The sequence below is a fragment of the Staurois parvus genome, unplaced genomic scaffold, assembly GCF_062004578.1.
Source record: "Staurois parvus isolate SC_StPar_1 unplaced genomic scaffold, SC_StPar_1.0 ptg000530l, whole genome shotgun sequence".
Lineage (NCBI taxonomy): Eukaryota > Metazoa > Chordata > Amphibia > Anura > Ranidae > Staurois > Staurois parvus.
In genome coordinates this window covers 10,016,638-10,304,995 of record NW_028318326.1, presented here as the reverse complement: position 1 = coordinate 10,304,995, position 288,358 = coordinate 10,016,638, and the positions used below count along the sequence as shown (strand labels likewise).

General features: G+C 42.1%; 1 protein-coding gene across 3 annotated transcripts; it reads left to right on the top strand.

The window, feature by feature from the left end:
* Positions 1–168,370: 168,370 nt before the first annotated feature.
* On the top strand, positions 168,371–283,437 carry ITGA6 (integrin subunit alpha 6). Of its 3 annotated transcripts, none has more exons than XM_089690506.1 (26): positions 168,371–168,619; positions 223,731–223,855; positions 225,895–225,974; positions 227,032–227,287; positions 228,638–228,769; positions 230,255–230,371; positions 231,919–232,132; positions 237,446–237,642; positions 238,958–239,049; positions 240,269–240,396; positions 240,484–240,585; positions 244,400–244,461; positions 248,361–248,503; positions 248,840–248,986; positions 249,671–249,783; positions 252,059–252,248; positions 253,178–253,261; positions 255,287–255,366; positions 260,216–260,293; positions 260,471–260,573; positions 263,276–263,449; positions 264,711–264,812; positions 265,374–265,484; positions 265,569–265,667; positions 266,866–266,991; positions 275,734–283,437. In XM_089690506.1, the coding sequence occupies exons 1-26, from the start codon at positions 168,450–168,452 to the stop codon at positions 275,893–275,895; spliced, it is 3,387 nt and encodes a 1,128-aa protein (XP_089546632.1). In that variant the 5' UTR covers positions 168,371–168,449; the 3' UTR covers positions 275,896–283,437. The 3 variants fall into 3 exon arrangements, with proteins under 3 accessions (XP_089546632.1, XP_089546631.1, XP_089546630.1); XM_089690505.1 differs by lacking the exon at positions 230,255–230,371 and adding an exon at positions 270,506–270,637 and having other exon boundaries at positions 168,380–168,619; positions 275,734–275,933; XM_089690504.1 differs by lacking the exon at positions 230,255–230,371 and having other exon boundaries at positions 168,380–168,619.
* Positions 283,438–288,358: the final 4,921 nt, after the last annotated feature.

The window sequence follows — 288,358 nt, the reverse complement described above, 5'->3', positions numbered from 1 at the left end:
CACACCCTTACCGACCTTTTGAAGAATATGGAGGGTGAAACCAGTGAGCTGAGCAAAAACCCTCCGAAAAAAGGACCTCAAAGTTTTTGGGAGCCCATCAGCAGCCAGTGGGCCCAGCAGTGTGAGCAAGCTTTCATTAAGCTGAAGCAATGCTTAACGCAGGCACCTGTGTTGGCTTACTCCGACCCCTCCAAGCCATATTAACTCCATGTGGATGCCAGCCATGAGGGACTGGGGGCAGTCCTCTGCCAAGAGCATGATGAGTTACTGCGACCTGTGGTGTTTGTGAGCTGGAGCCTATCCCCTGCTTAAAGGAGTTACCTGACACACAAGTTGGAGAGTTGGAGTTTCTTGCTCTGAAGTGGGCCGTGGTAGACAACCTAAAGGATTATTTATATGGAGCTGAATTCCTTGTGAAGACTGATAACAATCCCCTAACCTATGTACTAACCACAGCTAAACTAGATGTCACTGGATATCAATGGCTGGATTCTATTTCAGCCTAAAGTACCAACTTGGAGCAGGAAATATCGATGTGGATGCTCTATCTAGACGACCCCATGGCTGTCATACCTCTGGATCAAACTGGCTGTAGATATCCCCAGAGGAAGTACAGGCCATGAGTCTGTGAGCTGAGTACATAGTGGTGTATGCTAAAGTGGGAGCCCGGAGTGCCTTCATCCCATCATAATATTGCAACGTATCTCACTTGGAAGGTGAAGAACTACCACAGTTCACCACCAAGGATATGCAGGAGGCTCAGGATCAAGATCCCCTCTGTCAATTCACAAAGCTCTTATGAGGAAGCAACCTGGTCTATTGTGTATTGAAGATCTCCCTGTTGCTAAGGTTATCCATCAAGAGTGTAATAGATTGGAACTGAAGGACGGGGTGGTCTATCAACGGGGCCCCTCAGACCGAAGTGAAGATCTATGACAGCTCTTCTTGCCCATGAAATTCTGAAAAATGCTGTTGAAGTCACTGCACGATGACCACAGGCCAGGTATGAATCCTGAAGTAGAGGAGTACTGCTGCACCTGCACCAAACAAGTGCTCCGTTGGGTCATCTCCAGAGTGAGGGTCCAAAGGAGTTGGTGAATGTTGATTTCTTGTGTCTGGAACCCAATTTTAGTGGACGGGAGAATGTCTTAGTAGTGACAGATCCTTTCACTAGATATGCTCAGGCATTCCCCACAAAGAACCAGTAAGCATCCACTGTGGCAAAAGAGCTGGTAGAAAAGTTCTTTGTGCACTATGGACTTCCACAGAGAATCCATTCAGATCAGGGTAGAGACTTTGAAAGCAGACTGATTAAGGAACTACTGAACTTGTTGGGAATCAAGAAGTCCAGAACCACATCTTATCATCCTCAAGGTGATTCTCAACCAGAACGATTTAATAGAATGCTTTTGAAGATGTTGGGCACCCTGCCCCTGGAAAATCAACACATTGTCACAGTAGTGCATGCCTACAATAGCACTGAGAATGATGCCACAGGTTTTCCCTATATTGTCTGATGTTTGTATGGGAGGCTAAGCTGTCCATGGATTCGGCGTTTGGCACAGCTCCTGATCACTTGACTCCCTCCTCACATCAGGGGTATGTAGAAAGACTGAAATATCGATTAGAGACTGCTTACGAGGAATCCAGGTGGTCTTCCCAGCTTGCAAAACAGAGAAATAAACAACATTATGATTCCAAAGTGAAGTTACAGGACTTACAACCAGGAGATCGGGTGCCTTTGAGAAACCTTTGGATTCCAGGGAAACACAAAATTGCAGCACTCTGGAAATCTCAACCATTCGTTGTCTGTCAGAAGTTATCAGACTTCCTGTGTTTTAGATCTGTGCATAAGGGGAGAAAGGCCCAGTTAAATCTTGGTATCACAATCATCTCTTGCCTTTATCTGATGCTGTGCAGGTCCCAATACTGACAAATTACCCTCCTGCTGTAGGTATGCAGGTGTCCCCCATCCCCTTCTCAGCCTATCCTAACTCCAGAAGTGGAGGGGATTGAAGAAGAAGAGGAGTTGAGGTAGCAATAGACTGGTGATGAATCCTAACTACTATAAAACACAGTCTTCTGGCACCCACTCCTGCCTCAAGTTCAACTGCCCCTTCAACAAGTTTCCAGTCAGAGATTCCCTTCTCTGCAGAAATAATCCCCGCAGGACCTGTTATGTCTACCTTTTCACCAGGCTTCAATATTGAAGATGTCCTTCTTCCTACACCTGAAATTGATTCTCCCAGGGGTTCTTTAACGGGGTCTGGAAATGAAGAGGTTGCTGTACTTCTAAACTCGAAGGATGATTTGGTAGAAGAATCAGAGGAGGAGTATAGGGAGAGAAGAGAGATAAGAGCACCCAAAAGACTGACTTGTGATATTTTGGGAGAAAGCTCTGAAGAAGCCTTCCATGGCAGTCAAATAATCTTAGAAGCCCCCATTTACAGTCTATTAAAGCAAATTCAAGAATCTGTTCCTTTGCTAACACCAATTCTGGAGAGGTTTTTGAAACTATTACTTTATTGGAGTATATCCAAGAACCTGACATCCCCTCTGCTGACACCATCCCTGAGGAGGTTTTTACAACTATTGCTTTACTTCTTAGAGAATCAGAGGCTCCTAACCCTGAGTGGGAGTTGTTATTACAACAGTTGAGTGGCAATGCATACTTGCCAATTATTGTTCCTCCTGACTATTGAGGCTCCTTTCTTTATCTAATGTAAATATGTTGTGTCAAACGTTGTTAGTTGTCTTAATTTTTTTTTGTTCTTTGGGAACCAATGATTTTAAGTGGGGGGATCGTGTAACCCTTTGAAATGATGTTGGATAATAAAACCTATTGACAGTGAAATGATGTTGGATGCAGTACTTTAAAATGAACAGTAGATGGCGGTGGCCTGCCATTCTGGGTCATTCACATTAGCAGAACAGCCCCATGGAACTTGTATGCTGAACAGCAGGACTTGAATGGTGAGCAGGGAGCTCAGGGACTGCATTTCCCAGGAGAGGTAGCATGTGGGCAGGGGGATATAAATATCACAGCCCGGGAGGCTGTGGGACAGAAGAGTAGATCAGAGGAAAGAGGAGGAAGTGTGATGGCTGAAGTGCTGAACTAGACTGCGGAGCCAGAGTTGGAGAGGAAGAAGGAGCGGAAAGAGCTTGCTGATCGCCGACCCTGCCAGGTTGTCTAGCAAGCCCATCTGTTAGCAGGAGGCGAGTCAGGAATTGGAACTGGAGAGTCTGTGTGGGGCCCTCATCTACCGGAGAACCGCTACAAGCTTCCGAACCATATTGACCGCATGAGAGAGTTCCAGGTATCCACTAATCAAGTCAACACTGACAGTTTCATCACCCCAGCTAACCATTTGCATATAGTTGTGAACATTACATATAGTTCCCAACAAGCTCCCTTTTCCAGCAGAGAGCAGGATCCCTATTACTGTTGCCCTCAGTCTTTGACATCCAGAGAGAGTTATCCTTGCTCAAAGACATTTATGTCAATTACTACCGTTCACCGCTTCAAGTATGCCTTTTATCTAGTGCCCTAAAGGAGACCCTACACTAATTCTTTACCAGCACAAGGAAAAGTGTTAAATCCTTCTTATCTTCCTCATTATTTCTGTGTTACCATTTTGAGGAACTAATATCTACACCCTAATTCAACTTCATTCCAACTAGTCCCTAACAAGTGCGCAGAAGACTATTTATAGTAATCTTAAAGGGGCACTGGTCAATTATAAATGAGAGCTCTCTTCACTTCACATTTAATCCTTGTTGTCTAGTTCTGAGGACCCACAGTGAGTTTACCTGTTTGAAAGTTGTTTCTTTTGCTTTTTCGGGACTCAATAGTCTCCTCAGACTGGAGGCATTGGAGTATTTCTGAAAGCAGGCCTGCTGCAGTTATGGGTGTTTCATTGTGAATGCTGTTACTTTTTTCTTAAAATTGACAAGAGTGATTATCTTTTTAAGAGAGCTAAATTTCCAAGGCTGAGAGCTGCTCTCCAAGACTTAGACTGGGAGGGAATATTGGCATCAATGAACACAACACAGAAATGTGAGTTCGTCAAAAAGACTGTATGTGAACACACTGCAAAATATATTCCCATGGGCAAAAAGTTTAAAACGCTAAAAATCAAACCTTTGTGGCTTATGGCCAAAGTTTAAAAAGCTATAGATCATAAGAAAAGAGCTTATATTAAATATAAAAATGAAGGAACACTATCATTGTTTAAACATTACAAAGAATATAACAGAATATGCAAAAAGGAAATAAAGGCTGCAAAAATTGAAAGCGAACGACAAATTGCAGAAGATAGCAGGACCAACCCCAAAAAATTCTTCAAATATATTAATAGTAAAAAGGTCCGGTCTGAGCATGGGAGAGCTCTTGCCCATTATGGACAAGAGCTCCCCCATGCTCCTTTGTATACACAGAGCTAAAGAAGATATTTAATATATTTGCCTTCTCTTTGTCCCCAGTCACCCACTGTAGATTATTTTGTAAAGGTGCTGTTGAACTGCATTTCCCAGAAAGATATCACCAAGAGGAGAGGAAAGAGCTGCATTTGTTCAGGTTGCAGAGGACACAGCTCCTCTCACCGTGAGGGAGGCTGGGGAGTGCAGAAAACTGTCCAGTGTGCACCTCCTACATTGTAAGCTCCAAGGAGAAGGGCCCTCAACTCCCTCTTGTATTGAACTGTATTGTTACTGTATTGTCTCCCACTACAATGTAAAGTGCTGAGCAAACCGTTGGCGCTATATAAATCCTGTATGATAATAATAATAACAATAACCTCTACTGCTGCATAACTGCTGCTCGACCAGTACCCGGAATGCAAACTCCAGGTGTGCTGATGGCTAAAGTTACCTGGGTGCAGAGTAAAGAGTGGAATGATCGCTGTATGTGACCAGATGGTGAGCTGCAATATTGCTGGGACTGGTTAGCTGCTGCTGTGGGTATATACAATCTGCTGCTAGAGAGACTAAGCCCTTTAGGAACTGACCATAAAGGTATCTAATAGCTTTGTTGATGCCTGCAGGCTCAACTGGAACTATTCTAATGTGCACCAACGGTACCATTGAGCTCCATCCGTAGCCGGCTGAAGAGTTAGGACTAAAGACTGTCCTTTTACAGCTGCTACACAGAAACCTTTACATATGCTAAAAGGTACCTCTCAGGGGACATTGCACCATATCCTAGATATCCTCCTAGAGTGCACTGTAGATTACTTATTGTATTAGTATTATTAGTCACATTGCAGGTAATGCTTGTATGTTTATATGCACTAGGTATTGCTGATTTTGCTGATTTATGTGTTGACTCCAGTCTAGTGGTACTGGTTCTGTATTCACATCATTGTTTTGAGTAGGAAGCCATCTATTGGGCATTCGCTGCAATTGCACCCTTTTGTACTTTTGTCAATAAAAAACAGGGGGGGTCTCATTCTTGTTAAAAATAAAGATTGCCCATCTACCACTATACTTCCACTTTAGCTTCTAGAAGGACACACCAGTGAAGGCTTCCTTTCTCCCTTTGATATATATATGTCTGTAAGTTCACTGTGTCTGTCAAAGTCATATACTCTTTATATATAGATTGCATTTCAATATATTTAATGTGATTTGTAGGTGGTTATTTGTAAGAAACATGGTCATTGTATGCATTTACAAGAGACATTTATAGGTAAAGTTGATTCAGGGAATATCCGATTGCCTCTCGGGGGGATCAGCAAATAATTTTTTTCCCCTGCAGGAGTAAATTGGATCATGCTTTGCTGGTTTGTTTTGCCTTCCTCTGGATCAACTGTGGGTACTGGATTATACCTTTTTTTTTTTTGGTTGAACTGGATGGACTTTTGTCTTTTTTCAGCCAGACTAACTATGCAACATGTGTACAAGCATATTGTAACTTAAGTTTATGTGATTGTATTGCAGTTTTACAGAACTATTCACAGAAGTAAATACATTCTTGGAATGAAACACAACGCTGCTTCTGTCAGTTTTGTTCACTTGTTGGCTAATTCTAGTGGATTGTGTCTAAACCGACCGTCTATGTTTTCATTTATGCTTAAACAACGATTTATTATAACCCTTAACAATACATTGGGGGAAATTTACTAAAGCTTGTTTGCTCAGAATCTGGTGCACCTGTGCATGGTAGCCAATCAGCTTCTAATTTGGCAATAAAACCTGGAAGCTGATTGGTTTCTAGGCAGAAGTGCACGCTCCAGCTTTAGTAAATAAACCCCATTGAGTTTTTTTTTTCCACTAAGGTATCTACATTTTTGTTCCTGTAAGTGCTTACAGTAGCTTTCATTCAACAAAGTGTGTCAGAGGGGCTGAGGTTTTTTTTTAAGTCAAGGTGCAGAACAGAGAACCCAAATTGCAAAGAGGCACCTTCGGGGATAGTGCTACATAAATAATGATCAAAAACATTGGGTATATATCACATGCTTGAAAATCTATATTTAAATTGCCAAATCTTCATAAAGGTAACAAGGCATGGTAAATGAAATTCAAATAAGGAGTGCAGCTTGACAATACCGTGAACACCCCCAGTTGCAGGATATTCTACACAAAAATAAAGTTGTTCACAGTTCTGAAAACTGGCACCTAGCCGATTGAGTGTTCCCGCCAAGATTCTTTTAATCAGCTATGTGCCAACTTTATTGTTGAGAACAACACCCTGCGAATGGGGGTGATCAAGGTACTGTAGTGCTTCATTCCCTTAACAGATTTCATCTACCACTTCTTTTTTTTTTTTTTTTAATTTAAATATTTATTAGTTTTTTTTCAATTTAAATACATATCAACTTCTCATTATATATATAAAAATACAATGTAATATCCAACATTCTAATTTATTTTCTCTTTCTAAAATTATTTCTCAATCCCTCCCGCCACCTCCCCCCACCCCATTCCCATCCCCTTCCCTACCTTTTCTATGCCTCTTCTTATAGTAGCAAGTAAAGTATAATCTTCTTTATTCATTCCTATACTTCATGTATAATCTGGCTTTTTCCCAATTTTCCCATTTCCCATAATAGGCCTCCATCTTATCTATTTGAATATGGAAGAGTTTTTCCATCTTTCTTATCTGCTCCACTCTTTCTATCCAATCCTCCTCTCTCGGCACCTCCTCCTTCCGCCAGAATTTGGGTATAAGGCTCTTTGCAGCGTTTAGATAGTACCATATCCCTGATTTTTTATATTTATTCACTGTTATATCTATACTATGCAAGATACATACTTCTGGGTCCTGTCCTATATCTATTTCAGTTATCTTTCCTATCAATTGGGTAATTGATTTCCAAAAAACCTGGATTTTTGGGCATCTCCACCATATATGGTATACCGTACCTATTTCTCCACATCCCCTCCAACGCAACGGTGAATTCTCTCTACACATCCTATTTTCTACATTTGGTGTAATGTGCCATCTTGTCAAACACTTATAGTTCATTTCTACTTCTCTCATTGAAACATTTTCGTGAATTAGTCTATATATTCTACTCTGTTTTTCCTCATCTATCTCCACTCCCATATCAGTTTCCCATTTTACTATATATGTTGGCTTTGTGTTTGTGTCCAATTCAGTGAGTATCCTATACACTTTAGCAATCCCGTGTTTCCCCTCACCTTGTGTCCCCAATATCTTTTCAAACAAGTTCCAATTATTTCTTGTCCTTAAAGGTTTTGGGAGACTTTCTACAAAACATCTCAATTGAAAATACTGCCACTCATCTAATTTAGTGAAAATCTCACCCTTTTTTTTCCTAATTCCTTAAATGAACCTAATTTACCCTCCACCAAAATATCTTTTAATTGAACCTCATCTTTTTTAAACCACCTACCCCCTATTTCTTCTCTACCTGGGGGAAAAAACTCTGTGTTACTCAATGGCATCAGTGTTGAGTTAAAAGCCCAATTCATACTTTTGTGTAAGTTATCCCAAATCCTTAAAACATTTAAAGTGTATATATTTACATTATCATTTAAACCCCTATACTGTGTTGGCACCCATATCACCCTACCCAAATTTGTTCCACTAAGTTTATTTTCAATTCTCACCCAACTTTTCTTATAATTATGCACCCAATCTATAGTTCTTGCCAGTATTACTGCTTTATAATATCTTTTAAGGTCTGGGAGCCCTAATCCTCCTCTCTCTTTCTTCCTACTCAACAACTCATATGATACTCTTGGCTTTTTATTCCTCCATATGTATCTTAATATCAATTTCTTAATTATTTTGAAAAAGGTTTCTGGGAGTTTAATTGGTATCATTTAATATCTATATAGAACCTTTGGGACTATTACCATTTTTACCAGATTTATACGCCCTATCCATGTCGGGCCTCCTCCTTCCAATGTTTTTAATTCTTCTCTAATCTCGTTTATCAAAGAGATATAGTTTAATTTATATAAATATTTATATGAAGCTGCAAGTTTTACTCCTAGGTATGTTATATCTCTGTCTTTCCATTTAAAGGGAAATTCCTTTTGTATCTTCTCTTTTTCATTTCTTAAAATATTTATATTTAGAATCTCCGTTTTTGTTGGGTTAATCTTTAAATTTGACAATTCTCCATATTCCTTTAGTAATTTTATTAAATTTGGAAGTGTTATCCTGGGATTTCCCACATAGAACAACAAGTCGTCCGCAAAAGCAGAAACTTTATGCTCCATGTCATCTATCTGGATTCCCTTTACATCTCTATTTAGTCTTATCGTTGAGAGCAATGGCTCCAATGATATAACATACAGCAATGGGGACAGTGGGCATCCCTGTCTTGTTCCATTTGACATCTCAATGGGTATCGACCTCTCTCCATTTACCACAATGACCGCAGAGGGGTATCTATACAGCTTTCCTATCCACTCTCTCATTCTAGGCCCAATTCCCAGGGCTTCTAAGGTATCCATCATGAATCTCCAGTCAACTCTGTCAAATGCTTTCTCTGCATCGATCGAGAGTAGCACTACCGGTCATTTTCCCTTTTTACTTTTCTGGACAAGCATCAGGGATCTCAACCCATTATCTTTGCCCTCCCTCCCTGGGACAAAGCCCACCTGGTCTTCATGTATCCACTCAGGCATCAACTCCTTCAATCTATTTGCTAGGACCTTTGCGTATAATTTTGTGTCAACATTCAATAATGAAATAGGTCTATAGCTCGAACACTGAGAGGCATCTTTTCCTTCTTTTTGAATGAGCACCACATGAGCTTGTAGCGATTCTCTTCTTATTTCCATCTCTCCACCTAGAGCATTCATATAGTTTTTAAGTTTTGGTACTAATATTTCACTATATTTTTTATAATATCTCACCGTATACCCGTCTGGTCCTGGGCTTTTCCCTGATGCTGTATTTTTTAAAGCTATTTTTATTTCTTCTTGTGTGATTTCTTCATCTAGGGAGTTCAATTGTTCTTCCTTTAGTTTTAGTAACCCAGCCATCTCCAAGTATTTCTTTCTTTTTTGATCTTTCTCACTTTCTATATTTTTTAATCCTTCTGGGGGGCTAATATTATATAGTTTCCTATAGTATTCCCTGAATACTTTGATGATTTCTCTAATTGAGTGAACTAGGTCACCCTTAGCATTTTTTATTTTTTCTATATAATTCTTATTTTTCTTTTTCCTCAAGGCTCTCATCAGATATTTTCCAGGTCTTTCCCCCCATCTATATCTCTCACTTAGGACTCTATTATATACTCTTCTCCTCTCCTCTTCTATTATCTCTTCTAACTCTTCTTTCTTTTTTTTTATCTTCAACTCTATTTCTTTTGTTATTCTGTTCTTATGTATTTGCTCTAATTTACTTATTTCTTCTAACAGCCCACTCATTTTTTCTCTTCTTTCTTTTTTCTTTTTTGCCCCAATCGCTATCAATACTCCTCTTATATATGCTTTATGAGATTCCCACTCCGTGACCCTTGATACCTCCCCTGTCTCGTTCTCCTTGAAGAAACGTTCGATCTCCTCACCTATTTTCTGAGCAATATCCTTTTCTAATAAGAGTGTCTCGTTCAATTTCCATCCCAGCCCTCCTATTGTTCTCCTACCCCATTCCATTTTCATAATAACTGGGGCATGGTCTGATAGGGACATCGTCTCTACCTTTACTTGAGTCAGATATTCAATTAATTGGTGTTCTATAAATATATGATCCAATCTTGAGTACCTTTTATGCATGTTTGAAAATAAGGTGTAATCGCTATCTTGCATATGTGTGATTTTCCAGGCATCTATCAGTTGACATGTGTGTAATTCTTTTTTCAATAGTTTCAGGGCCCTACATCCCTCCCTCTGTGTATGGGAAGTAGCATCTTTTTGTGGGTCCATGCAAAAATTAAAATCTCCTGCAAGAATCAGGCGCCCTTTTTTAAAATCCATCAGCTTTCTCAGTACTTTTTTCAAATACTCCTCCGGTCTTTTGTTGGGACAATAGATATTAGCCAGTGTACATTCAATCTCCTGTAACTTGCCCTTTAAAAATAAAAATCTTCCCTCTGGGTCTGTTTTCCTATCTTCTAACTCAAATCTGATATTCTTTGCCAGCCCAATTGCTACACCTTTTGCTCTTTTAACCGGTGAGTCTGCATAGTACCATATTGGATGGTATCTAGATTTTAACTTAACATTTGATTCTATCTCAAAATGTGTCTCCTGCAGAAATATCACTGAGGCTGCCCTATGATGTAGTTCTTTAAATAACCTAAATCTTTTCCCAGGGCAGTTCAGCCCATTTACATTATATGTTATGAACTGTATCGCTTCCATCTTCCTTGGGTCTCCCCTTTTTTCCTCCATCTATATATTTTCTTTCTTCCTCTCACTCTCTTGCTTTTATATCTTCTTTTATCCTGCAGAGAATTATCCTCCCATCCCCCATTTCCCCTCCCTCCTATTTTCCCAACCCTCCCCCCTCCCTCCCCCCCTCCCCCCCTCTTTTTAGGCCTACTATTTGCCTATCAATCATTTGTGGAAATATAATCCACTTTTGATTTAATCTTTAGGGCTAAAACTCCAACCATGGACAGCTTTTCCCCCTTCCCCAACCTACCCTTTAAACCCCAAGTCCTACCAAAATATCTCAATATCAATGGTTTTGGGACGGTAGGGAGATGGCAGAGAGAGACAGGCGAAAGAGAGAAAAAAAAATTGAAAAAATTAAAAAAATTTCCTATTTCTCTCTCTCTCTCCCCCTCCCTCCCCCCCTCCCCCCGTGTCAGGAATCTAGGAATGACCAGAAAGGTGTGTAATGACACAGGGAAAACGCAGGTCTCAGGTACAATATAATACAGTTTATTATTAGCCACCCAGATATATATATATATATATATATATATATATATAAAAACGCACAGTGAACAAACTAACCTTCCACTAATCTTAGGAGGTGCAGGAACACAGGCGTAGTCAGGGCTGGAGAGGTGGAATGGTCAGGCCGGCCGTAGGGTTCTGTAACGACTGCCTGGTGGTACCTCTAGCGGTCCTCAGGGCAGGATTCCCCAGGGCGCGCAGTCTAAGCCCCAGTCTGCCTTTTCACCAGAGCCCCTGATGGTGGGGATGGACTTGGCGCAGGACTGAGACCAGGTCGCGGCCCCTGAGTACACCTGCTAGTGGTAGAGGGATCCGCCAGAGGTATGTGCAGGTACGGCTGGATCCGTGCAGGATGGATGGATGGCAGAGTAGTTAGCGTGGTCAGACAAGCCGGGTCGGTAACGGTGGAGGCAGATCAGTACAGAGCAGCAGGCAAAGAGTAAACGGGTCACAAGCCAAGGTACAGCAACAGGAGGTCAAACAGCATAGGAGTAGGCAGAAGAATAGTCAGGGATGAGCCAGTAGTCAGAACAGGAGACGGTCAACAGAGATCAGGATCAAGCTGGGTCAGCAACGAAGCAGGAACACAGGATACAGGTACAGAGGCTCATGGGAAAACATACACCAAGGCCCAGAGCACAGGCCTGGTCATGCCTTATATACACCCTTCTGTAATCAGCCCCAGGTTTGGCTGATTGTGAGCTTCTGGCTGCTAAGAGCACCCGCTGGTCAGCTCTGGTACTGCAGCCCACACGGCAGGTGAGTCCCACCACCAGTGCTGAGTCCATTGCTGAGAGCACCCGCTGGTCGGCTCTGGTACTGCAGCCCACACGGCAGGCGAGTCCCACCACCAGTGCTGAGTCCATTCCTGACACCCCGCCTCTTCCCCCCAACAGTTTGCCAGTCCTCTTTTCTTTTTGTTCTAATTCCCCAATGTTCTTCTTCCCAACCAGGAATCTCCATTCTTTGTAGTTTAAGTCTATCACAAAAATTTTTCAAATCTTCTGGGAACCTGAGATATGCTGTGACTCCACTTTTCCAACCTATTAGGCACTCAGGGATCCCCCATCTATATTGCACGTTCTGTTCTTTCAATCTTTCCAATAGAGGTCTAAGGGTTCTCCTTCTCCACAGAGTCTCTGGTGACAAATCCGCATATATCTGTATGTCCTTTCCTTCGTACATAATTGCTGATTTTCCCTTAATCCTCTTCCAAATTTTTTCTTTATCTAAAAAATCACAGAATTTAACAAGAATATCTCTTGGCCTTTCCTTTCCCGAATTTCCTTGGAGTTTTCCTTGCCTAAAAATTCCTTCTATTTTAGTCTTTTCCATGTCAGTGCTGTCCATTATATAAGTGAATATTTTACAGACCACCTCTTGCAGATTTTCTCCTTTTGAGTTCTCTGGGACCCCTCGTATCCTAATATTTCTCCTCCTGTTTCTATTTTCTTGTATCTCAGCCTTATAAAGCAATTTTTCTTGGGCTTTCCCTGTATTGATTATTTCTTTTTCCAATTCAAAAATAGTTTGGGACTGATTTTTAACTTTTTCCTCCGTTTCTTCCACTCTCATCAATAAGTGTCCCAGATCATTTCAAATATTTACAATTTCTTGTTTTATTGTTTTCTCCAGATCTTTGAACATTTCTGCCATTTCTTTTTTATTTGGTATTTGTAGTTCTTTCTCCATCTCTATAATAGCTGATATTTGTTGGCTACTAGTGTCAAGGCCTAGTGATAGTCTCGGGCTACTTTCCAGGCTTAGGTCTACTTCACCTTTTTCACTTTTACCCTGAGACCTTTCTGGGGTTATATTTCCCTGGGAGGTATATTTTTTGATAGTACCAGTCTGCATCCCTTTAAGCCCACTTTCTTTTGCATTTTTATTTTTCATTCTTTTATGTCTTTTATTCTTCTTTATAGGCTCGGGATTTAAGGAGAGATAGCTATTAATATATCCGTCACACCTTATCCACTTGCTTGGTTTTCAAACTTTTCTTTCCTTTTTCCTCTTTTCTTTACCACTCCTTTACATTCTCCTATCAATCAAGGGGATCCCCTCTTTTCTCTCATACATAGCTTCTCCTAGCAGCTCACAGCAGAGTACAGTATTTATCACGTTTTGGCAAGAGTCACTCACCCTCCTTGTATCTCTCTTCCTCTCGTGAGCCGGGCTAGCCAACTTGACAGTATGTTCATTTAGGGGACTCCCTGGGGTATCCTCCACCTTTCTCTCTCCAATCCTCAATGCCTCTCCCCTTCACAGGCAGGGCTTTGAGCAGTGGACCGACAAGCGGGGCTGCAAGCAGTGGATCAGTAGGTAGGGCTCCAGATAATTTGAGCAGCAATCAGGGCTTCGGCTAATAAGCCGGTAAACAGAGCTCCGGGTACTAACCGGCAAGCAGGGCTCCAAGACAAGCAGGGTTCCAAACAGTGAACCGGCAAACGAGGCCCCAAGCAGTGGACCAGTAGGTAGGGCTCCAGGTGATTAACCTTCAATCAGGACTTCGGCTAATAAGCCGGCAAAACAGAGCTCCGGGTAGGAACCGGCAAACAGGACTCCAAGCAGTGGGTTAGTGTGCAGAGCTTCGAGCATTGAGCAATCCAGCAGGGCACCAGACAGTGATCCGGCAGACAGGGCTCTGAGTATTGGACCGGCACCCAGGGCTCCGATTAGTGAGTTTGTAAGCAAGGCGGCTCCTCTCTCTCAGCACCAGACGCCGGCCGGCTTCCTGGTTTCCCAGCAATGCTTAGCGGCTGACCACGTGGCCACGCCGCTCCTCCTCGTCTCCCAGCAGCCAGCTATGCCGTCCCCGTCAAGCACCGCATCCAAGCCCCGTCTCTCGGGTCGGCTCTCCCACCGAACTCCTCCGTCTATCCAAAGGGAACCGCCACGATGTAGTGAGTTTTCGTACTTGCATATGCACTACATGTAGGGGTTTGGGTAGGTCGGGTGGAGGAGCTTGTCCGAGAGCTCCTACATCGGGCTCTCCTCAGCCGCCATGATTAGGCTCTGCCCTGTAAAGCTTGTGTCATCTACCACTTCTTACTACATTTCTGAAGACTTGCAGCTTTATATGTAGACTTTAACCTTCAGCATGGGATATATACACTATTCTTATGTTTATTTTCTATTCATGTGCATTATTATGTTTATAAATAATGTATCCAATAATAATAGTTAATTATATTAGTAGATTGGGACATATGTTAATGTTTTTTACTTCATTTTTAGCACTTTTGGCTCCAAATATTGAGACCATATCGCCAGACCAATAATTTTAAAGAAAATGTTGTCATAAGAATCTTGGCGGGAATCACACACCTGCTGAGCGACATATCAGACTGGATGTCGCTCCACTTCCTTAAACTGAACCTCTCCAAAACCGAGTTTCTTGTCTTCCCGCCAGCCCGGACACCACCCCCCATTGACTTCTCTATCACATCGAACAACGCTACCATCAAACCCGCCCCGCAGGCCAGACTACTTGGTGTCATTCTGGACTCCAACCTATCCTTCCAGCCCCAAGTCCAATCTTTAACAAACTCGTGCAGACTCCACCTCCGCAACATCGCCAAAATCTGCACGTTCCTAACTCCAGAAACCACTAAACAGCTCATCCACTCCCTCATCATATCACGACTCGATTACTGCAACTCCCTCCTCAAAGGCCTGCCTCGCCGCTGGCTATCCCCGCTTCAGTCCATCCTGAATACGGCTGCCAGACTCATTCACCTTTCCAACCGCTCCGTCTCCGCCACCCCCCTCTGCCAATCCCTCCACTGGATTCCGATTGCGCAACGGATTAAATTCAAAATCCTAATGCTGACGTACAAAGCTGTCCACCATACTCCCCCGAACTACATCACTGACCTAATATCCAAATACCGCCCAGCACGCACACTCCGCTCCTCACAAGACCTCCTTCTCTCTAGTTCCCTGGTCTCCTCCTCCCATGCCCGCCTCCAGGACTTCTCTAGGGTGTCACCCATCCTCTGGAACTCCCTGCCCCAACCCATCAGATTATCACCTACTCTCCTCTCCTTTAGGGGCATCCTGAAAACCCATCTCTTCAGGGAAGCCTACCCCACCCCCTGCTAACTTGTCGACCTCCTCCACTCTTCCTACCACTCCATCCCCCACAGCTATCTCCTCCTGTGCCACCATCCCCCCCTCCTAGATTGTAAGCTCGAAAGAGCAGGGCCCTCGATCCCCTCATGTTTTGCATTGTATTGGTATTGTTCTGTCACATGTTCTGTCCCCCTTTGTAATGTACAGCGCTGAGCGAACTATTGGCGCTTTATAAATACTGTATAATAATAATAATAAGAAGAAGAATATATGTGCATTTAAAGCTAATTTCCTGCTTTACTGTCACTTTACCTAGTTCGTTTAAGCCAAGCTGGCCTAAACAAACTATTTTCCGCACTAACGTGTGCCCGATGGGTGCACTGTATAAACTGTATGTGACCTCAGCTACATACAACAATATAGAGTTGGGCTGAGCAGCAGTCAGCCATTCGTAGGCAGCTTTGTATTTGACGAATGAATGCAAAGCTTCCTTTAACCACTTCGCGTCCGGCCCATGTATATAAACGGCCGGAAGGGAGCAGTGCAGGGACGCTCCCTGGGATCGCGCAGCACCGCGATCCGGTGCCCACTGTGTCCTCTGTGGGAGGTCCCAATCATGTGATCACTGACTGGCCAATCAGTGATCACATGAATAGTAGTAAGCAAGATGTCACTTCTGACATTATTGCTTACTATGTGTGAAATCTGTGATTAATCGCAGAGATCACATGGCACAAGGCTATTCACAACAGCCTTGTACCATGTGACCAATCACAGCTCACGCAATATTTCTCAATGGCTGCAAGAATGCAGCCAGAGAGAAGGAGAAATGATTGCTTTTACAGCCTTTATGGGTGTAAAAGCAATCAGTGTACAAAAAAAAAAAAAAAAAAAACTTCATCACCCCCCACAAGTAGTACAGTGTCACTATGGTGACATTGTACTGCTAGGGTGACAGTATGTTTAAAAAAAAACCCCATAAATAATAATATAGAAAAATAAAAAAAAATGTAAAAAACATTTTTTTAAATTATAATTTTTGGTTATAAACTAATTTGGGTTATTTTTTTACTAAAAAGATAACTGAATACATTTTGGCCAATATTTATGAAGAAAGATTATTTATTTGCAAAAGTTTATAATAAAAACAAGTTTTTTCAAAATTTCTGGACTTTTTCATTTATATAGCAAAAAAATTAAAATCCCAGTGTTGAATAAATACCAGCAAAATAAAGTTTTATCTGTCTCAAACAAGTGCTAAAAAATCCATATGGGTACAGTGTTGCATGACTGCGCAATTGTCATTCAAAGTGTGAAAGCACTGAAAGCTGAAAATTGGCCTGGACAGGAAGTGGGTAAAAGTGTCTGGACTTGAAGTGGTTAATTGAGTCGACGATTGTGACCTACCTGTCTCATGCCAGATATAAAATAGGATCGAGTTGAGCTGGGTTTCCATGAATGAACACAAAGCTTCCTCTGATTGGCTGAGTTGGAGAGGCTGGTCACAATCTCTGACTCAGACAATTAGAGGAAGCTTTGTAATAATTCATTGAATACAAAGCTGCCTATGAATGGCTAAATGCTGCTCAGCCGGACTCTATTTTGTTCCTGGTGTGAGACAGGAAGGTCTTGTCTCACACCCAGAACAGATAGCTGTATACTGTTTGTAGCTGAGGCTACGTATAGTTTATACATTGCATCCAGCAAGCACACCTGTTAGTGTAGGAAAATAGTTCCTTTGGGCCAGCTTGACACAAATGAATTAGTTAAAGCGGAGCTCCACCAAAAATGGAAGTTCCGCTTTAAGGACTGCTCCCCTGCTCCCCATTAAGAATTGGAACCTTTGGGGGGCAGGGGGGGGGGCGGGTACCCGAATTTGACAGGTACCCATTCCCACTTCTGGTCCTCCCTCCCTGTAGTCTTTTGGGACATGTGACAGGTCCCAGAAGACTACAGGACCATTCATGAAGCTCAGCGCTACTCGCGCATGCGTAGTTGGTTCCCGGCTGTGAAGCCGCAAGCTATCACAGCCCGGTGCCCACACTGAAGATGCCGGCATCCAGGAATCCAGGACGGCAGGTGAAACGGGCTGCAGGGGACACGTTGCGGGACCGAAGGACGGGTAAGTGGCTGTTTTTTAAAAGTCTGCAGCTACAGTTTTTGTAGTTGCTGACTTTTATTTTTTGACAGGGTGAGTGGAACTCCACTTTAAATTGAAATCAAAGATGGAAATCAGCTATAAATTATTTTTTGCATGCTATTTACCTGTAAAAGCCTTCCTTGTGTAGACATCTAAAAGCCGTGAGACTGCTACTGTGTGCTGCCATCTTGCTATCAAGTGTCACTAGAATATTCCCTATTGTTTCCCCCCACCTGCAGCCTCCTAAAAATGCAGGTAGGGAGGGGAAGGTATGGGCAAAGAAGCTGGGCCAGCACAAACAATAATTAGACACTCCCAGAAGAGGAGAGGGATATGATGTGCAAGAAGGGACGAGGTGGTGCTAGGGAATTTATTATTACAGGAGAAGTCAAAGGTTCTAGCAAGTTCAATAACACTTTGAAAGTATATAAAAATAATTTATGGGAAGGAAAAACACTTCAAGTTAACATTAAATTACTTGGCTTTTCTGTGCTCTTACCTGCAGTTTTTGTAAGTTGGTGGAAAGGTCTTTTTAATGCAGATTTTCCTGGGTGTGATTAGTTTGATTAGGTATCAGTATTGTCCATTCAGTTTTATGCTATAGAGCAGGCATCACTAAATGGCGAACCGCGGTCCGCAAACGGACCGGATGACAATCCTATACGGACCATGGCTCTGACACTTAGCAGTCTGGATGTCCTCTGCAGCTGATAGCCTCCCCCCACCCCCGTTACCACTGCCGCCACAGTATTCATCTTTATAGAAGGCAGAAGGCACGGAATGTCCAGCCAGCGGGCAGGAGCTATCCAACTTTTCAAGTTAACAAGCCTGTGATTGGTTGCTAGGCGTTCCTAGCAAGCATTCACCTGCCTTTTAACATTAAAAGCATGTCCCACATGTCCCGCCCTCTGTCCAGGCATGCCATGCCTTCTGCCTTCTACCTGTTTTGTAAGGTAGGATTGAAAAGGATGGTTGTGAATGGCGGGGGGGGGGGGGGGGATAAGGGAAGGGGCATACATATGAAGGGGACTTGACTGAAAGGAAGGAAGGTAGGCGCTGTGAAGGGGGAACAGTATACAAAAAAGGAGGGTTTTAAAGGGGACTGGGGGTGCAAGAGGGGACTGGGATGCAAGTAAGGGAGGTCTGTAAAGGGTACTGGGTGAAAGGAAAGGGGGCTGTGAAGTGGCACTGGGTGTAAGGAAGGGGGGTTGTAAAGGGAGCTGGGGTGTAAGGAAGGGAGGAAATGTGAAGGAGACTGAGATGTAAGTAAGGAGGGGCTGTAAAGGGGCCTGGGGTGCAAAAAAAGGGGGGCTGTGAAGAGGACTTTGGTGCAAGGAAGGGGGATTGTGAGGACTGGGTTGCAAGGAAGGGGGATTGTGAAGGGGGCTGAGATGTAAGGGGGGTTGTAAAGGGGACTGGGGTGCAAGAAAGGGGGGCTGTGAAAGGGACTTGGGTGCATGTAAGGGGGGGGGGGGCTGTGAAGGGGACTGAGATGCAATTAAGATTGTAAAGAGGACTGTGGTACAAGGAAGGCGGGCTGTGAAGTGGACTGGAGTACAAGGAAGGGAGGCTGAGAAGTGGACTGGGGTGCAAGGAAGGGGGGTTGTAAAGGGGACGGAGTGCAAGGAAGGGGGGTTGTAAAGGGGACGGAGTGCAAGGAAGGGAGGAACTGTGAAGGGGACTGAGCTGTAAGTAAGGAGGGGCTGTAAAGGGGGACTGGGGTGCAGAAAAGGGGGGCTGTGAAGAGGACTTCGGTGCAAGGAAGGGGGGCTGTTAAGGGGACTGGGGTGCAAGGAAGTGGAGCTGCGAAGTGGACTGGGGAGCAAAGAGAGGGGTTGTGAGGACTGGGGTGCAAGGTGGGGGGGGGGCTGTGAAGGGGGCTGAGATGTAAGTAAGGGGGGGTCTGTAAAAGGGACTAGGATGCAAGAAAGGGGGCTGTGAAAGGGACTTGGGTGCAAGTAAGGTTGTAAAGTCCCCGGCTGTGAAGGGGACTGAGATGCAAGTAAGGTTGTAAAGAGGACTGGGGTGCAAGGAAAGGGGGCTGCAAAGGGGACCGAGATGTAAGTAAGGGGGGGGGCTGTAAAGGGGACTAGGGTGCAAAAAAGGGAGGCTGTGAAGGGGCCTGGGATACAAGGAAGGGGGGCTGTAAAGGGGACTGGGGTTTAGGTAAGGGGGCTGTAATGTAAAGGGGTGACAGAAGACACTGATGTGAAGGGGAGGGGGACTGTGATGTGAGGTGTGGGCTGAGGACACTAATGTAAAGGTGTGGGGGTTGTGATGTGAAGGGAAGACAAGCTAAACACTCTAAAAGGCGATCTCACAACACTCTTATAACTAACATTATTTACCAATCAGCTTCCAGGTTTTATTGCTAAAGCCTAAATGCACAAGCTGAAGTTAGAAGCTAATTGGCTACCATGCACGTTCAAAGATTCTGAGTGAACCAGTTTTAGTAAATAAACCTCCTTATGTTTTGATAGATGATTATATCTCTCTTTGGTGCTTTATTGAATATGTGGACTATTCTTCTCACTGCTTTCCAGTGCTGACCCCCTTTGCTTCATCATTTTCTTAAATTTAGACCTTTTCCTAATAGATCTTTACCTAATGGAAGAAAACGGTTCAAACTGTTAAATCCAGCATTTAACCTTCAGATCTAAACCAAAATTCAGCACAAAAAAAAATCTCAACTAGAATGTGCATGCAAATGTATACATACATGTAAACAACAACACACACATATATTGACATATCATCTATATATATATTATAAATCTACATAAATGTAAGTGCCTGCATAATTTGTTGCTTTTTCCTAATCTGCTCCCTACCTACACATACGAATATCTACAGATCTCTCTTTTATTTAGTTTTGTCACTATCATATATTTTCAATATGTCCATGCTCCTGCACATCCTCCATTGGTGGCATAGTAGCAGTACACAATGGGCATCCAAACAGACTTCAGAAGCATGTTTTAAATGTAATATACCCCTAAAAATAGAGAGAAACATTGCAAATGAATCCCAGTTTTCAGAAACAAAAAATCAACAAAGCTTTTCATACATTCGATACAAAGGAAAGAAAATATAATTTTAAGCCATTGTGTTAAGAGTTTTAAAAACTTTGTAAAAAAAAAAAACAGTTTGAGCAGCTGAATCATTTCCTTGCCAATCATTATGACACATCTTTGACAACAGATAGATTTGTGTACATCCTGCATGCAGGCACTTTATTTTCTCATAGGAGGAAGTCTGCATTTTTAATTTACTGCTGTCCCCTTGAGATGCCATAGAATAATCAGAATGTCCTTTGTGTACAGTACATTCCCACTGACAATGGAAAGGAAAAAAAAAATCTAATGTCTTGCAGACTACTGGTAGATAGCACTTTAGATTGTAATGGAAAAAAGAACCAGTAATCCCATAATGCATACTGCAAGCAGATTGTTTGTTCAACAGTTAGATGTGAGTACCCAGGAAACGAATTCCCACGCTAAAACATTTTTTTTCCAACGTTTGTGTCCTTAGCTTGTCCCCAGTTCCAGCATTCTCTGTAAGCAGGAGAACTAATTACCATTTGTTAAAGTATTCCACTTCACATAAATTGTTATGTAAATTGGATGAGCTGGATAACTGCCTGTTTGCCCCTAGTCAAAGATTTTGCAGAAGCAAAAAAAAAAAAAAATAATATACTGTATTTCTGCAATGAAATAAAAAAAAAACCTGTAATATTTAAAGCTTTTTGTTATATTAGACAGACTGTGGAATGGTTAGTACCATTCTGTCTGATCTGTCTACCAGATCTGTCTGATAAAATATGGTAGGGTTAGAATCTCTGTTTGATTTTTCTTTGCTCCAGAACAACATACTCGAGGTGCTGGGAACAGTGTAGTGACTAGTCAGATGAAGATAAAATTCAAATAACCTCAATAACTCTGGTGAGGCGGCTTCCACACAGCATGGCTTCCCTCATTGGATGCCTACTAGTAGCTCAAACTGAAATACAGATAGCTAAACCGGATTCAGATAAAAGAATCCAAGATAATTTTAATTGTTGATAAAAACTGCCAATGTGTTTTGGGGGCGACACCAATTTCTCGTCATCAGGGCTCAACACAGTTGCTGCTCAGCAACTGCTGTTAGTTGGTTGTTCCTTGAGGAGAGTTCAGCACTGGTTCTAATATAGATCTGTGAAGTGACTGTTTTCTCTGAATCCATCCAAGGTTTATGAACCTTCAACCCTGATGAAGGGGGAGTGGAATTGCTCCCAAATTACAATGACCATTTTTCTATGACTTTTTTTATCAGCAATTAAAATTTTATCTGATTTTTGGTCTGGCACTCCTTTCTATATTTATGGTTTGATTGTTTTTTGCTGTCTGTGTCACCCTCTTCTTTGGACCTGGAGACCACTGTCTCTGGTAACGAAAGTGATGGGGAATCCAAAAAGTTTGAGTTGGCACAGGAGGTGAGAAGAGACTTTTTCCCTATCTTGTCTGATAGGGGATATCTCTGTAGTTTAAAGATATATCCTCTTTTGTTGGCCTCTGGGATAGGAAGTGCAAGGAAATCTTCCTGACAAGGTGTTTGTCCTGCACTTCTTTTTTCAGCAAAGCAGCAAACATAGAGTCAATGCAGGAGGACCTTGTACAGTAGGTCTATAGCATAAATCAAGCAAATTATCTGTTTATCTAAACTATTAACTACACTCAGGTCAGCACCTGACTAACAGGGCACCTCCTAATAGGTTCCCCAAAGCAAAGGAACACCATTGTATCTTTTTGGAGTTCTCTCAGCAGTCAGTCTTTTCATCAAGCAGCAAGCTCCCACAGCAGAGAAAGACCCTTGAGCCATAGTCAGCTTAGAGCAGTGTTTCTCAACCTCTTTCCAGTAAAGGCACCCTTTAAAATTCTACACATTTTTGAGGCAATCCATTCTAAAATGTAGAAAACTAAACTAATAGTTTTATAGAATGCAGCAACAGCCTTACATACCCAAAGTTCTTCAAAACCAAATACACCTTTGCACAGTGGTACTGACTAGTATTCCAATGTTTCTCTCCCTTACTCAGCTAATGTGACCCCAGTGCTGATGGCGAGGGGCAGGAGAGGGGCAATCAAGGATGCTAAGCAGGCACCCAACATCCCCCTTAGCAACCCAAGACGTCATTGGTTGTTAGGATGCAAGCGGCTGGAAGGTTGTAATGGTGCACAATGCAAACCTGTGACTTTGTGTAACTAAAAGGCAGGCTTCATGCACCCACTGGCTTGTAAACACTTTTTGGACAATTTTTAGGCATTTTGCCAAGGCAACCCTGAAGCAAACTGGAAGTCACCCCAGGGTGCCTAAGCACCCTGCTTGAAAAAGGCTGGCTTACAGATGTAAAGACCTGTGAGGGCAATAGTGAGGTCTGGTTGATTATCAGGTAAGATGTGGACCTTTGCTTCAGGACTTATTAAAGTTACCTTTAAACTTACCTTTCCTTCAACTGTCTCAGTCTTTGGCGGGTGCCTGCATCTTCTGCTGAGTACTGGTCATTGGCCATTCTCATTGAGTAGCGCATGATGATGTCATCCCAGCACACAGTGATGTAAGCTGAGTGGTGCATGTGCAGCTCAGTTTACATGCCGCAGAAGACAGTGAGCAGGACGGTAGGTGTATTTTATTGCAGGAGAGGGAAAAAAGGAAAACAGAAAAGTGTTATTTCTCAGCCCTCAGACTTATCAGCCCAAATCACATGACCACAAACTACTTTTTGTTATAAATTGCAATCTATTGTTTCAATCAATCAGACAGGTGCTATCCCCTACCTGTAATGATAAGAAGGTCATTATGGCACAAAGGAAGCAGAGCCCCTGGCATACTGAGCTAATATGGCTACTCCCCCCCCCCCCCCCCCCCCACCGAGTACACAGATAATTACAAAATATACATAGAAACAAAATGGTTAATACATTTATATGGCTGTTTACATAAAACTGTTCTCATTCACATGTAGTGTATATCTAAAATCATTTTAAAGATTACATTTGGGACATAGATGTGACTTTACAGGGTGATCATTTTCCTTTGATGCCATCCCAATCACTGGCGGCTGACAGCTGACATTGGCATGTTATAGTGCAATTACCCAGCTGTCAGACATTGACAGTTGTTTGCTATGAAGCAGTACAAATCACATTGTTCTTTACCTCTTGAGTATAAGAATCTTCTGCCAGAATTCCATTAAGATAACATTAAAATAAAAGTATGAAGGTCAATCGAGCCAATGAACTTGATTGCAAGACAGTCACAGCAACAGATGATGCTGAGCTCCTCTGTGTGCAAGGACATTTTTTTAAAATGATCAAATATACCAAAATGCAAATAAAAGATGCAAACAAGAGATGTTCACTATTAAGCTTTACATACACTTTAAAGCAGAACTCCACTTTTTTTTAATTGTTGGGTTCTGCCTTCTTATATTAGAAAACAAATGTTCTACCTACCTCTTTACACTCCAGTGCTGTCCTCAGCTTCCTTCTCGGTCCAGCGCTGCCAGTATTCTTCAGGACGAATTACAGCATCATTCTACCCATTTCCTGTGAGCCAAGATGTTCATTGACACACCCCTTGATATTCCAGGACTGAGCTGTGCTTACATGTCATTATGTGAGCGCTGCTTAGTCCAAGTGGAATGAGAGAATAGGAAAGACCCTTGACATCAATGGACCAGCAAGAAGTCTGCTGTAAAAATAGTTTGTTTTTTTTAAGGAGGGTGAGGGGGGCAGTTAAAGAGCAAAAACTCTTTGAGTTTTGCTTTAAGAAAACCAATGACTGCAACAATTATTTTAACAGGATATAGAATATGTTAGACACAGATGGCACAAATTACAATTTAATGACCATATCAATGAGGCCATAGGATTTTTTCTATTAATGATTGGCAATTCATGAATAATCTTCTAAAACTGTAGATATTTTCTGGAAGGTTAAATTTTTTTTAATCTCAATTCCAGTGTTTATTGTTCAAGGTCATCTCCATAATGATTACACCATTGGCAACATGTATGACTACCCTTGGAGATGGGGAAACAAGGCTTAGAGGGGGACTGTTGCAAAAACCATACAGGATGTACTAGATACCATTAGTGGCCTCTTTATAGGTTCTCTTCTAGCCACTTGAGGAATTCTTGCTGAATAATTATGATTGTTATACTAGAACTTATCTTAAGCCTACATCCGAGAGATCAAAACAACTCAGAATTTCATTAACTTCATATTTCAGCCTGTAATTGATCTGGAACCTCAATTCTTAGTCTGCCATTGACAGAAACCTTGGAAATAATATGGTTCCCAATGAGTCTCACATTGATTCTGGGATGAAGGAAACTCATTTGGGACCCCAACACACACGTTATACACCCATGGTCTTTTGAGTTTCTTATATGTGAAAATTTTTACAGTGATGTCAGGCTTTGCCTCAGCTTCCTGTGAATAATTAATTAAATGATGTCATGCTATGTCAAGAGAATTCAGTGCAAGTGGCACATATTGATTTATGTTTCTTGTTGCTGAAGCAGAAACTATTGGCTTTTTGTCAGTTAAACTAATTGCTTACTTGTAGATTTCATTAATTATACCAGGTAATTAATGGATGGTTTTGGCAGATGCAGTTTACTGTGAGTTACAGAAGCTCTCTGCATGCATGTAACAGCTCTGAATAGAATAGAGGCCAAAGTGGAGGCTATTACTGCAGCTTGGTTTCTGAGTAAAACTTCTCCCATTGAATAATTAACCAAAAATCTTGGGACCTGGACCAGAGACCAAGGTGAGTATTATTTACTTCACCAAGTACGAACCAAAAAACCTTGCAGTTTAAGTTAGAGGGTAGGAGGGGAATCCCATTTGCCTGGAGTGGGGAGAAGTTTGGGATTACAAAAAAAACAAACATTCATACTTACCTTTATGGCTGCAGCATCAGTCTGATTCTGCAGCTATCCTTCGTCAGCTATAAGAACGAGAACCAAATGATCACATGACTGTTGATTGCTCAGTTCTTGGTCTTCAGTAAGCATAAAGCGGTGACTGTCAGTCACCAGCTCTCTGCTCTGCCTCTTCAGTGCTTACTGGAGAGTTGGGCTGTGGAGAGCTGGCTAAGGCTGTTAGCGGCGTGCTGAAACAGTGAACCACCTTCCCTCTAGATATCTGGGTGTATTCTGACATTAACGTTGGGATCCCTGCAGAGCTTGGACCTGTTCTGTAATGTCTGCTGACAGCAAGCTTTAGTCGTACTTGCACAAATGCTCTGATACCTGAAACTAATACCTTTGCAGTGAGGTTTGACCCTATAAAAAATGAATGGGCACTGCAAAGGATTGCATTTGATTATGTATGGCTCAAATTGCACTGCAAGTCGCACCACACGCAGTGTTCAACTGTTTAGAACGAGCAAGGCAAAAGAAAACCAGTGCATTTCAGGGGCCACACAAACCCCCTTCATCAGGCCTAGGTGAAATATTAGAATGTTAAATGGACTCAGATAAGTACCAGCTATAGTGCAAGTTCTACATATTCGCAGGCCCAGATCTACAGGTGATTGCCTTGCTGTGCATAGATGTGCACAGATGCACACGCACCTGTCTCGGCCGTCTTTAAGGAGGGGCAAAAGGGGTAACTGCCCTGGGCCCAGTCTTTGCTGTGGGGCCCAAAGCAGCTGCTCCATACTTTCTAAATAACACATGCAGCTTAGCGCTGCATGTGTTATTTATTTAGTGTGAAGGTTTGGGGTTTGTGCCTTTCATGCTAGCTGCTTTTCATCTATTTCCAAGCGCTCGTTAATTATTTTCACTGTTTTGGCTCCATACTTTCTAACTATCCCAGTTTATATTCTGTTGTCCCTTGAAGTCTTCATCCTACCCTGTGTCCCAATATCTCAGGGTAAATTTCTGTCACTTATGCTGCCAAATTCTGCCCTATTGACATGTACAGATGACTCACCTGAACAGACCATGTCAGCATTCCCATGGAAATAACCGGCATTCATATGTAAATAGCGGCACCATGTGACATTCATATGTATATTATGCCCCTCTGAGGTTCCAGTCCTCATCACCCCTGCTGAATGCTGCCCACTGAGGAGGTAAACAGGGGCATGCTTGAAAGTCCTGCCTGCAACTGTGGTCACTGAGCCTACCATCAGGGTGCAAAGATGAGCAGAGGAGGCATGGGTTGGAGTGGAGAGGATAGAGGAGGTTTGGGCTGCAGAGGTTAGCAGGGAAATTTAGGATGCAAAGGTGTAAGTGTCATGTGTAGAGCAGCACATTTTTTTCAATGGGTTGCTCTATGCGCTAGAAATATGGAAAAAAGGTCCCTGACCTTTTTTCACAATCACACAATCACACAGAGCCACACAGTGCCACAGCACCATGAATTTTGGTGCATGTGAAAACACGCACATCAGCAGATGTGTGAGGGTGTCTTTAATAATTAATGGTACTGCTGTGTATCTGCTAAAGGGCATCATGTTTCTGTGGTGTCAGGAAAGTAATTTTCCATGCCTTCCCAACACACATAAATGTGAACATGTTTCATTTACATTGGTTGTCAGTGTATATCTTCTCATTACATTGGGGCACGGTGTAGAATCCTTTGTCAGTGTGAATGTCTCCCTTACATTAGTGGTCTTTGTAAATCCCTCCCTACATTGGTGGTCACTGTGTATGCTCTTATTACATTAGTGGTCAGTGTAAATTCCCTTTACATTGGTGGCCAGTGTAGAAACTCTACTTTATATTGGTAGTCGGTAGAAAATCCCAACTTGCATTTGTGGTCAGTGTCAAATCCACCCTTACAATGGTGTTCCATGTAGATGCCTCCCTTAAATTGGTGGTCAGTATAAATTCCCCCTTACATTGGTGGCCAGAGTAGAATGTACTGGTTGTTGGTCTAAAATCATGCATTATATTGGTTGTCAGTGTAAATTCTTCATTACATTGGTCATTTATTTATTTATTTATTTTATTTATTTATCCAGTTTATATAGCGCCAAAGGGTTTGCTCAGCGCTGTACAATAGAGGGGGGGACAATACATGAAACAGAACAGTAATATCAAACAGCACACAAGGGGTAAGAGGGCCCTACTCTTTCGAGCTTACAATCTAGGAGGGAGGGGGTAGAGGCACAGGAGGAAACGGCTGTGGGGGATGGAGTGGTAGGAGGAGGGAAAGGCAGTGGCTGTTAGGTGAGGGTGGGGTAGGCTTCCCTGAAGAGGTGGGTTTTCAGGGAGCGCCTGAAGGTGAGGAGAGAAGGTGACAGTCTGATGGATTGGGGTAGTGAGTTCCAGAGGATGGGGGAGGACCTGGAGAAGTCTTGCAGTCGTGCGTGGGAGGAGGAGACCAGGGAGCAAGATAGAAGGAGGTCCTGTGACGAGCGAAGGGTACAGGTAGGGTGGTACCTGGGAATAAGGTCGATGAGGTAGTTAGGGGCAGTGTTGTGAATGGCCTTATAGGTCAGGGTGAGCAATTTGAATTTAATGCGTTGGGCAATGGGGAGCCAGTGGAGGGAGAGGCAGAGGGGGGTGGCAGAGGTGGAGCGGCTGGTGAGGTGGATGAGTCTGGCAGCTGAGTTCAGGATGGTCTGAAGCGGGGAGAGTTTGCACTGGGGTAGGCCGGTGAGGAGGGAGTTGCAGTAGTCAAGGCGTGAGATTATCAGGGAGTGTACGAGTAGTTTAGTGGTGTCTGGGGTAAGGAAGGAGCATATCTTGGCGATGTTCCGGAGGTGGAGCCTGCATGTGTTTGTAAGTGATTTGATATGAGGTTGAAAGGAGAGGTTTGAGTCCAGAATGACGCCAAGGACCTTGGCTTGCTGGGCGGGATTGATGGTGGTGTTGTTGGTAGTGATGGAAAGGATGGGGGGGGGGCGCGGGAAGGGGGAAAGACAAGAAGCTCGGTTTTGGAGAGGTTGAGCTTGAGGAAATGGAGTGACATCCAGTCAGAGATGTCGTTTAGGAGGTGAGTGATGCGGGCGGAGAATGTGGGGGTGAGGTTAGGGGTGGATAGGTAGATTTGAGTATCATTAGCGTAGAGGTGGTAATTGAAGCCGTGGGAGTGTATGAGTTTGCCAAGGGAGGAGGTGTAGATGGAGAAGAGAAGGGGTCCAAGGACAGAGCCCTGGGGGACCCCAACAGAGAGGGGGAGGGAAGAGGCGGTGGCATCGTTGTAGGAAACGCTGAAGGAGCGTTGGGATAGATAGGACGAGAACCAAGAGAGAGCGGTGTCTCTGATGCCAAGGGAGAGTAGTTTATTAAGGAGGAGGGGGTGGTCGACTGTGTCAAAGGCCGCGGAGAGGTCTAGGAGGAGGAGGACAGAGTAGTCGCCTTTGGCTTTGGCGGTTAGTAGATCGTTGGTGATTTTGAGGAGGGCAGTTTCGGTGGAGTGTAGGGGACGGAAGCCGGACTGTAGTGGGTCAAGGAGGTTGCTGTCAGTTAGGTGGGCGCTTAGGCGATCGAAGACCAAGCGCTCAAGGAGCTTGGAAGTGAGTGGCAGCAGGGAAATTGGTCTGAGGTTGTTGAGGTCAGTGGGGTCCAGGGAGGGCTTTTCGAGTATGGGGGTGATGTGCGCATGTTTTAGGGGGCAGGGGAAGACGCCAGTAGAGAGGGAGAGATTGAAGATGTGGGTAAGGGAGCGGATGAGGGAAGAGGGGGGTGACCGGAGGAGTTGAGAGGGGATAGAGTCCACGGGGCAGGTAGTGAGGCGGGCTTCTGAGAAGACTCTGGTTACTTCCTCAGTGGTAGTAGGTCTGAAGGAGTGCAGTGATGGGGGGGTTACGGTAGGCCTTGGGTGTGGTGGGGGGCAGTGCCGTTGCGAGGTCAGAGGAAGGGAGAGATGAGGGGGTGATGGAAGGGGGGAGGCTAGATGGGGAGGTAGATTGCAAGTTGACTATGTCCTTGCGGATTGCGTCAATCTTGTTGTGGAGATGAGTGGCAATCTCGTGGGCGTTAAGTGAGGTACTGAGTGGAGGAGGGGGGGGAGAGCAGGGAGTTGAAGGTGGAGAAGAGTCGGCGAGGGCAGGTGGAGAGGGTGTTGATCAGTTTGACGAAGTAGGCCTGCTTGGTGGCGTGGAGGGAGGAGGTGTAGGTGAGGAAGGCAGATTTGTAGAGGGAGAATGCATGAGGGGACCTGGTTTTGCGCCATAGTCTCTCCAGCGCACGACTGCGACGTTTGAGGCATTTAGTATGGTCGTTCTGCCATGGTTGGAGCAGTCTGGGTTTGATGTTGCGTGTGGTTAGGGGTGCCAGAGAGTCTAGGGTAGCTGATAGTGAGTCATTGTACGCAGTGGTGGCTAGGTCAGGACATGACAGTGGAAGGATGCTGTCGTGTAAGCGGTCGGCAGCCGAGTGGAGGGGGGCCGGGTGCAGGTTGCAGAGGTTGCGGCTGGTGATGATTTGGCGCACTGGGGGGGGGGGGAGTTAGGGGAAGGGGAGATGGAGAACATGAGGAGGTGGTGGTCGGAGAGAGGGAAGGGGGTGTTAGTGAAGTGGTTAAGGGTACAGAGGTGGGAGAAGACGAGGTCCAGGGTGTTCCCATTGATGTGGGTGGAGGATTGAGTGTATTGTGTGAGCGCGAAGGAGGAGGTTAGGTGGAGGAGTTGGGAGGTAGCTGGGGTGTTGTCGTTGATGGGGATGTTGAAGTCCCTGAGGATGATGGTCGGTAGCTCAGAGGAGAGGAAGAAGGGAAGCCAGGCGGCGAAGTCATCCAGGAAGCGGGCTATGGATACGGGGGGCCTGTAGATCACTGTGATCCTTAGGGGGGTGGGTGAGAAGAGCCGGATGCAGTGAGCCTCGAAGGAGGAGAAGGTTAGGGAGGGGGGGTTAGGGAGGACCTGGAAGGTGCTCAGCGGTGATAGGAGCAGGCCGACACCACCACCTTTGTGACCGCTCAGTCTTGGTGAATGGGACCAGACGAGACCTCCATGGGAGAGTGCCACAGGGGAGGTAGTGTCAGTGGCCTGTACCCAGGTTTCGGTGATGGCTAGGAGGTTGAGGGAGCGGGAGATAAAGAGGTCATGGATGGCAGTTAGTTTGTTGCAAACCGAACGGGCGTTCAGAAGTGCAACCGAGAGAGGGGGGATGGATGCGGGGAGGAGGTGCACAGGTATGAGGTTGAGGGGGTTGCGGCGGCTGGCGGGGGCAGGGGGGTCCCTGGAGGGGGGGTTCCTGGAGGGGGGGAGAGGTGGTTCGGGTTCGGGGAGATGTCCCCAGCGGATAGGAGAAGGAGAAGGGTGAGGAGGGTGGCATGGGAATGGGAGGTGTAGGTGCGTGTGGGTCTGGTAGTGGTGGCACGTGGGTCGACCACGTGGTCATCAGTGTAAATTCCCCTTTGCATTGGTGCGAAGTGTAGAACTGCCCTTACACTGGTGGTCAGTGTAAATCCCCTCTAACATTGATGGCTGGTGTAGAGATGTCACCTCCCATCACCCTCCAGCACTGCCACTGATCCCATCCACCCCAAGCACTGCCACTGATCCCATTCCCCCAACAGCACTGTCACTCATTTCATTCCCCTCCCCCCCCCCCAAGCACTGCCACTGATCACACCAGCCCCCCCTCCAGCAAAGCCACTGATCCCAGGAGTCCTAGGATCCCTAGAAGCTTTCTGTCTCTTGGTTCACCTTCTCAGTCTATGGTGTGCAGCCACTGAGGAGATAATGTCCTGTAACCTTTAGCAACCAATCAGTGAGACGTAATTAAGTGCTGTACCTCTAGCAACCAATCAGTGAGCTGTAATGATGTGCTGTAAGCTCTAGCAATCAATACGTAAGTGGTAATGATGCACAGTAACTTCTAGCAACCAATAAGTGAGTGGTAATGATGTACAGTAACCTCTAGCAACCAATTAGTGAACAGTAGTGATCTGCTGTAATCTCTAGCATCCAGTCAGTGAGGAATAATGATGTGTAGTAACCAGTTAGCAGTAATGATGTAACCTATAGAAACCAGTCAGTGAGCTATAATGATATGCTGTAACCACTGGCAACCAATCGCAATTGCTGCTTTTGAGTCTAGCTGCTATTTTTGCATGTCTCAGAGCAGGTGGAAAGCGAAATTGCATGGGGGGGGGGGTGCAAGAAAATGTTTGCCCATGGTCCAATCAATATTAAAGACGGCCCTGTACCTGCCACTAACATTGGTGCCAATGGCACTATTTAAACTACAGAAGTTGTATTAGCCAGTGCTGTATGATCTTCAGCTATTACTTGTGTTCCTACATTTGATCCTTCTGTGATCCACCCGGCTTGTCCTGACTACTCTTGAATGCTACCTGCCCTAACCTTGATTGGTTTGTGGTCTCTGCTCTGCCACCTGCTGATCTGCTTGCTCAAGTGTTGCTGACCTCCGCCTGTATCATGACCACTCTGTCGGCCGTTTATGCCTGTATCTGACCTCTGTTGGTGACATGGTTCACCTGACCCCCAATCCTTGTTTGTCTATCCTACTCTGCATACTATCTGGTTCCTGCTGGTCCTTAATCTGCTGTTTGCTGCCAGCCCTCCTGCATCTGCAACCAGCCAGCTGTCTGCCAAGCAACTGCCACGCAAGCTTTCCGCCCAGTTATGGGTCCGCTGTTCTTGCTGTCAGCTGCTTCCAGCTACCTGACCCATCTCTGGCGATACACCTACTACCCATTGGCAGAACATCTTACAGGCACTCATACCTATCCAAGCTGTAGCAACCACTGTTGCAAATTCAGTGGTCCTTTAGCCAAAGTTGTAAGAGAGGCCTCCCTCTGCACGTCAGACTCTGCAACAAACTATGTGAGAGTTGTGTTGCACACTGTGTCTTTGTGTGGAGGCACCATCTTGGTAGAGGAGCAGGACTTTGCTTCCTCATGTTAGAGCTGTCAACCAGATGACTCGTTATCTGATAATCAGTGTATTAATATGTAAGCAGCAGCAGGAGAGTTCGAGGAAGCACAGAACCAAATCACACATTTTGTGAGACTAGCAGAGGCAGCAGTGCCTTAGATGACTTCAAACTTCAGATATACAGCTATGAGGTTGAAGACACAGAAATACCTAGCACAGGTATGCTATTTGTGAGGAGAAATTCAAGCAAAAGGTACATTTTCAGGGTACTGTTTTGACACAAAGTAAAATACAATCTCCCCAGCAGGGTCATAGATAGTAATCAAATTCTGACAGATCTCAGAAAACGTTTTTAGTGTTGCTCCAAGCCCAAGGTATAGTGTGCTGTCCACTAGAACTCAAGAATCCAAGTACTGTCATCAAGATCCATTGATCCAGAAGTGCCAGTAAATGCAAATAAAATGTACCAGCCTAGTGCATATGAGTGTAAGTGATGGCCTCAGCCATACCCTCTGATGCATTTCACCCCACCCACAGGGGCAAACCACATCATAGGCATGGCCAATGGCTGAGGCCATCACTTACACTCATATGCATTTACCAAAAATGTTGAGCGATGTTTTACTCCTTCTACACTCTATTCAAGACAAATTGGCTAGCTTTTTTGTATGAAGAGGTAAAGGGTTAAATACCCTGTCAGGTGCACTCTCTGTCCTAGTAATATAAAGACTCCCCTGCATTGCTCAAGAAAATGATATTTTATCATCACCTGGGTCTCTGTTGGTGATATTCTGCTCACTTCCTGTCCCAGTGACCACACAGGAAATAAGGGAAAATCTCACCAGTGGGGTCAAGTACAGCAATAAATTCTCCAGAGTTTCTAATCCTTCCTAATCTATCCAAAGCTAAAAAAATGTTTTGGTTGGACTTGGACTTTTTATGTCCATGCCATCATGTTTCAAAACTCCCAGTGCTGGCTTGAGATATATATTGTAATCATGCTTGAAATGGTCAGTTCGCAATCACACCTCATTTTAGAATGTTGATGGCAGTGTGTTTGATATAACATGCTGAAATAAATCCTGTCTCATTGGAGTCCCTGAAGGGAACTAAGGAAACTCCTTGGTTTCCTCAAATCATAAAAATTATATTATTAGGAAGCAAGCTTTTGTACTGAAGCTGAAAGAATTGAAGGGTGAGGCCCATCACAAGAGCCTCTGACGTGTACCAGCATTAGGCGTGATATTATCTTCAGTTTCTTTGCTTATTTCTGCATGATATTCAAATAGCATTCATTTATATTACCAACTGGGCTCAAACAGTTAAACAGTGCAAAGAACACTGAAATGTAAATGCAGTAACCCATAGGGGTTGAGTTACTAAAGGCAAATAGATTGCGCACTTTGCAAGTGCAGTTGGCCCAAAGCTTAGTAAATGATGTGAAGCTTCCCTTTTCAAAGAATACCCAATCATATGTAAGGAAAAAATGAACTTTTGCTTGCTCATGATTGGATGACAGAATCAGCAGAGCTTCCCCTCATTTACTAAGCTCTGGAGCAACTGCACTGGAGCAACAGGCAAAGTGCACAATTTATTTGCCTTTAATAAATGAACACCATAATATCCAAACACAATTTACTGTGGTCAGATGGCTGAAAGATGAATTGGCTAATTAATGATTACTTGTTGTGGGTTTCTGTATGTTGCTGTTTGCACCTTACTTTATTAAATATTGTAAACCCGCATGAGTTGTTTATGTATATATCATTGTTACTGATAAGAAATAAATAGTACCTATCTTAACCCACCTCCAGCCGCTTAAGGGGTTTGTGACGCCGGGGTTTAGGGTCATGGGACCGGTGTGATTGGCTGTCACGGCGGTCACATGATTGGAAAGCTCCCGACCAGGATTCCCAAAACTCAGGGTCAGAAATTACCGAATAAAGATAGTGACCCAATTATAAATAATGCTGACTCACATAGATATATCTATGTGGTGTCCTCGGGACCCTAATCATAAATGGGAAAATAAAGAAGACAGACCAGAGGGTAAAGGACCCAGAGGCCAAAAAGGGGGTCCAAATGAGGACAAACTGCAGCCTTGAAAACCAAATAGTAGACAAAAATAATTTAATTTGCAGTAAAAAAATGTACAAATATCACAAAGACATATATGGCATGGTAAGCCAAAATATACAAAAAATTACACAGGAAATTACCTCACCACCACCCAGGGGGAAAGGCAGTCAAAAGCAGAATGGCAAGATCAACCTGGACAGCACTAGACATGCAAAAATCCCATAAAGATGTGATGAATAGTAGACCTGTGATGAATAATATAGTCTCAAAATTTGAACAAGATAGTGAAGATCACAAGCAGGTGATGATATAGATAGCTCAAGATAGCTCAAGAAGGTATGGTGATTACCAAGGACAGGATTCATGTATAAATCACATAACCATACAGGTACTTGATACCTGAGGAATGACTTTCAGCTCTTTACCCTGGTACTAGGGATTATACCAATTATTTTTGATGGTTGCATCAAGGATCATGTTTATTTAGATTGATTATTATGCACTTCTTGTGTATGTTTATATGGTTATGTGATTTATGCATGAATCCTGTCCTTGGTAATCACCATACCTTCTTGAGCTATCTATATCATCACCTGCTTGTCATCTTCACTATCTTCAAATTTTGAGACTATACTATTCATCACAGGTCTACTATTCATCATATCTTTATGGGACTTTTTGTATGTCTAGTGCTGTCCAGGTTGATCTTACCATTCTGCTTTTGACTTCCTTTCCCCCTGGGTTTTGGTGAGGTAATTTCCTGTGTAATTTTTTGTATATTTTGGCTTACCATGCCATATATGTCTTTGTGATATTTGTACCTTTTTTACTGCAAATTAAATTATTTTTGTTTACTATTTGGTTTTCAAGGCTGCAGTTTGTCCTCATTTGGACCCCCTTTTTGGCCTCTGGGTACTTTACCCTCTGGTCTGTCTTCTTTATTTTCCCAAACATACTTCCTGCCTTTGTGTGACAACACTGCTTCATCAAACACACATCTTATATAGAGTTCAATGATACTTCACTTAAAACATAATGCCTCTAAAACACATCATAAAGATGTGAACCAGCTGTTAAAGAAAAGAAAACGAATGCAGCCATCATATCTGAGGATGGGTATGCTGCAATATATTACACTTATGTTTTATGGTTTAGATACATTTACAGCTTAGTCCACCCAAAACTGTTAGTAGATACTAAATAGCAGATACTAAATTTACTACATTTGAAACTTTTCAACATTTTTAAAAATCTTTACTGAAGTCTCCAGCTCCTGGAGCAGCACGGTGGAAGGGCCAGTGAAGGGGGAATAACTGAAGACCCATGTCAGTTCAGTCTTTGTTTTGCCTTCCTGTAAAGAAGAAATCAGTTCCAAACAATCTCCCTTGTTTTATTATTGAAAACTGATAATTTTATGTTTTGTGCACATTATAATTCTGTATGTCTTGAATTACATGTAAATTGGTTTGTCCGGTTTCAGTGACTTGAGCTCTTTGAATGAAGCGTATGTTCTAATTGATATATCAAATTACTAATGTATTTTACAATGAGGTAAGGATATTGGTTGTAAACAGATTCATGTGAAAACCTTATTAATTTTAATGCTGGTTAAAAGCACATTAGTGAGTCAATACTAAGGTTATTACACAGCCTGGTACTTTTTTTTATAAATAAAAAATGTTAAATATTATGTAAAGCAAATTGCAGGCACAAAATAAAACATGGACACATAGTCGCCATTGTAAGTGCCTGAGTTTTCCGTTCTATTATCTTGTTATGCCCCACACAACAGCACAGGGAGAGAAAGAATCAGCATTAGGAGCCATTCAGACTATGACCACATTCACACAGGTGATTGGGGGGGCATATAGAAGATAAGCCGATTTCTGTGCCTGTGGCTGTGAAGTCTTTACAAAGCAATGAAGCCATGGTGGTTTGCATGTGTCTGTCCATCCAATAGTTACCTGCAGTTAGGAATGGATGAGCAATCCTGGACACAGAAAGGTTGCATCCAGGGTCAGACATCTGTCCCTGACCACAGGTGACTGCTGGATGTGAGGATATATGCAAACAGATGTGGCTCCTGCCAGCCTGTCATTGCTTTGTACAGGCTTCCCACCTGCAGCTGTTCACATACACCTGTAATCCCAACCCCACAAATCTGCTGTATGCCCCTAATCATACATATTTAGCACCATCATAGTTAGGTGCTAGGATAGGAACATTTATTTAGGCCCATTGTAGTCAATTTGTTCTGTTGGGTAAATTTAGTTCCGGCTCACTGTAATCAACGTAGCTGCATTTTATTGTTTTGGTCTGGTCTGTGTTCCAGAAGCTTTGTGATTGTTTGCTTCCCCCCGTTCACCTAGCTCTGAGAAATGGAGACAGGAAGAATTTAATCAGCAGCTTAATATTTATATAGCTCCAGCAAATCTCTGGGAGGCCTGGCTAAGAGGATTCTGCGAGAAGGCATAAAAGAAGCGGTGAGCAGCCTTGTCTTCTTTCATTGAGAAATATCACAGCCTAGAGGGGGCTATCTGTTCTCCCTGGCCACTGCCATCATGTGCTTGCCAAGTGGAGGCCCCAGCTGGGTGGCTGGAGGGCCTGGAGCCACTGAAGTTTGCTGAAGGCTGAATGAGGGGTGGTCGTTTGAGGATCTTGTCTGATACTACTGGGAAAAACTGCCTTCAGGACACTGGTAGGAGGCAACCATTTGTCCGGGGGCATCAGTGAATACAGACAAGGGTGAAAGATCCTAGAGAGAGTTAGAAGGTCAGTTGCGTGTTTGCAAAGAAATTTGTCTGGAAGAGCATAGTCTATCCATTCTGTGTGAAGGAGCTGTTGCTTGGACTGTTCACAGAGGAAGGCTCAACTTCCTGAATACTGTTACTGCAGAGCCTGTCCACCATCTGCTCAGTGTTTCAAGAAGCAAGTTTAGTGTCCTCAAAATTGTTCCGGAGAGTTTTGGAGTTCCTACTACTTCCCCTCCCCATCCAAGTTCAATCCTTTATTAAACCATCAAAAACACAAACCCCCAGACTGAATGTGTACAGTATATGTGCCTGGCAGCAATGCAGCTGCGGGAAAAGACTCAAGGACCTATGGAACTGCTGGCTCCTATGCGCTCACACTAAACATCAATGTAGCCTTTAGTGCATGTGCTGAGGGAACATGTATCCTGGTGTTCCTTTATTGGCCAATTGGCAAGCCACTGGGTGTTTTTGTCAGGGTTCTTGCCCAAGCTTTGCTACTGCTACAGTGGAGGTCAAATACATGGCTAGGCTATGTATCAGTGGCACCAGGTTTACAAAACTTGCTGTTACAAATCCTTAGGCAAGTAGTTTCCATAAATGTTTTTCATCTGTGAATTTAGCTGCTTGATAGAAGTTCAGCCTTAAAGTTGTCTTTTCATGCAAAAAATAATGTGTAACATACAGTTGTTCAACACTACAGTCCAAAAGAAAGATGCACAAGTTCATTTACTTATGAAAATGTGGAGCTGGTACTGGGTAATTCGACATCAGACACACAACTCCAAGGGTAGACAACTCATTATCTAATACAGAGAAAGGCTTCCTCTCATGAAAAGTTCTCAGTCCATGGCTGTAATTTTTTTTTGCAGCTTTGACCCTTTGAGCTTGCCATTAGAAGATCATGAATGGGAAATTGTCATTGGATGGGGTTTCTGCTGCTTTCATCTTAATTCAAGCAGGAAAAATATTTCTTTTCACTTGGGTGGTTGTGCAACATTATGGCTGCACAGTGTAAGGTTTGCTTGTTGATACAAATGTGATCAACATAATCTGAATTATTTTACTAGGGCCCTGAAGGTACATTATGATATAGCAGAAAAATAAAATAACAAAAAAGTGTTTTAAATATAATTGTAATAAAATAAATAAAAGTAATAAAATAAATACAAATAATAATTAAAACTATTAAAAGCACCCCTGTCACCCCCATACACACCCCAATGCAATTGTACAGCATAGGAAAGGTATGTGTATGTAAACTGTATTTAAATTGCACTACACATTTGAGGTAGCATAGCAAATACAGTAGTTCTAGGACTATAATTCATGGTTGATACTAAACCGACAACTTGTAAATGCTTTTAAAGCATTGTCTATGGAGCATTCTGGGTACCATAATTTTTTGCGATTTTGTGGGCACACGTGATTTTAATATATATTATGTTTGGTATCTATTTACTCAACACAACCCCATGTTTTATATTTTATCAAAAATTAGATATAATGTGTTTGCACAAGAAAACATTTATTTTAGTGTGTTTACTCCTGAAAATAAGCATTTGATAAATAACTGCGCAAATATTAGATATTTAGATACATTAATATTAGATATAAAGATAAAAAGAAATGCAACTGCCATGGTTTTATTTTTCAGGGCCTATGCTTTCAGAAAATATGGAAATGTTTGGGTGTTTAAATTAAATTTTAACGATTAATTCAGATTTTAACATGTGTGCAAAAAAAAATTAAAACATTCCCCTGGTAGAAAAATGGTGAGTCTGTGTTAAAGCTTTGTGAATAGAGTTTATTGCTAGGTATTATTGCTGTATTTATTTTAATTTCTGACAATAGAGGGAGGCAGATTAGCCATTAGTATATCTCTACCATTGTGGAAAGAAGCAATAAAACTCAACTATTTGGAAAAAATTGGAAAAGGTACTAGGTGGAAAACTGTTGACTAAAGAGTGACTGCATTCTATCAGATGAACTGTCTGGCTATTCAAGTAGCTGTAGGCATCATGGCTGTTTAACCACTTACCCTCCAGAGGATTTACCTCTTCCTGACCAGGCCATTTTTTGCGATATGTCACTGCATTACTTTAACTGACAATTGCGCGGTCATGCAAGGCTGTACGTAAATGAAATTTATGTCATTTTTTTCCCCACAAATAGAGCTTTCTTTTGGTGGTATTTTATCACCTCTGCATTTTATTTTTTTCACTAAAAAACAAAAAAACTGACAATTTTGAAAAAAAAAACAATATTTTTGACTTTTTGCTATAAAACATATCCAGTAAAAAAAAAAAAAAAAATCAAATTTCTTCATAAATTTAGGCCAAAATGTATTCTACTACATGTCTTTGCTAAAAAATATCCCAATACGTGTATAATAATTGGTTTACATGAAAGCTATAGCGCCTTCAAATGGCAGTATATATACTGGAATTTTGTTTTTCTTAATATTAGTAATAGCAACTTATAGCGGGACTGCGGCAGGCAGTCTGACACTGGGTGGGAACTGACTAACTGCCACTGACATCCTCAGTGACACCAATATAGTGATCAGTGCTAATAAAAAGCATTGACACTGTACTAATGACACTGGGCAGGAAGGGGTTAACATCTGAGGCGATCAAAGGGTTAACTGTGTGTGGTGTGTGTTTTACATTACGTGCTGTGCTGTGTTTTACTACAGAGACATGCTTTTTGTATTTCTCTGCACAGCAAAGCAGCACAAAGCAGCATGTCCTTGCTGAAATGAGAGAGACCTATGTTGTTTAAACAAAGGTCTCTCCACAGTCAACTCTGCTGAGGATCACCGAGTTCTAGCCGACCGGGACCTGGTGATTGACATGTCCAGCAGCCAATAGTGGCACAGACAGGGACCTGGAAAAGTAAATTACGTATATATACACGTGACTTTGCGCAGCCCTGCCGCCCTGTAGCAGTACTTCTGTTATAGGTCAGTGGGAAAGTGGTTAAACACAATAGCTGGCATTGGATATTCTTCCATCCTTCTGTTTAGCGTGAATGGAGAAATTTATTAGCGTTCTCTTGTTCAGCCTGTAGGCTGAATGAAAATATATTTTGCAAAGAATATCAAAATATGTGCAAGGAAGAATTAAAAAAAAAACAAGATTTTTTACTCACACATGATTTAATGAATGAAGTCGGCACATTTTCATTTCATTTGTTTTGTAAAATCAATATGCTCTAGCAGGAAGCAGAGTCTCCATAAATAATGACAAATATGACTGCCTTCTGCTTCATATAAAATTACATAAAAATAGGTTTTGAAACAATAATGCTTTGTTCACAAATGGTAATTACATGCGTGCCCCATGGGGAACCGTGTTTTGCTGGCACAGGGATGCACAGGTGTTGCATGCATCCCCATGCCAGCTGTCCCATTGTTGTCTATTGTGACAGAGCCGCTGAGTTTCAATTTGACATCCGTGGGGGTGTGGATCCCCATACTCACTCTGTGTGCATTCAAGGACCCACACGGATGTCACTCAGCAGCTATGTCCCAATAGACAATGATGGTAGTGCTGGCATGCAACACCTGTGCATCCCCTGTGCCATTAAAATACGGCCTTTTATGGGGAACATGTGTAATCACCCCGTGTCAACAAGGCCTAACACACATTGATAAGATGTGCTAACATTAAAGCGGAACTTCACTCTCTCAATCAACACTGGCTCTTTTTAATCCCTATGCTTCTAGCATTAGTAAATAGATAGGAAAGTATATCATATTTACTTGTTTTACCCTTTTTGTTTTACATTTCTTCAGGTTCTTCCTGGTTTCCTGCCTAGGCAAATGATTTCATTCATCCCAGCAGTCTTCAGGAGGGGAGGGAGGGTTCTCAGCTCAGCCAATGCCTGAGCTAAGGGAAGATGGATTCCAGGAAGCAAATGCTTTTACTCAAGATGGCCACTGCCAGAAATGCCAGGGGGTGTTTTTCAAAATTATTTCTCAGCATAATAAAGCATGGAGACATGGATGGATGAGTTTGCTTTGAATATTACCAATAAATTAAATAGCATTTTGGTTTGTGGTGCTCAGATGCAGTGCAGTTCTACTTTAAGCTGATCCCTGGTTGCACCTACAGTAAATAAAATACAGAAAAAAGCATATACTTTCCCTTTAACTACTTAAACTGCACTATAGCCGAATGATGGCTACAGCGTGGTTAACCAGTTCTGGGAGGGTGTAAGAACGCTCCTTCCTGCGCACCCCCACGGGCGCGTACCCGGCGATCTCCATGAATGCTGGGTCCTACAGACACAGCTGATCATGTGATGAGGTAAAAGGTCAATCACAGCAGCCTTTTACCACGAGATCAGCTGTGTCCAATGACACAGCAGATCACGGAGTAAATACAGTTGCTGGTTGTCGGTAGCACTTTCCTCACGGTGTCGCAGCATGAGGAAAGTACTCCCAATAACCGGCAGCTGTCACAGAGGAGATTGGCACTGATCATCAGGGCACTAATGATCAGTGACCTGATGATCAGTGCCCTGCAGTGCCACCCAGCAGTGCCACCAGTGCCTCCCATCAGCAGTGCCACCCATCAGTGTCACCCAGCAGTGCCCATCAGTGCCTCCAGTCAGTGCTTCCAATCAGGGTTGTCAGTCAGTGCTGCCTGTCAGTGTCGCCCATCAGTGCAGCATCATCAATGTCACCTCATCAGTGCCACTTCATCATGCAACCTATCAGTGCCCATCAGTGCTGCCTATCCGTGCCACCTCATCAGTACTGCTTCATCAACGCACATCAGTGAAGGAGAAAAATTACCTGTTTGCAAAATTTTATAATAGAAACAATGAAAAAAATTTTTTTCAAATATTTTTCTCTTTTTTTTGCTTATAGCACAAAAAAATAAAACACCCAGTGAGGATTATATACCACCAAAAGAAAGCTCAATTTGTGTGAAAAAAATTATAAAAAATGTCATATGGGTACAATGTTGTATGACCGTGCAATTGTCATTCAAAGTGTGACAGCGCTGAAAGCTGAAAATCGGCCTGGGCATGAAGGGGGTATAAGTGGCAAGTGGTTAAAGGGTCAAAATCATCCCGAGCACTGTGTATTTTGTTGTCATTTGTATCAGAATGCACCTTACCAGGTATTGTTTTTGATATTGTAAAGCGCTGCATGAACTGTTGGCATGATATAAATCCAGTATTATAATATTAATAATAATAATACATTTTGTTGTTATTTTAGTGTATAAAGATAACTGTAATCATTTGCAGCAACAATATACTGCCAAGATCATATTAATTGTGGATCAGAAAGCAATAAACAAATAAAATACATAACTTAGCATTCCACCTAGCATAGTTACTCAGGAGGGAATGGACACATGCCTCTGCCTTCAGTTCATGCCTATCATCCTGTTCTGTTCTGTCTGACGAATCACTAAAGAATGAAAAGGTTCACAATAAAGAAGTGTGCTGGCACGCTGCCAGCGTTTTCTCATAACAATCCCATACTCCACCCTACAGCAGGATGCCCTGCCCGGCCACTCAGCCAGGAAGCTAGAGACCCACTTTGTTTTTCAATACGGACCTTCTTTGGCTATAGAGGAAACATATTTCAAAGTCATTGTTTTCCTAAGGTAAAGTCCATCATACCTACTCTAAACACGGCTTTCATACTTCGTTTGATAACCGTTCATGTAGCATAATCACAATTCAGTCCAAAACATTTTTCACCAAAAACGTATTTCCTTTATAAATCATCGTAGAGAAAGCTACAATGGCATTAACATTCCTCCACGTGCAGAATATACTTTTTGTATTATGTTAAAGTGCATGTATAGCCAAAACTTTTTTTGTTGGCTTTAGATGTGGGGGAAGGGTTGGAACGTCTTTATGTTTTTCTAAATATCTGTGTCCCCACAAGGTAGATTCATTCTTTCTATTTGTCCTGGTGACCATTGTCTCTGAAATAGAATGATTCTGGAATCCAAAATTTGACAGTTATCAGCAGAACAAGAGGTAAAGGGAAATCTTCCAAAGGGGACACCTGCTTCAGTAGCAACTATCTAACAGGGTCATTTGCTTTTTTTTAAAGAGATCTCTTCTGACTACCTATTACACCTCCTAGACAGGATGTGAAAGGGAAATACCGCCAAGAGGACATAGACAGTAAGCAATTAAAGTGTTACTAAACCCAGGACCCTGCATTCACTATATCTGGTCTCCCACAGTACACACAACATGTAGATATAAACTGCTAAATTTTTTCTCATCAGCAGTTAGAGCAGTCTTGTGACTTCTGTCAGTGTCCAGCTGAGCTGTAGTTAATTTTGTAGGAAGAGTTTTCATTCTCCTCTGACTGTCCTATGAGGCTGCATGACCTCTGACATTCTGTCTGGATAGTGCCAATTGGCCCTGTTCTGGTCACATGCAAAGAAAAAAAAACTGTCTAGCAATACACACCAAACTGAGCATGTGCAGAGTGTCTCCTAGGGCTCTCTACTATCAGCACATGGACTGTGGACAGTAGAAGTAGGGGAGGATCAGAGAAGACAGGATCAAACAGCTTTTTTACACAATGCAGAAAATTAACCCCTTAGGTTCCACAGTGAGTACAACAAGCATGCTTTACTACATATAACGACTGATTTTACTGTTGTGGGTTTAGTAACACTTTAAATAAACACCTTAAGGCTCCATGCACACTGGACTTGAAAACAAAAATCTTACAGCATTTTTGTACACAGTTTAGGCAAGTTTAGGAGAGTTTACCATTTTTTCTGCCAGAAAGCTCTAATCAAAAACGCAAAATAGAAGGTTTTTTTTTTTCTTGTCTCTACAGGTTGATCCTAAAATATGCCTCTGATTGTCCTAATGTGCATGGACCCATAGGATAACACTGAGCTGCTTCTACAGGCAAAACACAAAACTCTTATAGAAGCAGCGATTTTTAAGCCCAGTGTGCATGGAGCCTTAACCATTAGCCGCCCGGCCAATGGCCGTTTGGCGGCTTCAAAAGTGTCTCTGCACTCCGGGTGCATGCCATTTGGCGTGCTCCCGCACATGCGCAGTTTGCGCTAATGCAGAGCGGCGCAGCAGTGCGATCTGTCACCGGCCGTGCACCTCGGACACGGTCGATGACAGATCCGAGTACCGGCTCCCATTGCTGGTACCATGTGACCTGCTGTGACCAATCACAGCAGGTCACATGACAGTTGTATACAATGGATGGCTTCATTCATGATGCCATCCATTGTATACTAGTGCCTAGCTGTGAATGGTCACAGCTAATCACATGCACATGTCATGTGATTAGCTGTGACCAAATCACAGCTAAGCACAAACAAAAAAAAAAGAAAAGCTGAATGAATCGATTTCATTCAGGTAAATGCTTGCTTATAGCAAAGTAATTCTTTGCTATAAGCAAATTGTGTAAAAAAAAAAAAAAAAAAATACTGATCACTTCCCCAAAGTAGTACAATGTTACTATGGTAACATTGTACTACTTTGGTCATAGTAAAATATGAAAAAAAAATCTTAATTTTTTTTAAAAAATGTAATAAAAAATTAAATATAATAATAAAAAAAAATATATATATATTTTTTTTTTTCATACTGTCACCAGTCAGTGTCCCTGTTCACCGCCATGCCAGTTATATGATGATGCTGTACTGCACTGGTGACAATATGTAAAAAAAAAAATAGTGAAACTAATTTTTTTAATTTTCTAATTTTCCGAAAAATTATGACAAAAAAATACAACTTCAAAAAACTCGCCATGCCTCTTATGAAGTACGTCGGACTGTCTACTCTGCAAAAAGGGGTCATTTGGGGATATCTGTACTATTCTGACATTCTTGGACCTCAAGAAATTAGATTAGCTGTCAGTACTTCAGGATTGATCAATATTCAGATCTATACCATAGTTTGTGAACTCTATAACTTTCCTACAAACTAAATAATACATCCTAATTTGGGTTATTTTCACCAAAGACATGTAGCAGAATGCATCTCAGCCTAAATTTATGAAGAACAATTATTTATTTGTAAACTTTTATAACAGAAACAAAGAAAAATGTGTTTTTTTTCCAAAATTTTTGGTCTTTTTTTGTTAATTTAGCAAAAAATAAAAACCCCAGCGGTGATTAAATACCACCAAAAGAAAGCTCTAGTTGTGTGAAGAAAATGATAAAATTTTAGTTTGGGTACAGTGTCGTATGACCGCGCAATTGTCATTCAAAATGTGAGAGCGCTGAAACCTGAAAAATGGCCTGGGCAGGAAGGTGTAAAATTGCACGGTATTGAAACGGTTAAGAAAGAAAACTAACCATACTGTGCTCTAATACCTAGTATGGTCAGTTTTTAATAGGAATGCAGAGGAACTCGCAGGAGCACCAGAGATTTCAAACAAAGGGAGCAATACAAAGAGAACACAATAACTTTTCATACAAGTACATGGTACAGCAGACACGTATCAGGAATAGGAAATGTTGGTTTCACATATTCTTGAAGGTCTGCTGCGCGAAGGCCACTACATCCACACAGAGGAGCTATTCTACTCTGCTGCAATATAATGGAGGACAGGCTACTTTAATATGGCTGTGGCCACCTTACCAGCTAATTGAATGAGAAGATTGTGGTCACTTACCATTTTGCTGCACAAGGAACCTATTTACAGTGTTTACAGGGAAGGTCAATGGGGCTTTGAGTCAAGAATGAGAACCAATCTAGTTTCCAGCTTGTGCAGCTTGTGCGGATGCAGGGTACAGAATTGGAATGCCTGGTGGTTATCTAATTTTGCATTGTGGTGCACATGTTCATCAACAACACACAAAATTGAACCCCTGTGTGAATAAGCTGGACCTCCAGTGGCTCATAATGGCAGCCAGGTTTTTCAAAGAAAGACAATGATGTTTCTGCATTCAAAATCCAATGTGACAGAGATAAAAATTCAAAATATACCGTATGTATAATTATAATGAATATTTTCACTTAGTATCATACATAGCCGTAAACTCCCTATTTGGTAAAGCATGGGTCACCTGTATGGCCTCCAATACAAATCCTGGCAAAGTCAATAAATAATTAGTTACAAAGTCAAAATGTTGCAATACATAGCGTAAAGCTTGGCATAAATAAAGTTCTTAAGTGGTTTTCATACAAGTTCAAAAAACAAACTCTATGTAGGCACAAGACCTACCCTAATCTGAAAACAACACCGTATAACAGCATCATTTCAAAAGAACTGCTACGTTATATAATGTAACATAAAAGAGAAGTTTGAACAACAAAAGGTTTAGTACTGCAGTACTTGAAATTGACATTATGCTCATTATAATTGTAGACATTATTAAAGCAAATATGTGGGTGTTTCAAAGCTATATAGATTATTTCATGTTATAGACAGACAGGTTTTTGATGCTTTGTGGATAACCATTACATCTTTTTTATGCACTCTGTTGCTGTTTATTTATTTTAGGTACTTATATAGCACCATTAATTTATGCAGCACTTTACATATATATTGTACATTCACATCAGTACCTAACCCTCAAGGGGTGTACAATCTAAGGTCCATAACTCATACTTGCATATACAAGGGCCAATTTAGACAGGATCTGATTAACCTACCAGCATGTCTTTGGTGTGTGGGAGGAAACTGGAGTACCCAGAGGAAACCCACACAGGCACAGGGAGAACATGCAAACTACAGGCAGGTGGTGCCATGGCTGGGATTTGAACCAACAACCCTAGTACTGCCAGGTGGAAGTGCTAACCATTTAGCCACGGTGCTGTTGCTGTTGTCATTGCTTGCAAGCACTTGATCCCAGACTACCCTGCTCCTCTCTTTCCTTTGCCTGCTCACAATATAATCATTGCCCATTCTTCTCCATGTGCCTCCATTATCACCATGCCCTTTGTTTTTTCTATGTACACCACAGCCCTTCTCCATGTCTTCTTTTTATAGTTTTACGTTGATATTACTTTCCTCCTTCACAGTCTTAATCATTCCCAGTCAGTCCTGACTAGGCCCTGAAACCCCATGCTTAAAGCAGAACTCCAGTCACAATATGAAAAAATAAAGGTCAGCAGCCACAAAAGCTGCAGCTGCTGACTTTTAAAAAACAGCCACTCACCTGTCCCATGATCCTGCAGTGTCCTCACCGCAGCTGGTTTCACCAGCCGTCCTCTCACCCCAGCACTTGCAGCTTCACAGCTGGGTGTCCATCGCACATGCGCAAGTAGCAATGCACCTTGTGAATTATCCCATTGTCTTCTGGGACCTGTCACGTGTCCCAGAAGACTACGGGAAGGGAAGGGGGGAGGACAACTTCCGGTTCTGATCACCTAGGCAATCACAGCAGAAGTGGGAACCTCTCCCCAAAGGTGCTAATTCCTAACGGGGAGCGGGGGGGACAAAGTATTAAAGTGGAAATTCCCCTTTTGGGTGGAGCTCCGCTTTAAGTAATAGTGTTGGCTACCACAGAAAAGTGCTGCCAAGCTCACTTCTTCTACCCAAAGACATAGAAACTCATACGAATGTCTGGCCTGTACTCTTAGAAGCCTACCAGTTATCATTATTACTATTATTATTAATATAATACAGGATTTATACAGTACCAACAGTTTGCTCAGCGCTTTACAATATAAAGGGAGACAATACAGCAACAATACAATTCAATACAAGAGGGTTAGGAGGGCCCTGCTCCTGGGAGCTTACAATCTAGTAGAGAGGGGCTGGTGGAATAAAAGGTAATAACTGTGGGAGTGAACTGATGGGAGAATTAGAAGATTAGGTTACTAGCTGAAGGCAAGATAGGCTTACCTGAAGAGATAGGTTTTCAGGGATTGCCTAAAAGTGGACAGAGTAGGAGATAGTCCGACAGTTTGGGGTAAAGAATTCCAGAGGATGGGAGAGGCTCTGGAGAAGTCCTGGAAATGAGCATGTGAGGAAGAGACAAGGGAGCTAGAGAGCAGGAGGTCTTGGGAGGAATGGAGAAGACGGTCAGTATGAGTGATGACCCCTGCTCCCACAGGCTCATGCCGCTCTTATTCAGGCAGGTTGTTGCTACTGCTATACAGGTATGACCCATTAAAATCTATGGAAATTAGACAGGCAGGTGTGGGCAGGCCGTTACTAGATTTTTTACTGGCTGGGTTGCAGACAGTGTGGAAGCCTGCAGCCATTGGAGGAGATATGAACGAACCTGACAGTGGTCGGGGGGAGCACAGCTAGTGGAGTGTACTGTAGGAAGGAGGACTGGGGGGATGTTATTGGTGTGCATGCATTTTTAAAAGGAGCTAGTTTAACCACATACTGTATAACCTGGTATCATGCTCTTCGAATGAACTATACAGTAGAGCTCAGACTGGGAAAGGGAGGGGAAGCACTAGCGGCCAGTCAGGTGTGCAGAATTGTTTATATGCTGATTTCAGGACTGGACAGAAATAAATATAAATATTTTGGTAGGTAAAACCACCCATATATATGCATTTCAACCATATATTTAGCTGTTTGCCTAAAGCTCTCCTGACCTCAACCCGATTGAAATGCTGTGGCATGACCTTAAGAGAGCGATTCACACCAGACATCCCAAGAATATTGCTACACTGAAACAGTTTTGTGAAGAGGAGTGGTCCAAAATTACTCCAGATCGTTGTGCAGGTCTGATCTGCAACTACAGGAAACGTTTGGTTGAGGTTATTGCTGCCAAAGGAGGGTCAACCAGTTATTAAGTCCAAAGGTTCACATATTTTTTCCTCCCTGCACTGTGAATGTTTACATGTTATGTGCAATTAAACCATGGCAACATCTAATGCTTGTGTAGTATTATGTTCAGCAGACTGTGTTCTTCTATTGTTGTGACTTAGATGACGTTCAGAGCACATTTTATGCCCAATTCATGCAAAACTCCACGTAATCCCAAGGGGTTCACATACTTTTTCTTGCATCTGTAGTTACATAGTCTGGCTGAAAAATTACAAAAGTCCATCCAATTCAACCATTAAAAAAAATAAAAAAAAAAATAAAAGAGGTTACAATCCTATACCCACAGTTGATCCAGAGGATGACACATTTTATAGTTAAAGATTTTCCAGCCTGCATTAAAAAATCATGAAAGGAGGAGGTGAGCATTACAATATGACTGTAGTGGGGATGAGAGGTAACTTGATAACAGCCTAAAAAAATATTTTGGCCGCTGCTCCTGTAATTTCACATGCACAAACTTTCTCATAAATGTGGTATGTAAAAGTATATTAGAAAATTCAGTTTTGTGTAAGTGTCTGGAATCTGTCCCTGTTTCAGTGCTTCATATTTCCCTTTTTTGAAGGTTAATAAGATAGGCTTGTTGCCAATGCAATGATTTAACTGTAGATTTATGAACCTTTAACACATTTAACAGACCACAGTCACAGAACACTTCCTAATCTCTGACATTGATTAAGGTGGCCGCCTTCTTGCTCAAGTGGATTAAAAAAACCCTGATTAATATGACTGTCTATCATGATTTACACATTAGACCAACCTCTCTAAACCAGAGTTCTGTGGATCCTTGAGGTTCCTTCAGCGGTTGCCAGAGGTTCCTTGAGAAGAGAGTAGGAACAAACTAATCTCCCACCTACACTGACCACCAGCGTAAGGGGTCACTCTACAGTAACCACCAATGGCATTTATTATTATTTGTTACATTTCTTGATTATCAAAGTAAAACTTATTCTTTATTTTTTTATTTAAAACTCTCTACAACCTACTCATCTCTTAGATTGTAAGCTCCAAGGAGCAGGGCCCTCCTAACCCTCTTGTATTGAACTGTATTGTTGCTGTATTGTCTCCTGTTATATTGTAAAGCGCTGAGCAAACTGTTGGCGCTATATAAATCCTGTATAATAATAATAATACTACATACTGCAGTCACAGAACAATTCCTAATCTCTGGCATTGATTAACCACTAGCCTGGACACTGACAGGTGGCACTGCTGGGGCTACACAGATCATCAGGGCACACTGATCATCAGTGCTCTGATGATCTGTGTAGATGTCCCCTCCGAGGAATGCCGAATGCCGGCTCTCCTCTCCTCTCGAGCTGTCAGCGTGACAGCTCGTGAGGAGAGAAATGCCGTTAACCAGCATTTCCCTGTTTACATGTGATCAGCTGTGATTGGACACAGCTGATCACATGACCGATTTTTCGTTTATCGCCCAACAATTCGGCCGAATAAACGTCCCATCTATGGCCTGCATAAGGCTAGGTTCACACCTATGCAGTTTGCATTTGACCCATTTCTGCATTTCGTTTTGCACCTGCATTTTTTACATGTTTTTGATGCGTTTTGCATTTTATTTTTCACTTTAATTTTTCTTGTTGCTAGGCAGATTTAAAATGCAAAACGCATCAAAAGCACAAAAAATGCAGCAAAAACGCAAGACATGCTTTTCTGCAGCATTTCCATTGAAGTCTATAGAACCAAAAATGCTACATGGTGTTAAAAAAAAGTCCCTGACCATTTCCAAAAAAATGCACCGGGTGAAAACGCAGAGATGTGAACATGTCCCATAGGAAATTATGTTAAATGGACTGTACTGCGTTTCTGCAAAATGCTGCAGAAAACACTTTGGTGTGAACCTAGGGTTAGTATAGTGGTGTGATCTGATTTGCTAATAGATGAAAACAAGCTTTTCACTTTGCTTCTGTCTCCCGTGGATCTGCATTTGAAAGGGGCGATGACCTGCCTGTTTAATGTGCTGGCCTCTTAAAGGTCAGTAAAGAATCTCATGTCAGCACATTTTCTTATTTATTGCTCATAAAACTTTAGTCATTCAGCAAGTTAGCCTATGTCCCTCTGGATGAGAAATACCAACTTTTGTGTTTTCGTGCCGAGAATAATAAGATTGTTCTTGGGGTTTAGGCATAGGGTGGGGTTTTTTATCTTATTATAGAAGACTTGACACCTACAGTACAGTAGCTACTTAAAAAACATAATTTGATGAAATTTAGGTGCAATTAAAAGCAACTGTCCTTTGGCTTTGGATGCAGCTTTTGGAAGTAACATTTTTTTTGTGAAATTCTGATCCTGTAACAGAAAATAAAGCCAACCCGTAACATTGTACGGCTTCTGTGTGTGTTATAGACAAAGTATAAACACACATTGAACACACGACCACATTTTTCAAAAATAATTTTTATTTTTTTACTCAGAAAGCCACTTCTCAGATTCATTTATTTACTGAAATTGTTTCTACAGCATAGCAGTTTATGCATTACTTTACATACTGTGCTATTACTCTCCCAGAATGTCTTTGGAGTGTGGGAAGAAACAAGAGCACACCCACACAAGCACAGGGAAAACAGGATTCAAACCGAGGACCCCACTGCTGCAAGACAGAAGTGCCAACCACCAGACTACTGTTCTTCCCAGAGTCAAGCTTTTGCTCTTCTGTGGCCATTTTTCAGGAAGGTTTGAGCTTCACTGGTACCTGTAGGGCAACATACACAGTTCTCATTTGAGAAATATTAAAGGCCAACTGTGGGCTCACCAGCTCCATCCTCTTCCCTCCACTCTATTGGAGCACTTTTGCAGTCTTTAAAAAAAACCAAAAAACTTTATACGGATTTAGCCAAGTGCTGGTTATATCATTTTGCCATTCGGGACATTTACCGATGAGACTATGGTTAATCCTTTTTCCCCTTAGTGCCCAGTACTGGAACTGCTACATCACTTCCTGCTAGCAGAGTTGATCCAGTTCTTCTGACAGCAGAGAATGCTGGGACCTGTAGTCCTATAGCCAATACGCACTGATTTCCTGAGTGTTGCTTGAAATACAACTACCAGAGAGCTGGGGAACCAGAAGGTGGCTGGGAGAGCAGATATAATAGGCAGCAAGAAACTGGCTCGGTCTCTTGCTGCAGGATTCAGAACTGAACATAGGAGGACTGCTGTTCTCCTTCAGAGACAGATTGCTGGCTGCTACTGCGGGAATCTGAATACCAGTTCAGCACAGCGTTGATGCTGATCTCCATGCCGGGATCACATCAGCTTCTCTGCATCTTCAGCTAGTCATCTATGCTTGTCGCACTGACAGGCTGTCAGGCAGTAACTCTGGACTTCTCTGTGAACAGCCAAGATCTTGTGCAAGGACCCTGCTCCTAGGAGGCCGTGCTATCCATGGGATTGAAGAGCAGGCAGATGCCCAACCTCTTTCTGACAACACTCTAGAGACACTGCATGCAGACATCTTTACACCTCAGTACAAAGAGATCTTTGCTTTGAGCATTTACCACAGCCTGTTATCTTCTTTGAATTACCATTACTCATTACTGTATATGGGCCCCACCATTGCTAGCAGGATACAACAGCTACTATCACATCAGGAACTTTAATTAACTCAGGACTCAAGTTGCTATTTTTAGTTAAAGGGACCTCTTCACATCTAAGCTATTTTTATTGAAATTATTGTGATGCAGGTGGCCCAGAGGGAGCTGATAAGTCAACAAGCCTTTTCTTTCTCTCCTGCTGCTGGTGTTGCAGTTACATAGCTACAACGTACTGTACTATTTGTGACCGTATAATCTGTTGCTATTCGGTTATTTCCATTTTAATAGTGTTTTGATTTTATGCGTTAACTGGGGATGTATCTCCTAAACCTTCATTCTGTGGTCTACTCTTTTGAAAAAGTCTAAGATGGAGGTGTTACTAAAGAATCATGTCTCTTGCATTAATTTTTCATACTGTTGAAATATGTCTGCACCCAAAGTGTCAGAGGTGTTGGGAGGCTTGCAAGGTTAGGGCAACCACTGGGGACAAGCATTATCAAGCGGCCCCTGCAGGGGTAGTGCTACACACACGTCTTTTTCCAGGTCTCAGTCTGGTCGTGGCTCTAAGGAAGAGGCAAATCCTCGAAATGCGTCAGTGTATTGGATGTCTACACTCCCCATTGCGGACTGTTACTCAGCGTGGTGTTGACCCAGCTGTTCTTTTATGATGTGCCTTGACTTTATTCTCGTTTGTGAGTACAACACCTACTTTATTTATTATTAAACATTTTTTATGGTAATGCACTAGGCCTGTGCGCCCTCTGTTTGTTCTTTCCTCATTCAGTATATTTGGATTCCCCCGGTCCATTTGAGGGCAGCAAGGTGTGCATGTTCCAGGACATTCTTAATGTGGTTGTAGCCTGCATCGAGTCCATCCCCAAGCGCAGGAGCATTTGTGTTTTCTGGTCGTGTGATGTTGCAGTTCCTCTACACCCTTGTCTTCATACTGCAGTGGGCAGATCCGAAAAGTTGCAGAAAATGATGCAATATAATGATGTAGCCCTGCTTTCTATAGCATTCTTTTGTGAAAGGAGGAGATGGATTGGTGGCAGAGACTTGACCTTCTGGGCCCACATACAATAGGTTGAATGATGCTGGGCTTAAACCTGGAAGAGAACTGGTGCTGGGTCCTTGAGTAGGGAGCAGTGCTGGAGAGCAGATGAGAATAGTAGCTGAAGAGCTTCTTTATTTTTATGGGCTCCAGGCTTTTCCTTATGCTAAGTCAAGCTGAGCATAAGATAACAAAATTCATAAACAGCCATTTTTAAACATTATCAATCGGTCTAGAGACACAAGCGGCTGAAGTTATTATTATTATACAGGATTTATATAGCGCTGACAGTTTGCTCAGCGCTTTACATTATGGTTGGAGACAGTACAGTACCAATACAGTTCAATACAAGAGGGATTCGAGGGCCCTGCTCCTTGGAGCTTACAATCTAGGAGGGAGGGGATAGTGGTACAGAAGGTAATAACTGTGGGGGATGGAGTGGTTGGAAGAGTAGAGGATTCCAATATTAGCTGGGGTCGGTGTAGGCTTCCCTGAAAAGATAGGTTTTCAGAGTGCGCCTAAAAGTGAGCAGAGTAGGCGATAGTCTGATAGATTGGGGTAGGGAGTTCCAGAGGATGGAGAAGCCCTGGAGAAGTCCTGGAGACAAGCATGGGAGGAGGAGACAAGGGAGCTAGAGAGTAGGAGGTCTTGTGAGGAGTGGAGAGTACAGTTTGGGTGATATTTGGAGACAAGATCAGTGATGTAAATTGGGGCAGTGTTATGAACGGCTTTATACGTCAGTGTTAGTGTTTTGAATTTTATCCGTTGGGCAATTGGAAGCCATTGGAGGGATTGGCAGAGAGGGATGGCAGATACAGAACGGTTAGTAAGGTGGATGAGTCTGGCAACAGCATTCATGATAGACTGAAGTGGAGATAGCCTGCGATGAGGTAGGCCAATGAGGAGAGAGTTACAGTAGTCAAGGCGTGATATAATAAGGGAACTTATATATATAACTTTTCCCATAAACATTTAGCTTTGTACTGCCCCTCTACCTCCTGGGTGTTCTCTATTAGTCCTTTAATATGATAGGCAGACATACTAACTAGTTTGCAATGTTGGGAAGTGAATCCAAACTCAAGTTTTATAGTAAGATGTGCATACAAGTTCAGCTGCCTTTGTCTCTGGATCTTTTTATATGTGGCTTTCACTTACAGTAGCCTCTGCCTATTTATTTTTTCACTTTAAAGTGTTACTAAACCCACAACAGTAAAATCAGTCTGTATATGCAGTAAAGCATGCTTGTTATACTCACTGTGGAACCTAAGGAACCTAACCTAACCTAATCCTATGCATTGTGTAAAAAGGCTGTTTGATCCTGTCTTCTCTGATCCTCCCCTTCTTCTACAGTCCCCAGTCCATCTTCTGATAGAACAGAGCCTTGGGGGAAAGCTGCACATGCTCAGTTTGGTGTGTATTGCTAGAGAGTTTTTAATCTTTTTCTTCGGAGAGTGAATGTGATCAGCACAGGGCCAATCAGCACTGTCCAGACATAGGGTCAGGGGTCCTGCAGCCTCCTAGGACAATAGGGGGAAAATGAAAGCCCCTCCTACAAGATTAACCAGTGCTTTGCCGGACATTGATAGAAGACTGCTCTAACTGCTGATGAGAAAAGGTATTTTGCAGTTTATATTTACTAAAATAATTGCATTTTCATGTTCTTTGTACTATGTGAGACCAGATATTATTATAGTTATACAGAATTTATACAGCGCCAACAGTTTACACAGCATTTTACAATAAAAGGTGGAAAGTACAATTACAATACAGTTCGATACAGAAGGAGGACCCTGCTCATGGAGCTTACAATCTAAAGGGAGGAGGAGGTGGTACAAAAGGTAAGAGGTGCAGGGGATGATCTGATGGAGGTGACTCAAGTACAGTTCTTAGGTGGAGGTGGAAGAGGTAACAAGGGAACTGGAGAGCAGGAGGTCTTGGGAGGAGTGGAGAGGATGGTTTGAGTGATATCTGCAGATGAGGTTGGTGATGCAGCTGGGGGTGATGCTGTAAATGGCCTTGTATGTTGTGGTTAGTATTTTGAATTTTATACATTGGGCTAGTGGAAGCCAGTGAAAAGATTGGCAGAGAGAGGCAACAGTCATGGATTGGTTAGTAAGGTGTATTAGTCTAGCAGCAGCATTCATAATAGACTGATGGGTGGATAGCCTGTGTAGGGGTAGGCCAGTGAGGAGGAAGTTGCAGTAGTCAAGGTGGGAAATAACCAAGGAGTGAATAAGCTGTTTTGTGGTGTTGTTAGTTAGTAAGGGTCAAATTCTGTAAATTTTGCGGGGGTTGAGGCAGCAAGATTTAGCCAGTGACTGGATGTGGGAGCTAAGGGAGAGGTCAGAGTCTAGGATTACACCTATCACCCTGACATGTGGGGAGGGACCAATGAATGTACCATTGATCTCAATGGTAAATTCATGGGGAGGGAATCGGGGAGGAGGAAATATTACAAGCTCCTTTTTGGAAAGATTGAGTTTGAGGAAGTGGTGTGACATCCATATGGAGATGTTGCTCAGTAAATTTGTGATACATAAGGAGATTGAGGAGGTGAGTTTAGGAGTTGAGAGATAGATCTGGGTGTCATCAGCATAGATATGGTATTGGAAGCCATAGGAGGTTATCAGCTGGCTCAGGGAAGAGGTATAGAGAGAGAAGAGGAGGGGCCCAAGACAGAGCCTTGGGGTACCCCAACAGAAAGAGTAAGAGGAGTGGAGGAGATTGTATTATATGTGACACTAAAAGTGCACTAAGATAGATAGGAGAGGAACCAGGAAAGAGTAGAGTCATGGAGGCCAAGGGAGTGGAGTTTACTGAGGAGGAGTGGGTGGTCTACTGTGTCAAAGGCAGCAGAAAGGTCTAAGAGTGTGAGTATGGAGTACTGGCTGTTGGTTTTAGCAGTGAGTAGGTCATTGGTGAGTTTTAATAGGGCAGTTTCAGTAGAATGTTTTTGGCGGAAGCCGGACTGTAGGGAATCAAGAAGGTTGTTGTCAAGGTAGCAACTCATACGGTTGTGGACAAGGCATTCAAAAAGCTTGGAGACAAACGAGAGTAGGGAGATGTTATTAAAGTTATTCAAACAGGTGGGGTCCAGTGAGGTTTTTTAAGTATGGGGGTGACCAGTGCATGTTTGAGGGAGGGAAAGGTGCTGGAAGATAAGGAGAAGTTGAAAATGTGGGTTAGAGAGTTTAGGATGGAGCAGGAAGGTGATTGCAGTAATTGTGAGGGGACAGGGTCCAGGGGACAGGTGGCGAGGTGTGCAGCGTAAAGGAGTTTGGTAACTTCCTTGGTGGTAACAGGGTTAAAGGAAGAAAGTGTTGAGTGTGGTGTTGGACTTGGTGTGTTGGTTGGTGGGGAAAGCTGGACACTGGCTATCTCATCATGAATTGTGTTGATTTTGTTTTTTAAATGATTGGCAATCTTCTGGACGGTAAGTAGGTTGGTGGCTGGAGGCAGTGGGGGGCGAAGTAGGGAATTAAGGGTAGAAAAGAATTGATGAGGTCTGGATGAGAAGGTTTCGATGAGAGTGGTGTAGTAGGTTTATTTAGCAGTGTGGAGGCATGAGTTGTATTTGAGAAGAGCAGATTTGTAGAGGGTGAAGTTTTGCAGGGGTTTAGTTTTATGTCAAGCGACATTCTGGTGTTGTCTGTTTGCCAGGGTTGCAGCAGTTCTGGTTCTGCATGTAGAGAGAGGACCGAGTGTGTCCAGGGTGGATGACAGTGTGTTGTAGGCAGAAGTGGACAGGTCTGGGCAGAACAGGGGTGTGATGTTAACATAACTTATTCGTGAATAAAACCATGAAGAGGGAAGATGAGTTGGAAAGTCTTTTTCAGATGTGATTCTACTGAAATAAAACCAGATGACCAGGGCAATAATTTGGTTATTATGGACTGTATATTTCTCCAGTTGATGGTTAACATTATATTTAGTGAAGTAATAATGCTGCCATCGAATAATCTAGAGTAATACTTGCTGTCAATGATGTCAATTTTCTATATACAGTACTACAACACTGTAGCTGATATTTGTTTCTACTACAATATAATGTTCTAAAAAAAAAAAAGAAATCCGGTATACAGGAGGTCCAGGCTCAACTATGCAAAATATTTTAATCTCATTCTGTGGTGCAATTTGACCTCTGTATGTCAATCACCTAATTACAGCACATTAAATTGTGTAGCAAATCAGCTGATTGCCAACAAGAGGTTAATTTGCACATTAGCATGAAACTATTATTTTCAATATTGCAATAAATGAATCAGATGCAGATGACCAGGCAATCAATACTGTTGCATTTTCTCTAGCACAACAAAGGAAAGGTATACAAAGTGAAGCCATTTATCAGTATCAGGAGGCTATCATATTTCCTTCAGTTAGTAAAGGAATGTTCTTAGTGATGGGAATATACAGCCCTAGGCAAAGGGTTATGGTTTTCAATGACTATATGTTCACTAATCCATCTGATCTCAACACAATGAAGGTAGTAGTGTAGCACATCGATGAATATTCTCAAAGAGCACTCAGTACAGACCGACACCCCCTGTACCTACATCTGCTTGTCTGTGCTAAGAAAAAACAAACAAAACTTGTTTGAGAAATTGGACTTTACAAGTACATAGAGAGACAGTGTATAATATTATAGTATAAAACAAGTCAGAATAAAAGTGTGAAAACACGTAACAAAAAACCCCAAATGGGCAGTGGTGGAATGTTTGGCAATCACTGAGGGAGTGTAGTTACTAGACTAGATATATTGGGGTACCCTCTTTTAACCCATCTAAATCCCATTCCAGCCTGCACAGGAGCGAGGGGTAGGAGTAGAACAATACTGTCACGATCAGGAGTCAGGCTCAAAGACCAGTTGCTATAGCAGTGGAAAGGCTTACCTGAAACCAGCAGGATAGGTACACAGACAGGTCACCGTGGCGGAGGAGTGGGATTACCCAAGGTGCGGAGTCTAAGTACCAACTGGTGTTCACCAGAGCTCTTAATGGTGGAGATGGATTTTGCTGCGTGTTAGCACCAGGTCGCGGTCCTCAGGATCACCCCACCAGGAGGTGAGCAAGCAGAAGTCCAGTAGCGTATAAACAGGTAAGGATCAAACGGAAGCATGGTCAATAAACAAGCCAAGGTCGGTAAGGAGCAGTCGCAGGTTGGGATCAGGCAGAAGCGTAGTTGAGAACAAGCCAAGGGTCAATAATGAGTGATAGCAAAATATGGATAACAGCAGAGATGATAAGGAGCACGATACTGGCTGGAGAGCACAATAATCTGGCAAACAGGAAGTGCAGAGACATGGCTTATATCAGGAAGTTCATGGGAGGAGCAAGGAGTTCAAGGTTCATGATAAACAAGGTCAAGGTAGGATCATCCAAATAATTGTGAAGGGAGCTGTCCAGCATTCCATGTGGTTCAGCAAGAAGAAACATTGCCACTCACTGCAGAAGGCCCAGGTATGGACCCAGTCTCTGACAAATACAGTCTTTCCTCACAACACATTCAGCTTGAATGTAAACTCCAAGGAGCAGGGCCCTCCTATCACTCTTGTATTGAACTGTATTGTTGCTGTATTGTCTCCTGTTATATTGTAAAGCGCTGAGCAAACTGTTGGCGCTATATAAATCCTGTATAATAATTAGTAGAGATGAGCGAATTATTCAAAAATTTGATTCGGCTGATTCGCCGAATTCGCGGAATTAATTCGATTCGAGGCGAATATATTCGCTGCAAATTTAACTTATAAAAAGGGTGTTTCTAGGCTTCAGAGAGCCTTTATATTAGTGCAGAACACTGTACCTTTAATTTAAATGCCCTTGGAGTCTGCTGGGGAAGAGAACTAATACTGTCAGTCAGTATGACATGCAGATGAGTGCCGTCGATCTTAGAATCACCGCACACTTCACTCATTTGGGCAGTCACGGGGCCAAAACCAGAGTGTGGAGCCACAGTGTGGCGGTGGAGGCAGCAGCAATGGGAGGCCATACAGCACCCTATGACAAAATGGAACCCACCAGCAGTGTGAGGAGACCTGAAAGTGGCACATGGCAGAGTGTGGCGATGGAGACAGCAGCAATGGGAGGCCGTACAGGGACCCATGACACACTCTGGACCTGGCAGTAGCATGAGGAGGCGGTACAGGGGCCCATGACAGATTACGGGCCTGGCAGCAGCAGTGGGCGGGCGGTGGATGCAGCAGTATTCGGAAGCCAAACACAGGCCTCGGTTAAAAAGCGGAAGCCGTCAGCAGCGTGAGCAGACGACAGAGGCACATGGCGCAGGGTGGCGGTGGAGGCAGCAGTATTCGGAAGCCATACACAGGCCTAGGTTAAAAAGCGGAAGCCGTCAGCAGCGTGAGCAGATGACAGAGACACATGGCGCAGGGTGGCGGTGGATGCAGCAGTATTCGGAAGCCAAACACAGGCCTCGGTTAAAAAGCGGAAGCCGTCAGCAGCGTGAGCAGACGACAGAGGCACATGGCGCAGGGTGGCGGTGGAGGCAGCAGCAATGGAAGGCCATACAGCACCCTATCACAAAATGGAACCCACCAACAGTGTAAGGAGACCTGAAAGTGGCACATGGCGCAGGGTGGCGGTGTAGGCAGCATTATTCTGAAGCCATACACAGGCCTAGGTTAAAAAGCGGAAGCCGTCAGCAGCGTGAGCAGACGACAGAGACACATGGCGCAGGGTGGCGGTGGATGCAGCAGTATTCGGAAGCCAAACACAGGCCTCGGTTAAAAAGCGGAAGCCGTCAGCAGCATGAGCAGACGACAGAGGCACATGGCGCAGGGTGGCGGTGGAGGCAGCAGCAATGGAAGGCCATACAGCACCCTATCACAAAATGGAACCCACCAACAGTGTAAGCAGTATTCCGAATACTGCTGCCTCCACCGCCACCCTGCGCCATGTGCCACTTTCAGGTCTCCTTACACTGTTGGTGGGTTCCATTTTGTGATAGGGTGCTGTATGGCCTTCCATTGCTGCTGCCTCCACCGCCACCCTGCGCCATGTGCCTCTGTCGTCTGCCCACGCTGCTGACGGCTTCCGCTTTTTAACCGAGGCCTGTGTTTGAATACTGCTGCATCCACCGCCACCCTGCGCCATGTGTCTCTGTCGTCTGCTCACGCTGCTGACGGCTTCCGCTTTTTAACCTAGGCCTGTGTATGGCTTCCGAATACTGCTGCCTCCACCGCCACCCTGCGCCATGTGCCTCTGTCGTCTGCTCACGCTGCTGACGGCTTCCGCTTTTTAACCGAGGCCTGTGTTTGGCTTCCGAATACTGCTGCATCCACCGCCACCCTGCGCCATGTGTCTCTGTCGTCTGCTCACGCTGCTGACGGCTTCCGCTTTTTAACCTAGGCCTGTGTATGGCTTCCGAATACTGCTGCCTCCACCGCCACCCTGCGCCATGTGTCTCTGTCGTCTGCTCACGCTGCTGACGGCTTCCGCTTTTTAACCGAGGCCTGTGTTTGGCTTCCGAATACTGCTGCATCCACCGCCCGCCCACTGCTGCTGCCAGGCCCGTAATCTGTCATGGGCCCCTGTACCGCCTCCTCATGCTGCTGCCAGGTCCAGAGTGTGTCATGGGTCCCTGTACGGCCTCCCATTGCTGCTGTCTCCATCGCCACACTCTGCCATGTGCCACTTTCAGGTCTCCTCACACTGCTGGTGGGTTCCATTTTGTCATAGGGTGCTGTATGGCCTCCCATTGCTGCTGCCTCCACCGCCACCCTGCGCCATGTGCCTGTCGTCTGCTCACGCTGCTGACGGCTTCCGCTTTTTAACCGAGGCCTGTGTTTGGCTTCCGAATACTGCTGCATCCACCGCCACCCTGCGCCATGTGCCTCTGTCGTCTGCTCACGCTGCTGACGGCTTCCGCTTTTTAACCTAGTCCTGTGTATGTCTTCCGAATACTGCTGCCTCCACCGCCACCCTGCGCCATGTGCCACTTTCAGGTCTCCTTACACTGTTGGTGGGTTCCATTTTGTGATAGGGTGCTGTATGGCCTTCCATTGCTGCTGCCTCCACCGCCACCCTGCGCCATGTGCCTCTGTCGTCTGCTCACGCTGCTGACGGCTTCCGCTTTTTAACCGAGGCCTGTGTTTGGCTTCCGAATACTGCTGCATCCACCGCCACCCTGCGCCATGTGTCTCTGTCGTCTGCTCACGCTGCTGACGGCTTCCGCTTTTTAACCTAGGCCTGTGTATGGCTTCCGAATACTGCTGCCTCCACCGCCACCCTGCGCCATGTGTCTCTGTCGTCTGCTCACGCTGCTGACGGCTTCCGCTTTTTAAACTAGTCCTGTGTATGTCTTCCGAATACTGCTGCCTCCACCGCCACCCTGCGCAATGTGCCACTTTCAGGTCTCCTTACACTGTTGGTGGGTTCCATTTTGTGATAGGGTGCTGTATGGCCTTACATTGCTGCTGCCTCCACCGCCACCCTGCGCCATGTGCCTCTGGACTGACTGAGCCTCTCATGGGGCCCTGTAGTGACCCTGGGCCCTCGGGCAGTGCCTGAGTGCCAGAATGGTCAGTCCACCCCTGGTGGAGCGGGTCTAGTGTATGTCACCCCGTGCAAAAGGTGTCACCCGGTGTGGTGCGCACCCCCCGCACCTGCCTAGGGACACTCCTGATACTACTAGCTCCCTGCCCCCACGCTTGCATACAAAAATGGCAATTGTGCCACAGAGATTAGGTATGGCTGGGCATGCTGCAATGAGAGCAATATTTTTAGGGACATCATTTGCTGCTAACTTTAAACTCAAGAGCTTTAAGGGCTTTTAAAGCATTGCCAATGAAGAATTGGCTACTGTAGTTTTTTGCTGTTTCAGGGGAGTGAGCAAGGCATGTTTGGTATCTATCTACTCGACATAACATTATTGTTTATATTATACCACAAAATCAGGTATTATACTGTGTTTGTGAGCATTAAAATGAATTTGAGTGTATTTTTAAAAATGTTTGAAAATATGAGTTTGATAAACAGTTGCATATACAGTCAGGTCCATAAATATTTGGACATCGGCACAATTCTAACATTTTTGGCTCTCTACACCACCACAATGGATTTGAAATGAAACAAACAAGATGTGCTTTAACTGCAGACTGTCAGCTTTAATTTGAGGGTATTTACATCCAAATCAGGTGAACAGTGTAGGAATTACAACAGTTTACATATGTGCCTCCCACTTGTTAAGGGACCAAAAGTAATGGGACAGAATAATAATCATAAATCAAACTTTCACTTTGTAATACTTGGTTGCAAATCCTTTGCGGTCAATTACAGCCTGAAGTCTGGAATGCATAGACATCACCAGACGCTGGGTTTCATCCCTGGTGATGCTCTGCCAGGCCTCTACTGCAACTATCTTTAGTTCCTGCTTGTTCTTGGGGCATTTTCCCTTCAGTGTTGTCTTCAGCAAGTGAAATGTATGCTCAATTGGATTCAGGTCAGGTGATTGACTTGGCCATTGCATAACAATCCACTTCTTTTCCTTAAAAAACTCTTTGGTTGCTTTTGCAGTATGCTTTGGGTCATTGTTTATCTGCACTGTGAAGCGGCGTCCAATGAGTTCTGAAGCATTTGAAGTTCTGAAGCAGATAATATTGCCCGAAACACTTCAGAATTCATCCTGCTGCTTTTGTCAGCAGTCACATCATCAATAAATACAAGAGAACCAGTTCCATTGGCAGCCATACATGCCCACGCCATGACACTACCACCACCATGCTTCACTGATGAGGTGGTATGCTTAGGATCATGAGCAGTTCCTTTCCTTCTCCATACTCTTCTCTTCCCATCACTCTGGTACAAGTTGATCTTGGTCTCATCTGTCCATAGGATGTTGTTCTAGAACTGTAAAGGCTTTTTTAGATGTCGTTTGGCAAACTCTAATCTCGCCTTCCTGTTTTTGAGGCTCACCAATGGTTTACATCTTGTGGTGAACCCTCTGTATTCACTCTGGTGAAGTCTTCTCTTGATTGTTGACTTTGACACACATACACCTACCTCCTGGAGAGTGTTCTTGATCTGGCCAACAGTTGTGAAGGGTGTTTTCTTCACCAGGGAAAGAATTATTCGGTCATCCACCACAGTTGTTTTCCGTGGTCTTCCGGGTCTTTTGGTGTTGCTGAGCTCACCGGTACGTTCCTTGTTTTTAAGAATGTTCCAAACAGTTGTTTTTGCCACGCCTAATGTTTTTGCTATCTCTCTGATGGGTTTGTTTTGTTTTTTCAGCCTAATGATGGCTTGCTTCACTGATAGTGACAGCCCTTTGGATCTCATCTTAAGAGTTGACAGCAACAGATTCCAAATGCAAACAGCACACTTGAAATGAACTCTGGACCTTTTATCTGCTCATTGTAATTGGGATAATGAGGGAATAACACACACCTGGCCATGGAACAGCTGAAAAGCCAATTGTCCCATTACTTTTGGTCCCTTAACAAGTGAGAGGCACATATGCAAACTGTTGTAATTCCTACACCGTTCACCTCCTGATTTGGATGTAAATACCCTCAAATTAAAGCTGACAGTCTGCAGTTAAAGCACATCTTGTTCGTTTCATTTCAAATGCATTGTGGTGGTGTATAGAGCCAAAAATGTTAGAATTGTGTCGATGTCCCAATATTTATAGACCTGACTGTAATCTTCAAATAAAGTAAAATGTGTTATATATCCTTCAGGCCTAATTTGTTCACTTTAAAATGTGTGAAAAAAAAATTGGCTCTGCCAACAAAAAGATTAGATCTAATAGGGAACATTCCTATTTGATGTTTTGAATAGCACTAAGCCCACATTGTGCAAAGCTACAATATATTTACCATTATGTATTCCTGCAGCACCTGTACAAAGTAATGAGTGTCCGTTAATGGCTTCGACTCACCAGGGGAAAGTACGGCACCTCTAGGTCAGGCAGTAGCAAAATCAAGAACTAGAAATAGAAAACAGCAGAACCCCAGGATCTCTGTTTACACTGATCTGTCCTAACAGCTTATATGTTTGGAGACTTCCTTAGGTTAAACAGAACAAAGATAAACGCTTGAAAGGTTGTCCAAATACAACGCATCTGCTGGAGCTATTACAGGAGAACAAACATTACTACTTAAACCTCAGATTCAATTCCAAAACAATCCTTTTCTTTTGGGATGAGCCGTACAAAAACAGGAAACACTGCATTGCCACAATGTATCTGTGAAGTAGGAAGAATTCCATTGATGTGGTGAAAAATTAATGTCTGTAAGTGCCTAGGCATTACAGTATTTCGACAATGGAAAATGCCAACAACTGTATTTTTGTAGTGATTTATAATTTACGCATATTGTGCACATTATTGATTCAAGATTTGACACCATTTTTGAGGGACGTGGTGCATTAATTATCCTTCACCACACTCACCTAGCTGCATATATAACATCTACCAGATGTCAGAGAAAAGAAACCTTTCTACAGTGGGGCAAAAAAGTATTTAGTCAGCCACCAATTGTGCAAGTTCTCCCACTTAAAAAGATGAGAGAGGCCTGTAATTGGCATCATAGGTAGACCTCAACTATGAGAGACAAAATGAGAAAAAAAATCCAGACAATCACATTGGCTGATTTGGAAAGAATTTATTTGCAAATTATGGTGGAAAATAAGTATTTGGTCAATATCAAAAGTTCATCTCAATACTTTGTTATATATCCTTTGTTGGCAATGACAGAGGTCAAACGTTTCCTGTAAGTCTTCACAAGGTTGGCACACACACTTGCTGGTATGTTGGCCCATTCCTCCATGCAGATATCCTCTAGAGCAGTGATGTTTTGGGGCTGTCGCTGGGCAACATGGACTTTCAACTCCCTCCAAAGGTTTTCTATGGGGTTGAGATCTGGAGACTGGCTAGGCCACTCCAGCACCTTGAAATGCTTCTTACGAAGCCAATCCTTCGTTGCCCGGGCGGTATGTTTGGGATCATTGTCATGTTGGAAGACCCAGCCATGTTTCATCTTCAATGCCCTTGCTGATGGAAGGAGGTTTGCACTCAAAATCTCACGATACATGGCCCCATTCATTCTGTCCTGTACATGGATCAGTCGTCCTGGTCCCTTTGCGGAGAAACAGCCCCAAAGCATGATGTTGCACCCCCATGCTTCACAGTAGGTATGGTGTTCTTTGGATGCAACTCAGCATTCTCTCTCCTCCAAACACGACGAGTTGTGTTTCTACCAAACAGTTCTATTTTTGTTTCATCTGACCATATGACATTCTCCCAATCCTCTTCTGGATCATCCAAATCCTCTCTAGCAAATTTCAGACGGGCCCGGACATGTACTGGCTTAAGCAGGGGGACACGTCTGGCACTACTGGATCTGAGTCCCTGGCGGCGTAGAGTGTTACTGATGGTAGCCTTTGTTACGTTGGTGCCAGCTCTCTGCAGGTCATTCACTAGGTCCCCCCGTGTGGTCCTGGGATTTTTGCTCACCGTTCTTGTGATCATTTTGACCCCACGGGGTGAGCTTTTGCGTGGAGCCCCAGATCGAGGAGATTATCAGTGGTCTTGTATGTCTTCCATTTTCTAATTATTGCTCCCACAGTTGATTTGTTCACACCAAGCTGCTTGCCTATTGCAGATTCAGTCTTCCCAGCCTGGTGCAGGTCTACAATTGTGTTTCTGGTGTCCTTCGACAGCTCTTTGGTCTTCACCATAGTGGAGTTTGGAGTGTGACTGTTTGAGGTTGTGGACAGGTGTCTTTTATATTGATAACAAGTTCAAACAGGTGCCATTGATACAGGTAATGAGTGCAGGACAGAGGAGCCTCTTAAAGAAGAAGGTACAGGTCTGTGAGAGCCAGAAATCTTGCTTGTTTGTAGGTGACCAAATACTTATTTTCCACCATAATTTGCAAATAAATTCTTTCCAAATCAGCCAATGTGATTGTCTGGATTTTTTTTCTCATTTTGTCTCTCATAGTTGAGGTCTACCTATGATGCCAATTACAGGCCTCTCTCATCTTTTTAAGTGGGAGAACTTGCACAATTGGTGGCTGACTAATTACTTTTTTGCCCCACTGTATAACATTCATATGTACTGTTTTAATCCACTTTTTCACAGCTTCTGTAGTGTACGTTGTGGACATAAAAACAGGTTGTTATATTCTGTATAATTCTGACATTGTTCTCAATACATGTACTAGTTTCTGTATGAGCTTTTTAGCAAAAAAAAGCCAAACAAAAACCATAAAGATTAAGCCCATAAAAGTGGTAATCTATTTTTTTGAGTAGTTTTACTTCATGAAGGGTAGTCTTCCCAGTTGTATGGACCCTTTTAAAATAATTTACATTCATTTTATATTTTGTTTCCATTTTTATCTAAACAAGTATATATTTCTTTGTTGCTGTTGCAGAGTTACCCTTACTTACTGTCTGGTAAACAGGACAGGACATGTAGGCAAATCTCTCTAACGGCCTGAATAGCAGTGAAACACTTAGAACCTTCCTAACTCTATCCAGAAAAAAGAAAAACGTTTTGTCTGGACATATACTTTAAGATCCAGTATACCCAAAAATGGTATTTTAAAGCCTTGGCCTTTTGTATGTCCTGAAACCTCTAATAGCAAGATCCTCCTGCCAACTTTGTTCATATCCATCTGGGTATTTTGAATGTTATGGCCCTCCTTTGCCTAATCCAGCTTCTCCTATGGCATTTCCAAATTATATAATATAATATAATATAATATAATAAAACTGTATATCATTCATATACAGTATAATATGAACAAAACTTCCAACCAGCATAGTGGGAGTCCCTCATAATTATCACAGCATTATGCAGAGTTAGGAACTCATGCACAGATCTCTCACCCATAGTCCCTGAGAGATGTACGGTTGAAGGTTGCAGAAAAAGTAATTTTAACCCCCCCTCCAAGATCATCCTCTTTACTCTTGTCATCCAATATGCACCCTGGATGAGATCACATTGTCATAGCCTGACTACAGCTCAGCATTGTTTATATTTGCAGCACCATGAATGTGTGTGCAGCTTCAATACAAACTAATGGGCCATGTTGGTTAATATTGCTCCAATAGCCTTGCTTTGCCTGCTGCAGTCTGATCTAAAGAAGGGATGCAGGGTAAAGCAAGAGGTGGTGACCTCACCAGGAGCACCTTTACTTCACTCTTCTGTTCAACCACTTGGAGCAAATATAGACACCAGTCTAGGTACTCTGGAAAACAAGGAGCTATCTAGTTGGCTTATGATATCACTGGTTGTTTTTAGAGCAGCCGTTCAACAACAAAGCTGTGTACATTGTGTAAGGGAATTCCCGTGAGACGGCTGGCGAATAGACGTGCGCATGCGCACAGAAATGCGCGATCGCGCACATGCACACTCATGGCGAAGAATGGCACCAGACGGACTATTTGAAAGGTGCCTCTGCCTGTGCTGAGTGCTGACTGGTCTTCAGCTGTTCCCTGTTTCCTGCTCGTTCCTGTGTGTGATTTCCTTGTTGCTGACCCGGCTTGTTCCTGACCTGACTCTGATTACTCTCCTGCTTGATACTTGTTCCCTACTTCGGCTCTGCTCCTGACTTTGGCTTGCTTATGGTTTGGTACCTCGCTGTCCGCCCGTTGATGACCCCAGCTATTCCTATGACATTGCTCCTGTCTCCCATCCCAGCTTCCTGTCTTACTCTGGTGCACACCTGGCGATCTACCATACCAGCTCTGCATATCACTACTGATCCTGAATCGGAGGTTCATCAGTCTTCCAAAGTCTCCAACTGCAAACAACATCTGCTGGCGCTCTTGTCCCCCTGGTCCCTAGACACCCTCTGTTCCACTTCCAGTGGGGTCAGGGCTAGTGACACAAGTGAGGCCAACTTCGTCAGTTCAGTCTCCAATCAGGTACGTGACACATTGTCTTACATATTAATAACCACCAGAAAGAAAAAAATACAGTACTGTGCAAAGAAAAGGAACTTTTAATAGTTTATTTTTATCAATTGACAAAATGGAAAGTAAACAAACAGAAGAGAAATCCAAATCCAAATTAATATTTAGTGTTACTACCCTTTGGCTTCAAACCAGCATCAGTTTTCTATCTACACACAGTGCTTGTGCACTATTTTTGAAGGAACTCAGCGGGTAGGTTTCTAACATTTTGGAGAACTAACAACAGATCTTCTGTGGATGTAGGCTGCCTCAAATCCCTCTGTCTCTTCATGTATTCCCAGACATACTTGATGATGCTGAGATCATGGCTCTGTGTGGCTAAACTATCACTTCCAGCTCTTAATGACATTGGCTGTATGTTTGGGGTTTTTGTCCTACTGCAGAATAAATTTGGGGCCAATCACACACCTCCCTGAAGGTATGGCATGATGGATAATTATCTGCCTATATTTCTCAGCATTTAGATCGCCATTTATTCTGACCAATTATCCTGAAAATGCAGCCCCAAACTTGCAAGGAACCTCCACCATGCAGACACTCATCATTGTTCCGCTCTCCAGCCCTTCAGCAAACTAACTGCCTCCTGCTGCAGCCAAAGATTTAAAATTTTGATTCATCAGTCAAGAGCACCTGCTGCCATTTTTCTGCACCCAAGTTCCTATGTTTTCATGCATAGTTGAATCTCTTAGCCTTGTATCCACATCAAAAGTATGGCTTTTTGGCAGCAATTCCATGAAGGCTACTTCTGGCCAGACTTCTACAGACAGTAGAAGGGTGTACCTGGGTCCTACTGGTTTCCACTAGTTCTGTCCTGATGGCACTGCTGAACATCTTCTTATGTCCAAGGGAAGTAAGCATGATGTGCTTTTCATCTGCTGCATTAAGCTTCCTTGGCCAACCACTGCATCTACGGTCCTCATTGTGTCCCAATCAATGCTGACAGATACAGGCAGATACTTATCCATCATGCCATACCTTCAGGGAGGCGTGTAATTTGCCCCAAATTTATTCTGCAGTAGGATCAAAACCCCAAAATTACAGAAAATGTCAAAAGAACTATCTGCAGCTTAAAGAAGAACAAGGATGGAAGTGATGGTTTGGCCTCCACAGAGTCCTGTTCTCAAGATCATTGACTGTCTGGGAATAAAGTGGTAGAAAACCCACTTTGTTAATTTTTACCTACAGGCAAGCTTATAATAAAGCTTACCAGTAGGTAAAACAAATATCTCCTAAACATGCAACATTTAGGAGATATTTGGCTTGTTTTTTAGTTGGCACATGCGCTCTGAAGGAATGGCAATTTTTTTACTGGACATGTTTAATAGCAAAAAGTAAAAAATATAAGTTTTTTTTTTTAATTGCCAGCCTTTTTTTGTTTATAGCGCAATAAATAAAAAACACAGAGGCTATCAAATACCACCAAAAGAAAGCTCTATTTGTGGGAAAAAAAGAACGTACATTTCATTTGGGTGCAGTGTTGCATGACTGTGCAATTGTCAGTTAAACTAACACAGCGCCGTATCGCAAAATAATGGCCTGGTCAGGAAGGGGAGTAAATCCTCTGGAGGGCAAGTGGTTAAAGAAAGTTTCACATAATGTGCTAGCATGCAATGCATACTAGAACGTTATGTCATTACCTTGCAGGGAGTGTTTTTTTTTTTTTTTATGCCTTATTATGAAGAGACAGAAGCATTTGAAACAGCCTACATCCACAGAAGATATGTGAACTGTGTAGTCACACCAAATATTGATTTGATTCAGATTTCTTTTCTGTTTACTCACTTTGCATTTTGTAAATTGATAAAAATCAGCAATTAAAAAATGTATATTTTTAAAGAATTCTTACTTTATAGCATTTCTGCACATCTGCCTAATGCCTTTGCACAGTACTGTGTGTAATGTATATATTTTTTAACTTCATATTTGTTGCTCAGTGTTTCGGCAGGGCAATGTTTGTCTCTCTTAAGACTCTGTTTAGAAAGACAAGCAGTTCCTTGTTGAATCATTGACCAATAAATGTGCCTATGTTATCTGAATACAAGGCCCATGGATGCCTCTTCCACTGGACCACTTGTGTCTACTTGTTTGGAATGCACCTGGGCAGTCATTCCTATCATCTGAGTCGAGTGTCCACCACTGGATTTTTTTCATATATACGATATACAATATATAATGTATATACTGTACATACAGATTTATTTATAAGGAAATAATTTCAAAATTATATTTATATAAACTATATATGTTGAATATCACTACACAAAACTGTTTCTGCTAGCTCTTCTCACTACAGTTGTACAGCTTGCTCACTTAACTTGCTTAACTCAAATTAAAACCCATTTATTTATATGGGGTAATTGTACCTGCAGTTATATTATGTAGAACTGGTACAGAGTATATATTCATAGGTCATGGTATATTTTGTACAATAAATCCTTACTGCACTGTAGTTTGATATGTCATATTTTACAATAGTACAGCAGATGTCTGATCTACTATCCTTGTCATAATTGATTGTGACAGTCTTTTGTTAGACAGGTAGGGTCAAGGGTTTCCATAACACAAGCAACAGAGTTTGAACATCGGTTTCTGCTCCATTATCTCAGTGTCAGGTTTAATATAGAACTGTAAAGAGAATAGATAAACTGGAGCCATTTCATTTTGGAAGCTAGCACAAGAGCTGGGTCAATGTCATGATATCCAGTGTCAGTACAGCAAGATAATAAAATAATCAAGAAATAACTTCATTTTGGAAACCATGTTTGACCCGAAGGCCAAAGCCGGCGCTATTAAAATGAGTCAGTTTTTATATGTCTGACTGCTTCTGAGTAAATTAGTGTTCAGTAGACCAAAATGCATTCAATCAGCATCAAGTTCATCCCATTTACTTTTCCTGGTGTATGAAAGCATATAAAGAAAATGTTTCAGTATTGCGGGTCTTCTCTATCGTAACTGCTTGTAGCTTGTGTTCTGTCAGTCTCTTTTAGTCACATATTCCAATCTTTCAGAAATGAATAATGAAATGTATTGATCCCTCTCATCTGCCCCAAACATCACCATGTATTTGGACATATTTCAGTAGACTATTTCCTCTTATTCCAGAATTCAAAATCAAAATTAATCTTCTAAAACCAGAAAATTTTCAGGTACTTTCATTAAAAACGGGATACCGCATGCATGACGGATTCTTAGGGGGTTGGCAAGCCTGGATTGACCAATTCCCTCAATCTCAAATGACCTCCCATTTCTTAGCACTGTAACCACTTTTTCCTGGGTTGACACAAGCCCCCGAGGTACCCTACTCCTCCCCCTTTTTTCCTATTCTAACCCCACTTTCTTCTCTTGCTTCTGGATTCCCCCCCTTTCTCTGCCCCCCCCCCTTGCTTGTTCATTCTAGTCTGTTCTTTTCCTGATCCTCTCACACCTCAAATGCACCTTCTTCCCTACTTCTGACAGTGCCCCTCCCCCTTTTTTTCCACTAGCCTTCTTGTGATGTTTTTTTCCTAGGCCCCAATGTGGTTAGTACAGTTGAGGCCTAATGAGCATGATATTGTTGTGATTGCTCTGTGGGGAGGTAGGGGTAGGGTTAAAGTTAATGTCCGAAAGTACATGCGCACCAGCATGATCGGAGTATCTTTTATCCTCTATGATTTAGGCATCAACCAATTAAACACCTAGGTCATATTCTATTGTTAAAATGTATTTATTGCCCTTTATCTTCGAGATTATGTGCAATTGTTCATTGGACTGTACTCCTCATTTGCACTATACGTGTACTGTTTCTTTTGTTAAAACTTCAATAAAAATGTAAGTAAAAGAAAAACTGAACGTCGGGCAGATATAAAAGACACAAATGAACAGCAATGTAATCATTAATAAAACCTTAATGATGAGTTTCTCTCAACTCAGTTTATACACTTTGACCCATCTGAATGCATCTGCACATATTACCTGTGTATACTTTTTTAATCTCTCAAAGCTATTCCGATCCTGAAATTCCTCTGTTTTTTTTCAGCTGGTGACGTCACCTGCGCACACGCAGTTTATCCTATATTCACTATCCATGCGTTGATCTTCAGAGCACCTTGCCATTGTGATGTAACCCTCTGCCTCTATCATAGGCGCTTGTTCTCGCATGTTTGGGAAAAAAAGCCCTACTTTCTGAATACTTTCTGAATACTGCTTACTTTGGACTGTGCATGGATGAGGTTGTAAGGTGATGTCTATGAAGGGTGGAAGCACAGACAAATAAAGGACATTTTCAAAACTGCCAATGGCATCAGTGGGAAGGTGGGTGCATGGAGGTAGAAAAAAAACAAGCAAGGCATAATAATAAGATAAACCTACATAGAATCCATGCTAGTTGTGTGTTTTTCTGGAATTGTACTGCAGGGTTTAATGTCAATTCAAATGCATTTTTTAAAAATTCAACTAGTGTAATTACCTGATTTGACTCTTGCAATTCCTTATACATCTGGCGCCTCTTGTGTGCGACATGTAAATATCCTAACAAGGAACAATCTGATAGGAGAAGAGTGCTGAGTAAGCAATGAGACAACCTTGTCAGTCTGCTGCTGTTCTTTAACTGTCCAATCTGAAAGCTGGGGCTGAATACAGGACACAACTGTATTTATTACCTGTAAGTGTTGATATCAACCTGATTGTTCTATTCGAGGGAGGTGTGTAAATCTCAGGAGTGGATGGTCAGAAATATAAATCCCTTAGCAAGTAACTGTTTCTCTGGGGTTCAGCCTTAAAGTGTTACTAAACCCAGGACCCCCTAAAAATGCCACCCTAGGCAAATGCCTTGTTTGCCTTGTGGAAAATATGCCCCTGGATGTGTGCATTTAGCTTTTAACTCTGTTGGTGAGACCATTTTGGTTGATTTCTCGGTTCTGCACACTTGCTATGACTAATATAAAGGGTCCCACTCTCCCTGTTGGATTGTTCACCTATTTTGTACAACATAGAATGCAACAAGGAATGTTGGAACATTTCAAGGTCAGTAAGAACGCTCAAAACTACAAGCTGCACAGAAGCAGAGCCAGGAACTATGGTGAAAAGATCTTGCCATTGCTCTCCACAAGCCGTACAGATAAAGTGGGTGACTCGGCCCATTAGACTCCACATAGAAATATACTTTTTGGGTGGGCTGCTTTGTTAATAGTATTACGTCTTCTATTACATTTGGGGGTACTAGATAAATAAAAGTATACATTTTGCCTAATGGTGCACTGTAGTTAAACCTAATCATGTATCATTTAAATTGACTTGGGAGACCTAGTCTACTTAGCGCTAATTTTCATCTTCTATGCTTTACTTTTGCAAGAGTTGCCAGCATCTTTATGTTCTGAATGGCCATGCATTTCGTCTAATAGTATAATCCAGGAAGTGTTTTAAGAATGCTGCATTTATAAAATGCGCCATTGACTTTCACACATACCAAGAAGATAACTCTTCCAGGGGCTGGATTCATGGAGGGGTTGGCAAGGCCACAGTTTAAGACACAGTGCTTGAGGGGGCAGAGAAATGTCAGTTTCAACTTGTACACCTGTAGCATGTGGAGTAAAACTGAAAAAGTATGTTAAAAATGCATGTGTAAATTTGCTGTCCCCTCAAAATAACTCATCACACAGCGTTAATGTCTAAACCGCTGGCAAAAAAAGTGAGTAACTCCCTAAGTGAAAATGTCCAAACTGGGCCCAAAGTGTCAATATTTTGTGTGGCCATCATTATTTTCCAGCACTGCCTTAACCCTCTTGGGCATGGAGTTCACCAGAGCTTCACAGGTTGCCACTGGTGTCCTCTTCCACTCCTGCATGACGACATCACAGAGCTGGTGGATGTTACAGACCTTGCACTCCTCCACCTTCCATTTGAGGATGTTCCACAGATGCTCAATAGAGTTTAGGTATGGAGACATGCTTGACCAGCCCATCACCTTTACCCTCAGCTTCTTTAGCAAGGCAGTGGTCCTCTTGGAGGTGTGTTTGGGGTCGTTATCATGTTGGAATACTGCCCTGTGGCCCAGTCTTTGAAGGGAGGGGATCATGCTTTGCTTCAGTATGTCACAGTATATGTTGGCATTCATGGTTCCCTCAATGAACTGTAGTTCCCCAGTGCCGGCAGCACTCATGCAGCCCCAGACCATGACACTCCCACCACCATGCTTGACTGTCGGCAAGACACACTTCTCTTTGTACTCCTCACCTGGTTGCTGCCACATACGCTTGACGCCATCTGAACCAAATAAGTTTATCTTGGTCTCATCAGACCACAGGACATGGTTCCAGTAATCCATGTCCTTAGTCTGCTTGTCTTGTGTGGAGGAAGCCAGGCACTTCCTCTTTTCCCTTCATATGACATGCCTACACATCATGCAGGGCTGCTCCAGCCTCAAGATTGATAGAGGATTACTTGCGCTTTTCTCACCCTGTTGTTCAGCCCACCTTTCATGGGTGATCAAATGACCATGGGTAAAAAATATCCAGATTTATGTCAAATCAAACATAAAACTTTTATGTGGCCGAATGGGAAGATAGCTTAAAGCCTAACAAGACAGATGAAGACTGGCAGGAGACCTGGTCTGTTATTGCTACCTGTACTGTCAATGTTACTACTCTCGAGTCTGCATACAAGGTCTTAACCAGATGGTACATAGTACCCTATTGACTCGCACACATATATACTGAGCACTCAGGCCATTGCTTCAGGGGCTGTCAGACTATTGGAGACATCCTTCATACTTGGTGGACTTGTCCAATGCTCAGCTGTTTCTAGATCAGGGTCTTTACACCTTTATTTAACAGGTAAAGGGTCTTTACATTTTTTAACAAACTATTTAACACTCAGATCTCTAAAAGCTCATGGCTAGCTTTACTACACTTCAAACCTCAAACCTTCATGAAAGCCCAATTTAAATTGACCCACTTTGTATTACTGGCCTCTAAATTGACAATAGCTCGGGCATCGAAAAAATTATTCACATTTTTTTAAAGTCGGAAATCTCATTGATGCCTTCATTGTCAGTGAGAAACTGACTAGTATCCTCACAAATACACATGACAAGTTTCTCAAGATATGAAACCAATGGGTTAAATATCAGAAAATGATGCTCTTCACAGAGAGTCTGACAGCTCTATGAGGATCCATCACAAGGACCAGGCACCATGCTTCTACCCACCCAACCCTTTCTTCCCTGCCCTCCTACTCCCTACTGACTGTTTACTTCTCCTTCCTTTCATTTTCATCATATCTTTATATCTGCACATCCAGACTACTGGTCCCCACAAAAATTCCCACTTCCTACTTTCTTCCCATACATACCTTGAATGCTCCCCAGTCTGGGAGCAGAAAGCCTAACAATGACAAAACTAAATCCTCCCCTCCTTCCAGTCCCCTCTCCCTTCCACCCTCCCTTTCTCTCCCCCTTCGCTTTCTTTCTCCTTCTTTATTTCTTCCCATTTCTCTGTTCCCCAAGCAACCATGGGAATACCAGATTCTACAATGTACCAACTTTCCTACTTCAACTTCTGATTTTCTGCATGCACTTAAACAACCACAAGACACTGATTTTTACTCATATTATCTTGTTTATTGACTCTTTGTAACTTCAAAATTGGTTACAAAATATATCGAACTAAGCAAATGCTGGAATTTTTTGCTAAAATTTAATTAAAAAAAAAGATTGCAAATAAAATCATATAACAAAGATCATGGAATGAATGCTTGCGTAGAATAAAGAAAAAAAATGATGGCGCTGGGAAGACAGATATGCTCTAATTAGATTTAAACAAAGTCCATGAATAAAAAGTCTATATGCAATAAGTCTTTAACTTTCATATATAAAGTTTGTATAGCTATGCAACATCTGCGGCAGCTCCCTATAGAGTGAAGCAATGACTTATATTGGCAATTTACATCTATAGCAAGCAAATAGGCATATCTATGTCTGAGGCAGGTGTTACTGGATGTCCCAAGGTCATCTAGGTCATAAGGTGTGTGTTTCCGGATCGGTGGCTTCTGCGTTCCACGCTGGTCACCGCTGTCTCCAACCGGCGCTCCTCTGTCTCTCTACAGGTTGCAGCCTCTCCCCAATCCACCACCTCTAGTGATAGCAAACCAGGGATCTGCTCCCCAAACTCACTGTCACAATTTAAAAAAAAAAAAACAGAGTTCTGTGAATGGGAAAACTGCAACTACCGTCAGCCTTTGCAACTGATGGCTTGTAGTTTTCAATGAACTATCAGAGCTCTGTTGAGCGCTGTAGGTACTTCAATTATGGTTCTTGCCTGTAATTATGAGATATGGGCAGACAGCTTACACTGACAGTCTGCAGGAGCCTTGCATTGCCCCTCAGTCTGCTAATTGTGGATACAATGCGTTACAGGCTCCTAACAATACAAAGAATAAATGCATATTTTTTTACCTGCAAAAATTATGCATTTATTTATATTTTTTAAAGGTGAACCTATCCTTTAAGTAGAACACACAGTATTTATTATCGTCATTTGAATGCCTGGCCAGAGTTTAAGTTGACTGATAGCAAGGCAGAGTTTACGTGTACTGACTTCTCCTGTCCTCCTCCAGTCTCTATGTGCAGAAATCAGGACACATACATTCCTCTATATGTCCTTTATAAGAGGATGCAAGACTTCCTGTGTTTCCCATGAAATACATTTTTAGCGATTTAAAGAAGATATGTATCAAGTTAAGCATATAAGCTGCTATTGTTATTAACCTGTTGAAAATACTAGTTATCTGGCTGTCTCTGTCATTGTTACTTTAAGTCACTAACCCAAAACAAGCATTTGGCAAGAAATGTCATAGAGAAACTACAACTCTTAATTTGAATTCTTGTCATGGGTCAGTGACACAAGAACTTTTAAAGCCACTGGATCAGCATGAAAGCCATGCAATTAACTTTTTTTTCAGGTTACTTATTCTCTCAGTACAGATTTCCTTTAATTACAGCACAGAAGGGGGATTTACTAAAACTAGAGCATGCAAAATCTGGGGCAGCTCTGCAAAGAAACCAATCAGCTTCCAGGTTTTATTGTCAAAGCTTAATTGAACAAGATGAAGTTAGAAGCTGATTGGCTGTCATGTACAGCGTCACCAGATTCTGAGTGCTCCAGTTTTAGTACATCTTCCCAGATGTTTATTACTATAAAGCTTATAATTTTATAAGATTGAACTTTCAGTGAAATGATGCAATCTTCATTGCAAAATTGAAAATCTGCTATAATAGCTACTAGATGCTTATTTTAAAGGGTAAGCCTACATAGTATAATATTCTGTTCTTGTCCACCTGGGAGTTTTTGATGTCCCAGCCCCACCTGTTTGATGTCCCAGACCCACCTGTTTGATGCCCCAGCCCCACATGTTCCATTCTCCATAATCTAACATTAGTAAAATTTAAACAAAGAGAGCATGCCTGATCCCCCTCCCTTCCTGTAATGGCCAGAGCAAGTGTGCAAACATGGGAACTATGTTAGTCCCTAATTAGTGTAACAAAGTGTATGATGATTTAAATTCCCCTCATCTACCTGTAACGCCCTCCAGTGTAGATAGGTTTTTTTCATGTATAGTTAGATGCTTGTGAGTCAGCCTGGGATTGAGTAAGCAAGGTTACCTCAGGTTAGAGCTGGAGGGCTGTACAGAGTAACTTGGAGAAGTTTCTAGAAGCCAGTGGGCAAAGGTGAAGAGGGGCTGATCTGCATAATTTTGGGAATCTGACCAATCCCAGGCAGGAGGCCTGCCAGTGTGGGAGAGTCTGGTCAGCAGGGGAGTCGGGTGGAAGATGTAGTGAGGAAGTGCTGCTGGTGTGGAGCCTGGTAGGGGGCCCCAGAGGAGAGGGGTCTACCTACAGGCTGGGAGCTGGAAAGAGGGACCTCCACTGTTCCACAGTGTGCAGGAGGAGGGCAGCCTGTTAGCAGGGGAAGAAGCCAGCCCAGCGTAAGGCCTTAAAGCAGATTCACCTTCAAAGCCACAGGAATAGGACAGTACCTCTACACCCCTTGGGCCTACAAGGGAGAGGATAATCAGGTGCGATACCCAGCTAGTTCTCCCTGGGACATTATACTTATGTGTCTCCGAATCTCTTGCCCTGTGATACTCTTCATGACAGGTAGATGAGGAGATTGTCCATTTTGGTTCTGCAAAATGATTAATTTAATGGGGACTAAATGCTCATAGAAAAGACAGTGTGTTGATCTAATTTTTTTTTGTACATAAGAATTTTGTCCTCCCAGTTTTTTCAGTTCCATTGGGCATTCCATATACCTCTAGACCCCACCTAAGTTGTTTAACCCCTCATGGAATGATCACTGACTTTGGATGCAGGAATGGAAAATGCGTGTTGCCTGGCTGTGCAGGAAGCAAAGGGGGACCCAAAACTCAGCGGCCCTCAAGAGGGTAGCGCTACACACCATACCTTTTAAGACATTTTTACATTATCTGCATATGCAAGAATTTGTAGGGTATGTTTAGGTAGAATGGGTTCACTGGGCTAAATGAAAAAAGAATGTAGCACAGAAGCTGGAACAAGAAGGATACATGAAGTCGGAGATAAAATGGGCACTCAAGAGCACAGATATGTAGAGCTCCTGTATGTAGGCAAGCCATGTATATATTTGACAAATGTTTAACTACCAAGTATTATTATTAACACAGAAAGAGTATTGGTTAGGGGGAGAAAACCCTCCATTGCCTAATCATGTATCAAAAGTTGATCCAGTCTTCTGCAGAGACCGATATATTCACCCCCTGGGAGCTGCTAGCTTGCCTCCCACACAGCACAGAATGGGCAAAGCCAGGATTTCAATCATAGCCCGCATGTTAAATCATAGCCCTATTTGTTCTGGTCATGCGTCATTGTTTCTACATATGTCAGCAGCCTAGGAGGAGTTAGGGATGGGAATGACTTTTGAGAAAAAATATTATGCATAGACAGCACATTTTGTAGCAAATAGATTAAGAAGGCACTATTATGTTTTCATGTTTGTGGAATGGAATGGCTCATATTAACTGTGATGTTGAATGCATGTTCCCATCAAAGGGAATATATCCTAAACAAATGCTTTCCACTGCACTCAGCATGATAGCTAAGGTGGGGCTCACATGGACTCTTAAAGGACCATCTACATGAAGCTGGGACAAAGAACAGCTTCATTCATTTTCAAGCAAAGAAAGAAAGTTGCACCTCAGTGGCTAACTACTTAGACCTCTTGTCTTACAGGGCTGGAGTCAGTTTTGATTCTTACCAAAAACATGTGTATATTTGTTGACATATTAATATGCATTTCCCATGAGTTTTTTCCAGCTGCTCCGGTTTCCTTCCACAATCCAAAAACATACTAGTAATTTAGTTGGCTTCCAACCAATATCATTCCTACTGTTCAGTGTCCTTTGTGGAGTGTTGAAGAAAAATGTCAGTGCTATCTCTGGCATGAAAGGACAACTGCAACAAATATACACACACCCACATATCCTTTATGTACGGTGAAGGGACTTCCAAATGACTGTAAATAGTTTTGTTCTCTGCGGATGTCTGCCTCATAATGACCATCAGACATCACACCAGCTCTAGTCTTTGAAGCAATATAATACAAAAATAGATAATGCAACCACATAGTTTATGGACAGAATTTATTCATAGTGTATACAATACATTAAATGTTAACCTAAGCAGAAAACCCCAAATAACAATGCTGACAAAAGCAGAATCAAAGCTAAACACATGAAGACAAAAGGGAATAATTAAAACCAAACATGGAAAGGACTCATAGTAAACAAACAATAAACCACAAGAAGAGCTAAGAAATCTTTAACCAGGTGGACAGACCGCCACATCAAATAAATGTCTAAAGCAGACATATCTAACTTAGAGTGGGGTCACCAGGGTTCAGGTTGGTGCAAAAGCTTTACTAAGAAGAGTGATTTATTATATTCAGCACTGCAATTTTCCAGGATGTATGCAAGATCTGCTGACACCTGTATTCATTAGCTAAAACCAGACCCAGACTGCAAGACTTGTTTAGCATCTCGATTCAAAGCAAAACTGACACGTGAAAAGACATCAACATCTTTATACAGACAATTTATTCCAAGCAGGGCAACACAACATGCCAGCCCTCACAACAGCATATACTTAGCTTCTTTACCCAACAGTCAAATGGCCAGCTGAAGCAAAGAGAGGAAGAACTGCGTATAAATTGCAAATTAAAGCTTACATGGGGCTAAGAACTATGTGTGTAACATACAGTATGTGAGTACTTAATCTTGCATGGAATAAATTGTCAGTTTAGAGCTGTAGATATCTGGGCCACTTCACACCTTAGAGATGTGATGTGGTCCAGGTCCAGGTCCAGGCACATGACTAATCTAATGGACTCCATATACAAGGTCCAAACACTGGGGCCCCAGATTCTGCTCACAACAATAAAGAACTGTGTATAAAGTGTATATCAGTCTCCTTGCTACACCTGGAGAAGTTTCAGTACTCTGATGTATTCACTATAACTTCAGATAAGTGGGAAAACTAATTGGTTCAACTAACAAGATTATTTCCAGAACGGGAGAGAAAAACTTTTGAGGGAATTTACCTTGTGGGTTATTCATAGGTTATTCAAAGTCAAAACATCCTACTCAAGCCATGGGAATCTATTATTTTCGCTTTCAGAAATTAATCCGGTATGACATTGGTGTATCCCTTTGTAAAGTGTAGCACAGTAGAAATGTGGCACTTACCATTGTTTCTGTGGAAGGAAACACAGCCTAGTGCTCAGAAAGGTTGTCTCAGGAAATCCCAATGTGTTGTCACTCTACTTACTGCAGAAACCGTTTTAAGTCTGGACAGCTTTTAAATGTTTTAAATTTTTGAAGAGAAGTTGCATGCTGGAAGTGCCCTTGAGGTATCTTCCTATGCAAATTGTGCCAGGCCACAACAGGACAGTGGAAGATACAGTAAGACCCTAGGCGGTCAGTCACTAGCTGTATGTAAAAGGAAAGCACCTGATGCCTGTTTATTGCCAGAACCCTGGTCTGATTCTGCAAACCCTGCTGTGTCTGGCTATGCCCCTTCTTGCTGAGTCACCTAGGATGCTAGACAGCTCCCTGGACAATTCCTTTAATGATCTTGCCTCAAACCTTTTTTTTTTTTTTTTTTTTAACTTTGAACTCGTTGCCCCTCCCATGAACTTCCTGGTTTAAGCCATGTATCTGCACTTCCTGTTTGCCAGATTATTGTGCTTTCTTCAGCCAATATGTTGCTCTTGTCACTTCTGCTGCCGTCCGTATCTTTGCTGCCACTCGTTACCAACCTTTGACTTGTTCATTGACTAGGCTTTTGCTTGATCCCAACCTGCAACCACTCATTAACAACCTTTGACTTGTTTACTGACTATGTTTCTGCTTATCCTTACCTACTTTATCTGCTACTGGACCCCGGCCTGCTCACCTCCTGGTGGGGTAAACCTGAGGACCGCGACTTGGTTCTAACATGCAGCAAAACCCATCTCCACCATCAGGAGCTCTGATTAACACTGGTTAGTACTTAGACTTTGCAACTCAAGTGAGCCTGTGTCATCCGCCAGGGTGATCTGCTCCTCTACTTATCCATTTGGTCGGTAGGTGCCTCTACTGCTATAGCTACTGGCCTCCAAGCTTGACTCCAGACTGTGACAGATATACTCACTAATCTTCTTAGTCTATATTATATGTACTTGATGAACTACCATCTGTCCCAATGGGGTTTATTTACTAAAGCTGGAGAGTCCAAAATCAGACTCCCTTCTGCATAGAAACCAATCAGCTTCTAAGCTCAGCTTGTTCAAAGAAGCTTTGGCAATGAAACCTGGAAGCTGATTGGTTTCTATGCAGAAGGGAGTCTGATTTTGGACTCTCCAGCTTTAGTAAATAAACCCCAATATGTCCAAGAAGAGCTTCAATTTTTTGGTAGTTGTTTAACTGAGTCTTAAAAAAATCAGGTACTGTTAGAAAGGAAATAATTTGACTGAATTTTCCTTGAACTACCCATTTTCAAGCTGACTAGATACATTTAGGTGACTTTTGTATTAGATTGACCCCATCTGAGGCCAAGGTTCAGTGCATTAACAGTTATTAATAAGATCTTACCAAAACACTCTCCCAACTGCAGTGCTGATGTTATTTTGTTTAAGAAAGATGTGGTAGTATTAAACAACTTTTAAAATCTAAGTGAGCTCTGACATATTTCAGGCAGGACTGAGTACCCAGATATGTGTAATGTCTGAAAATTAAATCCCACACTTCAGAAAAGGTATTGGTATAAGTGTGGGCCACAACAAGATCCAAGAATTGGCTGCATGGAATAAAAAAGCTTACAGATAGCCAATGTGTAATAAAAATGGTTGGAAGAGTTTTTCCTTTCTTGGGGTTTTTTTTGATAATGTAATCCATAATATTTAGGCCAGTTTTTGTGCAAAAAGCAATCCAATATTTTATTATTAAAACCCAACTCTGTGCTGTTTTAATGGTACCTATAGCTTAAAAAAAATTTCCTTCTGCAAAACTCACCTCTACTTAGGCTCTGCTTTCTATAATAAATACATTCTACACCAGATGTCCTCAGTTTTCCAGGGTCAATAACGCTGGGCATCAATGTGGAAGACTGAGGACATACTCTGCGTGCAAGGTACCATGTACCCATCCTCTTAGAGATGATCACCAAGAAGCCTTGTACTCAAAGTGGAATGATGCAGAGAATGGCACTGATGTCATACCATTGCCATTCTCTTTATAACCACTCAGCACTGAAGAAGAGGCAAAGAGAAAGATGACCCGGTACATCCCTTGACTAGCCTGAAGACAACTGGAAAATGAAAGAATTTATCAAAAAGTAAAGAATAACATACATGCTAGAGCCTCTAGAGAGAGGGGAATAAACTAGGGGGGGGGTCCCAGGGTCAAGCTACAAGTCCAAAACCTTGTTTAACCTGTTGACACCAGCAGCACGCATATATGCAGCCATTTAGTGGGTGGACCTTAACACAGAGCAGCTGCATATATGCAGCCCTGGTAAAATTATTTACCTTGCTGAGAGCGCACTCTCTGCACGCTCCCAGCATGGTAGCCAGCAGGGATTGCTAAGTTCCCAATGCATACTTGCGAGCTTTCCGATCATTTGACCTCTGTGACAGCCAATCACAGTGGTCACATGACAGAGAAAATTATGGATAGTGCCACAGAAAAATTAATATTAAAAAAGTGAAAAACTAAAAAAATTTAAATATAAAATATTAAAAGCTGCAAAATCTAACCTAAAAAGGTGCAAATAAAAATCAAAAAACAGGTTGCGGTAATATTATAAAATATAAATGCAATATCTCATATAATTAGTGTCCAAAAAATAGTGAATAAAGTAAAGTCCAAACACCAATATAATATAATTCAAAAGAATTTCTTATGTGTCCAGCAAAATCCACCGTATGCCAAATCCACCACCAAATAAATTGAATGAACTCACCAGAGCAATATGCTGATCAAATTAAAAATCTGCACAAGCGCTTTCTGCTCTGGGAGCAATATTCTGCAGAAGAATGAACAACACTGAAGCCTCTATCAAGGAGCAATGCTCTGCAGGGAATACTCGGCAATATGGATCCACTTCCTTAATATTCACCTTCTTCTGAGCTGTTCAGACCAGAACTCGGGATATAAGAGAACAAAAACTCATGGAAAGTACTATTAAAAACCTTTGTTTTATTAAAAACTCATTGCACTTACAAATATTGGTGTCCCAGCCGACACCAGCAAACAAAGCATGATCAATATCCAGTGAAACGAACCCAGCCTTGTCCCGCATGTGCAGATGCTGACAGCTCGGGAACGTGATGACGTCACATCCACAGGCTCCTCCCTACTCGTTTCATCATTCGACATCCTCACAGAGTGGGTCACATGGCTTAAATGCCCGCCTTGTAGAACCCTTAGAGAACTGGGAGGCGGTTGGCGCCAAATGGTTAAACACTTCCCATTCTTAGCATGTATCTTTATGTCCTTAGATGGGAGCGATGATATATGAGCCATGGCTGCAACTGCTGCATCAGATGCCCTAGACAGAATGAAAGGAACTTTCATTGTTCCTTCCCCTCTGTGATGTTAGAAACTGGAAGTGACAAGAATTTCTACACTTTTGATTTTGTTTTGTTGTTTACAAGCCATTACTGGCTTGTGAAGCAGCTGATCAAACAGATCTCGGTTTGATTGGCTACTTTGAAGGGCAGAGAAGAGCTTTGGGGTCTAATAGACCTCAGAACTCTTCAGAACTCTTCAGAAAAAGGACCTGTCATGGCTTATGCTATCACAATGGATGTTGTCCATTCCTTGTGATAGCAATAAAGTTCAGTCCCTCAAAAAATAGAGAAATCGTGTAAAACACAGTAAATGAATAAAGTAAAAAAAAATTATAAAAAAATTAAAGTGCCCCGGTTCCCCCCCCCCCATGCTCATGCGCGTGTAAGTCGTGAACACGTACAGTTGCAAGAAAAAGTATGTGAACCCCTTGGGATTACGTGGAGTTTTGCATGAATTGGGCATAAAATGTGCTCTGAACGTCATCTAAGTCACAACAATAGAAGAACACAGTCTGCTGAACATAATACTACACAAACATTAGATGTTGCCATGGTTTAATTGCACATAACATGTAAACATTCACAGTGCAGGGAGGAAAAAGTATGTGAACCTTTGGACTTAATAACTGGTTGACCCTCCTTTGGCAGCAATACCCTCAACCAAACGTTTCCTGTAGTTGCAGATCAGACCTGCACAACGATCTGGAGTCATTTTGGACCACTCCTCTTCACAAAACTGTTTCAGTGTAGCAGTATTCTTGGGATGTCTGGTGTGAATCGCTCTCTTAAGGTCATGCCACAGCATTTCAATCGGGTTGAGGTCAGGACTCTGACTGGGCCACTCCAGAAGGCGTATTCTGTGCTGTTGCAGCCATTGTTTTGTTGAATGACTTGTATGCTTTGGGTCATTGCCCTGTTGCATCACCCATCCTCTGCGGAGCTTCAGTTGGCGGACAGATGGTCGTACGTTTTCCTGCAAAATGCCTTGATAAACTCTGGAATTCATTTTCCCATCAATGACAACAATCTGTCCAGGCATTGAGGCAGCAAAGCAGCCCCAAACCATGATGCTCCCTCCGCCATGTTTCACAGTGGGGATGAGGTTTTGATGTTGGTGTGCTGTGCCTTTTTTTCTCCACACATAGTGTTGTGTGTTCTTCCCAAACAACTCAATCTTGGTTTCATCTGCCCACAGTATATTTTGCCAGTAGTGCTGTGGAACATCCAGGTGCTCTTTTGCAAACTTCAAATGTGCTGCAATATTCTTTTTGGACAGCAATGGCTTCGTCCGTGGTGTCCTCCCATGTACTCCATTCTTGTTTAATGTTTTCCTTATTGTAGATGTGTCAACAAAAATGTTAGCATGTGCCAGAGATTTCTGTAGGTCTTTAGCTGACACTCTGGGATTCTTCTTTACCTCATGCAGCATTCTGCGATGTGCTCTTGCAGTCATTTTTACAGGACGACCATGCCTAGGGAGAGTAGCAACAGTGCTAAACTTTCTCCATTTGTAGACAGTCTGTCTTACCGTGGACACATGAACATCAAGGCTTTTGGAGAAACTTTTGTAACCCTTTCCAGCTTCATGCAAGTCAACAATTCTTGATCGTAGGTCTTCTGAGAGCTCTTTTCTGTGAGGCATGGTTCACATCAGACAGTGCTTCTTGAAACCAGTAAACCCAAAACAGGTGTGTGTTTTTTAAGGGCAGGACAGCTGTCAGCAACACATCCAATATCATCCCACTGATTGGAGTCAAGGTTGGCTCACTCCTGGCTCCAATTAGCTCTGGGAGAAGTCATTAAGCTAGGGCTTCACATACTTTTTCCTCCCTGCACTGTGAATGTTTACATGTTATGTGCAATTAAACCATGGCAACATCTAATGTTTGTGTAGTATTATGTTCAGCAGACTGTGTTCTTCTATTGTTGTGACTTAGATGACGTTCAGAGCACATTTTATGCCCAATTCATGCAAAACTCCACGTAATCCCAAGGGGTTCACATACTTTTTCTTGCAACTGTATGTGATTGCACCACACATGTGAGATATCGCTGCAAATGTCAGAGTGAGAGCAATAATTATAGCATCAAACCTCCTGTGTAACTCTAAATTGGTAACTGTAAAGACTTATCAAACATTGCCAATGGATAATTTAATGTAATGTAGCTTGATTCTGAAACTTTAAAGCGTGATATTCTGGGAATCTATTTACTAGGCGTAACATCATCTTTTATATTTTACACATAATTGGGTATTATATTGTGTTTGTATGCACTAAAGTTCATTAAAGTGTATATTTTCCTGAACATTTGCGTTTGATAAACCACTGATCAAAGATCTTACTACATAAAAAATTGCAACAGCAACCATTGTATTCTCCAGGACCTCTTCTTAAAAATATATAATGTTTGGGTGTTCTAAGAATTTTCAAGCACAAAAAAAAACAAAATGCAAACTTTTACATGTATGAGGGAAATGTCAGAATTTGCACAGACTGGAGGTGGTTAATAAGTGTTACTTCACTCCTGAGGGCTAGCAGTGCTATTATTTATATACTAGTTCATTACCATGAAACACACCCCGATTAAAGCCCTTTAATTCATGCTGCTTGTGATCACCCATATCATTCAAATAGCCTTTTCTTTAAGGGTCCAAAATGTTTTGTAACTCTGAAACTACTTTGTAACAGCCAAGTCCATTGATTATGCTTCCCATCCACCATCAAGAATAATAATATATTGTATTGGAAGTGGAAACCGTTCATCAATAATTTATTTTTCAATATTCCAACAGAGAATATTACTATACACTGGATGACATACAAATATCTTAATATAGGCTTGTACTATATCACTTTGGAAAGGAACTGTATATTATGATACAAATTGCTGCATTGAAGAGGAAAGCAATTATGTAATGTTCATATAGAAAAAGCATATTCTGTGGATTATATGTTTAAATATAGACAATAGCAGAATGACTCTAGTGTTGTAAAAAGTTTTTAGGGCTCTTCGAGTTCACTCACACTTGTGTGACTTGCCATGCTTGTCATGTTTCCCAATGAGTACCATTCACATCTGTGCGACTTCAAGTTGCAGCAACTTTAAAGTAATTCCTGTACTACTTTGGTACAACTTTTGTGCAACTTTAGTCCAGTGATTTTAAAGCCAGATCAAAGTCACACCACAAGTCACATCAAATTGCGCTCCAAAGCCGTACTGGAACTCGCGCGACTTTGGAGATGCGCTAATGTGAATGGAGTTTCATAGGGACACACAATACATATGTGATGGGTAATCCATGTGATCGATCAGCATGAGTTAGAGTGGTTTAAAGTCTGACTGCAGGTTCAGTACTCCCCTCTACTCCTCTGGTTCTCCTGCACCAGGCTCTCCTTGTTCCAGAGCTGCTCATCACATCTTACTCCATCACTAGTTGCTGCTCCTCTTCTGAGTTGAATGACAACCAAGGCCAGTTGGAGTTGAATTTTAATCCATGTGTGTTTCATTACAGTGGACTAATCCACGGTATTCTGCAGAAGTAAGAGCTCCCATACATATGCCAGCTTAACAAGTAAAATAGACCAGCAACAACAGAACCCCCCCCTCCCTTCCCAACAACAATGGATTTCCCCTCAGCCAACACCAATAGACCCTCCAGCAATCAGCAATAATAGACCCCTCTCTCAACAGTAGATCCATCCCATCAACAATTGACCCATCAGCAACAAAAGATCCCCCTCTATCATCAATTGACCTCCCTGGAAAATAGACCCCCAGCAGCTAGCATCAACAGACCCTCCAGCACACCCCAGCATCCCTTGTCATTACAAACATTCAGTGCTGGAGGCGCCGAAACTGCGTTCCCCCTCATTCTCACTGAAAAAAATCCCTGCATGGGACAGATTTGAACAAGCAGTAAAGTTGGACTTATTTTACAAATTGAAAAAACACTGCATTTTATCATGTCTTTGACCCCATTGTGCTATGACAAGGCACCCTTTATAAATGCACACAGTGTACAAAAATGTGAAAAGAAAGTAAAACAGAAGAGCACAGCAAAGCTCAGTAATTATAACACTATAGTTTGAATAACCGTAAGGCTACATTCACACAACCAAAAATATTTTACTGATCATATAGGCAAGGTTTTTCTGAAACAAAAGTTCCTGTGGTAATGCTCAGTGAAATGCTTGTAGATATGTTTTATAAATGTGTAAAATGATAGTTCTATAACCTCCCATTTTTTATCAATACAAGAATGCAATTTTTGCATACTCTGAATATGTGTATACATGTGTTTATGCATGTCCTCAGATTCAAATTTTTAGATTTTTGGTTATGGATCTAAACGCAGCGTATGTTTATGCACCTGTGTGCATGCCTCTGCTAAAAACAATGCACCTCCATGCACCTCCATGTGAGTGTAGCCTAAATCATAAGTTATCTAGCATTGTCAGGGATGAAAAATCCCTATGATTATTAAACAATAGTCCCCTGTTGTCCTCTGAAAAAAGAGGGCTACTTACCAGCTGAACCAGAGGGGAGTGTCACCTGAGCCAGAAATGTTGCTGGTGCAATATTTATTTATTTATTACAGGTACTTACATAGCGCCGTCAATTTACGCAGCACTTTACATAAATATGTCTTGTACATTCATATCAGTCCATAACCCTCAAGCAATGTACAATCTGAGGTCCATACACCGTTTCTTATGCAAGCTCCACTGATCTAGAGGCAGCATTCAGGTGGCCATGAACAGTTAGATTTCCATTCTAACATTTCTATAAAATTCTGAACACAAATACTAACCATTGTTTAAGTTGTCACATGTTGGTGTATATTTGTTTTCCATTCATGGTGCAGTCTTTGAAATTAGACAGCTTGTTATCTGCCAGATGAGATTTATTGATGTCATATCGTGCATTATGTGCAATAAACAATATGAAGGCAGAACCACCAGAAGACTATGCCACCAGATGCATGACCATCTCTCTAACATTAGAACCCACAAAAAGACAAATGTGGCCAATCATTTCATGGAATGTCATGGTTCTCGATTAGATACCTTTAGAGTTCAAATACAGTCAGGTCCATAAATATTGGGACATCAACACAATTCTAACATTTTTGGCTCTATACACCACCACAATGGATTTGAAATGAAACGAGCAAGATGTGCTTTAACCTCCCTAGCGGTCTGATTATTTCAGATTTTTGGTGCTGAAAGCGGTACCATTATTTTGCATGGAAATATGTAGTTTTTTTTTGTAGGCTGTAATTTTTAGGAATAACTCACTGAAGTCTGTCCGAACAAGAGTCTATTAAACATCCCGGGTATGATAAAATTTGAAACAAAATCATAAATTATAATTTAATAAATAATCATAAAAAATAATAACATAATAATAATACATTTAATTCAATAATATAATCAAACCGAAAACACTGAAATTTGAAATATAGCGCCAAGTTCGCACATCACTGAGCAAAGTCGCAGAATCGTTTCAGTGTCTGATGACGAATTTCCCCACGAATCATTATCACTCAATTCTGCAAGTGGTTCTGATTTACTATCGCTGTTCTCTAGCTGATCTAAACCCGCTTTTGACCTAAAGGGACACTTTTTGGACGCCATGGACGTTTCTCAGTTTCCAGGCAGAAAGAACAGACAAAATGCAGGCGGGGCGCAGGACAAAGCACTAGGGACAAAATGTATGTGAAATTGGTTGAGACAGCAATGTTTTACTATGTAAAATGTAAAAAAAAAAAAATGACATTATTTAAAATTTTTAAATTTCCCGCCGCCGCAGGCGCTCGTACGTCCCGACGTCACAGGGACAGGACACAGAAGCCGGATGCCGGCATCGGCCGAAGGAGATGGCTGGGGACGCTGCAGGGGACACATCGTGGTAGCACAGGGTAAGTTAAGTGAAGAACAAATGCAGTAGCACGGAGCAGTGCCGCATGGTATTCCCGAGTGTAGCTCGGGGTTACCGCTCTTGGTACTGAAATGTTACCCCGAGCTACACTCGGGAATACCACCAAGGAGGTTAACTGCAGACTGTCAGCTTTAATTTGAGGGTATTTACATCCAAATCAGGTGAACGGTGTAGGAATTACAACAGTTTGCATATGTGCATCCCACTTGCTAAGGGACCAAAAGTAATGGGACAATTGGCTTTTCAGCTGTTCCATGGCCAGGTGTGTGTTATTCCCTCATTATCCCGATTACAATGAGCAGATAAAAGGTCCAGAGTTCATTTCAAGTGTGCTATTTGCATTTGGAATCTGTTGCTGTCAACTCTCAAGATGAGATCCAAAGAGCTGTCACTATCAGTGAAGCAAGCCATCATTAGGCTGAAAAAACAAAACAAACCCATCAGAGAGATAGCAAAAACATTAGGCGTGGCCAAAACAACTGTTTGGAACATTCTTAAAAAGAAGGAACACATCGGTGAGCTCAGCAACACCAGAAGACCCAGAAGACCACAGAAAACAACTGTGGAGGATGACCAAAGAATTCTTTCCCTGGTGAAGAAAACACCCTTCACAACAGTTGGCCAGATCAAGAACACTCTCCAGGAGGTAGGTGTATGTGTGTCAAAGTCAACAATCAAGAGAAAACTTCACCAGAGTGAATACAGAGGGTTTACCACAAGATGTAAACCATTGGTGAGCCTCAAAAACAGGAAGGCCAGATTAGAGTGCTAGCTCAGGATCACTGAGAGCATGAGCCAGCTGCCAGTCAGGCATCTGAGTGGATCCTGACATTAAGGTGATCTCTTTAGAGTCTGGATGGGCTGAGAAATGTTAGCTGACAGTGGACTTTAGCCGACTGTAGGACTTTGGCTGAATATGGGCACAGGGGTGCAGAACGAAGTGCATTCCTCTGATCCTCAGAAGTAGGGCAAAAGAGCTTTAGCCCTACCTCTCCTTTAACAATTATATAGTACTCACCCGCACAGGAGCCGGTAAGTATCAGGTCCCCTTCACCCTGCACAGCCAGGCAACAAGTATTTTTCCAACTTCCACTCCGAGTCAGTAACCAGTCTGTGAGCTTGTTTTTGTTGTTTTATGGTACAACTTGGATAGGGATTAGGGATATATGGGATGCCCAGCTTGACTTGCAGTAATAACTCTGAGGTAAACTTCCTAATTCTGTACAAAAATGTAAGATCCTGGACTTTCTACTTTAGCTGGAGTGGCACAGTCTCTTGATAGGTCGATAGCACAGTCTTTGTAGGGAGCACCTGGTCCTCTCCAAGTGAAATTTCTTCAGACCCCAGCTAGATAATGCCCATCCACCTGGCTATCCTTCAAGCTTATCCCAGGGCAAGGGATTTCAAGACAAGCATGCAGCACTTTTCCAGGGAGAACTGTGTTCAGGGCACTCACTGAGCCAGTCTCTTTCCCCACTAGCAGTCTGTCCTTCCCTGATGGACTGTAAGGTAGTAGAGCTCCCTCGGTCAGCTTCCTTTCCTTCCTTCCTTCCTTCCTTCCTTCCTCCAGCCCCCCTTCTCTAGGGTCTCCTCCCAGGCTACACAGCAGCACCTTCAGTAATCCATCTTCCACCCAACTCCCCTTGCTGACTAGATTTTACATATTTATGGGCCAGTCTTCTGACAATGCCAGGGCCTCCTGCCTGGGATTGGTCAGACTCCAATGATATGCAGATCCAGGTCTCCACCACTTTGCCCACTAGCTTCTGGAAGCTTCCATGGACCTCCAGAACCAGGGTAGGCAATAGAGACCCAACTGGCTGAGTCATCCAGTCTAACCTGGGCTTGACCCATACTCAGACTCACTTCAACTACTGAGTGAGTCACTGCATTTTGGTAACTCTCTAGCAGCATTAGAGGGTGCTACAATTAGTATTCCATTAGTACAGAGAAAAACATTTCCATCCTATGGCTTATATTTTTCTTGTCACTACAGCCCAAAATGATTGCCAATTTGCCCTCATCAGTTATTACAATATCAAAGAACGTTTGTATGGCTTAGCTTTTTCCAATCTTATGATGGCTGAGTGAACACAAAAGCGGTATGGTTTAATCCTGATTTATACTTCACAAGAGTATAATTTGACAATTGGCTCGATCCTAGCAATGCAATTGACCTTCATCAACTCTAAGCAAATCTAACCTAGTTTTTACACTAAATACTTCTCCTTGAAACCAGCCTTTTGTCAGAGATATAAAGGAGTCACCCAATCAGGAGTTACATCTCATCTGTCACATTCTTCAAGTGCAAACGTATCATCTGGTAATCCTGCAAATCCCTCCACCACACACCTCCTGATACAAAGTGTAGCTCCATACTTGGTTACAGTATAACTCTGTGATCATGCACCATAATGTAATTAGCTTCTTTTCCTAGTCCTTGTTTTGGTAAATTGGGAACACTGCCAGGGATATCTGACTTCAGCTGAGCTCAGTGTCTGACCTCAGTGTTCATCCTGGCCTATCATGAGTACGCAGACAGATAAGACAACACACAATGAAACACAAAGCGCTCCAAAACCTGGAATAATATTGTGAGGGTCAGGAAAATCTTTTTACACGGAAAAGAGGTAGAACAGCTGTCTGTGCAGGAATACTGGAAATCACTGGAAAACTATGAAGTTTCATAATATATGAAAGAATGGAAAATGATGCTATAGGAAGATCTAAAGCAATGCTGTACTCGATTCAGGGCAACACAATGGGTTTGTTTTCATGTAGCCCTCCTCAACAGTATATATTTTCCTTCCTTTGCTCACCCACCGCCCCATTCTATGCTGGGTGCTGAAGGGGACAGTCCTGGGTCTATCAGCCCCCCCCCCATGAAAAGTGATTCACAGTGGATCTGTTTTCAGAGAACAATCAATAAAGATTTGCAAGCAATCAGGGGGCAATGCTGTTGCTTCCTGATGTCTGTTACTTTTCTTTTTGTATTGACAAAAGGCAACTCCACATTGCAGGAATGCACCGCAATTACGAGCCAAGGGTTCATGGTTGTGTTGTGGCCCCATTCAAGTACATGGGAGAGTTTGACTGCAGTGCTGCCTGTCAAATGCGGCATATAGCATTAAAACTGGATGAGCACTGAGGCTGTGGCAATGTGTAGCCATCCGAGTGGCACCATGCCACTTTTAGGTGGGCAATAAAAATGTAGATCAACCGCCTGTTTAACCTCCTCTTGGCTTCAAATGTGGAAGGAGCCTTACATGAAAAGTCCATACCCCTGTGTAAGCTATGACTCCCGTGACTTGCATCCCACATGGTACTGTCCTTTGCTGTCAGCAGTTGAACAGAGCTTAACCTGTTGGTGCCGGCCGCACGCAAATGTGCAGCCACCTGGTGTCTGGGCCTTGATGCCAAGCGGCCGCACATTTGCGTGCAATTAAGAAAAACATATGTGCTGAGAGCGCGCTCCCTGTGCGCTCCCAGCACACATGTCCGGTACTCACGGAAAGGTCCTGATTGCAATCGGGACCCTAAAACCCCGCCCCGCCTCCCGGCTTCTGAAACCCTCAACGGGCAGGGAGGCGCTGGCACCAAGGGGTTAAGGAAGGTACACAAAAGAGTTTATTTACTAAAACTGGAGAGTACAAAATCTGGTGCAACTCTGCATAGAAACCTCCAGGTTTTATTGCCAAAGCTTAAAGTGATTCTAAAGGTCAAGGTATTTTACCTTCATGTATTCTAAGCATGAAGGTAAAAAACCTGTGTGCAGCGGAACCTCCCAGCCCCCCCCCCCCCAATCCTTACCTGAGCTCCCTCCTATCCAGTGACATTCTCGACAGCCTCTGCTGTCTGGGGACTCGTCCTCCTCATTGGCAGAGCCTAATGGCTCCTGCTGCTGTCGACCACAGCCAGTGAGCTAATGAGGAGAGAGCAGGTGGGGTGAGCCATGGTTCTGTGTGTCATAGGAAAGTATAGAGCGGTGGCTCGGGGACGAGCAGGCAGCAGTGCCCCCAGGGCAAGAAACTTTCCTTGGGGGCACTACTCGAAGGAGAGGAGCCAGGAGCACCAGCAAGGACCTGAAAAGAAGAGGAACAGGGCTGCTCTGTTCAAAATCACTGTACAGAGCAGGTAGGTATAGACTTGTTTGTTATTTAAACAAACAAATAAAAAGAAGCTTTAGTGTCACTTTAATTGAATAAACTGAGGTTTGGAGCTGATTCGCTGCCATGCACACTGCACCAGATTCTGAGCGCTCCAGTTTTAGTAAATCTACCCCAGTGTTCCCAACTGTCCCTCATTTAGGTGTCCGTTTATGCCACACAGAATAGCTGCGATTCAGAGGATCACAGCTATTCTCTGGTCATTCACAGTTTATGACACCCAGGAGAATATGTTCAGCCCTTCTCTGGTGATCTGTGTTCTCCCTCCAGGATCTCCAGCCCAGAGCTGCAGAATCGGAGGGACCGCAAACTAAGCAGAGATAATTTACCTCTGTTTAGTAAACTGATCTTTTACTGTAATCTCGCGAGATTATAGTAAAATCAGCCGTTTTCCAGCGTTTGTAGACCGTTCTTCCTTCGTTTGGAGAACTGATCTACATATGCTTCATAAACGGCATTCACAGGAGAACTGTGTTCTCCGAGAATGCCGGAGAACTGAGCAGCGATCTATTACTGCTGGTTCATAAACGGACACCTTAGTGTGAATTTCCCTGTTTTGGAACCAAATCCTTCTGTTCCTCTTCTTCCTTAATTGTTCCGTTTTTGGTATGACGTATTTATCACACACAATTTAACTACCAAGAGTGTAATACTACACTAAATCTTTTATTCAGCATCTAAAGTATTACTTTTATTAGTTTATAAAGCCAAAATATAGGAAACGTAGTAGTGAAAGAAGTGCATGTGGGTTTAATCAATTATTTTTTGCATGTTATTTCTTAATAGTCCAAGTGGCGGTGAAAGAAGGATTGCAGACCGGCTGTTAGTACATTTGGTGGATTCCTGCATTGCATACTTACCTGGAGGTAACCAGTTTGAATGAAAGATGGCGGTACACTTTGGTGGAACACGCATAACATTTTCTGTCAAGCTTGCATAGCAACATTGCACTTTATATTGCAAGTTTTTTTCTGCATTTTTTTAGCGTTTTTGCATTAGCGTTTAGCCGTGTTTAGCCAAGTTTGCGTTTCTTATCATTTTTTACACAAAAAAAAATGTTGCTCCAAAAATGCCCAAAATCACCAGTTTGAGGACATTGTTCCATGTTTACCAGTGTTAGAGCATTTTTACAGCTAAAAGACTCCTCTAGAAACCCACTAGTTCTGTTGTTTTTTTTTTCCAGCCAAAAAAAGTCCCTGCCAAAAAACACTGAATAAAGCCTATGTGTGCATGGACACATAGGGTAACATGCTGGGGAGTTTACTGGCTGTAGGTAAAAATGGCAAAAGCCAAAAACGGAAGCTGTAAAAATGTCCAGTGTGCATGAAGACTTATTATTATACAGGATTTATATAGCGCCAACAGTTTGCTCAGCGCTTTACAATATAACAGGAGACAATACAGCAACAATACAGTTCAATACAAGAGGGATAGGAGGGCCCTGACTTAGGTGAGAATGATGGGCAGTGAGGGCCCTGTCCATACTTGCTGACATGAGATGAATGAGAGAAAGCATGCTGATCTATGATATAGCTTCAAGATATGTACTAAAACCATCTCAAGTGATTATATGCTATACTAAGCTGGAAAACCTCTGTCTGCAAGAGCTGGAAAGACTATATAAGACTATGTTGCCATGATGTGTGTTATGATTGGCCTATGGATTACCACCCTTTACAAACCAGCATATGGGCAGCCTCTTTCAAAGGACACTTATCCTGGAAAAAAATATAATATATACTATATGCAATAATGAGCAGTGAGGGCACTGTGCTTACTTGTTCTCGTGGTAGGAATGACAGAAAGCGTGGTGATCTAGCTTCAGGACATGTACAGTACTTACACCATCTGAAGTGATTATATGTTGTACTTAGTTGGAAAACTATGGGAGTGATTTACTAAAATTGGAGCATGCAAAATCTGGTGCAGTTCTGAATAAAACCAATCAGCTTTCAGGTTTTATTGTCAAAGTTTAATTGAACACGCTGATGTTAGAAGTTGATTGGCTACCATATACAGCTGGAACAGATTTTGAGTGCTTCAGTTTTAGTAAATCGACCCCTAAGTGTACAAGAGTTGGAAAACACTCTATATGGCTGAACTGTGAAACCCCACACAAGTAATCAAAATCTTTGGTTGAATCTGGCGTACTGCATGTTATGATTGCCCTATGAATTGCCGCCCTTAACAGACCAGAACATGGGCAGCCACTTTCAAAGAGCACCCAATAGGGAAAGATAATATACATGGGGTTTATTTACTAAAGCTGGAGAGGGCAAAATCAGGTTCACTTCCGCATAGAAACCAATCAGCTTCCAGGTTTTATTGCCAAAGTTTCATTGTACAAGCTTAGGTTAGAAGCTGATTGGCTACCATGCACAGCTGCACCAGATTCTGAGTGAACCAGCTTTAAGCCGGCCATACACAGTTCAAATTCTAAAAGAATCTTCTTTCAAAAACCTTTTCCAAGAATTTTCATCGAATTTCACACCATTAGTGGACCACAGCAACAGCCAATTTTCAAGAGACCATCAAATTTGAGTGATCGGGCATGATAGAAATTTTTTTGGAAAACAAACTAATTTTTAATCAATGATGGGAGAATCGTGCAAGAAATGTAATTAAAAAAGAATTGAGCATGAGCTGTGACCTGGAAAGAAAAGAAAATTATTGGCCACGAAAATTCTTTTCTGTAGTATCATGAGGTGAAATTAAAAGCTTGGTTGGTTGAATTTAGAAATCAATGGTGGCACCATTGGATTACAAAATGCAGGAAATTTCCGATTTTCTAAAGAAAATTTGTATGTAATTCGACTAATGGATGGCCTGCATTAGTAAATCTCCCCCACAGTATATGCCAAGCAACTAAATATCCACCTTTTTTTAAAATGTATTTATTAAATGTTTCTGGTACAAAGAAGAACATCTACTACATAAAAAAATAAGACGGAAATACAAATCACGAGTACATCACCAATACATAAGTTCCCTTTGCCGCACATTTTCCTCTTCCCCACTCTTCTTTGCACCCTCCCACCCTTCTCATACCCTGTCCACATCCTCTTACTTCCATTTTATCCTCCCTCATGATTCTCTTTCCACATCTATACCCCTCCATCCTACAACCTTTCTTTCTCTTGGGATCGCCGTTAGACTTCCTCTAATGTGTTCCACCTAGACTACAACTAATTCTAGATATTTTTTAGGTGTTTTAAAATTTAACCAACTACGCCATGTTTTCCTAAATATATCTAATTTATCCACCTCATTAGGATATAACTAAATATCCACCTTTTAATAGTTTATTTATGCTGATCTCTACAGCTATCCTCATAGAAGGATAGACATGGAGAAACAACAGGATAGATTTATCTGATGAAAAACAGGACTGTCCCTTCGAAAAAATAAGAAAAAAATCTGCAGCTTGTTTCCTAATGGATTTATCTTCCTGCCTGTATCTCAAACTATAAAAGCTTCTAAGACATGTGAGGTGTTCCATCACCACATGCCATGCAGAAGCTGTAGATATACTGACATTCCTAATAACAGGTTTACCTAAAACGACTGAATCTGTGCCGGATCACACTGTCCTGATAAATAGCACTCCAGTGACAGATGTCAGAGTAAAATATATAGCATGAACATAATGGAAAGGCTCTGAGACTGATCAGCAGGCAGAGGCTTGTCAAAGATCTGCGATGTTCTGGCTGCTAAAGCGTATAGGTGGCTCTAAAGAAACTGGGATATTTGCTGAGGAATTATGAAATATACAGGAAATGCAGATGTGTAAACTATTTACACGCACACACCTATGGTAACGAGCATAAACCTCAAAATGTTTATCCTGAAGGCTGAGTAATCCTTTCTCTGAGTTGAGGAATTGGTCACCTGCAGCTTCCTGTACACACCCAGTTATTAGTCACTACTCAGTTTTTGTACCTGAGAAAGTGGAAGGAAAGGAATGTGTAGACTTCTACTGGTAGAACCGCTGAACACTAATAATTATATAACACAAGTAGTGCCGCTTAGTGCTTTCCCTTTTCATTTATATCAATATGACTTTGAAAACCAGAAAACTGGATCCCTTGGCAAAAACATACTATTGTAATCCCAAATATATGGTCGGCTTAAAGGATAAGTTCACCTTTAGGAACATGTTACATGTTCCACCTGTTTTTAGGCTGGAACATGTAACATGTTCCCATAGTCGCAGCCGCGCCCGCCACCCCCCTACCTTTGACAGATAGTACAGGGAGAAGTTTCCCCGTACTACAGTTGCAAGAAAAAGTATGTGAACCCCTTGGGATTACGTGGAGTTTTGCATGAATTGGGCATAAAATGTGCTCTGAACGTCATCTAAGTCACAACAATAGAAGAACACAGTCTGCTGAACATAATACTACACAAGCATTAGATGTTGCCATGGTTTAATTGCACATAACATGTAAACATTCACAGTGCAGGGAGGAAAAAGTATGTGAACCTTTGGACTTAATAACTGGTTGACCCTCCTTTGGCACCAATAACCTCAACCAAACATTTCCTGTAGTTGCAGATCAGACCTGCACAACGATCTGGAGTAATTTTGGACCACTCCTCTTCACAAAACTGTTTCAGTGTAGCAATATTCTTGGGATGTCTGGTGTGAATCGCTCTCTTAAGGTCATGCCACAGCATTTTAATCGGGTTGAGGTCAGGACTCTGACTGGGCCACTCTAGAAGGCGTATTCTGTGCTGTTGCAGCCATTGTTTTGTTGAATTACTTGTATGCTTTGGGTCATTGTCCTGTTGCATCACCCATCCTCTGTGGAGCTTCAGTTGGCGGACAGATGGTCGTACGTTTTCCTGCAAAATGTCTTGATAAACTCTGGAATTCATTTTCCCATCAATGACAACAATCCGTCCAGGCCCTGAGGCAGCAATGCAGCGCCAAACCATGATGCTCCCTCCGCCATGTTTTACAGTGGGGATGAGGTTTTGATGTTGGTGTGCTGTGCCTTTTTTTCTCCACACATAGTGTTGTGTGTTCTTCCCAAACAACTCAATCTTGGTTTCATCTGTCCACAGTATATTTTGCCAGTAGTGCTGTGGAACATCCAGGTGCTCTTTTGCAAACTTCAAACGTGCTGCAATATTCTTTTTGGACAGCAATGGTTTCCTCCGTGGTGTCCTCCCATGTACTCCATTCTTGTTTAATATTTTCCTTATTGTAGATGTGTCAACAAAAATGTTAGCATGTGCCAGAGATTTCTGTAGGTCTTTAGCTGACACTCTGGGATTCTTCTTTACCTCATGCAGCATTCTGTGCTGTGCTCTTGCAGTCATTTTTACAGGACGACCACGCCTAGGGAGAGTAGCAACAGTGCTAAACTTTCTCCATTTGTAGACAGTCTGTCTTACCGTGGAAACATTAACATCAAGGCTTTTGGAGACACTTTTGTAACCCTTTCCAGCTTCATGCAAGTAACCAATTCTTGATCGTAGGTCTTCTGAGAGCTCTTTTCTGCGAGGCATGGTTCACATCAGACAGCGCTTCTTGAAACGAGTAAACCCAAAACAGGTGTGTATTTTTTAAGGGCAGGACAGCTGTCAGCAACACATCCAATATCATCACACTGATTGGAGTCAAGGTTGGCTCACTCCTGGCTCCAATTAGCTCTGGGAGAAGTCATTAAGCTAGGGCCTCACATACTTTTTCCTCCCTGCACTGTGAATGTTTACATGTTATGTGCAATTAAATCATGGCAACATCTAATGTTTGTGTAGTATTATGTTCAGCAGACTGTGTTCTTCTATTGTTGTGACTTAGATGACATTCAGAGCACATTTTATGCCCAATTCATGCAAAACTCCACGTAATCCCAAGGGGTTCACATACTTTTTCTTGCAACTGTATCTGTCAGATTTGAAAACTCCGCCCACACAGCTGCGTCACTCTGTGAATGAGTGCCTACAGATTCCGCCAGCCTTAACATCTGTCAGCTTGTAGCTTTCAGTGAACTACCACGGCGCTGTGGAGCGCCATGGTAGTTCACTAAAGCTTCCTGTCAGTATATCTTCTTGACCATACATCTCATATGGCAAGCAGATATTCTGACAGGTCTGCAGGAGACATGCATAGCATCAGTGATCTACTGATCGTTGGTGCAATGCTTTCCATGCTCCTGTAGACAAAAATAATAAATGCACATTTGTTTACCTGCAAAAAATGTGCATTTATTATTTTTGTCAAAAAGGTGAACTTATCCTTTAAATTGTATGCATGGTCACAATATAAATGACCAATAAATGGACCGATGGTCCAACTACATTTGCAAATCCATTAATACTATACTTTGGAGGCAATTGAAATTATGCAACAGGAACAAATAGAAACACAGAAGAGTTAAGGTAAAAAGAAGACAAAGTTGTCTTACTTTTTATGGTTGGGTATAGATCAGTGTGAATCAAGGACCTAAAGAGTAACTCCACTTTCATGGGAAACAATGCTGAAAATAAAAAATATATATATAGCATATACAATCTCAACACAAGATATATTGTAATTTATTCTTATTTAAAATGATGTTTGCTTTCAAACTGCAGCGCTGTAATTTTTTGAAAAATTGAATGTAATATGGCTATCTGGAAAAGAAAAAGTCACCCCCAGTCAGAAGTGGTCCTGCACAAGACTGGATCTAACAAAGAGCTATTCCTTCAGAGGAGAAATAGGTAGGAGTTATGGAACAATGCTTGTTATATAATCCTTGCAATAGACATTGATTGGCCAGAAGGGAATTCTTTTTCTAAACAAAATTGGAGTTACTCTTTAAAGCTAAATGTTTGACAAACATAGAAATACATACGCCTACCTACCTACATACCTACAAAAGTATTTATTTCTGTTCATCCAGTCCTGATAGTCACACTTTCCTGTCAGATAGCAGAGCCGCATTACCTGACTTTTCTCTGCTACAGTTACAGCATTCAATATAATTTGCTCACCTTCCTATCCCCAGCCCAACAGTAAAGGGGCACACTAATGAGGTTGTAACTTTTTAAAACTCATTTCAATATTTTAATGCATAAATGACAGCTTTCCTTGTTCTTTTAATGTTTGTTTGAGTTTTAGTTTTAAAACTCAAAAGAGCCAAAATAAAATTGAAAAATAAGTACAATTTCCATAGTTGAGACTAGAGATGAGCGAATCGAAGTATCCGAAGTGGAATTCGAGTCGAATTTCGGAAAAATTTCGATTCGTGCCGAATCCGAAAAACAGCCTAATTCGGACGCGCGAATCGAAATTTTTCCGAAAATGGCGGCTGACATGTGCGGCGACGGAGCGGGGATGTCGGGGAAGGCGCGCAGACAAGGCGCGCTGCCCCATAATGCATTCCTCAACGACATGTGATCGCATCAGCCAATCAGCAGCCAGCCAGCCAGCACTGTGTAATGGTCGAGGTATATATAGCGGCCATTTTGGAAATCTTCATTTGCCTGCAGTCATTGAACAGAGGCAGACCGCTCTGTACTAGGGACAGGGACAGAGTTAGGGCCACAGAAACGAGAATTGGGGACAGAGAGAAGTTACTTAGGGACAGAGAACCATTACTCAGGGACACAGACTTGTTAATGAGGGCCACAGAATCGTTATTTAGGGACAAAGAAACGCTAGTTAGGGCCACAGAATTCATACTCAGGGACAGACAGAATTGTTACTCAGTGCCAGAGAATTGTTACTTAGGGCCACAGAAACGTTATTAGGGCCACAGAATTTTTACTCAGGGACAGACAGAATTGTTACTGAGTGCCAGAGAATTGTTACTCAGGGACAGACAGAATTGTTACTGAGTGCCAGAGAATTCTTACTCAGGGCCACAGAATTCATTCTCAGGGACAGACAGAATTGTTACTCAGGGACAGACAGAATTGTTACTGAGTGCCAGAGAATTGTTACTCAGGGACAGACAGAATTGTTACTGAGTGCCAGAGAATTGTTACTCAGGGACAGACAGAATTGTTACTGAGTGCCAGAGAATTGTTACTCTCACAGACACAAAATTGTTACTTGCACAGACACAGAATTGTTACTTGCACAGACACACAATTGTTACTCAGGGCCACAGAATTCATACTCAGGGACAGACAGAATTGTTACTGAGTGCCAGAGAATTCTTACTCAGGGCCACAGAATTCATACTCAGGGACAGACAGAATTGTTACTCAGGGACAGACAGAATTGTTACTGAGTGCCAGAGAATTGTTACTCAGGGACAGACAGAATTGTTACTGAGTGCCAGAGAATTCTTACTCAGGGACAGACAGAATTGTTACTGAGTGCCAGAGAATTGTTACTCTCACAGACACAAAATTGTTACTTGCACAGACACAGAATTGTTACTCGCACAGAGACAGAATTGTTACTCAGGGCCACAGAATTCATACTCAGGGACAGACAGAATTGTTACTGAGTGCCAGAGAATTGTTACTCAGGGACAGACAGAATTGTTACTGAGTGCCAGAGAATTGTTACTCTCACAGACACAAAATTGTTACTTGCACAGACACAGAATTGTTACTTGCACAGACACACAATTGTTACTCAGGGCCACAGAATTCATACTCAGGGACAGACAGAATTGTTACTCAGGGACAGACAGAATTGTTACTGAGTGCCAGAGAATTGTTACTCAGGGACAGACAGAATTGTTACTGAGTGCCAGAGAATTGTTACTCTCACAGACACAAAATTGTTACTTGCACAGACACAGAATTGTTACTTGCACAGACACACAATTGTTACTCAGGGCCACAGAATTCATACTCAGGGACAGACAGAATTGTTACTGAGTGCCAGAGAATTGTTACTCAGGGACAGACAGAATTGTTACTGAGTGCCAGAGAATTGTTACTCTCACAGACACAAAATTGTTACTTGCACAGACACAGAATTGTTACTCGCACAGAGACAGAATTGTTACTCAGGGCCACAGAATTCATACTCAGGGACAGACAGAATTGTTACTGAGTGCCAGAGAATTGTTACTCAGGGAAGACAGAATTGTTACTGAGTGCCATAGAATTGTTACTCAGGGACAGACAGAATTGTTACTGAGTGCCAGAGAATTGTTACTCTCACAGACACAAAATTGTTACTTGCACAGACACAGAATTGTTACTCGCACAGAGACAGAATTGTTACTCAGGGCCACAGAATTCATACTCAGGGACAGACAGAATTGTTACTGAGTGCCAGAGAATTGTTACTCAGGGACAGACAGAATTGTTACTGAGTGCCAGAGAATTGTTACTCTCACAGACACAAAATTGTTACTTGCACAGACACAGAATTGTTACTTGCACAGACACACAATTGTTACTGAGTGCCAGAGAATTGTTACTCAGGGACAGACAGAATTGTTACTGAGTGCCAGAGAATTGTTACTCAGGGACAGACAGAATTGTTACTGAGTGCCAGAGAATTGTTACTCAGGGACAGACAGAATTGTTACTGAGTGCCAGAGAATTGTTACTCTCACAGACACAAAATTGTTACTTGCACAGACACAGAATTGTTACTCGCACAGAGACAGAATTGTTACTCAGGGCCACAGAATTCATACTCAGGGACAGACAGAATTGTTACTGAGTGCCAGAGAATTGTTACTCAGGGACAGACAGAATTGTTACTGAGTGCCAGAGAATTGTTACTCTCACAGACACAAAATTGTTACTTGCACAGACACAGAATTGTTACTTGCACAGACACACAATTGTTACTCAGGGCCACAGAATTCATACTCAGGGACAGACAGAATTGTTACTGAGTGCCAGAGAATTGTTACTCAGGGACAGACAGAATTGTTACTGAGTGCCAGAGAATTGTTACTCTCACAGACACAAAATTGTTACTTGCACAGACACAGAATTGTTACTCGCACAGAGACAGAATTGTTACTCAGGGCCACAGAATTCATACTCAGGGACAGACAGAATTGTTACTGAGTGCCAGAGAATTGTTACTCAGGGAAGACAGAATTGTTACTGAGTGCCATAGAATTGTTACTCAGGGACAGACAGAATTGTTACTGAGTGCCAGAGAATTGTTACTCTCACAGACACAAAATTGTTACTTGCACAGACACAGAATTGTTACTCGCACAGAGACAGAATTGTTACTCAGGGCCACAGAATTCATACTCAGGGACAGACAGAATTGTTACTGAGTGCCAGAGAATTGTTACTCAGGGACAGACAGAATTGTTACTGAGTGCCAGAGAATTGTTACTCTCACAGACACAAAATTGTTACTTGCACAGACACAGAATTGTTACTTGCACAGACACACAATTGTTACTGAGTGCCAGAGAATTGTTACTCAGGGACAGACAGAATTGTTACTGAGTGCCAGAGAATTGTTACTCAGGGACAGACAGAATTGTTACTGAGTGCCAGAGAATTGTTACTCAGGGACAGACAGAATTGTTACTGAGTGCCAGAGAATTGTTACTCTCACAGACACAAAATTGTTACTTGCACAGACACAGAATTGTTACTCGCACAGAGACAGAATTGTTACTCAGGGCCACAGAATTCATACTCAGGGACAGACAGAATTGTTACTGAGTGCCAGAGAATTGTTACTCAGGGACAGACAGAATTGTTACTGAGTGCCAGAGAATTGTTACTCTCACAGACACAAAATTGTTACTTGCACAGACACAGAATTGTTACTTGCACAGACACACAATTGTTACTCAGGGCCACAGAATTCATACTCAGGGACAGACAGAATTGTTACTGAGTGCCAGAGAATTCTTACTCAGGGCCACAGAATTCATACTCAGGGACAGACAGAATTGTTACTCAGGGACAGACAGAATTGTTACTGAGTGCCAGAGAATTGTTACTCAGGGACAGACAGAATTGTTACTGAGTGCCAGAGAATTGTTACTCTCACAGACACAAAATTGTTACTTGCACAGACACAGAATTGTTACTTGCACAGACACACAATTGTTACTCAGGGCCACAGAATTCATACTCAGGGACAGACAGAATTGTTACTGAGTGCCAGAGAATTGTTACTCAGGGACACCTAATCGTTGAATTAAATAGTATGTCAGACAACATGCAGAGGAGTGGCAGAGGAGGCAATGTTTTAGGAGCGAGCAGACGTGGCAGCAGAGGAAGGGGTCGAGGCAGCAGTATTCGCAGCCAGAGGCCAGTGCTCCCGGTGTCATCCAGCGGTCGTGTCTCCACCGACAACCCTGCCGTCATTGATTGGTTGGCTCGGTCGTCTTCCTCTTCCCAGGTCACCTCTGACACCTACAGCCAACGGTCGGTGGGTACGTCAGACACAACCGTTAGTTGGCATGGCCCGGGACCAAGCCCACTGAAATCACGTGTCCTCTACCTGCCCCTGTCCTTTGCTGTTCCCTCACCAAGCGAAGTATCGCATGCTGTGGGCTCAGCCCCACTGTACAGTGAGGAAGAGCTAACAGAGGGCGGTCAGGAACGGGGGGAGACATCGGCCTTTTCAGCAGCCAAGCGAACAAGTACTGGCGAGGAGAGTGGCTCGGTAGCCGGTCTAGAGACAGGTCTGTCTCCTGACCCAGACGCAGCCGAGGGGGCTAGTAGTGAGGCGGAGACCCTACTTGATGATGAGGAGGTTGATCGCACTTGGCAGCCTCGTCGTCATCAGGCAATTTCTTCCGCATCATCAGGAGAAGAGGGTGGCAGCTTGGCAGCGAGCAAAACAGTCGGTGGGTTGCCCAGGAGACAGCAGCAGGGTCGCATCAGTGTCAGTGGAGCCAAACGTCCACGGAGTAGAGCACCAGCTCCACTGCAGCCTACCACCACGGCCAGTAGTGGTGCCGGTGCGCACGGAGGAAGTAGCAGTCAGCCAGTGAAGAGTAGCGGGGGCAAAGTTTCCTACTCGGTGGTGTGGCAATTTTTCCTCAAGCCGCCCGAGGAAGTAAACGTAGCCGTATGTCGACTATGTGGCCAGAAATGCAAGCGTGGCCAGGGGGCCCATGTTGGGACTACAGCGTTGCGTCAGCATATGCAGCGTCACCATTCGGTGGCCTGGGAAAACCGTGATAAACATACGGCGGTTCTGCCTGCCCCAGCCCCCGCTCCATCACCCGCTCCGTTACTTGCTCCGTCACCCGACGTCGTCAATCGCCCTCTATCAGCCAGTCAAGGCTCCAACACCTCTGCTGAGGGGAGTTGTCGCTCGTTGGCATCTTCCGCTCGTTCAGATGCTCCTTCTCCTGCTACTCCTCTTCTCGGATTCCGTCAACAGTCTTTCTTGGAATCCGTATCCAAGAGACAACAGTTTGCGAGCACGCACCCGACGGTGCAAAAGCTGAACGTCCTCCTGTCCAAGTTGCTGGTGCTGCAGTCCCTCCCTTTCCAACTGGTGGACTCAGCACCTTTCCGAGAAATGATGGCTTGTGCCGCGCCGCGGTGGAGAGTGCCAAGCCGTCATTTCTTTGCCCAAAAGGCAGTGCCAGCCCTGCATTCACATGTAGAAGAGATGGTGGGCCAGTCTTTGAGCATGTCGGTCTCTGCCAAAGTGCACGGCAGCGCCGACGTGTGGAGCTGTAACTACGGTCAGGGACAGTACATGTCATTTACGGCCCACTGGGTGAACGTGGTGCCGGCACAGCCGCACCAGCAACTTGGACAGGTCACGACGCTTTTGCCTCCACGTTTGCACGTCCTTGGTCCAGCAAGCATGTCCGCCTCTACCACCTCTTTTTCCGCCGTGTCCTCAGCCGCCACCCCCGTGCCAAGTCCCATTACCCGACCGGCATATCACATGTGCAGGGCGCAACGGTGTCACGCTGTGCTGCACCTGGTATGCCTTGGCGAACGTAGTCACACAGGGGAGGAACTGCTGAGTGTAATGAACAGAGAAATCGACAGATGGCTGTCTCCGCGCAAACTAAAAATCGGAACCATGTTGACTGACAACGGAAAGAACATGGTGTCTGCTCTGCGTCAAGGAAGGTTGTGCCATGCGCCATGCATGGCTCACGTGTTCAATCTGGTTGTCAAGCGGTTCCTAAAATCCACCATCCCACTGCAAGACATCCTTAAAATGTCACGTAAACTGTGCATGCATTTCAGCCATTCCTACACCGCAAAGAACACCCTCATTGAGCTGCAGCGGCAGAACGGAATTCCACAGCATCGCCTGATCTGCGACGTTGCAACAAGGTGGAATTCAACCCTACACATGTTAGACCGCCTTTACGAGCAGCGAAAGGCCATCACCGATTTCCTGATGTTACAAGCGGATAAAGGTACTCCCCTGTGTAACTTAGATGTCAGCCATTGGCAGCTCATGCGTGACACCTGCCGCTTGCTCAGGCCCTTTGAGGAGGCCACGCTATTCGTGAGTCGGCAGGACTATGGGATGAACGACGTCATTCCTCTGTTGCACGTCCTGGAACAAATGCTGTTAACAATGGCTGGTCAGGGTGCGGTAGACGTGGCGCACAGATCTCAACGCCACATGACCCCTGTGGGGGCAGGACAGGAAGAAGAGGAGGAGGTAGAGGAGGACATTTGTGCTCAGGAATTATTGAGTGAAATGGGTGGTTTTTCCACTCAGCGGACAGGAGTGGAGGAGCAGGAGCATCTGGTAGAGGAGGAGGAGGAGGAGACAGAGGACCCAGACGCACCGTGGCAGTATGCTGTGGAGATGGAGGCAGGGAGTCCCTCGCATTCCTTGGCACAAATGGCCCATAGCATGCTCGGTTGCTTGCGTAGCGACAGCCGAATAATAACCATCAGACAGAGGGATGACTTTTGGCTGTCCACCTTGTTGGACCCTCGCTACCGGTCCAAAATGGTGGCCTTTTTCACACCTGCTGAGAGGGAGGCCAAAATTACGTACTATAAAAACCACCTATGTAGTCAGTTGGTCTCTGCCTTTGTGCGCCAACGTCCATCCTCAGACACTGTGGGCCCTGTGCGCTCGCGTTCCGCTGGCATGGCAGCAGGGGAGGGGTGGGGTGGTAGGAGCAGTGGCAGCTCCACCAGCAGCGGCTGCCTCAGTCTGCAGTCGATGATGAGTAGCTTTCTTCACCAGCGCAGTGAGGAAACTACTAACCAGCCGCAGCAGCAGCAGCAGCATCAGGTGGACCTGGAGCAGGAGCTCAAACAACAGGCTTGGGCCTACTTGGACAGCACCCTGCCAACCGAGGTAGACAATCCCCTTGACTACTGGGCAACGAAACTTGACCTTTGGCCCCAACTAGCTGAATTTGCCCTTGAAAGGCTGTCATGCCCGGCCAGTAGCGTGGCATCGGAGCGCGTGTTTAGTGCGGCAGGAGGTATTGTAACTCCGCGGAGGACACGACTGTCCACCCAAAGTGTGGAGAGACTCACGTTTGTGAAAATGAATCAGGCGTGGATTAGTCTGGATTTCAAACCACCAGTTCCTGACACAACTGACTAAATCCGCCATGAATCATGCCTCAAACATGTGCCACTTTCAGGTCTCCTCACACTGCTGGTGTGTTGAATTTTTTGACATAGGGTGCTGGCAGATTACGGGCCTCCTATAGCTGCTGCCAGGCCCCTAATCTGCCATAGGCCCCTATATACCGCCTCCTCCTGCTGCTGCCAGGTCCAGAGTCTCTCATGGGTCCCTGTACGGCCTCCCATTGCTGCTGTCTCCATCGCCACACTCTGCTGCCATGTGCCACTTTCAGGTCTCTTCACACTGCTGGTGTGTTAAATTTTTTGACATAGGGTGCAGGCAGATTACGGGCCTCACATAGCTGCTGCCAGGCCCCTAATCTGCCATGGGCCCCTATATACCACCTCCTCCTGCTGCTGCCAGGTCCAGAGTCTCTCATGGGTCCCTGTACGGCCTCCCATTGCTGCTGTCTCCATCGCCACACTCTGCTGCCATGTGCCACTTTCAGGTCTCTTCACACTGCTGGTGTGTTAAATTTTTTGACATAGGGTGCTGCAAGATAACGGGCCTCACATAGCTGCTGCCAGGCCCCTAATCTGCCATGGGCCCCTATATACCGCCTCCTCATGCTGCTGCCAAGTCCAGAGTCTGTCATGGTCCCTGTACGGCCTCCCATTGCTGCTGTCTCCATCGCCACACTCTGCTGCCATGTGCCACTTTCAGGTCTCTTCACACTGCTGGTGTGTTAAATTTTTTGACATAGGGTGCAGGCAGATTACGGGCCTCACATAGCTGCTGCCAGGCCCCTAATCTGCCATGGGCCCCTATATACCACCTCCTCCTGCTGCTGCCAGGTCCAGAGTCTCTCATGGGTCCCTGTACGGCCTCCCATTGCTGCTGTCTCCATCGCCACACTCTGCTGCCATGTGCCACTTTCAGGTCTCTTCACACTGCTGGTGTGTTAAATTTTTGGACATAGGGTGCTGCAAGATAACGGGCCTCACATAGCTGCTGCCAGGCCCCTAATCTGCCATGGGCCCCTATATACCGCCTCCTCATGCTGCTGCCAAGTCCAGAGTCTGTCATGGTCCCTGTACGGCCTCCCATTGCTGCTGTCTCCATCGCCACACTCTGCTGCCATGTGCCACTTTCAGGTCTCTTCACACTGCTGGTGTGTTAAATTTTTTGACATAGGGTGCTGGCAGATTACGGGCCTCCTATAGCTGCTGCCAGGCCCCTAATCTGCCATGGGCCCCTATATACCGCCTCCTCATGCTGCTGCCAAGTTCAGAGTCTGTCATGGGTCCCTGTACGGCCTCCCATTGCTGCTGTCTCCATCGCCACACTCTGCTGCCATGTGCCACTTTCAGGTCTCTTCACACTGCTGGTGTGTTAAATTTTTTGACATAGGGTGCAGGCAGATTACGGGCCTCACATAGCTGCTGCCAGGCCCCTAATCTGCCATGGGCCCCTATATACCGCCTCCTCCTGCTGCTGCCAGGTCCAGAGTCTCTCATGGGTCCCTGTACGGCCTCCCATTGCTGCTGTCTCCATCGCCACACTCTGCTGCCATGTGCCACTTTCAGGTCTCTTCACACTGCTGGTGTGTTAAATTTTTTGACATAGGGTGCTGCAAGATAACGGGCCTCACATAGCTGCTGCCAGGCCCCTAATCTGCCATGGGCCCCTATATACCGCCTCCTCATGCTGCTGCCAAGTCCAGAGTCTGTCATGGTCCCTGTACGGCCTCCCATTGCTGCTGTCTCCATCGCCACACTCTGCTGCCATGTGCCACTTTCAGGTCTCTTCACACTGCTGGTGTGTTAAATTTTTTGACATAGGGTGCAGGCAGATTACGGGCCTCACATAGCTGCTGCCAGGCCCCTAATCTGCCATGGGCCCCTATATACCGCCTCCTCATGCTGCTGCCAAGTCTAGAGTCTCTCATGGGTCCCTGTACGGCCTCCCATTGCTGCTGTCTCCATCGCCACACTCTGCTGCCATGTGCCACTTTCAGGTCTCTTCACACTGCTGGTGTGTTAAATTTTTTGACATAGGGTGCTGCAAGATAACGGGCCTCACATAGCTGCTGCCAGGCCCCTAATCTGCCATGGGCCCCTATATACCGCCTCCTCATGCTGCTGCCAAGTCCAGAGTCTGTCATGGTCCCTGTACGGCCTCCCATTGCTGCTGTCTCCATCGCCACACTCTGCTGCCATGTGCCACTTTCAGGTCTCTTCACACTGCTGGTGTGTTAAATTTTTTGACATAGGGTGCAGGCAGATTACGGGCCTCACATAGCTGCTGCCAGGCCCCTAATCTGCCATGGGCCCCTATATACCACCTCCTCCTGCTGCTGCCAGGTCCAGAGTCTCTCATGGGTCCCTGTACGGCCTCCCATTGCTGCTGTCTCCATCGCCACACTCTGCTGCCATGTGCCACTTTCAGGTCTCTTCACACTGCTGGTGTGTTAAATTTTTGGACATAGGGTGCTGCAAGATAACGGGCCTCACATAGCTGCTGCCAGGCCCCTAATCTGCCATGGGCCCCTATATACCGCCTCCTCATGCTGCTGCCAAGTCTAGAGTCTCTCATGGGTCCCTGTACGGCCTCCCATTGCTGCTGTCTCCATCGCCACACTCTGCTGCCATGTGCCACTTTCAGGTCTCTTCACACTGCTGGTGTGTTAAATTTTTTGACATAGGGTGCTGGCAGATTACGGGCCTCCTATAGCTGCTGCCAGGCCCCTAATCTGCCATGGGCCCCTATATACCGCCTCCTCATGCTGCTGCCAAGTTCAGAGTCTGTCATGGGTCCCTGTACGGCCTCCCATTGCTGCTGTCTCCATCGCCACACTCTGCCATGTGCCACTTTCAGGTCTCCTCACACTGCTGGTGTGTTGAATTTTTTGACATAGGGTGCTGGCAGATTACGGGCCTCCTATAGCTGCTGCCAGGCCCCTAATCTGCCATAAGCCCCTATATACCGCCTCCTCATGCTGCTGCCAAGTCCAGAGTCTGTCATGGGTCCCTGTACGGCCTCCCATTGCTGCTGTCTCCATCGCCACACTCTGCCATGTGCCACTTTCAGGTCTCCTCACACACTGCTGGTGTGTTGAATTTTTTGACATAGGGTGCTGGCAGATTACGGGCCTCCTATAGCTGCTGCCAGGCCCCTAATCTGCCGTAGGCCCCTATATACCGCCTCCTCATGCTGCTGCCAGGTCCAGAGTCTCTCATGGGTCCCTGTACGGCCTCCCATTGCTGCTGTCTCCATCGCCACACTCTGCCATGTGCCACTTTCAGGTCTCCTCACACTGCTGGTGTGTTCCATTTTTTGTCATAGGGTGCTGGCAGATTATGGGCCTCCCATAACTGCTGCCAGGCCCCTAATCTGCCATGGGCCCCTATACCGACTCCTCATGCTGTGACGTTGCAACAAGGTGGAATTCAACCCTACATATGTTAGACCGCCTTTACGAACAGCAAAAGGCCATCACAGATTTCCTGATGTTAAAAGCAGATAAAGGTACTCCCTGTGTAACTTAGATGTCAGCCATTGGCAGCTCATGCGTGACACCTGCGCTTGCTCAGGCCCTTTGAGGAGGCCACGCTATTCGTGAGTCGGCAGGACTATGGGATGAACGACGTCATTCCTCTGTTGCACGTCCTGGAACAAATGCTGTTAACAATGGCTGGTCAGGGTGCGGTAGACGTGGCGCACAGATCTCAACGCCACATGGCCCCTGTGGGGGCAGGACTGGAAGAAGAGGAGGAGGTAGAGGAGGACATTGGTGCTCAGGAATTATTGAGTGAAATGGGTGGTTTTTCCACTCAGCGGACAGGAGTGGAGGAGCAGGAGCATCTGGTAGAGGAGGAGGAAGAGGAGACAGAGGACCTAGACGCACCGTGGCAGTATGCTGTGGAGATGGAGGCAGGGAGTCCCTCGCATTCCTTGGCACAAATGGCCCATAGCATGCTCGGTTGCTTGCGTAGCGACAGCCGAATAATAACCATCAGACAGAGGGATGACTTTTGGCTGTCCACCTTGTTGGACCCTCGCTACCGTTCAAAAATGGTGGCCTTTTTCACACCTGCTGAGAGGGAGGCCAAAATAACGTACTATAAAAAACACCTATGTAGTCAGCTGGTCTCTGCCTGTCTGCGCCAACGTCCATCCTCAGACACTGTGGGCCCTGTGCGCTCGTGTTCCGCTGCCATGGCAGCAGGGGAGGGGTGGGGTGGTAGGAGCAGTGGCAGCTCCACCAGCAGCGGCTGCCTCAGTCTGCAGTCGATGATGAGTAGCTTTCTTCACCAGCGCAGTGAGGAAACTACTAACCAGCCGCAGCAGCAGCAGCAGCATCAGGTGGACCTGGAGCAGGACCTCAAACAACAGGCTTAGGCCTACTTGGACAGCACCCTGCCAACCGAGGTAGACAATCCCCTTGACTACTGGGCAACGAAACTTGACCTTTGGCCCCAACTAGCTGAATTTGCCCTTGAAAGGCTGTCATGCCCGGCCAGTAGCGTGGCATCGGAGCGCGTGTTTAGTGCGGCAGGAGGTATTGCAACTCCGCGGAGGACACGACTGTCCACCCAAAGTGTGGAGAGACTCACGTTTGTGAAAATGAATCAGGCGTGGATTAGTCTGGATTTCAAACCACCAGTTCCTGACACAACTGACTAAATCCGCCATGAATCATGCCCCAAACATGTGCCACTTTCAGGTCTCCTCACACTGCTGGTGTGTTCCATTTTTTGTCATAGGGTGCTGGCAGATTACGGGCCTCCCATAGCTGCTGCCAGGCCCCTAATCTGCCATGGGCCCCTATACCGCCTCCTCATGCTGCTGCCAAGTCCAGAGTCTCTCATGGGTCCCTGTACGGCCTCCCATTGCTGCTGCCTCCATCGCCACACTCTGCCATGTGCCACTTTCAGGTCTCCTCACACTGCTGGTGTGTTCCATTTTTTGTCATAGGGTGCTGGCAGATTACGGGCCTCCCATAGCTGCTGCCAGGCCCCTAATCTGCCATGGGCCCCTATACCGCCTCCTCATGCTGCTGCCAGGTCCAGAGTCTCTCATGGGTCCCTGTACGGCCTCCCATTGCTGCTGTCTCCATCGCCACACTCTGCCATGTGCCACTTTCAGGTCTCCTCACACTGCTGGTGGGTTCCATTTTTTGTCATAGGGTGCTGGCAGATTACGGGCCTCCCATAGCTGCTGCCAGGCCCGTAATCTGCCATGGGCCCCCGTACCGACTCCTCATGCTGCTGCCAGGCCCGTAATCTGTCATGGGCCACTGTTGTCGCTTGTTGGCATATTCCGCTCGTTCAGATGCTCCTTCTCCTGCTACTCCTCTTCACGGATTCCGTCAGCAGTCTTTCTTGGAATCCGTTTCCAAGAGACAACAGTTTGCGAGCACGCACCCGACGGTGCAGAAGCTGAACGTCCTCCTGTCCAAGTTGCTGCTGCCAGGCTCGTAATCTGTCATGCGCCCCTGTACCGCCTCCTCATGCTGCTGCCAGGTCCAGAGTGTGTCATGGGCCCCCGTACCGACTCCTCATGCTGCTGCCAGGCCCGTAATCTGTCATGGGCCCCTGTACCGCCTCCCCATGCTGCTGCCAGGTCCAGAGTGTGTCATGGGTCCCTGTACGGCCTCCCATTGCTGCTGCCAGGCCCGTAATCTGCCATGGGCCCCTGTACCGACTCCTCATGCTGCTGCCAGGCCCGTAATCTGTCATGGGCCCCTGTAACGCCTCCTCATGCTGCTGCCAGGTCCAGAGTGTGTCATGGGTCCCTGTACGGCCTCCCATTGCTGCTGTCTCTATCGCCACACTCTGCCATGTGCCACTTTCAGGTCTCCTCACACTGCTGGTGGTTTCCATTTTTGTCATAGGGTGCTGTATGGCCTCCCATTGCTGCTGCCTCCACCGCCACACTGTGGCTCCACACTCTGGTTTTGGCCCCGTGACTGCCCAAATGAGTGAAGTGTGCGGTGATTCTAAGATCGACGGCACTCATCTGCATGTCATACTGACTGACAGTATTATTTCTCTTCCCCAGCAGACTCCAAGGGCATTTAAATTAAAGGTACAGTGTTCTGCACTAATATTAAGTCTCTCTGAAGCCTAGAAACACCCTTTTTTAAGTTAAATTCACAGCGAATTTATTCGACTCGAATCGAATATTGTCCACGAATTCGCCGAATCAGTCGAATCGAATTTTTCATTTCTTCGCTCATCTCTAGTTGAGACATTAAAATATTTATAATTAATTAAGTTTATTATAATATTTATAATAATATTACATTTTTGGTAGTTTTCTACATACTTCGTTGTCTGTAACAATTTAAATGAGAATGTTTGTTATTATAGATTTGGTAAAATGGTAAAACAAAAACCTCGACAATAAATACAATACAGACAATTGAAAACTGTAAGAGTAATGAGATTATGCAGGGATTAAAAAATGAAATGCATAACTAAGAAATGGAAAAGTCCAATCTTTTTGTTTCGCTTTTTGAGAAATAGCAACCTATGAGGCCATCCACTTTTATGTACTTGGTTCAGAAACAGTCGCTAGTGCAAAGGAAACAACTGCTTCCTTATTCTTTATCAAGATATTTAACATGTTTTCATTCCTTATCTCGGATACACAGCATCCTCTATATATTTATTAATACTTTTATCTTTCCCTTTGGCTTTCAGACGGGTACAGAGGTCCTCTAACAATTTAACTTGGATTTCAAGTTCAGGCAAAGGACTAATTGGTGTGAACCAACAGATATCTGTCAGAGTCATATTGTTACAGGTCAGAAAAAAGCCCCTAAAATTCAAGAGTTCAGTTAAGTTCATGGAGAAAGACAGACAAGTCAGACTTCGAAAGTTTAAAGGCTAAATACATCTTTTATATAAAAATAATAAATGCAGTATTATTAATTTTGGAAAAAAAAGTAAATTTATTTATTTATTTTTGCCTTTTTGGAGCCTGCAAAGCATTGCATCTGCAGTTAGGTGCAATGCTCTGGCCTACTGGACTATGTGAGCTCCTTTGAGAACTACGAGTTCCTCTGCCACTGTCCGGCCATGCTAAATTCATATAATGACAGAAGCCAACGGTATGTAGCAGAAATATATATCAGTCCCTTGCGCTCAAGATTGGTGTAACAAGATGTAACTGTGACACATCCTCTGTGTAACAAAAGTCAGCACTGGCCTTCCTGCCCTCTAAGGGTTGGGGGAAACCCACCGGAACCATCTGTAAACACAAAGAAAAACAGGGGGCACACCAGCCTTGTGCATTATCTAGGGTGATAACTTTAATGATCCAAAATAAAATATACTCACAAACATTGTAGAAACAAAAGTGGCTGGCTCTGAGGAAGAGAAGATTGCTCCTCGAAACGCGTCATCCTTCAGAGGGTCCTCGTGATTCTGGGAGCTGATCCTGTGTACTGGCTGCTTTGTATCTGACACGCTTTGGTTTCTAGAACGTTTGTGAGTATATTTTATTTTGGATCATTAAAATTATCACCCTGGATAATGCTGGTGCGCCCCCTGTTTTTCCAGAAGCCAATGGTAAGCCCCCCCCTAATTCTGTAAGTAGGGGTGGGGGTGGTTCGGGAAGGAGGGGTGAAAACAAGACTATAATCAAGTTTCGTATTGCACTATAAACATAGGTGTAACATGAAACATGGTCAGAAAGGTGGACTTAGCTTTTAATATTTATAATAAAATTCAATTACAAAATGGCTTGTTTAGCAATTGTATATGCTATATTTTGTTTATTTGCTATTTTTTCCCACAAAGTGGAGTTACTCTTTAAATAATTAATAGAAAAGCTGAACTTTCCCTTTTTTCTCTTTTTTTAAATTTTTGATCAGCTGATGCACTTACCTCTAATGAGAACAGTGGCAGGGTCAGCATTCCTTTAGAAGTGATTAACCTGTTGGTTTTTAACTATCTGAAATTCTGACAATTTCCTGGAATAGAAAAGTCAGACATTTAGGCAAAAACATACTTATTCCTTACTTCTGAGAAATTTATGTTCAAAAGAAATTATTAAAATGCACTGTAGATTACAGGGAGGGTTAGTGTTAGTTTTAGGGTTACAGGACAGTTAGTGTTACAGGGAGGGTTAGTGTTAGTTTTAGGCAAAAATAAATAATAAAAAAATGCACTTTTTTCCCCAAAATTAATATTAGTGCATTTATTATTTTTATGCAAAAGATGTATTTAGCCTTTAAACTTTTGAAGTCAGACTTGTCTGTCTTTCTCCATGAACTTAGTGTTTGTTTTAGGGTTACAGGACAGTTAGTGTTAGGGTTACAGAAAGGGTTAGTGTTTGTTTTAGGGTTACAGGACAGTTAGTGTTAGGGTTACAGGAAGGGTTAGTGTTTGTTTTAGGGTTACAGGACAGTTAGTGTTAGGGTTACAGGGAGGGTTAGTGTTTGTTTTAGGGTTACAGGACAGTTAGTGTTAGGGTTACAGGGAGGGTTAGTGTTAGTTTTAGGGTTACAGGACAGCTAGTGTTAGGGTTACAGAAAGGGTTAGTGTTTGTTTTAGGGTTACAGGACAGTTAGTGTTAGGGTTACAGGGAGGGTTAGTGTTAGTTTTAGGGTTACAGGACAGTTAGTGTTAGGGTTACAGGGTGGGTTAGTGTTAGTTTTAGGGTTACAGGACAGTTAGTGTTATGGTTACAGGGAGGGTTAGTGTTTGTTTTAGGGTTACAGGACAGTTAGGGTTACAGGGAGGGTTAGTGTTAGTTTTAGGGTTACAGGACAGTTAGTGTTAGGGTTACAGGGAGGGTTAGTGTTAGTTTTAGGGTTACAGGACAGTTAGTGTTAGGGTTACAGGGAGGGTTAGTGTTAGTTTTAGGGTTACAGGACAGTTAGTGTTAGGTTTACAGGGAGGGTTAGTGTTAGTTTTAGGGTTACAGGATAGTTAGTGTTAGGGTTACAGGGAGGGTTAGTGTTAGTTTTAGGGTTACAGGACAGTTAGTGTTAGGGTTACAGGGAGGGTTAGTGTTAGTTTTAGGGTTACAGGACAGTTAGTGTTAGGGTTACAATGAAGGTTAGTGTTATGGTTGCAGAAAGGGTTAGTGGTAAAGGGCAAAAAGTAAGCCTAATGTAAGGGTTAGGGTTAAAGTGGATCTTTAGCTTCCCACCCCCTCTTTTTTTTAACCCCTACTTGCCTTGTGGTGTGTTCTCCACAGTTTGGATACTCTCCCACCAAACAGATTCAGCATTGTCCTGCAAAGATCATCTTCTCAGCAGCTGCCACTCAGGTCTGAGCCACCATGTTTTTGGCCGGTGCAGCCTTGTTGTGCATGACATCATCAGGAATCCTTCCAGCCTCTTGGCATCATGATCCCCGCCTGCGAATGAAATACTTAGGCTTCCTGGGATATGTGACATACATATCCCAGGATTCACAGCGGGCACAGTACACATCATTTGCCTAGGTGAATGATGTGTACTAGAGGCAGGAACAAACCCTTTTTCTTAACAAAATACAAATGAAATTCACTATACAGATACGGAGGGAGTTTCAATTTATGGGTGAAGATCTGTTTTAAAGCTGAACTCTGGGATAAGCAAATATTGTTTAAATATAAGAGATAAGTATATTCTTATTTGACGCTTGTGTTTTTTCCAGGTCTGTGCAGTAATCCGGTGTGAACCTCCTTTTTGCAGGAGCTTCCTGCAATATGACCAGTCACTGCTGCACTCTGTCCTTCTGCAGGGTGACTGGTCTTGTCTCCGCCCCCCCAGAGATTTCTGCAAGCAGTCTGTAGTGGGTGGAACCTGCTGGGCCCTTCCCACATCTCTGCTTTCTGCACAGGCTATGCACAGAACAGTGATGATGCCACTTTTACAATATAACATCTGGATTTTTTTTGCATTTGGTGCACAAAAACTGAATTTATATGCTTTATGGCTACTATGAAATACAGGTATAGTTTAAAAAAAATGTTTGTGTTTGGAGTTTAGCTTTAAAGTTATAGGAAAGGTTAGTGAGAAGGGAGCCTTAGGGCAATGCATCACTCTCTGCACAGAAAATGACCAACGACAATCTTTTAACACTGAAAAATATAAAATGTATTGAAGGCCCTCATATACATGGAATGGCCTGATCTGCCCGCCACACATATTTCATTCTATCTTTTACTGCATCAGTGAAACAATTTAGTTTTTATGTTGGTAAGACAAGGATTCCATACTGTTCTATTCTTCTCTAAGTCAAAGATGCTTTTCATAGCTGGAACAGTTCATTTTTCTTTTATATTTATATTTCAAATGTATCAGCAAAGTGAAACGAGACTGGAAGCATCAGATCTGCACAGACCTCTATTGTGTGCAAAGTCTGACTCCTCCGCAGCGTTTTAATTGAAGATAATGGGCTACATGGGTTTCTGAGCCTGGACTGTCATGGCATAGAATAAAGCTTTTATATAATCTACCATCTAAGAGAAATGAAGAGGAAATTTCATTTAATCACTAATCTGCAGAACAGAGTAATGTTCTAATAGAAAGATATCAGGGCTGATATGAAACCAAATGACTCATCAGCATTTTGTCACATTAGGAAGGGACCTGACTCAGAGAATCATACAGCGGGTAAAATAAGTATTGAACACGTCACCATTTTTCTAATTTTTTCTGTACGTATATTTCTAAAGGTGCTCTCGACATGAAATTTTGACCACATGCTGATAACAATCCATGCAATCCATACATACAAAGAAACCAAAACAAATACTTTCAGAAAATAAGTTATGTGTAATAAAATAGAATGACAAGGAAAAAGTATTGAACACGCTAACTAAAATTTATGTAACTCTTCATACAAAATCCTTTGTTGGCAATGACAGCTTTAAGACGCCTCCTGTATGTCGCATGCATTGCTCAGGTGTGATTTTGCCCCATTCTTCCACACAAACAATCTTCAAATCTTGAAGGTTCCCTGGGCCTCTTCTATGAACTCTGACCTTTAGTTCTTTCCATAGAATTTAAGTCAGGTGATTGGCTGGGCCATTCTAGCAGCTTTATTTTCTTTCTTTGAAACTAATTTCAAAGAGTTTCCTTGGCTTTGTGTTTGGGATCATTGTCTTGCTGAAATGTCCACCCTCGTTTCATCTTCATCATCCTGGTAGATAGCAGCAGATTTTTATCAAGAATGTCTTGGTACATTTTCCATTCATCCTTCCTTCAATAAATATGAAGTTTGTCAGTACCGTATGCTGAAAAACAGCCCCACACCATGATGTTCCCATCTCCAACCTTCACTGTTAGTATGGTGCTTTTGGGGTGATGTGTAGTGCCATTTGACCTCCAAACATGGTGTGTATTATGGCATCCAAAGAGTTATGTTTTGGTCTCATCTGACCAGACTATATTCTTCCAGTATCCAGGCTTGTCTAAATGTTGTGCAAACTTTAAACAAACTTTAACATGCTTTTTCTTCAGCAAAGGAGTCTAGCGGGGTAAGCATGCATACAGGCCATGGCGGTTAAGTGCAGTACTTATTGTTTTCTTTGAAACAATTGTACCTGCTAATTCCAGGTCTTTCTGAAGTCCCCCACAAGCGGTCCTCGGCTCTTGAACAACTCTTCTGATAATTCTTTTCACTCCTCTGTCAGAAATCTTGCTCGTGGCTTATTTTTGGTGAAATTATGTTCTTTTCTCTTCCGGATTATGGCCCCAACAGTGCTCACTGGAACATTCAAAAGTTTAGAAATCCTTCTGCAACCAATGCCATCAGTATGTTTTGCAACAATAAGGTTGTGAAGATTTTGAGATAGCTCTTTGCTTTTACCCATCATGAGATCTTTCTTGTGTGACACCTTGGTAATGGGACACCTTTTTATAGGCCATCACTTGAGACTGAACCAGCTGATATTAATTTGCACTGACAAGGGGTAGGACTGCTTTCTAATTACTGATAGATTGCAGCTGGTGTCTTCACTTTCCATGCCTTTTTTGGACCTCCCTGTCATGTGTTCAATACTTTTTCCCTGTGTCATTCCATTATATTACACATAGCTTAACCGCTTACGGACCGCTCTATAGCAGATATACTGCTACAGGGCGGCACAGGTGCACAGAATCACGTATATTTATATACGTGATTTTGCATTTCCGGGTAGGAGGCGTGCACAAGCTGTGCGCACACCCTACCCACGCCGACATTCACGCCCACAGATGTCAATCACCGTGTCCCGGCTGGTAATTTCCCACCAGTGCCTGGTGATTACCAAGCATCTCTGACGGGGAGGAAGATTGTTTTGTTTACAAATAATCTTCCTCCCTGTCAGCTCGAGCACACTGCTCGGGATGGCTGTGCACAGTACAGCCATCCCGATCAGTGTGCTTACAGTGAAGAACAGCCCCCCGTCCCCTAGTAAAACACTCCCAGCACACAGTTAACCCTTTGATCGCCCCTCATATTAACCCCTTCCTGCCAAGTGCCATTAGTACAGTGTCAGTGCTATTTTTTTAGCACTAATCACTGTATTGGTGTCACTGGGGTGTCAGTGACACCAAGTTAGTTCCCCCCCAGTGTCAGAATGTCCGCCACAGTCCCACTAAAAGTCGCTGATCACTGCCAGTACTAGTAGAAAAAAAAAAAAAAATCCCATTATCTCTAATGCCATTTGTAAACACTATGAATTTCACGTAAACTAATTAATTTACACGTATTGGGATTTTTTTTTAGCAAAGACATGTAGCAGAATGCATTTTTTTATGAAATTTGATTTTTTTAAATTTTTTTTACTGGACATGTTTAATAGCAAAAAGTCCAAAATATTGTTTTTTTCTCAATATTGTCGGTGGTTATAGTGCAAAAAATTAAAACCGCACAGGTGATCAAATACCACCAAAAGAAAGCTCAATTTGTGAGAAAAAAAGGACATAAATTTCATTTGGGTGCAGCTTTGCATGACCGCGCAATTGTCAGTTAAAGTAATGCAGCGCCGTAATGCAAAGAATTGTCTGGTCATGAAGGGAGGTAAATCCTCAGGAGGGAAAGTGGTTAATCAATAAAGGTCTGTGTTGTTATCTGTCAATGTTTAATCCCAGATGATTTCTGTGATTTCTTTTTTCAGATACTATAGGTTTGAGATGTTGAGCACAAGCCATCTTTTATGTGTGGAGTATTTTTGTGTTTGGATTTTGTGGTGAGCTCTCCTCCCTTCATTCATATATATTCTAAAATATTAGCTTAGTAGGATCATATTTCCTTTCATTTTTTAATAGGAGAAAAAAATATGTCACTGGCAGGATCACTGGGGGGAATAAAGGGGAAAGCATCTGAAGCAAATACTCATATAGCAGTTAGATATTTGCAGTCAGGTTTTAAAGTGGTTTTAAAGCCAAAATATTTTTTACCCTAATGCATCACCCGCATTAAGGTAAAAACCTTCGACTAGTTGATCCCCCCTCCCTAAATACTTACCTGAGTCCTGAATTGATCTAGCATTGTGCTCATCTGCAGAAGTGCACTGGTTCTCTACCCCTGCTCTCACAGACACAGAGGCAGCAAAGGAAGCTATTGGCTGCTGCTGCTGTCAATCAAATCCTGTGAGGGAGGAGCAGGGGGTGGGCCAAGCTGTGCTGTGTGTGTCTATGGATGCACACAGTCTGGCTCAGGAGCACATCCGCATGTGTGTCCCCATAGCAAGTGGCTTGCTATGGGGGCACACGAAGAAGGCGTGGAATCTAGAGTGCCATCAGGTGACCCCAGAAGAGCAGGAAAGGGGTCGCTCTGTGCAATGCACAGAGAAGGTAAGCATAAATCTCTTTTTTCCTTTAGAAAAAAACATTGCAGGCTTTTAGTATCACTTTAAGTACTGCATTGCTGCCAGTTACAAATTAATTTGATGCCAAAAGTCATGACTGTACTATGATTTTTCATGATTAATACCTATAAAAAATTGATGACTGCGCACTGGTTCACTAACTAGCCTTTGGAAATGCCTGGCTGCCAGGTGTGGCTCTATCAGTACAGCGTGTGCCTGTTGCCAGCACTACCTTTCCTGCAACCAAACAACATCCACTATGTACTACTTGGGGCTATGTCTTTGCAAGTAGAGACAAACCACAAAAAATCTGGGTGTTGGCTCGCATCAGTCACGGAGAGAATTTTTCCTTCGAGTCAACTGCTTGTGTCATCCTTGAGCCCATCAGTTTAAACAAGTATTAAAGCGTTTATACTACATCCTCCATGTGAAAAGATGTTGTCTAAAGGAACATAATTGTGTACAATGGAACTCCTTGGTGAAACAACACTGGCTTAGTTCACTCATGCAACTATCACAGATGTTCTCTTTGTGGGATATCCCTTCTGTTTCTTGTACTATAGTATTGTAAGGCTGCAATTATCAACATATTTGTCCACAAGTCTCCATACTCGCAAAAATTAGACCAAGGGCGGACTGACTATTCGGGCACTGCCTGAGGGCCCAGGGTCAGTAAGGGGCCCCATGAGATGCCCGTAGATGCTTTCATAGGTTTTTTGGGTGTGGTTTTGAGTGTGGGTGAGGACACAGGTGCCCCATGATCCCCTATTGCCCAGGGGTCCCATGAGCTGTCAGTCCACCCCTGAAGAAGACAGATCAGTACTTACTAGCACTGACTATTGCCATTTTGCCATTTTGGCCCAACGGTGTGTGGATTTGGCACAACTGCTCCCTGTGCAAGATGGTATGGGTATACATAACAAGGGGTTCATTTAGTGATAGGCTTAGGTTAGTGATTATGCTAAAATAGTGTTCTGGCCAAGGATTAGAGGGTTTATTAGAGGGGTAATAATGTCAAGAATTACAAAAACTGCTGAAGGGCAGGGTTTTTTTTTTTTTTACAAATGTAATTTAACAAAAACGGCAGTTTCCAGAATAAACAAAAGAAACAGGTCCAAAGAATACACATCCATGGGTACATAGTACAATTACCAGTATTGGGCAGGCATGACATGAATATAATTCAATAGTGAAGGACTATGGACTAAGAACACAATTAGGCTGAAAAGAGAGCTAGATCGCTGCCAGGACTGGCAGAGGTGCTGTACCGGGAGGGTGCAAAGGCAGGGTTTTTATAACAGAATAGATCCTAGAGGTCTCTTCTGTCATAAATGCCCCCCTTGCCTGTCAGTGGTAATGTGATCTGAGTCGCACATGGGCAGCTCAGACCACATTTACGGCCCATTCTGTTTGCACAGCAACATGACTCCCATGTGTATGCACGGGAGTGACATCACATCAGCTCAGCTATTCAAACATCCGGATATTAGCACCCTGGAAGGAAGACTGGGAGAAGATGGAACCACCAGGTATCAGGAGAACCATGACAGTGCAGTGCTGGAGGGCTCAGTTTGTAGCGAAGTCTGTCATGTTATGCTAGTATGCAGTGCATACTAGTACATTATGACTTAAATCTGCGGGGGGGGGGGGGGGGGGGGGCATTTGTTCCTTTCTCAATAAGACTTTACTTCCGCTCTAAAAACTTGAATTCCAGACAAACAGCCTGCCAAAGGATTTAAAGTGGAACCCCACTCTCACAGTCAACATGGACTATTTTCAATCCTTATGCTGCTAGCATTAGTAAATGGATAGGAAAGTATATCAGATTTACTTGTTTTAATTAAATTTTTTTTTTACATTTCTTCAGTTACTTCCTGGTTTCCATGCCTAGGCAAATGATGTCATACATCTCAGCAGTCTTCAGGAGGGGAGGGAGGGTTCTCAGCTCAGCCAATGCCTGAACGAAGGGCAGATGGATTCCAGGAAGTAAATGCTACATGAATTATCTGCCCTTACTCAAGATGACCACTGTCGGAAATGCCAGGGGGTGTTTTCAAAGTGATTTTTCAGCAAAATAAAGCATAGAGATATGGATGGATAGGTGAGTTTGCTTTGAATATTAACAATGAATTAAATAGAATGTTTGGTTTGTGGTGCTCAGATGCAGTGCAGTTCCACTTTAAGTCCTCCTTGATTTTTCTGTGCTGTAATTAAGTGACACATCTTGGTCACACCCTTGCATCCCAGAATGTGATTGGACAGTAAAGATGCAATAGGAGACTGATATAGTCATCTCTATACTCTCTATCCTTGTGCCAGCATGTTTCTAATGTTTGAAGGGTTCAAGCAGAGAAAGGGTTATGAATGCTTTAAACCCCATTCACACTTGAGTGTTTTGGTAGCTCTAGGCTCCAAAACTCTCAATAAACAAAATCCAGGGGCAGACTGACCATTTGGAAACTCGGGCACAGCCCGAGGGCCCGGGGTCAGTAGGGGGCCCCATGAGATGTCCCTGGTACCCCAGAGGCCCCATGAGTTGTCAGTCCGCCCCTGACAAGATCCCATGTAATTTAACGGCGGCTCTTCGCATATGAGCGCTCAGATGCCCGTAGCTCAACGCCTGAAGTTCCAAAAGCCACATTAGCTACATTTTTGGCAGATTTGGGTGTTTTTGGCTCAATAGACTTCAAAGTGAGTGCCTGTAAACACTCAAATCCAGCATTTTTTTTAAAATAATTTATCAGACATATTTCATGTGTTTTTAGGAACAGGAATGAGATGCCAAGACAGGATCTCCAATGAGTCAAAGAATGCTGAACAACTGTGAACACCCCTCCAGCCTTGTAGAGGTTTTCAGGTAGAGTGGGATGGTCAGGGTGGGAGCAGAGAAACCAAGTCACTGGACATTTTTTGCTCATTGAAGGGATAGTCAACTCTAGTGGATAGCACTGCAAATAAAAGTAATTTATAGTATATTTGAATACAAAATTTGAGCTAATTTGTTATATAAAAAGAAAGCAGTGTCCAGCACACCTTTCACATTTTTTTTCTTGCTTGCTAGTCTATAATTTGATTATTGTATTTCAGAAAAAAAGCTTTATTGCACTCTCTAATGGTCATCTTTATTGAAAGAAATGTCATTAGCATATTTTCAGGGATCACCTAATTTGAGTCATCATTGCAGTGTGTTAAACTTAAAGTAGTTTTTGATATGATTTTCACATTTTATAAACTTAAGCAAGCCATACATTATGCGAAAACTGAACGAAAATTTTAAATAGTTCGTTTTCAATGTCATCAGTGTGGCAGCTACGACATGTAAATATCGTGCCGCAATCAAAAGTGCCTGATCCAACATGATGGAATTTTATTAGAATAGCAAAACAATTGATGGCACAGTTGTATGAGCTATTTTCGTTTTTTGCTCGACAGAACTTTTGGATTTCGACTCATCAATGGTCTGACTTATGTAGGCCATAGATGGGGAGAAAACCGGCCGGTTTTTCTTTAAAAAAACGAAAAATCGGTCGTTCAATCGGCCGACGTTACCAGGAACGGTAAAAAAAATCGGCCGATTTTCATCCCGTCTACAGCCGGCAAAAAGTGTCCCTGCAGAGAGCTCCGCTATTTCGTTGACAGTTCTTTGACATTTATAGTGGCTGCAACATTGTATCTATTTGTATCCATTTCGGATACAGATGTTTTTATTTGGAAACAGATACATTGTTGCAGCCGTTATAAATGTCAAAGAACTGTCAAAGAAATAGCGGAGCTCTCTGCAGGGACACTTTTTGCCGGACTGGAATTTATTCTTCTTCATCTTCTTCTTCCTCCTCTTCCTCTTCTTCTTCCACTTCATCCTGTTCTTTTTCATCCTCTTCTTCATCCTCTTCTTCATCCTCTTCTTCTTCTTCTTCATCCTCTTCTTTATCCTCTTCTTCTGCTTCATCTTCTTCTTCATCCTCGTCTTCTTCTTCTGCTTCTTCATCTTCTTCATCCTCTTCTTCTTCCTCTTCTTCTTCATCCTCTTCTTCTTCCTCTTCTTCCTCTTCTTCTTCTTCTTCCTCTTCTTCTTCTTCATCCTCTTCTTCTTCTTCATCCTCATCTTCTGCTAAATCCTCTTCTTCATCCTCTTCTTCTTCTTCATCTACTTCTTGTTCTTCTTCATCCTCTTCTTGTTCTTCTTCTTCTTCATCCTCTTCTTCTTCATCCTCTTCTTCATCCTCTTCTTCTTCTTCTTCTTCTTCATCCTCTTCTTTATCCTCTTCTTTTGCTTCATCTTCTTCTTCATCCTCTTCTTCTTCTTCATCCTCTTCCTCTTCTTCTGCTTCTTCATCTTCTTCTTCTTCTTCCTCTTCTTCTTCATCCTCTTCTTCTTCTTCTTCCTCTTCTTCTTCTTCTTCATCCTCTTCTTCTTCTTCATCCTCTTCTTCTGCTAAATCCTCTTCTTCATCCTCTTCTTCTTCATCTACTTCTTCTTCTGCTTCTTCATCCTCTTCTTGTTCTTCTTCTTCTTCATCCTCTTCTTCTTCCTCTTCTTCCTCATCTTCTTCATCTTCTTCATCCTCTTCTTCTGCTTCATCCTCTTCTTCTTCTTCACCTTCTTCTTCATCCTCTTCTTCATCCTCTTCTTCATCCTCTTCTTCTTCATCCTCTTCTTCTTCATCCTGTTCTTCGTCTTCTTCTCCTTTTTCTTCTTCTTTTTGTCTTCCTCTTGCAGGTCACTGCTCATGCGCAGATTTTTTATCGGTAAAAAGATCGGCCGATTTGCCCATCATTCGGCAAAATCGGCCGATCTTTTTCCAACTTTACCGATGAAAAAAATCTGCCAAAATACCGAAAAACGGCCGACCTATTAACCCACTAACGATCCGAAAATCAGCCGTTTTTTTTCCGGACGAAAAATCGGCCGATGTTCGATCCATGTATGGCCTGCATTGCTCCTTCATATTTTTGTTCTTTGGATGAGCCACTGGTTGGAGGTTTCCATGGCTCAGAGCAACTACTCCATCCTTCTCTCTTAGCAGCTGATGGGTAACAAATAAGGCACAGAATGTACAACATAAGGCAACCTACAGCAAAACGGATATGCATTTATTTCCAAATAGGAGGAAAGGACAGTCATTTGCAATCATGATGGCTGTAATTAGATTGGAGTAAATTTAGGAAGCCTATTAATATTATGGGACTCAAACCTAAGTGACGAGAGTGTAGAAATGTAAGCATGGCTTGCGATTGGTCCCGCAGTCTTCTGGGACCTGTGAAGTGTCCCTGAAGACTGTGGGGAGGAAGAAGGGGAGCCAAACTTCCTGCTCAGTTCATCGTGCCGAACTGAGTCGCAAGTGGGAGTGGGCACCTGTCAAAACCAGGTACCCGCTCCCCCCAAAAAAGTGCCAAATGTGGTAGTGGAGAGAGGAGGTAGACAAGCAGAGATTCCCCTTTTGGGTGGAGCTGCGCTTTAAGAAAGAAGGTAATGTTGCAAACACCTAAAAGGCCTATAAAATGGCAGAAAGGTATAAGAAAAAAGGCACAAGAAGTTGGGCGGAGAAAGGGAAAAGTACAAAATGGCTACAGAAGGTATGATTTGGAGGAGAGCAGGGGTATAGAGTAAAAATGGGGGATTTGAACAGGGGGGATGGGAAAGGGATAGGCATTGGGGACCTGGCTGTGGAAACATGCAAGAGTTTATCATCCTCTACTGCTGCAAGTTTTTTTTATTTCAAAAGTAAGGTCTCTTTAAATGAAAGGTTCAGTGGATTCTTATATATTTTTTAAACTCCAAATTGTAACCTGACCAAATAAAGTAACTGGTGAAAGGATAAATAAAGGTTTTGTCTGTAACAACTAATCGTTTTAAACCTCTTGTTGGCTGCATAACTTTCATATGCAGTGTAAAAAATGGGAAGGCTTTAATGCCCAGCCGCACATGCATCCATGGCGGCATGAGAATTGTGTGCTGAGACTGCATGCTCCCAGCACACTGACCAGGCTCTCACCAACAATTCTCAATGAAGGCTTCTGATCAGAAGTCAGTGGGATAGGCGCCTGATCATTTGGGCCAATCACAGCAGTCACATGATACAGAAGCCACACCACCTCCTGGGCAATAAATCCCAGTAGAAGACCACCAGGAGGTGGCATTAAGGGGTTAAAGTGTTACTAAACCCAGGACCCTACATTCACTATATCTGGTCTCCCACAGTACACACAACATGGAAATGTAATTATTTTAGTAAATATTAACTGCTAAATACCTTTTCTCATCAGCAGTTAGAGCAGTCCTGTAACTTCAGCTGACCACTGATTAAAACTTGTAGGAGGAGTTTTCTTTCTGCTCTAGGAGGATGCAAAACCCCTGTCCTCTGTCTGGACAGCGTGGATTGGCCCTGTACTGATCACATGCACTCTCCCAAGAAAAAAAAACCTCTTTAGCCATACACACTAAGCTGAGCATGTGCCGAAGGGCTAGGGGTTCAGTCTGTCCTATCAGAGTGGACATTTGAACAAGAAGAAGGGCAGAGACTCCCTAAAAATACACACCAAACTGAGCATGTGCAGCTTGCCCTCAAGACTCTGTTCTATCAGCAGATGGATCAGGCACAGTAGAAGAAGGGGAGGATCAGAGAAGACAGGAGCAAACATCCTTTGCAGAGGATTAACCCCTTAGGTTCCACAGTGTGTATAACAAGCATGCTTTACTGCATATACAGACTGATTTTGCTTTTGTAGATTTAGTAATACTTTAAAGCTGAACTCCAGCCTTACGTTCGATCACAGTTGTACAGGCTCTTCTGCTGTACTAAAACGGCTTACTCTGGTTTCACTGGACACTGAAAAAATAAATGCAGCCACTACATCTAAGGATTGGTGAACTGCAAAACAGAATGTTTTTGGTTTAGCTACAATTTAGCTGCTTGCTGTTGAACAGTCTGGTCATGGCATGACCTCACTTCTTTGCTCTCTTGTTGCCATTTGTTCCTGCACTGTAACATTCAGTAACAATGTATGGTATGAATAACTTAAATATGTGGAGAGCTGTACTGACTGATGGCTGTGTATTCACCCGTCCTGTGAACAATGGGCGATTCTGGTTTCAGAGGGAAGATCCCACACACTTTATAAATCTCCGGGGTCTCAGAAAAGAATTTGAGTTTCGTTATTTACAATGTAGAAAATATGAATAACGTACATTTACATATATAAAGTCATTTCCACTGACCAAACAACAGGAACTTTTGTACAACATGAGTGAGGATGGTCTCTGTGGAGACATGAAGCAATTTTGTGGGAAATGTTATTTGAATAATTTCTCAGAGGGTATTGCCTAAAATCTTCCTGTATTTACCTGCAAATGTCTTTGGAATTCCAATGCATACAGCCCACTTTTTTCTTTGTGCAATAATTTGGCTTTTTTTTGGGATATTTTGTATTGATGACATTGTTATCATTGTGTCCTAATTACAATTAGTCATAGATGTATGGGTTATGTTAATTTTACCCCTTTACACCCTCCTAACACATATGTACAACAGAAAAAGGGTGGGTTTTACCACCCACATGCCGAACATATGCATCACTGGATGGACGATGTCTCTGTGCTGGGAGAGCACTCATAGCATGCTTTCAGCACAGAGACAGAGCTGTGAAAGACAGCTCTTGGTCCCCACTAATGATCGGTAGCTGGCAAGACAGGCTCCTGATCATTGACCACTGTGACAGCCAATCACTGTGGTCACCCAATTTCTTTCCTATCACCCCTCCAGCATTCAGAAATTTTAAATAAAAAGGATGTTGGGGTGGGTGAGAAGAGAGTTAAACGTTTATGCCAGGTGCTCTGCTTCTCCAGTCTAAGCACTACAAGTGTGATCTCTATAACTGATCCAGTTGCGGTGAGATAACTTAAGTTACAGTCTCAGTAGAATGTGCAGACAGTGACTTGATCCAAATGATATCCAGCAGATCGTAGAAAGCTTTAATCCAAAAACCTGTGCAGATATGCACAGATGAACATCACATAGATCACAAAACATCATAGTGGGGTCTATGTTTGAAATATTATATTATATTTTTTTTTTTTTTTTGCACGGACATTTATGTATTTGTGATTATTTTTTATTTAATTTTTGCGCTGTTTTTTGTGTTATCTATGTACTAAAGCTGGTTCATTCAGAATCTGGAGCACCTCTGCATGATAGCCAGCAGCTACCATGCACCATCAGCTTCTAACCTCAGCTTGTTCAATTAAGCTTTAGCAATAAAACCTGTAAGCTGTTTGGTTTCTATGCAGACGTGCACAAGATTCTGAGTGAACCAGTTTTAGTAAATACACCCCAGTATGTCTAGTTCCATCAGAATACAGTACATGTGATATATGGAGACTAAAGCATGAAGAAGAAGGGTGGGACTAACTACTTACAGCATCCCCTAGCTATGGAGTGAAGTAGGGACAAAATTATTAAAGGCAAACAGACAGACAGTGCATTTGTAACACGATATTTGTTTTTTGTTTGTTTTTTTTAATTTACATCTGTGGCATTGTTTGGAGAGAGATTTTTCTGGATTTTCTGAGCATCGTCTATGGATAGTAAACTTTGCACTGTTTTTCACTGCTGTACAGGAGTGCACAAATTTAAAGCGCAACATATTTATTTATTTGGTGTAACATCATCTTTTATAGTTTACCCAAAAATTGGGTTATATATCTTTTTTTTTGCATTAAAATTCCAAAAAGTGTATTTTTTTCTTAAAAATTGCATTTGAAAAAACGTTGCATAAATACAGTGTGACAGAAATATTGCAAAGCCCAGCAATTTATTCTCTAGGGCCTCTGCTTTAAAAACCAATATAATGTTTGGGGGTTCTAAGTAATTTTCTAGCAAAAAAAAACCTGATTGTCACATGTGAACAAAGTGCCAGAAAAAGCCCGGTCCTTAGTGATTGCGCTTAATATTCCATTTTCCTTAGAAGAAGGTGCGTTTATACTTTGCATCTAGCCAGCAGCAACATAAGTTGTCTGCATTGTGAAGGGATATATGGAACAACAGAAAGGAAATTGGTTCATGATAAATCTCTTGGTTATATTATCATTATAATTTGTTGCTATTTTTAGAAGATTTTTCTGTAATGTATTTACTGTGGTCAGATGAATTGGTAATTAGATGTGTATCTAGGGTCACTCATGCCAGGGGCTAATTATATTGTGCCTGTTCAGTGTATACATTACCGCAAAGGCTAATCTTCAACAGTAATGATCATATTGTTATACTGAAATGGTTTATAATCTTTACACTGTGGCCGAACTCTCTCAATCAACATTGACTATTTCTACTTAGTAAAGAGACAGAAAAGTACATCATATTTACTTGTTTTACATTTCTTCATTTACTCCCTGCTGTCCGGGCCTAGGCAAATGATGTCATGCATTCCAGGAGTCTTCAGTAGGGGAGGAGGGCAGAAGGGACTTTCTCAGCTAGGAACACCCTCCTGCATGCATGCTTGAGCTAAGGGCAGATGAATTCCAGGAAGTAATTGCTACATGTATTATCTGCCATTACTCAAGATGGGGACGCTGCCAGAAAAGCTGGGGGCGGGGGTGTATTTGACAGTGTTTTCTCAGTAATGTAAAGCATGGAAACATGGACAGATTGGTGCGTTTGTTTTGAATAGTTGTTTGTAGTGCTCAGATGCAGTGTAGATCCACTTTAAAAAGAAGCTTCAGTCAAATGTGGTATGAACCATCAGTGAGACTTAAAGCAGTATTATACCCAAAAATAAAAATGGACTTGTCTATCAATGAAGCTGAACTCTAGCTAAAACTGTAAATTCGGTTACAGCAAAAGTTTTTCACTTTAGGATAAAGGTTTTACATAAATGTTTAAAATCTGATCATTGTAAGCACCCCCGTCAGTGGTAAATGATAAATCAGCCATTACTAACAACACCCAATTTGTTGAAGCTGTCCTGTTGATTGCAGTGTTATCCTTATTTGCATAACATGATCAAGTAGGAGAGACTTTACTATGTTAAAGTGGTTGTAAACCTCAGACATGAAATATTAACAAAGCACATCCTTCTATACTGTGTACTCTATTCAAAGCACTCAATGTGATTTCTCTCTGCTGCCTTGTTCCTCTTTTACCTGCATGAGTCACTATTACCAAAAAATATACTCGCAAACATAGCATGTGTGTAAGATTCTCTGAGGAGAGGGATTCATCCCCGAAACGCATCAGCAGGCTGACCGCACCATCAGTCAGATACAATGCCATCCTTGTGGCCATCTCTATGGCCTTATAGGCTTTACACACACGCTATGTTTGTAAGTATATTTTTTGTCCTTTTACACTTTTAATAAACCTTGGATAATGCACTAGGTGTTTGCGCTACCTGTGCCTGTTTCTGTGTACTGTGAGGTGGGGAGGGGTGTCCGTTCCCTCCAATCAGGGCTCAGAGATCCCCTCACTGAGCTCTGCAGTGTGAGACTTCAGATCCCTGTCCCCTGCTTTTCAGGACTAAGAGATGCTGTAGAAGAGAGAGAGCTGCAGATAAACAGGTACAATGTATGCAGGAGGATGTGTTTTATCTCTGTGTATCTCCTGATAATGGTCACTTCACTGTGAAGGTTTTTAACCACTTTAAGGTTGTCATACCTGGTTCAAGTTTCGGCTAATTCTACTTGAATGCGGTGAAACTTGAGCTGTGAGTGCCACTGTTAGCACCTCCAAGCTTGTCAAAAGTCGACTGTTTAAACCACTATTGGCTCTTCGGCATGTCAATCACCGGGTCCCAGCTACCGATTCTTGGCCAGGACTTGGTGATCGTTGGCGGAGCTGACAAGGGAGAGGTCTGTATGTAAACAACACAGATCTCTTCCCTGTCAGCATGAACAGTCTGCTTTGTATTGCTCTGCACAGCACAACAATACAAAGCAACTTGTTTCCCTAGTAAAACACACACACATTTAACCCTTTGATCGCCCCAGATGTTAACCCCTTCCTGCCCAGTGTCATTAGTACAGTGTCAGTGCTTTCTATTAGCACTGATCACTTTATTAGTGTCAGTGGCAGTTAGTCAGAAGGTCCGTCGCAGTCCCACAATAAGTCGCTGATCACCGCCATTACTAGTAAAAAAAAAAAAAATTTGAGTATATATATACCGCAATTTGTAGACGCTATAACTTTCACGTAAACCAATTAATTTACATGTATTAGGATTTTTCTTAGCAAAGACATGTAGCAGAATACATTTTGGTCTCAATTTATCACAAAATTTGATTTTTAAAATTTTTTTCTTTGGACATATTTAATAGCAAAAAGTAAAACAATACAGTTTTTTTTTCGAAATTGTTGTTTTTTTTGTGTATTGCGCAAAAAATAAAAAAAAGCACACGTGATCAAATACCACCAAAAGAAAGCTCTATTTATGGGAAAAAAAGGACGAAATTTTCATTTATGTAAAACGTTTCATGACTGTGCAATTGTCAGTTAAAATAACACAGTACCGCAGGGGCGGACTGACCATTCGAGCACTCGGGCACTGCCCGAGGGCCCGGGGTTAGTAGGGGGCCCCATAAAATACCCCTGGTACCTTTTTATAGGCTTTTTTGGGTGTGTTTTGAGTGTGGACAAGGACACAGGGGCCCCATGATCCCCAATTGCCCGGGAGCCCCATGAGTTGTCAGTCCGCCCCTGCAGTACCGTATCGCAAAAAATAGCCTGGTCAGGAAGGGGGGTAAATCTTCTGGAGGGCAAGTAAGTGGTAAGCTGACTTTTGTCAGGAGGGAAATGTCGGCCAAACAATGACTACATCCAATCAGATGCAGCCACTGGTTTGGTATTCTGACAGCCACAACACTGTTTAGCATGGATGGAGGAATCTGTTAACTCAGCAACGTTTGTAACTCCTCCCACCACAAGTCTAAATGAATCCTAAGTATATGGCCAGCTTTTCTAGGTTACAGGGCAAAAGCTGCAGTCAAATTTATTTTAGCATGGAATACCCCTCTAACTATTTTGGAAGCCTCACTGATCATTTGATGATAAAATTATTTCTTCAGATACAAAAAAACGGTTGTATTTCCCAAGAAACAAACAATAGCACAAATATGTAATCAAACACAACTTTAGATATGCCACCCATAGCTCTGGAAGGTGTTGGCAAGCTAAAGATTTCAAGTACTTGAGAGGAAAACCTAAACACAGAAAGGCCTGCCAAATATTCCCCGTTCCATGTTATATCACATCAATGTGTCATTCACTTTTCACATTCCTGTAACTAACAGCAACCAAACAGTAGATTCAGCAAAAGTAAACTTTGTTCTAGGCACGAGTCTTCAGCTTCCTTTAATATCACACAAGTGTCAGTGTTGAAAGCCGTGTACATACACCTCTTAATATAATTAGCCTATTCTCAATACATGGCTGACCTCATCCCAGCAATGACATTTCTGTATAATTACAGCCATTCAGAGGCTGCCTGCCCGCTCTATGACTTTAGAAAGATATTAATGGTTTCACTGTAGCTTGCCGTTCTACTCAGAGGTTAGTAAAGGTTAACAAAGGCATAAAAGGCAGCATTAAGAAATACCGAATTTACATTTTAAAGTGGAATGTGCCCAAAATAGTAAGAACCAGGGGTACATACTAAGTAAAGTTAATGCTCCCTTGGAGACTAGAAGTACAAAAAATACTTCAAAGATGGCCTGAATTTTCCTGGGAATTGACTAAATCATTCCAGTTCTTGTAGAGATGCCGGAGGAGGAAGATGAGCCCTAACCTTGTTCTCCAAAATTGACAATAGTTGCTCTATGATATTGAGGTCCAGAGACTATGGCACCCGGGGAAGGTACGAGACTTCGTCTACAAGCTCGTCAAACCATGATTTGACAACACCAACTATGTGAATTGGAGCATTATCGTCTTGGTAAATAGCACTGTCTTCAGGAAACAGTGTCTGCATGGGGTGCATATGGTCAGCCACAATTTGTACATCCCTGGCAGTGACCCTACCTTTCAAGGTGATGATGGGGCCTGCAGAATACCAAGATATGGCTGCCCAAACCATGATTGTGCCTCCACCATGCTTTACCGTTGGCACAAGACAGTCCTGTTCATAAGCTTGGGACTGTTTTGCCAATTGTTAACATGTTCAGTGGTTGGGGAAAGTGTGAAGCTCGATTTATCAGACCATAGTACAGGCTGCCATTAAACAATAGTCCACGATTTACAGATGTAGCACCACTCTCTCCTCTTTAGAGCATTAATATCGGTCACTAGTCGTTTGGCAATTGCCGCTCATCTGTGAATGTTTTTCCCATGGAGTTCCCCCTGCACAGTTTTTTAGTACATGGGCTTTGGAAGACTGAGATTGAGCTCTGCAGTCACTTTTGCAGCTGTTGTTTTATTATGCCGGATCACAATCCTGCACAATGTCATTTTGTCTCTTTAGGTCAGTTGACCATGTTGACCACGCTTATTCTTATCAGACGACATTTTCCCAGAAACTGTATATAGTGTCATAACCTTTGATACTGTACCTCACGACATGGCAAATAATTTGGCAACTTCAGTCACAGAGGCATCTAAGCGGACACCAACAATTTGCTCTCTTTGAAGCTCAGTAAGCTCTGACATGAATCCGTATCACTAGAAACGCACTCAGTGAATGACAAAAGTGAGGCTTCCCACTTGTTAGGTAGGTGTCTCATCACACAGCAGAAGCAAAAGAATGTTACATCACCTCCACTTTCAATGTGAAACAGCTCTCTGCTGACCCAGCCAAATTTCAATCCATCTATGGGCAACTTTTAGTGTGAAATAGCAAGTGGGGGCTGAGCTATGTGGAACTACAGAAACAGTGGGATTTACAGGACTACATCACCCTAAAATTACCATCTTAGTCTAGGAAGTGGATACTGGCCCGGAATGATGCCTGATCCAGGACAACACCAGCAGCCTAGCAAAACAGATGAAGGGCATTGTGGGGAGTAGAAATGTGATCTTTCTGAGAGTTAATAAATGCCTGCAAAAGTTACTCTTAGGGCTCATGTACACTGCAGCTGATAAACTCACCTTTAGGAGCTGTTCAGCGTTTTTTTCAGCAGCCCCTGATGTCACCTTAATGTTTTCCTATGTGTCCATGTACACATCTTCGTTTACAGTCGTTTTTTTGAACACAGAGAACTTGCGGTCAGCAGCTGATTTTATCAGTGTTACAAACGCTTGTAAACGCGGCAAATCACATTTATAAGCGTTTTAACTTTTTTTTAACTCTTCCAGTTCCCGATGCTGTCCAGAGCCTTTTTTCATTATGAAAAATGCATGCAAAGCGTTTTCAAGGTACTCAAATGGACAAAACACTGAACAAAGGATGTTCCTATTAAGCTTGTCACACATTGTAATGACCAATTCACATCTTAGACCTCTCCCACCCTTGGAAACAAAAGATATGTTATTGACCATTCACACCTCAAATTCCTCATGAAGACCTCCTGCCAGGTGACCTTAATGACTCAGTCCACCAGACACCTTTCCCACCCTTGGAAACAAAAGAAATGTTAATGAGCAACTCACACCTAAGCTAATCTCAACACATACTGCTCTTTCTGCTTCTACTCTCTGTATTTCTGTGAAACAGTCTGAAATAGTTAATAACCACTTTTCATTGCATTCTGGGCATTTGGGAGGTTCTCCTGTGCTTATCTTTAAAAAACGCTTCTAAACGTAAATGCGCATAAATGCGTTATGCAAACGCAGCTAAACAGACTTTTTTTAACCTATGTTTTTCAGCAGTCAGTTTCCATTGTTCAGAAGTGTCCCGTGTACATGGGGCCTTACATGTCATTTAACATGCACGGTCATATTAGGTCGATGATGTCACCATTATCCCTGCCCCTTTGTTACATGTGCCTGCGGGGCAGGTAATTCCACAACTTCAGAGGATTGGCAACCTGTCAAGTGACAGCCTCCCGCAGGTTCTTAGCCTTAACTCCTCACAAATCGCAGGTCACCTGAAATCGTAGAGTAGCTGCCTTAAAACTGCTTCACTTCACATACTTGGGATTATTTACTAAAGGAACACATTTTCGTTTCACTTACCATAGTGTAGCTTATGCACTTCAGTCATCATATCACGTGCAGAGGGAAATCTTATTTTTTAACTATATATTATTATTATTTTAATTATTTTATAAGTAATCCATAATCCATAACAATTAAAATAATTTAAGAATAAATATATGTGTTCTTGCATACCCAGAGAGACTGGTTGTCTCTAAAAGTGCATTGAGATACACTGTTCCCACCCCTTTGCTTAGAACTGATACCTTTCCAACCTCCCTGCATACTCCCACTGCTGTTGAAAAGTATTTTTACATGCTTCACCCGCCTTGTGGAATTTTGTAATACGGTTCATTAAACTCCTCCCTGCCTCCAATCTTGGTTCTTGGTTCTAATGAAAATGCACTGCTCTAGGAAAGCACATTACTGAACCACTTTTATTAGATACTGTAAATGCATCATCAGATCTCCTCTTTTAGGACATATTTTTAAAGGTTAACTCCACTTTCGTGCGGGAAAAAAAATTGCAAATAAAAAAAAAATAATATAGTGCATACAACTGAGACACAAGTCATATTGTAATTGAATGTTATTAGAAATGACCTTTCTTTTTCAATCTGCAGTGCTGTAATTTTCTGTAAAATGCAATGCAATATGGTTATCTGGAGATGTTCTGTACACAAGTGGTGTACAGAGTGTCCCCCAGAAATGTAATTTCCTGCTTATGTGATTGTCTCACTTATTTTCTCAGAAGTCTGCTTAAGATACAAGTCAGATTTCAGGCATCCCCTGCAACAAAAATGTCATTTTAGGTAAGATACTCCCAAAGGGCAGTCCTGGCTAAAGGGATGCAGACCTTGCAAATTTCCTCATTACACCCCAGACATAGGGTGCGACTTGGCATGCGATTTGCATGCCAGACGACTTGCAAATCGTATGCCAAGTCGCGCCCTATTGTCCGCTATTGTCATATCAGTGCGGTTCCGACTTGGTTGGAGCCGCACCAATTTCTAAAGTAGTACATGTACTACTTTTGTTGCCATTTGCATAGACATCTGTGTCAGATGTCTTGCAAATCGCAATGAAATTGGCAGGTCACCCGATTTTGAACTTGTGTGACTTCACTGCAAGTCGCACAATTTCAAAATCAGCTTTGATGTGACGGGGGGGGGGGGGGGAGAGAGCCCCGCAGGTGTAGGAGCTGATTGCTAATTATAAAACCACTCCCCACTTCACTCTGCACATGCCCACAGACAAACAGCTCTTTTTTCAGAATAACAAACAGTAGGAATCTGAAACAAAGTATGTTAAAATCCTTACAATCTACATAGATCACTCAGAGGGGAATGTTTTGGGTTTTTTTTTAACAAAAGTGGAGTAACTCTTTAAATAGCTGCAAATCATAGATACAATAGAAAATCTGTGAGTTCTAGCACCAATCAGTTTTTTATGGTGAAGAGAATGTGACTTTTACCACTTTTGGCATGCCTTATTTCATGCAAGTTGGGGAACAGATTGTGGTTAGTGCCAGTGCTCCTTCAATGCTGGACAGGCAGATGGTGAGATGGTGGTGATGCCACAGCTACATGTCCAAGCCATACACAATCCAATATTGGGCACTTTGCTGAAGATACAGTTTAGTTCAGGAGTTAATAGGTAAGAAATAATACGCTTGTGTGGGTGTCTACAACCACTATAAAGTGAACCTGTATTACTCAGCATTACTAAGAGCAGACATCACATTGTACCTTCTATGGTCTCTCCTGTCTAGAAAAGCCTCATTGAAGTTTACTTTCACTTTGCTATGGAGACCTTGGTTACCCGATTAAGGGCATAAACTTGTCCACCTATGGCACTACGATTAGGCCAATCAGCAGCCCCCTGTCCAGTGACAGTGCACTGAACACCACAACATTCTCACTGGATAAGGAATTCAGTGGCTGAGAATTTTAAACAGTGGTTAACAATGTACAAGGTATAGAGGGCATCAGTTGCAGCCCTTGATATCACCAAAGAGCTGCAAATATATTTCAATATATGTAATATTAGAGAGAGCTGTCAGAGAGTGTAGACATGCTAAAGGAAATGATGGTCAGAGACTGTGGACATGCCACAGGTTTGGCTGGAGACTGAAGGCATGTTGCATAAATGCAAGACCAGTGAATGAGCCTAGTAGAGATTACTGTAGCCTTTTACAAATCAATACTCCTACTCCAACTACAGACTGTGGAGGTCTAAGGGCCTCACAACAAGCACCAAGTGCCACATGTGGACCTCGGGACACAACTTGGGCATCAGATGGTTAAAGCTTCCATAGCAAAGTAAAAACAATCTCAGATGAAGCTAAGATGAAGCTTTGCTTGAAGAGGTGACAGCAGACAACTTAGAGAACTGCTCTTAAACAAGTAAGGTAGACACAGTTCTACCACCCCCAGACAGAAGAAAGAGGTAACAAATGCTATGGCACTAGTATATCTTCAGCCGAAAATGGAATTCAAGGTTTTTCAATCAGTACAATTAGCCAAAAATCCTTCAAGAGCAGTAGATGTAATATAAAGGGCAGGGGGGGACTGACCATATGGAAACTAGGACACTGCCTGAGGGCCCGCGGGATCAGTAGGGGGTCCCATGAGATGACCCTGGTACCTTTTTCATAGGCTTTTTTGAGTTTGGGCAAGGACACAGGGGCCCCATTATCCCCTATTGCCCGGGGGCCCCATAAGTTGTCATTCCTCCCCTGATAAAGGGTATCACAGACTGAGATATCGGTTGTTTGATTGTTGCTTCATCTGTGTCCACAGTTGCTCTACATTAAAAATAGAATTGTGTAGTTCCAGGTCAGTAAAAAGTTGAGTTTTTTGTGCTTGGTCTAGAATTTGTCCTTGAAGAAAGTTTAAAGCATTGCTTCTTATTTAAGGTTATATTGGCATTATTAATATAAAAGAGGAGCAAAACTAATGATATTAAGAAATTAGATGAATGTCCAAGATACAAATGATATGATCTGTCTTTGTACAACTGTAACAGATTTAAATGGTAGCATTATAAAAAATCAATAGGCCAGGTCAGGTTTGTTGGACATCTGCCTGAATGTATCATATGCGTATGTTAGCTTACACAACAACAAACATTCTGTCGTGAAGAAAGTGATGTGCAGAAAGATTATGACAGGTATAAATTAAATTAAACTGGAGTCACGTGGCTCAAGCAATATCGGAAATATAGCTGCTGACGAGCACACATTCTGTATGAATAGCCATTATCTGTAAACATCCATCATTAAACGAAAATGCTGATTAGATTTAAAGTTGATGTCCATGCTAAACCAATCTAATATTAAACCTGACCCACCCCCATTCTAAGTCTTATACTAACTAGCCTATAGGGGAAAGATGTCTATATTTACCTATTCCAGGGGTGTCCAAACTTTTTTCACAGAGGGCCAGATTTGATGAAGTGAACATGCGTGAGGGCCTACCATTTTGAAGCAAAAAAAAATGAATGGATAAAGGAGCGACTGATACTGGTCATGACATATTTGAAATCTGTACTTGTTTTTCCCCCTAAAAAAGCGAAATTACTCTCACTGATTTCCTTCAATGCTCGAGAAGGGAGCGCATCTTTGCCTTATATCGGCCTTGCGCATGTTCCGAAACGCATAGCATTGCATGCTGGACATCCCACGTTATCACGCTGACGTCAACGTTGCGCTCCAGGGTGGACTCCGGACGCCCTCTTTGAATCTCACACATGCCAGCCGCCTCCCGGTGAACATCCCGAGTCTCCTCCAGCGCTTACTACAGCGTATACATCGAGGACGCCACCATGTCCTTCGCTTTCACCACATATGCCTAAGCCTTTCGTTTTCTTTCATCATGTGTTTCTCATTATGTTCCTCAATAAATGTGCCACATATTGTACTTAGAGGCACTTTTCTCTTTTTTAGATATTTCCAAATTACCTGGGGGCCGTATTAAACCAGCGCACGGGCCACAATTGGCCGACTTTGGAAATGTCTGACCTATTCTAAGGGTGCTCTGGTCCAGCCATATGATCAGTTCCCAGTGCCAAATTCAGGAGAGAGGTGAGAGCAGCAACAGCGGCTGCCTTTCCTCGGCAATGACATCTCCTATAGCTTTACTATGTGGCATTCGTTATCCGTCGTCCCTCCTCTCCGCTGAAGCTGACGCTGGGGGCTGATAACATGACCACACCAGAGCACCCTTAGAATAGGTAAGTATAGATACCTTTCCTCTACAGGCTAGTTAGTATAGAACTTAGAATGGGGGTGGGAGCAGGTTTAAGATTAGGTGCATTTAGCCTAGGCTTCCACTTTAATTGTGAGGGGGAAAATTTATAAAATGATTTACTGAAGGAGTGATTTTCATTATACATTATCCAAGGACCAGAAGCTTTGCACTGCCAGTCAGTGGTGTAAAACTTCCAGCAATTAAATCAATGCCCTACTCTAAGCCCTCATTACACTAACCCTCTCTGTAATATGCATATAACCCCCCTCTAAAATCATGATCATACTAACCATTTCTGTAATCCTAACTCCAACCCTCCCATTACCCCTAAACCTTCTACCAACCCTCCCTGTAATCCTAACATTAACCCTCCATGTAACCCTAACATTTACATTAATCCTTTTTTCAGGACCCAGATCTTTACCCAGGAACTCTTTGTGTTTGACAGTAGTTCTGCTTGCTGAGCTACACGTGATGCTGCACAGCTCAGTGCTTGATCCCTTGGACAACCTTACTTTCTATCTTTGTTCTTGTGAACGTTAAATTCCTTGCTTCTCCTATGAACTTCCTATTAAAGCTATGCTTTTGCACTTCAGTTTACCAGGTTATTGTACTTTTCTTTAGCTAATGTCTTGCTCATTTCACTTCTGCTCATTACCGACGTTTGGCTTGTTCCTCGACTATGCTTCCACTTGTCCCCAACCTCCAACCACTTATTACCAACATTTGGCTAGATTGCTGACTACTTTCTGCTTGATCCCAACCTGTTACCAGATCCTGGCTTGCTCACCTCCTGGTGGGGCGATCCTGAAGACTGCAACCTAGCATTAGTTTGCAGCAAAACCAATCTCCACCATCAGGAGCTCTGGTTAAAAACACATTAGTGCTTTGATCCCATTCCTCGGGTGAGGTCACTTCATCTGCCAGGGTGACCTGCTCTCTCAATCTCTTTAAAGAATAAATCTCTTTCTCCAGAAGAACTTTTCTCCCTGACCACTCTGCCTCTAGTTCCTTGGAGTGATGGACAGTGCAGGGAAAGGAGAAAGAGGATTTGGATTGGCAGCCTGAAACTATGGCTATCACTATCCACGGGGCAGGGAGGTCCTGACTGGCCACCGCTTCCAGGAACTGTAGTTCCTACCCTCTGTTCAACGGAGGAGAGGGAGCCATGAAAAAAGGGGGCTCAGGTGTCTGCACTGTGACTGGGGGTGCTATATGTTCTGTTAATATGCCGCTGGAAGCCAGGGATAGGGTTGATGGACATGAGCTGCTGAGAGCTTAGGGCTACTGCTGCTGCATAACCATTACTGTGAGCCTGGGGAGAGACCAAGGGACACTTGATGTCCAGGGCTACTGTGTACAAAGGAAAAAGTCCCCATAGCTGCAGAGAGCTGTTCTCTCAGGAGTTTGTGCAGAGGAGGTTGGGTACACATGGGGTACTGAGTGGAGGCTGCAGGCTGCTGTATAGGGCAGAGGTCATGTGCTGCCGTGCTGTAAGCTATGCAGCTACAGATAGTTGAGTGTCAGTCCACAAGGCTGCTGCTGCTGCTGCTGCAATAAGACTTTTCACAAAGATCTTCAGTGGCAGAGAAACACGGGCTAGACAATGGCACCCTGACTGCCATTAGATATCGGGATGAAATCCTTGGACCCATTGTCAGATCCTACAATGGTGCAGTGGGTCCTGAGTTCCTCTTGGTGCACGACAATGCCCGGCCTCATGTGGCGAGAGTATGCAGGCACTTCATGGAGGATGAAGGAATTGAAACCATTGAATGGCCCCTATGCTTGCCTGACCTAAATCCAACAGAACACCTCTGGGATATCATGTATCGGTCCATTCGACACCACCAGGTTGCACCTCAGACTGTCCAGGAGCTCAGTGATGCCCTGGTCCAGATCTGGGAGGAAATACCCCAGTACACCATCCGTCGTCTCATTAGGAGCATGCCCCGACGTTGTCAGGCATGCATACAAGCATGTGGGGGCCATACAAACTACTGATTACCATTTTGAGTTGCTGCAATGAAATTTCAGCAAAATGGTATAGCCGGCTGCATCATTTTTTCACTTTTATTTTTAGAAGGTTTTGAATTCAGTCCTCTGTAGGTTGATAATTTTCATTTCCATCAAACGATGGGGCATCCTTACGTTCCTAACACATTACCCAGTCCATATCAGTATAAATATACAGAATGATATTTTTCCCCATTGAGATCTGATGTGTTTTCAAAGTGTTCCTTTCATTTTTTGAGCTGTGTATATAATGAACGCTAGTAGACTTGCGCTTCTATTGAGCCTAGGGCTAATGCCATCTTTTCCCCTTTATTAGCCACTTCCCTTCCGGCCGTTGTATATAAACGGCCGGAAGGTGGCAGTGCAGGGGCGGGTGGGAGTGCGCAGCACCGTGATCCGGTAACCGCTGTGTCCTCCGGACACAGTGGAACACCAATCGCCGTATGGGACCTCTGTGCGAGGTCCCGATCATGTGATCACCTGCAGAGTAGTAAACAAGATGTCACTTCTGATATCATTGCTTACTACGTGTGACATCTGTGAATGCTCACAGAGGTCACATGGTACAAGGCTATTCACAACTACCTTGTACCATGTGACAAGCTGTGACCAATCACAGCTCACACAGTATTTCTCAATGGCTGCTAGAATGCAGCCAGAGAGAAGGAGAAATTATTGCTTTTACAGCCTTTATGGGTGTAAAATCAATCAGTGTAAACAAAAAAAAAATCTTCATCACCCCCCACAAGTAGTACAGTGTCACCATGGTGACACTGTACTGCTAGGGTGACAGTATGTAAAAAAAAACAACATAAATAATATATAAAAATAAAATAAAAATGTAAAAAAAAAATTTTTAAATGATAATTTTTGGTTATAAACTAATTTGGGTTATTTTATAACTAAAAAGATAACTGAATAAATTTTGGCCAAGATTTATGATGAAATATTATTTATTTGCAAACTTTTATAAGAAAAACACTTTTTTTCAAAATTTTTGGACGTTTTAATTTTTATAAAAATCCCAGTGGTGAATAAATACCACCAAAATAAAGCTTTATCTGTCTCAAAAAAATGCTAAAATATTCATATGGGTATAGTGTTGCATGACTGCGCAATTGTCATTCAAAGTGTGATAGCGCTGAAAGCTGAAAATTGGCCTGGACAGGAAAGGGGTAAAAGTGTCCGGACTTGAAGTGGTTAAAATGGTTGTAAAGACTGAAGGTTTTTTACTTTCATGCATTCTATGCATGAAGGTAAAAAACCTTCTGTGTGCTGCTCCCCCTACAGCTCCCCCAATACTCCTCTCGATCCAGCAATGTGCATGTGAGCCTTGGCTGTCCCAGGTCTCTCTTTCCCCATTGGCTGAAACACAGCAGTGGTAGCCATTGGCTCCCATTGTTGCCAAACTCAGTGAGCCAATGAGGAGAGAGCATGAGTGGCTGAACCGCGGCTCTATGTGTGTTTTATAAACCATAGAGCAGGCCTCGGGAGCGAGCATGCACCAGTGCCCCTCAGCAAGCGGCTTGCTATTGGGTGCAGTGGTCAAGGTGGAGGAGCAAGGAGCACCTGCGGGTGACCCGAGAAGAGAATCAGGGCTGTTCTGTGCAAAACCACTGCACAAAGAAGGTACGTATGACATGCTTTTTTTTTTTTTTTTTAAAGAATGTTTAATATCACTTTAAAGTAGGACTGAAACTTTTAGAAATATTGTTGTTTGCTCAGTAAAAATTCCAAACGCACAGTTTGTAGGGAAGCAAGTAAATGGGGCTGTCAAAGGCAGATTGGAAGGTTCCTTAAATGTGTTTCAGTAATTTTCTGTATCTGCGCTCTAAAAAATACATGTAATAAATGTACCACTAAATCCTGAATTGTTGATAAATAGTACCCGACACCTCCAAATGCCATTGTTACATCTATTTACTATATAGAGGTGTAATTTAAAACTCAGCTCTACCCATTGCGTTTTGCCTGTCTTTACAAGAGCATATTGGATGGGGTTCTGTGGAGAGCTCCTCTGCTAAGCAATTTTGTGAAATTACCAAGCCTCTTTTATAGACACCCCACCGTGCTGTTTTTCTGCTGGAACCCTTGGAAATACCTAGTACTTCTGGGTATTGAGGAGCATTTGAGCTTATCCCCTTACTCCCAGGATGCAGTACTCAGCCTGCAAGGCTAATCATGGTGGTAAAACACTGATGGGGGGGGGATTAATTTATTAATTCTTGTTAATTAATTCACTCTTGTGTAGGCTCACCAACAAGAAGCTCAAACAGGGGTTTGGGCATGAAGAAGATCAATATAATAGAAGAAGGGGATAGTCTTCTGTCAGGAATACCTGTCCAGTAGACCTAAATGGGCAAAGCGTCAGATTATCTTTTGATAAGGAAAACAACAACCTCTGTCCGTGGTAAGCAGTTGTGAAAGTTTATTTAGAAGACAGAAGTCACAAAGTAAAAGTAAATATTCAAAAGTAGAGAGTAGCACATCCAAGCGTCTTTGCAGAAATGCAGGCTTTTTAAGACAGTTGACATGTCTGAACTCCCTAAAACATCTTATATGTTAACTGATTAAAAATTTCACACGCTGCACATTAACAATTGCAAGAAACATTCATTTCTGTTATTTTGGAATATCATAGTTTGATGGAGAATACTGTAGGATATTAGGAGACTAACGTCTTTCTACAGACTGCACAACAAAACCTCCCAAAAACATTGCTCTAACAACACCCTGTAGAACTGCTCCCTGCTCTACAGCCTGCAGATTCTACCAACCATCCCAGGACAAGGATAAAGGATCAAGCACAGTGCTGTCCTTTAAAAGCTTGCTACATGTGGCAGTCTCTCCCCTTGTGAATCCTTGGGTGTGCTGGTGTATGCATGCTGTCCTCCTTGTTGCTGCTGCTCTCAGGCAATAATCCTGTTCATACCATGATGCTGCATGAATTTTCCTGAGCCAGCCCAAGCCCAGCCTGGAGGCTAAGCCCCCCTAGACCTAGGGGATCCCTCCTAGGCCACCAACAGCCTTCTCAGCAGTTCATCTCCCACTCGACTCCCCTGCTGGATAGCTCTCTCATATTTATGGGTTAGCCTACCACACTACCAGGGCCTCCAAAACTGGGATTGGCCAGACTCCCATAAACATGCAGATTAAGGTCTCCACCCCTCCCGCCCACTGGCTTCTGAAAGCTTCCATGGTCCTTCAGAACCACGTGGAGTCCCAAACTGTTAAGTCACCTAGCCTGACCTGCACTAACCCAACCTAATTACAGACTCACGCAATTACCATGAGTCATAACATAATAAATGTATCTATACTAATGATAGGTTCACATCTGTGCGGTGGTGCCACTGCAGGACCCCCACAAATATCAGCAACCACAACCACCCACACAGAGAAATGCAGGACCCACGGCGGGTGCCATTAATACTAATGGCATGCCACCCGCACTGGAAATCACAACTATACTGGGAACCTCAGTTCCTGTGTGGGATGTGATTTAAAAAATTGTGCAGGGACATCTTTCCTGTGTGTCCCAGGCAGGGGTGGACTGACAACTCATGGGGCCCCCGGGCATTAGGATGATCATGGGGCCCCTGTGTCCTTGCCCAAACTCAAAAAAGCCTATGGAAAAGGTACCATGGGCATCTCATGGGGCCCCTTACTGACCCCGGGCCCTCGGGCAGTGCCCAAGCTTCCAAATGGTCAGTCCGCCCCTGGTCCCAGGGCATGACAGCCTGCACATATGGAGGTCACACAGGTGTAAACCTAGCCTAACACCAGTAGCACACTAGAGGGTGCTACGCATAGAAAGTATTTAGTTCACACCTTCAATTCCATCCTTCTGTTCCCCACAAGAGTCACATCGCAGGGCTGCTGTAAAACTAGAAAAAAAAACAACAACTTTGCTTATTAGTTCTAAATTGCTTTACAGTTGAAATTACGATAGATCACAAATTTTACAAAACTTTCACTGTAAAGCATCTATTTTGCTCTCTCAGTGGATGTGATGTGAAAAATCTCTACATTGAATCAACATCTTTTAAACTAAAATGATCTTTTAATTTTTACTTTTGTGCATGCACAGGCATACGTGCCAGCATTCACTGACTATTAAACAACTGTGGCATCCTGGCCATCTGCCTAGTGATAATATTGGGGTGTGTCTGAGAATTCAAAGGATGACATGAAACATTTCAATAAGTTTCCAGGAAATGCATATCAGGAGCTGCTATTTCATTCCACTGTGAAAAGAATTCCAAGTAGGTTGGATATAAAACAGTATGGGGCTAATGATCTAAATGTATGTCTTGGTAAAGTAAAAAAACAAAGTCCTCTGTCATTTGTGATAGTTATATGTCAGCGTGTAGCTTGAAAGTGAGATTTATGCTATACAGGATGTGAGTAATGCCGAACAATTATTATTATTATTATCAACTGGATAGTTCCCAGAGCAACACTGTACAAATACATCGTGGACATGAATAGAGGTGTAAGAATAGGTCATGTTGGAGAAAGTTACATAAGTTTAAATCTATTGTCACCAGACTACAGGCATCTGCATTGCAGTACAGGAGATAAACAGGATTACCCCACCAATGCCTTGCTTCTCTTTATCTTTGAGCATGATTATCATCAATGTTTTGTCATGTGTGCATGTGGAATCAGCCAGTGGCAGTTGTAGATTAATTAGGCAGTCTCTTGAACCTATTCACATTTATTGGCCTGAAAATATTAACTGCTGTATTATATTGAGAATATTTTTCTATTGCAAGTTGTATATTGCATACTGAACTATTGCAGGTTAGATGCAGATTTTTGCTAGCTCTCTGTTGGTTATATATGTTGGTTATGTATATGACATCTAGTAAAGGGTACCCTAACAATGAATCTACCAAGCTGTGCAGTGGAATAACGTCCTTACAGAATGTCTTCAACTGACAAGCCAACCTCAATGCACTGTTTAATTGGACAACTATGTGGCAAATGAGGTTTAATGCTGATAAATGTAAGGTTCTGCACTTGGGGGCTAAGAATATGCATGCATCATACATACTGGGGGGGGGGGGGGTACAACTGGGGGAATCAATGGTGGAGAAGGATCTGGGGGTTCTGGTAGATCACAAGCTTAATAATGGCATGCAATGCCAAGCTGCAGTTTCTAAAGTGAGCAAAATCCTCTCTTGTATTAAGAGGTATAGACTGCAGAGAGAGAGATATCATATTACCCCGGTACAAATCATTAGTAACACCTCATCTGGAATATGCAGTTCAGTTTTGGGCACCAATTCACAAAAAGAACATTGGGGAACTGGAGAAAGTACAGAGAAGGGCGACCAAACTGATAAGAGGCATGGAGGAGCTCAGCTATGAGGAAAGATTAGAGGAACTGAATTTATTCTCTCTTGAGAAGAGGAGATTAAGGGGGGATATGATCAACATGTATAAATACATCAGTGGTTCATATAGTGAACCCGGTGTAGAATTATTCACCCTGAGGTCATCACAGAGGACAAGGGGGCACGCTTTACGTCTGGAAGAAAAGAAATGTAATCTCCAAACACGGAAAGGTTTCTTCACAGTAAGAGCTGTGAAAATGTGGAATAGACTCCCTCAAGAGTTGGTTCTGGCCAGCTCAGTGGATTGCTTTAAAAAGGCCTGGATTGTTTCTTAGATACACAGAATATAACTGGATACTAACATTTATAGGTAAAGTTCATACAGGGAATATCCGATTGCCTCTCGGGATCAGGAAGGAATTTTTTCCTTGCAGGAGAAAATTGGATCATGCTTTGCTGGGTTTTTTTGCCTTCCTCTGGATCAACTGTGGGTATAGGATTATAACTTTTTTTTTTTACTGGTTGAACTGGATAGACTTTTGTCTTTTTTCAGCCAGACTAACTATGTAACTATGGAATGAACTTCTCTTGTTTGCTCCCATTTGGTCTTTTAAAGCATATCTATGGTCAAAATGTAAAATCCTATATTCATCATTATACAACATTCATGTTGCATTTCAATTATTTCTGGCCTACTCCTATTATTATGAACAATCTTACAGTTTGTAAACTTAATTTCTGAAGATCCCCACACATTTACTTCCATGAATTCTGTGACACATATTCACTGTGCCCTGTGAGTAGGTAGTGCTGTGTCACACATTTCACAGAGCCTGCCATCTGAGAGGAGGAGTTTCAGGAGGCAGAGTCAGTACAGGAATCACTGCTAGCAGGCAGCAAGGTACCATGGGATATGTTATCTTTAGAAATAGAAAGGAGAAACCTCAAAGCATGCAGGGACTCCAGGAATATACCATTGGAAGTGTTTTGTTATATCTGCTTGACAAGTAGAATTATGTAGCTGTTGAACATGCCAGAAATCTTGTTCCTTCTTTTTTTTTTTAAATTATATTTATTAATTTTCAAAATATGAATTATAAAACAGAGCCTTTTGCATTCTCAGGTTCGTACAAACAAATAGACCCTTTCAAACGGGCGGTTACATTTCAGCTTTTAACTGCAGTTAAAAGAACATTTTTCCACAGCTAAATGCAGACAATGCATCCCTATGGCTCCATTTACACACTGCGCTTAGCAACGATTTCATAACATACGGTTTTATGCTTTTAGGAAAAATAAAGTTGACTGCGTCCAGGAGCGATGTACCGCAGCTATCTGTACATAAACGCAGTTAATCGCAGTACAAAGAAAAACTGAACAGTTGCATTAGAAAAGGCAAGAATTCACTGCCGCAGTTAAACACAGCCGCATGTAAATGCACGTAACTGCAGATAAATGCAATGTACAAATGCAAGTGATCTTTGTACCAGGAGTGTTGGAATTTCAAAATAAATACCATGCATTTACAAGCGGCAGAACAACCACCCGTGTGAAAGAGGTCTTACTCTACGACAGTACTGAACTCTAAACAAGCAGTACGCTCCACCACCATGGAAGAAAATGTCGCATACATGGTAGTGAGCCTGACGTGCAGAGAAAGGCCTCTAGTACAGATCCGGCTCAGGGGTCACCAATAGTGGAACAGTAGCAACGAGAGCGCGGCGAGGTATGAGACTGCGTGATCAGTCCCGCAGTCTGCCTAGGTAATAGCTGTCACTTCGCTGAAAGGATGCCAGGAACAGAGAAGCCGGTGGTAGGCAGATGTCTCAGCAGGGCAGGCTGGCAGCAGGTAGAGGGCACAGTAGGCAGGCTGATAGCAGACGAATGGTAACAGGTGGACGTCACAGCAGGCAGGCTGGTAGTAGACAGGCTGAGAGCAGATAAATGGCACAGCAGGCAGGCTGGTAGTAGACAGGCTCACAGCAGGCAGATGCCACAGCAGGCAGGCTGGAAGTGGACAGGCTGGCAGCAGGCAGATGTATCAGATGAGAGCGTCCTGGACTATGGAGCTGGAGCAGGCTAGGTGAACAGGATGCAGGGTCAGGCAAACCGTGTCAGCAACATACGGGCAGATCAGGCATAAACAGGAGGCAGGAGAGGAGTCAGGTCATAGGCCAATGTCAGAAACAGTGGAGGAAGATCAGACAGAGACAGCAGAGACAGAATCTGGAGAACAAGCCAAGGTCAGGGCAGGCAGCAGACAAGCGAAGTCAGGAGCAAGCCGTGTCGGGATCAGGGGTCAGGCACTGGAATCAGGATAAACACACACAGAAGATGCAGACCAAACAGCAGTTAGCAAGTGCAGTAGTCCTGTTTAAATAGGCTGTTTGGTGCCAGACTTAATAACAGATGTGCACCCGTATGAGCGAGTGTGCATGCGCGTGTGCAAGTGTACGCGCCTATGCTCGTTCTGTGCTCATTCTACACATACCCGTTCAGTTGCTGGTCTGTACATGCGCATTCCTATGTGCCGGGAAACGTAATCTGCACTATGTGCAAGCCTTTCCTTACAGAAAATCCCACTGATAATACTCTTACAGCCTAATCCCTCAAAAACGTCAGTCCAGTGAAACATGTTGGGCGTGGCTTATGTGTGACGTCATCATGTAGCAACATTAGCCCGTGCTGTTGCCGGCTGAACTTGGCATTATACCACCGGAGCCATCAGCTTGCCACGTTGATTTTATATAAGAGAACTGTTTTTTTTTTATCTTACCTCTGCTTATATGCGGATGCAAATATTTTTAATAAAAGCGAGTTGCTTGAGTGTACTTCACTATGGAATAATTGTTTCTTTTTTTTCCACTAGTGACCATTTATAGTTTTATAGTCCACCTGATCGTGTGGATCTTTCTTTGGCATTGACACATTATATTACACTGAATGATAGAAGTTCATTTGTCACTGACACTTTGTGGATTATTTTTTCTCTGTAAGGAGGAACTTTATTGAAGGACACTATTTATTTCTGTTTTTTCTGGATATTTTATGTATGAACACTTTTCTGTATATGTGACACATTTATGTTTTACTTATGTGTTTTAGTTATCACTTAATAATGCTGCTTTTGGTTTATATATATAATATTCTTTAAGACCACAGGGTTCATAGTTATGAAATCTTGTTCCTCCGTAAACTGGGTTCACAAGGTGGCAGTCTTCACTGTCCGGTAGAGAAGTGGCTTCCAAACATTCAAGAAGTCATAATGTCACCTCAAAATGCCTATTTATTTTCTGCCAATATTATTATTATTATTATACAGTATTTATATAGCGCCAACGGTTTGCTCAGCGCTGTACATTATAATGGGAGACAGTACACGAGACAGTACAGTAACAATACAATACAATACACGAGGGGTTCGAGGGCCCTGCTCCTTGGAGCTTACAATCTAGGAGGGAGGGGAGAGTGGTACAGGAGGAAATAGCTGTGGGGGATGGAGTGGTGGGAAGAGCGGAGGAGATCAGCAATTAGGTGAGGGCGGGGTAGGCTTCTCTGAAGACATGGCTTTCAGGGTGCGCCTGAAGGTGAGGAGGGAAGGTGACAGTCTGATGGATTGGGGTAGTGAGTTCCAGAGGATGGGGGAAGCCCTGGAGAAGTCCTAGAGACGGGCATGGGAGGAGGAGACCAGGGAACTGGAGAGAAGGAGGTCTTGTGAGGAGCGGAGAGTGCGTTTTGGGTGGTAGATGGATATCAGGTCGGTGATGTAGTTAGGGGCAGTGTTATGAACAGCTTTGTACGTTAATGTTAATATTTAGAATTTTATGCATTGGGCAATCGGAAGCCAGTGGAGGGATTGGCAGAGGGGGGTGGCAGATACGGAGCGGTTGGTAAGGTGGATGAGTCTGGCCGCAGAATTCAGGATAGACTGAAGCGGGGATAGCCTGTGTTGGGGTAGGCCAGCGAGGAGGGAGTTGCAATAGTCAAGTCGGGAGATGATAAGGGAGTGAATGAGTTGCTTTGTAGTTTCTGGAGTTAGGAACGTGCGTATTTTGGAGATGTTGCGGAGGTGGAGTCTGCATGAATTTGTCAGCAATTGGATCTGGGGCTGGAAAGACAGATTGGAGTCTAGAATGACACCTAGTACTCTGGCTTGCGTGGTGGGGCTGATGGTGGCGTTGTGTTTTTGCATAGAACTAATGGCAAGTGTTTGGCTCTTGTTTGAGGCACGGTTTCATTGACTTCAGTAGGTGAGTTTGACAGACAGGGGTTTATTTACTAAAGCTGGAGAGTCCAAAATCAGACTCCCTTCTGCATAGAAACCAATCAGCTTCTAACCTCAGCTTGTTCAATGAAGCTTTGGCAATGAAACCTGGAAGCTGATTGGTTTCTATGCAGAAGGGAGTCTGATTTTGGACTCTCCAGCTTTAGTAAATAAACCCCACAGTGTCACCTGTCAAACTCGAAAAGCTGAATTAACTTTTTCCACGCCCGTGAAGAAAAGTGTGTGTATGATCCCTTCAGCTGCCTTTTAAAGCCTTAGGTGGATAGTGGGGTAAAGGGGTTAAACATGTGACCAAACCACCTGTGTGAGCGAGGCCAAACATCCTTTTCACTCTGCCTGTGCTACATTATTATCAGCTACATTTTTCCTAGTTATCTCTGAGGACTACAGAATAAAGCCCCTCCATATGCAGAAGAATAGTGGGAGGAGGTTTCTACAGTCTGTATTTGTGTCTGTTGTCTAGATACAGTAGGGTGAGTGTTGTCACCCTAAGACATGAAGTGTGTTACGTTCAGTATCGTCAGATGGAATAGAGGCAAAAGCTTATAAAAAATGCAATCTCCACATCTAAGGACTGATCTACAATTTATTACATTTCTGTTTTTGGATTTAGATACATGAGAATACACACATGTATATTTAATCTTTCTAGTTCCTATTCTTACACAGTGATTAGCCTTTAAGATGAAGAGATCTGAAAGTGAGAATGATTGGGTAGTTTAGCATAAGACACTGGGCAGGGCTGACACCACAAAGTCCATAAAAAAGCTGTGTTGTCAGCCCAATACAGCTTTTTTTTGCAAGGTACTGTGGAGCAATGTACAGTAAGGTAATGTGAAGGTATTCATCCTCAAATGTTGCAGCAGAAGCACTGAAGTAATTCACAGCAGTGTCCTGCACTTACACACAACGCTGCAGAGAATTCTGATGACAGTATCATGTCAATGACACTATCTGCATCACAGAGAACTGCCTGACTCCAGGGAAGACCCAAATGGAAGAAGACCCCGTGGCATTACATGGATATGTGTAACTCAGGACTCGTCTTATCAATGAACCATGATTGGAGAACATCAAATAAATTTATGTGGACTGCAATGATTCCAGGGAGGTAGCCTTAAACACAGAAATGGTGCCCTTATAAACCGAAGACACCAAGTTTTGAAGACACGTATACAAAGTCCAAATGGAACGTTGGACAATGGGGCTGAAAGTCCAAAAAAAGTTTTAAAATTGGTGCTTGTTCAGCAAGATAGTGTAAAATATCTAGTTTGTTGGGTTTCCTGTTTTATATCGTCTTGTTGAACGAACACCAATATTAAACGTTTTTGGACTCCCAGCTCATTGACCTGGTGCTCCTTTTTGGACTTTGTATATCTGTGGCATTACATTACTGGTTGAAATAGTGTTTTAAAACATTCTGCATTTGACACACCTCTGAGTTGGCAGCCTTATGCACGTGGCCTAAAATGTACAAAAATGTGTGTTAAAAGCACATGTACATTTTCACACAGGTATGTCAAAAACACACGTTACTGTGTGCACATAGGTGTGAAAGGGTGCTCCGGCCACCTCATTTAAGGCTTGTGTACACGTGCATTTTGTATGTTCTGGATTGCTTTCCTTCCTCATAAAAGTCAAGGCAAATATAAAAGGAGACCCAACCTTCTGATAAGTAATAGAGGGACACTTTTTAGAACAAAATATTTAGGTAATTCACACAACTCTACACCATTGATCAAAATGAACTTTGTATGACTGGTCACCAATTTTTTCACATTTACCTTTTCTTAATATTAGCAATACTAAATTCTGGTTTAAATTATTTACAGTATTTTATTCAAATGTGCATTCTTAACTCAAAAACAATACCTTCTATTGCTCTTGGCCTCCTCCAAGTCTCTAATTTCTATTTTTGTTGCTGCTGTGATTCGACTTCTTAAAGGATGGCTACGTTCGTTCTCCATGAGAGCATAGCCACCCTCTCTTTCTCACTCCCGAAAAGGACTAGAGACTATAGACAATGGGAGGTGTGCTGTGCATAGAGCAGTACACAAGACAGCAAACAAAAGTGAGGGAGAAAAAGGTGAGGTTCAGGAGCTCAAGAAGGATGTTTGAGGGAGACAGAAAATCAAAGTAAGAAACGGTTTCATGAAATGTTGATTATAGGGCTGTTAGGTAGTGTCTGTCTATGGATTATGTTTTAGAAAGAAGGATATAGTTTAGGGTCACGTTAAAAGGGTTTCTATAGACAAGATCTTTCTGAAATGCCTAAAACCTGTTTCTTCTTTTCATGTCTCAGAAAGCACAGCAGAAAGAGAAAGAAAATCTATCTAAAGTGAAAAGAAAAATCCTTTCCCAGACAGTTATCTTTCCAATATATTTTTACTGGAAAACATTTTAACAAAGTCACATATCAGTCCAATGAATAGCATTGTACAGAAACTGACAATTCCGAGAACATAGGGGCAAAGTAGAGAATGTTGTTTTATTGTCCCAGAAGTATTTTGAGTAGTCTGAATTAGATTTTGTAATTGTGTTAGGGTTTTAGATTGGTGGAGCATGTCTATACAGGTTGGGGGGGGGGGGCTAAGAGTTTTAAGTTCTTCAATGCCCCCACCCCCCCCATTAGAGGTCAGTCTAGGGCAGTGGTTATTAACATTTTTTGAGGCATTGACACCTCTATAAATCTGATAAGGGATGAGTATATATATACTTTATTTTATTGAAAGTTGATGGCTTCAAACATGTATGACATACACAAAGTTTGAATAAAGGAAACAATCTTAACAAAAAAACTCACTCCTTTTCAAGCACAAAGTAATAGCCAAACATTTCAAAAATGAAAAACAATCATCTTGTGAAAAATAAACAAAACAATTTAAATTTTGCTCAAATCTACTACAATTACTAGAAAATGAGAATTACTGCATGCTGTTATGAAATGGTACAAGGTGGCGGTTGTACAGAGAACAATGGTACAAATTTCAATGGTAAACATGGGCCAACAAGGAGTCAAGAGACACTTGGCAATCAGTGCTATAAGCAGTAGTATGGTGTGTTTTATTTCATTTCTTTCAATAGAAAACCATTTAATAATTGATAAGGGGGAGGGCTGTATAGTGAATGTAAAAATCTTTTTTTATTTTACCATCACAGACCTCTTGAAACCCATTCATGAACCACTTTGGAATCCATTGATCCCTAGTTGAAAACCTCCATGGGAAGGGGCTATGGGAAGTGTACAGTGTGGGGAAGGTATCAAAGAATTTTCAGGAAAGTCAGGGTATTTATTTTGGTAGGAGAGTAGGACTTGAGGGGGGGGGGGGTTATAAGGTAAAATATGTGATGAGGATTTGGTGCAAGGGGCTTTATAGGATGTTAGAGGGTAGAAAAGAGGAGGAGGGATGTAGGATGGAGAATTTCCAGAAATTCCTAGACAGGTATCAACACAGCTTATGTCCCCATTGGAGAATCACCCTGTAAAATGTTATATTTCCCTCCACTTACTGTTCCAGTGATAGTGGTCACCAAGAAAATAGAATGGTTAATCTCTGTAGAGGGGGCATGGACCTACATGAAAACATGACAGAGGATTTAACCCTTGTAATTAGCAGTAAATCTAAAGAATGAGCACACTACATACCACAATAAAGCTGTATTCACCATATACGCATGCACTATTATACAATGGGTACAAATAACCGAATATGTCATTTCACGTCAAGCATAAAAAATAAAGGTATTTGCTACACTGTTAATTCCAATCTTTATCTAAGATGAATACATATTGTACATGGGCAATATGAACACAATTTTGTCATATGGGGCAGCACAGTGGCTAAATGGTTAGCACTTCTGCCTGGTAGTACTAGGATCGTTGGTTCAAATCCCAACCACGGCACCACCTGTCTGGAGTTTGCATGTTCTCCCCGTGCCTGCATGAGTTTCCTCCAGGTACTCCAGTTTCTTCCCACACTCCGAAGACATTCTGGTAGGTGAATTGGATCCTGTCTAAATTGGCCCTAGTATGTGTATGTATGAATGTGAGTTAGGGACCTTAGATTGTATGCTCCTTGAGAGCTAGGGACTGATGTGAATGTACAATATATATATGTAAAGCACTGCGTAAATTGATGGTGCTATATAAGCACCTGAAATAAATACTGTAGCATTCTGATGTTCAGAAATATATATAGGAATTTTGTACCCAGAGTGATGAGAAAGAAAGCAGATCCAGACTGATGAAAAAGAGTGGAGAGTGAAGAGCCCAATGTTTGGAGGGAGAAGGAACCCCTTTTCCCATAACCTCCTGCCTAGAGGATATAAAGTCAGCCATAGATGGTTCATATCTTGGCTGGATCAGCAGGGACCATCCAAAATTCGATTCATCTATAGGCAGGCTGATTGTACCCAAGTCTATCTATCGATCAACTTGGGTAAACCAGCATGTCAATTTTTAGCATGTGATTTTTGTCAGCTTCTATAGCAGCTAGCAGTAATCACTGTGTTCTCCTGGAAGAGACAGCTCTCTGCCAGGAGAACACAATGGCTTCACAGGAGGGATTCCCCCATGAACACTGACTGTCTTGATGTGGGAATAAAGGGATTTTCTTTCCTGCAACCCACGGTTGCAAGAAAGAAAATAGCATCATCTAGGGCAGCAATGGGCAAACTATGGCCCGCGGGCCGTATACGGCCCGGCGGACCTTTTAATCCGGCCCGCGGAGCTAGGCTCCTCTCACAGTCCGCCCTGAAGACTGGTGTAGCATGAAAATCTGTCTCCTATGAGGATCTGTCCCCCTCGACGTATCTGCGCATGTGCCGGAGATCGCCGATCGGCTGCTAATGCCTGAAACTGGCACATGCGCAGATACGTCGAGGGGGACAGATCCTCATAGGAGACAGATTTTCATGCTACACCGGAACGGCGCGGGAACACGGCGAGAGGAACGGAGCAAAGGTAAGTGAATTGACACAGGGGGGACTTGGGGACTTAATATGGGGGATGAATTAATATGGGGAATGAATTACTATAGGGGGGATGAATTACTATATGGGGGATGAATTACTATAGGGGGGATGAATTACTATATGGGGGATGAATTACTATGGGGGATGAATTACTATATGGGGGATGAATTACTATGGGGGATGAATTACTATATGGGGGATGAATTACTATGGGGGATGAATTACTATATGGGGGATGAATTACTATGGGGGCTGAATTACTATATGGGGGATGAATTACTATATGGGGGATGAATTACTATATGGGGGATGAATTACTATGGGGGATGAATTACTATATGAGGGATGAATTACTATATGGGGGATGAATTACTATGGGGGATGAATTACTATATGGAGGATTAATTACTATGCTTACTATAGGGGAATATTACTATACTTACTATGGATGACACATACACATCATTCATCTACTCTTGGTCCGGCCCCCGGGTCCAATATATGAACCCATTGCGGCCCTCAAGTCAAAAAGTTTGCCCACCCCTGATCTAGGGCCTGCCTAACCTCCCTTCTTATTTCACCCAAGAGTAAATATACACTTTGGCTATACAGTTGTGCTCAAACGTTTGCATACCATGGCAGAAATTGTGAAATGTTGGCATTTATATTGAAAGTATGATTGATCATGCCAAAAAAACTGTCTGTCAAAACAACTATGTAATAATAAATAGCTTCATATGATCACTATCCTTAAATAAAACTGTTTTTTGGCATGATCAGTCATACTTTCAATATAAATGCCAACATTTCTCAATTTCTGCTAGGGTATGTAAACGTTTGAGCACAACTGTATATCTACTCTAAAATAATCAATGCGATAATCTAAAGCTTTCTTTGCCCAGCCTGAAGCCCTTTGTCACTTACTGTGTGGCCCTCAGGGAACCTGCAGATGGTGGTCTGTTTTGGTGCTTACTTAAGCCTTTGAAGGAATAACAGTCTTTAGAGTGGCTTCTAGGTGTTAATGGTTTGGTTTATGGGCTCCTGCATACAACTATAAAATCGCTGTTAAATACGCTTGTTGTGTATGTTGTATGCTGTAGTCTATATTTGCCCATTGAGATGCATTTCAGAAAAAGGTGTGCGCAGCTACACACATGCGTTTACACTTGTATGGGAGGATTTTGAAAAACATAAAATTTTACATTTAAAAAAAAACCAAAACATTTATGTTCTCATGCAAACGCAACTGGCAGTGGTTATTTATTTCAGGTACTTATATAGTGCTGTCAATTTACGCAGCACTTTACATATATATTGTACATTCACATCAGTCCCTAACCCTGAAGGGGTGTACAATCTAAAGTCCCTAACCTACATTCAGACATACACATACTAGGGCCAATTTAGACAGGATCCAATTAACCTACTAGCATGTCTTTGGAATGTAGGAGGAAACCCACACAGGCACAAGGAGAACATGCAAACTCCAGGCAGATGATGCCATGGTTGAGATTCGAACCAACAACCCTAGTACTGCCAGGCGTAAGTGCTAACCATTTAACCACTGGTTACACACACATATAGCCATGTGCTACGTTTTATGTAATGCATCTCAAAATGGAAAAATATGCCACAGCTGTGGTTCCCAAGTGCCACAATTTTACTCTGTATGGCCATATGCCTAATATACGGCCGTGTGCAAGAGCCCTATTTGTTTGTAATCATCTTACTTTTTCTGTGTTGTGAACCCACTTTTATTTTCATGCTTTTTTACCTCTGTTCTGAAATAATGGCTCAATGATTTTATTATCGATTTCCAAATTGGTAAACAATTCAATAGTCATCATTTCCCTTTGATTTAGGCTTGTTTTTGATCATATTCGATCAAACTGAGTCAATCGGGTATAACAGAAAATGAACGATCGGCAGCACTGAGATGCTCTGCTAATGAATTTGAACAGATTTCGATTGACCAGATCACAAGTTTGCATTGTGGAAACAGATATATGATTTATAATTTATTTATCGAATGAAATCTATTTCGCTGCGTGTGCGGCATATTGATTGATTGGGTTGTCCGCTATAGATCGAATATTCCTATAGGAAAAGATCGTTTTAAAAAGAAATCAAATCATTTATTGGTGCGTGTATGGCCACCATTAGAGAAATAAATGTGCCACAAGTAACTTTTAAAGTGATTGTAAACCCTCACCTTGTAAAACAACCCATTCAGTTTGAATAGAAATGAAAGGCAAAACATTTGTCTATAGATATAAAAAATGTTATAAATATTTTTCCCCATTTATATAAATAATCACATTCCTTCAGCTGCATAAGATCTGGGGTAGGAGAAACAGCATACACTGAACTTCCCAGTGAATGGCTGTGCAGGGTGGTCATGTCAGAACAAGTCTGATTATTGACAGAGGGCAGGTGGTGTTCCCTGCACAGCTAGAGAACTGACCATGGTGTGTTCTGCCTAGTGTGGTCAGTTTTTAATAGAAATGGAGAGGGACTAGCAGGAACACCAGGGATTTCACACAAAGGAAGCAATACATAGAGAACAGGGGCGGACTGACCATTTGGAAACTCAGGCACTGCCCGAGGGCCCGGGATCAGTAGGGGGCCCCATGAGATGCCCCGGTACCTTTTTCATAGGCTTTTTTGAGTTTGGGCAAGGACACAGGGGCCCCATGATCCCCTATTGCCCGGGGGCCCCATGAGTTCTCAGTCCGCCCCTGATAGAGAACCAGATACTTTTTCATACAAGTACATGGTACAACAGGCACATATAAGGAATAGGAAATGTGGGGTTTACATATTCTTTAAGAAGGCTGTAGAAAGAACAAATGTGGAAGCGGTGACTTGTACAGGGGAAGTAATAACAGTGGAGCAATCTCAAGTAACGTGTCTCCAAGCTACGACTATGTCTCCAGCAACTTCTATAGCTAGTTTGTAGTCCCTGACCATCTCCTGTTGCACGTCTTCAATCTCTGACAGTTTTCTAAAGTATCACATTCATTGAAGATAATGTGCAGCCCTTAGGGACTGTCAAAGGCCCCACTTGATGTCCCATATATCAAGCAAATTGACAAGCCCTGATCTAAAGGATGGACAAACATTTTACTTTTGGGAACAAAATAATAAATGTATTTATATAGATTCCAGAGCTAAAATATTGGAATAAGGGACAGAGGTTCCTAATCATTGACATTCCCTCCAAATTAGGGATGGCTGGGATCTACAGTAAAAGAAGCTTGTAGCAGCTCACCATGAATCCGCCCATAGGTACCCGAGAAGCAAGTCAAAGCAATACAAAAGTCCTCAGTTCTTTACTAGCCTCTGAGTCTGAAACTTTACACACCAGCTCTTAGGGCTTGTTCACACCATACAGCACGCCCTGGCATGCATTTTAAACTTGTGCTGAAATACCTGTGCTTTTTATGTGTTCCAGTGTGTTTTTAAAACCTTTTCTATATTTTTTTTACTGTATGCTGTTAACATGTGCTCCTGCGTGTTGTGACATGTTATAGCATGTTAGAGCATGCTCTGAGAAAATGCTGTTCTTTATGTTTTCAGTGCATTAGTGAAAGGAATGGACATTGCATACTCTATGGGCTGCTTTAACATGTCTTTACTCTGGCTGGGACAATAGGATTTGGTTCCTAAAGAAGGGTATTCCTGACACATTTCATGAAAAAATGGGAACCTTGGACCTCTCATTATTTGCCAGCAGACTTTTACCATACACTTCCAACCCTCAGTGACAGAGCACTACAGTATTTGATTTTTAAATCTAATACCTTTTATTTAGTCTTGGGATTTTCCTTTAGACAAGTATTATGATATAATATTATTATTATTATTATACAGGATTTATATAGTGCCAACAGTTTGCTCAGCACTTTACAAAGGGAGACAATACAGCAACAATACAGTTCAATACAAGAGGGTTAGAGGGCCCTGATCCTTGGAGCTTACAATCTATTTCCCCCGCCCCCCTTTTTTGCCATTTACCTTGCCTTAATGATTAATCTACCAAGAAGGTGGTTTCATAAAACCTCCTATGCCCAATTTACCATCGCCCCTAATGCAGTCCATACATGGGGCAAAATTCTGAATGAATTTTCTTTAAAAAATCAGAAATTTAATGGGTTTTGTAACCCGATGTTGCCACCATTGATGTCAAAATTCGACCAACCAAGCCTTCAATTTCATCTCATGCTGCTACAGAAAAGGATTTTCGTGGCCAAGAATTTTCTTTTCTTTCCAGGTCACAGCTCACGCTCGTTTCTTTTTCGATTATATTTCTCACACGTTTCTCCCACCATTGATTAGAAATGTGTTCATTTTTAAAAAAATTTCCAACACGATCACTCAAATGCGAACGAAAAAGAAAATTCTTTTGGAATTTGGCCCATGTATGGCTGGTTTTAGATTTGTTCTTCCTGGGGAAACCCCCAGTTTCCTTTTTCTTAAGGCCACTTTCACATGGGCGTTTTGTATGTCCGTTTATCATCTGTTCATTTACGGATGAAAAATGGACACCCATGTATTTCTATGAACTAGTAGATGTAAACGGATGATCATCTGTTTGCATCCGTTAATGTCCACATCCCTTGACATCCGTTTTTTTGAATGGAAGAAAACACTATTTTTCTTCCGTTAAAAAAAATGTAGCAGATGAAAAACGGATATAAACGGACAAAAATTGATGTAAATGGACGAAAAACAGATGTAAACGGACAAAAACGGATTTAAACGGATAAAAACCTGATGTAAATGGATGAAAACAAACAAAAAACGGATGTAAAGGATAAAAAAACGGATGCACACACACAAAAAACAGATGACAAACATGAAAAACGGACAAAAAAATTGATGTAAACTGATGAAAAACGGATGAAAAACTAATCCCCTTTTTCTTGGAAAAACATGACTGAACTGATGAAAAAAAATGAACGCCCATGTGAAAGGGACCGTACTATACTACTAATGATATTTCAGATGATAGTAAACTGGAATATATTCTACCAAATCTTTTTTGAGTCTGCTTAAGTTTGGTTTACATCTGTGCATGTTTTAAATGTATTTTCTGAAGTGCAGAAACACACTACAATCCCTTTAACATGATTTCCTACAGGTCCTGTTCACATCTATGCTATTTTCTGCAGTGCAATTTTTTGAAAAGGTGCAGGAGCTTCTTCACATGCAGCAATGGTACATTTCTTGCTCCAAAGAATATAATGGAAGTGTGTTAAAAAACAATGGAAAAACACAACTACATGTGTTTTTGATGCATTTTTGGTAGGGTTTTGTATTTAACCACTAGCCTACAGGGCACTTATACCCCCTTCCTGCATAGGCCAATTTTCAGCTTTCAGTGCTGTCGCACTTTGAATGACAATTGTGCGGTCATGCAACACTGTACCCATATGAAATTTTTATCATTTTTTTTAAACAGATAGAGCTTTATTTTGGTGGTATTTAATCACCTCTGGGTTTTTTATTTTTCGCTAAACAAACCAAAAACAATTGAAAATTTTTAAAGAAAAAAGTTTTTTCTTAGTTTTTGTTTTAAAAATTTGTAAATAAGTGATTTTTCTCCTTCACTGATGTGCGCTAATGAGGCTGCAGTGATGGGCACTGATATGCTGCACTGATGGGCACTGATAGGTGGCACTGATGGGCATCGATGAGGAGGCACTGGTAGGTGGCACTGATGGGCATTGACAGGCATCACTGATGGGCACTGAAAGGCAGCACTCATATATGGCACTTATAGGCGGCACTGACTGGCACTGATAGGCGGCACTGACTGGCACTGTTAGGTGGCACTGACTGGCACTGTTAGGCGGCACTAATAGGCGGCACTGACGGGCACTGATAGGCAGCACTGATTGGCACTGATAGATGGCACTGATTGGCAGCACTGATAGGTGGCACTGACTGGCATTGATAGGTGGCACTGACTGGCACTGATAGGCAACACTGAAAGGCAGCTCAGATGGGCACTGATATGTGGCATTGATGTGGCACTGGCAGGTGGCACTGATGATAGAGGTGTAAAACGAGCGTTAGGTAAAAACTTGACGAGTAGTTAGCATGAAGGTGAACCTGAAAAATCCTTCAACAAATCAATAAATATATAAATGCAGTGCTTAGCAGAATCAGTAAAGAAGTAAATATATCCACCTATATAAATCATGTAATAATCATACATAAATGGGCTGTGGAGCGCTTCATCAACTAGTGTGAATAACGTCTAAATAATAACATTTAACGTGCAGACGTGACACAAAACAGATTGATTCAAAGTCCAAAAAACAAATCAACAGGTGTATTCTGTGACTCCAGTGGCTTGAAAATGAATGTATATTGCAATAACCAGATAGCGCAATCTAATGCGTGTTTGAGTAAATCAGACCACTCCTGGAAATCTGGATCTGGAAAGGTAACTCAGGATCATCTGGCACACCTCAGTAAGGCAGGTAATCATCACACAGTCGCTCTCCAGGCTCCAGGGATGTACATCCAACCAGCAGGGGGAACCATTCGTAGAGTCAAGCAGGGAGTAATAGGAATCCACCTGCACTCTGATGAACAGTTATCTTCCTTGTACAGGTACAGGCCTCTTCCCTCAAAAAAAACAACATATTAAGCATGAAAACTTACTTCGCTTATTTGCCTCCTCCCCCCTCCACTGCCGTATTTGGCACCTTTTGGGGGGGAGGGGGGAGGGGGGAGCGGGCACCTGCTTTGACAGGTACCTGCTCCTACTTCCAGCTCAGTTCAGTGAAGTGAGCCGATAGTTTAACTCTCTCCTTCCTCCTGCAGTCTCCTGGGAACCTTCACAGGTCCTAGAAGACTGCCGGACCAATCAGGAGGGGCAGCACGACTCGCACATGCGCAGTGGGCACCCGGATGTGAAGCCGCAAGCTGTCACAGCCTGGTGCCCACAGTTGAGATGCCGGCGCCGTGGAGGCTAGAAGGGGAGAAGGGATGGCGCAGGTGAGAACAGTTTTTGTAGCTGCTGACTTCTAATAAACATTACAATGGCTGGAACTCTGCTTTAAAGCAGTAGTAAATCCTGAAAAAAAAATAAAAAACATTTTTTCTCCCTGCAAGTTAAGAGCATAATGTACTAGCATGCATCACATACTAGCACATTCTGAAAGACTTACCTGAAAATGAAGCCCTCCAGTGGAGCGCTGTCATTGCTCCCCTAGGCTTTCATCTTCACCCGGTTTTCCTTCTGGGTTTGCGATCTGCGGCCATCTGATTGGCCATGACATGATGTCGCCACTGCCGTGCATGTGCGAAGGGAGTTTCGGAAGTGGCGCGGCTCTCTCAATTTATGGCACATTTAGGAGATATTTACACTACCTACAGATAAGCCTTAATAAAGGCTTAAAACACACTGCAAAAAAGCATTAAAGAACGCATCAACTGCACATGCACAAATGTGAACCTAGCCTGAAACCAGGGCTGCTGTTAGAAACCACGGGGTCCAATACAGCCAACCTGACAGGGCCCCCTTTAAAAAAAAAAAAACAGTTTACTATGGTTCCGTTGTGAATGAACACAGTGAGTGATCGGTACCGATCACGCATTGTATTCATTCAGGAATGAAGGGGGAGCTGCTAAATGGGACAAATTTACCAGACCCTTTCCCCACTCTTTATCCTGAATGATCCCATTGTGAGCCTACAGCTGTTGGAGAGGAGGGAAGCCGGAAGCACTGCAGGGGTGGGGGCACACAGGGTTGGCCTGGGCAGCAGGGGAAAATGTATGGTGAGGGAGGGTGATGGCTGTACCAGAAGGGGCAATTACTTGGATTGATCCCCTGTATGGATGAAAAGCCAGTGGGAAGGAGAGGAGAAGATGCCAGCTTTCAGCTGCAGCATAGAGAGCCATACAGGGGATAGTATCCAGTAATTCCTCCCCCCTACATCTCCGTACGCCGTGCCGTTTACCCTCCCTGCCCACATATGATTCACCCTGCTGGTCTTGGCCCCGTGCAGGAGAACTGGTGGTACCCCCTTATCCACAGCCCTGCTTAAAATACTGAGAAACCTTTTGTAGATTGTATGATTAAAAAAACCACACTTGCCATATTTTGTGTTTTGCAAAAGTTTAAGAAACTATTGGGGAAGAAGGACTTTCCCTCCAAATGAAAGATGGTCCAGAGCCGGAAAAATACTCCTGTGCTTGGAGAGTAGGTCCAAAAAGAGTTAGAGGACTGCAGTCAAATCCTGGCCCTCATGGGATGCACTTGCCTTGCTGCCCTCACAAGACTGGGGGGGTCTAGAGACACTGCAATAATAAACAGAGGGTGCACTAGCCTATAGCATTATCCTGTAAAAATTCACTGTAATGTATAAAATGGTAAGTATTATACTCACAAGTGGATAAAAACACATGTTCATCTCATGACAGCGTCACAAAGCAATCCGCAAAACATCAAGATGTAACAGAATGATGGAATCTCAACAGACTGACGCGTTTCGAGGACTTATCCTCTTCCTCAGAGCCCCTCCACTTGTGAGTATATCATTTTAGACATTAAAGTGGAGCTCCACCCAAAAGGGGAAGTTCTGCTTTAAGCCTTTGTCCCCCACTCCCCATTAAGGATTGGCACCTTTGGGGAGCGGGTACCCGAATTTGACAGGTACCCGCTCCCACTTCCTAGGTGATCGGAAACTGAAATTATCCTCCCCCCTTTCTCCCCATAGTATTCTGGATCATGTGACAGGTTCCAGAAGACTACGGGGTCATTTACAAAGCGCAGCGCTCCTCGTGCATGCGCACCCGGCTGTGATGCCACAAGCTGTCACAGCCGGGTGCCCACAGTAAAGATGTCGGTGTCAGGGAGAGAAGAGGGCCAATGAAACCAGCGGTGGTGGGGACACCACTGGACCGAAGGACAGGTAGGTGGCTGTATGTTAAAAGTCAACAGCTACAGTTTTTGTAGCTGCTGACTTTTATTTTTTTTTTCAGGTGAAACTCCGCTTTAAAGTAAATTTTTAAAGGGCAATGCACTAGGTCAGTGCGCCCTCCGGATGGTCCGCAGCTCCTGGGCAGCACAGGGGAACCTATAGGCAGATGAGAGAGGAGTCTAGGAGGCTGGTGCACCTGGCTGGGGTGTGATCTGCAGCTCCTGATCACCTGCCTGCTTCTGTCCCTGCGATCAGCAGCTGCAGCCTTCACACTCCCGGATTTGTACTACCTGAGGCCATAGGCGATCCTCCCCTGGCTGCCTGCCCAGACCTCTAGGAGCCCCTCCCTGGGATGGAGATCACTCGCTGCTCCTACAGGACTAGAAGGAGTGGGCTGGGCAGGAACCCTGAAGAAGAGAACAGAGCTGGCAGGCTGCAGACAAGCCTGGGGCAGGGCGGGGTGTGTGACATATAAAGAGCCCGATCCCTCCAGAGAACAAGGCTAGCATTGAGCGGAGGGGACGGGGAAAGGGCACAGGGAGGGGGCCCCGGATAAAAAGACTCAGCGGAGGGGGGAGGAAGTCAGCGTGAGAAGTAAGAGCGGAGCCGCCGGCCGCTCCTCCACCACCACCATGCCTGCTGCCTGGATCTACCTGTCCTGCGCCGCGCTCCTCTCCCACACTCTCATCGCCGCCTTTAACCTGGATACCGACAATGTCATCTCCAAGGGAGGAGAGCCCGGCAGCTTGTTCGGATTCTCCCTGGCCATGCATTGGCAGCTGCAACCCCAGGACCGGAGACTGTAAGTCCCCCCCCCTTCCTCTATAGACGGGGCAGGTGTCGGAGGAGTTCAGCGCTTTGCTGCTTCTCTATAGAGCCTTCCATAGCCGACAACCAGAGCTGCTGCACAACTTCTTTGCTGGTAGATAGAGTCTGAAGGACAGGTTGATTGTTGATTGTGACAGTGCGATGGATGTAGAGTTACAGCGGTAATCAACCCATACAGTTTATATTTTGCAGCTTTCCAATCATTAGATGTGATGGCTGCATTAGTTTTCATTGTTATGCTTTTTTTTACCCCCCCCCCCTTTGTTTTCACCTGGTGATCCGGCCAGTAACACCCTTCCAACCTCACACCCGGTCACACCGATCCGACTTTGAAATTGTGCGACTTTCAGTGACAGTTGGATGGTATTCCATCTTGAGGTACGACTTGGCTAGAAGGAGCAGATGTCTATGCAAGTCGCACCTAAAGTAGTGCATGAACTGCTTTACAAATCAGTGCGGCTCCAACCAAGTCAGAATCGCACCAATATGACCACTGTAATTGCGGACAATAGGGTGCGACTTGCCTTGGAAGTCGCAAGGCATGGCAAATCGAATGCCAAGTCGAACCCGGTGTGACCAGGTTCATAGAGTGTCTCCACTATGGATGAAAGAGCAATGGAGACACCCTTGGAGGGCAGCACTGGTAGTCTGCGGGAGGGTAGTTTTGGGTGCACTAGCAGATATAGATGGGCTCAGCTGGCTGTACATGACACAATTTTCTTGTACAATTTTCCTTTTGATTTACCAAAAACCACATAATATGAGGTCAAACCTCAACAACCCTTTCAATTTGTGTCCAACCAGGCAGGCACTTGCACTACATAGTTGATGGTAAATCTAAAGGAGATTGTACAGAATCTGTACAAGAAAATTGTATAATGTATGACCAGCAGAACACCAACTAAAGCTGGGTAGAATTTTGTAACATTTTTAGTTGTAAGAATGTTCATTCTATTTGCTAATCATTATTGGGGGGAAAATCAACTTTAATTTTCAATGGCAGCGATAAGAAGATTTGAAGGAGCGGGATGGAAAATGTTCTGTATACATTTCCAACAGTGTATGTGGTTTTCATTCAGTAAAGTCCATTCATTCCAAAATCAGATGTTAAAAGCAGATGAAATCTTGAACTACTTTTAAACGTCATTCAATGGACTGAGAATTTTCGTAAATATTTTCATTCAAATTTCTAGTAGTATATACCCAGCTTTACACTTTTAAGCAGTTACAGAAACATGTTTTTTCCCCCTTCTTGAGATAAATAAAACCTGTAAGCACCCTTGTCAGTGGTAGCTTGTCTCAACTGCCACTTTTTCTAAGCAGCTGGGTCTGATAAAGGAAGCTGAAGAATAACAGATTTACTAGTTGGATCACTAGGTGAGAATAAAGAAAAAAAAGAAAACTAATGCAACCATCACATCAAAGGATTGGTAGGCTGTTTTTGGGTTTTATACCACTTAAATAGAGGCGTTGCATGTTGGGCAATTGCTTTTTTTCTCCCGATTTGATGGGTTTATATCAGTGTCTTGTGTGAGGTGGTTGTTAGACCCTGGTACCCAGGGCACGTGCCCCAGGTTCTCTGCTGATCCCCTTTAATATATGGAGATGATACATTTTATGCAAAATCCAGCTAATGAACATTATGGAACCTTGTATAATTTACCTTCTTGTCAATTCATCGATTATTGTTTATTTTTAATTTTGTTCTTCTAAACAGTGATACATTTGGTTTTGGTTATAGCCATGCCATCATAATGTGACATTCATTTTTATTCAGTTAAAAAGATGATTTCACTCTTCAGACTCAGATTTGATGTAAACCGGTCATCATGGTTCCCTACCAGCCCCTCAGCATTTGTACTCTGTATTCCCAGAGATGCCCCCAGACTCTTAGAACCTCAGAAACGCTCCTGGTCTTGTGCATTTGAAGTGACTGTGCCATGAGAAATGTTTGGAGGATGTCATTGCTAGCTGGTTCTTTGAGAATGCCTGGCTGCCATGCTGATGTGTCGGTGCTTTGTGGGTCTCTGACCCAGAACAAGTAGAAGGTTGAGGAATTCTGACACTCATTTACAGATCACTCGTGACACAAAAGTATTGAAGCCAAGGAAAGCCAGGCAACTAGCATTTTCAAAACTATAGTACCCTTAGAGGTCTTCTCTTAGTCTCACCCTGTGACTGGACAGTGCAAGGAAAAGTAGTAAACTGATGAGCTTGTCTTTCTGTCACTCTGTTCTCTACTTCTGTCAGCATGCTTCTAGCAGTGCAGCAAAATTGATTGGCTTCCTGTGCTGCTTCTCCCTTGCCAGCATGAGCTCTGCTGTTAGTAATAGAAATAGATTGCATTACTGTGTGTATTTTATATCTGCCTGGAGTTCAACATTAAGAAGGAAGTGCTTGGTTGACCTAAGCCAGTGGTCTCCAAACTCCGCTCCAGGGGCCAGGTGCGGCCCTTTGGTTACCTGTGTCCGGCCCTTGGACAGCAGCAGAGCAGTATTCCTCCTACTGATACCAACCATGGAACACTATTCCATCTACTGACAACAGCAGCAGGGCAGTATTCCTCCCATTGACACCAACCATGGAACACTTTTCCATCTACTGACAACAGCAGCAGCAGGGCAGTATTCCTCCAACTAACACCAATAATGGGGTATTTTCTTCTCCCACTGACAACAACAATGGGGCTCTATTCCTCCCACTAATACCAAGGATGCATTGTTTACTCTCACTGACACCAGGACAATTTCTACTCCCAGTGATCACAGTCCAGCCCCCTTAAGTCTGAAGGCCAGTAAACTGGCCCTTTGTTCAGAATGTTTGGAGACCCCTGACCTAAGCAATGAGTATTTCCATTCTGTGGCTACATAAAAATGGAAGATTTGGCTGATTCCTGGTGACATGTTCAGTACTACAGGTTGCATGCTGCAGTCGTTAATGGCCGCATGGTTTTTCTTAGTAAGGAATATGTCATACAATGTATCACTTATGCAGAGCTGAGACGTTATCTTCCACTGGAGGCTTTATGAGAACGCTCCTGCACAGGTTGAATGTAACTGGTTTATTGTGGCTCTTGTATTTGAACATATGTCTCACACCACTGCTCAGTGAACTTTGAAACTGTTAGACTTTTGGTAAATGATTAAGCTGATAAACGACCTAAGTGTTGGGCCCTTGCAGCCTCCTTGATTCATACAGCAGACAGGATGTGTTGTAGCGAATAAACAATTTACTAGAAGACAATAAAGTGGCAGTTAGTCCAAATTGTAAAGTTAAATGTTAAAGTTTAAAGTATTACTAAACCCAGGTCCCTGCATTCACTATATCTGCTCTCCCACAGGACACACAACATGGAAGGGCAGTTATTTTAGTAACTATAAACTACTAACTACCTTTTTTCATCAGCAGTATACAGCAGTCTTGTGACTTCTATCAGTGTCCAGCAGAGCACTGGTTAAAGCTTGTAGGAGGAGTTTTCTTTCAGCTCTAGGAGGATGCAGAACCCCTGACCTCTGTCTTGACAGTGCTAATTGGCCCTGTGCTGATCACATGCACTCTCCCAAGAGCAAAAAAAAAAACCTCTCTAGCAATACACACTAAACTGAGAATGTGCAGAAGGACTACGGTTCAGTCTGTCTTATCAGGTGGACATTTGAACAACAGGAGGGGCAGAGAAGTCAGGATTTTACACAATGCGGAGGATTAACCCCTTAGGTTCCACAATGAGTATAACAAGTATGCTTTACTGCATATACATAATGATTTTACTGTTGTGGGTTTAATGTTACATGTAAAGTGTTGGGATCTCAATAAGTTTTGTTTTACTTGGAAAAGAACATTTGTAAGAGTTTTGATTTTATGCATATGATAAAATATGTAAAAAACAGATCAGGATAAGTATTTTTAGTCAACCAAATCTTAAAAAGCTTGGAACCCATTAGAATGTACTGAGGATGAATGTGTCAGGGTACCTAACCTAAGGCCGCATTCATGTCTATGCAATACAATGAATGTGTTATAACACAGGAATGCACTGCAGGCAAGAAACAATTGTTTTTTGTGGAGCTTGTTCAGACACCTGTGTAGCATCGCACTGCGATTTGAAAAAAAAAGTTCTTGTGTAATTTCATGTGCTGATGACTTACGGAAAAGGGAGAGCTTAAGGCCTCATGCACACTGGGTGTTTAGCACTGGTGTATGAGGCCTTGGTGTTATGGTGCAGGTGCACTGTCCAGCCCAGGTACTGGTAGCCCACTTGGCTTCTGGAAGATTTACCCCCCTTCCTGGCCATGACATTTTTTGTGTTACGGCGCTGCGTTACTTTGACGGACAATTGCACGGTTATGCAACGTTGCACCCAAATTAAATTTACGTCCTTTTTTTCTCACGAATAGAGCTTTCTTTCAGTGATATTTGATCACCTGTGCTTTTTTTTATTTCTTGCAGTATAAAAAAAAAGTCTGACAATTGTGAGAAGAAAACTATATTTTTGACTTTTTGCTATTACACATGTCCAGTAAAAAAATGAAAAAAATCTAAATTCGTCATAAATTTAAACCAAAATGTATTCTGCTACATGTCTTTGCTAAAAAAAAAAAAAACAAATACATGTAAATGAATTGGTTTACATGAAAGTTATAGTGTTTACAAATAGCGGTATATATACTGGGATTTTTTTTTCTTTTAAATTTTACTAGTAATGGTGGCGATCATTCTGACACTGGGGGGAACTGACTTGGTGTCACTGTCATCCCCAGTGACACCAATACAGTGATCAGTGCTAATAAAAAGCAATGACACTGTATTAATGTCACTGGGCAGGAAGGAGTTAACATGTGGGGGATCAAAGGGTTAACTGTGTGCCGTTTTTACTAAGTATGCTGTGTTAGTGCTTCACTGTAAGCACACTGCTTTGTATGGCTCTGCTATGCAAAGCCATGCAAAGCAGTGTGCAGGAGCTGACAGGGGAGAGAACTGTTTTGTTTACAAACAGTTCTTTCCTACATTGGAGATGCTCGGTAATCACCGGGCGCCGGCGAGTAATCACTGGCCGGGACCCGGTGATTGACAGCCGTGGCTGCGGAAATGCAGAATCACATATTTCTGCTATGGGGCGGCGCTAAAGGGGTTTAATAGAACTAAACAGTTTTGGTGAAAGCAGATTATTCATTTATAATGGACTGTCAACAAACAAAACCCGACCTGCATTTTGTTTTTGTTTAAAGTGGGAGTACACTCCCAAGGGACACTTGTACCTACAGGTGAGCTTATAATAAAGCATACCTGTAGGTACAAGGAATATCTCCTAAACATGCACCATTTAGGAGACTTTCAGTGTCTCTCCAGCCCTTGATGTAATCGGCTCATGTGCTGTGAAGGAATGGCATACCCGCCACGGGCGAGATTCCCGCGCACATGCCATTCAAGTGGCCAGAGCACATGAACCCACAAGGAAGACCAGGTAAAGTTGGAAGCCATATCAGCGGTGACAGCGTGCTGCTGGAGGGCTTCAGAACTAAGGTAAGTCTTTCATAATGTGCTAATATGCAATGCATACTAGCACATTATGACATTACCTTGCAGGGAGAAGAATATTTTTCTTCTTTAAGAGTCTAGTTTACTAGCACTTTAACGCAGTGCATCACTTTAACACAGTGCACATATTTTACTGCGTGTTACCACAACACACAAGTGTGAAGCCAGCAATAATGAAATTGTCTGATTTACTGTATACGGAGTAAAATCAACTTTTGAAGTTAGTTTAGCACAGAGTTTCTCAACTAGGGTTCCTCCAGAACTTGCTAGGGGTTCCTTGAGCACTGAGCAATTTCTGCCTCTCAGATAAGTTCCCACTGAAGAATTGATCTTTTTAGCTAACAATAAGGGGTTAATTCTTCCCAGTAACCAAAAGTATAAGGAGCGTTCTTCCCACTGATCATCACTTTGATGTATTATGAGTTGTAGATATAGTTATTTTTAGCAGGGGTTCCCTGAGATTTGAAATTTATCTTAGGGGTTCCTCTGTCTTGAAAAAGTTGAGAAAGACTGGTTTAGCATGTTAAGTCTGGGTTCACATACATGCATTGCGGTATATTGCATGTGATTCGCACAGGAACCGTACCGCATTCCTGTGCAAATCACATGCGATTTGTGTGTGGTGCGATCGGAGCCATACACTTTGTATGGCTCTAATCACAAAAAGGTGCAGGACTCTTTTTTGGGTCCGCACTAGAATCGGATCGCATAGGTATTCACACCTATGCAATCCGATTCTGCACATCGCATTGCGTTTTGCAGACTGCTTTCGGGGTGCTGTTAACTTAACGTACACACCTGCATCGGTTTGCATGAACGAGGTGCGATTCTGAAGCGGTGTGAAATTTGCACTGAAAACGCGAGGAAATACTCACCGCATCAGTGTGAACCAGGGCTCAGGATTATGAGTTGTCAGTACTTTAATAATAATGAGATGACAAAGGCCTCTGGAAGATATACTGTGCATTGCACCAGCGAGAAGTGAAACTACTTTCCATCTAACAGGCTGCAGCTCGTAGTTCCTCTAACTTACAGAATGCACAGGTTGCTCAGTAAGGGAGCTTGCAGTAGCTTTAGGCTTTGTATCTCTATTGTGATGGACAAATGGGTTTTCTATGGGATCCTGATTGATTATAATGACAGCAGTAGGGTTAATTGCTCCCCACAACCCCTGCCCCCACATGCACTTTTGTCCCTGTGGGAATTCGTTTTTCAGATTCCATTTCCCCTGCCCTCTGATGAGTTGCATTGTTCTCTGTGCTTGCACTGCCCTTTCACACCCTGATGGCTTCTCTGTATGCTGATTGTCAGCTGCACAATAAAACATCACTGTAACATTAGAATGAAGTGAGGTGGAGCTGTTCAGAAGCCACAAAAATATTTCTGTGCAGCTGTATGTTACACAGGTATTGTCTGTTGAGACATTTGATACATGACTGCTATCACAGTTGTATTGACCAAACCAAACATTAACCCATCTAGTGGTTTTATTTTCTAAAAGTAAAACTTAATCTATATATGATATTTATTAGCTGTTCCATAGATATGCAGGTTATTTGAGTCCCCCCGTGAAAAATATCCCACCTTGGTCTAGCACTTTAAGAAGTTCACTAAATGCCTTAGCTATGGAAACCCACCCCCCTCTACCAATCCCTCCACTGGCTTCCGATTGCGCAACGGATCAAATTCAAAATCCTAACACTGACGTACAAAGCTGTCCACCATACTGCCCCGAACTACATCACTGACCTAATATCCAAGTATCGCCCAGCACGCACACTCCGCTCCTCACAAGACCTCCTTCTCTCTAGTTCCCTGGTCTCCTCCTCCCATGCCCGCCTCCAGGACTTCTCCAGGGTGTCACCCATCCTCTGGAACTCCCTGCCCCAACCCATCAGATTATCACCTACTCTCCTCTCCTTTAGGCGCACCCTGAAAACCCATCTTTTCAGGGAAGCCTACCCCACCCCCTGCTAACTTGCCGACCTCCTCCACTCTTCCTACCACTCCATCCCCCACAGCTATCTCCTCCTGTACCACTATCCCCTCCCTCCTAGATTGTAAGCTCGAAAGAGCAGGGCCCTCAATCCCCTCATGTTTTGCATTGTATTGGTATTGTTCTGTCACATGTTCTGTCCCCCTTTGAAATGTACAGCGCTGAGCGAACTATTGGCGCTTTATAAATACTGTATAATAATAATAATAGTCAATGATACGCTGATACCTACTCACCTTTCTCCTGCAATACTTGGGTATCCTCCCAATGCTTTAGGGATTCAGAGTTGATTGCACATTTTGACGAATATGGTGGTATTGCCCGAGGAGTAGATGGTTTCTGGTCCTGTGCTTATCAGACAGCCTATGCTATCTTAAACAGAGCCCTTTTATAGAACCCAGTGAAAGCTTTTTTTTTAACAAAAAAACAGCTGCCTGAACCAAATTCCATTTGCTTACAAATGATTCCACTGCTGCAAAGCAAACAATTGCCAGGTTCTGGAGGAAGCCAACTATCTCTTTCAAGGACCTTAAGTCTCATATTAACCTTTTGCATGACATTTGAGATGGAAGCTACCTTGGGTGATAGATTGTACAATTTTCATAAACTTTGGGATCTTTGGATCACACACTAGGTTTTTGGGTTTAGGTCGATCGGCTTTGGCTTGTGTTGATGGCTTCAGTTTGAGTTCAGTTTGAGAGGCTTCTGAGATCTTTCACAATTCATTGACAGGGGCATTTGTCCTGAACTCCACCTCCTTCTGAGCTGCATTTCTTATAGACATGTATGGGGTTGCAAAACCTGTTTGAATGTGTTTTAAAGTCCGTTGACACAGGTGCGAAGCTTAGCCAAGGTCTTGTATAGCATACAGCTCAACTAATTCCAAGTGTAAGGTGGCCTGGAGGGATTTTTGTTGGACATTATCTTACTGTGTCTTTCCACTGTATATGCCTCAAATACAGAGACACACACTGTTGCCTCAGAGATCACTGACAATGTGATGGTTTCAGAGATGGCAAGATAATGCTGCTCACAATCTGTTCTTCTGTGTCCTCCTTAAATGTTCCACATCACAAAAGATCCATAGCTACTTTTTACCAATGATCACTGAGTAATAAGAATGAGTTACGCTTTTTTCATGTAGACATTTTGTAAAATGAAAGCATAATTAATTTTTTCTCAGACACTTAAAGGATCAGTCCATCCAAAACTGACATTTCTGTTTTTGGTAGATGCTGAAGAATAGATTCCTCTTTTATTGAGACCTGTGTTTGAGTTACCAGGTATGTGTACCTGCATTATGAAGGGTTTCTGTTCTCTTTGTTAAGCAAAGTATAAATGGACAGATTTAACCACTTGTATCTGAGAAGGAGAAATCTTGAGCTGATCATTACTGCTGCTCAAGTATGCAGTGAGACAGCCAAATCTGATTGCTAGGATCTCTTAACCATGATGGGTATTGGAAGGACTATCTATACAAGCAGCTTATACTTGCTGATTCAGTTGTTTACAAGCCTGGTACAGTGACAACTTCTATCTTTAGCTGGTCAATTTCTTGAGTGAGTATCTTTTGGAACTTAACATGATCAATTGCAGATACTATCAGAAAGGTTGTAAAATTACTTTTTTTCTTAAAACCTTTCCATGTATAGCCAATTTTTCACCAAAATGCTAAATAAAGAATACTTAAATAACCACTAGACTCTTGCTACTCCCCTCACTTTTATTTGGTCTGATATACTGAGACTGAAATTACTTGTTTAGAACACGTTCTCAACCACTGTGCCCTGGCTCGCTACTGGCCCTTGCCCTCCCTTAACCATAGCCTCCAGCAGGGGTGGACTGACAACTCATGGGGCTCCCCGGGCAATAGGAAATCATGGGGCCCCTGTGTCCTCGCCCACACTCAAACCACACCCAAAAAAACCAAGGGACATCTCATGGGGCCCCCTACTGTCTCCGGCCCTCGGGCAGTGCCCAAGGGCCTAAATGTTTAGTCCACCCCTGGCCTCCAGCCAGCTGCAGATCCCTTAAGCTCCCACAATGCCTCTCAGGTCCTATAATGCTCCCAACCTCTCATACTGGTCCACAGTGCCCCCCAGCCTGCTGTAGTGCCACCAGCCCTCCAAAGGGCCCCCAACCTCCACCTCCTCCCACAGTGTTTCCATACTTTTATTGTGAGAGCGTAAACCTTTTTTTCTGCTGTTGCGGCATGGAAAGATTTGGAAAAATCTACCATCCCTGGTCTCAAAAAGCTTGAGAACCACTAATCTAGAAGACCCCAAACCAAACCATACAAACAGTTATTAACAGTCACATATACAAGTGCAAAAGCAAATGTTTGTGGTTTTAAAGAAAGATAGTACCCAAATACTGCAGACTTCCTGTTTTTCTCAGGTTTACAGATGTTTTCATCTATGAATATAAAAGATGCGGCGCTATATCACAACTGTAATTATGCTGAAACATCCAAGGTATATGTGATGATTAGGTGACTAATAAAAAACCACAAATATTCTGTCACAAACAGAGTGACATGCAGTGCAAAACAGTCTTAGTGACAATCCCTCTCCTTCAAAAGGTGCTTCTTCCACGCGGTGATAGTGAAAAGGTAAAGCTGTGCACTCACCAGATGCACAGTTTAACTGCGCATTTAAAGATGAACTCTTTTCCAAATCCACCGATTATTTCTTAAAGGTCAGGTAAGGCCAGATATTCCTTCCCCTGTTGTGTTGCTGACAATCCACGGTCTCTCCTTTAGGTGGCTATTGTGGTATCCTGCAGAGGAAAAGGCTGTAATTCCAATCTCCGACCCCTATATTATTACAGGATTCAGCAGTGACATCATGGTTTAAGGATGGAACTTAAACTGTAATGTATAAAACAACCAGTTTCTTGCTCACGTTTCAACCCTGTGACTGGAATACACAGCCCACAAGGGTTCCAGTCACAGGGTTGAAACGTGAGCAAGAAACTGGTTGTTTTATACATTACAGTTTAAGTTCCATCCTTAAACCATGATGTCACTGCTGAATCCTGTAATAATATAGGGGTCGGAGATTGGAATTACAGCCTTTTCCTCTGCAGGATACCACAATAGCCACCTAAAGGAGAGACCGTGGATTGTCAGCAACACAACAGGGGAAGGAATATCTGGCCTTACCTGACCTTTAAGAAATAATCGGTGGATTTGGAAAAGAGTTCATCTTTAAATGCGCAGTTAAACTGTGCATCTGGTGAGTGCACAGCTTTACCTTTTCACTATCACCGCGTGGAAGAAGCACCTTTTGAAGGAGAGGGATTGTCACTAAGACTGTTTTGCACTGCATGTCACTCTGTTTGTGACAGAATATTTGTGGTTTTTTATTAGTCACCTAATCATCACATATACCTTGGATGTTTCAGCATAATTACAGTTGTGATATAGCGCCGCATCTTTTATATTCATATATTTGCGAGGTTTTTGGTATACTTTTTTGATGCTTGGCTGCTTCATTTCATTCAGAGCGCTCACAACTTTCTCTTAAGATGTTTTCATCTGCCTAAGCCACAGGTGTCAAACTGGCGGCCCTCCAGCTGTTGCCAAACTACAAGTCCCATGAGGCATTGCAAGATTGACAGTTACAAGCATGACTCCCAAAGGCAGAGGCATGATGGGACTTTTAGTTTTGCAACAGCTGGAGGGCCACCAGTTTGACACCCCTGGTCTAAGCACATCACTCCATTTAGACTGATCTGTTATCTCAAGTCTTTTGAAGCTATAGGGACCTTTTATAGGAGAGTCTTTTTAATCTATATGTTTATCAATATCCACTTGTGACTTTCTTTTGGTAGTTTGCTTTAGTGACTGATCTCTTGTATATATGCCACAGGAGATGGTGGAACTTTGAAAATCAGTAATAATAATATTAGTTATAATAATAACTTTATATTTAGGGCAAAAAGAGCTTCCAATGATTGATATCCGATAGGCAATAATTGGTAATGTAAATTGTAGTCATGAGAGATGCATACATATGATGACTGCATGTACAGCATTTGCTGTTATAGCAGTTGTCATTATAATATTCACTCTACATGCATGTGCAGACAAGTTTGACAAAATTTAGAACTATTAAAGTAACATAGAAGATGATTGCACTGCTGGTAAACTAAAATAACAAATTTATTCTGCTTTGAACAGATCACTTGTATTTCACACTACAGAAAATATTGTTTCCACAGAGGAAGTGGTGTGTACGGTGTGAAATTCTTATGATTTGAAATGTTTCAGTGTCTGATCACAAAAAAAGAGGATATTTCAGCTTTATCAGAAGTGCGATCATTTTACCCTTCTGGTTGTGAACAAGCTGGATCTTTAGCAGTTGTTTTGCGAATGAAGTGTGAACAGACCTAGAGAATTGTTATCCTTTGGCCTCATGCACACTGGACGCTATAAAAATGCCATTGGGCTCAGCTGTAGAATTCCAAGTTAAAACTTCGAATCACATTTTTTAGCATTTTTGCATTACCTTTTTTAACACTTTTCAGCGTTTGCGTTTTTTAACGTTTTTGGCAAAACTATACTCCCACAAAAGTTTGAGGCTCAAAAACGCTCATAAATGTTAGTTAGCTGTATTTTTAGCGTTAGAGCATTTTTACGGCTGAAAACCTCCTCTTCAAATGCAGTAGTACAGGGTTTTTTTCCAGCCTGAAAACGCCCCTGCCAAAAAACCCTGCTAAAAGCCTATGTGTGCATGAACACATAGGATAACATGCTGGGGAGTTTACTGGCTGTAAAAAAAAAGCCTGACGCCCAAACAGCAGCTGTAAAAATGACCAGTGTGCACGAGGCCTTGGAGTTCAACTTTAAAAAAAAAATTGTTGATTTTGGAAGTGCCCCTTACTTGATAGATTAAAGCTAGCAATACACATATAGATTTTTCCCTTTCAACCTACAGACTGAACGAAAGAAATTTATTATATTGTAAAGCAGTGAGCAAACTGTTGGTGCTATATAAATCCTGTATAATAATAATAATATGACCTTAGTATAATTTGAAGATTTGACTAGGAATACATAGCAATTACGAGTGGTGTTAGGTCTACAGTTGTCTGCTCTGGTAACATCTGTACAGACAGCTAAACATTTGGTAGAATGGATGAGATAAGAGATTTCATACTGATATTGTCAATACCAGGGGTCTCTAAACGTTCTAAAGAAAGAGCCAGTTTACTGTCCTTCAGACTTTAGGGGGGCTGAACTATGGCCACTGGACGTAGAAAATTTCCTGGCATCAATGGGAGTAAGCAATCCCACCTTTGGTATTAGGGGAGGAATAGTGTCCCATTGTTGGTGTCAGTGCAAGGAATAGTGCCCCATTGTTGCTATCAGTGCAAGGAATAGTGCCCCATTGTTGGTGTCAGTGCAAGGAATAGTGCCCCATTGTTGGTGTCAGTGCAAGGAATAGTGCCCCATTGTTGGTGTCAGTGCAAGGAATATTGTCCCATTGTTGGTGTCAGTGCAAGGAATAGTGCCCCATTGTTGGTGTCAGTGTAAGGAATAGTGCCCCATTGTTGCTATCAATGCAAGGAATAGTGCCTCATTGTTGATGTCAGTGCAAGGAATAGTGCCCCATTGTTGCTATCAGTGCAAGGAATAGTGCCCCATTGTTGGTGTCAGTGCAAGGAATAGTGCCCCATTGTTGGTGTCAGTGCAAGGAATAGTGCCCCATTGTTGGTGTCAGTGCAAGGAATAGTGCCCATTGTTACTATCAGTGCAAGGAATAGTGCCCCATTGTTGCTATCAGTGCAAGGAATAGTGCCCAATTGTTGGTGTCAGTGCAAGGAATAGTGTCCCATTGTTGCTGTCAGTGCAAAGAATAGTGCCCCATTGTTGCTGTCAGTGCAAGGAATAGTGCCTCATTGTTGCTGTCAGTGCAAGGAATAGTGCCCCATTGTTGGTGCCAGTGCAAGGAATAGTGCCCCATTGTTGCTGTCAGTGCAAGGAATAGTGCCCATTGTTACTATCAGTGCAAGGAATAGTGCCCCATTGTTGCTATCAGTGCAAGGAATAGTGCCCAATTGTTGGTGTCAGTGTAAGGAATAGTGTCCCATTGTTGCTGTCAGTGCAAAGAATAGTGCCCCATTGTTGCTGTCAGTGCAAGGAATAGTGCCCCATTGTTGCTGTCAGTGCAAGGAATAGTGCCCCATTGTTGGTGTCAGTGCAAGGAATAGTGCCCCATTGTTGGTATCAGTACAAGGAATAGTGCCCCATTGTTGGTGTCAGTGTAAGGAATAGTGCCCCATTGTTGGTGTCAGTGGTAGGAAGTGTCCCCCATTGCTGTCAATGGAAGGAATAGTGTCCTGAGGGCCAGATAAAGGCACACAAAGGGCCACATCTATCCCCAAGGCCACACTTTGAAGACCACTGGTCTATGCTATCCATGACAGTGAAAAAATAGGACAGCAAAAAAAACATCATGGCAGCCATTCAATTTTGTTCGTTAAAGCACTAAAAGCTGATCTCTTATTGGTATCTTGGAGTTTCGGTGCTTTAGTTAGGTGTGGATGGTACAAATGTTCTCATATGAAGCATTGATAGGATCAGCCAATAGAGGTACCAATACTGGAAATGTACAGTAAGGGCCCCTTCATACCAGAGAGCCAAGCTGAACACACAGCCGCTGGTTTGTGCTGTGATACACAGTGCTGATACCACGATTCCTATGCATTGCACTGTTTAATTTTTTCACAGAATCCTTTTGAAATGTCGCACGTTGTATTCTCCACAGTGGTCTTGCGATGTGGGGTTTGCGCTGCAACCCGCTGTAGTAAAAAAAAAAGTAGAGAATGCAGTGCACCCCATAGGAAACATTTTGCCTTGTCAATGCATTGGGGTTGCACTGTAAATAGCTGACAGTGCATTTGGTGTGAACAGATCTGATACAAAAAGTTTTTCCTGCCACACTTAGTATTGAGCCATTGAGCTTATTACACACGTTTGGTGCGTTTTGGGACCATGAGCTGTGATGGAATGCCCTTGCAGACATTTCTTTAAGCTCTTGCTATCTCCATAGCAGCTGTGTAATGAGCATGAAATCCCTGTGACTGGCTTTGTACACAGTGCAGAGTACTGGGACAGTCATCCTTGCCTACGTGTACATAGGATCTGTGCTATTGGCTAGCAGGGAATTCCAGGACAACAAAAGGTCATTGCTGTGAATGACTGAGCCGGCATACATTGTTATTCAGCAGGCTTTGAGAACGCCACTGCTTGTGTTGTGATTCGTCAGTTTATGAAGTCTTTCTGCAGTGATTTATTTTTAAATCATCTTAAGCTGGCCTTGTACTCGTAGAATTTCTTTTGAATATTTTCTAATCATTAGTTGGGTCAAATCAATGCTTGTTTTCAACCACAGTGACAAGATAATTCCAAGGAGCAACCTGGAACATTATTCTCAAACAAATTAATTTCTAACACTGTATGTGGTTTTATTTGGGGAAAAAAGTTCATTTCATAATGGGGAAAAAAACAACATTTTGTAGTACTTTTGAACCAGATTTATCAGGTCATTGAATGTGCTGCGAATTATTATTATTATTATTATTATACAGTATTTATATAGCGCCAGAAAGGTTTGCTCAGCGCTCTACATTATAATGGGAGACAGAATATGAGACAATACAGTAACAAAACAATACACGAGGATGTATTATTATTTTTATTATACGAATTATACAAATATTATGTGAATGTTCATGCTAGCATTTGTTTCGAAAACAAGTGTGTGGCCAGTTTTAAAGTACAATGAATCCCCTAAAGTGGAATTCCAGTCATACCTTAAAGCGGAGTTCCAGACAATTTTGTGTTTAATAAAAAAAGCTGTAAAAAAATAAACTGTAGCTGTTGACTTTTAATAAACACACACTCACCTGTCCCAGAGTGCAGCGATGTACTCACCCGCACCGTCACTTCTCTCCTCTCCCCGGCGCCGGTATCACTACTGTGGGCACCAGGCTGTGACAGCTTGTGGCTTCACAGCCGGGTGCCCACTGCGCATGCGTGAGTCATGCTGCGCATTCTCATTGGTCCAGCAGTCTTTTGCGACCTGTGAAGGTTCCCAGGAGACTGCAGGAGGAAGGAGGGGGCCGAACTTCCGGCTCACTTCGCCACAGTGAACTGAGCTGGGAGTGGAAGCGGGTACCTGTCAAAAACAGGTATCCACACTCACCTCCCCCCAAAAAGGTGCCAAATATGGCAATGGAGGGGGGAAGGAGGCAAATAAGCGGAGCTTCCACTTTTGAGTTTAACTGTGCTTTAACTAAGTCTTACACCCCGGTCGCATCGGGTGCGACTAGGCATGCGCTTTGCATGCCATGCAACTTGCAAATCATATGCCAAGTCGCACCCTATTGTCCGCTATTAGAACGGCCATATTGGTGCGGTTCTGACTTGCTCGGAGCCGCAAAGATTTCTAAAGTAGTGCATGCGTGTCTTGCAAATCGCACCTCAAATCGGCAAATTGTGCGACTTCACTGTAATTCGCACGATTTCAAAATCGGCTTTGATGTGACCGGGGTGTATATCTACTCCCACCCCCATTTTACACCCCCAAAGCATGCTTTACTATATACAGACTGATTTTACTGTTGTGGGTAACACTTTAAGGTTTGACTGGAATGCCACTTTAAAGATGACATGGAGGCACAATATCTCTCCAATAAATGTACATTTCATCTTGTTAAACTTTTTTTTAAAAAACAATGCTATTACAGAAAAATACTTCTTGATCCTGCCAGAAATCCAGTGAGCTCCTAACTTTTTGTTTCCTGCCCAGTCTTCTTCTATGCCCTCTTTGTTATGGAGATAAAAGAAAAAAACAAGTGCTCTGTAGTCCAAATATGAAGAGCAGCATAGAGTGACAATGCTCCTCCTCCCTACATACAGTATGGCAAGTGAACATTGCCACTGAAGGGCAGAAAGTGCGTTACTGGCAGGATCAGCAGTTGAGAATAAAGGGAAAAATGTTTGAGGAAAAAAAACAAATGCAGCCACCAAATCTAAGGCTCTGCACACACCCATGCAGGTATGATGGTGTGCAAATGTTTTTTGCGCATTTTGATGCAGCGTGTTTAGGACAGTCCATTCTTTGCTCACACAACAGAACTGCAAGCATCCTTTTTTCAAACTGCGCCACACCAAAATGTATGGTACTTTGTTACCATGTGATTTGGCATGCAATTTTGTGCACATGTTAGCATTGGGGTGCAATTAAGAATTAATTAAGTCACCGTACAGTGGCAAAAGGGATGCACATTTCTTGTGTGTTGCGGGAACATGCACAGTTTTGTGCGTGGTCCAGCATCACGTAAATGTGAACCTAGCCTAAGGTTCGGTAAGCCTCACTATATTATTTTTTTATCCTGCAGTGGGGCTTTAAGGACTACATAGCCTATGGTACCTTTCTGCCTGCAAGCAGTGATTCCCATTCTCACTCCCCTCTCAGCACCTCTGTAGACCAGAAGGCCCTTTGCTTGCTTTTATCTGGCCATTGGGGCACTATTTTGATCAACTGGTACCAACAGTGGGGCATTATTCCCCCCACTGACACCAATGAATGGGCAGAATACTTCCCAAAGACACCAACGATGGGGCACAATTCCTAACAATGACACCAATAATGGGGCCCAGTGACATCAATGATGGGGCACACTTCTTCCCAAGGATACCAATGATGGAGCACAGTTCTTCCCAATGATACCAAAGATGGGGCCCAATGACACCAATGATGGGGCAAAATTCCTCCCACTGACAACAAAGATGGGGAGCTGTTTATCCCCACTGATGTCGGGACCTTTTCCTCTCCCAATGGCCACAGGTCACCCCCCTTAAGTCTGAAGTACAGTAAACCGGTCCTTTGTTTAGAAAGTTTGGAGACCCCTGCTGTAGTGAATACATGTCATAGAATTCAAGGAAGTAAAAGTGTGGGGATCTTCACAAAGTAAGTTTACAGACTTCAAGATCATTCGTAGTAATTGGAGCAGGCTAGAAATAATTTAAATACAATCTACAATTTTACAGTAGATACAATTTAACACAATTAATATTCCTGACATGATAACAAGGATGTTTGTGAAATTATGTAACAAAAGAAGATGTGTTATTCCCACATTGCCAGTTGTTTGTGAGTCTCTGCACCACGCGTGTTTATTTTGGTGTGTTTGGTATGTGCACAAATATGAAAAACATCAACATGATGGAAAGTCATTAAATTATGAGCTAGGGAGGAACTTTGAGAGGTTACTTTGTTCCATAAATCAAGCCTCTCATCTTCATGCAGTTATATACTTGATTTACTGAGAATTCATTACAATATAATTCTACCTTCATTGCATTATGCATTGATTAGTGGCATGATTTCAGTTTGGACAGCTTACATAGTACATAGTTCCAGAAGGCATTGCCAACTGTTGTTGCATTTTGATCCATTCTCATTCAATCAAAATCCAGACAGATCAGGTATAATTAAAAGCCGTTTTGAAAATGTTCCCTGAGATGTTATTCGTCCCTTATGGGGTGGATAGGCTGTGTGTTTCTTAAAACATATATCAACTCAAAAAGAAACAATTAAAGTGGAAGTTCAATCTGGGTCTAACTAAACTTAAAATGGCTCTCATTCCCCTTCTAATCCCTATACTAACCACCCTGGAGAACAGGAATCTACAAACTTTCTAAACAATGTTTACTGTCTTTAGGGGCTGGACTGTGGCCAGTGGGAGGAGAAAATGTCCCATCTTTGGAATTAGGGGTAGGAATAGTGCCCCATCATTGGTGTTAGTGGGAAGAATAGTGTCCCATCATTGGTGTCAGTGAGAGGTATAGTGCCCCATCATTGGTATCAGTGGGAGGAATAGTGTCCCATCATTGGTGTCAGTGAGAGGTATAGTGCCCCATCATTGGTATCAGTGGGAGGAATAGTGTCCCATCATTGGTGTCAGTGAGAGGTATAGTGCCCCATCATTGGTATCAGTGGGAGGAATAGTGTCCCATCATTGGTGTCAGTGAGAGGTATAGTGCCCCATTATTGGTGTTAGTGGGAGGAATAGTGCTTCATTCTTGGTGTCAATGGCAGGAGCTATACCCCACTATTGCTGACAGTGGGGGGAAATGCCCCAAAGGCCGGGTAAAAGCAAGCGAAGGGCGACATATGTCCCCTGGACCACAGTTTGGAGACTGCTGCTGTAGAAGGAAGATGCATATATTTACCTACTATTAGATATGATCAGCTCCCAGTGGCCAGCTTCAGGAGAGAGGGGGGGCAGCCAACAATGGATACCCCATAGTAAGCCTATGGATGACATCAGCACCCAGGTATTCCATCTCTCTCCTCTCCTTGAAGCTGGACACTGAAGAGATTACATGACTGGAGAAAGCACACCAAACCCACAGGATATAATATTTATTATTTGTTTATTTTCATTTCAGGTACTTATATATTAATTTACTCAGTGCTTTACATATATGATGTACATTCACATCAGTCCCTAACCCTCAAGGGGTGGACAATCTAAGGTTCCTAACTCACATTCATACACATACTAGGGCAAATTTAGACAGGATCCAATTAACCTACCAGCATGTCTTTGGAGTGTGGGAGGAAACTGGAATACCCGGAGGAAACCCACACAGGCACAGTGAGAACATGCAAACTCCAGGCAGGTGGGATTTGAACCAATGACCCTAGTACTGCCAGACGGAAGTGCTAACCACTCAGCCACTGTGCTGCCCATAGATGTCTATGGCTCAGTGCAGTAAACCCCCAGGAAAGCTGCAGATACATTGCACTGCACCCGCAGATCAGTGTGAAAGCAGCCTAATAACCCTTTATTATAAGTGCTAATATGCACATTGCAAAAGTGCAGTGGATGTGATGTTTACTACAATGACTTTTTCCTCTTCCAGCTTCTGCTGGCATCACTCTCAAAGCTGCTAGAACATCTCCAGGAGAAGTGCACTTGGTATCATTCCACCTGGGACAGGAGCCGGCGCTACAGAGGAAGCATCATCTTAGGCTTCCTCTATGGCCGCCTGCTTCCTCTGCTACCAACACCAGCTCCATGCACTCTGATGCTCTGGGATGGCGGGTCCTGTTGATCATGATCTATGCTTGCTGACCTGCCTGCCAGGGTAGTTAGTATAGGTGTTAGAGGTTGGGTGGGAGCTGTTTTAAGCTTTGTTAGTGCTAGACTGGAATTCTACTTTAATATATTGCTTACTAGTACTTAAATTTGTTTTACCTTTTGTTGCAAATAACACCTTTCCTATCCTAGGGTGCCTACACCTATTCCTCCACTGTATGGAGGGAGTAATGGTTGTCACCTAGGCTGGACTTCAAACATGTCTTCCTCTGCTTATCTCCTATACATGGGAGGGGGGATTAGTAGTTTGATGAAGGAAGATAACATCACTTTATGCTTTGAGTTCAATTTACAAGAAGTACAAGGACATGGCATTTCTGGCATGATCAACAGGTATTTTGTGTACTTGCTGTAAAGGTGCTTATCCTGAGGAATGAAAACAACCATTCCATCTAAAGTCTGGTGGATAAGCTGCAGTACGTTAAAAGATTATTCTTGGGTTTGAATATCTTTTAAAGCTGAAGTTTAAGTATGGATTTTATAGCATAGTTACATGGGTCCAGCTTGGACCCATGTAAGCGTGCATATGCCATATCTGTGCGATCGGTGTGTAAGCTGGAAATCATTGTTGTAGTCCCTGCAATCATCAATGATTGTTACGTCAGCAGGCTGGGGTGTGTTCATGACCATGTTGTTCTGCTTCTACTGTAGTAGTGTTCGAGGAGCTGGCTGTGCTGTCTGGCTGGAGTACCTGGATTAAAGAAATTGCTGGCTCTAAAGTAAAAAGTTTTCACATAAAACAGTTCCTTTACATGTGTTTCATCTCTGTATTCAACTGCTAGCTGGAGTTCAGCTTTCACTTTGTGTCGTATTGAAATTCCTATTATTCTGCAAGACTTGTTCATCAACACTTATCAGCCACTTTATTAGGTACACCTTGCTAGTACCGGGTTGGACCTGCCTTCAGAACCACCTTAATTCTTCATGGCATAGATTCAACAAGGTGTTCGGAAACATTCCTCAGAGATTTTGGTCCATATAGACATGAGTTACTGTTTCTTTTCTATCAACTTGAACCAGTGTTCCCATTCTTCTTTGACGTCAACCAGGCATTTTCGTCCACACAACTGGCACTCATTGGATATTTTCTCTTTTTCGGACCATTCTCTATGATTTACCAGACTCAACCCTAGAGATGATGAGTCTGGTAAATCCCAGTAGGTCAGCCATTTTTGTAATACTCAGACCAGCCCGTCTGGCACCAACAACCATGCCACATTCGTTTAAATCTCCTTTCTTCCCCATTCTGATGCTTGGCTTGAACTTCAGCAAGTCATCTTCACCATGTCTAGATGCCTAAATGCATTGAGTTGCTGCCATGTGATTGGCTGATTAGCAGTTTGTGTTACCAAGCAATTGAACAGGTGGACCTAATAAAGTGGCTAGTGAGTGTATATTTGTTAGAATAAATCAAGTATTGATTCCATTCCAACTTCTCACATGTGTACACGAGCAGATAGGACTCAGGGTAATGAATCTCTCAGGATGAAATGAACGGCTCCACTCCCTGCTCAGCACAAACCTGCTGTAAATTTCTGCCTTTTATATCTCACATTCCATCTGACATGGTTGAGTGACTTATAGATGCTTTATAGCTTTGATGGGTGGGGGAATATTTCTGAATTCCTTAATGGTATGTGATTTATTATAGAGGAGGAGGATAATAATCTGTTTATTTGCTTGCTTTATGCATTATTGATCTGCTGTTCCCAAAAGCCTCTATTGCGGTTTCATTATATTAGTGTGTTGTATAAAATTTTACATAGCAGTAGTGTATTTTCTTTCTGTCTCACTTAAAGTATTACTAAACCCAGGACCCGGCATTTACTATATCTGGTCTCCCACAGTACTCAGAACATGGAAATGCAATTGTTTTAGTAAATATAAACTGCTAAATACCTTTTCTCATCAGCAGTTAGAGCAGTCTTGTGACTTCTATAAGTGTCCAGCCGAGCACTGGTTAGTCTTGCAGGAGTTTTCATTCTCCTCTTACTGCCCCATGAGGCTGCATGACCCCTGACCCTCTGTCTGGACAGCGCTGATTGGCGCTGTGCCAATCACATGCAGCCTCCACACCCAAAAAAACCTCTCTAGCAATACACACCAAACAGAGCATGTGCATATATGCCACTGCTGCTCTGTACTGCCAGCAGATGGATTAGGGACTGTGGAAGAAGGAGAGGATCAAAGAAGACAGGATCAATCAGCCATTTAACATAAGGTGGAGAAATACTATCATTTTTGATGTTACAGTTAGTATAACAAGTATGCTTTACTACATATACAGACTGATTTTACTGTTGTGGGTTTAATAACACTTGAGATGGGCTTAGCATGTTTCTCAACTGAAAATATTAAAACACTCCTGCAAGGAGACCTACTCCTGTGATGTTTCATGTTACCCTGTCACAGGATCACTGGTAAACTGTAAAAGAAATAAAGAGTACCTACCTGAATGCAGATAGATTGGGGAGAAGTAACAAAGAGTGGTGCAGATTTAGAGCTAGCACCACTCCTCTAAACTGAAAAAAAGAACAAATTCTATTCCTCATTAACAAAAGGGAGAACAAGCCCTTCCGTTAATTAGGAATGATCTGCTCTGTCTTTTGTGCTTTGTCTGCACCAGACATGGCATATAGTTAAGGAGAGCTTAGCAGCAGGTCTCCCTCTGCTGAACCCTGTTCCCTGCTCAGCTGAAAGCGAGAGGAAAGGTGCAAATCCTATCTTCGCCCGGGTTAACAGTCATTAGCAGGGAAATGTGTGCTGTCTGTAGACAGCTCACATCCTGTATATGCGAGGTCCAACCTGGTGGCGAACTGCGGCAGTTTTCTATATTGAAAACCGCTGCAATCTCTTTGTTAATTTGTCACAGAACACACACCAGTTTCATTCCCTCTAATTGAAGTCTGAATGGTGAAGTATCTCCACTCAGAGCCACAATCCCAACATATCTCACAAGTTCTGACCCATGGGCAGATGATACCCCCCAGCCCAATATCCTGACAATATTTCTAAACCCCTTGAATCATTTAGAGGCAGAATTACCCAAAGAAGGAGACCCAAATCAGAATGATCTAAGTTTATTTTAGGTGGTTTTGACCAGCTAGAGCTTTATTTTACTACTGAATCTCATCAGTTCAGTTTGTATCTGAAAACTGGTATAGATTTTCTTTTGACAACCTTTTTTTTGCATGTTTTAGAGCGTATCCTCTTTTATGGCCTCCTGCACAATGGGCCAGATGGTGCACCAAGCGGTCACCACACTTGTAGTCCGTTGCTTACTTTCTCCATCTAACAGTGGTAGTTCTCTACCTTTACAGTATATGGACCTGGGGCTGGGATGTAAGCGATGCAGAATCCTATGTGTTGCACCTGCAATGCACTGATCATGGTTGCAATGCTCTGCTGACTTCAATGCAAACGTTTTATAAATGCACTATTTTAATGTAGGTGCATGTATTACATTTATGTAGAAGGTTGAAAATGCCTTCTAAGGAGAAATTGATTCTCATGAGTAAAAGCGTTGCATGAGAGTGTTCTTGATGTCCTATTAACTGGGTTAAATTGTGTGCCCTCTAGTTGAAAAATGACAGCTGCAATCTGGTTGGTTCCTTCAAAAGCCATTTATATGTTATCGCTTTTGTCTTGCCAACAAACTTGCATAATTGCCGATTTAGTTTTATATTTCAGCACTGAGACCTTTGGAACCTACTTAATCTTTTTTTATGCAGAACTACACTGCAGAATTGATTTCACATTTTTTTTTCACATGTGATTGGTTCGGAAGTTCCATGCAAGGCATTATGTTCTACGTCTGACGCCATCTCGCTTTCAGCAGAGAGTGTGTTGCCACGGCAACAGGCAAATTTGGTTAACACATCACTGGCACATTGATGCTGATAAGGAGGCTTTTAACAGCCAGGCCTATCCTGAAAGAAAAAGACAAGATAAATATTGTCTGGCCTCTGCATAAATGTCAATGTCTCTGCTCTTGTCTGCACATGTCTGGCGAACATTCCATTGAAGTGGAGGTATAGAAAATAGATTGCTTTTACTTTCAGCACACTTTGCATACCTATGGAACAGAATATACTGTCTTTTAGTCATGCAATTGATTGATGCTGCAGCAAATTTCTATTTGCCTGAGGATATTTGAGTTCTTAGCTAATAATGCAAACCAAAGAGTATTGGAAAGAAATCTCTCCTGAGGTTACCTGTTGTACTAGTACCTGGTGTACACTGTTCAAATTTAATTTTTTTTTTGTTTTACTTTTGTTGATGGAGCCAGGCGAAAAATGTTTCTGAACAGTGCCTGCCCCATCCGCTGCTAAATACAATGGGCGGCAGCGGGGATTCCCCAGTTCACACGCTTTAGCGTGGATGGGGGAATCAGTTTCTCTTGTTCAGGCTAGGGAGAAAACTCTACACATATATTATGAGCTTTACAGTGATCTGAGGGCTTGTTTACACTGGCGTTGCCCTCTAAGGACCAAAGTGGACTTTTTTTTTCCTCCTTTAGTCAACCCCACTAGGTGCAGGCATCAGATTTCTCTTAAGGTGATAATTTGCAGCGAACAGTTTGAATATATTTATATGATAAACCAAAATTATTATCTACATTTTACCCTGTAGCATATCCATCAAATTGTCCTATTTGGATATTAAAGTGGAATTCCAGGCTAGGAATATAATAGCACAGCACGAGGGATTCCCCCATCAGCACTGATTGTGTTGATGGAGGAATCAAGCGATTTTCTTTCCTTCAGTTTGTGATTGAAGGAAAGGAAATTACGTAATCTACGGGCAGCCTAAGCCTAAAACAGCTCCCACCCACCTTCTAACTCCTATTCTAACTACCCTGTAGAAGGAAAATGCTTATACTTACCTATTCTCTGGTCCAGTCATGTCATCTCCCCAGCGACAGCTTCAGGGGAAAGTAGAGATCGCTGACAACAGCTGAACTGCCTGGGTGGGGACATCACCCATAGACTTATTGTGGGCCATCTGTTGTCGGCTGTCCCTCCTCTCCCTTGAAGCCGCCTCTGGGACACGAGCACATGACCAGACCAGAGCACCCTGAGAATAGGTAAGTATACACTCACCGGCCACTTTATTAGGTACACTTTGCTAGTGCCCCACACCATTACAGCACCACCAGCCTGAACTGTTATTACAAATGCAGAATGGATGCAGGCTTTCATGTGTATGCTAAATTCTGACCCTACCATCTGAATGTCACAGCAACTAGTCTGCCCATTCTCCTCTGACATTAACAAGGCATTTGCGTCCACACAACTGCTGCTCACTGGATATTTTCTTTTTTTCTTTGTAAACCCCAGAGATGGTTGTATGTGAAAATCCCAGTAGATCGGAAATTTTTGAAATATTCAGACCAGCCTGTATGCCACCAACAACCATGCCACATTCAAAGTCACTTAAATCCCCTTTCTTCCCCATTCTGATACTCAGTTTGAAGTTCTGCAAGTTGTCTTCACCATGTCTAGATGCCTAAATGCATTGAGTTGCTGCCATGTGATTGGCTGATTAGCAATTTGTGTTACCAAGCAATTGAACAGATGTACCTAATAAAATGGCCGGTGAGTGTTAGCATCCTCTGTCTACATGGTAGTTAGAATATGAGTTAGGAGGGGGCTGGGAGCCATTTTAAGCTTAGTTATTTAGAACCCGGAATTCCACCTTTAAGGCTATTGAGTGGAAACAGAACTTTAAGTAATAAAATGTCAATTAGGTTCTGTTATTTAAACCTCTTAAATTATGCATGTGATGGATTGCACAGCATTATTGATGTCATGGATCACCATGATCAATCCCTCACCCTTATCTGCTACATTTTTAATGATGATTGTAAATCGAGAATTCCTCTGAGATTATATAAAGGATATTTCACATAAAACGCAGGTGATGCATTGACACATGTAACAAATTAAAGGCACTCCACTTTGCATCCTGTATTTCTGTTATGGCTTGGTTCTCTAAGCTGTAATGATTCTTGTTTGCCATAGTTATTGTTATTTTCAGCAATAAGAGCCAATGAGTCCATTATAGTCCACCAAACCGACGTTCTCTGCTTAAATCTTATATTGCACTTAAAGTGGAACTTTAGGTTGAGATTTGATAATTGGCGTTCCACCTCTGTATGGTAAGCTGCACAAGCACAGCTAAATTCAGCAATGCCAAACCCGACGGAACTCCCACGCATGCGCAGGATTGATGTAATCTCCACTGGGCCAATGACAGTGGCCACGATCGAGACCCAGAAGCCGGCTGCCCAAAGAAGTCAATAGCTGGTGGGCAGTTCTGGGGACGGGGCATTGCTTGATTCAAGGTGGGTATAGTTCCACTTTAACCTTTGCATTCCAATCTCCCGGAGGCCCTTTAAATGCAAGAAGGTGACACAGATTCCTGATTGGCTCTCTCAGTGGTCCCATGATCAAGAGTCCATCACACTGGTTCTTGATCAGAAGCATTGAGCATGACAGCGACTGCTCATTTGATGTACTGTCAGCACACCCACAGCAAGCAACCTCAGACCACCCTGGATTCATATGTGCGGCAGCTGTGCATTGAAGCCCACTCTACCTGCTGCTGCATATATGTGTTACATGGTCAGGAAGAGGATAAAGAAGAACTCAGCCCACCTTTCTGTTATCTTCTTTCAAAACTCCACTTATCTTTTTTCCCTGGGTTGTCCTTGATAAACATACTCAAATGCCCAATGAATCCAACATTGCGCTTCTGTAACCCATCATTTTACTCTATCAGTCCTGCACCTCCATTTTCCTCTCTTACATCATATAAGCCAGTAACCGACTATATCTTCCTTGTTCTTGCCAAGAAGAGACAGCAAGACCCCCATGACATACTGAATCATGCACTGTAGATTATCTCCTGAGATGTGAGACATGAGTATCTCAAGAGACTGCGGGCAGCAGGGAGGGGGCATCCTTTTTGCCTAGATGAGAATCCCAGAGGTGCAGGGAGGTTTCCCATAAAAAAAAGGTACTTAAATAAATATGTGATTGTATGAAAGGAGTGGGGTATGAGTAAAATGATGCAAAATAGGTGGGGAGGGGGATAGTCTGCTAAGCAGTATACATATAGAATGCTGCAAAATCTGATGCATTCCTCCTTGGTAAGCACTTACTTTGACCTATAGCTCTGAAGTCAGCAAAGTTCATGCTCCCTACTGAATGGAGAGGTCTAGCATTGACTCCTAAGGGTGCATGTAACACATCTGCAGAGGCCATTGCTTTCTCATCAAGAGCAAAGGTCCTTCTCTATAGCTGCTGGCTGTGGTTGTTTTGTAAAGAAAACTGTGAGACCTTGCACACTTTTTATTGTGATGTACCAAGAATTTATTTAGCTGATTTAGGCTGAATATACACTATTGCGGGGCATTAACACATACGAGTTTACTAGCATACCGTACATTATATGCATTGCATTAAAGTGTCGTCTTCTGTACTCTGCAAAAACCCTGATTGATCTTGCTGTTCTCTCTCCCCCCTTCTGTCCATGTCCCCAATGCAGTTAGGAATTTTGCAGAGCAGTGTTGGCAGCTATTACACATGCTCAGTTTGCACAGAGTTTCTATGCTGAGCATTTCCTCTCTATCACATTTGAGCAGCCCATGACTTTAGAGTAACACATGTGGGTGTATACACAGTGGTAAATGACAGCCCACTCCCTTCCTCTTCCTCCATGCCCACTAACCAGCTAAACACTATGGGGGGGGGGGGATATTACATCTTGACTGACGGAGCCTTCACCTCTCTGTTATTCTAAGACACAGGCTGGAGGGGTGTGACACAGCCTATGACTGGCAGAAATCCACCCACACCATGTTATTTCCAATAAATAATAAAGATTTGCTTTCAAATATATATTTGTATGATGATTCCAAACAGTTTATTCATATTAATTATTTATTTTTACTCCGTATCCCAAAGGCTGTTTTTTTAATGTGAACATGTGACCAGTAGCAGAGAGCTAGAAGCTTCTGCTTCTGCTTCCCTGCAGACAGGCTAGGAAAGATCTGGGTCATGTGACAGCTGTATGTCAATTAGGAAAAAGGTACTCAGATTTTATTTTTATTAAAATAGTTACAGAGCCATCATCCATATACAGAAAGAGAAGGGATAATGTAAATTATAATGTAAATTAAACAGTATGTTTAGTATTACTGTAAGTCAACCAATTCATTTGAATGGGCTGCCTAATAAACCAAAACCCACCAAAAACGGTGCAAAAAGGATGCATATACAATTGTTTGTAACACAGCACAACACACAGTAGTACTATACATTATTCTGTGTTATAGTGCGCCGCTGGCGAGGGGTGTCCAGGTGCCATTAAAAATGAAATGCTCAGCACTTACCACAGCTCAACAGAGTGAATCCAGCTTTGATCTGACAGTTCAGTTAAAGCGGAACTACATCCTCCTATCCTTTACCTTCAAGGAAGCTACAGTGGCCTTGGTGCTGCACACCTGATCAGTTTTGACACCAGCGATTTGATGGCTTGAGAGCACAAGCAACTGTGACATGATAATTCACGACATGCCTTGAATGTATCTGTTTTCGGAAACCGTTAAATGGATGGGTTTAGTTCTTCTTTAACCTCGTCACGCCGGCAGCACACAAATGTGCGGCCTCCCGGCGTCTGGGCCTAGACACTGAGCGGCCGCACATTTGCGTGCAATTAACAAAAAACATGTGCTGAGAGCGCGCTCCCAGCACACATGTCCGGTACTCACGGCAAGGTCCCGGTCTGATCTTTCGATCGGGGCCTTTCCCGATCATGTGACCGCCGTGATGACGCGTCACAGCGGTCACATGATCCCTAAACCCTGCCCGTCCCGCCTCCCGGCTTCTGAAACTCTTAAAGGGCGCCGGCGGGAAGGGGTTAAGTTCTAATGCTGTTGTGCAATAGGAAGACGGGTCATCCGCACACCAGAGGATAGATGAATACAGAGTGTATTTATTAATCCATAGGGCACAAAACACCAGGACATGAATACAGGACCTGTTAACGCGTTTCACACAATCTCGTGCTTAATGCTATTGTGCTCAGGCTAAATTTTTAAATAATATTACATCATCAATTCTCTCATCTGATTGGTAGGAATTTGCTGTCAGGAAGGTGGGTATTAATGATGGGAATTTGTGTTATCACTTATAATAGAACCCATTCACACTGGGCTAGCCTTCGTTTTGTGAGCGGTGGAATACCGGTGCTCAAGTATCTTTTTGAGCTTTACCAGTTTTTAAAGCTGCATACTTTGCCTTGTCTGTTGTGCTTTTTTCGCACGCAAACCTGCACATCTTGCTTGCAGCGTTTGGGGTGCCATTGCTAATGAAAGTGCGACAGGCACTTTTTGCGCTACCGTAGTGTGACTGCATCCTCATAGATATCCATGAAATGGACTTATTTCTGATTCATTGATTTATTTTGTTGCAAAACTCTTCAAGCATGTGCTGGAAAATAGCAGTCATAGATAAGAGTTTATATAGAGAAATACGTGTTTTGTCTGTGGCTGGAATGTTTTTATAAGAGATACTATTAGGTATTATCTTGTGTGTCATGTTTGTCCTCTTTTGTTCTTGTTCCTGTTAAGCATTAGAAGACATTTTCTTTGTCCTCAAATGACTGGTATTGCTTTACTGAATTTACATAGTTATGATTTTTTTTGTGTGAGAAATACCACCATTTATGGGATGTCACATTATATGTACTATTATGTGTCTTCTTTCCTGTTGGTTAAAGGCTGCTATTAATATTAGTTTCATGTACTTACACTGTATTCTTCTCTGAAACAGGGCTAAAGCAGATCTAAACCCAAAACAAAAATATACTGGCGTATTTCGGTTTACAAACGCCTCGGTTATCGTAGTTTTCGGTTTACGAATGAAAATCCATTGAAAATAATGCTTTGGTTTACAAATTTATTTTGGAATACGAAGCATTTATAGCGCTGGCCCCGTGCCTTTAAAGTGCACTTTAAAAAGAGTTTTGAACAGATAAGACTTTTTTTTACTTTTTTATGATCTCCTGAACGGATTAATTGGTTTTCAGTGCATTTACAAATTAATTTTTAATCATGTTCCTGTACAGTATTTATGCCTTTAAAGTGCACTTTATAAAGAGTTTTGAACAGATAAAAGACTTTTTTTACTTTTTTTCTGACCTCTGGAATGGATTAATTGGTTTCCAATGCATTCCTATGGGAAACCGCATTTCAATTTATGAATTTTTCACAATACAAAAAGTCCCGCAGAACGCATTGAATTCGTAAACCGAGATACGCCTGTAATATATTGCAGCTGACTAGTTCTTAGATGAAGCATTCACATTCATTTTTATTTTTCATGCTAAAAATATTTTCAGCAAATACAGAAAATATCTGTTGATCTTGCTAGAAATGTTATGTCATTGTCACTTCTTGTAAGCGGAAAACACAGCAAAAACAATGTTATCTTTCTAGTGTAAACTAATAATGTCATCATCTGCCATATAATACGGAGGAACAAAGGTAGACGTGGACAATTGCTTCTTCCATAGATAAGTGATACTAAACTCATGACACTGAATTAACAATATAAGGTCTCTCACAGTACATAAAACATGATCATGCATTTATTTTAGTAAAGTGACACTGCTAAATACCTTTTTTTTTTTTAGCAGCGGTACATAGCAGTCATGTCACTGGTTTCTTTGTCCAGCTGAGTGCTGATTCAGATTCTAGGAGGAGTTTTCATTCTTCTCTAAGTTTCCTCCGTGCAGAGCCTGCATGACCCATGACCCTCTGGACATTGCTGATTGCCGATCACATGCACCCTCCACTAAAGCCTGTGTCCACATGCTTTTATGGGAGGCGGTGCCTCCATCAATCAAGATGTGTCATCCCACCTACTGTGTACTGTTTAACCACTAGCCTACAGGGCACTTATACCCCCTTCCTGCCCAGGCCAATTTCCAGCTTTCAGCGCTGTTGCACTTTGAATGACAATTGCACGGTCATGCAACACTGTACACATATGACATTTTTATCATTTTTTTGTGACAGATAGAGCTTTATTTTGGTGGTATTTAATCACCTCTGTTTTTTTTCTTTTTTCTTAAACAAACCAAAAACCACTGAAAATAAAAAAAAGCGTTTTTTCTTAGTTTGTGTTATAAAATTTTGTACATAAGTGATTTTTCGTCTTCACTGATGTGCGCTAATGAGGCTGCACTGATGGGCACTGATAGGTGACACTGATGGGCACTGATAGGTGACACTGATGGGCACTGATGAGGAGGCACTGGTAGGTGACACTGATGGGCATTGACAGGCATCACTGATTGGCACTGAAAGGCAGCACTCATATATGGCACTGATAGGCGGCACTGATAGGAGGCTCATTCACAGAGGTGCAGAGGACCTGTACAGCATGAAGAGGTACGTGTTCATGCCCAGAAGTGACATGTGTTTGAGCACAGTTGTCTATACAAATCAATGAGAAGCATGTCACTGCACATCCAAACATTTGCATACATGTTCATCCCTCCCAGCGTGCAGATGCTTAGATGTACGGTGACACGTTTAAAGCCACAGCCTGTCATTGATTTGTACAGGGACTGTGCTCAGACACTTGTCACTTCTGGGCACCTCCTGGGCTTATATACTCATGCATCTTCACACTGTACAGGCCTTCTGCAACTTGTCATTTCTGGGCACCTCCTGGGCGTATACACTCATGCATCTTCACACTGTACAGGTCTTCTGTAACTTGTCACTTCTGGGCATATACACTCATGCATCTTCACACTGTACAGGCCTTCTGCAACTTGTCACTTCTGGCACCTCCTGGGCGTATACACTCATGCATCTTCACACTGTACAGGCCTTCTGCAACTTGTCACTTCTGGCACCTCCTGGGCGTATACACTCATGCATCTTCACACTGTACAGGCCTTCTGCAACTTGTCACTTCTGGCACCTCCTGGGCGTATACACTCATGCATCTTCACATTGTACAGGTTTTCTGCAACTTGTCACTTCTGGGCACCTCCTGGGTGTATACACTCATGCATCTTCACACTGTACAGGCCTTCTGCAACTTGTCACTTCTGGGCACCTCCTGGGTGTATACACTCATGCATCTTCACATTGTACAGGCCTTCTGCAACTTGTCACTTCTGGGCACCTCCTGGGTGTATACACTCATGCATCTTCACACTGTACAGGCCTTCTGCAACTTGTCACTTCTGGCACCTCCTGGGCGTATACACTCATGCATCTTCACATTGTACAGGCCTTCTGCAACTTGTCACTTCTGGGCACCTCCTGGGTGTATACACTCATGCATCTTCACATTGTACAGGCCTTCTGCAACTTGTCACTTCTGGCACCTCCTGGGCCTATATACTCATGCATCTTCACACTGTACAGGCCTTCTGCAACTTGTCACTTCTGGGCACCTCCTAGGCGTATACACTCATGCATCTTCACACTGTACAGGCCTTCTGCAACTTGTCACTTCTGGCACCTCCTGGGCGTATACACTCATGCATCTTCACATTGTACAGGCCTTCTGCAACTTGTCACTTCTGGCACCTCCTGGGCCTATACACTCATGCATCTTCACATTGTACAGGCCTTCTGCAACTTGTCACTTCTGGCACCTCCTGGGCCTATACACTCATGCATTTTCTCCTTTTACTTTATATTTTCTCTGTGTAAGTCACTTTAGCTGGGATCCTGAGACAACCTCACAGAGTTTCTGGACATGTACTTCCTAAAGCCTGTGCTATGTAATTTTCTCTGTATGATCTACGTATCACCAAATACATGCAAACTTCCTTAGCAGGGCTGAATCTGATTGGGGTGAGAAGATTTTTTGAAGTGTACCTTTAAAAGCAGATTGCTGTCTGAAGGTCCATCTGTCCCTTATCACTTTTCAATAAGTTTCAAATCACCATTCTCCATGATGAGTGTGAGCTTCACATTTCACACAACGCGGTTACATACATAGCCATCTGTTTCATACTTCTGGAGATAGTGACCTGGGCTTTCTGACCACGGGCGCTTGTAATCTGAGTGGTGTGTGATTGCTGGCCTGTGGATCGGCAGCTGTTACTCAGGCTAATGAAAAAATGCTATTGACATCAGACTGGCGATTTAATTCCATTAGAAAGTGATGTTGAACTGTCCAAACTTTCCAGAAACAGAAAGAAAACAAGAAAGGAGAAAATCCTGACGATTACTTTGTACAACTCATCCAATTTTCTTTGCTCACGTTTTTATAAATATGCGCAAATATTTTTTTTTTCAGTACAAAAAAGATGATAGTTAATAATCAGCTTATAAATAATTTACCTCTAATGCCATTTACTTTTCACTATAATGCTGTTGTGCATTGATGGACATCTCAGCTTATTCCCACCAGATGTGTTCTCCTTCTTTTTCCATTAAAAACTTAATGTGGCCATACAAGCTTCGATAAATGTTCAGTTTCCTTTCCAATCAATCTCTTCCAATATGAATAATCAAACTATATTCGACCACCCATTTGATCAACATGCCAGTTATGGGGTAATGTGTTTTGATTGATAGTAAGATACAACTGTAATTTATGATCGTAGGTTATCAATTGCATCTCTGTTTTCACCATGTAATCTCATAATCTGATTGACTGAAATACGATCGTATTCATGAACAATGTATTCCAGTGCTGCAAATTGATCAATAATTTTACTCCATGGCCGATCAACTCAGTTTGATTGAATCCGATTAAAATTGAGTCTAAATAGATTATAAAAGAAGTTATGGCTATTTGATCATTTGCAGATTTTATAGTTTTTAATGATATGCACATAATTGTGGGATAAAAAAATCAAAACTTGTATGACCTCCATTAGACTTCATTGAAACTGGCAGTGATATATATGCTTTTATATGGGTTTATATGACATTTCTAAATGCATATATCTCTTAGATTGTAAGCTCCAAGCAGCAGGGCCCTCCTATTCCTCTTGTATTGAACTGTATTGTTGCTGTATTGTCTCCCTTTATATTGTAAAGCCCTGAGCAAACTGTTGGCGCTATATAAATCCTGAATAATATTAATAATAAAATGCATATAATGATTTTAAACGGTAAGATTCACACTATGCCATTTTCAGTGTTTAGGGCTAGCACACACACACACGCAGAGGGCCATACATTATCAAGAAGGACCGCATGTAGTATCTTAGAGTGCTTTTGCAGGCACCCATCCAACCTGTTGCTGTGACCCACTGTTCACACCCACATGGAAGAAAAATATATTTGAAATATATTTAAAAAATATTCTTCCCAAATATATTGCCATATATTTGAAATATACAATTTTGGCCATATTCAATATATTTAAAAATATATTTATATATATATATATATATATATACTGCATGTTGAAATGCGTTTTTATTACAAAATATATGAAAAATATTTTTAAAAATACATTTCAAATATACTGTATATCTATAAAAATACAAATCTACATTTTTGGAATGCATTTACAAATATATGTAAAAATATATGTTAAAATTTCTTTTTTATGTTAAAAAAAATCTGAAGAATATATTTAAAAAATATAGATTATGGATCGAATAACGGCCAGTCTCTGCTGAACCAGCCGAGATTCGATCCATCTATGGCCAGCTTTAGATTGTCTGCAGTTTTAAATTTTCCTTTATGTAAGTGACAAAGAAAGCCTGACCCAGCTAACACTTTTAAAGGCTAATTCCACCTTTCTTACTAAGTTGGAACATGGTGTCATTCTACAGCTGTACCCCTTCAAAAAGTGAAATATGTCTTTAAAGCAGAAGTACACCTCTGCCAATATTTTTTCTCTTTTGGCCCCAGGAGCTTTTAGCGATAATGTGTAACTCTGTGAATGGAAGTTACATCATCAAGTCATGGAGCAGTGATGTAAATGCACGCTGAACTGCGCATGCATGGCTTTGCGTACAGGCAGGGAAAAGGGTTTACAAGAGATCAAAAAGGTCTGCTTTATCATAAAAGTCCTGCCTGTCTGTGTTTTTTTAGGTTTATTTCCACTTTAAAGCTGATAAAACAGCAGTTTTTTCTTTTCAAAAAAAGATTAACTCTATGAATAAAAGGTGTTTTAATCACCTTGGAAATGTTATATGGTTTGTCCCAATCTCTGTAAGTGGCTCTATTGCTGGACAGCTTGACCTGCGTGCAACTGTGGAGAAAAATATAAAATAAGGCATATAAAAAAAAGAATTCATATGCTGAAGACTATAATTATAATCCCAAAAACAGTTACCAGAATACTGCTGCATTATAGTGACCCTTTGGATCTAAGTCTAGTATCACACTAGTTTGCATCTGGAAAAGTGTAGTGCCTACAGATGCCTGCGGGTGAGGAAATGCATGCAATTTAAACACATTCTCGCACCCACAATAGTGTGAACCTAGCTTAACATACAGTATGATAGGTAGCCACAGCCATCCTATTTTTCATTGATGATCGTTATAATATTACACTGCTCAAAAAAATTAAAGGAACACTTTTTAATCAGAGAATAGCATCCACTCAATTAACCTCCTGGGATATTGATCTGGTCAGTTAAGTAGCAGAAAGGGTTGTTAATCAGTTTCAGCTGGTTTGGTGTTAATGAAATTAACAGGTGCACTAGATGGGCAACAATGAGACTATCCCCAAAACAAGAATGGTTTTACAGATGGAGACCACTGACATTTGTTTTCCCTACTCATCTTTTTTGGCTGCTTTTCACTAGTTTTGCATTTTGCTAGGGTCAGTGTCACTACTGGTAGCATGTGGCAATACCTGGACCCTACAGAGGCTGCACAGGCAGTCAAACTCCTCCAGGATGGCACATCAATACGTGCCATTGCCAGAAGGTTTGCTGTGTCTCCCAGCACAATCTGAAGAGCATGGAGGAGATTCTAGGAGACAGGCAGTTACTCTAGGAGAGCTGGACAGGGCCGTAGAAGGTCCTTAACCCATCAGCAGGACCGGTATCTGCTCCTTTGTGCAAGGAGGAACAGAAGGAGCACTGCAGAGCCCTACAAAATGACCTCCAGCAGGCCACTGGTATGAATGTCTCTGACCAAACAATCAGAAACAGACTTCATGAGGGTGGCCTGAGGGCCCAATGTCCTCTAGTGGGCCCTGTGCTTAGTGCCTGGAACCATAGAGCTTGATTGGCATTTGCCATTGAACACCAGAATTGGCAGGTCCACCACTGGCGCCCTGTGCTTTTCACAAATGAGAGCAGGTTCACATTGAGCACATGTGACAGACGTGAAAGGGTCTGGAGAAGCCGTGGAGAACATTATGCTGCCTGTAACATCTTTCAGCATGACCGTTTTGGTGGTGGGTCAGTGATGGTCTGGGGAGGCATATTCATGAGGGACACACAGACCTCTACAGGCTAGACAATGGCACCCTGACTGTCATTAGGTATCGGAATGGAATCCTTGGACCCATTGTCAGACCCTACGCTGGTGCAGTGGGTCCTGGGTTCCCCCTGATGCACGAAAATGCCTGGCCTCATGTGGCGACAGTATGCAGTCAGTTCCTGGAGGATGAAGGCATTGATACCACTGAATGGCCCCCACGCTCGCCTGACCTAAATCCAATAGAACACCTTTGGGATATCATGTTTTGGTCCATCTGAGGCCGCCAGGCTGCACCTCAGACTGTCTAGGAGTTCAGTGATGCCCTGGTCCAGATCTGGGAGGAAATACCGCTGGACACCAATCCGTCCTCTCAATAGGAGCATGCCCCGACGTTGTCAGGCATGCATACAAGCATCTAGGGGCCATACAAACTACTGAGTACCATTTTGAATTGCTGCAATGAAATTTCAGCAAAATGGTCTAGCCTGCTGGATCATTTTTTCACTTTGATTTTCAGGGTGACTGAATTCAGTCCTCTGTAGGTTGGTAATTTTCATTTTCATCAAACAATGGAGAAGCCTTATGTTCCTAACACATTAGCCAGTCCATATCAGTATAGATATCCAGCATGATATTTTTCCCCATTGAGATCTATGTTTTCAAAGTGTTCCTTTCATTTTTTTTGAGCAGTGTATAGTGTACTTACAATTATATCTAAAATTATGTAATATTATTAATATTTTACTGGTTGGATACTGCCAGCCAAAATGAAGGTGTAAGCTGCTTGTCAGTAGTCTGGGAAGTAGTAAACATAATAGTGTATGAGTCATTTTCTGCTTTATGTCTCAGTGGTGTTAGTAATCCTCAGAGTATATTAATAATGTTTACTATATGCTGTCCAATGGGAATTTTGTACAGGATATCATAATGATGAAAGTGGATGCCAGCATCTCCCCAAAGGGAAACAAAGCCTTGTATGTTCAGGAAATCTGGATTTTGTTACATAATGACAATGCAAACCTCTACTTCTAACATCCTCTTGGGACTCATACACATAGAAGCAAAATATGCCATGTTCACATCTGTAATGTGTACATTTTTTTTATTACGGATCTAAACGCAGTTGCATCATATGTCCTGGGTCCATACATGCAGCTGCATACACCTTGGTAATCTGGATCTGCATTTATCTGTGTGAAAAAATCTGGATCTACAGTCATCAGGGGTGCCTGCACCATTCAGTTTTCCACAATCGCTGTGCAGTTCCGAATGCATGTTTACACGCATTGGTATTCATTTTGCAGTGTGATTTTGTTGCATTTGCAGTATTTTAGGGCACTTTTTTAACCTTTGTTGCATTTACATGCATTTTATGGTGCTGTGCAGGCTTTTATGGGGCTGTGTAAACATTTGTGGGACTGTGTAGACCTCTGTGAGTCTGTGTAAACTTCTAAGGTGCTGTGAAGAGTTCTACAGGGCTTTGTAGAATTCTATGGGCCTGTGTAGACTTCTATGGGCCTTTGTAGACTTCTGTGGGCCAGTCTAGACTTCTGTGGGCCAGTCTAGACTTCTGTGGGCCAGTCTAGACATCTGTGGGCCTGTGTAGACTTCTATGGGCCTGTGTAGACTTCTGTGGGGCTGTGTAGGCTTCTATGGGGCAGTGTAGACTTCTGTGGGGCTGTGTAGACTTCTGTGGAGCTGTGTAGACTTCTGTGGAGCTGTGTAGACTTCTGTGGAGCTGTGTAGACTTCTGTGGAGCTGTGTAGACTTCTGTAGGGCCTTGTAGGTTCTTCACTTTTTTCAAATGCACATGAAAGCTCTGCAATGGTGTAAATGAGCCCTAAAGGAGTAATGAATACGGTGGCTGTGCTTGTGTAGATTGACAGATGACATGGTGTGTAATCAGCAGGCTCTAGGACATGCATGGTTCTTGAAACAAACCTGTCAGGGTAGAAATATGGGTCCTTGCTGACTTGAAGGTACATGCTTTGGGTCTTTCATTCTTATTTATCCATAGCTCAGAAGTGAAAAATCTGTGCACAAATACTCACCTCCAGCCACAGTTTTATATTTCACATTGGGAAGCGCAGGAAAGGTTAGAGCAATTGTTGGGTTTATATTGTTCACTTTGTCCCTATTTGAAACATGTCCCCTCACTTCCTGTCCAGGTAGGAAGTGATAGGAATTCTTTCCAATGGAAACATAGGCAAAAACATTTCTATTGGCGCATGGAAGGGTTAGAACTTCTGACAAATGTTTATAGTGCTCTCCAGGTTTTTTCTGTCTCGGAGACTATCCTTGTCCCTTATTTCTTGTTTGGGCATCAAAAGGACAAGGCGTAGGGAATATACAGTATGACTAGCTTAAGTACCTGAATCTGTTTAGATATCTGCCTCTGTTATCTCTTGCACAGCTGCACTCAGACCGGGACAGGCAGGGACATCACAAAAAACCAAACAGACTCTGCCATGCACATGTGCTGACAGGTAACATGGTGACAGGAGGAGAGAGAACCATGAGTAGTTTGCTGCTCCTTTAGGCCTCATTCACACATACATTTGGAGGTGCAGGCAGGGTCTGGTGTAAAAAGGAGGTATGTACAGCTGTCCATGGAGGTGTACACACTCATATAAACTCTGATGCTTTTTGCATCTGTGTTTACCTGTGCATATGATCTATTCTCCAAACATGGAAGTTTTGTATTTGTGGAATACGTCTTTTGCACATGTGCAGGTAAAGGCCAATGCAAAAAAGCATTGGTGTTTGCATGAGTAAAGGCGTATTTAGCCATTTACCCCTATAGGCGTCCAAATGTGTCACCTACGGGCTGGAATTTTAACACCAGACCCTGCCTACAGCTCCAAACATATGTGTGAACGAGGCCTTATTGTCCAGTTAGTGTTTGCATGAGTACAAGTGTATATAACCATTCACCCCTATAGGCGTTCAAATGTCACCTGCAGGCTGGAATTTTAACACCAGACCTTGCCTGCACCTCCAAACATTTGTGTATTGTCCAGTTAGCAGGTTGCAGCATTAAAGGTTTGTGCCTGCTGTGTTTCCAGCCTTGGGACACAGCCCCGCTGAAGTCTACAGGGCCCCACAGAAATCTACACTGCCCCAGAGAAGTCTACTCAGTCCCACAGATGTCTACACAGCCCCATAGAAGACTACACAGGCCCATAGAAGTCTACAAAGCCCTACAGAAGTCTACACAGGCCCATAGAAATCTACACAGCCCCACAGAAGTCTACACAGGCCCGTAGAAGTCTACCCAGCCCCACAGATGTCTACCCAGCCCACAGATGTCTACCCAGCCCCACATATGTCTACCCAGCCCCACAGAAGTCTACACATGCCCAAAGAAGTCTACAAAGCCCTATAGAAGTCTACACAGCTCCACAGAAGTCTACACAGCTCCACAGAAGTCTACACAGCTCCACAGAAGTCTACACAGCTCCACAGAAGTCTACACAGCTCCACAGAAGTCTACACAGTTCCACAGAAGTCTACACAGTTCCACAGAAGTCTACACAGTTCCACAGAAGTCTACACAGTTCCACAGAAGTCTACACTGCCCCATGTAAGTCTACACAGGCCCATAGAGGTCTACACAGCCCCACAAATGTTTATACAGACCTACAGAAGTCTGTACAGCTCCATAGCAGTCTACAAAGCTCCGTAGAAGTCTAGCCAGCTCCGTAGAAGTCTGCATAGCCCCGTAGAAGTCTATATAGCCCCTTAGTAGTCTACACGGCCCTCGAGAAGTATAGGGGGCACTAACACCCAGGTGCAGCTTTGAAGAATAAAGACTTGCAATGCAGGATCTAGACAAACCATGGAACCACGGCCTGCCTGAGTGAGGTAAGCATGCATTTTTGGTGGGTGGGTTAATATTTATCAGAGGAAGGGGGCAAAAGACGAGACAGTTTACACATGTATATTTTAGTTCTACCAAGAGTTCAATTTAAAAAAATAGACAGTTGGACAGTAATTGGTTGCCATGGATAACACAAAGACATTTATTACATGACAGTCTTCTTGTTCTTTAGATCTCCTATGTCAGTTTACCTTCCCCACCCTTTTTTGACAGGGAACTAAATCAGGATTTTAGTCCAAATTCTTTTCCACTTTTGGCAAGTCTGAACCTTCCATCACTTATCTCTTGCTTTCCCCAGGTTTATAAATCACTTGTAGTGGTGAAAGCAGGCTGTACCTTGTTTTGAAGTAAGCTGACACCTCACATGCCGAGACAGCAGCTGTGGTGTATGCACTTTGTAGAGTTTGTGTTCCACTCTGTGAGTTTATGAAATCTTATCTCCTCGCTTCGGTGACGAGACAGAATATAGCATTGTGTCATTCTGTAATGTCGGACTTTTCTTTCCTGCCTTGTACAAAACCTGACCAAAAAATAGAACGTATAATCTGCTGTATGAAAAAAATGTATTAGGACCCATTTACATTTGTGCAGTGCATGAATGCGCATGTGTTAAATGTGAGTTATGACATGCATTAACATGCAGTACAATAAGGCTTCATTCACACAAGTGCTGAGGCCTATAGATCGTGAACAGACTTCTTTTTTTTTGGCGTCCCTAGTCGGCTGTTCGCAGGAAGCCCATTGCAATGGCTGCAAGGACACAGGTGCTCAACCAAATGTGACCGGCATGTGGGTGCAGGTAAAGAGCCTGGAAAGCACACTATCTGTAGAAAAAAATGGCAAGTTCACAGTATTTGGGTCTCAGCACCATTGTGAACAAGGCCTAAGACAGGCTAATGAACGCAATGGACTTGCAATACACAAAAACATTCCAGTTATCAGACATGTCACACAATTTTTGCAACAGTGTACTATGTTGTGTTGCCTTAGTGTGTTCAAGTGCTGCTCAAAATTAATGACACCTCAGTACGCCAACACATGTAATGTGCGCTGTCACAACGCATAAATATAAATCATAATAATAGTTATTATTTGTGCTTTACCTAATGGTGACTAATGTGAAATTAAAGATATTGCAAAGTTGGTAAATGAAAAAATGAAAAAATAAATACTACGTGATGAATAGGGATTACTGCCAACACCTAATGTGTAACACACTACAATACGCAAATGAACTTAAAAGTAATGGTGCAGTGCAATTCAGAATGCCAATATATATAATGCAATACCACAGTGTGGAAACAAACAAATATACTTATAAAAAAATATCAATGGGCTGTAGTGCTAAGGGGGTCTAAAATATCAATTTTCTACAGAGCATTAATAGAGTGACATAACGCAACTGAAAAAATTGTGACGTTGAACATAAAACTCAAAACAGTCCTCATCCATACAATGTGAGTGTAATATTCCAGTAACCATATAGGAACCTCCACCATTGTGATTAGGGATACATATCGTGTTCCACCAGCTATGAGATATGGCCGCTCACCCATACTCTCATATAGGTCAAATATGCATGAAAATCAGACATCTCTGGTTGTTGGGATGCTGATACTCCACCCATTAGGTCTGTCCTGCAGGATCCTTCTGAATTCTCCCTCGAAGTTATAAAACATACATATGGGTAAAAATAGTGAACCCCACCATAGTGTAGTATTATGAAAGAAATGTATTGAATAAAACAAAAGTGCCTCTTACATAAATATGACAAAGATCAGCTTATCTGCGTTCCAGGCACGGTATTCACCACACTTCCGGTGTCAGCCGTGACTGGAAATGACGTCACCCGTCTCCATCCTCTAACGCGTTGCGTCACAAACTACGTGACTTCCTCAGGGATCCCTGTATTATGTCACTCTGTTGATTCACTGTAGAGAATTGATGTTTTAGACCCCCTTAGCACTATGTTTCTGGGTGTCTCTACACCCCTTTGATATTTTTTATAAGCATATTTGTTTGTTACCACACTGTTAATGCATTATATATATTGGCATTTTGGATTGCGCTGCACCATTACTTTTTAGTTCATAAATATAAATCAGCGCTTAGTGGTATTATGAGTTGTATGGCGATGAAAACTGTGTATTGTAGATTTGTTTAGGAAGATACATTTTCATATTTTAGCTGTCACAGAGAAATGGGGGAAACCTGTACTTAGGGAAATCGAACCGCTATTTCTAAGCTCCTTCTGTAATGCTAGTTATCTGATGATTTTTGGTACCACCACTCTTGAGCCTGAAGCTTTAAGCATGCAGATCAGGAACAGGAACAGTCACAATCCCTTCAATCTGCACATTTGTTCAAGGTCAGTGCATTCAAAGCAAACCTATTGATAATTATAATAATGAAATACGTGTACCATTTATCTTTAAAAAACAGTCATCCTGCTGCAGTCAAAAGACTGCACATGAGAGGATCTTCCAGGTAGAACAATGTCATCTGAATGTGCCAAAGTCAGAAGGACGCTATTTCTCTGTCTCCTCTCAACTGATCACTCACTCAGATTATACATTGTAACTTTCAGACAGAGATTGAGAAGCAGCAGAAAGGGGACTATCTATGTGCTTACTTAACCAAACATAAAGGCCGTCAATAATTAAGCTGTAATATCATTAAAGAAGTGTTTAGCTATGCTTAAGGCATGCTAAAATGACAAAAATAACTATGGGTTGATTTACTAAAACTGGATAGTGCAAAATCTGGTGCAGCTGTGCATGCTAGCCAATCAGCTTCTACCTCAGCTTGTTAAGTTACACTTTGAAAATAAAACCTGGAAGCTGATTGGTTTCTACGCAGATCTGCACCAGATTTTGCACTCTCCGCTTTTAGCAAATCAACTCCACTGGCTCAGAGGCAATTGTAGCATGTCTTAAGCACTCACCATCACTTCAGATATATTGCAGCTTGATGAAGGCCTTTGAATACTACACAGGCACTTGTATTTACATGTCTACATATTCTCTGTGCCTGCATCTGAGTTCAGGAAGTATAAGCTCTCCTTGGTTCTTCCTATTGGCCGTCATGTCACTACTGTGTCCTGTAGTGAGTTGGAGGTGAGCATGAGGATCCAGTGGGATCTAGAGGACCCAGGGGATCATCCCTCCCCAAAGTGTCAGTTTCCCAGTGGCAAAGGAAAAGCTGGCCATACACCAGTAGAATATTATTTGAAATGTTCCTTTCCTGAACATTTTTCTTGATTTTCTAATAGTTAGTGGGGCAAAATCAACATTAATTTCTGGTCGTAGAAGAAGAGTAAAATTTTTCTTGCATAATCAAAATTCTAAGGCCCCTTTCACACAAAGGGTTTGATCAGGTTCGCCTGTAAATTTTTCAAGCAGACCTGATCGGATAGTCCGTTCACCCCTATGGACAGGTGGGTATAAATGGACTTGTGTCCATTTATAAACATCTACCTCCAATCTGAACCCGTTCACTTAAAAAAAAAAATGGAAGAGGATCTGCCCCCTTCCATCTAGGCAGATCAGGTTACTGGGCAGTTGGGTGTAAACGGACAGCCGGTCCATTACACCCAGCCACCAGTAGAGCAGAGGGGGCTCTGTTCTGTCTGTAAAAACTGAGTGGACATGGATGTGTCATCCATCTGCTCTGCTCTGATCAGCAGAGGATCAGTGGACAGATGCCTTGCTAATCAAAACGCAGTCCGCTCTGTGTGACGGGGCCTAACCGTGAATGTGGGTTTTGTTTGGGAAAAATGATATACTGTATATTGTAATGCAAATGTTCTAGACACAAAAGAAAGAGATAACTGCATTTATCAATCAACTGTAATAAGGTACGGCGCTTACACTTACATTTCCATAAATTAATAGTGACATTCATATCTATAACATCGAAATTTCTCTAAAAAGTCCCACACAACAATGTGAAAAAGTGCTCCAAGGTGAATACATAAATATCTCTTCTTCTTCCTTATCACAAGAGGCTTCACATTGTGACCCCTTCATGAAAAGAACTTAATTCCTAGGCTCTGATGCAGCATGCATATGGTTTGGTAGACCCATATCAGTCCCTCTCTTCAGACACATCCAGCCCAGTGGGATTTATAATTCCCCCTCAGGAAATGAATCATGCACACCAAAAAATACCAAGACTATCATAGTGCAGTATTTATTAAATCAATAGAGGTGCCCATGTATTTAAAACATCATGCACTCACATTTAATAGTGCCCAGATACCTGGCAGCAGTATACACCGCCTGTAACAATCGCCACCTCTCTTTATTAATAAAAAGCATTTATTAATTAAATGAATTTACTCACATTTTATGTTACACTCGAATAGCAAGTGTTACAGCGCTTGATTACAATCCAGTCAGTAACTGTATGACAGTATCACTGAACTTCCGAACTCGGCCGCATTTGGCTCCATCCAACGCGTTGCGTCACTGAGCACGTGACTTCCTCAGGGATGTGAGTGGATTCTTTTAATTAATAAATGCTTTTATGAAACAGTAAAACACTATGGAGACTTGTTTTTTTTGCATATAACTGTTAATTGGTGGATGCTGTAGAAAGTCGTTTGAGGACGCTGATATCTGGTAGAGTGACCTGCCGAGACAGCATAAAGCATTTTTAAACCTGTATGCAAATAAAGGTTTAAGAACAACGTGAGCAGCAAATTTAATCTATGGTGGAGCACATCACTGCATGCTGTTTGATGTGCCCTGAAAGAGCAAGCAGGTGTTTGGATAGATCAATAGTGATTACAACACAGAAGAGTGTCTGCGAACTGTCATTTGGACTATCTTTGCACTGTATGTTTGTTTTTCAGCACTGGGAATGTGGTTGTAATTCCTTATTAATCACTACGTGGATATAAATGATTATTTAGTAGTATATTGATAGATTGATTAACTGGGAGTTATCCTGCACTGGGGATCTGGTGACAACTCCCCAACATAGCTTTTGGTGTGTGTCTATGTGGCAGCACTGGGATTGGAGTTACATGCATTGTGAGATGTATTGTTAAGTTATTCACATTTATTTGTATTTTGTGAATCACATAGAACTGGGAGGGTGGTAACAACCCCCTAATATAATACCTTCCCTATATGTTTATGTTGTAGCACTTGGAACAGGGGTTCACATTTATTGTGATTTATGTTTATGAGTTGGTTATAATCACTGGCTTTTCATTTGATCATCACTGCATTTACAGCACTGGAGGCTTGGGTGAAATTCCCTCACTAATTATATATATTGTGTTATATGATTTTTTGTTCAAAAGGGTTATTATAATTTTTAGTATACCTGACAACACACAAATGTTTTTTGCACATGTGGAGGACTTAGTGCCACACAGATACCATTATAATCACAGATTACTAAACCCCGGACCCTGCATTCACTATATCTGGTCTCTCACAGTACACAGAACATGAAAATGCAATTAGTAAATATAAACTGCTAAATACCTTTTCTCATCAGCAGTATATAGTAGTCTTGTGACTTCTATCAGTGTTCAGCAGAGCACTGGTTAAAGCTTGTAGGAGGATTTTTCTTTCTTCTCTAGGAAAATGCAGAACACCTAACCTCTGTCTGGACAGTGCTGATTGGTCTTGTGCTAATCACATGAACCCTTCCAAGAAAAAAAGCCTCTCTAGTAATACACGTCAAACTGAGCATGTGCAGAGTGTCTCCACACGATATGTCTTATCAGTAGATAAGAGGGGGGCACTAGAAGAAGGGGAGGATCAGAGAAGACAGGATCAAACAGCATTTTTACACAATGCAGAGGAATATCCCCTTAGGTTCCACAGTGAGTATAACAAGCATGTTTTACTGCATATACAGACCGATTTACTGCTGTGGGTTTAGTAACACTTTAAGGACACATATAGTGTTGACAGTACAGTCCATTAAGTTAGCCATTCTTTCATGTATTATCTGACATGTCTTCTAAAACCAGTTAAAGGCCAGATTACAGAATTCAAATGGTATGATGTGTGGTCATATTCAAGGCTTTTAGAGGATAAAATCATTACGTTATACAGAGTCACTAGCAGAGGTGTATGCATTAAGCCCTGTACATACAATGAGAATATTGGACGAATGATCGTCCGTTTTTTATTTCTGCATGCTAGTCTCATTACAAAAGTGAAGAAGTTATTAAAGTTACAAAAATTCTTGTATGACAGAATAAAAATTTGGAAGTGATGTCATGTATTTGTATTGTATTTTCAGACAAAAACTGTACTGATTAAATGAAAATCATACAATCTGGTATCATACAAAAAAAGGTTTTGTGCTTGCCTCTTCGATCAATTTCGAACCAAAGCTGTGTACGAACGATCAGATTATTATACGATCGATTTAAAAGCAGTAATTTTCATACGATTTTCTGACTGTGTTTACTAGGCTTTAGCCCACTATAGGACTCTCATGGCGGGCAGTAACAGCTGAGGATAAAACAATCAAATGTTTCCGCATGGGAAATGGACACAATTAGCGGAGAGACAGCAAAGTGTTGTTTTGGTAGACCAGTGATGTTTTTATCCCAACCTAATTAAATTTGCTTGGGAAGGGGGTTTGTACAATAACAACACAAAGTTGCTGATTCATTTGTTCCCCTCAGTGTCAGTCTCACACGGTGATTTAATACTATGAAATACTGTTTTCACCACTAAATGTAAGAAACTTTTCGCCTAACTGCATATCATGCATATTAAATTAACTACACCAACAAATACTAAGCAAACATAATAATAAAATGTGCATTAAAGGGAAAGTATAGTATATTTTAATGAGCAGATATACTGAATTGGTATTGCAGCGTTTAATTTAAAGTACTTTTTGCTTTTTGATACTTAAAAAAATTGTAAATGTATATACCTTACCCCAACTTCTGCTTTCAGCGCCTAGTTGAGGGTGATAATAAATTAAAAAAATGCAGCACAGTACTATAAACTCAAATACGGTGCTACTAATATCCTACTAATTATCAATAAAGTGTATAAACGAATAGTGAAACCAAAATTGTGCTTAGTGACAATAATGTGTGCTGCATCAAATATATATCAACACAAACATATGAATATCCATAAAACTGCATATAACAGTGCAAAATGAATAGTGTACACAAATATCAAATGAACTGTTCTAAATAGTGGACTGTCCCTTTAACACTCCAATATCTTCACATGTACTTGTGTGGTATATCTCCTGTGTATCATATACCACATATACCATCAATAAGTGTCCCCCAATTATAATTTCAAAATAATGGTGAACTGTCCCTTTAAATCCACTGTACTCCTGGTGGGTCTGTGTGATCACGCTACTGTGTACACATGTACAGTGCTCCTGTGTCACCCCTTAGTGCTCATCTACCTCTGACACATTATTGCGCTCACCTTCAAGTTTGACCCGATATACCAGGTCAAACTACGCTTTTACATTTAACCCGGGAGGGTATAATGGTACCAAGATATTCACCCCCGTCAGCACCTAAAATCTCCAGAACGCTCCACAGACATATGAAAAAAAATGCTCCATATAGTGAAGTATTGCCAAATAAAACTGACTTTATTAAAATAATCCAATACACTCACATTTAAAAGTGTCCACCTGGGACACCGCAGGGTAAAAACTCAATAAAAACTGACTTTATTAAAATAATCCAATACACTCACATTTAAAAGTGTCCACCTGGGACACCGCAGGGTAAAAACTCACTATACTGTGTAATTGTAGGATAAAGTGCAGGATTCCCTTATCCAAAATGGTGGCACGTGCACTTCCGGTTTGCCGTCATCAGCGTACCCTACGTGTCACGTCATGCCATGTGACTTCATCAGGAGTCATGTCATGTGACTTCATCACACATTTAGGTGAGAATGATGTCATCATTCTTCTGGTGAGTTTCTGGGGAATGTTGAGAAGACCAAATCTTGCAAGGAAATGCTTCTGCACTGTGCATTCCGCAGGATCTCGCTGAAATAATGGTGACATCAACCTCTGCAGGAGCTAATTATATTTACTAACTTTTTTCTTCACAGGTTTTTCTTTTTTAACTTTATTGCATCATTTAACATTTGGAAGTGTCAGTAAATAATGGGACCTTGTTTGTTGTGCAAAAAACCCCCAGAATTGTTAGATCTCCTTTGCAGCTCCAACGCACACTTAAAGTGGTTGCAAAGGCTCAAGGTGTTTTTTACCTTCATGCATTCTATGCATGAAGGTAAGAAACCTTCTGTGTGCAGCAACCCCCCCCCCCTTATACTCACCTAAGCCCCCACTCGATCCAGCGATGTTCACTGGAGTTTCGGCTTTCCTGGGACTCCCTCTTACATAGTTAGTCTGGCTGAAAAAAGACAAAAGTCCATCCAGCTCAACCAAAAAAAAAAAGTTCTAATCCTGTACCCACAGTTGATCCAGAGGAAAACAGAAAAAAACCCAGCAAAGCATGATGGAATTTGCTCCTGCAGGGGACAAAAATTCCTTCCTGATCCCCCGAGAGGCAATTGGGCATTCCTTGGTCAACTTTACCTATAAATGTTAGTATCCAGTTATATTCTGTGTATCTTGGAAATAATCTAGGACTTTTTAAAGCAATCCACTGAGCTGACCAGAACCAACTCTTGAGAGTGTCTATTCCACATTTTCACAGCTCTTACTGTGAAGAATCCTTTCCGTGTTTGGAGATTAAATCTCTTTTCCTGCGGACGTAAATAGTGCCCCCGTGTCCTCTGTGATGTCCTCTTCTCATTGGCTTAGACAGCAGCAGGAGCCATTGCTTATATTTTCTACAAAAATCCTATAGTAGCAGCAAACTCAAACGTCATCTCCAATGCGCACCATTAGGAAGGGATGAAAAAAATCAAAAGATGGATGCAATATACAATTTTCCTGTAGTTTTTAAAGCTTTTTAAAGCCAAAGCTTTTTGTCGCAGGTCACCACTTGGGTCAGTTCATCTCCCTCCAAGGGGTGGTTTCAGCCACAGCATTGCAGTGCTTCCCATCACAGAAACCAGTGTCCGGAACACATAGGTTGGAAGTTGTTCAAGACAGGCTTCATTTACTACTACAGGCCAAGAATTTTATGAAACATGGTGGCATATCCAAACCATGGGATATTTTGAAACTATTTGTTTCTGGTTCAGAGGGTAGAAATGTTGTTCTGGGAGTATGGAATATATCATTGTCAGTTCGGTTAAAGTAGAACTTTAGGCAGATATTTAAAAAAACACCAATTAATGATACTCTTATATATTCAGTAATGTTTTGGTCATAAATGACAAAGAACTGGATTCAATTTCTAGGAGGCACTGTAAGCCTGGATCATAAGACTGACTGCGCAGGATTGCAAATCCTTTAATATATGAATTAAAATTGTGTATCTAATGGCGTTCAGCTTTAATTTACTAAAAACATAACCATCAGTGGTATGCAGTAATCTGTTGCACCCAAACAAGAATATCATTTAAGCAGTTTAGAGCAAGTAAGCAGACTAATAAAAGATGATATTGGGTTAGTTGACATGTCATTGCATGTGGCGTCTCTATTTCGTTATGCTACATGTTCACAGCGAAAGCTGGCCACACACAATCTCTTTTAGTATTTCCAACAACATTCTGCTTATATCTATTCAGGTCTACTCTCAAACTACATATCTGTTGGTAAGTCAATAGTTGACTGTACAATCAAGTTAATAGCTGTGGAATACATGCAATAGCAATGACACAAACAATAATGGATTTACTTGCAGCTCATAATATCCAGTTATAATTACCAAAGGCTGAGAAATAAAGATTTTTATTAATATTTAGTTATTATAGTTATTTATATAGTGCTGTCAATTTAGTACATACTTTACATTCACATCAGTCCCTGCCCTCAAGGAGCTTGCAATCTAAAGTCCCTAACTCACATGCATACATACACATATTTGGGCCAATTTAGACAGGAGCCAATTAACCTTCCAGCATGTCTTTGGAGCGTGGGAGAAAACTGGAGTGCCCGGAGGAAAGCCACATAGGCACAAGGAGAAGATATTTTGGTCTAGATAATTGAGCTGGCTGTCCTTGGAGGTTCAGGAGTTACTATTTTTTTCTCCTCCTGTTTGACAAAGTTGATGACAGTTACAATTGAAATTTTGTGTTTCAGGCCCTCTCTCTATTTTTCAACCCTATTACCTACATAACTCTGTAATAAAACGGGCCTTGATTTATGTTGGGATTAAGCCTTGCCCTGCTCCCTTTTATTCTGCTATTTAAATGTCAGTTTGTTATTCTCACTTATGTTCTGGAATGTGACATATTGAGCATTTGAAGTATTGATAGTACTAGATGAGAAACTTTAGGCAATGGTCCTTGGGGAAAAAAAAGAAATAAAGAAAACAAAACATCTGGGGCATGCTACCTTTAGGCCTGGTTCACACTGTTGTAGCTCTGTAAGCCGTGTTTGCATGGGCATAGCAGCCCATTCATTTGAATGGACTGCTGCTGTGCCTGCATTTCATGGAGGAAAAAGATTCCTGCACCGAGCCGCAGCAGGTAAATCATGTGCTTTCGCACCATGCAAGTGGTTCCTGCACTCACAATGCGCTGTGCTTTTAGATGCATGGGGATGCCTTTAAGAATGAATGGAAGCCCCGCACATTTTTAAAGAGCAGCACATTTTGGCTGTGGGTGGATGCAGGAGCGGGGACAGGTATAATTCCTGCACCCGCAACCACCCGCAATAGTGTGAACCAGGCCTTAAGTGGGCTTTGCCACCCTCTGGATCTTTGCACTAATGAAACTGCTATACCAGAACTCCTATTAGGCCCCTTTAACACTGATGGTCTAGGTCTGCCTGTTAGTTTTTCTAGTGGACCGGATTGAACCATCGACAGACCTCTATGAACCATCGGGTGTCAGCTGATCTGATCCTGTATGTGAAAAACAGACGGATTCCCCATCCGTCTAGTGGATCAGATTGGATAGCAGTTGGATGGAAATGGTAGGCGGTCTCTTTGCACCCCATAGAAGACAGCGGGCAGTGTCTGTGTCTGCTCTGCAGCAGAAAGATTCCCCGCTAAACAGGTGGATCCTCTGACAGGTTCACCCCGTCTGAAAGGGGCCTTTGCAGACAGCACTGCTTTAGTCTCTCGTGCTCATCAGCACTGGTGGTTCTGGCCTTCTCCATAAGAAAAACCATTAGGCTTCATGTGCACTAGCAGCTCCTAGACATGAAGTTTTTTTTTGCCAAAGCTCCTAAACTCAACTCCATAAAAGCCTATGTGTTCATGTACACAAAGTTTTTCAGCAGATTGTAGGAGTTGCCACGTTTAGGTGAGGTTAAACCTCCCTCTCCTGAATACGGAAGAAACATCATCTGAAGCTTTGTCTGTTATCAAAAACTGCATCTTACATATTTGCATAGACAGGTTGAAAAAAAGACACACGTCTATCCAAGTTCAACTAATAGCAAAAAAATTAATACATTGAAAACCTCGATGTACACAATCCTATGTTTACATTTGATCCAGAGGAAGGCAAAAGAAAACCTATAAGTCATGATCCAGCCTGCTTCAGCAGGGAAAAAAATAAATTCCTTCCTGATCCTCCAGAAAGCAATTGGATATTCCCTGGATCACAATCTCTGGCGACATCTCCCTGTGTTTGCTATCTATACAGAGATACAGTGGAGAAAATAATTATTTAATTAATTACAGGTCCTTCTATAGCATCTTCAATTTACATAGCGTTTTACATATATATTGTACATTAACATCAGTCCCTAACCCTTAAGGGGTGTACAATCTAAGGTCCCTAACTTACATTCATACATACACATACTAAGGCCAATTTAGACATGATCCGAAAAAACATACCAGCATGTCTTTGGAGTGTGGGAGGAAACCCATGCAAGCACAGGGAGAACATGCAAACTCCAGGAAGGTGGTGCTGTGGTTGGGATTTGAACCAATGACGCTAGTGCTGCCAGGTGGTAGTGCTAACCATTTAGCCACTATGATGCCCGTTTGATTCCCTGCAGATTTTGTAAGTTTGCCCACTTACAAAGAAATGAAGGGTCTATAATTTGTATCATAGGTGTACTGTATTTTAAATGATAGAGACAGAATATCAACCAAAAATCCAGAGAAACACATGATACAAATGTTATAAATTGAGTTGCAGTTCAGTGAGTAAAATAAGTTTTTGATCCCCAACCAAAACATGACTTAGTAATTGGTGGAGAAACCCTTGTTGGCAAGCACAGAGGTGAGACATTTCTTGTAGTTGGTTACCAGGTTTGCACATATCTCAGGAGGGATTTTGGTGCACTCTTCTTTACATTTCTTCTCTAAATCCTAAACTCCATGACCTTAATGTGCTTCTTCTTGAGCCACTCCTTTGTTGTCTTGGCAGTATGTTTTGGGTCATTGTCATGCTGGAAGACCCATCCACGACCCATCTTCAGTGTTCTGACTGAGGGAAGAAGGTTCTCATCCAAGATTTTACAATACATGGCCCCGTCCATTGTTCCCTCAATGCGGCAAAGTCGGTCTGTACCTATGTGTTCATGTACACCTAGGCTTTTAGCAGAGTTTAGGAGTTGCCACGTTTAGGTGAGGTTAAACCTCCCTCTCCTGAACGCAGAAGAATCGTCATCTGAGGCTTTGTCTGTTATCCAAAACTGCACCTTATATATTTGCATAGACAGGTTGAAAAAAGACATAAGTCTATCCAAGTTCAACCAATTGAAAAAAAATTAATACATTGAAAACCTCAATGTACAGAATCCGATATCCACATTTGATCCAGAGGAAGGCAAAAGAAAACCTATAAAAAATAAATTCCTTACTGATCCCCCAGAAAGCAATTGGATACAGTATTTCCTGAATCAACAATCTCTGGTGACACCTCCCTGTGTTTTGCCATCTATATAGAGATACAGTGTAGTAGTTATCTGCAGACCTGGTATAAATGGTACAATCTGCCTTGATAATCAACATGCATGTGGGAATCTGATAATGCGATAACACACCTCACACTATGACACACATAACTCTGTAAGCTGAATAATGATTGCAGACTTCAAATCTTAGAAGTACATCAAATAAATGTGTTTGTAAATTAATTTTAGCTTAGTCCATTTCAGAAGTACTAGGTCAATATAGACGTTACCAGCAATAACTCGATTCATTTACGCAATGAAATTCTCCATCACTTAACTGTATTAGTTTCAGCCATCAACACTGGGCTGCCACTGTGAATAGCCCTTCGTGTCCACACTCATCACATCTGTCAATGGCATGACTGAGTCTCTGCAAGTCTGTTGTATCACTCTCTCATTCAATTATTGTAGATTAGCAGCAGTGACCTTACCAGCAATAAACCTTCTTCTGCTCAGAGAGAATGAAAATAATATTTGTTGAAATGTTTGTAGGTCATAGTGACAATGTCATTTTTATGTCCCAATGTTTCAAGTAGATTTAATAGATTTAATATCAGAATGGATATTCCATGTTTAGAGCATGAGCGCTGTATGTCATTTAAAGAAAATGAAGTGAAAGTAAATTATACCTTTTCATATTCGAAAATGTATGTAAAAAGTATTTGTTCTGTAGTTACCCAATGTATAAAGCGGTCTGGATCTGTGAAATGTCATTTTGGGCATTTGGCCCAGAATTTTACAAGGGGGTACATTGATGCATGTTTCCTCATCTTATTACATCTATTTGCTTTTAAAAGTTACAAGCCTAATCCAATAAGAAATACATTGGCTGCTCCAAATGTGGAGATGTGGAATCAAAGGCCGAAATTGTTGAACTTTGTAGAAAGCTTCCTTAGATGATAGCATAGATGATAGCATTCATGAGAACAATCATATATACAAGCATGAGTCTTAGCTGGTTTTTCCATAAATAGGAATGTTGGGCTCAGCCAACCATTTATGTTTATGCCTGTCTAAGAAGAGATTGGGTGGGGAGGGGGGGCAATCAGATGTTGCTATCCCATCTTAGCTGAGATTACCTAGATAAGGAGCCTGCTCAATGGCTGTTTGCCACCAAAGGTATTGTCTGGTAGTCTTGCAAGGTAACAAAAATGTGGGATCTTTGCTTGATCAGTCCAAAAACAGCTTCATTAGGTGTCTGTCATACCATGGGCATGGGTGCCTTAAAGGTGGCAATGCACACTGAATTCATTGATTGTTCAACAACTGGTTTTTTTTTTTAATTCTTTCTTTATTCTGTTAAAGTTTTACTGGTTGGCAAGAAAATAAACTTAAAAGGTGCACAATCCACACCCCAACTGCTATTTAAATTTTAAAACATAAATTGGTTCATACTTAACACATGTATAGACATTGTCCATAAACAGGGAGGTTTGCAACTTACCACCTAATGAGGTGGACCACAAGGTTTCTTCTGACAGTTTTGATCAAAATGCATAGAGAGGGAAAAGGGAAAAGAAAAAAAACAAACCAAAATTCCTTTAGCCATCTGCCTTATACATAATGTATTCCAGTTATGCAAACCCCATACTGCCCCACTGTACTACTGTGCCAAGATTCAGGCAAGACTAGTGTATAGCCACAGCTCTTTAGACAGTTGGATGAGCATTTTGTCTGTCACCTGACATGGACATTTACTGTTTAGTGATTTTCCAAATAATTTGTATTTTCTGTTCCCCACAGTGGACAAAGCAATACAGCTTAGTCAAAGTTATGATTGGATAGTGAAGGAGCAGCAGCTTACTGCTTAGGTCACCTCTCTGCTCTCTTATTTAATCTGCCAGCTTGATTTGTTTGATTTAAAAAACTGTGTAATACAGTAAATCCAGAGTGCTCAAAGACAGGTTATATCAGTATTTAAAAGCGCATTAAAAAATGCCTGCGCTGCTTATACCTGCCTACACTTACCTTTGTAAACTTGATGTAGGTTTGCTGGTCCTTTAATAATGATCTTTGTGCTAATGTGTTTACTGATGAAATCCAATACAGTTATTTGCCAGAAATCTAAACTTGATCTCACTTATTTGCAGACTATTGGTCGGTGCACCTCGAGCAAAAGCCTTTAGCACTCAGAAAGCCAATGTATCGGGTGGATTGTTCTTCTGTGATATCACATCCACAGCTCCTTGTGAAAGAGTAATGTTTGATGAATCAGGTACGTTTCGAACCTTCCATAAGCATTTAAATAAACTACTTTCTTCTGAGGAATTTTTCTTTTTTTTCACAAACATTATGAGATTAAAGAGAGTTTGTCATGAAGCAACACTGTGTGATGAGGATCTGTTGAATGTAACCGGTCCCGGAATTATATACCGTATAATAGTTCCAGGTCAAGAGGCAGTAAATAGATATAGCTTCACTGCCCCAGAACATGTATTGCATGAGCCAGGAGTCAAGAAATGACTTCTATTGGAGCCTATTTGCACTGGTGTTTTGTTTTGTAACAGATCCCCTGTAAAGGAATTCTTCAATTGCAAATCCATCCAGAGATCTGCTGATTGTCCAGGAGATAGTTTAATATATTGGAAATAGAATGCTATGCTGTGGGTTGGAAATAATATAAGTGTTGGCTGATGCAGCTTGCTGGCAGATCTTGGGCCTGATGCAAATAATGAGCACTCCTCTATTGTATGGATGCAAGTCCCCTGATATTAATAGTTGGTAGTTGTTTGCATAGATGAGGGAGGGGGGTGTCGAATGCAGGTCCTTGAAAGTTTGGAAGGATGGGGGTTGCCAGTGGGGAGCTGTAAATGTCCACCTGTCTGTGGAGGGGTATGGAGTATTTGACAGCCTCAGTTATGTGCGAGTATCTACCACTGTACTGTGTGTGTAATGGGTGCAGGTTAGTTCAGGAATTGGAGGCTTGTCTGGTAGGATGGAGTGCAAGTGGTATATGCTGGGCAGTTTGTGGGGAAGACATGGAGGTAGATGGTTGTTGCTGTTACTTCCAGGAGAGGTACTTATTTTAGCACAATTCCTGTGTTCACTGATCAACATTAAAGTGTTACTAAACCCAGTAAAATTAGTCTGTATATGCAGTAGTGCATGCTTGTTATACTCACTGTGGAACCTAAGGGGTTAATTCTCTGCATTGTGTAAAAATACTGTTTGATCCTGACTTCTCTGATCCTCTCCTTCTTCCAGCGTCCCCCTTGATAAGTCATATCATGTGGAGATGCTCTGCACACGCACAATTTGGTGTGGATTGCTAGAGAGGTTGTTTTTTCTTAGGAGAGTGCATGTGATCAGTACAGGGCCAATCAGCACTGTCCAGACAGAGGTCAGGGGTTCTGCATTCTCCTAGAGTAGAAAGAAAACTCTTCCTACAAGCTTTAACCAGTGCTCTGCTGAACACTGAGAGAAGTCATAAGACTGCTCTAACTGCTGATGAGAAATGGTATTTAGCAGTTTATATTTACTAAAATAATTGCACTTCCATGTTGTGTGTACTGTGGGAGACCAGATATAGTGAATGCAGGGTCCTGAGTTTAGTAACACTTTAATAGTTCACTGTCTAGTTTCACCCATCCCTCCTACACGCTCCCGCAACTCAGGCCTCCTTGTTGGTCCTGTAATGTGATGTGACCAGTGTTGTGATGTGACTTTGACCAGTAGTGAGGTTCAGAAGGTAGAAAAAATATTTAAATATCATTTCACCTACAAATACCTCTGGATCCGCTGACCATTTTAACGTGTGATTTTTCACTGAAGGTAACTTCTGTATACATGTTTTTCATCAAATGCTCAGTTTGAGCATTTAAGTTTCATCTGTAGTCTGAAAGCTTGAAATGCACCCCTGTGTTATCTGCTTCTTCGCAATTTCCCAAAGACTTGTTGGGGAGACTTCCCTATACTTCCTGTCCTGAAGACAAAACAAGAAGTAAATGGAAATGTATCCAGAGTAAGGGGAAATTGGTAGCTGTAACTAACTGGAATAAGTGCCCCTATGGAAATATTTCCCATCACTTTTCTCTGGCAACCAAAACATTTTGGATTTTTTATGTCCTTTAGAGAGATTGACTCTCCCCAGCAAGGACACAGCTATAAAAAACCTGAAAAGTAGTTATACCGCTAGCTATATGAACAAAAAAAGATTGAGCTTTAGATATGCTTTACTAATTTCACTTCTCAACTTTTGAATCGATCACAGATCAAGCATAATAGGCTATAAGAAATATTTTTTTTTTTTAACAGTTGACTTGCAAGTGGAGAGTAAAGAAAATCAATGGATGGGCGTCAGTGTACAGAGTCAAGGACCAGGAGGCAAAGTTGTGGTACGTGCTATCAAAATCTTTTATGCTTAATCAAAATATGAAGGTATATCTCGGCTTAGTACATAGCAAGAAGGAAAACCATAGGCACGCCAGAATGTTTTTAGCCTTACCTTTCTCTACTATTTAATTTAATCATTCCTGTTTTTATATTTTCTTGCTGGCTAACATGACATAATAATCTGATGCTTTTACTGCAAAGTCAAAACAGTTGTTTTGTATATGTATAGAACTTATCATGCATAATACAAATCAATTATTTAACAAATGTAGTGTGCTTTGCATGTAGGTACTTAATCATAGAGGATCTGTTCTGTGGAAATGAACACTAGGGCAAAGCAAGCCTGCAACCATCTGCAGTCAAAATGCACTGTTCTTCAAAAAACATAGAGCTGCCATTCATTCTTAATGGAACCCCCAAGCGTCTAAAAATGCAGTGCCTTTGTGGGTGCAGAACCACAGGGAAATCGCATGCTGCACTATGCAATTTCCCAGGCTATTGTGTTTTCAGAATGCTGCAGGAACATTTTCCCTGCATGAACCATGGGCACAGCAGCCCATTCAAATGAATAGGCTGCTTTCCTCCGCAAATGTGGCCCGCAAACCCACAATAATGTGAACCTATTGACTGTAAAGCACAGACTCTCTCTCCTTCTGGTTTTTGTCTCACTTAGCACCAATACCACCAGATCATGTGGACTTTCATATAGACTTTTGTATAAAATATTGACATATAATTATCCCACTTTGGTAGGGATTTGGACACTATTATTCTATACTGTCAATTATTGGCTTAAGCGCTACACTGAGTGTTTTTTGTTTATATATTTTGAATATTTACCACTGTCATTCGGAAATACATCACCTGGTTTTATCAACTGAAGGTGTAAATAAAGAGCCATTATTAAGATTGATTTTGCTTCTTTCTATTTCCTTGGATCACTGGCTTGCACTGCCCTGTGGAGCTAATTGGAAAATGGTCTGAGTGAAGCAACTTTGTGTTGCAATATATTGTATATAGATAAAAATGCAACAATTTGGTGTCCCCATTAAATGACAGACATGTGCCCATCGATATGAGAGGAGAAGATTTGTGAATTCTGCCCAGGAATCTCGAGATATCACAGGACGATGCTACATGCTGAGCCAAGACCTCACTATTTCAGATGACATGGATGGAGGAGAATGGAACTTTTGTGATGGCCGTCTCAGGGGTCACGAGAAATTTGGATCCTGCCAGCAGGGTGTTGCTGCAACATTTACAAAGGATTATCATTATGTTGTGTTTGGGGCCCCAGGAACATACAACTGGAAAGGTATGGTGTTTCTGCTTGACACTATGGATTTGATTTACACAAGGGACTACAATTCTGAACTATGATCCTGAGCAAGATGACATATATATATATATATATATATATATATATATATATATATATATATATATATATATGGGTGTGTGTGTATATATAAATTAAAACAAACAAATAAATAAATACAATATTAAAATTTTTTATATATATATGTTATGAAAAAATGAGTCGTTTTGGTTATAGTTTGTATAGTTACTTTGTAAACTTTTTATATTATTATTATCTTTTTTTAGATAAACTTGTTAGCAAATTACCTGAAAATTACAGTGCATTTTTTGTAAACTGAGAAATGTCCTGTTAATGCAAATTCAAAATGATTACTTTATACTGCGGTGCTATTTTTTTTTTTTGCTTTTTTGTATGATTGCACAATTTTGGATTCTGTGCATCTGTATCCAACCAGCTTACATTATTATACAGAAATATTCTTCAGGTAATGAGATAAGATGTTTTGCAGAAAATCACCAATGTATTTCTTAACATGCTTTAGAAAACAGTAGCTGGAACAGAATGAGTTGTAATGGAGAACAGATATATTGTACTATTACTCTAATAGTAATAAATAACTTCAATTTTGTAGCTGTGCCCAGGTAAGTCCAGGGATCTCACAGGGACAATTCTTAATTGATGTAGCATCATAGAGTATATTCATTTTTTTCAGTTCTGTAAAGCCTGTCTGCTTGGAAAATCTGGGAAAATTAAAAAAAAAAATCAGACATTAGGCTCTAGCATTACTTTTAAGGCTAAATTATAATTTTCAGTTAATACAATTTTTAATTATTATTATTATTTTTAAGTCATTATTTTATTTAATTTTTGCATTTTTACATGCTTTCTCTTCCATTTTTTTTTTCATGATTGCATTTTGTATATAGATTAGTGACTTTTAATATTTAGAAATTGGCTTTTTGTTGTACAAATCAGATAACACATTGCCCTTAGAAGCATAACGTTGCTGACCATGTGAACTGCACAGTTTATGAACATTATTCTTAATTTAGTACGTTATACACTAATACAGTTTCATACTGCTATAGTTATTGGCACCATAGACTTGCTCTGTGCAATGGTTTTTGTTCACGGTAACATATAGAAATAAACAAATATATACAACTATAGTTTCTTTTAAAAGCTTTCATAGTAATTTTTTATTTTGATTCATAGCATTCTTCCACTTGCCTCGCCTTCCCACGATCAGCTTTGTTTCTGTAACTTGTTTTATTCATTTGTTTTGGTTTATTTGGTTATTCTCATTTTCCATGATTTACTTTATTTACCATTTCAATCATTCAGGAATTGTTCGGGCAGAACACAGAAATAGCACATTGTTGGACGTTGGGATTTTAGAAGATGGTCCCTATGAAACTGGTGGTGAAACAAAACGCAGTGCTGATTTAGTACCTGTTCCTGCAAACAGTTATTTAGGTAACAGTTTTGAGATCCATTTATGAGATGTTGAGCTGTTGATCCCATTACAAGGGTATGCTGGCACATGTAGTTCTTCTATACACCTTGTGGTGTTCTCATGAATGCCAGTAAGAAAGATCGATTAGCAAATCAACCAAAAGCAGAATCTGCCTTTGCTTCACACATCCAATCAGGTGCAGAGTTTCTAAATGTGTTAGTTCTTTAGCACATGATTGGGTGTTAGAAATGAGTGCAGGCTTGTTTCATCAAGTGTGAAAACTTTAGAAGAGCTTTTTGTTAAAGCTGAACTCCAGGCAAACATCTAAATACACAGAAGCAATGCATATCGGAGTTGTATTACCTGGTACTGGGACTTTAAATGCTTTTGTAGTTTATCAGTTTGGAGCTAACCGTAAATGATGGACCTAGAATTATTGCTGTCGCTCCAACATTCGCAGTTAAATATAACATGTGGCGCAATTGCTATTTAGATATACATGCGTGCCCTATGTATGTGTTTACATTTGTGGGAGAGTGCAGGAGGACTGGGTTGCTTTTAATTTAAAAAAATAAAAATATACATTTTATTATAATTTTTTTTTTTTTTTTTTTTACTTTTTTTACTTTATTTTTTTTATTTAACTTTATAGCTATCACAAACCTCCTACATCATAGCACTGGACAGGTGACAGATTTCTCTTTATGAAGAAATCAGGGGTCTATTAGGCACCCCGCCAGCACTGTAAAGGTAATCAGGTGGCCATACAGACTTTTACATTGAGGGCTGGTTCACACCATAGAAATGCAGTCCAGATGCATGCACATTTTTGGCACATTCTGGTGTGCTTTTGATGCATTTGTGACGCGTTCCAGTGTGTTTTTGATGTGTTCTAGTTAATTTTTTCCCCCTCTCTTTTTCTTCAATTTCAATAGTGACATGTGCATTCCAGTGCATTTTTGATGCATTTTGGTGTGTTCCGGTGCATTTTTTTGATACGTTTTACTGCATTCCAGTACAGTTCTGTGCAGGAAAAATGCAGCCTATTCTACTTTTTTCCTGCAGCTGGAACGCACTGGAACTGCAAGCACTGGTGTGAACTATCACATTGACAACCATATAACCTACTTTTTGTGCGTTTGGATGCTGAGAAAAAAGCTGAGATCCACCTGAACAAAACAGATACATGCTCATGGTTGCTACTACACAAAAGTCCTGAGAGTTTAAGTAGTTAAATAAATGAATGTAATGATGTATCAGTGAATACAGAGCTGCATTATGTGTATTTTTATATCTGCCTGGAGTTTAGCTTACATAGCTTACATTTTGTCTATCATTTTGTAAATATGATTTTGTTGCAGTCATACAATGGCAGGCCAAGTTACAAGGTAAGGATGAATGTTTTCAGGGTATTGTTTTGTAAACACAGAAGTCTTCTCTGTGCTTTGCTCTTTAACCTTCAACTCACTCTTTTTCTGTCTTCTTACTGTTATGAAAACATCCAGGTCTCTTGTTCATGACTACAGTGTCCAGCACTGATCCAGATCAGTTTCTGTACAAATCTGAACCCCCACGAGGCAGGGGCGACAACATCTTAGATGTAACAACTAATAGCTACTTAGGTTTGTGGATGGAGTCAAAACAATTTGGTAACATCGTCATTCATGACCTAGCCCATTACTGTCACTGATATCACTAAGTCATAACAGTTAAAAGCCAATCAAAATTTTAATCTACACCAGGGGTCTCCAAACTGCGGCCTATGGGCCAGATGTGGCCCTTTGTTTGCTTTTATCCGGCCTTTGGGGCACTTTATCTTCCACTGATATGAAGCACTATTCCTTCCAATGATACCAACGATGGGGCATTATTCTTCCCACTGACACAAACGAAGGGGCGCAATTCCTCCCACTGACACCAATGATTGAGCGCTATTCCTCCCAATGTCCCCAACGACGGGGCACTGTTCCTCCCACTGACACCAGAAATGGGGCATTGTTTCTCCCACTGACACCAGCGATGGGGCACTGTTCCTCCCACTGACACCAGCAATGGGGCACTGTTCCTCCCACTAACACTAGAAATGGGGAACTAATTATCCCACTGACACCAATGATGGGGCACTGTTCCTCCCACTTACCACCAAGCCTAGGGTATGCTTTACTCCCACTGATGCCATGGCATTTTCTACTACCACTGGCCACAATCTGGCTCCCCTAAAGTTTGTAGGGCAGTAAAATAGCCCTTTCTTTAAAAAGTTTGGAGACCCCTGATTTACGCAATACATTACATGACCTTCTAAAATATTATTGCCTTTAATAAAAATTTAAGTTTTGGTATGGGAATGTTAAACATACTTGATAGCAGGGTATGGCAGTGGTTCTCAACCACGGAGCTCCTGCCTCTCTCCTGCCTCCAGCCAGCTGCAGATCCCCTAACCTCCCACAGTGCCTTCCAGCTGTCATAGTGCCTCCCGCCCTCCCATAGTGGCCCACAGTGCCCCACAAATTCCCACAGTGACCCTAGACCCCCTGAGAGACCTCAGTGCTCACAGTGCAACTCAACCTCCTACAATGCCATCCAGCCCACTGCTGTGCCCCCTAGCTTGCTTTAAAGCCTTCAGCCCCCACATAGTAACCCCAGTTGACACAGTCCTCACAGGGATCTACAGTCCCCCAGCCTCCTGGAGAGACCCAATCCCCCAGAGTTGCCCCCAGCTCCCTCCAGAAACCTCATCCCCACTAGGGCCACCACGTTTGCTGCAAAGTCCCCAAACATCTTTAAGAACCCCAATCCCCCACAGTAACACCCAGCTCCATCCATAGCCTACCTGCATTTCAATACATAATTTGTATTCCCATACATTTACTGTGTGAAATGTTTTTTAATATTGGGGCATGGAAGGTTTTTGGAGAACTTACTGGGGCCTGGTCTCAATAATTTATAGGATTCCTAGTAGGATATAGAATGCAATATATCATAGGCAAACCCAAGAGCAAGTGAGATGGTTGAATCATCTTCCATTTTGTCATATCATAATACAATTTTCATTTGTTTGATTCCATTTGATTCATGGTCCACAAAACATGAAGTATTACCTAGTTATTTTTGTCATGTATGTTATTCTATCATTATGTTGTTTTTTATTTGTTTCTATGATTCTTCCCAGGGTTTTCATTGGACAGTGGTAAAGGAATAACCTCCAAGAATGAAATGACCTTTGTTTCTGGTGCTCCACGAGCCAATCACAGTGGAGCAGTTGTGCTGCTAAAGAAATATCCTCCCAATGAAAGGATGCTATCTCCAGAGTTCATATTTCAAGGGGAAGGCTTAGCCTCATCCTTTGGTTATGATGTGGCAGTGATAGACCTTAACAGTGACAGGTAAGATGTATTTTGTGGCTATTGTTAAATAGTAAAAGAGTTGTATTCTCAAATTCCTTTGTACTATTATAGTCTAGTCAAAGTTCACCAAGCTGAAGGCCCAGTTAGTGTATACCTTGCTCTTATTTATGATATTTAACCTGGAAACAGCTTTTCTAAGTCTGTTTTCAGTTCTTCAGCCTTATACTTCCCTAACACCCTCACAGACTGCATGAATTTCGGTCAGATCCTACTAAAACAGCCAAAATTGGAGCTATGGAGGACCTTGCAAGCACCACCCAGGTTGACAAAAGTCAATTTTAAAATTGACTGAGTTGGGTAGAAAATTATTGGCTGAACAGGGACTGTATCCTACTAGATGCAGTTGTTTATTGGCAGCGCCATTATATTCAGGCATCCGGGGGGGGGGGGGCTGGCTGCCTGCCTGAGTACAATAGCCAGCAGTGGAGATTCCTCCATCTATGCTGTTAGCGAGCTTGTGTGAACTAATTAATTTCATCTCATTAATCCCCCAAGCAGAATGAGAAAACAATCATGTATGACTAAAGCAGACCACAGATTATGCAAATCAATCTCTCATACAGCAGGCGAGGAACGCGGGGAGCCTTCTCTGCCAGCAGAACACAATGATCACTGCTGGCAGCTATACCTGCTGGCAGTGATTGCATGAAGAAGATCTGATCGATGGATCAACTTAAGTACAACCAGCCTGCCCATAGATGCATAAAATTTTGGCCGGTTCAGCAGGGATTTGATACATCTATGACTGGCTTAACTTTATTCCTTCTCTCTTATCTTTATCTCCGAAGACTTCTTGGGTTTTTTCAGGCTCTTTAGCCTTTTTTTTTCACCTCTTCTGTACAGATATGTTCTCTCCCCATATCCACATACCCACCTTTTCCGCCACTGTTTCTTATTTTTCCTTCAAGATAAACTGTTTATTGTCCAGAACTCCTTTTGTCTTTTATACCCCTTCTCTTAACTGGTGTTAACTTTGTCTCAATGCCTCATTCAGTAGAATTGTGTCCTCAACTCTCGAACTTCAATGTCCATTTTATCTCTCATCAGCAGCTCAGTGCTTCCTTTTCCTAGCAAGTTCCTGCTTAGTTTATGAAAACTAAAGATAACCTATTCCCATTCAACTTCTAACGCTACAGATAAAATGTACTTCAACAGAAATTATGCAGTTAACATGATTACAAAATAAATTGAGGAAAGCCCCTTATTACAAACAGGGTATATTTGTTTTACATGATTTGGCTGTTCTACCTTGTTATTTCATAACCTTGTTTTCATTTTTGCTTGGATATCATTGTAGTACACTCTAAAAACTAGATAAGATATTCATCTTTAAAAATGAACTTCTTGTTCTTGGCTTGAAGATATGGGATATTTTATCTAGAATGCCAGAGATAAGGGTCCTTCATGTAATGCAAAGTGCATAAAATTCACATAGGGGCTGATCTACCATAGCAGTCCTTTTTATACTACACGTTCATCTATCTGTAATTTATAGAATTAGATCTTCATTTTCCAATTAATTGCCCATTATTTTCAGAGGATTTGCCCTAATCGCCCATTGTTTTTTAAAGGGGATTCACCTTATTCTTTTAATTTTTTAAATAGGATTGAACTATGACATTTAAAGTTGAAGTTTGTCCCAAATAAAATGAATAGCTTCTCTACAGTTGTGCAGGCAGCTGGATCCTGGCGAAATGCTTTGTGCAGGGATTCCCAGTCCTCTTCTTGCTCCTGAACTTCTGCCACTGTGATGGTGACTAGCTGTAAGTCTTCTGTGAAGCTGCAGTGAACAAGCTCCAGACGAGACTCACCCTATACAGAACAAGGAAGAGGATGGGGCATCCCTGCACAGAAGATGCAGGATCCAGCTGCCTGCACAGTTTTTTTGTTTTTTTTTTAGATAAACTTCAGCTTTACCAACTTTTAACTTTTCTTTTAATGTTGGATAAAGTAGAAAAACCCTTGAAACACCTTCAGTTCTTACTACCCTCTATGTCCCCACTAGAAAGAGTTCTGTTCACTGTCTGGTCTGGGTCTGGTGTCACTAGCAGAAGAATTTAGGGTATCTTCTCGATGTGCTACCATAGAAAGCTGATTTCTATGTGGGCGCAGTTGCGGGCTCGCTCCTGAGCTGGGCTGTGTGTGTCCATTGAAACACACAGAGCGGCTCATCCCCATTTCCTCCTCACTGGATTTGATTGACAGCAGCAGGAGCCAATGGCTCCCGCTGCTGCCTCTGTCCTATGAATGCAGGGAGAGAGAGGAGAGAGCCACTAGAGAATGGCACAGCGCTGGAAGTAATTATAAGGGGGTTGAAGGGGTGATACAAACGTGCCTTTACAACCACCTTAATGTAAAACTATATGTAAACCTATGCACTGAAATCTCTTATAGGCTTCAACGTGTTGACTTAATTTCAAATGCAATTTCAATATTTTTAAATCCATTAAATTGATACCTGGTGACTGCTATAAAGGTCCTTGTTTAGGCACTTCCTGGTTTAGAGTGACAGCGGTTTGTCCTGTTTCCCAGTTTTAATGCTGTGTTGTCAATAAGATCATCTTAATCAGGTGGTCATGATTAAGTGTTAAGGGGAACTCGAAATGCACTGACCCTTTTCTTTCCCCCCCACTATGTTGTTCTTGTTTATTTTGATTAAATAAGTAATAAAGGTGGAGCAAGGAGTGTGGCCATTCCAAGCATTCTTTATGTACCCGTATGTGCAGTTGATGAACTAGGTTGGAACCTTTGTGAAGCAGCAAGTGGTGTGTGAAACTGTGGGAGAGGCACAGTTACCTAGAGCAGTGATTCCTTTAGCCAGTAAGATCTCTTTCTGTTTTCTGGTTAAGGTTGGGCACAAATGGTTCAAATTTCAGCCATTTAGTCCGCAAGACAGAAAGAAAATCACTCGATTTTCTTATGTACGCTAAACAGCATTGATGGAAGGATCTCCAGTAACTGCATATGATAATTTTCCACCCAGTTCAGTTGAGTTTTACAACTTTTGTCAAGTTGGGTGGTGCTTGCAGGGCCACCCATTGCTTGGATTTTGCTCAGTTCAGCAGGAGTCTACCAAAATTCAAGCCCTCAATGGATGGCGCATTATTGCTTACTGGGTCAGCTCCCTGCTCAGTGGACAGAAGTGTGGCTACAGATCCACTTTCCACTGTAGAGGTTTTAGTTGGAGAAGTAAAGGAAGCCCATTGTAGATCCAGGAAGATGAATCAGGTTCTCTGTCTGCCAGCCTGTCTGGCTGTGCAGTGTGAAATGTCAGTGAACCACAAGTCTGGCTGTTCAGAATTACAAATTCAATAGCAGTTACGCTGGTAAACATATATGTATTTCAGTTTGACTCCAGTTTGGAATGCCTTATCATCTGTAATTTTCTAAAGACCCAATAGCCTCCCCCTTCCAAACTTCAAAATGGCTTTGTTTTGTAGCTTCATGAATTTTGGCATGTTGATCAAACCTGCACAAAGGGATTTCCTCTAGTGGAACTCCTGCATTTGTTTTCTATTTATAATGTAGGTAATTAAAATCCAGCCACTGTTACCGAACTACGGGGAGTCTGCTTTCACTAGCAGTAATGTGCCACTCTATGACGTTAACAGCAGATTAGAGAGCCAACAGAATATTATAGAGACCCTCCATGTGCCGCAGATCTGCTAATATTGTAACCTGCTGGCCTGGACCTCACATCCTTCCTGTGAGTCAGACGCTCATTCCACTGCCATGTACGTGAAATGAAAAATGCTACATTAGAGCTTATTTAGCTTGGAGTCTTTTTATTCTCCAGTCTACACAGCTAATATATTAACTACTCCAACCAAATCTTTTTCTTTAAGTGTGAAGGAAGGTTGAAAATAGGAAGTAAACAAAATCTTGTTAAACAGGTCATAAAACCTTTTAACTAACTATTGTAACTGGGTATTGATAAAAATATATTTATAACCACTCCAGCGGTAAAAAATATATTTGCATCAGCAACAACCTCCACTGTATAACCATACATACTTTTTGTGGGTCCAAGATTACCCGCGTGGTTGTGTTATGTGTATAATTTTATCTGAACTGATCCCAAACTCAGCATTCTCTTTACTTTTTTGCTCTTACTCTGGTGCCTCCAAAAAGCTTGTATGCAGAACACTTAGAATAGATGAAAAAGCACAATTGTGCAGACTGAGCTACACTTTGACTTCTGAACATTTATTAGAACCTCATAAGTATGTATGAAACCTTATTTAACAGATATCCCAACTCAGGTTTCGGCATCCTGGCTTCATCCCATGAGGAAACTGAAATGGATTTCAGTTCTTGTGGATTGCATTCTTTGTTGATTGTTGACCGAGTGTGGACTGAACCTTTATACACACTTGCTTCTAGCTACATTTCAGCATACATCTCAATTTTCTGAAATGATAAAGAGAGACACCTTCTAGTATGTAGTATGTAGGCAAATGACACAACCTCGGTTGCTTGCAGACGATGATTGGCTAAACCACATAAGTGCTTTTTCTGACCCTTATTGTTCCTTTATATTAGCCTTCAAATATAACAAATGCAGTAATTTAGAGGTTGGATAAAAAGTGCGGCATAACACTTTGGTTGTATTTTTTGAATTTTGTAGAGGAATGTATACATCAGACCAAAAAGAGGGACAACTAGAGATGGAAAGGCTTGGAAAAAACTGGCAATATTGGGAAAAAAACTTTCTTTTTTTCAAAGCCGTATTTTCGGGAAAAATTGGAATAAAAATGAGTGTGGGATATGTTTTTTTTACAATGATAATATATCTGTGACATGGTATTCAACCTATATAACATGAAGACTTTATTGAAAGATTTCTAAGACTTTATGTAAATTTGATCCCCAAGAAACACATGACTTGGTACTTGGTGGAGAAACCCTTGTTGGCAAGCACAGAGGTAATATGTTTCTTGTAGTTGGTTACCAGGTTTGCACACATCTCAGGAGGGATTTCGGTACACTCTTCTTTACAGATCTTCTCTAAATCCTTAAGGTTTCTTGGCTGTCACTTGGCAACTTGAAGTTTCAGCTCCATCCATAAATTGTCTATAAAATTAAGGTCTGGAGACTGGCTAGGCCACTCCATGACCTTAATGTGCTTCTTCTTGAGCCACTCCTTTGTTGCCTTGGCTTACATTGCTTTGTAAGTGGGCAAACGTACAAAGTCTGCAGGGGATCAAATAATTCTTTTTTGCCACTGTATAAGAAATCTTTGAGTCACAGACTTTCATTTGTTATGATGACCAATGTGTGATTTTCCCATAGTTGGCAGGATATTGTTGTTGGGGCCCCTCAATATTTTGATAAGGCTGACAAAGAAATCGGAGGTGCGATCTATGTGTATATGAATGAAGCTGGCAAATGGGAAAATGTTCAGCCAAAACGAATTATTGGAACCAAGGACTCCATGTTTGGCATTTCTGTGAAAAATATTGGAGATGTTAATCAAGATGGCTACCCTGGTAAGAAAATATGGTATAATCTGGTTATATTCAATGAATACATGCAGTACTTGCAGTCAGTTAAAAGGAAAAATATAAAACACTAGAACAGCCACTCATGGTCATCTGGACTGGCTCTTAGGTTGTTGTATTATGAACGTGCATGCTGTCACCAGACACCTTGGGTCCATTTTCCAAGGCTGGAATATTCCTGCTAACCCTGTATTTGTAGTGGTGCTAGTTCCTAAAAAGCTGAATAACATGAAAATGTCTAAAAGAGAAATTGTAACTTTTAGGGCTCATGCACTCTGGACATTGTCTTGAGGCCTTCCTCCTGGCAAAAGCATTTTGGAAAAACAAACCCTTGACACTTGTAAACGTATCTAACGCTTTTACAGGAGTTAGGGTACATTTACAGGTGTCAAGCTTTGAGTCGTTAATTAATTTCATTGGACAGAATAAATAATTTATTCTGACCATTGAAATCAACTAACAATCAAGTGTTAAATGCGCCTAGGTAATGTGCATTTGCATGTGTTTGCACGCATTAACGCGTTTTAATTGTTTTTTCTGCCAAAACTCTGCTGCTCCTGGATGCAATGGCAGTGGATTTTTTTCCTGCCTCTTATCTCTCCTGCCAGTAAATGCTGCTAAAAGCCTACAGTATGTGTGCATGGACACATGGGTTGATTTACTAAAGGTAAATACACTGTGAACTGCAAGTGCAATTGCTTTAGATCCGAGGGAAAGCTCTGAAATGAGGCAAAGCTCTGCTGATTTCTTTCATCTGATCATGTGCAAGCAAAAATGTTGTTTTTTTTATTTTCCTTGAATATTCCCCTCAGATCTAGAGCAACTGCACTTTCAGGGCACTTGGAGTTCCCTTGCAGTGCACAGCCTATTTGTCTTTAGTAAATCAACTCCCCTGGCTATCATGCACAGAAGTTTAGAGGCAGGAAAAAAAAACGCCTGATGCTCCTAGAAGCAGCTGCAAAAATGCCCTGTGTGCATGAGACCTTAGTAAAAGAGTATCACGCAGGAGTGTGAGCTGTGAGCTTCATCTACTGCCTGGAAATGAAAAATATAACACATTCATATCCAATATTTCACCTACTTGACCTGAAGAAATATATTGATTTTTGTTATTCCTGACCAAAATAAAAATATGCAAGTTCACTATACAGTTTCATCAAATGAAGACATTTTGCTGTGTTATAGAATTTTTTGCATCAGGTGACAAATTTCAGCATTATGAAACTTTTCTGTACAAGATCAGGTTCAAATATTTTAAAAACATTTTTTTAGTATACTAAAACACCATTATAATTCCTCTTAGATATTGCTGTCGGAGCGCCGTATGATGAAGGTTTTGGAAAAGTCTATATTTATCATGGTTCCAAAACTGGAATAATAGAGAAACCTGCACAGGTAATTTTTGTCAATTTTCATTTGGAATGTTTTTTTTTTTTTACTTTATTTGTAACTAACCTTATTCTAACTGTAAAGTGGTTGTAAAGCCTCAAGGTTTTTTGCAATCTATGCATGAAGGTAAAAAACATTTTGTGTGCAGCAGCCCCCCCCTGCCCCTCCTAATACTTACCTGAGCCCCATCTTGATCCAACAATGTGCATGAGAGCCTCTCCCTTCTCATTGTCTGAGACAGCAGTGGGAGTCCTCCCACTGCTGTCATTCACAGCCAGTGAGCCAATTAGGACAGAGAGGGGCTCTGCATGTGAATGGACATGCAGAGCAGCAGCTCGGGAGCAAGCCTGCTTGGGTGCCCCCATAGCAAGTTGCCTTCTGTAGAGGCAATTGGCAGGAGAGAGAGGCCAGGAGCGGGGATCCCAGAAGAGGAAGATCAGGGCTGCTCTGTGAAAAACCATTGCACAGAGCAGGTAAGTATGACATGTTTGTTGTTTAAAAAAAATATTGCCTTGAATACCACTTTAATCCTAGCCAAGTAAGCTAGTTTCCATAGGCTCCAGCTGAAATATACACTATTACCTCATGATTTGTACAAAAAAAGTGGGGTAATTCCCAGAAGTCATGCAGCCAACGCATCTGAAAAAGCAGACATCTAACTTTTTAAAGGAATTGCCCTTGTTGCCAGTTGAAGTACCGACTCTGAACATGCAGGGCAAACCAGCAGGTTCACTTAAAGGGAAAGTTTGTCTTTAAAGTAGAACAAACTGCAGTACTTTATTTTATGTGTATCTGTACTCACGTTTCCCCTGAAAGTCCCACTAATGCAGCTTCTGGTGACAGTGCGGCAATGATACTGCACTGCTCCTAAACACAGAGCAGCATTGTCACTCTCGTGCAGCTAACAATATATGAAAAATATAGGAATGGGGAGAGTTGAGGAGTTCAGTGAGACACAGACAACCTTTAACATGCAAATTAAGTTTTATCCCTTTCCCCCATTTACCATACGAGAGGAAAGAGATATACAAAGACCGTACGGATTCCTATCCAACATATTGATATTTCCAGGTTCATGTTGTAGAAAGGTGTATGTAACATGTATATTTACCTATGAATACATTCTCAACTCCACAGATGTATCTTCTGGTGAAGTCAAAGCCTTTAATCCTATGTAACACCTATTACAGTCTAATGCTTTGTGTGTTTTTTCTTTTTTTTGAAGATTATTGATGGGAAGAGCACAAAAACTCCGACGTTTGGTTACTCTATTGCTGGAAACATGGATCTAGACAAAAATTTATACCCAGACATAGCAATTGGATCTTTATCAGATTCTATAAATGTTTTCAGGTAAGATAATAATATGGTTTCCACTAATCTATACTGTTATGAAAGCCCCATAACTTTATGCCTAATTATTTTCTTTTTTAACTAAAGGGCACGCCCGGTTGTCAGCATCAAGAAGACAATTAAAGTGACACCAGAGAAAATTGACTTCAATAAGAAAGATGTGAACTGTGCTGCACCAAGCAAAATCTGGTAGGGAGCACCTCAGAATCACAAATGAGAACAACAACATATACAGTACACAGGACTCATTCCCAGCCAGTCATATTTTCCCTTTCTTCCATTTTGCATGGGGTGAATGATGGGATGAAACTGAAAGGTTGCCAGGCAAAACAAGAACACTTTCTCCTGTGACAATTCAAAGAACCTAATTGCTAAAATCTCATTTTATTATTATACAGTATTTATATAGTGCCAACGGTTTGCTCAGTAATGTACATTATAATGGGAGACAGTACACAAGACAGTACAGTAACAATACAATACAATACACGAGGGGTGCGAGGGCCCTGCTCCTTGGAGCTTACAATCTAGGAGGGAGGGGATAGTGGTACAGGAGGAAATAGCTGTGGGGGATGGAGTGGTGGGAAGAGCGGAGGAGATCAGCAAATTAGGTGAGGGCAGGGTAGGCTTCTCTGAAGAGATGGGTTTTCAGGGTGCGCCTGAAGGTGAGGAGGGAAGGTGACAGTCTGATGGATTGGAGTAGTGAGTTCCAGAGGATGAGGGAAGCCGTGGAGAAGTCCTGGAGATGGGCATGGGAGGAGGAGACCAGGGAACTCGAGAGAAGGAGGTCTTGTAAGGAGCGGAGAGTGCGTTTTGGGTGGTAGATGGATATCAGGTCGGTGATGTAGTTAGGGGCAGTGTTATGAACAGCTTTTAACGTTAATGTTAATATTTTGAATTTTATGCGTTGGGCAATCGGAAGCCAGTGGAGGCATTGGCAGAAGGGGGTGGCAATTACGGAGCGGCTGGTAAGGTGGATGAGTCTGGCCGCAGAATTCAGGATAGACTGAAGCGGGGATAGCCTGTGTTGGGGTAAGCCGGTGAGGAGGGAGTTGCAATAGTCAAGTCAGGAGATGATAAGGGAGTGATTGAGTTGCTTAGTAGTTTCTGGAGTTAAGAACGTGCGTATTTTGAAGATGTTGTGGAGGTGGAGTCTGCATGAATTTGTCAGCAATTGGATCTGGGGCTGGAAAGACAGATTGGAGTCTAGAATGACACCTAGTACCCTGGCTTGCGTGGTGGGGCTGATGGTGGCGTTGTTGGTCGTGATGGAGAGGTCGGGGGGGGGGCGCGGGCTGGGGGGAAAACTAGGAGCTCGGTTTTGGCAAGGTTTAATTTGAGGAAGTGGAGTGACATCCAGTCTGATATGTCGTTCAGATGGCTAGTGATTTGGGCGGAGACTGAAGGAGTGAGGCGAGGGGTAGAGAGATAGATTTGAGTGTCATCGGCATAGAGATGGTAGTTGAAGCCATGGGAGTGTATCATTTGGCCAAGGGAGGAGGTGTAGATGGAGAAGAGAAGGGGCCCGAGGACAGAGCCTTGGGGGACCCCAACAGAGAGGGGGAGTGAGGGAGAGATAACAGCGTTATAGGTAACACTGAAGGAGCGTTGAGATAGATAGGAAGAGAGCCAGGAGAGAGCGGAGTCTCTGAGGCCAAAATGTAAGCTTGAATATGATAATTTAATTTCGAAAGGTCCTTGTTCAGGATCTTCCTGTTATAGAGTGGCGGGGCTTTGCCCGGTTCCCCAACCATGCCTGTAGCCTTGTAAAACAGGTTTTGGATAGTCTACTAGCTGTTTTAACACAAATTGCACAGGCAAGGTCCATTGTTGTCATCGTCAGCCAACCAATCCTTAAACATCCAATACAGTCACTGATGGAGTAAATGTAGACTGAAAGCAACTGCATAGAGGCTGCAGGAGATCTACAGCACCGACATGCAAACAAACAATGAAAAAAAAAGGGAGAAACAAGTATTTTAAAAGAGAAAATTGTTTATGATATGCAATGTTTTAGGAAACTAAGAGGTCTATTATTCAATATTGTTTTCACCCAAGATCCATACAACATTTACTCAAGGCTTACACATTTTTCTAATGTGAAAAAAAGGGTAAATCTTCGGCGAAAAAAATAAAAAAATTGAGTGCTGTGGTTCTGTTAGAATTTGCATATACACTATATTGCCAAAAGTATTGGGACATCCGTCCAAATCATTGGATTCAGGTGTTTCAATCACCTCCATGGTCACAGGTGTATAAAATCAAGCACATAGGCATGCAGACTGCTTCTACAAACATTTGTGAAAGAATGGGTCGCTCTCAGGAGCTCAGTGACTTCAGGCGTGCTACTGTGATAGTTTGCCACCTGTGCAATAAGTCCATCCGTGACATTTCCTTGCTACTAAATATTCCACGGTCAAGTGTTAGTGGTATTATACTAATGTAGAAGCAACTGGGAACAACAACTCAGCCACAAAGTGGTAAGTCACGTAAAATAACAGAGCGGGTCAGTACATGCTGAAGCACACAGTGCGCAGAAGTCACCCACTATCTGCAGAGTCAATAGCTAAAGACCTGCAAACTTCTTGTGGCCTTCAGATTAGCACAACAGCAGTGCATAGAAAGCTTCATGGAATGGGTTTCCATGGCCAAGCAGCTGCATCCAAGCCTTACATCACCAAGTGCAATGCAAAGCGTCATATGCAGTGGTGTAAAGCACGCTGCCACTGGACTCTAGAGCAGTGGAGACATGTTCTCTGGAGTGGCAAATCGTGCTCCTCTGTCTGGCAAGCCGATGGATGTTTCTGGGTTTGGCGGTCTCCAGGAGAACGGTACTTGCCTGACTGCATTGTTCCAAGTGTAAAGTTTGGTGGAGGGGGGATTATGGTGTGGTGTTGATTTTCAGGGGTTGGGCTTGATCCCTTGGTTCTAGTGAAGGGAACTCTTAAGGCATCAGCATACCAAGACATTTTGGACAATTTCATGCTCCCAACTTTGTGGGAACATTTAGGGAAAGGCCCCTTCCTGTTCCAACATGACTGCAAACCAATGCACAAAGCAAGGTCCATAAAGACATGGATGAGCAAGTTTGGGGTGGAGGAACTTGACTGGCCTGCAGAGTCCTGACCTCAACCTGATAGAACACCTTTGGGATGAATTAGAGCAGAGACTGTGAGCCAGACCTTCTTGGCCAACATCAGTGTCTGGCAATCCAATGGACGTGTCTGGGTTTGGCTGTTGCCAGGAGAATGATACTTGCCTGACTGCATTGTGCCAAGTGAAAAGTTCGGTGGAGGGGGGATTATGGTGTGGGGTTGTTTTTTGGGGGTTGTCCTCACAAATGCGCTTCTGGAAGAATGGTCAAACATTCCCATAGACACCCTGCTAAACCTTGTGGACAGCCTTCCCAGAGGAGCTGAAGCTGTTATAGCTGCAAAGGGTGGGCCAACTCGATATTGAACCCTACGGACTAAGACTGGGATGCCATTAAATTTCATGTGCGTTTAAAGGCAGACGACCCAATACATTTGGCAATATACTGTATATGAGAGCTGAGATTTGTAGTTATATCCAGTTCTATCGCTCTACAGTGCAGTCTTGTCTAGCATGGGAGGGAACTTTCTCTGCTGAAGTTTCACTTTCACTTTCACACCCCACCCTCACCCTGTGACTGGACAGTAAAGGAGAAACAGCAAACTGATTAGATTATCTCTCTGTCATTCTTTTAACACTTCCTATCTGTATACATCTTGTACTGCAGCACACCTTGTGGTGCCTTCCTTTCCCTCAAGCTCTGCTGTACAGTGGACTGCAAGAACCTGAGGTCCAGATACTTACATTGCTTGCATTAAAATAACAAACAAACAAAAAAACGTAATGATGTATCAAAGAATACAAAGCTGTATTAATTTGTGTATTTTATATCAGCCTGGAGTTCAGCTTCAGCTAAATACAGCCAAATATGCAAACCTTTCTAATTAATGTTTTTTTTTTTATTGTTCAGTTTGACAGTTGACGTCTGTTTGTCATATACTGCTATCCCCCGTAATTACAATCCAGTTCTAAGTAAGTGCATCTCATTTATGTAATTAGTTTTACAGCTATAGGTAGTATAATTTGTCAGTATCACTGAAACAACAAGGATGGGGAACTTACTAAGGATGGAGCAGTTAGAATTTTCAGCAGTGCTGCATGGCGACTATTCAGCTTCTATCTTTCATTTTCAAAGTTTAACTGAAGAAGCTGAAGTTAGAAGCTGATTGATTATTATGCACAGCTGCTCCAGATTCAGTCTGCTTCAGCTTTAATAAATTCCTCCTTTCTTTCTTTCCATGTCTTTTGGGGTTTTCAGTGGGACTGTGTGGATGTTATGTATATATTTTCATTTTTTAAATATTCTTTCGCTCAGTAGCTGAATCTGAAAGTCACAAACACAATAATCTAAGGAGTGACCACCTCATTCCTTTGGACTCATCCATTGGAGATTTCACTGAGAAACAGTATACTGCCTCTATAGACAACCCATGATGCTTTGGAAATCCTTTTATCATGTATTAAATGTTATATGTATATATAGGTAGAAGTATGGCCTCCATTTAAAAAAAATGTGCTGCAGAAATTAAAGTGATACTAAATTCTTGTTTTTTTTGTTTTTGTTTTAAATAACAAACATGTCATGCCTACCTGTTCTGTTCTCCCTCCAGTTGGGTGCCCCCACTACAAAGCAACTCCATTCCTGCCCCTCCCTCTCCTGATTGGCTCACTGGCTGTGATTGACAGCAGCTGGAGCTAATTTATATATTTTATTTATTTCAGGTACTTATATAGCGCTGTCAATTTACGCAGCGCTTTACACATACAGTCATGGCCGAAATTGTTGGCACCCTTGATATTTTTCCTGAAAATCAAGTATTTCACACAAAAAAGGTATTGCATTAACACATGTTTTGCTATACACATGTTTATTCCCTTTGTATGTATTGGAACAAATATAAAACAGAGGCAGAAAAGCAAATATGACATAATGTCACACAAAACCCCAAAAATGGGCTGGACAAAAGTATTGGCACCCTTAACTTAATATTTGGTTGCACACCCTTTGGAAAACATAACTGAAATCAGTCGCTTCCTATAACCATCAATAAGCTTCTGACACCTCTCACCCGGAATTTTGGACCACTCTTCCTTTGCAAACAGCTCCAGGTCTCTCTTATTGGAAGGACACCTTTTCCCAACAGCAATTTTAAGATCTCTCCACAGGTGTTCAATGGGATTTAGATCTGGGCTCATTGCTGGCCACTTCAGAACTCTCCAGCGCTTCTTTGCCATCCATTTCTGAGTGCTTTTTGACGTATGTTTGGGGTCATTGTCCTGCTGGAAGACCCAGGATCTTGGACGCAAACCCAGCTTTCTGACACTGGGCCCTACAGTGCGACCCAAAATCCTTTGGTAATCCTCAGATTTCATGATGCCTTGCACACAGTCAAGGCACCCAGTGCCAGAGGCAGCAAAACAACCCCAAAACATCATTGAACCTCCACCATATTTTACCGTAGGTACTGTGTTTTGTTCTTTGTAGGCCTCATTCCGTTTTCGGTAAACAGTAGAATGATGTGCTTTACCGAAAAGCTCTATCTTGGTCTCATCTGTCCACAAGACGTTTTCCCAGAAGGCTTTTGGCTTACTCAAGTACATTTTGGCAAACTGTAGTCTTGCTTTTTTATGTCTCTGTGTCAGCAGTGGGGTCCTCCTGGGTCTCCTGCCATAGCGTTTCATTTCATTTAAATGTCGACGGATAGTTCGCGCTGACACTGATGCTCCCTGAGCCTGCAGGACAGCTTGAATGTCTTTGGAACATGTTTGGGGCTGCTTATCCACCATCCGGACTATTCTGCGTTGCAATCTTTCATCAATTTTCCTCATCCGTCCACGACCAGGGAGATTAGCTACAGTGCCATGGGTTGCAAACTTCTTGATAATGTTGCGCACTGTGGACAAAGGCAAATCTAGTTCTCTGGAGATGGACTTGTAACCTTGAGATTGTTGATATTTTGCCACAATTTTGGTTCTCAGGTCCTCAGACAGTTCTCGTCTCCTCTTTCTGTTGTCCATGCTTAGTGTGGCACAGACAGACACACAATGCAAAGGTTAAGTGAACGTCTCTCCTTTTTATCTGCTTTCAGGTGTGATTTCTATATTGCCCACACCTGTTACTTGCCCCAGGTGAGTTTACAGGAGCATCACATGCTTGTAACATTCTTATTTATCCGCAGTTGTGAAAGGGTGCCAATACTTTTGTCCAGCCCATTTTTGGAGGTTTGTGTGACATTATGTCGAATTTGCTTTCTTTCCTCCCTTTTTTTGTTTTGTCCCAATACACACAAAGGGAATAAACATGTGTATAGCAAAACATGTGTTAATGCAATACGTTTCGTGAGAAATACATGATTTCCTGGAGAAATATCAAGGGTGCCAACAATTTCGGCCATGACTGTATATATTGTACATTCACATCAGTCCCTAACCCTCAAGGGGTGTACAATCTAAGGTCCCTAACTCACATTCATACATACACATATTAGGGCCAATTTAGACAGGATCCAATTAACCTACCAGCATGTCTTTGGAGTGTGGGAGGAAACCCAGAGGAAACCCACACAAGCACAGGGAGAACATGCAAACTCCAGGCAGGTGGTGCCGTGGCAGGGATTCGAACCAACGACTCTAGTGCTGCCAGGCGGAAGTGCTAACCATTTAGCCATTGTGCTGCCCCCAGCTAATGGCTGTGTCCCCCACATGGCTTCATGCAAACTGCAAACGGGACTTCTTATAGCTTTCTTTCAACAATGTCTTTCTTCTTGCCACTCTTTCATAAAGGCCAGATTTGTGGAGTGCACGACTAATAGTTGTCCTGTAGACAGATTCTCCCATGGAGATGTAGATCTCTGCAGCTACTCCAGATTAATGATGATGATTAATGCTCTCCTTGCCCTATCAGTTTAGATGGATGGACATGTCTTGGTAGGTTTGCAGTTGTGCCATACTCTTTCCATTTTTGGACGATGGATTGAACAGTGCTCTGTGAGATGTTCAAAGGTTGGGATACTTTTTTATAACCTAACACTGCTTTAAACCTATCCACAACTTTATCCATGACCTATCTGGTGTGTTTTTTGGCCTTCAGGATGCTGTTTGTTGACTAATGTACTCTAACAAACCTCTGAGGGCTTCACAAAACAGCTGTATTTATACTGAGATTAAATTACACACAGGTGGACTTATTTGCTAATTAGGTGACTTCTGAAGGCAATTGGTGCCACTAGATTTTAGTTAGCGGAATCAGAGTAAAGGGGGCTGAATAAAAATGCACGCCACACTTTTCAGATATTTATTTGTAAAAAATTTAGAAAACCATTTATCATTTTCCTTTCTACTTCACAATTATGTGCCACTTTGTGTTGGTCTATCACATAAAATCCCAATAAAATACATTTACATTTTTGGTTGTAACATGACAAAATGTGGAAAATCTCAAAGGGTATAAATACTTTTGCAAGGCACTGTACTTGCCAGATCCTACTCTTCCAGGCTCCCACCAGACTATAACACCAGTAGCCTCTCCCCTATGCTCCAGTGGTCATGAGTCCTCTAATGTCATCAAATCTAATGCAGAGCCTATAGTCCTGCATTGGACATGAGGATACCAAGGGACAGTAAACTGCCGGAGTATAGGGGAGTGTAGGAGAGCTCTGAGTGCCAAGGCAAAGGTGGATCAGGTAAGTGAAACTGCAGTTTGTGGTACCCTAGACACAAACAAGCATTTAACATATACGGTACAGGGGCAGCCCCACTAAGGGAGAATTTTTCCTTTCCCTGGACAAGGACTGTAAGTCTTGTTTTCATATTATAAGAAATGACAACTATGTATTAGTCTTTATGTAAACCTTCTCTTTGACTTCTTACAGCACTCGGCTACACACTAGAAGTGGAAAGTGAAAGAACCAAATTAAGTTTGTCATCCAGGATTTCCAATTTCCCAGAGCCAGGAACAGTAACCCTACGACAACAAGGTCAGGACAGATGTTTCCAGAAAGTTCTATATGTACAGGTAAGGGTAGCAGTAGACAGACACTTGTTACAACACATATTAAAATGGAAAGGAATAGGGTGTAAAAAGGGGGAAGTGATCATGTGATCGGCCTGTCCTTCCTACTCCCCAGGTGTAAAAACCCTGGTAAAGGGATCCCCTGGCTGGGAGAGAATGAGTTAAATACTCAGTCATGTGCAAGACAAACTTAAAAAAAGTTGATTTTTGCTAGCACATGATTGGATGATTGAAGTGACTATTACTAATTGTAGTGAACATTCACCTTTCTATGTGAACAGTCCTTTAGTAAACAATCCCTCAGAGTACAGTAAACTTACAATTATTTTGCTCTTTTAGGAAAATATTAAAGACAAACTTCGACAGATTCCCGTGTCTCTTTCTGTGGATATTAAAAATGTCCGTCGGAAAAAGAGACAAAGTGGCTCACTGCCAGAACTTATCCCAATCCAGGATGCCAATGAGCCCAAAACAGTCACAGCAGAGGTAATTCATTTATTTTTTTACTACTTTTTTGAATGACTTTTCTCATGTCTTAAGTTTAGAAGCATTTGTAGATTTCATTATATGATTCTGCATGGCATTAGCACAATACTGCAGCCTACTACTTTGGGAAAACATTTTTTGACACAGATCCTGCACTATACACATGCCTTTAGGCGCAATGCACACTGAGCAGGAAAAACGTTGCTTTTACAGGCGTTTTGCGTTTATTGTTTGGCCTGTAAATGTACCTGAATGTTTGCCTTTGTGTCCATGCATACATAGACGTTTACAGACATTTTAAAAGAGGAGCGTTTACAAGCTGAAAAGGAAAACATCCCCAGCGTGTTCAAAAGAGAGCATTTGGGAAAAATAAAATGAGTGCATAAGTGCCTGTTAACGCTAGCCATGTTTAGGAACATTTGTGCAGAAATTCATTCTGATCGCCAAAATAAATTAATATTCTGGCCAATAGAATTTGTAAATGTCGGTGCAAAACATGGCTTTTACTGTGTTTTTAAGCAGCTCTTCTCCTGCCAGGAGAAAAGACGTTTAGAGGAGCTGAGCAAATGCTCAATGTGCATGCGTTCTAAGTCTTACTGAATGATTTACTTGAAATAACTACATTGATGTTGAGACCATATGCCATGGATATGTTTAGCCAACCAAATTCTATATTGCTTCTAGGCTCAATTTTTGAAAGAAGGATGCGGTGACGATAATATCTGCAACAGCAACATGAAGATCTCTTACAACTTCTGCGATAAAGAAGGAGAGAACACCTTCACCGCACTGAAGAAGTATATAACTAAATATATTTTAAACTGGTAGCTGAACTTCAGACAGATATAAATACTTTGAATATTTAACACAGCTGGTAATAAGACCATAATAAGTACCTGAATGTTGAAGTCAGCTGCTCTCAACTATTGCAAAGCAATGCTCAGACTGGGAGAGGTAGGAACAACACTAGTCAGGCTCCTTTACATACACGGTCTGATAGGAGAAAGCAAAGTGAGCAGAAGGATTTATCAATGTGCTGCTGCTCCTAAATGACCTAATCAGCAGGCTGTAGGCAGGGAGGTGACACCACCATATTCTTTAGCTTTAACAAGTAACTTGGACTGCTTTCACATTGCCTTGGTGTGATTTTCCCACTCTGCAGCTGCAGCATAGCTTACCTGTGTGTTTGGAGTGGGTTAGCTGTGTTAAGTTATATTATGTCCCTCATCTTTCAGAAAGTGCACCAAACACGCAGGACACAATATAACTCTATGGGAAAGCGCAATTAACAAACTCCAAACACACAGGTAAGCTGGGCTGCACCCGCACTGTAAGAAAAATGCACCACAGCATTGTGAAAGCAGTTTTTGTGGTGTCACACTACTGACTATGCTAGAGTGGCTGGATGGAATTACAAAATCTTTTGGTGGAAAAGACACTTGACATATGTATGTCACCTACACTATATAGCCAGAAGTATTGGGACACCCCTCCAAATCATTGGTCTTTAGCTATTGACAGCAGACAGTTAGCGAATTCTGCGCACTGCGCACCTCTGGATGCGCTGACCCTGCATTGGACTTGGTGATGTAAGGCTTGGATGCAGCTGCTCGGCCATGGAAGTGCATTCTATGAAGCTCTCTATGCACTGTTGTTGTGCTAATCTGAAGGCCACATGAAGATTGGAGGTCTTTAGCTATTGACTCTGCAGACAGTTGGTGACTTCTGCGCACTTCAGCATGTGATGACCCCGCTCTGTCATTTTCTGTGGCCTACCACTTGGTGGCTGAGTTGCTGTTGTTCCCAGTTGCTTTCACTAACAATTGACTGTAGAGTATTTAGTAGCAAGGAAATTTGACAGAAGGACTTATTGTATAGGTGGCAACCTATAGTGTACCACGCTTGAAAGTATTGGGCCAGCCCTCCAAATCATTGGATTCAGCTGTTCCACTCACCTCCATGGCCACAGGTGTATAAAATCAAGCCCCTAGGCATGCAGACTGCTTCTACAAACATTTGTGAAAGAATGGGTCGTTCTCAGGAGCTCAGTGAATTCAAGCGTGGTACCGTGATAGGTTGTCACTTGTGCCATAAGTCATTCCATGAAATTTCAATGCTACTAAATATTCCATGGTCAACTGTTAGTGGTATTATAATAAAGTGGAATCAACTGGGAACAGCAGCAACTCAGCCACCAAGTGGTAGGCCACAGAAAATGACAGAGCGGGGTCAGCACATGCTGAATTGCGCAGAAGTCACCAACTGTCTGCAGAGTCAATAGCTAAAGACCTCCAATCTTCATGTGGCCTTCAGATTAGCACAACAACAGTGCGTAGACAGCTTCATAGAATGCGCTTCCATGGCCGAGCAGCTGCATCCAAGCCTAACATCACCAAGTGCAATGCAAAGCGTCGGATGTAGTGGTGTAAAGCATGCTGCCACCGGACTCTAGAGCAGTGGAGACGTGTTCTCTGGAGTGACCAATCACGCTTCTCTGTCTGGCATTCCAATGGGCGTGTCTAGGTTTGACGGCTGCCAGGAGAACGGTACTTGCCTGACTGCATTGTGCCGAGTGTAGAGTTTGGTGGAGGGGGGATTATGGTGTTGGGTTGTTTTTCGGGGCTTGCCCTCACAAATGTGATTCTGGAAGAATGGTCAAACATTCCCATAGACACACTCTTAAAGTGGTAAAACCATATGGTTGAGTTGTAGTAATACCGCCCCCTAGCCGCTTCCCCTTCAGCTGCAAAGCCAGTGGATGGGTGTGTACATGTTGCACAGCTGTGATACTTAGCATTGCGGCATGTCAAAAATGATCACTGCTGTCATGCTCAGAGGGCAGTAGCGCCTGGTGAATGCATCCCATTCAACAAATGGGGTACCCCGCAAACATGTGCAATGCATGTGATTGTGGTGTGCTAGTGTGAGGTTCCAGGGGTTAAAGCAGGTGGTGAGAAGGTGATACAACACCTGTCAAATACTTACTGAAGTGTGATCCAGATGAGGATCTCTCTTTGGAGATCAACAAATGTGTAAACCAGCTCTAACAGTTACTGTTTTGTGATAACACAGGGAGAGTGGTGTTCCAGTGTTGGCTCTGCAGGATCAGAAACATATTGCTCTTGAAGTTACAGTAACAAACAAGCCATCAAATCCTAACAATCCCACAGCAGATGGAGATGATGCCCATGAAGCCAGGCTTATCGCAGATTTGCCAAACACTCTGTCTTTCACTTCAGTCAGTTTCCCCGCAAACCAACAGGTAAGTAACAAACATGGATGGAAACTTATTTAAAGGTGATCTCCAGACATGACCCAAATGTAGCCCCAAATCTTCACCTTCAAAGAATGTCTCAGTATTATTGTTTTTTCTTTTACTTTATTCCTATAGTGAGAAACAATTGTATTACTCCCTACGATGTCATCCTCAAGCTTGTAAAACTTTTGCAGTGACAGCTGCTGGGAGTAGGAATGCTTTAGATCAGTTTGCATAGATATAAACAAACCCCCAGAACTACATCTTCCAGTAGCCTTTGAAGACAGGCTGAAAAAAAAATGCATTTGGAGAGGGGCTAGATGGGGTGTCAAACTAGCGGCCCTCCAGCTGTTGCGAAACTACAACTCCCATCATGCTTCTGCCTTTGGGAGTCATGCTTGTAACTGTCAATCTTTTAATGCCTCATGGGACTTGTAGTTTGGCAACAGCTGTAGGGCCGCCAGTTTGACACTTGTGGGAGAGACGTTCTGTCTGCTAAGGGCAGAAAGAGCTTGGGATTTCAGCGCAGCACGGGCAACGTTGTCAGCAAACAACAGAAAATTAAGAGTTCACTGCTTTTGTTTTCCGTTTTTCTTTACTTGCAGCATTTTTAAAGGAATAAAACTTGGTGGGAAATTACATATATTGAATGTTTTTTTGGGGGGGTTTTTTGCCCATACATATACTTGAAGTGTGACCATAACCAGTTTTACATGAGAACTTTCATGGTTGTGAAATCCTCCCGTGTCTGATGGGATCAGAGTTTTTCCCATGAACTTCCCAGAGTTAACTGCAGTTGTAAGCTCTTTTGGGAATTTGCGTGCTGTGAGATTCAACTGAGAAATCAACATGAAAAGCTCTCCTGTGACTTTGTCCTTTTTCTGCTCTGTGGTCAAACATCTTTAAAATTATTCTTTATGTGTATCACAATACAGGAAAAACAAGTTCTGTGCGTACCGAGTGTAAATGGATCAAAAGTGGAGTGTGACCTTGCAAACCCCTTTAAAAGAAACGCCAATGTATGTGATCACTTTTGTTTTCTATACTTTTGTTTTCTATACTATGTTCATCTCATGCACTTGTATTGTTATTTCAGTTATAGTTGTTGTAATATTGCGCTTATTATTTTTACTACTATTTATATACTAATATTTACTAATATTTATAAATGTGAATACTTTATGTATATAGCAATACCTATTATTTACTATCATTTATAAATGTAAATACTTTATGTATATAGCAATAATTATTATTTACTATCATTTATAAATGTGAATACTTTATGTATATAGCAATAATTATTATTTACTATCATTTATAAATGTGAATACTTTATGTACATAGCAATAACAATTCTTAGATGTTTACAAGTTTAAAGCGGTGTTAAACCCAAAAGCAAACTTTTATTATATTGCAACTCATCAATTCTTAGATGTGATGGCTACATTAGTTTTCTTTTTGAAGCTTTCTTGTATTTTCACTTGGTTATCTAGCCAGTAAGCCTGTTGTTTATCAAAAGATCAAGCTGTCCTGCAGCTGTAGCAGTTAGAGGACTGAGGCAAACCACTTGCTACTGACAGGGGTGCTTACAGTGGTCAGCTTTTATTATTTTATGTAAAAGCTTTATCCCAAAAGAAAAAACGGTTTGCTTTAAATGCTTAAAAACTGTTAGCGGGAGTTTGGCTTCAGTATGTTAGTGTATCTAAATCTGCTAGTGCATTTAATACTCCCCCCCCCCCCGACTGACAATGCTGCTCCCCAAAAGTGTTTCTGTACTGCATCCAGACTGGGGTAGCTCTAATACAGGTGGTGTGTTACTGGCCAGATCACCAGGTGAAAACAGAAGGAGAAAAGACTTTGAAAAAAATGTTTACTTTTGCCCTTTAAAGCTGAACTCAGGGAACAAAACTTTTATTAAAATATATTCCTCAATAGCCACAAAGGATATAAATCTACTTTGTAGAGTTCTATACTCTCTGAGCAAGTGACCCAGGACAGTTAAACAAATGAAAAAATTCACATGAAAGACAAATCAAGAAAGTCAGGCAAGTAGTGTTTTCAGAATGGGAGGTTAGCAATGGCAGCCTCCATGTTTCTCTTAAAGTGGTACTATACTCACCTCCCATCCAGCTATATGATGTCCATGAGCTCCCTCATTGATGACATCTTCGCTAAAGCCATCTGCTTTTTTTTTTCTTAGGGAATAGTTAAGTTACTCGGTCTGCATACCTGCTTTGGACATTACTAGGAGAACCCACTCTTTCCTTTGTATTTTTTAAATTTTACATCATGGAGAAAGAAGCAGGAAGAGCTGGGACACACAATGTTAGGCAGGATTACTCAAGGATTCAGGTTATCAGGAACAGAGACAAGAGAGATCTCATTGTTGGAGCATTCAAGTGATATAGAAAACAAGCGGCTGCCTCGTCCCACCAGGCTAACTAAAATATCAGTTTTAAGTGGGATAGAGATGAACTTACCCTTTAAAGTGGTTGTAAACTCCTAAATAAACTCCATGAAGTGACCGTTCAGAGACTATACAGAGAGATGAAACAATCCTACATAGGTTGTACCTGTCTATCTGCAGTCGTCTCTTCTCCAAATACATTTAAAGTGCAGAATTTACACCTGCTTCCAGCAGCAGGGGGTGGGGATCTGATGTCAAACGCTGCACAACTCAGAGAGGAGAGCTCAGTGTAATCTGAGACCAGAGTGGAGGTAAGGGACTCCTCCCTACACAATGTCATAGGAAAACATGCTGTCAGTCACAGGCTGTGTGGTGGAGCTCCCCTCCCCCATCCCCCTTGGAGTCAGCACAGCTTGTCAGAAATGAATGCAGACAGAAATCCTGCTCAGTGCTCTGGACTGATCAAGTGCACAATTTGGAGGGATATGCATTGTTTGTTTTTCATGTCAGAGGTTTACAACATCTTAAAGAGGGAAAAAGATTGTAGAATAATATTAAAAAAAATTTTTCATAGTGAACTATTTCTGCATAAACACCAAATGCTAATTAAAAATACTTCTCTGTTTTCTTCCAGGTAACATTTTATCTTGTTATGGGTACAAATGATATTACAGTTGACACTACAGAACTGCAGATTCCACTCACTTTAGAAACGTATGTGTTTTTCTTTACTGATATACTAAAGGCTTTGTTCACACAGGTGGCCAGGAAGGGAAGTGGGGGTGGTTTAAAAACAGGAGGCTGAGCCGTGGTTTCACCCACCCCAACTGCCCTCCTAAAAGATAACATGCAGTTTCTTGGAGTCTTACACGTGCGGCCACTGCAAATAACGAAGCCCCATGTCGTATTCGGCAAGATGTACTGCTGTCAAGCGCAACCCAGTCAAGTGAATGGGGCTACGCCACAACTGTGAGACAAACTTTTGGCTTGCAGTTCCAAAGTGATATTTACATAGAAAATTCCTGTTCAGGCTTAAAAAAAAAAAGGAATTAGGAGGCGGCAGTATTGCCTCTTGAATGCCTGGCAGCCACCCACGGAAAAATCTGCAGTGGGTGGTAGAGATTGCCACAGGGGTAAATGAGCCCTAAATTATTCATTTATTCTGAGTATTTTATATCATTGTTGCATGGCAATCATGCAGATAATAAAAAATTGTAAAAAAAAAAAGCAGATAGTAAAAAATGAACATTGTAACAAATTGAGATTGTATGGTTTATGATGTTTCTCCTAACCAGAACTTTGTGATTATATCCTACTAAGGACAATTATGTCAATGGCAGCATCACTTGCCCATCAGTCAGCCACTCTTGAAGAGAAATATTTAGATCTGACAAGTTTATAAGATTTTTCTGGCTGCTGTTGCTCCCATTTAATTTGAGCAGCACACAGGAGTACTCCATGGCTTTGCCTTTTTCTTCTCTCTATAGGCACAAATGTGCATGCGCAGCCATGCTGTGTGTACCTGTTTATGCTGGCACAGTTTGCATGGGGGTGATCAGATTGTGCCTGCAGGATGGATCATCCTTCAATATCTATGGGTACCTTAGAGGCCAACTACAGCACAAGTGTAATTTTAGATTTTTTTTAATGTTTGTGTCTTCATTTGGGAGAATTCGCTTCACTTCCTCCAGCACAGGAAGCAAGGGGAAAATAAATCAAATGGAGGCAACAACAGCCATGGAACTAATATTCTAGAATAGTGGAGAAGGGGTAAGGCAGGTTGCTGGTTGTGTCCCTGTTGTAGATATTTGTCCCCACTTTCTGTGTGGTCAGTGGGATGGGAAATTAGGGAAAATCTAAGTGGGAACACAGACAGTAAAAAAATACAGTATATCAGAGTGAAAACCTTCCCCACTCTGTCCAATGCTAATAAAAGAAACAGTAATGTTACATAGGTTGAAAAAATACAAAATTCCAGCTAGTCCAAATAATGGAAAAAAATAGAAAAACCTTCCACATACACTCACTGGCCACTTTTTAAGGAACACCTTGCTAGTACTGGGTTGGACCCCCTTTTGCCTTCAGAACTGTCTTAATTCTTCGTTGCATAGATTCAACAAGGTGTTGGAATCATTCCTCAGAGATTTTGTCTCATATTAATATGAGTTACTGTTGCCTTTCTATCATCTCAAACCAGTCTGCCCATTCTCCTCTGACCTCAACAAAGCATTTTGCGTCCACAAAATGCCACTCACTGGATATTTTCTCTTTTTTGGACCATTCTCTGTAAACCCTGGAGATGGTTGTGTGTGAAAATCCCAGTAGATCAGCAGTTTTTGAAATACTCAGACCAGACCGTCTGGCACCAACAGCCATGCCATGTTCAAAGTCACTTATATCCTCTTTGTTCCCCATTGTGATACTTGGCTTGAACTTCAGAAAGTCCTCTTCACCACATCTAGATGCTGAAATGCATTGAGTTGCTATCATGTAAATGGCGGATTAGCAATTTGTGTTACCAAGCAATTGAACAGGTGTACCTAATAAAAGACCGGTGAGTGTATACAATCCTATACCCACCAATAAACACCAATAAAGCATGATTCAATTTGCTTCAGCGAGGAAAGAAAAATGTCTTCCTCATACCCCAGGAGGCAATGGGATATGCCCTGGATCCACTACCCCTGGTGTTATAAATGTTAGTATCCAGTTATATTTTGTGCATTTAGGAATGCATCCAACTCTTTTTTAACCACCTCCCGTCCGGCCGTTGTATGTAAACGGCTGGACGGTGGCAGCGCAGGGTCGGGTGGCTGTTTATAAACGGCTTCCCCGCCCCCTGCTTGTGCACGCTCCCTGAGAGTGCAAAGCACCACGATCCGGTGCCCGCTGTGGTCCCGATCATGTGATCACTGTTTGGCCAATCAGTGATCACATGCAGAATAGTAAGCAAGATGTCACTTGTGACATCATTGCTTACTACGTGTGAAATCTGTGAATGAACACAGAGGTCACATGGTACAAGGCTATTCACAACAGCCTTGTACCATGTGACAAGCTGTGGCAAATCACAGCTCACACAGTAGTTCTCAATGGCTGCAAGAATGCAGCCAGAGAGGAGAAATGAGTGCTTTTACAGCCTTTATGGGTGTAAAAGCAATCAGTGTAAAAAAAAAAAAAATCTTCACCCCCCACAAGTAGTACAGTGTCACCATGGCGACACTGTTCTGCTAGGGTTACAGTATGTAAAAATAAATAATAATATAAAAAAATAAAATAAAATTGTAAAAAAAAATTTTTTCAATTATAATTTTTGGTTATAAACTAATTTGGGTTTTTTTTTTTTACTAAAAAGATAATTAAATACATTTTGGCCAAGATTTATGATGAAATATTATTTATTTGCAAAATTGTATAAGAAAAACACTTTTTTTCCAAAATGTTTGGACATTTTTATTTACATAGCAAAAAAAATAAAAATCCCAGTGGTGAATAAATACCACCAAAATAAAGCTTTATCTGTCTCAAAAAAATGCTAAAAAATTCATATGGGTACAGTGTTGCATGAGCACGCAATTGTCATTCAAAGTGTAATAGCACTGAAAGCTAAACATTGGCCTGGGCAGGAAGGGGGTAAAAGTGTCCGGACTTGAAGTGGTTAAAGCAATCTGCTGAGCTGGCCAGAACCAGCTCTTGGGGGAGTTTGATAGAAAAAACTAAGCTCCTTCTCTTACTATGCAAGGATGATAAATTACCTTTGCAAAAATATATATCCGCTAAAAAATATGAATTTCTTATCATCTGTGTGGTGTACCAACATAAAAGAAAAAAATGTTAGCTGCCCCTTGAAGTGCAAAATCACTTGTGACCAAAATGTTATAGTAAGGAATGGCTCTTCACATGTATGCTATACAAACCATGTTCTAACTAATATACTGTAATATAAACATATACATAAAGTGATATGGAAGTCCAAAAACAAAAGTCCCACACCAAATTGTGGCAGAGTGTTACGTCCAGCTACATCCGGGTCCGGTGACGTCACATCCGCTTCTGGTTAATGGAACGCACGCCTATTCCATTGCATGAGCGGTGCTAGCATTTTAAGCTGAGTGTATTAGTACCGAGGATTGGGCACCAACTAATGTGAGTGTACATTTGTTGGTTTTATCTATTTTTATAATAAACATACTATACTATGAGAAATTTCTCCTTCTGATTTATGATAAACTTGGATTATGGAGTAAAATTGTGAGACTATTGAGAGGATATCCACTGATGGTCCAAATCCTTGGGAACACTAATCACATTAGACCTTCTTTTTATTTAGAAGTGGATGGTTGGTGAGTGCAATGTATTGTCATATGGTGGTGGAGCACAGAGGATCTGCATGAAGCAACGTCTTGGGCACTAGAAGATTATGCACTGTTTTCAATCCACAATTTGGTGTGGTACTTTTGATTTTGCTTGTTGATCCATATAACTTTTTTGTATATGTTCATGTTACAGTATATTAGTTGGAATATTGTTTGTATAGCATACATGTGAAGCACCATACCTCACTATAACATCTTGAGGGAGTTTATTCAACATTTTCACAGCTCTTATTGTAAAGAAGCCTTTCCATATTTGGAGGTTAAATCTCTTTTCCTCCAGATGTAAAAAGTGCCCCCTTGTCCTCAGTAACAACCTGAAATTGAGTAACTCCAAGTTCACTATATGGACCACTTATGTATTTATACATGGTGATCATACCCCCCCCCCCCCCCCCTTAATTGCCTCTTCTCAAGAGAAAATAAATGTGTAAAATACGTTCAGATTTGAGCTTTTACTTTATAGTGATTAGAATATTGACTGATCAGGTTGGAGTGGCCTATACATATAGCGCCCTTGTTGATACTCTGGATCATTTGAAGAGCAATAGAAGAGTTTGTACAAATACTACAGGCATGGACAGATGTGGTCATCTTTAAAGTACAACTAAAAGCAAAACTCTTGGAGTGGAGAGGAATTAGAACATCTTTTTAGGTTTTTGTTGCTGTTTGTGACCCCTTTGTGATTTCACCTTCTCTATTTGTCCTTTGTACTGTTATCACTGAATGTGAAAGAAAATCCCAAATTTTGGAATAATACCAGAACAGAAATAGAGGGCAAATCTTCCATCGGAGACACTAGTTTTGGTGGCAACATGGGGCGGACTTACCATTCGAGCATTTGGGCACTTCCCGAGGGCCCGGGAGGGACCCATGAAATGCCCCTGGTACCTTTTTATAGGCTTTTTTTGAGTGTGGGCAAGGACACAGGGGCCCCACGATCCCCTATTGCCCGGGGGCCCCATGAGTTGTCAGTCTGCCACTTCTGGCCTCACTTCGGTGGGCCATTATTTCACTTCCTGTTTTGGTTATTGGACAGGAAGTGCAGGGAACTCTCCCGCATGGGACAGCTGGCAACATAAAAATATGTTTTGCATTTAGTTCTACGTTAATACTAAGATGTAATACTTAAAAATAAGTATTTAGCAATTCCTTACATATTTGAGAACTATTTCTGTTTGCTTTTGCAGGACAAGCTCTCAGTCTGACCTAGGCCCTGTAGTTGCTAAAGCCCGGGTAGTTGTTGAGCTCCTGCTGTCAGTATCAGGGTAAGTTATATAACAAATAAAGTTCAGCAAAACTTTGTTCTTTCTCTTTCTAATGCAAACAAATGTAAATTTATGTCCCAAAGACAGTGTATCTTTCTTCAAAACAAATCAAGCAACTTTCCGGTTAAATCTAACCAAATATCTTATTTGCTGTAATTGTTTTTCTTCTTTCTTAAGGGTTGCCGATCCCTCCCAGGTGTACTTTGGAGGAAACGTGCTTGGGGAAAGTGCCATGAAGACAGAAGATGATATTGGAAGCTTGGTGAACTTTGATTTCAGAGTGAGTATTGTGATTTGTTGATGTGAACGAATGCCTTGTTTTATTTATTATTCTGGAGCGCCCTCTACTGATCAAAACTTGTAATGGTCATTTCTTCAATTCACTGTGCCTTTACTTGAGCACAGAGGGCAGATAGGGACACTCTTAGGTAGGGGTCTCCAAACTATGGCCCTTCAGCTGTTGAAGTACTACAAGTCCCATCATGCCTCTGCCTGTGGGAGTCTTGCCTGTGGCTATCAGAGTCTTGAAAGGCCTCGTGGGCAGTTCCTCAACGCCTGGAGGGCCATAGTTTGGAGACCTCTGCTCTAAGGGAACCTGCCATGAAAGAGATATTACAACTGCCATTACTGACATACTTCTAAAATGCTAGTTGCCTGGCAGTCTGTGATTTGAATCCTTTCTAATAAAGAATGGAGGAAGTGAAACCAGAGTGCCTGATTAGAGTACATGTTTGGGTCAGTTATTTAGAAATATTTAAAGCCAAGACGTTATCATGTCAGGTAGGCAACTAGTCTTTTTACAAGATTGGAAATAACACATTTTTCTTATGAAAACATTTTGTTAAGGAAATACTACACCTGAGGTTTACACAAACAGACTTCTTGAAAAGGAGAAAGAATTTCTTTTTAGATTGTAAGCTCCCATGAACATTACCCTCCTACCCCTCTGTCTTACATTGTATGGTAACTGTACTGTCTCTCTTTATTTTGTAAAGATCTGCACAAACTGTGGGCACTATATAAATCCTGTAGGGTAATAATAATTATTTCAGTTTTACATGCAAGTGAATGTGTCTACCGTGGATCCGTTAACAACTTGCCCTCCAGAGGATTTAGCCCCCTTCCTGACCAGGCCAATTTTTGCTATACGGTGCTGCGTTACTTTAGCTGACAATTGAATTGACACTAACATTTATGTCTTTTTTTCCCACAAATAGAGCTTTCTTTTGGTTGTATTTGATCACCTCTGCATTTTTTATTTTTTGCGCTATAAACAAAAAAAGACTGACAATTTAGAAAAAAAACTATATTGTTGACTTTTTGCTATAAAACTTATCCAGTAAAAAAAATGTTAAAAATCAGATTTCTTCAGAAATTTTGGACAAAATGTATTCTGCTACATGTTTTTGCTAAAAAAAAAAATATGTGTAAATTAATTGATTTAAGTGAAAGGTACAGCATCTACAAATGGTGGTATATATATACTGGAATTTTTTTTTTAATACTAGTAATGGCGGTGATCAGCGACTTATAGCAGGACTGCGGTGGGCATTCTGACACTGGGTGGGAACTGACTAACTGCCACTGGCATCCCAATGACACTAATACAGTGATCAGTGCTAATAAAAAGCACTGACACTGTACTAATGACACTGGACAGGAAGGGGTTAACATCTGGTGTGATGAAAGGGTTAACTGTGTGCTATGTTCTGTTTTACATGATGTGCTGTTTGTGTTTTACAATGGAGATATGCTGCTTTGTATTTTTCTCTGCTGTGCAGAGAAATACAAACAGCATGTCCTTGCTGGCAGGAGAGAGACCTGTGTTTACACACAGGTCTCTCCCCTGTCAACTCTCCCCGATGATCGCCGGGTGCCGGCGGGGAGTCTCCGCTCGGGACCTGGTGATTGACATCCCTAGCCACCAATGGCGTCGTTGGTACATGATTTTGCACAGCCCTGCTGCCCTGTAGCAGTAGTTCTACTATAGGGTGCCGGGAAAGCGGATAAGCAATCACATAGCCTTGCTGAATCATGCAATTGTTTTAACTAGTTATAGACTTTGGACATGCTACACATGCCCCCCCAAAAAATCATCATAGTACACAGGACGTGTAGCACAGGCAAGCCTTCTGCCCTGCTGCCCTTCCCCATCCCTACCTCCCAGCAAATCTTGGGTCTGATTAAGCAAAGCCAGTATTGCTGTGTACACTGAGCAGCTCTGGCAGCTGCAGCTGTCATAAAAAGCAGTCTGATTCTGCTACACTGTTCAAAAGATTGTTACTTTTGTATTTCTTCTGTTCATTCATCTGCAGATCAAGGAAAGGAACTTCAATCTGCAGACCATGGCAGTTAAGGCATCCTGGTTTTTTTTAATCAAGTATTCTCTAGTTTATCCCCTTATTAACCCTTAGTTTACTCTAATCAGCCCTAATTAACATTGTGGTGAATTGGCCCTAAGGGCATGTGCAAGTTACCATACAATGTAAGACAGAGGGGTAGAAGGGTAATGTTCATGGGAGCTTACAATCTAAAAAGAAATTCTTTCTCCTTTTGAAGAGGTCTGTTTGTGTAAACCTCAGGTGTAGTATTTCCTTAACAAAGTGTTTTCATAAGAAAAATGTGTTATTTTCAATCTTGTAAAAAGACTAGTTGCCTACCTGACATGATAACCTCTTGGCTTTAAATATTTCTAAATAACTGACCCAAACATGTACTCTAATCAGGCACTCTGGTTTTACTTCCTCCATTCTTTATTAGAAAGGATTCAAATCACAGACTGCCAGGCAACTAGCATTTTAGAAGTATGTCAGTAATGGCAGTTGTAATATCTCTTTCATGGCAGGTTCCCTTAGAGCAGAGGTCACTGCAGTGTCATGATATTATGTTTTATACTAGGTGTTTGTGGGTGGGGGTTCTGCATTCACAGGGATGGACACTCACAGTACAACTCTCACATTTTCTTATTTTTTTCATTTGCAGATTACTAATTTCGGACGGCCCCTGAAAGCTCTGGGTGCAGCATTCTTAGACATTCAGTGGCCAAAAGAGATCACCAATGGAAAATGGCTGCTTTACATTGTAAGAATAGACTCCCAAGGCCTGGAGCCGATGTCTTGTCACCCTAAGGAGGAGATTAACAAACTGAAATTGCTGGTAGGTGGCTCCCGACTTTGTGAGACATTAAAGAGTCTGTACACTGTAAGGCTATGTATAAAACCTGTGCTGTGCAAAAGTGTCAATCATTCACACAGGTGCAATGAACCTTCACGGACGATTGCTTAAAGTGGAATTCCGGGATGTAACTAATCTTAAAACTGCTCCCATCCCCTTCTATCACCTATACTTACTAACATGTGGAAGAGATGTATACTTCGCTATTATCAGGCCTCTGGGGTCCATTCACATGATCTCCCCTGTGTCAACCAGCGCCAGCTATAGGGGAGAGGAGAAAGTGCTCCAACAACATCTGGAATGCCTGAGCGGTGACGTCACTCTTAGGCTTACTATGGGCCATCCGTCACCAGCGTACCCTCCTCTTCTCTGAAGACTCTGCTGGCTGACAAAGGGGAGCCGGATCTAAGGTGATTGAAAATAGCTAAGTATCTGCATCTTTCTTCCACAGGGTAGTTAATATTGGTGTTAGGAGGAGGGGGGAGCAGTTAGTTGCATTGTGGAATTCTACTTTAACTGTTAGGTTCCTGAGCACCATCAGTATTTTTTGTGAAATAGTTCAATCCCAGGAGCTAAATGTGTTAGGCAAAGATTTATTTGACACATTCACACAGGAATTTTTTTTATGCATAGACCCCTAAGCAGGGCCGTGGATAAGTGGGTACCACCAGTCCTCCTGTGCGGGGCCCAGGCCAGCAGGGGGGCCCAGGCAGCTGGGTGAATCAGATGTGGGCAGGGAGAGTGATCAGAATAGCAGGGAGGGGGGCAGTTACTGGAGCCAATCCCATGTATAGCTCTCTCGGCAGCAGCTGAAAGCTGGCTTCTTTTCCTTTTCACCCCTGCTGGCTTTCAGCTTCTGCAGAGAGAGCCATACAGGGGATCGGTTCCAGTAATTACCCCCCTTGCCGCACCCATCACCCCACCTTCACAGCGCTGCCAGCCTCCTCTTCTTCCTACTGGCATCTGCAAGCACCTGATAGGATCCTTTAGGATAGAGAGTGGGGGAAGGGTCCGGTAAATATGTCACCTTTACCAGCCCCTTCCTTTCTTACATGAACACAATGAGTAATCGGTACTTATCACTCACGGTGTTCATTTATAACTGAAGCACAGTAAACTATGTCCTGTCAGGTTGGCTGTATGGGGCCCTGTGGTTTCTAACCGCAACCTTGCCCCTAAGTTTGTGATAATAGCAAGGGTAAGCCATGTCATAGAGGTTTATGCTCTGTTTCATTTCTGACAGGAATCTGGAAAAGTTCGAAGTAGGCGGGAGATCGGAGAAAGGCAGCCTGTAGCGGATAAGAAACCATTTTCCTTGTTCTCTGACAGGAAATACATGACACTGGTAAGGCATCCTAGTCTATGCTTATTAAAGTGCATTTGTCTGGACTAGCAACATGCGGCAGGTCCCTGTATGTCTCACCACCTTCAGGGGCTGTTACTTGGGACCTGTGGAGTGTGGTATGATTTATTGTGTTTTTTTGTTTTTAGAATTGTTGATGTCAAATAAAGAAGTGTTTGTGCGCCATTGACCACTAGCTCTTCTTGAATTATTGCTATTGCATTACATATATATATATATATATATATATATATATATATATATATATATATATATATATATATATATACAAATCCCTTAAATCCCTTATTCTGGTTGAGTCCATAACTAGTCATATTTTTTCGTGCAGTTTCTCCATAGTTTGTTGTCTAGGGACTCCCAGTTTACTTTTTAATAGTTACACATTTAGGTACCTTGAGGCTTTTTCTTGGAGGTCTTGCCAGGTTATAACCCTCCCTCGCTCTATCAAAAAATGTTTGCCTATACTTCTTTAACATAAATAGAACCGTTTCTAACCTTGCTGATGATTAACAATATCGCCTTTTCTGTTTTTTCTGATTGCAGGACTGTAATAACAATGCAAAATGTGTTAAAATTAGATGTCCCCTTGCTGGTCTGGACATCAATGCATTCATTAAAGTTCGGGCAAGACTATGGAATGGCACCTTCCTAGAGGTAACACTGCCATCCTGTTGTACATTATTACCACTTTTGAATAGAGTAAGTGGAGTTTACTGATCTTTCTATTTCTGCTACTAGGAATATTCAAAGATGAATTATCTGGATATTCTAGTGAAAGCCTCCATCAGTATTGATACACGAGCGGAGAATATCAAATTGCCAAATGAGGGTTATCAGGTAAAAGACGTTATGCCTAGTTCATTTACAATTTTATTGATATGTTTTAATAGGAAGTATATTGGTCATCAGAGAGGGCATATTGGAAAATTATAATTGTGAAATTCACCTGGCAGTAATTTTGGTGGGTGGGTGTTTAGGTGGGTGCCTGTTTAGGTGAGTGACATACTAAATCAGGGTTTCTCAACCAGGGTTCCATGGAACCCTAAGGTTTTTCCAGAGGTTACCCGGGGTTCCTTGAGCAATTAGCAATTTCTGCCTCTCAGATAAGTTCCCGCTGACACCAGTGATCTTTATAGCTATCTAAGGGGTTAATTCTTCCCAATGACCACAAGTGTAAGTAGCACACTTCCTTAATGTAATTTTTAGCAGGGGTTCCCTTAGACTGGAAAGTTATTTCAAGGGTTCCTCTATGTTGAAAAAGTTGAGAAAGGCTGCATTAGATAGTGAAGTAAGGTGAAAAGGAAGGGAATGTGTGCACTGCACTTTATTAAGATGAGCAGTGCCTGAGTCCAAAGAAATGTATTTTTAAATAGTTTGAATGCTTACTGAAATTCCAAGAAAGCCAGCTCTTTTCGGGGATCTGCATTCCCTTCATCAGGGCTAATAAAAAAAGATTTGATGTTATTATTAAACTGTGACTATATAATTCTGTAAAAACTATATAAAACATGTAAATTATATATTCATAAAATATGTATATGACAACACATGTTTATGTTGTTTCTCTCAGTAAGGGGCAGGGTTTCAGGGTTCATTCACTACATTGTGTTATAATGCATTAAGGTGTGCTGCATTAAGACACCTGCCCATGTTGAATTGACTGGCCACACCCTAACACACCAAACACAAAAAAAAAAAAATGGAAGTTACCCTTTCTTCTAATGCAACACGCCAAAATGTGGTGCGCTGCCGTACTAGCATTGGGGGGTCTTTAAAATGATTGGCACTGTACAGTGGTTCACATTTTGCCATATGTTGCTGTGACGTGCTACAATTACCAATTGTTTCTACAATGTGTAAATGTGGATGGGCCCCGTAAGGTGCGTATGTGAGACAGTAAAGTTTCTTTTCAGGCTATTTATTTCTGTGAGTTTCATTGTGCCTGTCAGAGTTTTGTCCTAAAATCTATAAAGATTTATTTCTAATAAAGTCTTTGTAGTAAACTAAAGCAAACAATGTTGTTCTCCCTGTGCAGATGCGTGTTACAGTTTTCCCAGAGAAGAGGCAGGCACAATACACAGGAGTGCCATGGTGGATCATTCTGCTTGCCATACTCTCTGGAATATTATTGCTTGCACTAGTAGTGTTTATTTTATGGAAGGTGAGTATATAATAGTCAATATTCATATTCACTGCACACCCAAGGATTCCACCCCCAAACTGATATTTTAGTCATTTACCCAATTCCTGTTAGTCGTGGAGACTGCAGTGACAAAATTTCCACATAAAAGTATTATGTTTTATTTATCTATCCACAAGGGCATAACATAGGGGTCACCATGACTAGATTCCACACTCATTGTTTTGTTCTGGAGAATGGGGAGCATGAAACCTTTATGCTTTGCAACAGAAGACACTTGGGGATCTGGGAATTCTGTCAAAGCCACAGCAGGTAGAGGGAAATCTAAGATGAGGTTTTCCTTCACTTTGGGGAGATTTTTACTTCTTTCCTATTGCATCTCTGGGAAAAGAAGTAAGGGGAAAGATCCAGAATGACACACTGTAAGTGGGGTCTTAGACTGCAATGAAAACACTTTTTTAGTGAGCAGAAAAAAAGTAAAACCTTTGCCAAGTTTATATTGCAGTTTGTCCTTGTAGTACCTGTTCCAGATACCCCCCAGCAGCACAGAAATCAGTTTGAGGATTATCAAAAGGCATTTTGCTTGCATTTTTGCACATCTATTAGTATGGTCATTCTGATCTACCTGACAAGCACACTTTGAGGTTGAAGATTTTAACAGAACTGCCACCTTAACACTGTTCATCACCACCAAGATATTAATCTTGTCTAAAATGATCTCGGCATTTATAACCAAATATACATTGATCAGCCATAGCATGATGACCACTGACAAGCAAAATTAATAACATTGATTATTTCATTACAATGGCACCTGAATGTCGGTTGAATGTATTAGGCAGCAAGTGAACATGTTGTCCCTGAAGTTGATGGGTTGAAAGCAGAAAGGATTTGAGCCGACTTTGACAAGGACCAAATTGTATTGACTAGACGTCTGGGTCAGAACATCAACAAAACTGCAGCTCTTGTGGGATGTTCCTAGTCTGCAGTGGTGAGGACGTACCAAATGTGGTCCAAGCAAAGAAAACCAGCAAAACAGCTGAAATGTCATAGGGCAACCAAGGCTGATTGATACATTATTATTATTAACATTATACAGGATTTATATAGCGCCAATAGTTTGCGCAGCGCTTTACAATATAAAGAGAGACAGTGCAATCACAATACATTTCAGTACAGGAGGAATGTGAGGGCCCTGCTCGTGGAGCTTACAATCTAAAGGAAGGGGGAGGTGGTACAAAAGGTGATAGCCGTGGGGGATGATCTGTTGGAGGTGGCTCAAGTACAGTTCTTAAGTAGAGGTGTGGTAGGCTTCTCTGAATAAGTGAGTTTTCAAAGCTCACCTAAAGGCAGACAGGCTGGGGGCTGACCGGACATACTGGAGTAGAGAGTTCCTGGAGGTGAGCGTGGGAGGAGGTGACGAGGGAGTTAGGGAGCAGGATATCTTGGGAGGAGCGGATTGGCCAATTTGGACGATATCTGTGGATGAGGTCGGTGATGTAGCTAGGGGCAGTGTTGTGGATGGCTTTGTATGCTGTGGTTAGTATTTTGAATTTTATACATTGGGTTAGTGGAAGCCAGTGAAGGGATTGGTCGAGAGGGGCTGAACAGTTGGTAAGGTGTATGAGTCTAGCAGCAGCATTCATAATAGACTGAAGGGAAGATAACCTGTGTAACGGTAGACCAGTGAGGAGGATGTTGCAGTAATCAGGGCAGGATATAGCTAAGGCATGGATCAGTTGTTTTTCGTTGTCTTAGGTCAGAAAGGGGCGGGTTTTGAAAATGTTGAGGCGGCAGGATTTACCCAGTGAGTGGATGTGGGGCTCAAAGGAGAAGTCAGAGTCTAGGATTATGCCTAGCACCCTGGCATGTGCAGAGGGACCAATGGTTGTGCTGTTGATCTCAATGGTAATGTCATGAGCGGGGGATCAGGGAGGAGGAAATATTACAAGCTCAGTTTTGGAAAGATTGAGTTTAAGGGAGTGGTGTGACATCTATACTGATATGTTGCTTAGCAGATTTGTGATACGTGAGAAGATTGCTGGGGTGAGCTGGGGAGTGGAGAGATAGATCTGGGTGTCAGCAGCATAGAGGTGGTATTGGAAGCTATGGGAGGTTATCAACTGGCCTAGGGAGGAGGTGTAGACAGAGAAAAGGAGGGGACCAAGGACAGAGTCTTGGGGTACCCCAACGGAAAGAGGAAGAGGAACGGAGGAGTTGTTGTGTGTGACCCTGAAAGTGCTCTGCAAAAGGTAAGAGAAGAGCCAGGAGAGAGCAGAGTCACGGAGGCCAATGCAGTGGAGTTTACTGAGGAGGAGCGGGTGGTCGACTGTGTCCAAGGCAGCAGAAAGGTCTAGGAGTATGAGTATGGAAGATTTGGCCATTGGTTTTAGCAGTTAGTAGGTCGTTAGTGAGTTTTAGTAGGGCAGTTTTAGTGGAATGTTGTGTGCGGAAGCCAGACTGTAGAGGATTGAGAAGGTTGTTGTTGGTGAGGTAGTAGTTCATACGGTTGTGAACAAGGCCCTCGAGAAGCTTGGAGACAAACAGGAGCCGGGAGATGGGTCTTAAGTTATTTAAACAGGTGGGGTCCAGTGAGAGTTTTTTAAGTATGAGGATAACTAGTGGGGAGGGATACATGTGGGGATGGGGGTGGGGGCAAGGAGGCTGGCCTGAGTAGTCCCATTCCATAGAAGAGCTATTGTAGCTCAAACTGCTGAAAAAGTTAATACTGGCTGTGTGTCGGGCTGCGTAGATGCAGACCAATCAGGGTGCCCATGTTGACTCGTGTCCACAGCTGAAAGCACCTATAATGGGCGTGTGAGCATCAGAACTGCACAATGGAGCAATGGAAGAAGGTGGGCTGGTCTGATGAATCCAATAATAGTTTGAGGAACACGAGTTTGAGGTGTTGACTTGGCCTCCAAATTCTCCAGATCTTAATCCAAACAAGTGTCTGTAGGGTTGTACTGAAAATAAATCTGAACCACAGGGGCCCCAACACACAAGTTAGGAGACTTAGGATCTGCTACTGATGGCTTAGTGCCAGATACCACAACATACCTTCAGTGGACGAGTTATGGTGGGTGGTTATAATGTTATGGCTGATCAGTCTATTTTACAGTAACATTCTGTCCCTCTTTTACCATCATTATGTAGTTAGTAGATGCTGAGCAAGCTGAAAGTGAAAGAGTTATTGCAATGGTGTAGTGTATTACCTGCTTGTGGTCCCATTACTTATCATTTGCAGATTGCCATATTTGGGTCATCCATTTTAACTCATTTTGTAAATGTAACTACAAAGTTCATGTGTCATCTACACATAGCAAAAGTAGGCATCTTATAGCCATAGACATATTTACAACTCATGTTAAGCCACATAATTGTTTGGTCCCTGAAAAAGTCGCTTTTGTGCTGTGTAGGTGACATAATTTTTTCTTGGCATATTGTGACAAATTATGTTTTTATTCTGTACAATTCCTTTGACCAATAATTGAAAAATCATACAATGCAATCTAATCACCTTGATTCTTTGTAGTGTGGCTTCTTCAAGAGAAGTAAGCAAGATCAGTATGATGCCACATATCACAAGGCTGAAATCCATACTCAGCCATCTGATAAAGAAAGGCTGACATCTGACGCATAGTATTGATCAGCGTTCTGTGATTTGGTAATTGATTGTTTCAATCATGGCTTATGGGTGTTGGTTTGGCTGCAAGATCTTCAAATTTAACACAACAGTTGCTTGCTTTACGGGTGTCGTAAATTAATCAGCGGAATGCATATCTTTGTTGTTCTTTGTCTTTCTGAGAGAATTCGGGAACATGCGTAGATTTACACCCAGTTCACAGACTTCTACTCACGCATGTAAAATTACTAAACAATTCATACTTTCACTTCTTTCTTCTAAAATGTAATTTGATGGTGTGGACTAGGTGCTTCATCTGTCCAAGTAATCAGGTTACAAGCTAATATTTTTTCAGTGCAGAAGATATTCTTTTATTTTCGTGTACCTTTCATTGGAGTGATGTTATTAAGAATGTATAGTTTTAATTTCCAAATATTTTTATTTTTCCATTGAATTTGACTTGGTGATAGAATAGTGATCCAGTTTACATGCAACTAAAATGTGGACACAGATATATTTGCTTGATAGAATCTCTGTAGAAAAAGCCCAAAGATATATGTAGATCCTCGTCCATCCCTCCATCCATACTTATGGTTTATTAGATATCTCTACATCCATACACGAGTCCTTCTTCACCCCTCTACTTATACACATGGTTCTTCATTTATCCCTTCAGCTATACAAATGGACACTCCTCCATCCCTCCACCTATGCACATTGGCCCTTCTTAATCCCTCCACCCATACACATGGTCCTCCTTAACCCTTCAATCCATACACATCAGTCGTCAGATCTTTTTACCTATGTACGTGTGTCCTCCTTTATCCCTTCAGTTTTAAAAATGAGCCCTCTTACCTTAAAGAAAAAAAAAAAAAGAGCCCTTCTTCATCCCTCCACTTATACACATGGGTCCTCCAAAATCTCTTTACCTATACACAAGTCCTCCTTTATCTCCTCCTCTTGTATTTATGGGTTCTACTTCATCCCTCCACCTATACACATAGGTCCTCCTTCATCCCTTCACCCATGTACATGAGTTCTCCTTCATCACCTCACCCATTCACATAGGCCCTCCTTTAGCTCTCAATTTATACACTCAGGCCTTCCTTCATTTCTGTACTCATACTCATGGGTCCTTTGTCATCGACCTATCCATATGCATGGGTCCTCATTTATCCTTTCACCTCACCTATACACAAAAATCAGACGTCATCCTTCCATCCATTCACATAGGACTGCTTATATCAGTTCGACCATACATAGGTCTTCCTTCATGCCACTACTCAAACATTGGCCCTTCAGCTTTCCTGCACCCGAACACATTGGTCCTCTTTTCAGTGATTCATAGACCCTCAGTCCATAAGCATACATCGTTTTTAGTTTGTCTGTCTATATATATATATATATATATATATACATACACACACATATATATATATATTCCTAATTCCTCTCATGGATTCTCCTTACCAAGACACACAAGTCTCTCAGAATTCCTTCACCATTGCGCTTAGGTTTTCCTCAATTCAACCAGTACATATGTATTGTCCTCAGTCCCTCCATGCATATACAGATCTTTCTCAGTTTCTCTATAATACACAGGGATCTCCTTAGTTCCTATACCTGTAAACACACACTATGTAGGTGTTATACTAGGACGTCACAAAGGTGGGAGCCTATTTTAATGATCTAGTAAACCTTTGGGATTTCAGCAGGAATCCTCTTACAAAACACAATGATTTGGAAATGTATATAAAATATATTAGAAAACAATACATTTGTAACAGTGCCTGAACTGACTAATATAATAATGACTATATAGGATGCTAAGTCTCTTCAAATGACATCTTACTGACAGTCAAGGAAAACAATTGCACACTACTGGCAACTACTATGATCTGTTCTAAGGATCCTACAACTTTATTGTTTAGGCTTGCTTATCTTTACACAGCGCACAAATATATATCTGCTTGTCCTGGGTAATAATAACTCTTCTGCTTTATGGACCTGTTCTTTCTAAATATTCTCACTTGTTATCCTGCATAAGTGATATTATCCTGCATAAGTGATACCTCATTCCTTCTGCTGTCTACTACCTCTGGTAATTTGTTCTGTCTGTTTCTAATAAAAAAGAAAATGCAATTAACAATGCATAGGTAATGTTATTAGTTCATCTTTCTCCAGGTTTAGATCTTGTAAGGCAGGTCACTGGGATAACTTTTGAAGTTGCTTTCATTACTTATTACACAATTAAATTGGTATTAAATCCAAACACAAATTCTTATATGCTTAGCATATTGCAGCTGACCAACTAAATGTGGCGGCTGCAGCAGTTTTATTTTTTTTCATTTTTTTCCTTTTTTTTCACCTGGTGATCCAGACAGTAACACCACATTTTTGTCTTACCTTCACTCTGGGTAGAGCAGCAACAGAGACACCTTTGAACAGCAATATTGTCAATAAGTAAAGCCAAGGTAGGGTAGAGGGTAGTGTAAAGGTCAGGACACGTATCAATCTAATTGTACAATCTTCTTCAACTCGCCTGCCTGAATGTACAGTATACAGGTTGCTTAGATATCAAATAGTTTTGGTAGATCTCAAGTTGATTGTATGAAAACTGTATTGTTTCATGTATGGTGAGCCTTTTGTACACTAGACTAGCAGGTTAAGCTCCAGCTAATACAGTTACATCAAGTTTTTTTCTTTTTGGGATAAAGGTTTTACATAAATACTGACCATTGCAGGCCACCCTGTCAGTGTTAAATGCTTTGTCTCAACCCTCTAACTGCCATTTTTGCTGAACAGCTTGGTCTTTTAAAAGAAGTTGAAAAATAACATATTTTTTGGCAAGATCACCAGGTAAAAAAAGCCAAAAATAAACTAAAAACAAATTCAGCCACCACATCTATGAATTGGTAATCTGCAATACAATGCATTTTTGTTTTTGGGGTCAATACTGCTTTGAGCACCCACTGGGTAAATGTCCACATGTATTGTTCCATGTAGGAGATGTAAATATAAGAAATTTTGAGGCTTGGCATACATTCCATTCTAATGTCATCTAGTCCTCTAGTAATAGACAAACTGACTACCAGCCAAATATGAACATTCCCCTGTGGGCACAGCTGATACTTCAACAACCCGTGTGAACATAACAAAAGACTACAAGTAATGAATGTCATTTACAGAGTTTTATTACTGCCTGTCTTACAATATCACATTTGCTGGAAAGGTGATTTTACATAAATCATAAAGAGAACCTGTTTTGATGGTGCCGATACAAAAATGTGAATTTTAAATTATTATACTTGTGCAGGTATGCATACAGTGTGAGAGACTTATGCCTTCCTTTTAGCTTTACTTACGGTGCCTGAAGACAACTCGCCAGAGCTGCAAATTCCACTGTGGTATGACAGTTGTTGTCATGGCAGCTGCCTGTGTTACTGCACGCCCAGTACGTTATTTAATGCTGGCCAAACAATAGTAGAATCTTGTTCGAAACTTTTCATTTTAAGAATGTTTGTTCAATTTTCTAATCGTTAGTGGGGTCAAAGTGACATTCGTTTTAGACCATAGTGATGGAAAAAGGAGCAGGATGGGAAATTTCTCTCAGATGATCCAACTTCAATCAGCGTATGCAGTTTTTTGTTCAGGAAAGTCTATTCATTCTGAAATGGAATGTAAAAGGAGAAGTATGGCCAAAGCTCTTTTGGCCCTACTTCTCCTGTGGGTCACAGGAGTGCATTTTGTCGGGCCTGTTGTCCGCTGACGTCAGTCAGAAGGTCCAAACTCTGGAGAGATCCGAACTTTAATGTTGGGATCCACCCAGATGCCTAGATTGGGAGCTGGCTCAGCCTCTCAGCACACCGCTGAGCCAGCCACTCCTACAGCCCACACAGTTCAACGCTTCAGTGAGTGCTGGAGGAACAGAGCAGAGAGCTGGTGACTGACAGTCACCACTCTCTGCTCAGTGAAGACTGAGAACTGAGTGGTCAGCGGTGTTTGATTGCTCAGTTCTTGGTTTTAGAAGCAGCAGTTTACAGCATTTGACAAGTCATCAAATTAATGTTTGTTTGAAAATCTACTAGTGTATGGCCAGCTTAATACTATAGAAAAACAGAGCTCCAGAGGTTTTTCCATTCCTCTTAAGCCTGGGTTCACATTTCTGTGGTGTGGCATATCACATGTAATCTGCACAGAAACGCATTCTGTGCAAATCACATGTGAATTCTGTGAGTTGCGATTTGAGCCATACATTTTGGTGCAGGACCCTTTTTTTTTGGTCCGCACCAGAATCGGATCACATGAGTATTCACAGCCATGCAATCCGATTATGCACATCGCATCGCGTTTTGCAAACTGATTTTGGGGTGTTGTTAACTTAACATACACACCTACAGCGGTTTGCATAAATGGGGTGCGATTGTGACTGCATCAGTGTGAACCGAGGTTAAACCAGAACTGAACCATTCTATCCAGCACAGCCATGGAAGCTGCCATCTTAGCCTCTGTTTGAGCTGCAGTTGCCATGGTGTTGCACATGTGATCAGATATTACACCAGCTATTTGATATATTGCCTGTACATGAGAGCTCAAGGAATTGTGACAATTATCATTCACGGCATACCTTGAATGTAACCATATTGGGAAACCATTAAATCAATTGGTTTAGTTCGCTTCGACTATGACACTTCTTTACACACTCAGGAGCTGGGAAACAGTGTGGGGGTTATTTTTATAAAACTGGAGAGTGCAAAATCTGGTGCAGCTCTACACAGAAACCAATCAGCTTCCAGGTTTTATTTCCAAAGCTTAATTGAACAAGCTGAAGTTAGAAGGTAATTGGCTACCATGCACAGCTGCACCAGATTCTGAGTGCTCCAACTTTAGTAAATCTCCGCCTATGTGATGTTAGTATGGGAATAGACAGATACCAAGGCAGTCAGACCCCTGGGGGTGTCTCAGCACTGAGTCATCCCCAGACAAAATAGATGGCGTTAAATAAGAGTTGGTGGTGCATACGTCTAATAATTTAAGATTGCATTTTAAATTGTATTCATAAGCCTAATGGTGACAGGTTCTCTTTGATGGCCAAATAATATTGGATTCTGACAAAGTTTATGTGCTTCTTTCTGCAGTGTGGATTTTTTAAACGTTCCAGGTACGATGACAGTGTCCCACGATACCATGCTGTACGAATTCCCAAAGAAGAACGCCAATTTAAAGATGGAAAATTAAAACAAAACAGTGAAAAAAAGCAATGGGTCACCAATTGGAATGAAAATGAAAGTTATTCCTAGGAATGTTTTTATTGTGCTCTATTTTTTTTTTTTTTTTTTAATAATGGATGTTAATTGAAAGACGGCTCCAGGCGACAGGCTTTAACTTGAATTGTCTTTGGATATTGTTACTACTCCCAAGGCAGTTAAGACTTGCACAGTGAAACCTCAATTGGAGACTTAAAACAAAAAATGGGATCGAAAGTGAAACATTGGTCAAAGCCATTGCGTTAATGGACATGTAACAGTTATTTCTTGGTATCAAGTTGTTTTAGAGGTGTACGCAGCGTGAGAAAGGGGTGTTTATTTTATTATTGTGCTGTAATTATGCAATAAACATGGAAGCAGTCACTGAACTATTGATTATAGGAACAGCAAGGACTCTTTCTAAAGGTATGCATTGGCGCCAAAGATCAGCAGATTGGCAAAAACTGCTGATTTTTTCCTTTTTTGTAATCTATTAGTTATATGCCCACACACTCCTGTATCTTTTAAGAGGGTATGGGCTGTGCATGCACTGAAAAAAGTGTCCATTGACCAAATATTTCAACACAGTTAATAGACTACTGCTTCACTGGTGGTGCCTTGAAGTTATCAATTGTGACTGCATCTAGATCCAGATTTATTAGATGACAGTTGTGCAGTGCCCATGGGTACCTTTAGTCTGAGAAGATCTCTGCTTATTCTGCCTTAAAAACAGCTATTTGTGCCATTGCGCAAGCAAGCATTTGAAAAATGTGATACTCTACTGTCGCCTATGCAAAAACATTCATTTTTTTAATACAGCTAACAATGCAGACCTTTGTTTTTGACTTAGACAGTCTTAGTACTCAACTGGCCTGGTCCAGCGTGCCTTTTAATTCCTTCTATGTAAGGAGCACCTTCAAAGTATTGCATAGCAGTGAAAACTCTTGTTTAATTATACATTTATTATTCACTAAGGCAGAGACTCATAGCACCCAATCATGTTATTATTTTTATAGAGGATTTGCATTGCGCCAACAGTTTGTGCAGTGCTTTACAAAATTAAAGGAGACAGTACGGTTACAAAACAATTGAAGGCAAGACATTTAGGAGAGTCCTGTTCGTGAGTGCTTACAATCTAAAAAGGAATGGGGCAAGTGATACAAAAAGTAAATAGCTTTTGGGATCGCCTAAAGACGGAACGAGTAGGGGATAGTCGGAGAGAGAGTAGTTAGGTAATTGAAAAATAATCGCTGGATTGTTGCTGTCACTTGTTGCACTTTGCACAATGAGCTTTGCCTTGTTGAATAAGTTTTTATGCAACGAAAATACACTCCTTGCTCAAGCATACATTCCTGGTGCATACCCCCAACTCTCCCCCATTCTAGCTTCTGTGGGGGAGGGGTGGGTTTTAGGAAAACCAAAAGGCATGTGGGAATATCTGGGCAGGACGTCATTCAGATTTGGGGAGGAGCTTCAGTTAGCCTAAATTTTTGCTTTTAAATTGCTGGCAAGTATGCAAGCGCATTTAGTGGCTGCAAAATCATTTATGTGTAAACACTGAAACAAATGTGCAATACAGTGTCATTCTGCGCATTTTTTTTTTTTTTTACAAATCTCGCAATCAGTGCATAATTTTTCATTTGTATATAGCTTAACCTTCACGGTATTTATTGCATTCTGCAACTTTTTTTGCCAAAAGGAAAAACGGATACTATAGCAGCCAATCACAGTCTCCCTTTTATTTTTCCCAAACTTTGCTGGAAAAATGAAAGGGAAAAGCTGTTTACTATGGCCAACATTCAAAAACATTAATCTGGATTATTTTTTGAAAAATAAATTGAGGAATGACATTTACACTGTCATAACTAAGGTGCTCAGCGATTCCAAAGTTCCTAATACATTGACAGGCTTCATTCATGTATGTATATTTGTTACTTCAAATATTTCCTTTTATTTTGGAAAGTATAGCAATTCAAATAAGGAAAATGTTAAATTGCAGACATGTTCAGGGCAATTCAGTGTTTTATCAGTCTTTTTTTTATTAGACAAATGCCATAATACACTACTCGGGACTAAAAAGTGTATAGCTATACCTATGTTGTGCCTATGTATTTCTGTAGTTGCCACACTGCCTTGACATTTTGGCAGCCTATCAATTGATGTGCTGTGTTTGTAAATACTGTGATATGTATAGATCAATTGCTATTTCTAATCAAGGGAAAGGTTCCCGCAATGTCTCAGCTGACTACATCTTTTTTAAATGTGGATCTGGAGCCTTAAACTGTGCATCAATGGGACTTTTGCTATACCTGCTCAATAATGAGCAAAAAAGGGCACCAATAAATAAGCTAGTGCAAAATGAATAGAGGTGAAGCAATCAGTTTCTGTTATTCATTTTCTACTGCTGATTGCTTGCTATAGACAGTTTCCTTGCACTCGTTTTTAGATGGTCCAGCCATTCAAAACTGTTTTTTTTTCTGCTGTGAATAACTAAAGGGCTTTGAATCACCCACTAAATTCATATATCTTTGAAGGGCTCTGATACTGTATATATCAGATGAAAGAGCAGGTCATTTCTCATGCTGTCATTACAGTTACTTAATGGTTAGCAATTCTGCCTTGCAGCACTGATCCTGATCAGGATAGCATCTGCATTGAGTTGGCATATAATCCCAGCTTGCTTGGGTCTCCCCTCACCACCACCACTCCAAAGACCGGCTGGTAGGTTAATTAGCCCTAGTATGATATTCTGCTAAGTGCACCCAAGGTGACTGCATTACTGTCTGCCCCAACAGCAGATAAAGTGCTTTGAGTCCACTGGGAGAAAAGTACCTTTGTTAATATATTAGTTTAAAAGTGGATGTATGAGCAGCATACAGCATAACAGCAGACATCATTTGTCCATAGTTTGGCCAAGAAAGGAGCAGCCAGTCATCTGAATTTTTTCTCTGCTTTTCTACGGTAAAAAAACCCGAAACATGAAAAAAAAATTTTCACCATACCCCCTCTCCTGTGATTGACAGACTAATTAGGAGTCTCATGCATGAGCATGTGAGAAGGGAGCGTGTGTCCCGCAGTCATCCACACAGATCACTTCCGAAATAGCCTAGCTAGGGAATTACTCAGCGGACTGTGCCGACACTATGTGCTCATCTCTACTAACAGAGGAGGAGGGGGATACATGCTTTCACAGGTCATCATTATCAACTAACTGGAGCCAAACAACCTCACACAGATTTAACCCCACAACTGTCAGGGAGAAAGCCGAGCAGGAGGATCACAATTAACCCCTCAATGAGTGGCCACTTTTACTGTGTAACTATTAGGTGTTACTTTAATGTAGGGCACCACAGTAAAATTGCCAAACCATTGAGGGGTTAATTGTGATCCTAATGCTCAGCTATACCCCCCCAGGAAGCTGTGGCGTTAACTCTGTGTGAGGTTGTTTGGCTCCTGTTAGTTGCTAGTGATGACCTGTGAAAGCATGTATCCCCCTTCTCCTCCTCCCTTAGTAGAGATAAGCATATAGTGTCGGCAGGGTCCTGCTGAATAGTTCCCAACAGTTGCTCAGCTCCCTCCAGCCTATGAAAGTCTGCAGTCTCTGGTGCCTCAAATGCTGCCCAGTGTTTATGGGGATAACTGTTTTGCCAGTCTCCTCAGGCTGAAGCTGACTCCTAATTAGTCTGTCAGTCACAGGAGAGGGGGTGTGATGACACAAATTTTTTTCGTGTGTTGGGTTTTTTCACTTTAGGAAAGCAGAGAGGATTTCAGATGACTGGCAGCTCCTTTTTTGGCCAGACTAGGGACAGATGACTTCTGCTGCTATGCTGTGTGAGGTAGACTGGTCATTTCAATTTTGATTTATTTGGGTTTAAAATCTTCTAGAAAGTAGAGGTTTTTTTTGCGCAGAGTCTGTTCTGCCAAGAAAACCTGCTGCTTCTTGCATCTAGCAGGTTTTTATCTTCTGTGTGGGCCATACAGTGTACACTCCAGCTACATCATGCTAGGAATGAAGCCAGATGCTAAGCTGATGTAACTCATGTGTGCATGTGCAGGATTTGCATCATCAGAAGGACGAATAGGGACCCAGAGGTAGCAGCCAATGAGATGGCGGTGGTTGGGTATAGAACAATGGCTAACAGCAAAGATTGGCGAGTGCTGGAGGAGGGCACACTCTTTCAGTGTACCATAATGTGCAAGTATGCTGTGCAAGATTTCAATCACTTTACTTTACTTCTGCATTAAGTACCAAAATTGAAATTAGTTTCTCCACCCAGTGCCTCTGCACTGACAGTTTAAATTCCCCTGGTAAGGCTAAGATCCAGCCCATCATCACAGACAACTACTGGATCTCACTGCAGACTACACTGCAATGTAGCAGTGGTCTAAGTCCTGTCCCAGCCTGTGACAGGGCAGTGAAGTAGCTAATGCATATTGATGAGGTCTTCACTCTTTATGCACCTGTCAGCAATCTGCCTGTGTGAGACTGAAAGCAATGAAGACACCCCTAACTGGCTTACAATTATGCCACTCCACCCAAATCTAAGGCCTTCTGTGCTGAGATTCACAAGAGTCTGATATCTTGAGAGATTCAGTTATATATGTTAGTTGTATAAATAAATATTCTTAAATTCTTCCTTTGTGGATGGACCCCCTGCAGGTACTCTACCATTCTTTCTTGAGACTATTGAGCATACTATCTGTGCTATGCCACATTTTCATGTATGCTGTTGAAAATTGTTTCTATTAATGTAGAGGGCCTGTACAGCACTTTTCCATGCTACAAAAGGAACTCTACTCCTAAAGAGAGACATCCTAATGGTACAAGAAACTCACTTTACATCAGTAAAACAACCATATCTAAAGCTTCAGAATATTTCCCATGTATACATGGCTAACACTATGAAGAAAAAAGGTCCTATTTGCTATTGAAGACTCTGTCTCCTTTAAACACATTTCAGATTTTTCAGACCGACATGGATGCTACATCATCCTAATCTGTGAGTTAAACAATGTTACGTATATGTTGGTCAATGCCTATGCCCCTAATACTAGACAAATAGGCTTCCTCAGGACCCTATTTAAAACTGTCAACAAAGTCCGACAGGGTAGATTGCTTATAGGCAGAGACTTAAAAAAATATATTTTTTTAATGATTGCACGTCTGCATCAATTTGTTCATATCTATGTGTAATGTATCTTTATAGATAGTTGCTAACAAGCACTTGTATAGAATATAACAGAAAGCGTGGCACCTCCATATGTTAGCAGAGCCAGCAAATTCAAAGAATAGATCTCAGCAATGTATTACTCAAGGAGACTAAGTGGTTGTGGGTTATTCAGCCCTTCACTTTCACAACTGAAAACACAGTTTTGGGTGGTCCAACACAAAAAGCCCTAAAAAGTGCTGACTACTGAGGGATAATTTGATTAGATGCTAGTATACAGCATCACTATGCACTATACCAGGACAAAGGCAATATTTTGTTTTTATGGACATTATAAAATGCCATTTTAAAATAAATACTGCTCTATCGTTTTAACTTTAGTTCTGTTTTTGGTAATGGTCTTATTCTGTAGATAGATGACATCAGAGTTTAAGTATATATACAGAGACATTATGGGGAGTAATTGTTTTATTTAATTAAGGTAAATGGTTTTATATTGCTCAGGAAAGAAATTACAAAAAGTCACCTCCAACAAAACAATTATTGTTATGGGTGGAACATGATGGGAAAGCTTGTATGTAAATGTACTTTTAGGCTTGCATCCCCAAACAAAAGTTTTGGGTTTAATATGGCAGTTTTTTTGCCCACTGTGATACAGCTTGTCTTGGTGTTGGTAGATGCCCTGTTGAAAATTTTGGGGTGACGGCCCATGAGAAGCAGCTGTAGTATGCACAGCAAGGGGAGGAAATCACTGGAGGAATTTAGGGGCCCTGAATGACTATAGTTGTCCACACATTACATTCTGTAGCACAATCTCTGTACAATTTTCTTTAGTTATAATCAACTAGGTAGTACACTAGCCTACCCAACAAATTCATAAAATATTTATATGACCAGGTCAGATATAAATTGAGCTACACATTTGTTGGTAAATCTAGGTCAGATTGTACAATCAGATTTTAATATACATGGCCAACTTATGTACACAAGGCCCTGCTCACATTTTAGATGCCATGTTTTTTAGGTCTCACGCACACAGGACGTTTTAAAAGGGCTGCTCCTTTTGGCAGCGGTGTTTTGGCAGAAAAAACACTTGACACTTGTAAAAGTGTCTAACTCTTTTACAAGCGTTTAGGCATTTTTACAGGCGTCAAGCGCTTGGGCATTAATTTCATTGGCCAGAATAAATTATTCTGGCCATTGAAATGAATTAACAGCACTAAACGTGCCTTGCGTTAACACGCATGTAGGTGCGTTTAGGCTTGTCTACATGCTTCAAGAGTTTTTGTGCCAAAACGCTGCTGCTCCTGGCAGTGAAGTTTTTTTACAGCTCCTACAAGCCCCTGCCATTGAAAGATTCTAAAAGTCTATGTGTGCATCGACACATAGGAAAACATGGAGGGGTGTTTGGAAGCTGTAGAAAAAAAAACACCTGATACCCCTAAAAGTGGCTGCAAAAAGGCCTTAAGCTTGTTGCGTGTTTTAGGTGAATTTTACATGTTACATCTGAATTCAGGCACCTATAAAGCTCCCCACAACCACAGCACCTAAAACACGCAGGCCTGAAGAGAGCTCTAGGCCCTTTTTTATCCTGTGTGGTGGGTTACTGCACACATGTTAATGTGCTTTAGGGCAGTTAATTTATTTTGAAAGGGTTTTCAGTGAACCAAAAATGGACATGTACTTTTTTTAATTGACTGCACCAACAATGGTCAGATGGTTCCCCTCCACAAATTGAGATGACCTGCAGCACACATGCTTTGGGGTGTGTTTGCATCACACTTCCGATTGTGTATTACTGTGCGACGTAGGGACATGTGCATTTTACCATGAATCACCACAATGCACAGATGTAAAGCCTCGGCTCCTTATAGTTTACACATGTGCTGCCCCTATCCTTTTCCACCCAAAACTAAATTGATATATTGTTTTGTGGAGGACATTTCTAAAGAAAAGAAGACCTTATATTGCTGTTTCCTATGAAAGAGAACATTTTGTCATATGTATGTAAATGTTTATCCAACCTGAACATACAACATATTGGACAAGAAATTTGTTTTTGACAAGATGGAAGCCATCTGCTTCAAATTCCAGCAGTATACTGATGTTAACCAGCTCAGAAATTGGACCTAGGTGGAGTTTGGACATTTTTGAATCCTCATCTATTTTATTCGGATTTTCACAGTTTTACGTTTACATATTCCAAAATGGTTTCTCATTGACAAGGAATGTGCATTTTTAGCTCCGACTTTGGAAACTGACCTATAAATAGCTATAAATTGTATGAGCAATAGAAACATTCACAGGCCTTTGTGATTATATGTCCCTCTCATTGTAGTTACTGGTGTTATTCAGAAAGTGTCATTACTTTGTTACTAACTAAATTCAGATATGACATATTTTGTAATAAAATTCTCTAAAAACAGTACCTCTGGGATACTAGTATTTATTTTACTCTTTTTTTTTTTTTTTTTTTTTTAATTCTTTCTTTTTCCAAGGTATATTGGAATACAACATGACAAATTAACATTAGGAAACTACAAATTTAGCAATGACTATATTACATATATAGCTATAAGATGAATACAAATCTCTATTTAGGATGACATATACGTAGATCAAAAAAACATATAAATTAAATAATGGTTTAAATATAATAGTATATTTCTAGTTCTGATTTAAGGTTATTTCCTAAAAAAAAAGCAGCATCAATGGAGGTATATATGAAAAAGGGAGAGGGAACAAATAACAACAAAAAACAAACTAAAAGGAGCGAGGAAGGGGGAAAACAGAAAATTGAATGACAGATACTTACCGTAATTCTTCTTTCCTGATGAGCTCCATGTCAGCACAGCTGGGTAAGGGCCCCCCCCCATGCTTCCAGGACCGAATTCATAAATTTGAGCCCACCTGCAGCCTCAGTGTTCTGTAACTAGTCCTACCAAGCTGTGTGGGATTTTCTGATATGGAGCTCATCAGGAAAGGAAAGTTATGGTAAGTATCTGTCATTCTATTTTCCGATTTCCTGACAGCTCCATGTCAGCACAGCTGGGAACTAACTAGCCACATGGGAAGGATAATGCCAGGATGCCTCTGCTAAGTTCAACTGTCATTAACACTGCTTCTATACAGTAATGAGCCATGAGCGTATATACAGTGGATATAAAAAGTCTACACACCCCTGTTAAAATGTCAGGTTTCTGTGATGTAAAAAAAATGAGACAAAGATAAATAATTTCAGAATTTATTCCACCTTAATGTGACCTATAAATTGTACAACTCAATTGAAAAACAAACTGAAATATTTTGGGGGGGGAAGTAAACCTTTTGGCCATAATTCCAAAAGAATGTTTGGTGCAAAAACAACATTGCACATCACCAAAAGAACACCATACCCACAGTGAAGCATGGTGGTGGCAGCATCATGCTTTGGGACTGTTTTTCTTCAGCTGGAACTGAGGCCTTAGTCAAGGCAGAGGGAATTATGAACAGTTCCAAATACCAGTCAATATTTTCACAAACCCTTTAGGCTTCTGCTAGAAAGGTGAACATGAATAGGAACTTCATCTTTCAGCATGACAACAACCCAAAGCATACATCCAAATCAACAAAAGAATGGCTTCACCAGAAGAGGATTAACGTTTTGGAATGGCCCAGCCAGAGCCCAGACCTGAATCTGATTGAAAATCCGGGGGGTGATCTGAAGGGTAGACAGATTTGGAGTGCTTTTGCAAGGAAGAGTGGGCAAATATTGCCAAGTCAAGATGTGCCATGCTGATAGACTCATACCCAAAAAGACTGAGTGCTAGAATAAAATCAAAAGGGGCTTCAACAAAGTATTAATTTAAGGGTGTGCACACTTATGCAACCATATTATTTTAGTTTTTTATTTTTACTTCCCTCCACCTAAAAGATTTCAGTTTGTCAACTGAGTTGTACAGTTTATAGGTTACATTAAAGGTGGAAAAAATTCTGAAATTATTTATCTTTGTCTCATTTTTGTACATCACAGAAAACTGACATTTTAACCACTTGCCTACAGGGCACTTACACCCCCTTACTGCCCAAGCCAATTTTAAGCTTTCAGCACTGTCACACTTTGGATTACAATTGCGCGGTCATGCAACATTGTGTCCATATGAAATTTTTATCATTTTTTTTCACACAAATAGAGCTTTCTTTTGGTGGTATTTAATCGCCACTGAGTGTTTTATTTTTTGCGCTATAAACAAAAAAAGAGCAAAAAATATGAAAAAGAGTTTTTCTTTGTTTCTATTATAAAATTTTGCAAACAGGTAATTTTTCTCCTTCACTGATGTGCGTTGATGAGGCTGCATTGATAGGCAGCACTGATGGGCACTGATAGGCAGCACTGATGAGATGGCGCAGATAGGCAGCACTGATAGGCTGCACTGATGAGGTGGTACGGATGAAGCGGCACTGGTAGGCATTGATGAGGCATTGATGATGCTGCACCGATAGGTGGCACTGCTGGGGGCACTGATGGGTGGCACTGCTGGGCACTGATGGGAGGCACTGCTGGGCATTGATCAACAGGGCACTGATCATCAGTGCCCTGATGATCAGTGCCGATCTCCTCTGACAGCTGCCAGTTATCGGCAGTACTTTCCTCACGCTGTGATCAATGGGAGAGCCCACTTCACAAACAACAATCCCTTAGGTAGGATTCAACCAAGTTGCAGCTTGAAGAACAGCATAATTTAGTGTTGGATGCTAACTGTATGCTGGTGAAGGCAGAGATAGCTGAAATGTGGGCCCATCGCATACTTATGCATGCACCTAAACCAAGCCCCACCTACAGAGACTTCAGAATGTGACAGATTTGTGAAGAGCCCAGTGTAAAACCTTAATCAGCAGCATTCCTGTGAATTTAGGTCATATTCTGCTATAGGCACTGTTAGTGCAGTTCTAATTTGCTTTCATAAGAGTATCCAAAACCTTTACAGAGCAACCGAGAACTACTAGCTTCTGCCTCTCAATAACCAAGCCATGATCTTGAGCCTGTCAGGTGTTGGACAAATGGGACTTTGGGGAAGATCCGATCTTACCGGCAGAGGGAGTGGATACTTGACACTCATAAGGGGGCAGAGGGTACCAAGGGCTCTTTGACCAATCTGGGATCACCCACTCTGCGATCAGCACATCCACCCCAATTGCTTGTGGATGCTGGACAATGGAACAGGTCTACCTCTAGAAGAAATTACCAAGCCCGTTAGTTCTCAAAATACTTGCGGCAGTCTGGACCATTCATTACCGTCCAGGATTGTCCTGGACAAATAGTTTGCCTAAAGATTCTTCCGACTGGGAACATAGGCCGCAGATAGCTGCAGGATATTAACTTGGGCCTACTCTAGAATCTGTGAAACCTCCTTCAGGAGGGAGAAACAGAGTGTGAGTGCCCCCTTCTTTCCAGATGTAGGCCACAGTCTTTTTGCTGTCTAACTTCATCAGGACAGGTCCACCCTGGATGAGGCAACTGAAGGCTAAGAGCCTCAAATTCCATTTTTAACTCCAGGATGTTGGATGCCATCTTGGACCCTTGAAAAAGTCCATTGGTCCTCAGCCCATTGCTTCTGAATTAGGGCTCCTCAACTATTTTGCTTGTGTCTGACTGCACCACAAGCTAATAGGTCTTAAGATGGGAATGACACTGCAGAAGATTCTACTTCTACAACCACAAGTTTAGACTCACTTTTATACAGGGCGTAATTTATATATTCTGACCTAGGCCTTCTGACTGCTATCAGTCCAGAAACCTGACTTGAAAGGGGGTGAGAGTTCAACTGAGCCTACCTGACCTGCTGGCGAGGCAATTTATGCCCAATCTGAGATGTGTAGGATGAAAGATCTCCCAAATATGGCCTGAAATGCTTGCCTTGAAAGACCATGTGTCCTTCACCAAAGCTGTACCTATGTCCAAAGAGGAGTCACCAAGTGTCCATAAGACATGTATGGATGGCACAATCCCCAAAATACCAAAAAGCATCCTGCATGAAGCTCTTTTCTGACTTCTTGGATTATGTGCTGGTTTTTTCTTTGACTCCCAGCCAGAAATGCAGCAGCTACCCTCTCTGGAGTGAGCATAGAAACTGACTCTTGAACTTCAACTCAACAGACGTTCATCTTGAGGCAGGAAGTAAAACTGACAACTATTAATGTAGGCTACACCTTTTAAGATCCAAGAACAATGCAGTGATTGAGTACGTCCTTGAAGGCCACAGAATCTTCTAATGGTAAGGTCATGTATCTGGCCAATCCCATAAAGGACACACCGATCAAAGGGGTGATTCAAAACCCTTGACATTCTACTGTGACAACATCCTTCAATCTTGTAGAACGAGCGCTTGATTCATTCACCATAAGGGAATTGTCAAGCCGTCCTCTGGAGGCACTTAAAATACTTCCACTGCTTTGCTATTTAAAAAATCAACCTTACAAAAGGAATCAAAAACCTGGACACAGGTCATCTTAATCTTATTGTTCAGAAGGAACTGAAGAGGATTAATTGGCTTCAGAAGGCTCTCAGACCAGTTATAATGGCCCTAAAAGGATAACTGGACCTTGGCAGAATAGATGGCCCTTGCAGAAAGTGAATTCAGCGAATAGAGAGTCTTGACAACATGTTTAATTGTGACAAGTTGGTCACCATCATCTTAATCACTGTCTACTTGAACAAAGCAGGAATCAGACAGTCATGTTCATCCACATGTTCTTTGGATGAACCTGACAAGGGTTGATTTGTCTGAGAAGGTTCTGAGACTGCTAATTTTAACTGACAATTGTGTGGTCATGCAATGCTGCACTCAAATAAAATTTATGTCCTTTTTTTCCCACAAATGGAGCTTTGTTTTGGTGGTATTTGATCACCTATGCGTTTATTTTTTGCGCTATAAACAAAAAAATACTGACAATGAGAAAAAAACAATATTTGTGACTTTTTGCTATCAAACATGTTCAGTAAAAAAATTTATAAAATCAAATTTCATCATAAATTTAGGCCAAAATGTATTCTGCTACATGTCTTTGCTAAAAAAAATCCCAATACCTGTAAATTAATTGGTTTAAGTGAAAGTTATAATGTTTACATATGGCGGTATAGATACTGGAATTTTTTTCTACTAGCAATGGTGGTGATCAGCGACTTATAGCGGGACTGCGGCGGGCATTCTGACACTGGGGGGAACTGACTTGGTATCACCGGCGATGTAATAAAAAGCACTGACACTGTACTAATGGCACTGGGCAGGAAGGGGTTAACATGGGGCGATCAAAGGGTTAACTGTGTGCTGTTTCACTATGTGGGCTGTGTGTGTGCTTCACTGTATGCA

Coding starts and splice junctions, on each gene's coding strand:
- ITGA6 (XM_089690506.1), top strand. CDS start 168,450: ATGCCTGCTGCCTGGATCTACCTGTCCTGCGCCGCGCTCCTCTCCCAC. Junction 232,133..237,445: donor ATAGACCTTAACAGTGACAG/GTAAGATGTATT, acceptor ATTTTCCCATAG/TTGGCAGGATATTGTTGTTG. Junction 260,574..263,275: donor TGGTGAACTTTGATTTCAGA/GTGAGTATTGTG, acceptor TTTCATTTGCAG/ATTACTAATTTCGGACGGCC.